The sequence below is a fragment of the Vicugna pacos genome, chromosome 17 (assembly GCF_048564905.1).
Source record: "Vicugna pacos chromosome 17, VicPac4, whole genome shotgun sequence".
NCBI classification, from domain to species: domain Eukaryota; kingdom Metazoa; phylum Chordata; class Mammalia; order Artiodactyla; family Camelidae; genus Vicugna; species Vicugna pacos.
This window is the reverse complement of record NC_133003.1, coordinates 44,858,218-45,146,575: the sequence shown is the minus strand read 5'-3', so window position 1 is coordinate 45,146,575 and position 288,358 is coordinate 44,858,218. Positions and strand designations below refer to the sequence as shown.

Sequence of the window (288,358 nt, the reverse complement as noted above, 5' to 3'; positions counted from 1 at the left end):
TGAGGTGGCCTGTGGCTTCCTGCAGAAGGAGTCTGGGGAAAGTGAGGATAGAGCTGAGAGGGGAATTGGGGATAAGGTGGTAAAATTTTCTTTGGCAGCCTGTGAAGAAGTGGTTTGGAGATGTCGAGTTTATCAGTCAGGAACCCAGCAGAAAAGAGAAAGCATGCTTGACTAGAATTTTGTAAAGAACTGAATAAAGGTGCGACTCAGAGCTGTGTAGGCAGGACTGAAGCACCCAGGAAAAGACGATGAGGTGCCAGGGATTAGCAACAGCCAGCAGCTGTTATACTGTCTAGGTCTGAAGAGCAAGGGGTGAGCACTGGGACCCAGTGTTGCTGGAGCCCCAAGAGACCTGTTTCTGTAGAACGAGGCTCTAGACATGAGTTGTAGAGGGATCAAGCCATTGCCAGAGCCACAGCGATGAGGCACAGGGAGAGCATCAGAAGAAATACTCCAGCTTCTCTCTCCTTCCACCTTCTGGTCTTTCTTTTGGCTGGTCCAGCCTGAAGTCAGAGGAGACAGGATGCACAGAAGGGCAGAGAATGGTTTTAGGATAGAAGCACTGAGAGAATAACCAGCACAGGTGAGAGCCAGGAAGTAGGGGAAGTCCAAGTACTGGTCTTGGCTTGGTAACCAACTTGCAGAGGGACTTTAAGCAAATAGGTTAATCCTCTTCTGTTTCTTTTCTACTCCCAGCAGTAAATGGGAGTAATAATTCTTGCCCATATCCTGGAGTTGTTCTAAAGATCAGATGACGTAATCAGTGTATTTATTTCATCAATTTATGTTTATGTTGTACTTTACAACCTTATAATTTCCAAATCTTTCTCATATCTGTTACCTCATTTGCTTCTCAAAATTAGCTTGTAGGGTAGCCAAGGTAAGTTTCATTATTCCCATTTTACAGCTGAGATGATTGAATCAGAGAAGCTAAGTGGTTTTTCATAGTTACAAAGCTAATACATCTTTTTACTCAAACATGACTGTAATTTTCTTTTATCATACTGAAGTGCAATTTAGTTCAACATTTCAGGCAGTTTGGGGGGACCGTTACTGTCTTTATAAGGCATAACAGTTCCAGATAAGGAGCTGAGACCATACCTTTCATGTGGTCTGTAAGAACAATATCCATGATTCGGGTCTTCTTTCTTAACTGAGCATAATCTTAGGGAGAAAAAAATGGGGAAGAAACGGAGTTTTCTCTTTTTCCATAACTGGCCATTCCTCCTCTGTTGGCAGAAAATGCAAAATAAAGTGCTATAAGAAAGTTTGTATCCCTCCCCCAAATTTATGTGCTGGGATCCATCGTCCAATGTGATGGTGTTTGGAGGTGGGGCCTTTGGGCAATGATTAGGTTGTGAGGGCAGAGGCCTCAGGAATGGGATTAGTGCCCTGATGAAAGAGATGCCAGACAGCTCTCCCTCCCCTTCTGCTATATGAGGACATCATGAGAATAACTCTCTATTAGTTATTAAATAGTGATTCTGTTTTTATCTTTTAATAATATGCCTATTTTATAAATATTTTGAGTTTAGAAAATAAACAGCTTTCCTTTATTAGAGTTAAAGAGATTGTGTGCTCACTGTTCCTCCTTCTATTGTCAACCTTCCTCCATCTCTTATTACACTGGCACATGGGCAGTTTTATTCCAGTGTATTATCTGCTTGTGTATTTTAGAAAGAATGCTAATATGATAATGCATGAAGAATGGTTTAAAATTGAAGATGGACAAGGAGACTAGTTGGAAATTATTGTAGAAGTTGAATGAAGGGAGTGGCTATGTCTGAATGAGAAGGAAGGGACCTGATACGAGACTGTTCATAAATCCAGTTTCAATTTCGACTTTGTTATGGGGCTTTCTTCACTGAAAAGGAATGTGGTCTATCTGTACCATTTCTTTACTCTGCCTCACTCATGCTAATCGGTCACTCTCCTCTCAGTGTGTTTGACTAGATCTGAATCCTTAGAATATTTCTATGGTTTAGGCATATTTGAATTTACTTGGTTTCTCTTCTGATGTGATGTACCTGTCTGATTTGTGTCTCTTTGTCAGTTTTAAGCTGTTTGCTTTTGAACCTTGTCATCTTCATACCCTGAAGCCCTGAGAGTGCCCAGAACAGTGTGGAGGCTCTCTGAGCACCTCACCTGCGTGCTTTCACCTTGGCTTCTTCTTTCTGCCTCACTGATCCCAGCATCAAATGGAAATGACACATCTGCCCACGATCTGCTTCACATGGGCACTTTGATAGTTAATTAATTTTTATTATTTTAATTTTTTTTAGAGCAAAGTCCCCTTACTTTGTTGAAGCAGAGACAGAACATGTAGTACCAAAGGAGGTCACCATGTTAGCTTCTGCTCACAGTTGGGCTCTGTGCAGCTTCTCTGGCGTGAGCAGGTGTTGGTTGACCAGCTCTGTTTTTCCATACAGATTTATTTATGAGGATCATAACAAAGAAAGAAACAGCAAGAGATAGAGCAAGAAAGCTCCTCTTGCAGCAGCCCCTGCTCAGGTCTGTGGAAGGAGTTACAGGACTCCACACACAGGTCTTCTTTCCCACAGAGCTTATATTTCTTTTTGGCCCTTTTGCCCTCCAAAAGTCACCAGAAAATTCTCAGCAGTACTTAACTTGGCAAAAAAAAAATATGGTCCAGGGAACAGTCCTCTCCCTGAGCATCTGGAAGGGGCAGCATTCTTGCCCAGGGCGAAGCCACAAAATAATGAGATGACAAACAGTTTTGGGGAGACCCAAATGAGATATTGCATATAACAGTGCTTAATTTATGTTCTAAACACCAGGTCTCTGTGTGTAAGTGACTAGACTCTCTCTCTATCCTTTTTTTTTTAATGAAGTATAGTCAGTTTTCAAAACTCTCTCTTAAATGTGATCCTCTGTCTTATCCTCACAATCACTAAGCAGCTGATGTACTATGTACGAGGCATGTGGCTAAGTCTATTAACCCTAACGAAAACTTATTTATGTAGTTCATAATGTAAAATCCACTTTACAAACTTCAGATTTAAATAAAGTCTATTATAGAGCAAAGAGTTGTACCCAGGGCATTCATTTCTCAACTCTGTGCATTTAACCCTTAAATACGGCCTCTCTAATAGACCTCACATGACGCTAGTCCCTTATACCATTAACATTAGCTCTGAATTATTGAGAATCCACTATATATCAGACATTATGCTAGGTATCCTAGGTAGGTATTTAACACATAATCCTTATACAACCCCGTAAATATTAAAATATTTATTAACACCATTGTACATACTTGTTCCACTTACTATGGTGACATAATAAGTAATAAAACTTGTTTTGAGTAAAGATTCAAATTCAGGTAGATCTGCCTTCAAAAACAATTCCATATTATACTATATTATGGTAGCCTGTAGTGGGTTGGGTGGTGGCCCCCTAGAAGATCTGTCTATGTCCTACCCACTGTGAATGTGACCTGATTTGGAAAAAAGGGTCTTAACTGATATAATTAAGTGAGGGAATCTCAAGATAAGATCATCCTGGGTTATCTGGTTAGGTCCTAAATGTCCTTATAAGAGACAGAGAGAAGACTCAGGGATAAGATAAGAAGACCTTATGAAGACAGAGGCAGACGTTGGTGTGATGCAGCCACGTGCCAAGAAGCACCTGGGGCCACTGGGAGTTGAGAGAAGCAAGGAAGGATTCTCTTTCTAGCATTTAGTTTGAGTACCACCCTGCCAACTCTTGATTTTGGACTTCTGGCCTCCAGAGCTGTGGGAGAATGAACTTTCGTTGTTTTAAGCCACACATTTTTGTGGTAATTAGTTATTTTAATGACAAGAAGCTAACACTTAGTCTGTTTCATTTTAAACCACAGGCTGACCCATGTCTTATCTCTAAACATGTAAAATGCTTGCTGCCTCATCTTATTATTATGGTCATTGATGTCTTCAGTGTCCTCCACCTTGCTAATTATTTGTCCTCTTCTCGACTTACAGTCTTTGAGGACTTCTCTTCCACAGGAGTACCAGTCTATGCACAATATCCTGGACATGTCTTCATGCTTTTGATCACCTTGCCCCTGGAAGCTTGCTCTTCCCCCACCCCTCTCCACACTCTGCCACTGATCTCCTTCTCAAGCTCAGCCTGAATAATATCTCTTCCTCTAATCCTGGAGGGAGAGCCACAGACAGAATGAACTGCTGTGTTTCTGTGTTCCCAAAACAGTCTACTTGTGCCACCATGTAGTACGTCTGTACATCTGTCCTATGTTGTAATTAGGCAGTTGCCTGTGAAATCCTGGAGGCAGGCTAGGAATTACATTAATCTCAGTGCTTCCTGGTACCAGTCATGGAGTGTCTCATTGTTAATGAGGACTAACGTAACTCTGTGTGCCCTTGAGAATCTCTACACAAAAGTTTCTCAAGCTTGAGTTTGCAAGAGAATCACCCAAGGAACTTGTTAGAAATACAGATTTCTGGGCTTCTACAAATTTATTGCCTTTGGAGTGGGGCATCTCAAATAGTTTTGATGAAGGTGGTTGGCTGACTAAACTTTGAGAAACAGTGGTCTAAAATTTGGATTAGAAACTTCTGTGGTGTCCTGTCCACTGTTGAGTAATACTTTTATGGGTGTCTCTTAGGATGTATCAAGTGACCTATAATTGTACTCTGCTTGGGAAAAAATGAATCAAATCATCCTTTAAGATTTGGTCAAAAGAGGCCAAACATTTGATCCCATTTCTAAACTCTGTCTCAGTCCAGTTGAAATCCATTTCGTATTTCCTGTGCTGCTTAGGATTGGGATTGGTTTCCTTATTTAAAGCTCACATCTCAGCAGGTACATGGTCAGAATTGTCTTACTCAGACAGCACAATTCTTTTCTGTCTCTCAAACAAGTTTCTTCTGTATAGTACAGATAATTATATTAAATATCTTGTAGTACCCTATAATGAAAAAGAATATGAAAACGAATATATGTATGTATACATATGACTGAAACATGCTGCACACTATAAATTGATACAATATTATAAACTGACTACACTTCAATTCAAAAAATGAAAATTTTAAAAAAGAAAAAAAAATAAAATGGGTGGGGGAGAGTATGCTCAAGTGATAGAGCACATGCTTAGGTCCTGGGTTAAATACCCAGTAGCTCCATCAAATAAACAAACAAACATACCTAGTTAGCCCCCCACAAGCAAACAAAATTTAAAAAAATAAAATGGGGGATAATCATACCTACTTCCTTAGATTGTCAGTAGAATGAAAACAATGTACATAAAATACCTAGCGGACAGTGAGTGTTCAGTAGCTGTTGTTACTAGTGATATGCTTCTTCCAGTACACCAGCTGCCTCTCTAAGTGAGAGTCCAGGTCTGGTAGGTTTGGAGTGTGATGAAGTTGCAGCTGTTTGGGGGAAACTATCTTAGCAGTCCTCAATCATTTCTTACATGAGCCATAGGCTTTTGGCAGTCACCATCTGATAAATCAGCATCAGCTGAGGGGGAGGCTCAGCGATGTGTCCTTGACCTGAGAAACACAGTGGAGGAGACCAGGATACCCAGTAAAGTTCCTATTAACTTGGTCTAAAGCAATCAGATCTGAGTGTTGGGGGCTTATTAATAAGCTTTATGCTTTCTCCTTAGTTGTTTCTCTAGATGAGCTGCTGGTAAACATGATTTCTTATGATCTCTTCTGCTATTTAAAAGCTCACTCCTGTAATATGAAATTCCAAAGGCAGTTCTGGAAAACTGAGCAAAATGTGATGCTGTTGGAAAGTGGGTGAATGCTGAAGATTGTTCTCTGTGTCAGGTTGTAAGTACTGGAGTAGACCACTGAAATATACACTGGCGGGTAGTTTTTAGAGGTTGATCCCCGGAGTATACACTGATGTGCCCTAGAAACAGAGTTCTGTTTGGAATGATTTATGTTCCAGGGAGCTATGATGTGATCTGAGTTACCTTTGAAAGAAAGAGCAGACATTGAATGAATTTAGAGGATAAAAATAGGTACATGAGCATAAATGCAGAAATGTCCTAGGTCTCTCAGTTCCTTCTAAGGAAATTTTCAGGGACATTTCTAGGAAAGTTGTATTCTCTGATGCCTACTGGCACTGAAAATTGAACTGCAGAAATTTGTGAATTGTCTGCTCTCTGCTGAGGCTTGTGTGTGCTTCTTCCTGTCAGCCTTTTCCCTGAAAAGGAAGAAAAAAAATTAACAGGAGTGGAAGCTTAGAAATAAATAGGGGTATGTAATCTGTCTTGGTGCCTGCTCCTCAATTGACTTGAACTAATGCACAACTATTTAAGATGGTTAGGCATCACAGCTAGAAGAAATGATTAAGTCAGTCACCCTTGGTTTGAATATTTGATCAAAATGAGCTCCAAAAATTGTCCTGATGGTAAAGTATATATCTCCATGAGCTCTAGAATTAAATAAATCTGGCTATCTTCAAATCCCACTTCTGTCACTTAGTAGCTGAGTCCTTCATCTCTCTAAACCTCAGTTTCCACATTTGTAAAATGGCAATAATAACAGTACCTATTACAGTACACACGCATGTTATAAAGATTAAGTTAGAAATCCACGTACCCTGCTTAACAATGTCTAGTCTATAGTAAATGTTCAATCAATGTTATCGCTTATGATTACTTTAGCAGCTGCTGTCCAAATTTGATGAATCTATTAATGTTTGCAAATTACAATAAGACCACTTTATTATAGCCTTCTTGGTGGTTGGTGTTTAATAAAAAGTCAACCTTCACTTCAGAAGGCAGATCTTTAGCTAGATCCAGCCAAAGTAATTCCCAGGACTAGGTTCTGAGCCAAGGAGAAGGGGAAGTAGCCTCAGCTGTTGACAAGGCCCTTAGGTATCTCCTGGCTCAGTCACCAGGGATAGGAAGCTCAGAGAACAACACAGGCAACTGCTCTCACTTCAGCCTGCTGCCAGAGCAGGCAGAAAGCAGAGAGCTCAAGCCAGCCAGATCACAGGTGCAAAAGCCACTGGAGACTGGAGCCTATTCCAAAGCTGCCTGGCACAGCTGTTAAAAATGAAGGTCAGCCAAATTCATGAGGTGTCACCTCTATTGCTTTAGAAAAGGAAAAGAAAAAATGATTTGGGAAGAGTTAATATCTGATGAGGCTCTTGAAGATGATCAGGCAGGTGTGCTAGATGTGAGTCCAAACTCTGCTTTTACAGAGCTGGGGGAGGGTGGGGGTAGCACTCAGAACCAGAGAGAGAAGTGAATTGTCCCAGGTCATACAGCCAGCAGCGCAGAGCCAGGTCTGTGATCTGGATCCTGGATCTCTGTACCCCAGTTTCTATTACATAGCACTGTTGGCTTCTGCCTCTTGGAAATTTTAGGAGCAAAAGTCATGCAAGAATCTAATAATGAGTTGCTTAATAATAAAGTTTTGAAAACTGGTATGAAGCCACAGAATATAACTGTTTTCTACAACAATCTTCTAAATCTCCTAGATGGGTAGGATTTAGCTTGGGGCCTTTTGTATCTTGAGAATGATTTTTCCAGAAGCAAATGAGGGAAAGGACACAATACCTTTTTATAAGTTTTTGCCTTTTCTTGGCTTTTGAAACTCGTATGTATTTTTTAAACTTATCTTTTTTAACAAAGGAAAATAATTTGCTTTCCTTTATATGAAAAAGTGGCACAGGTGGTATACTCTCCCCAAAAGATGAAACTGGGCTGCTTTTTATAGCAGTAATGATGGATTTCTTTTTTTAACGGTCAAATGCCAGTTTGCTTATGATGGTGGATTTGAAGAGCATACAGTACCACTATTTTACTAACCTCTATTGTTATCAAGAGTTTGAAGAAAGCAAGGTTGGGTGGGAAGTGCATCCTTTGTTTGCAGAAAGCTGAGTTTAGTGTATCTGGATGGGGACTGAACCCTTAACCTTAGACTTGTCAGCAACACATGCTAACACCTAAGCTATAGTTATTCTCAAGTGTCACAGTTAAACACCCACATGCCCTATCATGCAATGTTGAATCTCTACAGATCAATTAAACAGACACTGTTCCTGCTGGAGACAATGAAAGCTCAAACAGCCAGGCAAGCAGACCTGATGTTTTGTATCCTTCTACTTTCAAAGCACATTTGAGGGCAAATAAGCCACATCCAAGTTACCTGAACTCAAGGGCATTAAAAAATGGCATTTATAGCTTCTCCTTTTAAATTTACCTAAATGACTTGATAGAGTTTTTTGAGAATAAATGTATACCCTCCAGAGCAGCACAGTCTTGTAGAAATATAATGCAAGTCACTCATATGAGCTGCATTTGTAATTTTACATTTTTTAGTAGCCACATTTTAAGATGTATAAAGAAACAGGTAGAATTAATTTTAACAGTATATCCAATAATTTATTTGTTAAGCCAGTGTATCCAAAATATTATCACTTTTAACATTAATCAATATATAAATTATTAATGAGGTATCTTACATTATTGTCATGCTGAGTCTTCAGAATCTGGTGTATAGTTTATAGTTACCACATGTGTCATTTGGACCAGCCATATTTTAGTGCTCAATGGCTGTGTGTGGCTCACATGTCCAACCCTGTTGGACAGTGAGGCTCTAGAGCCAAAATGAAGACAAGATCCTTCTCAGCAAGGATGCTGGGGCTTGCTAGCACTGTCCAAGACTGACCTCTAGGAATAACTGTTTCTTTTAGTCAATACAGTTAAAAAGAGCAACACTACCGAAGAAGCAAGAACCAAAATAGTTAGTCTTGCAGTAGCTTTCCCTCACACTCAGTGGATTGGTTCATTCAGCTATCTGGGAGGAGTAGAGGAGGATAATGCATTTTGACAGGCCCTCTCAGGTCAGTCCTTTTCTGCTTAAAATCACATTTTCTTTGGCACCCTACTGAGGTGGCAGACAACCGCATGTGCAGGTTTGGGAGTAAAAGGGGTCTATATTTTCTTCTTGTCTCTGGCCATGCTTTTGAGGATATTTTATTATATATACATGCCCACTTGTGTAAATATTTGAAATTTAATTAGAGAATTACGTACTTTTTTCCTTGTCCCATTATCAAATAATCACTTTTTGTCTCAGGGTGAAGCTGTTCTTTGTATTCATTGTTTAGGACCATGCAAGAGAAAGAGATCTTGGCATTCTTGATATTGTCTAATGTCCTCTAGACCAAGGGAAGAGAACTGCCTCTTCTCTACAGAAGGCTAGTTTTGCCAGTGGTCACAGTTTTATTGTTGATATTGTACCTCTGTATTAGTGTTAGTGCAAGGCTCATAAACCTTAGCAACTTCATTACTCGCCAGTTAATTTCAAATGAATTTTACCGTCTTGAGCCTAATGGTGCTCTTCTTGGAGTAAACTCCACACTCATAAAGGGTTTCAAATTTAACGACCTGGAGTGATGGCATAGGGTTGGATTCATCAATTCTTTAGTTAGGAATTCTGATTTGAGGGACATCCCTCAAGGTCTCTGAGGACAGATTGCTTCTTGTCACCACCTTCTAGTCCATGCAAGTGTGAGAAATGACCAGGAAATTAGACCACAAGACTTGGGTTTTTGTCTGAGCACCTCTTCTTCTTGGTATAGGACCTCCAACAGGTTGCATAAGCTTTTCAAGTCTTAGATTGTTCATCTATGAAATGGAAATTAAAAGTCTCATATCACACAGTTGTGAGAGTTAAGTGAGATAATGGATGTTAAAGTTGTTTGTGAACTATAAAGGGTTCTGCCAACTTGAGGAAGGAGCATTATTGAACCAAGGAGGAGTGCAGACGTAAAGGCCATGCTCATCCTGAGACCCATACTTGAGATACAGTAAAGTTGACATCCTATCTTGGATCCTCCTCTTTGAAAAACCCCCATTACAGCTTTGCAAGGCATTGGCTTAAGAAAGAGGTGAGGCCTTACGTACATTATAGCTGGTGGAGCAATCCTTGCCCTCACCTTATTTTGTTTTTCTGCTCTACTCAACACTATGATATCATCTCCCTTTCTGACTGTCATTAATGGGCATTTCATCCTGGATTAAAAGATGAGCAACATGGTTATGTGTTCCAAGTCCAGGGTGGGTAGGGTTGGGTGTTACACATTCTTAACCATTGAATGAATAGTAAATAATAACAGTCAGTACTTTTGAGGGTATAAAATGTGTTGTGAACCCTTGGGAGATATTCTCATTTAAATGTCACAGACGCCTTATGAAGAAGACAATATCGTTCCCATTTTATAGATGAGAAAACTCAATGACAGAGCACTTAGATTTATCCAAAGTCATGCAGTAACAAAATGTATGGGTTTGAAATTAGGTTACTATTGCTCTAAAGTTTATGTATCTTGTGCTATATTTCTGCATCTTAACATTACTGTCTTCCAGTCTTTTTTTTTTTTTTTTGCTGATGATAATTTCTTATTGAAGTATAGTCAGTTACAGTGTGTCAGTTTCTGGTGTATAGCATAATGTACCAGTCATGCATATATCATATATTCATCTTCATATTCTTTTTCATTAAAGGTTATTACAAGATATTGAACATAATTCTCTGTGCTATACAGAAGAAATTTGTTTTTTATCTGTTTTTATATAAAGTGGTTATCATTTGCAAATCTCAGACTCTTTATCCCTTCCCATCCCCTTTCCCCTGGTATCCATAAGATTGTTTACTATATCTGCGAGTCTGTTTCTGTTTTGTAGATAAGTTCATTAGTATCCTCTTTTTTCTTTCTTTTTTTTTTAGATCCCACATATGAGTGATACCATATGGTATTTTTTTTCTCTTTCTGGCTTAATTCACTTAGAATGATGATCTCCAGGTCCATCCATGATGCTACAAATGGCATTATTGTATTCTTTTTATGGCTGAGTAGTATTGCATTGTATAAATATATCGCAACTTCTTTATCCAGTCATCTGTTGATGGACATGTAGGTTGCTTTCATGTCTTGGGTATTTTATATAGTGCTGCTATGAACATTGAGTTGCCTGTATCTTTTTGAATTAGAGTTTCCCCTGAATATATGCTCAGGAGTGGGATTGCTGGGTCATATGGTAAGTCTATTTTTAGTTTTTTGGGGAATCTCCATACTATTTTCCATAATGGCTGCACCAAACTGCATTCTCGCCAACAGTGTAGGAGTGTTTCCTTTTCTCCACACCCTCTACAGCATTTATTATTTGTGAACTTTTGAATGACGGCTATTCAGACTGGTGTGAGGTGATAGCTCATTGTAGTTTTGATTTGCATTTCTCTGATAATTAGTGATATTGAGACTTTTTTTCATGTGCCTATTGGCCATTTGAATGTCTTCATTGATGAATTGCTTGTTTAGATTTTCTGCCCGTTTTTGGATTGGGTTGTTTGGGGGTTTTTGTTATTAAGTTGTATGAGCTATTTATTCATTCTGGGAAATTCAGCCTTTGTCAGTCGCATCATTTGCAAATATTTTTTCCCATTCTGTAGGTTGTCATTTTGTTTTGTTTATGGTTTCCTTTGCTGTGAAAAAGCTTGTAAGTTTCATTAGGTCCCAGTTGTTAAATTTTGCTTTTATTTCTATTGCCTGATTAGACTGCCCTAGGAGAACACTGCTAAGTTTTATGTCAGAGAATGTTTTGTCTGTGTTTTCTTCTAGGAGATTTATAGTGCCTTGTCTTATATTAAGTCTTTAAGCCATTTTGAGTTTATTTTTGTGTATGGTGTGAGGGAGTGTTCTAACTTCACTGATTTACATGCTGCTATCCAGCTTTCCCAATACCACTTGCTGAAGAGACTGTTTTTCTCCATTGTATATTTTTGCCTCCTTTGTCAAAGATTAATTGACCATAGGTCTGTGAATTTATTTCTGGGCTCTCTATTCTCTTCCATTGATCTATATGTTTGTTTTTGTGCCAATATAACACTGCTTTGATTACCTTAGCTCTATATTATTGTCTGAAGTCTGAAAGGGTTATTCCTCCAGCTTTGTTCTTTTTCTTCAATATTACTTTGGCAATTCAGGGTCTTTTGTGATTCTATATAAATTTTAGGATTATTTGTTCTAGTTCTGAGGAAAATGTTATTGACAATTTGATAGGGATTGCTTTAAATATGTAGATTACCTTGGACAGTATAGCCATTTAAATAATATTGATTCTTCCAATCCAAGAGCATGGGATATCTTTCCATTTCTTTAAGTCTTCTTTAATTTCCTTAATCAGTGTTTTGTAGTTCTCCATGTAAAAGTCTTTCACCTCCTTATTTCAGATTTATTTCTAATTATTTTATTGTTTTGGATGTGATTTTGAAAAGGATTTTTTTTTACTCTCTTTCTCTGATATTTCATTGTTAGTGTAAAGAAATTCAACTGATTTCTGTACGTTAATCTCATATCCTGCTACCTTGCCAAATTTGTTTATCAGCTCTAGTAGTTTTTGTGTGGAACTTTTAGGGTTTTCTATACATAGTATCATGTCATCCACATATAATGACAATTTTACCTCTTCTCTTCCAATTTGGATTCCTTTTATTTCTTTTTCTTGCCTCATTGCTGTGGCTAGGACTTCCAAGACTATATTGAATAGAAGTGGTGAGAGTGGGCATCCTGGTCTTGTTCCAGATTTTAGTGGGAGGAGTTTCAGTTTTTCACCACAGAATATTATGCTGACTGTGGGTTTGTCATAAATAGCTTTTATTATGTTGAGATATGTTCCCTCTATACCCACTTTGGTAAGAGTTTTTATCATAAATAGGTGTTTAATTTTATCAAATGCTTTTTCTGAATCTGTTGAGATGATCATGTGATTTTTGTCCTTTCTTTTGTCGATGTGATTTGTCACATTGCTTGATTTGTAAATGTTGAACCATCCTTGTGCCCCTTGGATGAATCCAACTTGATCATGGTGTATGATCTTTTTAATGTGCTGTTGGATTCTATTTGTTAATATTTTGTTGAGGATTTTTGCATCTATGTTCATCAATGCTATTGGCCTGTAATTTTCTTTTCTTTTTTTTTTTTTGGTAGTGTCTTTGTCTGGTTTTGGCATCAAGGTTATGGTGGCTTCATAGAATGAGTTTGGGAATATTCCTTCCTTTTCAATCTTTTGGAAGAGTTTGAGAAGAATTAGTATGAGTTCTTCTTTGTATGTTTGGTAGAATTCCCTAGTGAAATCATCTGGTCCTGGACTTTTGTTTGTAGGGAGGTTTTTTTTATTGCTGATTCTATTTCATTTCTAGTGATCAATCTGCACAAGTGGTTCCATCCTTAATATAAGTAGTTCTTTAGATAATGTAGCCTCTAAAAAAGGTAAAATGATACTTACACAGGGACTATAGAAAAATCTATATTAAAGAAAGAGAAAAGGTCTGACATTGGAGATGAGATCCTTCTTCTCTTCCCATATCTCATTCTATTAAATTTCTACTCAACTATCACAAAAAAATAACCAATATTTATTGAATACTTTTGTGTTGGGCACTGTGACTAGTGCTTTACACATGTTTAATTCTCCAACCATCCCATGAAGCAGATACTATTATTTTTCTTATTTTTCAGATGAACAAATTATGACACAGAGAGAGTAAGCACCTTGTTTATGGACACCCAAGCAGATCCTGGCTTAGATGTAAGCCTAGTTCTATCTGACTCCAGAATTTCTTGTTCACTTCATAATACTATCTTTCAGTTTTTCTGCCTTTATAGTTAGAACCAGCAGTTACATATTAGTTTGTTTGCAACTATTGATAATCCTTAACAAGACTGTAAACTCCTTGAGAGTTGAGCACCTTGTTTTTAACTTCTGATTGTCCCATTACTGTTCAACTGGTGCTCAATAGATATTCATTTAACACTTGCCCAGCAATTCTCAGGCTCATCCAGCTGCACCGTCAATCCCTCTGTAACACTAAGAACTAAGAGAAATGATTGTTTATACCTTCAGTGTTATCGTTGGCAGCATCACTTCTGTGCTGTTGGAGATACTTTTTTGTGTCCTGAACGCATTGCCTTCATTCACCACGAATTTCAGCTGTAGTTGTGTTGGATAGTTCCCAGATAAGCTGACCACATCCCACCTGAAGAGCCTTCTGCCTCTTTCTGCTCTTCTGTTTCAGGGCTTTTTTGGAAGTCCCTGAAACTATTAGTTTACCATTTGGGCAAGACAGGACAGCATGGAAATTAATGCCTCCAGTGGCAAACCCCAACCAGTGGAAAATAAGATAAATGTCTGAATCTTTTGTCTTCGGAGGAGATTCTTAGGTGCATTCTATGTGGTCTCTCAAGAATTAGTCCCCAGCCACATTGAGCATCAGTTGCACACAATGGTTATTAGCACCTCCTTTTCCCCCACTTCTCTGTCCTACTCTCCCCATTTTGTAACCAATGCTTCCTGGGAGTAGCTGCAATAATAAATTCCTTGTACCCAAGTCCTTGTTTCTGTGGTTTTTTATTTGTTTGGTTTGGTTTGGTTTGGTTTGGTTTGGTTTGGTTTGGTTGGAGGTGTGGGGTGTGATATTGAAAAACCAAATAAGATACATCCTTGTTTGCTAGTGGCTTTGTGCCAGAGGCCACATATAATGTCACATAATGTGAATAAACCATGTGGTTCAATTAATCAGAGTAGTCATTTCAGTGGAGACTGAACTTCAAAGTCCTTGGATAGAGGGTTTTAAGATAAGTGGAGAGACAGCTTAATTTTCAAAATTGCCCATTCCCCCCTTTAAGAGTTTCCAATATATAACAATGATACTGATGAAAAGGTGCAGTGCTTTAAAAGGATGCAAGAATGATTCAGTTAATTTGCTAAAATATAAGATGACCTCAGATTCAGTTTGCTTCCATTCTTAGCTACATTATTGATTTTGGTACAAAAGACTAACCCACAGTACATTCCTAAGTTTGTGCTCCATAGCCCTTCCCAGTTGAAAAGTCTTATGACTCTTTTTTTCCCCTGGAGTCTCTGCTAGGACTTTATGAATATCGTATCTGGCATCTTTTAAAAATAATCACTCGGCAGTCACACCACCAAAAAAGTTGAGAGGAGAACGTGGCAGATGGTGTCATGAAAATTATATTGAAGAATCTCCCTCATAATGATGAAAGATGAAGCAGTGAAGTCCTGGCATGCATATGGGTGGCAAAAGGATTTATGCCTGGTGTGTCTGGGCTCATAATAACTAATGTATCAACTTGTTCGAAAACTTTTTAATTAGGAGCATCAGCAGGATTTGTGGATGAGTCATGAAGAGAAGACCTTTCACTTTCAGTAAATGAGGACAAAATAACTGCACTTACTTCATTGCCCAGGGTAAGTGGCAGTGTTCTAATGAAGATAAAGCCAAGGGTCTGGGTCCCTATATGAGCCAAGTTAAGCTGCCTGGTTCCTCGCCTCTGACTGACCTACTCACTCTTCAGCAGTTACCACACAAATACATGGGCATAATACAGCATGTGACAGACTACAAATTTAAATCTGAATTTGTCGCTTGCCTGAGGAGAACCACTCACGGGTTTCCCACCACATACAGCATAAAACCTAATCTGCTTACCACGGGCCTTAAGGCCTTGTACAGTTTGGCACCTTTCTCATAACTCTGTAGCCTCATTTTGAGGGACACACCCCTTTCCCCCTGTTTCAGCCAAACTGTCATCTGACAGGTCCAAGGTCTTGCCAAGCATTTTCATAATGCTTAATGAGCTATATGAATACAACATAATAAGCTGTATTATTGTTTTTAATGAAATAATATATATGAAGAAATCTATTCCAAACTGCAAATACTAAACAATTGTAATAATCATTATTGATTACATCTTTAGCAGAGCTGGAATCTTAGAAAGCAAGGTCTTTATAAAACAACGGGATATTTAAAGAAGAAAAAGAATTTCCAAGTGAAGAATTCCTTAACTTGGAATACTCCTCACAGAATCAGATATATTTGTGCGTTCAGTATAGTGTTCTATATTTTTTGATCTACTTGGAGATGGTCAGGCTTTGTAAAGATCCCAAGAAGAACAGTCCAGATTTGGTTTATTAGGAATGTGTGCTACTTAAGGGTTTCATTCCCAGAGCCCAACAAGCTATATTATTTAGTTCTTTAGTTTGCTTGCTTACTGCCTATTTCTCCCATTAAGACAATGTATGTTCCCCCAGAGCTAGTGTGGTGCCTGATACCTAACAGCTATTCTACAAATATTTGTTGATTGAATAGTAGATAGAGCAAAAGGTAAGTTGTAAAGTTAATGGAGTAAAAGTATCATCTTTAGTACACAATTTTAGACCTTCAGGAAAGCTTATGTGTTAGATTTGAAACAACCTAAAGAATTTCTACAAGCTTCAAATCTGAGCCTTTCAAGCATTGACTGATGATTCTTGTGTTGGTCCTGGGTAGAAAGCTACTGGCTTTGTTTGGGAATTTGTATTAGCATGCTTGGGACAAGTCTAGTAGAAGTATCAACATTGATGGACAGCTCTCTAGACGTTGAACAGAGTTTTGAGATTCCCATTGGTGCAGTGGCCCTCAGAAGTTGGGCCACTTGAAAATTACCTTTCTCACTCTCGCTCAGTTCTGAAATGTACCACTGTTGCTACAGTTCTTTGTAACTGTGAGATCAACTGGTTTGAACTGGCTTTACCAGGGTAGCACTTATTACTCTGGATAGCACATTGTAGATATTCAGTAAGTGTCGTGAATGAAAGAAAGATTTACATTTTCTATTTTTAATCAATGGTACATCTTATGACATTCAGGCCCTAGTTTAGTCCTCTCCTACATGGATGGGGCTGACCTGTGTAACCAGTAAGATGTTATGTTGAGGAAATGACCGAGTGTGATTCATGAGGCTAGGTCATAAAATACATTATGTCTTCCCTTTCGCTCTTTCTTGGCTCCTTCACTCTGGGGGTAATCAGTTGCTATGTTGAGAGGATACTCAAGCAGGCTGTGGGGAAGACTGAGGCCTCCTGCCAACATCCATGTATGTGAGCCATCTTGGAAATAGATCCTCCAGCCCCAGTCAAGGCTTCAGATAACTGCTGCCCCCATCAGCTAAGCTGCTTCTAAATTTCTAACTCACAGAAACTGTGAGATAATAAATATTTAATATTTTAAGCTACTAAGTTTTGAGATAATTTGTTATATGACAGTCGATAACAGATATACATAGAGATCAAAGCAATGACCGAGACAAAGCCTCATTAGAAACCAGGCCTTAATTGTATTGCCTTCATCGTGCTTTACTTTTTTTTCCATTGGTATCTTGGTCACCCTGCTATTTACTAAAAATGGTAATCTGGTGTTTACCATATTATTTGTCAGTGCTTTCCCCAATCTGTTATTTGTCTCTATTTTAGTTTTTTTTTGTATTTGGAAGTTCATTTGATGGTGATGTAGTACATCCTTTTCCTTTTTTCTTTTCCTTTATGTTTTTTTCAAATTGCTTCTAGTTACCCTTTCCAAAGTTGTAATAAATATTCAATTTTTTTTAATGATTTGATTTCTGTATATTTAAATCTTTAACAGACCTGTAATTTACTCTGGCCCATAATTAGCCACTCTTTGGGTATAACCTTCTAGCCACCTCAGTACATTTCCTCTTATGTGGTATTATGCATCACATGGTAGATGCATGCTAAAGTTACAATAGATTATGTATCCTCGTTTCCTTTATTTTTAATATCTGCTACTTTGTCAAAGAAGAAAATTTATGTTGGTCTATTCTATATTGTCATGCTGATTGCTACCTAATATGTTTCTACAAATTCCTTGCCACTTAAGTTTTAGATGGTTCCATTTTAGGCTTTTTATAAGCAAAAAAGTCCACAGGTCTGCAGCTTCATATATCTTAGCTTACTCAGGAACTTTTAACCTACTTCCTGGCACGTGGACTGTCATCTTGACCTTCTCTCTTCCTCTGGGTTTGTGTTTGATCTACTAGCTTGAACTTGCAGAAATGTCAACAGTCAATTTTCTTTTAATTAATATCCTTATCGGAGCTGACATTATGTCACCCTCATTTATAGGTCTATTAGTGAATTCCTCAGCAATGTTCTTAAGAAAAAAGACCCACCAATTCTGTTGATACTTTTCCTGAAGTTTCATTTAAGTTCCAGATAAAATATCCATGTTATTTTATTTTAGTAGAAATTTTAGTGGTGGCAAAGTCAGCTTATAATTTCTTTGGTTGGGACTTGACCCAGGAGTTCAGGAAGTCAGGTGACTTCATTTTGAATTGTTTCCAAGCAGCGGCATTTGATTACAACCTGGGTGGCTGCTGTTCTGGCATTTCATCTGTACTATATCAAATTGGGTTAGCATCCACTGGTGGCCCTGCAGTGGAGATTTCTGACAAATTCTGTCATTTGTGTTTTCCCTGAAGTCAGGCCCTTCTTTTAAACATGGTGAACCTTAAATATTTTGCTCTTACAGCTGGAAGATTTTCAAGTTGAGAAATTCACTGTGGTGCTGTTATATCACATTCTTGCCTTTATTAGTGAAGTACCCTGGTCATTGAACAACACTGGCTAATATTTTGATAATGCCTTTTCCTTAGGGGGAGAGTTGTTCCAAATGGTACGTATACCTTTTCCTCCCATTAACATCTAGCATATCTTGTACTTTAATGATTAAAGCAATATTCTAAGCCCTATTTCACGACTTTCCCGTATCATTCACTTTCATGCTTAAAACTTTTCAGTTGTCATTTTCATTGGCCTTCTTTTAGTTCTTCAAACCATCTCTACTTCTGCTTCCACTGGGCCTTTGAATAAGGTGCTTCTTATTCTTGGAATGTACTTCCTCTTTGTTCCCTGCTCCTTTCCATCAAATCCAAGTTGAAGTATAACTGCTCAAGGCTAGATCAGGTACTTCTGTTGTATGCTCTGAAAGGAACATTATTTGTCTTCTAATCCTTATCCATTTGTTTGTATGATTATTTAATGTTTAACTCTCCCTCTAATCTACAAATTCCATGAGAACAAGGACTAACTGCATCTGGTCTGGCTCAACATTTTATCCTCTGTGTCTAGCACCATGGTTGGCACATGTAGACACTCGAATATTTGTTGAATAAATGAATGAATTGTTCCTAAATTATGCATATGGGAACTGAGGCCTGAAAATCTTAAATAAATAGCTTGACCAAGGTCCTATAGCAACTAAGCAGCAGAACTAGGATCTGAACCTAGGTCTTCCATTTCCTAGTTTTGTGATCTTTCTATTAAACACAGTTGCTCTGTGCTTTTAAGTTGACCCTTTTAAATTTATTTTCCATCTTAAAGTAGTTGTTTTGTTCCTTGGCAGTGGCTGGGATAACGCAGATCCATGCCTTGGTGTGATTGCAGCCTCAAAGTACATGATAGATATACATCAGGGTGCTTATGTATAAGGGTGGGAAAAGGGGGAAATGGCAATCATCCTTCTTCAAGGGTCTTTCCCTTTCAATGTGTTAACAATTTCAGAGAAATAAACTGAGCGGTGGGAAGAAGAGTGTGTGTGTTATGAAGAGACCCATTAGGTGAGGGCTATGGGGGAAGGTTGAAGCATTGCTTAGAACTTATGTCAAGATATATTTAGCTTGAAGGTGTAGGGTCTAAAGAGTATTACCCTCAGTCCAGATATAATTATATGTTTGTAGTCCTTAATTTTCTACTCCTTGATTGTGAGAATTTTGTAAAGATCTCTTTGTCTCTCTGGCCTCAGTTTCATCTCTAAAACTGGTGAGTGTGTATGTTTGTGCATGTGTGTGCGTTGAGGGTAGGGAATGATCGTAGAATTATTGGCAGAAATTATGACTACAGGTCTATGAAAAGGATTTGTTCCCTTTTCTCACATTCTTTGCTTACTGAACTAGAATGTTCTTGTGATTAGGGGACCTAATAGAAATTTATTCTATGTAACCCAGGTCTTCCAAGGGTTTAGAGGACCAGTCCCACTTGTTTTTGGATTATAGCAGTTTGGTAGGGCTCATTGCAGGCCATTTCTTATAAGGGAGGATTGAATCCTGATATGTTTATTTCCAGCTAGAATAATGAAATGTTAGTACTGGGGGGGACTTTGAGAGTCAGTGAATAAGGCCACTTATTATATAAATGAAGAAGCTGAGGTTTGGAGAGAGAAAATGGAGAGCTAGGACTCATAACTGAAGACCTAGAAATTTAGGTCCAGTATTCTTTTCACTATACCAAGTGGCTTATTTTGTATACTACCCTTTATTTTCAGCATACTGGGAAAGATCTTAACATTATCTCTAATATAAGTAATATTCAAATCTGGGAAATCTGGAAAAGTAAATGATGGATTGGAGTCTCTTTTTCTGATACAAATACCCTTTCTCTGAGTATAAAAACAATGTATGCATATTGTAACAAATTCAATCCATTCAGAAGCACCCAAAGTAGAAAATGAGGATTCTCCACGATCCCAGTCCCCTAAAGGCAGTCACTGTTAATTTGTTAATTTGGTTCACAATTTTTAGGCTTTTCTCTCTCTCACACACTCTCTGTGTATATAATTATATCTATCTACTTGTCTATAGATATATCTCATTAGTTGTGATATATATTGCATATATATGCACATATGTATGTGCTAGATATTTTTCATACCTAGACCTTGTATAAATATCTTGCATATCTATACACAAATTTATATGTATATTTAAATTATATAAACAAATATATTTATATATAAATTCAAAAATTAGATCATATAAAATTGTTCTCTACACTGGAATTTGACACAACATTGTAAAATGATTATAAATCAATAAAAAATGTTTAAAAATTAGATCATATATGTACCATTTGCATCCTATTTATTTTTCTTAGCAATATTTAAGGGAAACATGGGTATCTTTTTTTTTTTAACTGGCTGGCTAGTAGTTGATTTTGTGACTATAGTTTATTTAAACAAGTTTCTCCTGATGGATATTTATATTGTTTCCAGTCTTTAACTATTTTAGGAAATGCTGCAGTGAACATCCTGCTGCATGCATCTTTGCCTATTTGTCTGTTTCTTCATGATAAATTGCTAGAAACACATTTCAAGTTAGTCATAGTATTTAAACACAAAATTGTACAAGTAAAGCCATAAAGTTAGCCAATTCCTGTAGTAGGAAAGGAAGATTTCAGACTGAATATTATTTTAGATACAAAGCCATTAAACACATGAACCTTCCCTTGGTCAAGCTTTGTATCTCTGTAATCACGGTTTTGTAGGATCAGCTCAGTGTACCAGGTTCCAGTTCAGTGAATCCCACAAGTCCTTTCTAGTTGCTCTGTAAGTAGTTGCTTCACTTGGTTTAGGTTCACTGTGCATGGATCTAATCAGGTTAAAGATGCCTGGGGTTTAGGTTATTCCTTTCAGCCCAAAATAGTTATTTTCCCTTCAGCTTTTTAATGACACTATCAGGTATTGGGAGGGACTACCATTTATATGTCAAAGAGTGAGGCAAGAGGAAAAATATTACCTTCCTGCTGAGGAATTGTTGTTTGTGAGAAAACAAACTGATGATGTCTCTAAACTGGCTTCTTGCCCAAGGGGATCACCAGGAAGAGAAGAACCCCCTATGGCTTGCATTTTCGATTCCCTTTAGGTGCTTGAACTTTCCTCTCTCTGTGTCACCTATGATGGATAGCCAGTGCTTTCAGAAGGCATTTAGTAGCTTCCCCACACTCCGAGTCCTAACTCAACCAATGTGGTTGTGTCTAAGGTGGAGGATTGTTTCTTCTTCAGCATAAATCTAGACACTCAGGGGATCTGAGAAGAAGGAGAGCCATCAGAAGTCATCTGGTAGAGTGACCTCTTGCCTCTGAAATTTCTCTGGCAACACCTCTGAGGGTTCATCACCTTTGAATGGCTCCTCTTAGTCTTCAGAACAAAGCTTATATTCCTAGCCTAGTGAGTAAAACCCTCTGTGACTGAGGTATAGATGATCCTTCCACCTGTATTTTTCAGCTCCCACAAACATGCCCTGTACTCCAGGCAGTCTTCAGCTTCTCCTCTGTCTTGGCTTATGCCATTTTCTCTGCCTGTTAATGCCATACTTCTGGCCTAAATGCCATCACTTCCACCATATCTTCCTTCCTGAACTGCTGTGACGTTTTAGCTTGCACTTTTTTTGTGACACTAATAATTTTCTATTCTACATTGGAATTTTCTATCTATCTATCTTATATCTCCTACTAGAATCTAAATGCTTTGATAGCAAGATTGATATGACTATGACTGTTCTTTGTATTCCTCCAATATCCAGATCAGTGCATAATACTCAATAAGTATTTATTGTGGTGGTGGATAGACTAACCCAGTATTCAGCTGTAATGGATATGTATACATTATTATAAACATTAAATGTATTATGTATATTTAAGATTTCCCTTTCCATTTCAGCAACCTCTAAATGGTTATTAAGAAGTACTGACCCTGTTTGGAGGGGTATTATCAATAGAGGAGGTATTGTGGGACCTAGGGCAAGTAGCCACATTGTAGACACATCGGCCCGGGTTGGGGGAGGGGGTTGCAGACTTAACAAAGTAATCAAGTAGATGTGTGGTTTTCTCTTTGTTCATCGGATTCGGAGGTAGCACACAGCAATCTGGCATGGATGGGAGTCATATTCTGAGAGAGAGATTCCCATCCTTGGGCTTTGGGGCTCTGAGCTGAATTTTTGGGAAAGTGTCAGCTTGTCCTTGCTGCAGTTGGGAGCCAGCCATGATATGACAGCGTCAGGAGCTGGCTCCAGCTACCTGCTGTTAACTCATCATTTATGGCTGGGGGTAGTAGCATCAGCCCCTCCCCTAGAATGATTAGCAGGCTAGAGTCCAAGCCTTGTGGTTGCAGCTGTTATGACCTAGCAAGCTATTAGCAGGATTTGCCTCATCAGCATTCAGGCTGGGGAAGCTGGCATGATTGGGGGCCTGGGGTCCAAGACTTGCCATCACTGACCAAGATTAATTGACTTAAGCAATAGGCCATTACTGAGTTCCCATGGAACTTTTCAGAAAGCTGATGTCTTTCCTGGGAGGCTTGTCTTCCAGGGACAAGTCTTGGGCATGTTAAACCTTCTCTCTCAAGGGAAATCATAGAAGTGCAGAGAAGAGAGACAGGTAGGTAGCTGGGGAGTTGGTATTTGAACCAAGATTCAGCACACAGGCCCTCCTGTCCCATCCCTCCAGTTCTTACATGCTCAGAGTCCAGGTTTGAATGCGAATGGTCTTTTTCCAAATCCACTGCTCTTTGCAGCATCCTTCAGCTCTTCATCTGTTTTTCTCTGGAGTGGGTGTGGAGCCTGTGGGAGTTGGGTATAGTATGTATGAAGGGATTTTTCGTTTTGGCAACAGCATCTTTGCCTAAGTAATCCCAAAATAAAGTTAAGGTTTACTCTAGGATTTCTGTTGGTTGTGAAGGAATCTTGAAGACATATGAACACTTTATTCATTTTACTCCGTGTTAGGACTTCAGTTTTTATCACCTCTCCATTTTCTTTTGGAAGAATCAATTCTAGTTTTAAGTTATGAATGAAAAATGTGTATGTTTTAGGTCACACGTCTTGTGGATTTTCAGTTTTATTGCCTTTGTTGTTTGGTGTTTCGCTTCCTGCCATTCCTGGAAAATCACTCATAATTCTGCCAAAACGTTTGCTGCACGCATGGATGCACATGGTCAGCTCTCCCTTACCACGGGTTCTGGAAGAAATTCTATTGGCATTTGGTTGGATCTGAGGATGTGGTGACTGAGGATATGGAGAGCTAACTGTACTATGCCATTTTACATAAGGGACTTGAGCATCTGTGGATTTTTGTATTGTGGGGGGTCCTGGAACTAGTCCTCATGAGATACTGAGGGAAGACTGTCCTTTTGTCAGCTTGGAGTAGAGAGTAACGAAATTGAATCCAAGTTAAACTGCACATTGGATACCATTCCTGCAATTGAAATATTTATATGTCTTTTAAACATGTGGAATGATGTGGGAAGGTACCCAAAGGCATGTTCTTGGTTGAAACAATATTTTTGATCCAAAAAGAGTGAAAGCATCTCCCTAAACCTCTGTGGTGGCACTGAGCCCAATTTCTACTATTTTTACCAAGATTGTAGATTTATGGGGCAAAACTATCTTGGGAATACAACCTAAGAAAAGCCACCTTTGTTTACACTATTCCTTTTGCTTTGAATTTCTTTTCCTGCAATCTTTTCCTGTTAAAATATTACTGTTACTCTTCTCATTATCTCTAGGACTGAAAAATAAAGAATAAGTAGCTAGTAAGCACTTATGAGCCATTTATGGTGCCAAGAGATCTACATGCACACCCTCCTTCATTTACATAGTTTATTTTTCATTGCCTTCTCTGTGCTTGCACTGTGGATCAGCAAACAGGAAAGATGTGGTCTCAGTGCTCTGGTGCTTACATTCTAGTTGGGAAGATAATAAAAAATAAACAAACCCCAAGATAATGTTAGAGTAGTAAGTGTCACGAAGAATGTAAAATAAAGTTCTGTGATAGAGGGTGACTGGGAGTGTGGGGGTACCTTTTAGACAGAAGGACCCCAAGAAGGCCTTTTCTGAGAGAGGAGAAGGAGCTAGCTATGTGAAGGGCCGGTAGAAGAGAGAATTTCAAGGCGAAGCCTGAGTCAGGAGTGAGCCTCGTAACTACTCCCTGAAATCACTAGATCTGTCTTTGTGACCTGTGGGACCTGGTGAGGGAACTTAACGTCTCTGAGCCCATTTCCTTGTCTTGCAAAGAGATTCTTTAGCTCATTCTTAACATTTTCCTTGAATGCTTCCAAAGTGCCGGCACTGTTTAGACTTTGGGGATATACTGCTGCGCTTATGGAGCTTGTGTTTTAGCGGAGGAGCAGGGAGACAGACAGTAAACAAGTAAATACAAAGGAGATTAGGTACTGGTAAGTGCCTTGAAGGAAGTTAAAGCAGAACAAGGAGACTGAGAGTGAAGGTAGGAGAGGGTTTATTAGGGGAGTCGGAGGGAGCCTCTCCATGGAGGTGACGTTTGAGCAGAGACACTGATGAGGAGAGAGAGAGAAGCAGGCCCTGTGGCTATCTGGGAGTGGGGTGGGGAGCATGTCAAGTGGAAGGAACAGCAAGTGTCAGAGCCTGTAGGGTTGAAAGGAGCTTGGTGTGTTCACGGCACAGTGAAGGAGTTGTGTGTGGGAGGACTTAGGGCCCAAGAGAAAGGAAGGAACCAGATTGTGCAGGACCCGGTCGTTCTAAGTGTGATGAAAAGCCACTGCAGGGTTTGGAGCAGAGACATTATGGGAGTAATGTTACATACAACAGTACTGGGAGATTTAGAGGTGAGGTGACACACAGCCTAGCACAGCGATACACAGTAAGTGCCCAAAGACCTCTTGTTTCCTTCTTTCTTTCCTTCCTTCCTTCTTTCTTCTCGTCTCCCTTCAGTGTCTCCTTCTTTGTTTCCTTCCTTCCTTCTTTCTTCTCGTCTCCCTTCAGTGTCTCCTTCTCTTTTCCTTTCCTTCCTCCCTTTTTTGTACATCTGTATTTTTCAGATACATCTCAGATAAGATACTTTAACTTGCTGTTATTGTTTCCTTGTCGCCTTCATGTTGCACTTTAAGTTCCTTGAAGACAGAAGAGGTGCCTCTTATTTCTTTATAATCACTACATCACCCTAGTGCCTCAAAAGTTGGTGGAATGCAATGAAATGTATTGAATTGGCATTCAAAACTTCAGCTCCTCAGTAAATGGCACTGATGCCTGAGAGTAAAGATATATGTTTGGACTTGCAGGACCTTCTTGTTTGCGCTGGACGGTCCTGAGTTTGGTCACAGTAAAAGTGCTAGGAAGGCTGAAGCAGTGTCCTTGTTCACCTAACAGCTTCCGGCTTGCCAGTAGTTTGGAGCCAGGTCCTAATTCCAGTGGGGCTTGGGCATGTCACTTAATTTTTCTGAAGGTCAATTTTCTTATCTGAACAACTGAGATAATAATCCATAGGATTATTGGGGAATTGAATGAGATCATGTGTATAAAACTCTTAGTACAGCAGACAGATCTGAGTGATCAATAAATAATACCTAGTATTGAAGGTGCTGTCCTGATTTCCTGCCCTTCCCCCAAAGCAATCAGATCAATTCCAGAGTCAACCTGGAAGCTGTGGAGGAGGGGGAGGAGCCTATTGTTCCTTTGCTGAACTGGGACATTCTCCCTGTTTAGTTATAATTACAGTGAGCCTGGTGCTGGGCAGAAAGTCAAATAACTTAGCACTGGCTCCTCCTGTTTGACCTTGCTTACCTATTTGTGCCAGATTTGCTGTAGCTCTTTGGGAGCAAAAAACTTCTTTTATTTATCTTGATGGCAAAGAGGAAGGTAACTTGCCTGAAGTCACACATCTAATAAGAGGCGCAGCTAGGCTTTGCATGAAGTCTGGCTCATTCTGGAGCTCGTGGGAATGGAAGAAAGCACGCTCTCCGAAGAGGCAGGAGACAGGATCTGGGCACCCTGCCACTTACCTTGTCACCTGGGAAAATGCGCGTATCTTCTCTCAGGAGGAGGAACCACCTTCCTGATCTCCAGTCCAATGCCCTTTCCCTTGGCCTTATCCGGTTTCATTTTCCGTTTTCCATATGTACTAGGTGAAGGTATAGGAACAGTCTCTGACCCTGTCCTGCATTTTTACACCTAAGGAATGATGCACATGCCCCAGGCCCTAATAGCTGACCTGGTTCTCTCTGGTGACCTTTCTGCTGAGAGATCTGTGTGATTATTCCTAGGCACCAGTCTCCACCAGGACTTAATAAAGCCATTTAACATCGCAACGTCGTCACTAGAGTCGTTCTGTGAGTTCGTTCAGCAGGGGAAATAACTTTACATTTCAAAATCCTTTTCTCTTCTCTATACACCCTTCCCCCAGCCTTGCTTTTTTCTTTCATCAGTTAACTTATGCTTTTAGTCCCATCTGTTCTTTTTTTGTTATTGTTCATTCATCTCCAGTGGGGACTGGAAGTTAGGAAAACATACATCTGAAATCAGGTTTGTTGTCTGGGAGAGATCAGAGGATTGCTTATTTCTTTTCATTTCTTTTCTTTTTTTTCTTAACAGCATGATCAAATCTTGGTTCTTTGCTGATAACTTTTCTGCCAATTAAAAGGTTGGATAATGAGCATTTAGTGTTCTGGTGATTAAGACCTCCCCCACCTCACAGGTCAGTGCCACCTGAATTAATTGGCACCTTCTCAGCTGGAGTTCAGTTCTCACATGTCTTATCCTACCAAGAATGGCATTCAGAGATCTCTGTAATCCATTGCTGTGCAGTTTTCCCAGCCCTTCCTCCCTCTAACTATACTGCTTATCTCTTGATTGAGTGGTTTACCCTCTGCCACTCTCCTGCTATGTGATTTGCATCCCTATGCACTCTGTTCTTTTTTTCCCCTCTGCCTGGAATGGTGTGGTTGCAACTATAGACTCAGGAAACAGTCTGCCTTGAAATCATTGTTACCAGCTCTGCAACACCAGTGTTTAACCTCAGCTTTCTCACCTATAAAAGGAGATGGTAATAGCTTACTCACCTGGATAATTGTGAAGCTGACATAAGATAGGGTAAAGAGTTTAGCGGAGTACCTGGCCCATAGTAAATGCTCACTAACTATTAGCTCTGTAATTTTCCACTGAAACCTTCTCAAATCTCACTGCTTCTTCAGGGCCCCCACTCAAAATGCACTTTCACTTCTTACATAAGAAGTCTTTTCTGACTATCTTTCATTCCAAGGTGACCTCTTTCTTTAGTGTTCTTATTTTGTGACTTGTTTAGAATTATTTAATTGATCTGAGTTAATGTTCTAAGTCCACACCACAGGTGAAATGCTCTTGAAGGCAAAGATCTGAGCCCCTAGCACCGAGCAAGGCACATCTCTATATAATGGAATTATAATTTTCTGCCCCTGAGTTAAGGGAATTTCATTCTGTTGATGTTGGGTTCCTGAGCATTCTACTGGTTTAATGAGTTGTCATTTCTCTCTGGTATTTTGGGTGTGTTGCTTCCAAGAATGTAACCAGTTCAGGCTGCTAAGGCTGCCATATGGAGTCTGGTTTAAAACAAGGGCTGGGCTATTTGGTAAGTAATGGTAGGGCCTGTTTTAGGCAACGAAGGTCATTTACCTTTGGCATGCCAAAATACAGGATCTTTTGAAAGAACCTGTAGGGTAAATCACAGTATCATTTTTGTGCATCTGCAGTTAAGGTTTATAAAGAGAAGTTTGGTTCTTGATTTGTAGTAGCAGTATTATCAGTCTTTTTTTTAACTGCAAGAAATTTCACATACATTTTTCTTCACAAATACCTGTAATTAGGTCAGAATTCAGAAAAGAGGGCTTCTATTTGCACAGAATGACATTAATTCTGCATTCTCTCCTAAGAAGGGTGAAAGAGAGGATTAATCACTTACTCATGCAAAACCAACGCGCATGAATCATTTATTTATCTTGTTCTGCTAATTTTGCAGAGCTCATTTTTACATGCCTCAGGTTGCAGACAAAGCGAAAACTCAGAAGGTGATTTACCCTCTACGATAAAGACATGATGGCCATGTAAACAGGCTGTTTCCTATTGGAAATCAATGGGTAACCATGGAAATGGCTCTACAATGGGAAACTCTATTTCCTTATGAACAAATCATCAGAAAGATCAATTGTAAGATGAAAGGGCTTTGCCTGGGCCCATGCCGTTCACAAAGGCTCTCAGTCTGTGAAAAGGAGAAAACATGCCCATTGGTACCCACAAAGAATTATCTTAAGCTTTGTTGAGAACAAACATCACTTTTACTTTCTGAAGTTTGTGCTGGAATTTCTTGACCACTCTTCTTAGAAGTCTAACTAAGGAACTGGCATGTAATGACAAGATGTATGTTCCAGAGTATAGGATGCTTGAATTCTTGACCCAGGCTAACGTCAAGTAGAAGTGAGATCTTTGAGAAGATCTTGGACCTCAATTCCTTCATTTGTAAAATGAGTGAATGAGACCTGCACAGGGATGGCAGGGACGTTGCCTGTGTACCCTTGTCTAACTTTCCCTTCTTGGAAGACGTTACTAATCAGTTGCGGCACTTTTTCTCACTGAGCCTAGACAGGGTCTCGGAATCCTTATTAACACATTTCTCCAGGCAGCTGCTTCCTACGCATCAGAGTGGTCATGTGGAAGACATCCATTTGCCTCTATTTGACCTGTAAGGCTCATTGAGCCCTGACATTATAAGAGTTTCAAGTACAGAATGTCTGTTCATGTCCTTTCAGTTAGACTTGAACACAGAATCCAAATAACAACAATTAGAAAAGGTAGTCAGTTATATTGTCTGTATTAAGTCAAAGAAATTATTGGATCTCAGTAATAAATCAAAATATTTATTTCAATGAAAAAGTTACCATTGAATCACTTATTGATGAAAGTGAAGTGTTTGTACCACTGGCAGCTGTCCATTTTTACTATCAGCTCAGCGATACACCTTAAATAGCAAGTCTGTTTGCTACTTGCATGCCTACTCTTTGGCAACAGTAGAGGGCAGCACAGTTATTTTCAAGTGTCTTCATGGGGAGCCATTTGTGTGTTCACACCAGCACTATACTCATGGGTCCATAGATACAGGCTGTGGTTGGTTGCAGTGGAAGAGTATTTTCACGTGTCAAAAGGGTCAGCTTAAATCTCTTAGATTTGAATTGTACTCTTTAGGCTTTCAGAAATTACCATTACACTCCTCCTCCTCGTATTTATATATTCTAGCATTTCATATTGATTCTTTTTTATGTTAGTCTTTCTGTTGTGTTTGTCTCCTCTTATTGCTTGTCTCATCTGAGAGGCAGTATTATATAAGTAGAAAGAACACAGCTTTGGGCTTCTGCAGGTGTAGACTTGATTCCCAGCTCTCTCTTGCTAGATCTGTGACTTAGAGCCAGGCAGCCTCTCAGAGGTTCAGACTTCTCCATTGTTAAGCAGAGACAGAAATACACAATCTTTCCTACCATCTCACAGGGCCGTTGTGAATATCAAACACAATCAATACATGTGAAAGCATGGTTAAATACAGGTTTTAAAAATAATTATTGATCTCTCATATGCTATCATTGTTAATATGAATCTAGCTTTTAATTGAAATGAATTATAAACATAATTTTTAGAATTTCTTTTTGAATTATAGGCTGGCATCTGTAAATGGGTAATCTAGGCATATAGGGACATCCTTGACATAGAGGAAGTCATCTTGGTAGCAGGTTGGCAGGAACTGGTATAAGTGTAAGGGCTGAGCCATGAAAGGATGTGCCAAGGGTGCACGGGGTTTATTGTGAATGTTCCCTTTATCCTGAATATCCTGAATAAAGGCTAATACTGATATTTCAAACCTATCAGACCTAACATCTCTTTCTGACAGATATTCAGTAATGCCCACTTTACTTTTGAAGATAATGTAATTTATAAATAATAAAATCTACCTACATATATAATTTCACACAGAAAATAAATTAATACAATACTCTAATTTTAATTTAAGGACTAGCAAATGTAACTTAAAATATCATACTATGTATTTCATTATGTAAGTGCAGGGGCCTAGTTATGCTAAAAGACATAATGAAGCAGTCCCATGTTTGGACCCACATGGAGAATGGAAACCACAAATGCAGACTGATACAGGAGCTTAGTACTTGTGACTCAAGTACCATTGCTAGTGAAGTGATTTTCATAACAATGAACAATTCTTGGTAAAGGTCCCAGCTAGATTGTACAGTATTCCCTTGACTTACAGGCTAGAGAATGCTCTAGAAAACTTGTTAGCTATTAAGTCTTGCTGCAAAATATACTTTGAGATAAAATGTAAAATGAAGTTAGCATCTAGTCTCAGATAATATCAAAGAGGTTTTTTTTCTCCTGCTGGAGCCCAGGATAGTGGCCTCAGGACCAATTCTAGACTCACCTGTTTGGGGCTATGCATTGTGACCTTGATCAGCCTTGGTCCAGATTTACTCAGGCACCCCATCGGGCTGGGGTCACAGACCTAAGGTATGGTGGAGTCTTCCCTGAAAACTTCTAGAGAAGGCAGGGAGTGTTTTCTAGAAACATTAGAATAAAGTTACACTTTAAATTGTAAAATAGTGACCTACTGTGTGATAATAATCTCTTACATTTATAAATGCATTTCATGGCTGTGTATTTATCTTAAAGCATTTATGTTTTCTCTTGCCCAGAAGTCTAATATTGTCCTGGGCCATTTATATTAGCCATCTAGTGAGTTCTCTCACACTGAGATAGTAGGATCTTCAGGTAGTATCTTGCAGGGGCATTTCTGTTTAGGAGGAAAGACCAGTGTTTATCTCAGTAGACTGAACTGGTTTTCCATATTGTCTATGTTTTAGAATCACTTGGAGAGATTTTAAAAATATATGTACAAATTCTATTTACAAACCCAAAGCCAAACTCATGGACGTAGAAAACAAATTATGGTTACCAATGGGGAAAGGGGCAAGGAAGGGATAAATTAGGAGTTTGGGGTTAAAAGATACATATTACTATGTATAAAATAGATGAACAACAAGGACCTACTGTATAGCACAGGGAACTGTATTCAATTTCTTGTAATAACATATAATGGAAAAGAATCTGAAAAGAAAAAAATATATATGTATATATATATATGTAACTGAATTGCTTTGCTGTACACCTGAAACTAACATTGTAAATCAACTATACTTCAATAAAAAATAAAATTTAAAAAAAATGTAGATGCCCTCCTCAGGCTATTTAGAGTCAGAAGATTTGAGTATGGGATATGCATTTTTTAAAAGTCCCACAGGTGATCCTTTCAGCAATAGAAGCTAACAATTTTCTTAATGCCTAGATTCTTTTTTTGCATATTAGAATATAAGACTCTTCAACCAGAAATTCAGTTAGCATACTCACAAAACACATAGCTAAGTCCTAGAGACTAAGTTCTTAATAAATATTTATTCAATGTTTAATTAGTGTAAAACTTCAGGTACTGTGGCCCATGTATGTGCAAATGTGTCTGTGTGTGTGTGTGCGCACATGTACACACAGTGTGCAGCGTTTTGTTGTTGTATGTTGAAGCCCCAGTCTCCAGTGTGGCTGTGTTTGGAGACAGCTTCTTTATGGAGGTGATTAAAGTTAAATGAAATAATAAGGGTGAGGCCCCATTCCCATTGGACTGGTGTCCTTATAAGAAGAGGAAAAGACACCAAGAATGAGCACAGAGGAAAGGCCAATTGGGACATAGTGAGAAGGTGGCCATCTGCTCGCCTGGAAAAGAATTTGATGCCAACTCTGTTATTCTGTTGACACCTTGATCTTGAACTTCCAGCCTCCAAAACGAAGAAAACAGATTTCTGTTTTTTAAGCCTCCCAGTCATTGCGTTGTGGCAGTGTGAGGAGATGAACACAATGTCAGCTGTCTGTCACTCAGCTGGTGTCACTGGTGTGGAGCACTTTGCCTGGCATGCCGTCTCTTCCTTCCCATTAACTCAAAGACATCCCAGAAATGACCAAGTTTTTGAAATTATTGTTAGTAGCAATTCCAGGCTCCACTGTTTCTGCTGTTATACTGAAAAGAAGAGAGTAGCATAAAGGATTGGATGTCGTAGGTATTTTTCGGTATTGAGTGGAAAGCAGTTTAATAACACAACTGCTGACATCAGGCACTGCTAATGAGATATTTCTTTAACCCTAGGACTGAGTAGCTTGAGCAGGTCAGAGAGGAGGCAACATCTTTAGGCGTTTTGGTGCAGAATGAAGTTCAATAACATCTTTACTTTTAGGAGTGGTGGCTATGCTTCACTCTGATAATTCACGAGAATAACAAGTTGAGACAATAAGGCTGAGAAGCTGAGGGTTTGTGAAGCGTTCATTTCAGTTCACTGTCTCATTGCATTTTTTGTCAGTAGCTTCATTTCCTCCCGTTTTCACACTTACCCATGAGTTTAACACCTTTATAATAGATTACATGCCCGGTGATGAAAGAAAAACCAGACAGTCATTTTCTTCCCCTTACACTTCTGTTTAATAAGTCTATATTATACCTAAGGATCTACCTTTGCTGGCCACCCTTTATGAGCTCTATAATGTAACAAGAAAAGGATGTGAGTTTATGACTCTGGCTAGGTGGAATTTTAAATCAAAACTGTTGTATGTGAACATCTTTGGATAACAGTTAGGACTTCATTTGAGTGGAAATGTTTCCCTGGGGGTTTCAAATCTGAAAATTATTCTTCCACTTATGAATTCTATATCTGTCTAGTTCCCTTGAGGACTTGGATGCATGTTAGCTCTCTATCAAACTTAACACCTAGCTTTCTATCTAAAAAGTCAGTCGTTCTTTCACATTTATCAAACATACAATTATCTAAAGGCCTCATGTCTTTGAGATCTTTACAGACTTGTTCAGGAGATGGACATGTATGTAAACAAGTAAATAAAATACTCTCTAGCAAGAGATATAAAAGTTGGAGCATAGAGAAAGGAATGATAAGCTCTCCTGGAGGCTGGAGAAGTGGTAGTGTAGGAGATCCGTGAGGAAGGACAGTGGGGAGTTGGCGTGGGGGGAGGGGCCTTCCTGACAGGGAGCATGGATAAAGGTGAGTGGGACACAGTGATGCCCTTTCGAAGGCCTGTGCAGTGCAGAGTTGACTTACGTGTATACAGCTGTGAATGTGCTTTATCAGGTTTGTGTAAATGCAAAGGCTGTCTTGTTTTTGATGTGGAATGTCTTTCATACGTCATGCTTGCTGCTTCTCAAACATGCTGTTAACACCCATGTATTTTTTTCTCATGGTTCCTTCTGCCTGGAATACCTCCTACTCATCCTCTGGGGCTTAAATCCCCTGCAAAAACGTCTTCCTACCTTTTTGGCAGAACTTAGTTCTCTCTCTTCCACGTTCACTTTGCTGATGTTGCTATGCAGTTCCCGTACGGCTCTTTGTTATTGCTGTAGGAAGAGGTCTGACCAAGATACTGGAAACTGAAATCTTACTTCACATTGCTTCTTGGTGCTAATCAGTTATTTGCCAAGAACCTGGCCCTTTAACCTTCTGGGGCTTCCTTTATGCTCACACGGATAGAGCAATACCTTATCAGCATAAAGCCAGCAGACGAAGTGAAATGATCTCTTGAGATTCCTCCTAATGCTAGCTGTGATTTTAAAACGTATCTGATGAATTGACTTTATATTTATTCACATTTTCTTCATTTTCCTTTGAAGTGGCAGGAGATTTTATTATTTATCTGCTTAGCTGTTCTTATCAATAATACATAGGGTTTTGTTTGTCTGTTTTTTTTTTTTTACGGTATTAGTGAAGGGAGCCAAAATCCTGAAGTTTGTTCTCTGAATAGTCATAGGGTCAGAAGGGATACGGGATCATCTTTAGAATATTTCACTGTGGCTACTGCAAAAGCTGTTATATGTTGTTTTCTTTGCGCTAGCATATGAACATTCTTTGTCTAAGGAATTTCTTTTTGAGTTGAATTTTTAATGAACTGATTAGCAGACAAATGACCAGAATCAAGGAAAGTGAAAATAAATAATTTTATTAGTATTCACAACCAAAGTCCTTTTAAATTCTCAAGAAAAAATAAAATAACTCAGGAGTTCTTTTTCAGCTGGTTTTCATTCTCAGGAAAACATGGCTAAACAAGTATATCAGGGAAAAAGAGATGATTTTGTAAAATATGCAATTCACCAATGAAGTATTAAAGCAAAGCAGGTAATTTCCAATAAGCACATCAGTAATGTTATCTCACTGTTCTGGTATCTGGGCAGATTATAAATCTATTCTCTTCTCAAAATGTATTATTATTATTATTAAGTTGTTTTGTGAACAGAGCCCTGCAGTAATTAACATACACACATATGATGTAGTTTCCTAATTGTCAGGGGTCATGGGCATTTGAAAGAGGCAATGGTGATGAGAAGGTGAGAATGGGACCTGATTAGGTATTATTCACATCTTTGGAGAAGGTGACAGGTGGTGAGGGTAGGTCAGAGCCCGCAGAGGGCTGACTAGGCAGGAGGGCTGAGGAAACAGTCTTGGGCTTCACTGCATTGAAAGGTATGTGGCAGGTTAACCTGACTGAGAAACTATTGGTGTCTTTTTTTCCCCTAGTTTTATTGAGAACTGATTGACATACATCACTGTATAAATTTAAGGCATACAGTCTGATGGTTTGATTTATATATATTGTGAAATCATTATCACGATAGGTTCAGCTAACATCCATCATCTCATATACACTATAAAGAAAGAATAAAAGAAAAAAAGTTCTTGTGACAAGAACGCTTAGGATTTACTCTCTTACAACATTCCTATATATTAAATAGCACTTTTAACTATAGTCATCATGTTTTACGTTACATCCCTAGTACTTACTTATCTTATAACTGGAAATTTGCACCTTTTGACCACCGTCCTCCAATTCCCCCTCCCCTACCACCCTCCTCCTCAAGTAACCACATGTCTGATCTCTTTTCCTTTGAGTTTTGGAGTTTTTTTCTTTTTGTTTTTTTAGATTCCAGATATGTAAAGTGAGTATTTACCTTTCTGACTTATTTCACTTAGCATGTTTTCATGGCCCATCCACATTATTGCAAGTGGTAGGATTTTATCATTTTTATGGCTGAATAATATTCCAGAGTATATTTATACCACAATTTCTTTATCCATTCATCCATCAATGGACACTTATGTTGTTTCCATGTCTTGGCTAATTATAAATATTTCTGATATGAACATAGAGTGCAGGTATCTTTTCAAGTTAGCATTTTTGTTTCCTTTCGATATAGTCCCAGAAGTAGAATTTCTGAATCATATGGTAGTTCTACCTTTAAGTTTTTAAGGAACCTCTAAACTGTTTTCCATAGTAGCTGCACCAATTTACATCTCACCAACAGTGCATAGGGTTCCCTTTTCTCCACATCCATGCTAGCATTTATTATCTCTGTCTTTTTGATGATGATCATTCTAATAGGCATGAAACAATATCTCATTGTGGTTTTAATTTGCATATCCCTAGTGACTACTGATGTTGAACATATTTTCATGTACTTGCTGGCCGTTTGTACGTCTTCTTTGGAAAAATGTCTATTTAGTTCCTTTGCTCATTTTTCAACTGGGTTATTTGTGGTATTTTTTTCCCCTATTGAATTGTTTGAGTTCTTTATACATTTTGGATACTAACTCATTATCAGATATATGGTTTGTAAATATTTTTCTCATTCTGAAAACGTTATCTTTTCACTTTGTTGACAGTTTATTCTGCAGTACAGAGGTTTTTTGGTTTGACATAGTCCCACTTGTTTATTTTTTATTTTATTGCTTATTCTTTAGGTATCATATCCAAAAAAAATTTACAAGGCCCGTGTCAAGGACCTTCATTTCTGTGTTTTCTTTTAGTAATTTCATGGTTTCAGGTCTTATATATGTAAGTCTTTAATTCATTTCAAGTTAAATTTTGTGAATGGTGTAAGATAAAGGTCCAGTTTTATTCTTTTACATGTGAATATCCAGTTATCCAAGTGCTATTTATTGACAAGACTGTCTTTTCTCCATTGAATATTCTTGGCTCCTTGTCAAATATTAGTTTATCATATATGCTTGAGTTTATTTCTGGGCCCTAAATTCTATTCAGTTGTTCCAGTTTGTCTGTTTTATGCCAGTACCATACTGTTTTGATTACCATAGCTTTATAGTATAGCTTGAAATCAAGGAGTATGATGCCTCATGCTTTGTTCTTCTTTCTTAGGATTGCTTTCACTATTCAGAGCCTTTTCTGATTTCACATAAATTTTAGGAGTGATTTTTCTCCTTCTATAAAAAAATACCATTGGAATCTTGATAGAGATTGCAATGAGTCTTTAGATAACTTTAAGTAGTACCAACATTTTAACAATATTAATTATTCCAATCCATGAACATGGGATACTTTCCACTTATTTCTGTCTTTGGTTTCACTGGTGTCTTATAGTTTTCAGAGTAGAGAACTTTCACCTCCTTAATTAAATTTATTCCTAAGTACTCAATTTTTCTGAATGCTATTGTAAGTGGGATTGATTACTGATTTTTGTATGTTAATTTTATATCCTACAACTTTGCTGATGTAATTGGTTAGATCTAACAGTTTTTTGGTTGAGTTTTTATGATTTTCTGTATATATAATCATATCATATGCAAATAGAGACAATTTTACTTTTTCCTTTCTAAGTCTGATACCTTTTATTGCTTTGTCTTGCCTGATTTCTCTAGCTAGGACGTCAGTACTAAATACCTTTGTCTTGTTCCTGATTTTAGAGGAAAGGTTTTAAACTTTGACCATTGATTATGATGTTAGCTTCTTGTCTTACCCTTCTAATATAATCTCTCTTGGTCCCTATGGTGCAGGGGAGTGCTTCAACCTCACCCCTGTGTTCTCGGATTCTCTCAGTGGTGTCTTGTTCTTGAAAAGTTGTTAATTGTTCTTCTTGTGATGGAGAGCAAAGTCAGGAATGACCTAAGGCAACATCTTGGTGATATCACCCCCCAACTAATGATGTCTTGAATGAGTAAGAACTGTCTTTTTTTTTTCTCCCTCTCAAAAGGGAGTAGATAAGTCACAGACCTTGGTATTGCTTTCCCCCCGGGGACAGCCTTTGTTTTAGATATTCCAAAGTTCTGCAGAGATAAAGAAGGCTGGGGTCCCTCAGCTCTGCTGGGCTTCTAGGCTTTACCACCCTGTCCTCCTGCTGTATTAGCCCTTCATGACCTGAGCCAGGGTCTAGCTACAGTTACCCTCAGCTTGCTTCAGTATTTTCACATGTGTAATTAAAAATAATATTTCAAAATTTTTATGATTAAAAAGCAATACATTATTATTACATTATTATTTTAGAAATTTGTGAAATAGAGGCCAGAAAGTATAAACAAGAAAATAAAAGTCACTTCAAATCCCACTGCTCAGAAATAACCACTGCTAATATACTTTCCATTTTAATATAATTGAGATAATAGTTTGTATACAACTTTTTCCCTGAACATTAAATCATAAGCACTTATTAAGCCTTTAAAAATGCTTCTTAAGCATTTTTTAATTAGCTGCTTTACATGAAAGACTATCCGTAGTTTATGTAACATATCCCCAATTGTTGCATTTTCAGATTGTTTTAAATTTTCCCATGTGTATAATCTATCAAGAAGAATGGCTTTGCACATAAAGTTTCTGCTACTCACTAGATTATTATTGGTAGGATAATTTCCTAAAATATAATTATTATGTTAAAAAACATGAGTATTTTTAAGACTCTTGATATACAAAATCTTCATAGAACTGTTATGGTGCCATATCCTACTTAACCTTTGAGTCTCTTCTTTGCCCACTTTGTAGATAACAGACAAGATATTCTGACACTGTAGGAATGACTATGGCCATCTACTCTGGGCCTTTGATGCCCATCATCCAGTCAAGGAGGGCCTTTTGCATTGATTTAAACGTTGAGATAAGAATAAGAAGTGAAAGGTATAGTTGTGTATTATAGAAGTTTATAATCCAACTAGGATAACAAATGAGGCATATGGAAGAATTAATGAATAATTTAAAACAGAATCTCTGTTATCTTTTTAAGCCACATCCTCAATTTGGAATCTGAGGTCTCTACATCATAGGGTTTCCATAGTTAGTATGAGCCCTGATGTAAGCCTGGGCCTCCAACTGCTCTGGGTTTCCAGGGAAGGAATTTATTATCATTTCTTCTCACTGAATGGCATCTTGACATACCAACAGTTTCTGATCCCGGATAACGACAATAATGATGGTGATACGTAGTATTTACTGAGCATTTACTTTGTGCTAGGCATAGTTAAACACTTTATGTGCATTATCTCATTTTATCTGGCCAAAACCCTTGTGAAGTGATAGACAATTTCTATTTTATTCATAAAACTGGGGCTTGGAGTGGTTAAGAGATTTCCCCAAGGTCATACAATAGACAGGGACAGAGCCATCATAATAACTCAGGTCTGTCATTCCAGGGCCTGTTATCTTGAGCACAATGCCATACAGCCTCTCTTGCTGGAAGGGCTGAGAAGCTGAGCTGCTACTGGGAGATGTTCCCCAGCCAGACCCTCTAGCTAGAGCCTATCTGCTTTCCACAAAGGCAGCTCCAGACAAAAGATTTTCTTGTTGTGTGTGGCCTCAACCATAGGAGTGGTTCTCTTTGGTGTCTCTCCTTGAGGGTGTTACTGGTTGACATTGCTTCGCAGGGGTCTCTCCTATCAGAGCAGTCTCACTGACTCTTGTATGTATGTATGTATGTTTGTATGTATGTTGGAGTCTAGCTTTCTGGGTTCTCAACCACTGCGCATTTGACCACACTCTTAGCATCACCTCTGGAGAGCATCTTACAGCTCTGCACCCATTGCTCTGCATCAGTTCATCACCCTTGTGAGGAATGAAGGAAGCCACAAAGGGCCCTGTGCTCAAGGCCTAAGTGCCCAGACCCTTGGTTCATGGTGAGCACTTGTTTCTCCCCAGGATGCCCTCTACAAAACTGCAGAGTTGTAGAATATCAGAGACCTTATCATTCTCTCTTTGCAATAATAAAATTCAGTCCTCATAGATTTGGCAATAACCCCAAATTCCTCTTCTCGTGCTCTCCCTGTGGGCTTGCAGCACATATGGAAATCAAGCCTCAGGAATATTATCCCAAGCTAGATATGCAAACTTAACTCTTACCTGAATCACATGTAGGAGGTACCAGGTACAAGCATTATAAGAACTCAAAGAAAATGCCCGTAAAGTTTGCAATGACCTGGGAAAATTACTTGTTGGAGGTAAAACTAGAGATGAGTTTTGAAAATGACTAGAATTAAGACAGCTGAGATATTCTGGGAGGATTCTGGGAGGCAGGACTCTCATGTGAGATGTCAGGATAGAAGAGATTATATTTACCAGGACTTGAGAAAGCTATGCTGACAGCCCATCCATGTTTTGTGCATAGAGATTATTTAACCTTCTCTTTTGTTGCTTATGCCCCACAGCTGCTCTGTGTAGTATAGTATTTACAAGGCCAGCTCTGAGCATCTCCAGATGTGACAGCTCTTACATTAGCTGCTTTTTCTAGGCAGGTTTTGGCAGTAAATGCCTCAGAAGTAGCAGCCCCCTCTGAATGTTTCTTTTGCAGGAGGGCTGGCTAGCTGCCTACTCAGCACTTTCTAGTTGTTTTCGAGGCAGGTGTTTTAGGTTTTTCCTTCTTGTGATTTTATTATTATTTTTGGTTACAGATGTCAGAAAATCAAAATATCTCAAGTGTTGGGGGAATGTATTGGTTTGTGTAGCCAACTGAAAAGTTCAGCTTAGGTTTGAGGAGTGGCTTGATTAAGGAACTCAAAGTTTCCCTGTTTTTATCTTGCAAGTCTTCATCTTTGTTTTGTTTACTCACTCAGAGTCTGGCCATGGTGATGTCTCTGGAAGCTTCAGGCATTCTTCCTTATAGGTCCAAACAGGACTTTTTCTTCCTGATCAATTTGAAAAAGTTTCCTGAGTCTGTGGACTGAATTGTAGCTCTTACTCAATTTGCAACCAGTTACTGGGGCAAAGGAGAGAAGGTGCTCTGATTGGTGAAGCCTAAGTCATATGCTCACCCTTGAAGGTAGAGATGAAATATATCCACCCCAACCATATAGACTGAGCCTAGACCATGTGTGGTTCCCAAGAGGAAAAGTAGGATGAGCTTAACAGGAAGAGGAAAATATATGCTAGGTGGTAAAAACGAAAACAAAAGGCTATGTTTACTATAGTGAGTCTCTAAATCCCCAAGTATGAGGCTGAATAGTTTCAATGGCCCAAAGGACTGGAAGTTTTCTTTGGAGGGCACTTTGGTTTGGCCTGGGTTACCTGGCAGGCCATATAGCTAGGCTGCTCCCTGATGGATGTGCCTGCCTCACACGGCCATTGTAGACATCCTGGATCTCACTGAGAAGGCTGGAGAGCCACTTTGATCCCAACTGAGAGGAAGCGATGGATGCTCTGAGTGTGCATTGGATCTTGTGAGAAGGAAAAAAGGATGGGTTTATAATCCAACTTGACTGTGTTGGAAATGAGCAAGCAAAGCTGCTTAACTCAGCCTTGCAGAGGCAGGAGAGTGTAGTGATTAAGAACACTGGCCTCTGAAGTCAGACTGCGTGTGTTTGAAGTTGGTTTCTTAATCTTATTAAGCCTCCATTTTCTACTTCTACAAAGGAATGTCCTGAGGGCTCAGTGAAATGATGCATGTAAAGTACTTGGCACAGTGCATGGCACATAGTCTAGTATGTACGTGACACATGTTACCATGTGCTCTTTGCCCTAGCGCATAATGTCACAGCAGCTGGAGCTCAGGAGAGTCTATCTATCCAGAGGCCAGCAAAGTGCAGAGCATACTGTCTGTTATTGGATTTGAAGTCCTTTCTTTCATCTCCATTTTGTTTCCTGAGGGGCAAGCAAGTCTGAGTAGAATCTTTCTATATGTGCTCTGACAATGGCTCTAATGGCTTCTGGGAGTCACTGCCACACCCCCTTTTCTCTCCTACACCAGTGAGTCCCTGAGTCCTTCCTATTCTGTCTCTGAAATATTTCTTGAATTTGACCTCCCTCTTCACTTCTCCTAGCTCACATGCTCCTCTCAAGAGGAGGTTAATTCAAGAATCTCTAACTTATTTTCCTGTCTCTTGTCTCTTCCCATCTGATCTGCTCCTTTTCTGTGCTATTTTCCCTTGCCTACAGAATAGTGTCCTGACTCCTTAGCAAGACATTATTTGAAGTCCTTTTTCGGTCTGATTCCAGCCTACCCTTCCATCTGCAAGAATCTCCCCCATAAAACATCTATTAGTCCAATAGCCTCTGAGGTTAATGGTTCTCTGGAAACTCCCATGTGTGATGTTGCCTGTGCTGTTCTCGCTGCCTGTCTGCCCTTACCTCGTCTCTGCTTGGCTAACTTCTGCTTATGTTTTAAAGTTCTGCTTCTCTCCCCTGGGTCCGTGGCTTTGTGCTTTCTTAGCTAGATGCACATGCTATTACTGCAGCCTTTAGCACCGTGTTTAACAGTTGTCTATATACCTATCTCTACTCTTATATGCACCACAAATTCCTGGAAGACAAGGCACATAGATTATGCTTTTTTATATATCCAGGCCTAGAAAAGTGCCCCCAGAAGAGCGTATTTTCTACGTGAATGTATGTCTTTGGGTTGTAAATCAGGAAGGATAAAACCCACTACAATGCATTTCTCTTAATACAGCACCATTTTGAGTGGTACTTAGGATTTTTTCTTTTCTTCTTTTTCTCAATGTATTTGAAATTACAGAGTAATAAATATGGGAATTCATTATTCTTATTGAAAATATATTAATCCACTGCTCCAAAGTCACCACTGTGATTAGCTTGGTGGGTACTGTTCAAGACTTTTCAAATTTTTAATCTATTTTTAGTAACAACTTTGTTGAAATATAAGGCACATACTATAAAATTCACTCGTTTAACATGAACAATTCAGTGACTTTTTAGCATTTTCACAGAGTTGTGCAATCATCACCATTATCTAATTTTGGAACATTTTAATCACCCCGTTAGCAATCACTCCCCATTCCTCTCACCCCCAGAGCCTCTGGCAACCACTGGTCTACTGTCCATCTCTGTGGATTTGTCTAATCTGAATACTTCACATAAATGGAATCATGCAGTAAACCTTTGTGTCTGATTTCTGTCATTTAGAATAATGTTCTCAAGATTCATTCATTTTGTAACATGTGTCAGTACTTCATTCTTTTTTATGGCAGAATAATTATCTATCTGTGGGTTTACCATATTTAGCTTATCCATTTGTGGTTAATGGATACTGAGTTTTTCCACTTTTGGCTTTTGCAGCTAATACTTTATGAACATTCCTGTATACATGCTCATGTAGATGTATATTTTCAGTTTTCTTGTGTGTGTACCTGGGAGTGGGATTGCTGGGTAAGGTGGTAACTCCATGTTTAACCTTTTGAGGAACTGTTCCACAGCAACTGCACCAGTTCACATTCTCACCAGCAAAGTAAGGGTTCCAACTCTCCACATCCCTGTCAACACTTGTTCTTGTCTTTTTGACGATAGTCATTGTAGTGTGACATGGTATCTCATTGTGATTTTGATTTTTATTCCTTTTATTCCATAATGAATAATGATACTGAGTATCTTTCATGTACTTATTGCCATTTTTTTCCTTCTTTGGAGAAATATCTATTCAAATCTTGTGTCTGTTTTTAAGTTGGTAACTTGGTACCTAATTGTTGTTTTAATTTGCTTGATGTAGTTTCACTATCATGATTTCCATAATTTCTATTATTTGGTGTTCAGAAATGAACCTGTCTACCTATGAAATGGGAGAAAATATTTGCAAATGATGCAACTGACAAGGGCTTAATTTCCATACTATATAAATAGCTCATACAGCTTAATAAGAAGGAAACATACAACCAAATCCAAAAATGGGCAGAAGACCTAAACAAGGAATTCTCCAATGAAAACATACAAATGGTCTATAGGCACATGAAAAAATGCTCAATATTGCTAATTATCAGAGAAATGCAAATCAAAACTACAGTGAGGTATCACCTCACACCAGTCAGAATGGCCATCATTAAAAGTCCATGAGCAATAAATGCTGGAGACGGGGTGGGGAAAAGGGAATCCTCCTACACTGCTGGTGGGAATGTAGCTTGGTGCAGCCATTATGGAAAACAGGATGGAGATTCCTTAAAAACTAAAAATAGACTTTTACCATATGATCCAGCAATCCCACTCCTAGGCATAAATCCAGAGAGAATTCTAAATCTAAAAGATATATGCACCCCAATATTTCATAGCAGCACTACATACAATAGCCAAGCCATGGAAGCAACCTAAATGTCCATCAACAGATGACTGAATAAAGAAGTTGTGGTGTATATATATACAATGGAATGCTACTCAGCCATAAAAAAGAATGAGATAATGCCATTTGCAGCAATGTGGATGATTGCCATACGAAGTCAACTAAGCCAGAAAGAGAAAGAAAAATAACATATGATATCACTTATATATGGACTCTAAAAAAAAAAAGACACAAATGAGCTTATTTACAAAACAAAACAAAACAAAAACACAGAAAACAAATTTATTGTTACTGGTGGGAAAGGGTAGGGTGGAGGGATAAACTGGGAGTTGGAGATTTACAGATACTAACTACTATATATAAAATAGACAAACAACAATTTTCTGCTGTATAGCACAGGGAACCATATTCAATATCTTGTAATAACCTATAATGGAAAATAATATGAAAAAAAGGAATATATATATGTATAACTTAAACATTATGGTGTACCCCAGAAATTAACAAAACATTGTAAACCAACTATACTTCAATTGAAAAAAAGAATAGAACATGTCTTTCATCTAGTTCTGTAGATCTTTCCTTCATCTGGGAGCCCCTACATAACACAGAAAGGAAAGGATAGATGGACTGGAAGAGCATGATTTATATTCTAGTTGTTATGTATTGTGAGACCAGAGTGAGAAAAACATGGTTCTTAAAAGACTTTCTATTGTTTGGAGCTGACCAGACTTTTAACCATAATCCAGAGACTTTTAACTTCACAAAGATGTGACATTTTATTTTAATAAAGCTATCGACAGTGCTGCCTTTTGGAGTGACTTTTCAAAAGCATCTTTTGTCAGCAGAGAGCTTTTATTAGCTAATGTAACCTTGCTGTACTCCATGTTAGCAAAGAGAGAAAAGAAGTGTCCTTGGGTTCTGAATATGGAAAGTGTGCAAAAAACTCTCAAGGGGGAAGAGGTTGTTCAGCTTTTAAAGGCTACGTTTGTCACTCTCTGTTGTACCTTAACTAAAAATAATACAGTTTTCCAATACTAATGTCCAGCAAGTAAAGATTTACAAGATTATACTGCCAAATTGACAGTTGTATAAAAAGAAATCTCAGAGGATTAATATGGAGAGACCAGGTAAAAGTGTGGGCTTATCTGTGAGCATAATAACTTGGTTAGGCCCACCTGTGCATTTATCTGGGGGTTAGGCAAGAAAGTCCAGGAGTAAGAGTAATAGTTTTGGCTGTGCAATGAGGTAGCCAGCTGGTGAGGGCTAACGTTGAACAAATATTGATAATTGAGTAGCACCAGTGAAATGGAGGATTATGGGGCAGACATATAGATTGTGGGCTCTGGACACAAGTCAGCTGGGGAGTCAATGGTGTGCTTCCAGTAATCAGTCCTTTGCTATAAGTGTTCAGTCAGTAATGGGGGAGACTAGGGATCAGGGCTTAGGTGTCAGGACACTGGAATTCTGGGACAGGTCCACTGCAGTGTGGGAATGGATGTTCTGTCAGGACAGAGCCCTCTGATCTCAGCCAGGATGGTAGGAATGGAGAAAGTTGCATCTCCAAGGAAGTCTGTACAACATCTTCAATTGGATGACCTAATTTCAAAAGCCATGAGCAATCAAGATGGGACAGCTAATGCCTCTTCTGCTCTGTTAGGGACTGGCTCACAAACTGAGGAGGGCACCTAATGGACACCTGTGGACTTGGTGCTCAGAGCAAAGAGTCACCAGAGAAGGTAGGAAGGATGTTCTGACAGCACGGTCCCTGAGTCACCCGGGTATCACTACCAGTTTTCCCTCACATTTGCTAGGAACTGGTAGGTAGTGGTACTTGATGTCTGTTAGACTCCAATTCAATTTTGAAGTCCATAATTCAATGAAGATAGATATAATAAGGGTTCCTTTTTCATCAAAATGATAATTACCTAGTTATCAGTGTGTTAGAATGATGAGAGCTTATGGATTTTTCATAAAATCATAAGTTCATAAGTGGCTGAATGAAGTCATTTCATTCTGTCTTTAAGCAGGGTTGAATTTAATTCACCCTTGATGGATGGGACACTCTTTAACAAGGATCTCTAGAGGATAAGAGTTGACAACCTTTAGTATTTTAGCAATTCTCAGTTGTGACTTTCTTTCTGTCTCAGTGAATATTTTGGCATAGAATGGAAGCCCACAATCTTTCATGTCCTCTTTGGGTAGAGAGAACAGTGTTACAAGTGTCTTTTTATTAATTCAGAGAACAATTACTGCATACCTACCATGTGCTAGACGTGGGTGATACAATGGTGAAATAGTAGGCAAGACAGATTTGATTCTTCTTGGCATTTAGCTGAGAGACACATGATGGAAAATAATAAACAAGTAAATATTTGATTGCAAATTGTAGTATGTGCTATGATGGCAACAAAGTACTGCTGTAGAGAAGAGCAAGATGAAGCTAAGGCTAGTTTAGAAGGGTGATCAGAAAAGGTCTTTTTTTTATAAGTAATATTTACTACAAGCCCTGAGGTATAAAAGGAACCAGCTTTTAGAATGAAGAGAAGAAATACTTGACAGAGGGAGCAGCATGTGCAAAGGCCCTCAAGGAGCAAGAACACGGTGTGTTTGAGGAATTTGAGGTTAGTCTGGCTAAAGCAGAGTAGAGTGATCAAGGGAGAGTATGGCATGCAGTGAGTTTAGTAAAGGAAGTAAGGGGCCAAATAATTCTGGACTTGTGGGCAATGATGAAGGTTTTGGATTTTATTCTAAATGAGGTGTTTCTTAAAAATCACCCAGGATAATGCTCTGTGGCAAATAAATTAGTAGTGGGAATATCAAAACAGAGAGACCATTTAGGAAGTAGTCCAGGAGAGAAATATTGATACCTTGGACTGTGTTGGTGGTAGTGAAAAATGGATAGAGATATTTTTGAGATGTACTTAAGGGGTCCCATTGATGGATTGGATGTAGTGCTAGTGTAAAGGAAAGACACCAATTCAAGGCTGACTTGATTTCTGGGTAGAAGAACTAGTAAGAGTAGTAGATGGAGAACATTTGGGGAAGAGCAGGTTTGTAGTGGGGAGGATGGGAATTGAAAGTTTGCATTTGTACATGTTAAGTTTGAGATGCTTGTGAAACACTCAAGTTGAACTGTTGATTCAAAGTCTGGAGTTCTGAGAAGTCAGCACTGGAGAAATATATTTGGGTGACATTAATCCATTAGTACACTCAGAATACCCTTTTCTAATTTACTATTGTAATTTTAGGTACATTAAGTTAAGTTACTGTAAATCTTTGCCCTTGTCTGCCAAGTTGTGCTTCTTTGGGCAGTTTGGGCTATTACATTCCAGTTCAATTTGTGTGTGGGGGAGTCTGTGGCACAATGAAAATTGATATTAATAGGCTTCCTTTTTCATTAAAAGTGAGTCTCTTTGTTTTTACCATTCCTATTTCTGATTTCTTTTAAATTTGCTTTAGAGATTTGAGGAGTGTCAAGAGTTAATGTCTGTATTTGGTCCATATCATAAAGAGTGACTTGACAGTCTCTACTCAGTACCCAATAGGAGTTAAAACCCGGGTGCAAATTGGGGATGAAAGATGGATTCTCAACAGCATTGTAGTGAATGTGTTTGTAGAAAATAAAGTTTCAGGGCATTGCTTAAGGATTGCAGGGTAGTATCTGTCCTAGATTTTTTTTTTAAACAAATTAACACTATCATATTATTCATGTTGGAATGATTTTTTTTTTAAACAAAGTGCCTTTGCTGTTCAGCCATGATGCTTTATTGCTGTTTTTTCTTGTGAGATGATTCTCCCTGTTACTTTTGCTTTTGTCTCACATGTACCATCTGAACCTGCTGAGAAAGTTGGGGGAAAAAAAAGAAAAACAAGAGTTCATGCTGGAAAAACAAAGCTTATTGGTTAGTGAAAAATGATAGATAAAATAGCCATTAAAATGTCACACAATGGACATTCATTTTTACTCAAAAAAGACTCTGAAACTGACATTGGGTCATCTCAGCAAAGAAGGAATACGATTATAGTGATGACAACATTCCTAATGTAGGTAAGGCTTTGTCAGCAAGTTATTTCTTTTACGTGTCACTGTTTTCAGGATTTGAAAATCTAGTCATAGCTGATACGGTTATTAGAGAAAGACGGAGTTAGATTAAATGAAAACAATCATTCCTGGGTACATCTTGGGTGGTACAGCTAAATTAACGGCAGTATTAAATGCATAATGCAGAAAGTGGTCAGGTGTGAGCCAGTAACATGGCTAGGCTGAGATGAAATGGAACATTAACAATCTAATTGTGCATTTGCCCTCATGTTTCTAGAGCTCTACATGGAAACTCTTTCAAATCCTCTGAAATATACCCAGCGGGGGTTGTCCTCAGTATCTGTATTTTCATGAGGCAGTTATTTCCCAACTGTGCTACTGATTTGGGCTGTAGGATTTGTCCTTCTGTCTTCCCACCTGTAATGAGTTGAATGTAGCCCCCCATCAAAGAGATGGCTATCCAAGTCCTAATCCCTAATACTGATTTGAAAAAAGAGTCTTTGCATGTGTTGTGAAATGAAGGGTTTATAGATGAAATCATCCTGGACTAACAGAGTGGCCCCTAAATCCAGTGACAAAGGTTCTTTTAAGAAGAGACACAAACGGTAAGCTCCATGAGCCCCCAGCAAAATAAACAAAAGGAAGCTACACCAAAGCGTATCATAATTACAGAATACCAGTGATAAAAATGTCTTTAAAACAGCTAGAGAAAGAAGATACCTTACACACAGAGGAACAAAATAAGAAAAATCACTGTTTTCTTATTAGAAACAGCGCAGCCCAGACGGAAACAAAATGGCATCTTTAGTATGCTGAGCAGAAAAAACTATCAACTTAGAATTCCATATCCAGTAAAGATATCCTTCAAAAATTAATGTGAAATGAAGAAATTTCCAGACAAACAAAAGCTGAGAGAATTCATTGCTAGCGTATTTGCACTTGAATGAATGATAAAGGAAGTTTCAGGGTGAGGGAAAATGACACCAGATGGAAACCTGGAACTACAAACAGAAGCAGCATCTGGTAAATAGTTGAGAAAATATAAAAGACTTTCTCTCCGCGCATGTAATTCTCTTCATAATGATAATAATATATTATGGCATTTATAACATATATAGGAGTACAATATGATAATAGCACAATGGATAGGAGGGAGAAATGAAGGTATTCCGTGTTGAGCATCTTACATTGTATGTGAAGTGGTTTAACATTATTTGAAGGTAAAACGAAAGTACTTATTGCAATCCCCAGAGCACCAAAGTTATATTATTCTAACAGCCTCCAAACTAATCTTACTTCTGTCCTCAATTTTGCAGCTACGTAAGATCATATCGCAGCTCTGCTCAAAACTCTCCACAGACTTCCCACATCAGAGCAAAGGCTGGCGTTTTATAAATCCATACTTAATCTGATCTAAAATGACTTCTCTGAACCTGTCTCTAACCCCTGCCCCCCTCACTCACCCTATTTCAGCCACACTAGCGTCCCCGCTGTTCTCTGATACTGACTGGTAAGGTCTCTCCTTGGGGTCTTTGCACATTCTCTTTCTTTGCCTCTAACCCTGTTCATCCCAAATGGCTGGCTTACTCTCTTCCCTCCTTCAGATTTTTTTTTCAGACTTCACCCTCTCCCTGGAGTCTTCCCTGAACACCAATTTAAAATTGCAGACCTACCATTTGCTCTCCCGGCCTTCCCCATACCGCTTCCTTTCCTTACAGTACTTCTGTCCTACTTCTGTTTCCTTTGTAATTTTCCTTGAAGTATTTATTATTTTCTAAAGTGTCATAAACTTTACTTGTTTTTATTTATTGTCAGTCTTTCTCCCTAGAGTCCATTACAACATAATCTTTATATGAGCAGGTTTTCTTTCTTTTTTTGTTTTGTTTTGCACACTGTTGCATCCAAAGGCCCTAATAAGTAGTATTTGATTATTTGACTAAATGGCAGGATCTGAAACCAAAAGCTTGTAAACTCCAAGAAGAACACTGAGAGTCCTTTCCGTTGCCACCACTGTCCATGTGGCATGGGCCCTGTACACCAGCATATAGATCATGTCACTGTCCCTGCCTTCTTCAAGCAATTTCCCCATCATCTCCCTGAACTTGTTTGCTTCAAAGCACCAAGGGATTGGGAAGATGTTCCTTATCACAAAAAGAGAGACTTCAGAGCCCTGCTCTAGGCTTTTCTGTTTGCCCTGACAAATGCAACAACCTGTTTTTGTCTTTAAATCATTTGAGTGTCTGGAAAGTAGCCACTCTGAGAAGGCCAAATGTTCTGTATTTCAAAGGGAACTTGTGGGTTTTTTTAGGTTTTGATTTCTGTCTTTCGGAAAAGTCGGTGCCTGCAGCTCTGTTACACTTGAAGCTTGGAATCTTTCATCCCTGAAGGAAGGAGAATAAATAGGGGCTCACCATGGTCTAGTAAGGAGACTTTCTTCTGCTTAAGACAGCTCTGGTTGTAAGCAGAGGCAAAATGGTCACAGACTCTTGCTTTTTAGGGTTGAGGAAAGATGGACTCCAGTTTGCCTTACACTAATTTACTTTGCAGACACAGCATTTGGAGGGGCGAGATAGTCTTCAGAGCAAATTACTTCCCAGTCTGCCTCTTTGCCCCATGACTTGTGCTCTGGTGGGAGAGCCCAGAGCACTTGGATCACAGGCTTAGTCTTCAGTGGCTGAGCTCCCTGATGTCTAGGGCACTGAAAGGAAAGGGCAGCATGAGACAAATGGGCAGATGATGAATGGTCTAAGGTACAGTTTGTGGCTAAAGCCCACTTTATGGATAATGATTAAATATCTTTTAGCTCATGCTTTTGCACCATATCTTAAGGTTCAGAGATTAGGTGGCTATTTGTTGTTTTAAACTGATGTGTCCAGAAAATGAATAGTGGTAGTTTCCGTTAGTAAATTTAATTTTCTTTGAGTTGATTATCAAAATAGCAGTGCTTCTCCATTTCCCTAACATAATCAGTGTAGCTGACTCGCTAGATTCATTTCCTCGGTGGTAATGAATAAAGCTTTCTGGGGTCAGGACTTCTGACCGCCTGTTGATGATTAGAGGTATTAGCTATTTTTCCAACAGGTGGCAAACTAGATTTCATCCTCCCTCTTTGACTCTTTCCCCAGCCTCAAGCTCATTTCCTGACATCCTGGAAGGAAAGCCTTTTGTGAAATAGAAATTAAAAGACAGGGTGAGACAAAATTTGTGTTGGTATGTGTTTAGAAAAGGAAGGAAGGGCTTCAACTAGAAAGAAGGTAAAGGATGCAGTCAGGCTGGTGACTGGGGTGAAGGTATCACATGTCTTCTTGATTTTAAGCAAAGTCTTGTTTTAAGATCTGAGATGCTTTTATCCTAAGAGGTTAATTGTCTAAACAATTCATAAAAGGTCTCAGATGATTTCAATATGCCTCTGAGTTTCTAATTTTATTTTTTACTCAAGATTCTCTTGGTTGGAACCAATAGACATCCAACTTCTTTTACCTTGAATAATGAAAAGGAATTGATTGTCTCTTATAGCTTTGAGTTAAGGATTATAATGGTTTCAGGCACAGGTGGATCTAGGGGCCCAAGTGACATTGTTAGAACTTTTATCTCCCTCAGTTCTATTTTTCTCTGTGGATCTCATATTTTTCGATAGAATATAGGCTTTCTCCCCATAGCAGGAAACATGGTACTAGCAGTATTTGATTCACATCTTTCTGGATCAGTAACTCAAAACTTAAGCCCTTCCTCTCTTAGCTGTAAATCTAAAACTTTTTAGGTGGAGAACTTTGACTCAATTTTATCACATGTCCAGTTCTGAGGCCAGGAGGCAGAGTATTACAATTCTTAATTATTACAATCACCCATTTAAATTTGGGAAGATGTTTAGTTCAGTTTGGGTAGTTAAGTTTGATTTTACAGTTAATTTTTATTTTGTTCTTTTGCTTACATTTTGCTTTCTTGTGCATAAAATATCACTTTAAAATATTTTTACTGTCTGAATTATGTGGTCATGTGAATAAGTGCTGACCCCAATACCAAGGTTTAATAATTTTATCTCATTATTATCATTTGCTTGCCACAGCATCTCTTGGGATGGACAGGGAGTGGAATCATCTCAATTTTACATTTAAGGACACTGAAACTCAGAGAGGTTAGGAAATTAGTCAATACTCACAAGGGTAACCAAACAGAAGAACAAAATAATTTAGTATTTACTTTACTTTAAGTCTGTTTTGTAGGTGAACATTGTATGTGTAGGAATGAAGCCCTAAAATATAAGTAAGTGCATACTCCATTGTCTATATTATCTATAGCAAAATTTAAAAATATGAACTAGGCCTCTCCTACTTTTTTCTCCCACTTTCCTTAGCTTTTCTTTGACTTTACTCCCTGTGGAATGAGTAAGAAACAATCAACCAAAGAGTATTTACTGAACCCTTCTTTAGACCTAAAAAAGTTCTTAAAAGCAGAAGTCTTATCTTCATTCCTTGCATAATCCACAGTAATTAACACAAGGGCTCACACATAATAGGAAATACTTACTGAATGAGTATACAAATGAATGAGTGAGTAAGTAAATGAGTGGATTAAGTGATTGCACATGTAAGTGAAGAAAAAGGGCCATGGTCTATTCTGATTTTCCTACTTCACTGGGCTGTGAGTACAAGAAAAATATGCCCAGCCACAGGAGAAAAGGGATCTCTTCATCATCTTTCATACTTTCTACAGTTGCATTTTGCTGTATTATAACTAATACTCTCCTTTCAAGATTATTGTGGCTCTTTAAATTATCTACTGCTGCGTAACCAACCACCTAGAAACACAGTGGTTTAAAAACAACTATTTATTGTCTCTAACCATTCTGTAGCTTGACTGTATTCTGCTGGTGGTTCTTTCACTCTGTGTGGTGTTGACTGGGTCTGTATTGATCATGATGGTCCACTGGCTTCAGTTTGTCAGGAAGACTTACACACATGACTGGCATTTGGTGCTGGCTGCTGGGCTGTTGAGTGGTCCTTCTCCATGTGGTCTGTCATGTGGTTTTTTTTTTTTTTTTTGGTTCTTCACTTCAGTGGCAGAACCTTCCAAGAATGTCTCAAGAGCATGATAGCAGAAGCTGCAGATCTCCTTAGTCTGAGCCTTGAAAGTGACTCACTTCTACCACATTCTTCTGGGCAAAGCAAGTCATGGGGCAAGTGCAGATTCAAGGGGAGAGAAAAATGAACTTCTCAAACGGGTATAGTGACAAGAACTTGTGGTCATCTTTCTTTTATAGTGGCATATCTTTTGGGAAAAGATTAATTCATTGAATGTAGATATGTACAAATAAATGAATGATAGGACATATGTGAATTCCAGTTTTTTGTAATTCTCGATTTACTTAATGTACAGTCTGGTCAAGTTCTTTAAACTTGCTGAGCCTCGGTTTTCTCAACTGTGAGTAGAGTTGCTTTGAGGATTAAATGAGGTCACGTATGTAAAGTACCAAGCTCATGATTCAGGTCCATAGTATGTATTCAAGAAGTTGTTAACCAGGTAAGTATTGTTGTTTGGGTTATTTTCATTGTTACCTTTATGGTTAAAAAATAAAAGTTAACTAAATTTTGTTTTGATTGTGATCAAAACATGATACCTTCCTGAGAGTACTTTGGTGTAATAATATTTGGCCTGGGAATTTCTGATACTAAGGAATTGAGCCTTAGTCTTCTGTTTATGTAATTAAATCACTGATCACCCTTAGTGCTGCCAGCTTCACACTAAGCAAAACACTAAGACCATTAGTAGGTCATTATGATCTTTCAGATCCTTATGAATAGGTAAAACTCGCTTGTGGCTTTGATTTCAAAGGTTGATTTGGGTTGTTCAATTCTAATAATAATAGTCAATTAAATATCATTTCTATTTGGAGTGCAAATGGTGTGAAAGAGCAAAAGCAAACATATCTGTGTACCTTTAAGTAGACAGAAGTGTACATACAATTTGACAAAAGAAACTTCTTATAGAGCTGTAAAGTGATACTGAACAAAAAGCAAGCATTTGAACACATAATAGGTGTGCAATTTACTCTGCCAGTATCTTAGTCTTGTTATGGATAAAGGCTGAATGTTAGTTGAAAAGAAACAATTATTAAAACAGAACTGTTTCCACCCAAATCTGTTCCTCTTGTAGTCTTATGCATTGGTTCAAACCGAAAACATGACCCCTCTCTGTCTTCCCTAATCTCTCCTAGTCCAGAGGCTAAGATCTAAGATATCTTTTTTTTAATTTATCAAATTTATTTTTATTTTGGATATCGATATAGCAGAATATAAAAATTAAATGATAAAATTTTCTTCTAAGAGTACAATTTAACTTCATCTGAAAAAAGTTCATTTTTTTTAAACTATACATACTCAGGTAAAAAAAGGTTCTTTGACTTAAACTTACGACTTCAGAATTAAACTCTAGAAATAAATGCTAATGGCCATCTTAAAGTTTCTATTGAGAATGGCATAGATTTTCAAATTATAATGCAATATTTGTACACAGAACAACTATAGATACACTTCACTTATATTGCTTATATATAATAATTACCCAAACTGTCTTGAGAAATGAGGCTTAATATAGATTCAAACTAAGTAGAAGATCAGTGTCAATTACAACATTTCTTTCACAACTAATAAGAGATAATCCAAACATTTGCTCAATATAAAAAAAGTCCATGCTTCGTGGTGTGCTCTAGGAATTCCAATATATTTTAGATGAGCGACGTTGACTCTGAAGGAGTTCATTGCTGTGTTCACTGGTAAAGTTGGAGGAACTCTGGTCCAGAGGAGGGGATTGCCCTCCATCCACTGGCCTCTCTGCAGCTCAGGTGGGGATCTGACTGAGAGAATGCAGCCTGGCAGTTTGGGAGGCCTGAGTGGAGGGGAGGGAACAGCATGGCTTTAATACGAGGGCAAATCCTGGGAAAGGGGCCATCAGGACTCAGTGCTCGGTCCCCTGGCTGGTTTGTAAAAGCCCTTTGTGATGTGCTGATTCTCATGACCTCCTCCAGGAACTTAAGCACTGTTAGCATCTCTGCCATCTCTTCTTGTACAGACTGCAGGGATCTCTCTTTCTTCAGTTCTTGGACAAAAAATTTTTCTTTTGTTGTTCTAATCTAAACCTCATCATTTATAGCCTAGAGTATTTTGTTAGCTCCTGACTGATACCTCCTGCTTTTGCTTTTGCCTCCATTCTGTCCTTTCTCTGCACAGCCACCTGCAAGTTCTTCTGAAATCTTTTAATGGTTCTCTACTATTCTTAAAATAGAATCTGAATTTCCTCTCTTAGCTCACCTACCCTCTGACCTTATCTCTTGCCATTCTCCTCCCTGCTGTATGGACTCCAGACACAGTCACCCTATTTCTGTACTTCTGATACACCAAACTCAAGCTTCGTATTTGCCACACTGCTTTGATGCCTGCTGTGTCTTCTGTTTGAAATCCTCTGTGTTCTGGTTATCCCCAGAGCAGTTCCTTCTTGTCATTAGTTCTCATCTTGGAGAAGCTTTCCTTGATCTTTCTTCATTATGGAAACTAAGCCAGCGCCCCCTCTCCTAATCTTTTTCTGTTACATCCTTCACAGCTTTGTAGCACTTACCATGCTGTGCAATCATTTTAGTCATTTATTTATCCTTTGTTCTCTTTTTAAAATCACCAGAGCAGTGATCTTGTGTTTCTGTCTTATTCACGCCTGTAACCACAGCACCTAGAAGGTGCCTAGTGTAGTAGGTGCTCAGTAAATATTGTCTGAATATTTCTAGGCAGCTAACAAGACAGAAATCATCACTACCTCCACAAAACATATGCTTCTTTAGTCAATTACACTCACACATTATTTTTTAAAAAGTGTTATGACTTTTTAAAAGTAATCAGTGCTGAAAATATATGAAAGTAACTTGGTATTCCTGGTACTTAAATTAAATTCACTTTCCTATTTTCACCGATGGATTTTCCTTCCTGCTGATGTTAGTAATTGTACTGCTGATAGGCTGAGCAATATGTTAGAACAATATAAACGCTGTCATATTTCAAGTCCAAGGGTGTCATATTTTTTTGATGTTGGATATATGAATGATACTTAATAAAAATGAAAAGCTCTATAGGTTTTCCCTTTTTTAAAATTTGCTTTCAGTGAGTCAGAGTAAGAGATCAGAAAGATTTTTAAATAAATCTATTGAACTAATAATATGAGAGCTGAAAAGTGAGCCAGTCTGTGATTTTCTTCCTGGCTTTGAAATGATCTTTCATTATTCACAAATAATCTTTCAGAACATTTTGATGCACTTGATGAAAATAGGTTTTGAAGTTCTCAAATATTCAGTTTGGGGGTCTTTCAGAAGTGAACAACAATTTTTGTCTTATCATTAATGTGTGCTTATTTCAACAATTTAAAATATATTTCTTGACATGGTTTTAATTCTTGATAGCTCGACTTGAGGTACATTTCACATGTTCAATAATCTTATCTTGCCACAGTTTGGTAGCAAATTTAGAGCAACCATTTTTATAACTCATTGTTGCTTTAATTTTTATTTTAAATTACATAAGGATTTTTGGTAACATTTGCTTAACATTGCCTGAATCTTTTGGGGGTATTTTAGTCAAGTCACTGAAATAAAATAATAAAAAAAATATATAATATTGAATGCCAACTAGATGCCAGGAACATTAGTTCAAGTTCTTACATGCTCACACTTTAAGGTAAATATTACTTACTAGCCTCATTCTCCAGAAGAGAAAACAAATTCTCAGGGAGCTGAAATAACTTGTTCAAGGTTATATAACTAGCATGGCAGAGTCAGCATTTAATGCAAAGTCTGGGCAATTCTGAAAAATTTTGATGATCCCCCAATACTAATGTCCCTTCTTTAGGGCTAGTATCATCTTTCATGTTCTTCACGATCGTTTGAAATATTGGTGATGAAAACTGGAGAACATGGGAAGGGAGCTCAATGTAAAACTGTTAAGCTCAAAGATAAATTAACTGGAAAATTCCCAATTTGGGATACTAATTTACAATTTGGGATACTTGTGCAGCCATGAAATTTCATAGCAGAAGGTTACCTTGGAGATGATCTACTACTAATCCAGCTTCATTTGCAGATGATAAGGTTGAATCCCTGACATCCTTGCTCCCACTGTGACAAAGAGGTGACTGGGTTAGGACCAGGTTTTCTGTGTCTAAAAAGATCTTTGAGCCACTGGAAGAACACCTGTCTGTCATACCAACATTCTTGCACTGCCCTTCTTTGCCTACAATACCACTTTATGATGGTCAGGCATATAGCTAGTTTCTTTGCAACACTATCTTATTTGATTTCCATAACAGACTACTGCGATAGATACAATTCCCATTTTACTGTAGCAAGTCCTAGAACTGCTAAATAACTTGAAAGGTTAAATGGCTTTCCCTGTCAGTAGATGAATTGGGGGTCCAGCTTAGGTCTATTTGACATCAAGCTTTAGTAGCCTCTAATTGGGGGAGGGAACTTGAAGGTGCGTGATTATGAAAGATCCCAGAATCCCAGCAAACGCTTGATTTAGCGCTGCCAATGGCTCTTTTCCAAGTACCTACTTAGAAACTACCTTATGCTGACACAAGATACCCAGGTTTCACCTTGTGCCTGATTTCAAGATCCTGTTCTTTTGATTGTTGCTGATGATGACTATTGTAAAACAGATTTTAGGCTATTTGCAGAAAGATGAGTAAATTAATTTTCAATCTGGAAGTGATAATTGTGTTATCAAGCAGGAAGTTGAAGAGCAAGCTCTACTAGCCGTCTAAAAAATAACCCATTTTAATGACACGTAGGAATTTTTTCATTCCTGTCTTTCATTAACTTCCCGTTTTCTTTGAAATTGTATCTCAATTCTAATCCTCTCTCTTAGCAGTAACTTCATGTGTCTAACATGTTCTGTACCCATGGCTTCCTTGTATCCTCCATCCATCGATCAGTAGGCTTTGGGTACTTCCAGGACTCCCATTCTTTGGATCTGAGCATGACCTGCCTTCTCTATTATGTCTGATGCTTTAAAGCTCTGATTTTATCTTTACCTCATCCTACTGTATAAAAATGGCTGTTTAGAACAAACCATTTTAAACTCTTCAAACTATGTTAGCACATACTGAAAAGGAAATTGTAGTAGAACAAATGTAAAATCACTCTGGTGTGAGTTGATCAGAATCAATGAAGTAACGAACTTACAACAAATGCCGGTGTTAATAACTTTGCTGACTTTGAAAGATAGACAGTTGACTTAATTCTAATTTAGTTAGTTCTGTTTCTATTGAAACTGACTTAGTGGTTTGAATGGCATTAACAGAATCCTCTACACTTGGACTTTTCTTGAGAATAGGCATAGCGATATATATTTGTACTCCAGGTAGGAATGCTCCCTCAAGGGCAGCTAATTGAGAAACTGAGTTACAACCTGTGCTAGCTCTTTTGGAAATAAAGATTCCACAGATAACCATGAGGATGATAATGGTGATGATGAAGGTGGAGATGATAATGATGGTGAAGTTGGTCATACTGGCACTGCGCCTGAGTACTTTCAATTTCTTATGTAATTCTTAAATCTATGCAATAAGTTCTAGTATCACTCTTGTAATAGGATGAGGAAGCTAAGACAATTTAAGTTTACATTACTGTTCACTTTTGGTGCAGTATATTCTGTAGCTTTTAACAAATGCATAATGATATGTATCTGTCATTGTGGTGTCATGCAGAGTGTTTTCACCACCCTAAAAATGCTCTGTGTTCTATCTATTCATTTCTCTTCCAATACCAGCTTCTGGCAACCATTGATCTTTCTACTGTATCTATAGTTTTACTCTTTCTAGAATGTCATGTAGTTGGAATCATATAGTATGAAACGTTTTCAGATTGGCTTTTTTTTTTCACTTAGTAATATGCATTTTTGTTTCTTCCATGTCTTTTCATGACCTGATAGCTCAATTATTTTTCATGTTGTATAATATCCCATTATCTGTGTGGACCACAGTTTACTTATCCATTCAACTACTGAAGGACATACTTATTGCTTCCAAGTTTTTGGCAGTGATGAATAAAACTGCTATAAACATCCATGTGCAGGATGTATGTTTTCAATTCCTTTGGATTAATACCAAGGTGCATGATTGCTGGATTGTATAGTAAGAGTATATTCAGTTTTGTAAGAAACTGCCAAACTGTCTTCAAGAGTGGCTGAACTATTTTCAATTTCCACCAGCAATGAATGAGAATTTCTACTGCTCCTCACCCTTGGCAGCATTTGATATTGTCAGTTGTCTGGATTTTGGCCATTCTAATAGGTGTGTAGTGGTATCTCAATGTTGTTTTAATTTGCCTTTCTCTGATGACATATGACATGGAACATCTTTTCATACACTTATTAACTATCTATAAGTCTTCTTTGGTAAAATGTCTGTTAAGAAAGTCTTTGGCCCACTGTTTATTGTTTTTATTATTATTATTATTATTTTCTTATTTTTGAGTTTTAAGAGTACCTCGTGTGTCTTGGCTAACAGTTCTTTATCAGATGTGTCTTGCAAATATTTTCTCCCAGTCTGTGGCTTCTCATTCTCTTGACAGTGTCTTTTGTTGAGAAGAAGTTTTAAACTTTAATGAAGTCTAACTTATCAATTATTTCTTTCATGTATTGAGCCTTTGATTTTGTATCTAAAAAGTCATTTCCATATCGAAGTTCACCTAGAATTTCTTTATATGGTCTTATAGATTTATAGCTTTGCATTTTATATTTAGGTCTGCGATCCATTTTGAGTTAACTTTTGTGAAGAATGTAAAGTCTCTGTTTCTTTTCTTTTTCTTTTTTTTTTTGTTTGTTTGCATGTGATGTCCTATCGTTCTAGCACCATTTGCTGAAAAGACTGCCTTATTTTCTCCTTTATCTTACTTTTGCTCCTTTGTCAAGATCAGTTGACTACATTTATGGATCTATTTCTGGACTGTATTCTGATCCACATTCTTTCAGCAATATCACACTGCCTTGATTAGTGTAGTTTTATAGGCAGTCATGAAGTTACGTGATGTCAGTCCTCCAGCTTTGTTCTCCTTCAATAGTGTGTTAGCCATTCAAGGTCTTTTGTCTCTCCATGTATACTTTAGACTCAATTTATCAGTATCCACAAAATAGATTACTGGCATTTTGATTGGGATTGCATTGAATTTGTAGATTAGTTTAGGAAGAACTGATATCTCGACAATATTGGGGCTTCCTACTCATGAACATGAAATACCTCTCCATTTCTTAAGTTCTTCTTCAGTGTTTTTTTTTTTGTATCTTCTTCTCCTTTTTTATCATTTTTTTCTTTTCTTTTCTTTTTTTGAGGGGGAGGTAATCTGTTTGTTTGTTTGTTTGTTTATTTATTTATTCTTAGAGGAGGTACTGGGGACTGAACTCAGGACCTCATGCATGCTAAGCATGTGCTCTAATGCTTGAGCTATATCCTCCCCCCTCTTCAATTTTTTTTTTAACCAGAGCTTTATAATTTTCCTTGTACAGATCTTTTACATATTTTGTTATATTTACACCTAAGTATTTCATTTTGAGGGGAATTAATGTAAATCGTATTATGTTTTAAATTTCAAATTATGCTTGTTCATTGCTGGTATATAGGAAAATGATTAACTTTTGTATATTAACCTGGTATCCTGCAACCTTGCTATAATTGGTTACTAGTTCCAGGAATTTTTTATTGATTCTTTTGGATTTTCTACATAGACACTGTTACCTGCAAAGACAGTTTTATTTCTTCCTTCTCAATCTGTATATCTTTTAGCTCCTTTTCTTAACCTATTGATTTAGCTAGGAGCTCCAGTGTGATGTTGAAAAATGGTGAGAGGGGACATCCTTGACTTGTACCTGCTCTGAGTGGGAAAGTTTTGCTTTTCTCATATTCAATATGATGTTAGGTATGAGTTTTTGTAGATATTCTTTATCAAGTAAACTGAGAGGTTTTTTTTTTTGTAATCATGAATGGGTGTTGGGTTTTGTCAAATACTTTTTCTGCATTTATTTATTGATTATGTGATTTTTCTTTTTTAGTCTATTGATGTGATAGATTCTATTAATAGATTTTCAAATGTTGAACCATTTTTGCCAGGGTGTTCTTTTTGAGCTGTGTAAGAGTCAGTCTGGTTTCTAGGAGACTCTAGTCTATCCCAAACAGAAAGGATTACTTTGTGCAATGTCTAAAAGACTATAACTCATGGTATTAAATGCTTCTGATGGGTGAAAGTTTAGAATCTCAGTACATAACATGTAGATATCTAGACATTGACCCTTTGGGTTACTTTCAACATAATTTATCTCAATACATCTCTAGCCATAATTACTGACAATTGTAAAAAATAATTAGGATGAGAGCCTTATAATTATTTTATCTGTAGATAAACTATGATATAAACATTATCATATGTATTTCCTACTGTTTCTCTCTGTCTCTGTCTCTGTATATATATATGTATGTGTGTATATATGTCCTAATATATTGTATATGTAAAACATAGTATTATATATGTATATAAAGTATAACATACATTCAGTTTTCCAGGCTCTAATGTTTACAGGCATGTTCTTCATCTACAGCCTAGGATTCTTCTCTTTTGCTGATTACTTTTTAATTTTGTATCAGGAGAACCCATAATTGTTCACTTTAGGAGTTTTGAAACTAAAGTACCTAGATTAATATCCACAGTTAGCAAGTGTTCTTCCTGGAGTGCATATTGAGTACAAACTTTATCCTTGGCTTCAACTACTTTTATATGCTGGTTTTCCTTCGCTTTATCTTTATTTTATTTCACTCTAATTTGGCATCTTTTAAGTTGCTTTAAAACCCTTTTAAAATAAACACAATGTACATAAATGATATAATATATTTACACTTGAATTCAGTATTTACATTTCACATTATTTATGAACTATTTAAAGATACACTTAATACTCTCAGTTTAAAAAGTCACTTGCCCAGAGTAAGCAGAAAGAATGTTCATTACACTTAATTTGTTGTTTGTAGCCACAGGGGATTGTGAAATGGGGGGGGGGGGAGAACAGAATTATCTTTTCACTTTAAAAATAATTTTCAGGGCTATAAACCGTGTGTTGTATTTATTTTTCACAACCCGTTACCAGTCTACTTAAAATGAAGTAATTTTTCATCTTTAAATATTTTGAAGAGTTAGATACAATGTCTGAAAGCATTTTTAAGAAAAAAATTAGTTTTCCTTACAAACATAGTCGGCAGCAATGTGTAAGTAGTAAATGTATCATAATTTAGGAAGAAGAGCTAAACGCTATTTTCTGTTTCAACTAGGAGTTACGAAAAGTTGAATTTTCCCTAAGGAGCTAATTATTTGCTGAGATTACTATGGTAGCAGATTTTGTAAGAAGTTTACGATCTCTGTAAATAGCCATAAAAAACCATAGCTGTCATTTAAATACAACACTGAAATCACATAAGCTAGTTCATTTTTTTAAAAAATGATGGAATGTATAAATGATTAGTTTAGCTACAAGGAATTTTTTTAATTAAAAAGTTCTATAGTCTCTATGATGTAATATTTGAAACTTCTCTGATTCTCTAGTTCCTTGGCCTCCTGTTAAAAAGATAATAATATTTTATAATTTTCCAATTGGCTTATAGAGTTCATAGTTTTTCAGAAGATGACATCTTTATCTTTAAGGTACAAAAAGTTGTAGTAATGATCCCCCATAGTATGAAGTATGTTGACAACTTCTTAAAATACTATCTTTGAGAATATTCTGTGGTATCATATTTGCTTTCATGAGTTACTTATGTCTTTTCTGGAGTATATGTCCCAGGAGTGGACATTTCTGTTTCTTGCCCCTCAGACCAGCATCCATTATATCTTCTGGTGAGAAAATCAGGTTTCTGTGTGGGAGGGAACTATTCCTCCCTCCCAATCAGCGCATATCGTTTGGGTGGGCCTGAGGCCACCTTGTGACTCCAAAGGGTATGAAAAATCCAGATTGGGCCAAAGAGAAAACTCACATGCTATGTCAGGGATGGGTGCATGACCCAATTCGAGTCATGATAGGGGAGCATCAGGCTTGAAACATTTTGCTGAAACTTCTGGAAAGAGGTGCTTGCTTTCTACTAGGTTGCTAGGATGAGAGGAGGTAAGTGGGAAGCTTCTGTTGCTCATGTTTGCCACAGTATGAATATGGATGTGGGTAGAATCTTCCTGAGACTATGGCTAGACCCTTCCTGAGCACACTGTGGCAGCAGAGCCCTAAAATGGAAAAAGAGTGTCCTGATGGTCTTTTTGATCCCCTTGATCCAGCTATGCCTGCAGCCAGATATACCCCTGGATTGACTAGCCACTTGAGCCACTATTTTACTTATTTTTCTTAAGCTAGTTTATGGTGGTGTCATTTACCAAAAAGGCAGGAAGATTCAGACTGGATCTTCAGTAGTTCATATATTGTGGGTTATAGGAGGTGATTTAATAATAAGATACAGTTTTAATAAGGTGAAGTCCATGTATTTTGTGGAGGAGATCATTGAGGAAATTATCCTGATAATTCAAGCAAAATATCCTTAATTATCTCTTTCCCACTGAACTCTTTTCATGTTTAAAATTTTAAATGGCAGAACAATCTAACATTGACTAACATTAATCTTGAACAGATAAAAGGGGAAGAGCAGCAAGATGAAGCATAAAGAACAGCAGGTTAAGAGTGGGGAAATGAATTCTACTGAACAGTTTACATGGAAATATTCAAAAAGAATAAAGAGGAACTCTAATGGGCAACAAGCTTAGGACACAAAATTCTGGACCAGCAGACATTCCAAGCCTACTTTGGTGAACTTTTGGTTCCTCTTCACTCTCTTTAATATGCTTTTACATCTTGGTAATATCTTGCATTTTTTTAATCACTAGTATTACTTTCTATAGAACTTTTGGTTTTAAACCATTTTTACAATCTCCTTTGGTGATGAGGAGTTAATAATTTAGTTAGAGCTGGAATTGCCCCTATCTTTGCTATGTAAGATTAATATAATTTGGGGGTTACCATAATTATATCTTTTAAATACTATGGAAGCCACATAAGAAGCTCAGTGATATCTTTGATTGATCTAGAGGGGTTGGAACCATCTGGATTCATCTGGGAACATTTTTTGATTCTGACTGGATAGTGTTATAACAATGTTGGTCTTCTATAAGATCATTAGATTTTTGAAAAGAGTTATCAAAAGCTCCCCTCTTTGCCTCTCTTGATAATAGCTTCTCCTCTGCTTTTTATGGGATGTGGTTTGTGACAGTTATGGTTGGGGGAAGGGCACAGAACTGGGAGTGGGCTGGGAAAGATGTAACTATGTGTGGAATATGGTATATAACATCTATTTATCTATCTCTTTGTACCTTATATACCTATAGTAAAAAGGTGTGTGGAGGGGTGCACATTATGTATTACTCCTTTGGATAGGGTTTGTGATGTCGTCTTACCTACCCATATGAAATAGTATGAAGAAAGTACTTTATACCTAGATGTACCCCTTTTTTTGTCTGCTGATCTCTGGGAGGTCAAAACTACTGAGTAATGCCTGTTACTGCTAACAGGTTCTATTTGATTTTTCACTGTTTGGCTGTGTGACCTTGGGCAAGGTACCTTACTTATTTGCTACAATGATATTTTCACTTCTAAATTTTTTATTCTCTGAGAATTTTTTTAGGTCATTCTAATATTAACACCAGAAATAATTTCTGCTGAAAAGCATGAGTAGTCATATTATTTCAGTTTCTTTAGCATTTTGCTTTTGCTTAATTATCTAATGTTGCTCTTCATACCCTTGGGGATCACAACAACATACTTCATTAACATAGACATTCTAACTGGAGAGAAAACTGGATAATGAATCTATCATTTTGCGTGTTTATCAAGTAACATTCCATTGGGTCATAGTGCCCTTCTGAGACATTTTGTTTACTTTTTACACAAGTTGTCCTTCATATAATCCCCATCTTGATTTCTCTCACCTTGGTGATCTCCAAATTTGAACAGTAACAGGTTCCTTTAATGTTGCTGCTTGTTATAAAGATAGACCAGTTCCTGACAATAACTTGTACAGACTGATGACATGTTTGAAAGTAAGACAGAGTTTCCTAGAAGAGTACTGTCTTCTGGACGCATCACTGATTTTTTTCCCTCCCACCATTCTGTTTTTAACCAAATGTATTGCAGATTTCTTATCAATAGTATCAGAGATATATGAGAAACCCAAATTTTTCTGAGTATACTATTTGTGTTGTCTACAAAAATGCAAGGGAAAAAGAGGTTCTGTACCTTCATACAGTCTTTTGGACAGAGTTAGAATACCAAAGAATTGTAGCACGATTATATGTTCTAGCTATAAAACAACCATTTGCTAATCAACATTAATTAATAATCTTAAATATTAAGAAAGAAGAGACACTTTCAAAATTGGTGTCACTGAATTAGCATCATAGATTAGTAATTACTATGACTTCAAGGTTATGAATGATACATATTTAAGGACAATTGATTAACAGAATCCATCTGTGTATTTTATGCAAGAGTTAAAATTAATGAATTTCCGCAAAGTGAACACGCCTATTTCACCATCACCCAGATCAGAATGAACTTTATCAGCACTCTTGAAACCCTCTTCATACACTCTTTAACACCCAGAATCAACTCTCCTGATTGCTATAATCATTAGTCAGTTTTTCCTGTTTTTGACTTTAAATGAATGGAATCAAACCCAAGGTACTTTTTTGTCAACAGCTTTGTTTGTTTATAGTTGTGAAATTCATTTATGCTGCCCCATGTGATTGTATTTTATTCATTCTCATTGTTGTGCAGTATTTCATTGCATTAATACACCATGGTTTATTTATCTGTTTTATTGCTGATAGACATTTAGGTTGTTTGACTATATAAATATTGTGCTATGCCCATGATCCACATGTCTTTTTGTACCCAAATATGTATGCATTTTTGTTGGGTGAGTAAATACAAAGCAATAAAATGATTGAGTCAAAGTGTACGTGTATGTTCAGTTTTTGTAAATATTACTGAACAATTTTCCAAATTTATACTTAATAACAATATGAAAATTGTAGTTGTCCCCCACCTTCATCAATCCTTGGCATTGTCAGTCTTTTAAGTATTGCCATTTGGTAGTTATGCAGTAGTATTTCATTGTGGTTTAAACTTGCATTTCTTTGGTAACTAATAAAATTCAACAGCTTTTCAAACATTTACTGGCCATGCAGATATATTCTTTTGGAAAGTGCTGATGTACATTTTGTGCCCATTTTTTCTATTCCATTATTTCTATTATTTTTATTATTTTGCAGAAGTTCTTTTATATATGCTGTTTACAAATTTTACATATATTGCAAATAACATTTCCTGCTCTGTGGTTTGCCTCTTTTTTTTTTGGTATGTATTTCTTTTGTGTGTGTGTGTGTGTCTGTCTGTCTTTCTTTCTTTCTTTCTTTCTTTTATTTTTTAAAATATCTTGCCTTTTAAATATTTCTTTTGATGAACAGAGCTCTAAGCAACATATATTACAACCCACTGGTAGTAGGTGTTTTAGTGGCCTGTGACACAACGCCTAGTTCCATGAGATAGCAGTTGCGGCTGTGCTGCAAAGTTGCCTTATGTGGTCCAACTCAAGCATCCAGCTGTGTCTCTTTGCTTTTCTGTTCCTGGGATTTCTCTCAAGTCAGTTGGTTTGCTTAGCACAGACATAGGCAGCCTGAAAATCAGGGAAGCTTATGCTTCTGGGGGCAACCTTTCACTGGGATGATAGATACATTTCCTGGCTTTCCACCTAGAGGCACATTTCTTAGGCACACTCCCTAATTCTAGAGGGTCTCCAGTGAGATTGGGCTAAGAGTCCACAGTAGTAACAAGATCAATGCTGAATCATTTTTTTTCCCTCCTTCCCTACCTCATCTTCCTGTTTCTTTGCTCCTATTTCTTGTGATTACTTCCAAAATAAACCACCTGCGTTCAGTCCTTTTCTCATGCTCTGCTTTTGAGAAAATCCAAAGTAAGATATCAGTGTTATAAAGCATAGAAATTGAGTTAGGACATAAAGTTTTAAATCTCAGCGCTGTGAGTTAGGCTATGATACAGGTCTAACTGTTTCTTTTCTCTAGGCTCTAGTTGTGTCATTTGTAACACAAGGATGGTGAATTAGCTGCTTAGTTAGTTTCTTCCAGCTGTGACTTTTTAGTCTCCTTGTTCTGACTTTCATGTACCTCCATGTACTATTTCAGAAAGTGAACCATTACACAGGAAACTAGAATGATAAGGACAGCCAATTTGAATAGTCAGGCCCATGCGGTTTTTCTCTCTTTTCTAAATGCCATTTCTGTTTTTTCACAATTTTTTCCCCTAGAAGTATCCAGATGATCTGATTCACCCTCCACCTTGATTGGTCTTTGTAGATACAGACCCAGAAAAACAACTATAAATACCTAGTCCCAAGCAGCCTACGTACAGCTAGCTATTTTGACAGGCCAGAAGCTCTCAAAACCACCAGCATTCAGAGCCTCATGTTTATGTAGAACATAAGAACTGAAGGTAAAAACAAGTAGAGGCCGAATATGATTGACTGTCTGGATGAGTAAATGCAGCGTAATACCCTTAGTGCTTTAGGACTGGAGCCAAAAGCACTTAACAAAAAATGGCTTCCGTTTCATACGGATTTTAAAAAATGAAATGCTGCACCTGGGGATTGGCAATGGGTTTCAATCTACTTTTCCTTGTAATTTGAAACAAATTGAAATCTATGATAATAAACATAATCAGGAAGGGAAAGTCTATTCTTTTCTTCTTTCAGCAACTAGAAATGATCAATTTGAAACTTTATTCTTGTTGTTTTTACACAGTGGAGGCTTCCAGTATGGCCTTGATACAAAGATTGTGTTGATTCCTCTTGGGGGCAAGAAGAAAGGGAAGAGCGGCTTGCTGTTTTCAAAGGAAGCGGGAAGAATGTGGAGGGAATGGCACAGAAGACATTCCTGCATAGTGTTGTCAGGTAAGAGAGATAGCCTGTGCTCACCTCAGCAGGGCTGGTCTCACACAAGGAGAGGGTAAGCAGCTGGCTGCAAGTGTTGTTTAAGGGGTTTATGAAGGGCTCCTGTCTTTCAATTTGCTTTCTCTGTTAGTCCCTGATGTCTGAAATTCCTTTGGGGTCAGAGCCCTTCCTTTGAAAATTGTGATGGAAAACACCTTTATGAAGATCTAGTAGATAGAGTCCCGAGTTGGGAGTCAGGAGACAGAACTCTGGGCTCTGCTCTGTAGATAATTAGCTCTGTGAACTCAGGTAAGTCACTTAACCTTTCTGTGGCTTGGTCTCCACATCTCTAAAATGAGTGTGTTCGGAAAAGATGATTTCTGTCGTCCTCTGCAGCTCCAAAGTCAGGATTATGGGTGGAAATTCATTGTAATATATAAATGACAGATACATATTTTTTCCTTAGAGTGGATTTGCTGAGGAGGGTGAGTATCAGGGCTTGGAGAATCTGAAGTGGATATAGATCGAGAAAGGATGAATTATCCTCCGTTATAATTTTTACCTCTCGTGCTTATGACCACGCCATCTGCAACATTGCAAAAAAACGACATGACATGTATAGGAGCTTTGGAATACTCTAGAATGAATGGCTTTCATTGAAAGTCAGACTGACCTAGGTTCTAATCCTGGCTCTGACCCTTGTTAGTGGTCACAGGAAGTTGCCTAACAGGTCAAAGCCTCAATTTATACACCTACAAAGTGGGAATAATAATACCTCCATTGTGGGGTGTTGGGTATCCTGGGAAGTAGCGATCAGGAGGAAGTAGTCACTGGGAAGAAGACTGCAAGGATTTATAAGCCAGCTTTGTCCTTTAGATGACGTTGTGTCGTCTGGTTTTGTAGGTATTTATACCATGTAGAGCATGCCATTTAATCTCTTATAATTATATACTATTTGCTAAAAGTTCAAAAATAAGATGGTGAAAGAGGAAGAAACAGTGTGGGAGGAGGCAGAAGATATGCCTGGGTGTCCAGAAACAACTTGAATTTTTTCTGCTCTGCAGCTTGTTGAATCCTTTGAAGGATTTCCTATATTATGGCCCGGCTAGTATTCTGATTATGAGACAACTGGATTCTAGTTGTGAGGTTGTCACAGGGTGAGACCATCTTGGTATGACACCATCTGTATCATGAAGCTGATACCTAGTTAAATAAGTCTTGCCTGGACATCTCTGGTTGGTAGGATAAATTATTGAGATACTAACTAGTATCTCAACTAGTACATTTGTTTTGACTAATGTGAAAGAATCAGAATGACTAGGAGCTATATGTATGACATTGATGAAATTTTGATCTCTCTTTTCAGAAGTAGGCAAGTCTTTTGTGTTCTTTCTCTCAGGGACATTTATTAAGCTGAAGGCAAAAGTTGCTTGAAGGCAATTTTTCTACTTGGCTTTTGTGATTGTTATTGAGAAAAAGAAGCAGAAACAAGAGAGAGATGAGAGCTTCCCTAGAATGGAAATAGGGCAGAGGATGGCGAGTCCAAGTGTATTACAGAGAAGGGCCCCAAAGCTTAGTAGCACACAAGGGGGTAGGATCTTGGAAGGAAATAGTGATGTGTCCAGAGCGTGGGATCCATAGATAAGCTGGTCAAAGGGTGGTAATTTTTTCCTAGACTCACTTTCCCAGGATCAACTCCTTGGCTTGGCCTGGCCTTCACTTTTGAACCTGAAAAGACTTCTGGGGGAGGGGGGAATGGAGGGTGGGGAAAATGTTTCTCACAGTTGTGATTGAATCTACTAATAACTTGGCAGGATGGAGACTCATATTAGTTTGCTAGGACTGCTGTAACAAGGTACTACAATCTAGTTGAGCTTCAATTACAGAAATTTATTATTTCACAGTTCTGGAGGCCAGAAGTAAGAGATGAAGGTGTCAGCAGAGTTGGTTCCTTCTGAGAGGTGTTAGGAAGAACTGGTACATGCCGCTTACCTAGCTTCTGGTGGCTTGCTGGTAATCTTCAGCATTCCTTGGCTCGTAGATACATCATCCTCATCTCTGTTTTTGGCTTAATCAACCATGTGCACCATTGTCTTAGTCATCTTGGGTTGCTATAACAAAAGTACCACGGTCTAGGTGGCTTAAAAAACAAACATTTATCTCTCACAGTCCTAGAGGCTGGGAAGTCCAAGATGAAAGCACTGTTAGAGCCAATGTCTGGTGAAAAGACTCTTCCCGATTTGCAGACAGCTGTCTTCTCTGTGCATTCTCATGTGGCAGAGAGGAGACAGAGAGGAAGCAAGCTCTCTCATGTCTCCTCTTATGAGGGCACTAATCTCATCCATGAGGCCTCTACTCTCATGACCTAATTACCTTCCAAAGCCTCCACCTCCTGTTACCATTACACTGGGAGTTAGGATTTCAACGTATAAATTTTGGAGGCCCAAAATTCAGTCCGTAACAGTGATGACACTTGCTGAGATTGAGAGGAGTGTGGGAGGGAAATATCTGTCAGTTAGGAAAAACCAACAGTTCTATTTTGGCCAAGTTTAGATTGAAATGCCTATAGACACGCACGTGAGAATGTCAAGTAAATAATTGGATTGATGAATTTCGAACTAAATTGAGAGGCCAGGGCTAGAGAATTACTTCATTTAGGCTCTATTTAAAACCAAGATTCAGATGAGATCATTTGGGAAAATATTTGGACAGGAAATAAGACCAAAGATAAGATTTGATGTACTCACACTTCAGTGATTTAAGAGAAGAGAGGAAACTAGCAAAAGTGGTTGAGAAGAGTGAAGTGGAAGGTAAATAGAAAGAAATCAAGAGATGGGAACTTTCCAGGAAGGGGGTGGACAGCCATGGTACATGTTGCCAAGAGGTCAAGCTAGATGAGGATAAAGAAATGATCATTTGAGTTGGAAATGTAGGAAACACCTTGATAAAAGTGGTTTCCATGGAATTGAGTTGGGGGTAGGGGTGGGAAGAAGCCCAATTATAGAGGATTAAGAGTAGAATAGAAGGCAAAGAAGCAGAACTATATTCATTTAGGTAGTTTTTTCAAGTATTTTTCTAGAAAGTAGAACAAAGAAATACAGATGGGTAAAGGTAAGTGGGATTATACTGCAATGACAAAAGCTAACAAAATCCTAAGAAAGCTTGATCACATTACGTGTCGGTAGCTAGTCAGCCATGGCCCTGCACCACGAGTCTTCTGATTTCTGGGCACAAGCTGAGAGTTCTCCCAAGCTAGGATATGCCCCTTTGATGGATGAGGGAAGGAGCAAAACACAGAAGTGCACTATGTCTCAAGTCTTCAGCTTGCATTTGTCATGTGTTGTCTGTTCACATACCATTGACCAAAGCAAATGTCAGGGATGCAGAGAAGGGCTAAGCTCAATGTCAATGAGGTAGAAAAGTATACTCCTCCTGCAGAAGGCACTGCACCTGACATGGCAATGGGTAGGCGTGTACACTTGTCTTTTAAGGAAGAAGTAGTGAATACTTGGGAACAATAACACATTCTGCCCCCAAAATACATATTTTTTGATGGATGATACAAACCATGTTTGTTTGCTGTTGAAAATAATGCAAGAAAAGAGACACATTAATTACAGAAAAAATTCTTTGAGATGGTGAGGAAATGGGTGTTTATTTTAGGGGTAAGGACATTTTCTTGTTAACAGGAGGACAGGCATACACAGAGTACAGACAGTAAAAGGTCGGAAGTTTTGTCATGTCTTTTATAACAAGACTTCTGTCTTTCTAAATGTTGTTTCTTTCCTGACTTCCCAATAGTTTCTAAGATCAAAGTACTTTGGAGGTATATTTTGTGAAACTTGAATGTTTAGGATACTTCCTTTGTTGCCTTCAACAGAAACAAATAGCTTGGTCCAGAATTATTTTTTAATCTTCAATTGTCTAGAAATATTGCTATGCTGTTGTAATAATTAGGATTATAGAGGAGGTTAGAGCTAAGATCTCATTATCTCTAGAACATGCCACACGCATGTTATAGTGTACTTACTGAATGAGTGCATGCATGAATTTTACCCATCATATTTTTAGGCAACTTTTTAATAACTAATTATTTAATGTTTTGAATTATATCATCTCTTTTAACTCTAGGAGAATGAAACCCATTTCCCTTTAATGAATACAAGTTGTGAAAAGAAAAGACAAATCTTATAAGCATATGCTTTGAGACTGAAGCTCTTTAAATTGTAGATAGATCAAATACAATTAAAAACTCTTACATGTAAGCTTAGCTTCTTTTCTGAGACCATTTGAGGAAAAGTTACATATCTGTTAGGGTGGTAAAGCAGCAGGATTTCTGTAGTAAAAACTGGATCTTCCTTATAGTGTATATATTAAGAACATCGATCTTAGTAATAACTTCTACTAGATGAACACACATGAAGGATTTCATCTACCTAGAGTTAAGAAATGAACTCATTTCCTTCTCATAAAAATATCCTTTTCTTTATTGGAAAGGTACAAGGTAGTAACTCAAGTAATTATCACTGAAGAATGAGAACACCTACTTAAAGTGTTCTTGTATAAATGGTTTTCTTGCTTTCCTCACTAAGCAAAGCCTTTGAGATTGGAGAGATGGGTTAGAATACTCAAGTGTGTGGGTGCTTCAGTATGCAATGGAATTTTTCAGCAGGTTTTGAGCTATTGAGTTGCCACTTGTCTCCTCTGAGAACCATGATTCTTAATTATAAGAAAGCCATTTTGACAAAGATTGAGAGTGGCAGAGACTTAAGTGGGAAAGTTAGCTGTCAGAATATCATCTGTCCCCCATTTTTCTGAATTTGAGAGAGTATGTGGGAACAAATTTCCAACTTCATAGCTATTACTCTTTCTTAGATAAATTGGCAGTGATATGGGAGAGAGGCACATGACATTTCTGCCCAATAATTTTTAACCATTCTTTAAAAAAAAAATCCACTTGGTTCACTTTTGAAACTTAGGTGTTGTCTCAGTCAGTAGCAAGCTCAAAGACATCTCTAGGGGACAGTGAGTCTTCTGCCACAGTTTGGACATAGATGGACCCAGGTTTAAAAATGGATTCTGCCACTTGCTAGCTAACTGACATTGGGTACATTTCTCTGCTTTGCTGAAGCAGGTTTAACTCTTCATAAACAAGAATACTAGTACTTGTATTACTAATTAATGTATTTACTTGTTCAATGAACAGAAAGTACTTACTATATTCTCATCCCTGGGTTGCGTATACTAAGGATGCAAATCATAGTAGCTAACATTTGGTGAGTGTTAACAAAGTGCATGGCCACTCTAAATATATCTCTTTTATTCTTCCCATCAGCTTTATGAGTAAAATAGATACCCTCATGCTCATTTATCAGATAAGGAAGCTACACTTAGAGTTTAACTTGTCCAAGTTACATAAAGTAGAAGGCGTGAAGACTAAATTCAAACCAGAGCAGCTCCCAGTTGAAAGTGTGTGTTCTTAACCACTGTGCTAGACTGTAAAGATGCAAAGATACAATCCTTGCTGCTAATGTGGACACAGACAAGAAAATCAGCAGTTATTATAAACGGATATGCAAAGTATCCAGGCACTTTGGAGAAACAAGCACTTAATTCCCTGGGATCAACTTTGGTTTGAAATCTAAGACCATGATAAATCTATGGAAGTTTTATCTGTGGTCTTTGGGTTGTTGCTGATTTCAAAGCCACTGATATCGGAAATACTTTTACATACTAGAACTTTAGAAATGTCGATTTTATCATTTTAAAGTCAGATTCTCTATAAAAATTCATGATATCACAGTAATAAGTAACAGAAATTTTACCAAATGTCTGCTGTTGAGGAAATCCTTAGTCCACGCCACCCTTGATATTAAGAGGATGATTGGACTATTCAAAAGATTCTGATATTGTTAGTGACTGATACTATTAAGAATACACTTCACAGAAAATATGCTGATGTTATTTTCATTAATCAAGTGCATATTTTAATAAAAACTGAAAAGTGATTTTTATGAGCATATTATAGGAGGATAGGATGTGTGAACTGTACTGTAAAGACACCAAGAAATCTGAATGAAACAAATGAAAATGGTTCATTTTCAATGACTTGAAGTTTGGGTCAGATAAAATGAAATTGGAAAGTTTTGAATTAATAGCACACCACAAGTTTGGAGACTTGCATGCAATCCAGAGTTCGTATGTATTGTTTGCTATTAACTTGAAAGCAAAAATGGCTTCTGTGAAACACTGCCTTTGGTTAATTAGACAACTTCAAGGCTTTGAACATGAATCATTAACTGCTGATATTGCCCTGAGGACAAATGTTTGTGATCTCCTGGGGCTTTTAAAGATATAGAAGAGGGGAAAACAATGAGGAAAGGAAAGTGCTTATTTCTCAGTTTTAGATTATCCAATTATTTCAAGTAGAGAAATATCATTAATAGGGTCACTTAAAATAGAACTAAATGGGAAAATAGGAAGACAGCATCCCAGCTGCAGGCGTGAAATTTTATGACGGTTGTTTTAAAAAGTATTAAAAAGTAACTATGTATTGTTTTAATGATGACAGGAAACTAATGCAAGTCCCTACGTGAGAGGAAAATGTGACTTGTGCCAGTAACGTCCATGTGCCTGCAGACTGAGGGACTCTGCAGATGAGCCCACCATCAGCCATTATTAAGGAACCCTGTGATGTTCTTGGCAGAAACTAGGTAGACTGAAAGAAAATTTCACCATGTTTTTAAACATTTAAATACTTGGATTCATCATTCTCTGGTATGATACAGCCTGACTCTCATTTTGACTCAGGTTTCTTTTGCTCCTTGGGTTTTTATTAATGGTGACTTCTGGGTTTATAACATCATGTAGAGAGAAACCTACTTTTTCCCTAAGTAGGTTTACTTCCCACGTGCTGTTTTTGTCAGCGATGCTGAGTGCTGTACCCAGCAATCCCGACTGTGTGACAGATTTCCTACGAATGTTCGCAAGATTATCTCTCTGAAGCTTTGGTGTCACTATCCACTCACTACACACAGGATGGGGAGAGGGATACGTGTCCTAGTTTATTCTGCAAAACTATATATAACCAGACCTAGCCCGCTTTCCTTTGCTCTTACAGTCTTCTGTGGCCTTTGCTTGTGGGAAACAAAAAGTGTAGAGACAGTAGGCAAGGATGGAGGTGTTGCACATTTCACTGACATCGAGACATCAGCACCCGGAGACTGTAGGCAAGAGCCTATAATGGAATGAGGTGGTCACAACAAAGAATGCTTTGTAGAATGTAAAAGGCCATGTTTAAAGAGTGCAAGTATTATTGTTTATTGCCTTGACAGCTTAAATTCCCTGGGCTTTTGCTGAGATTATGCTTTTGTTAGGTTGTCCTTTTCCTTGTAACACTTTTTCCTTCCCTTTCTTTCCTCCTCTGCTTTCTTCTCGCTACTCCTCCTGTTCTGCTCCAAACAATGAAGGGCCAGCGGGTGAGGGTCAGAAGGTCTGGCCAGAGCTACTCCTTGTCCTCTCTTCCTCTTCCACCGCTCTCCTTCGAGCCTTGGCAAACATGGCAGCATGTTTGTATCTTTTTGCCTGACTGTTTCATTCCCATGTTCAGAACCTTCTGTCTGAGTCACCACTTGTTTCTGCTCCAGCATCCTGGCCCAGGGAGTCTGCCTCTCCCGTGTCCTCCCCCTCATATCTCGCTTTCCCATGACCTGGTCCTTGTCTCCGTGGGAAGGCATTTTTCTCATTTCTTTTTCTTGTCCTTTTTCGGGGGTCTCTCTCTGTGCTCCATTTTAATAAAAATAGTGGCCCTTTTGCATTGGTTGGTGACGTTTCATTATAATCTCCAGGCAATGGAAGAGAGAAGCATTTTAAATGAAAGCAACAGGTGCTCTGCTCAAATTGCCTTTGTTGGATGCAAGTCATTTTGCACTGCTAATGGTCTTCTTTGTACATGAGTGGTTAGTAGATGTTTAATGACCATCACTGTTACAACTTGAGATGGTCTTGGATATGGGTGAGTAGTTTGAAATCTGGCTGCATTAGCAAAGGCCTCATTGTAGGCAGGCGTATTTCTACCAGTTTCTAGATGAGAGCCCAAGCAAGTTACAGTTTTTGACTTGGATGGACTTTTCATTGGCGATGGGGGTCTTAAAGGAGTGTAGGTCTGTTTTGTCAACAATTCTTATTAATCACATAATAACCATTCATCATATAATAAGCATTTGGCTATTTAGAAAGAAGGGAGATTCAAATGTTTGGAAAGATATCTTGTTTATAATTTTATTTATGGAAGCAACACATATCTTTTTTTTTAATTGAAGTATAGTCAGTTTACAGTGTTGTGTTAATTTCTGGTGTACAGCACAGTGATTCAGATACACACACACACATATATATTCTTTTTCATTATAGGCTATCACAAGACACTGAATATAGTTCCCTGTGATATACAGTAGGACCTTGTTGTTTATATATGTCTATATACTGCAAATCCTGAATTCCCGATTTATCCTTTCACCCTCCCCTTGAAGATACATACCTTTCTTATCACAGATTCTGTGATTCTATTTCTTCCTGTTTGTTTTGAGCCTAGGAAGAGACTTGGTCCATAAGGGATATTCATTAAGTGTTTGTTGGATGAATGAATGAATGTAAAATGTAAACACAGGAAAGGAAGTTCCCTGTAAGCAGAAGGAAGGTGCTCAGGCGCTGGGAGTGAAATCATCAGTCAGGAGGAAGAGGAATGGCAGCATTTCCGGTAGAAAAGGCGAATAAATGCAGAAAGTGAGTCTTGCTTTGCCTTCGTGGCCTCTTTGTGCCTCAATTTCCTCATCAGTAAAAGAAAAGGTCTGAATTATATCAGTATTTTTAAAACTTTAGCTTTGTGCATGATAATCACCTTGTTGAAGTATAGGGTCTGAGAACCCACCCCCAGGAGTCGGATCTGGTGGTTCTGGGTGGACATCAGGAGTTTGCATGTTTTACAAGCCCGATAGGTCATTCTGAGAGCAGTGGTCCAGGGATGATCTTTAAGCTCCTTATGTACCTTAGAAACTCTCCTTCTACTAGTCCCAAGGTACTGACATTGGCTAAAAGTTCATGGTGTCCTCACAAAGTCATCATTTATGGTGCTTCTCACAAGCCCTCATTACTCCCCATACACCTAGCAACTCCAATCTTCAGCATCTCTGTTAAGCAGAGATTTTCATGTTCAGTCACTTCTATGGAGCGATGGCCAGTCTAAAAGTTGTCTACCCTTGGGTCAAGTTCAAAAATTGGCTGGAATGAGGCCAGAGTCCTACGTACAGAAGAAGGCCTTCCCTGCTGGGGGAACTGCTTTTCTCAGAAGGGGCTGTGAGCGGGAAGTATTGTGAGTGGTCCAACCATGTCAGTGCTGTCCACCTTGGCTCTGACACGCACATCTCTTTTTGGAGACCGCCCTGCTCAAGATCACTAAGATATTTCTGATACAGTTGAAGTCACAGTGGGTTCAACTGCTCCCTGTTCCAGTGAGGCAAATGCTATGCTCTGTGTGAATAAAGGTGTCAGACTCTACATGAACCTTTGCTAATGTTACTGTTGAAAAATTAGTACCTGTTTTCACCGCCCCTTATACCTTTCTGAATCCCTTTTGGTGATAAATATTCTTTAGCCGAGTTGATGGACTATGGCACTTGTGACTTGAGCTCCAGTATACATACCATGAAAAAAAAATGTCATTTATTTTCATTCTGTTTTACTTTTATAGGAATGCATTTTATACTTTTATAGTCAGAAAAAGTGGATGAGCACAGGTAATCCTGTTAAATATCTCTACCCTCTAGTGCACTGGAATTTCTTTCTAAATCTGATGAATCTTTCCAATCAGTTCAACATTCCTCCCATCTCTTGCTTAGGTCACTCTTATTTTCTGGTTGGTGAGAAGTACTGTAGCATTCTGCAAATGCTTCTGCCTTCACAGGGCCTTGTGAAAAATTTATTATTGTCTTTTGGCTAGAATCGCAAATGCTGTCATAAACATTCATTTCCATAATGTGTTTTGGGAGCCAGTATGATGTGAGGCAAGAATACAGTGCTTGAAACGTAGTAGGTACCCATAAATGCTGTTGAATGGATGGATTAATGCCTGGGTGCTGGGTGTTAAGGAGTTTAAAGTCTAGTCCTGGCTGTGCTATTTATGAGTTTTGTCTTCTTGGGCAACTCACTTATCCTTTCTGAGGCTCAGTTTCCTAATCTGTAAATGAGGAACTCAGGGTAGATGGCCCTTTTCTGCTAAAAAGTGCAACAATTCTAACAAAGCTCTAAGGATGAAACTTACCCTGGGTAGATGTGGTTGTATATTGAATGTTTTCCTCACCTCTCAGGATATGTTCAGCTAAAGGTTCAAAGTAACAAAATGCCACACTCAAATGGCTTAAACAATAAGGACATTTATTATCTTATGTAACAGGAAGACAAGAAGCAGTGCAGGCTTTCTATTTCACTGATTCAGCAACTCAACAATGTCACCAGGAACCCGGGAGCTTTCGGTCTGAGCCCTGTGATCTCCCACGTAGCTGGCTCTGGTAGCTATATGTAAATTGACGCATCGTACTTATTTTTCACATTAAGTGGGAGAGAGAAGAAAATCTTGTAGCCAACCACGTGATATAGTTCCTTCTCTTCAGGCTGTTTGAGCCAAGCGAAGACCTGTGTCTATCCTTGGACCAGCTGATTCCTAGAGTACTTGAGTGGGGTGACTGCATTGGACTGGTCATCTGGAGTAGAGTGGCACTGGGGTCCCACCCACAGTGTCTACTGTTCATTATTAACCATTATGCATTTGGTCTTGCAGTGCCAAGTAGAAGGCACGGTCTACTTTGAAGTCTTTATACATCTACATATGCAGTTCAGTGTTACACCTGCCTTGTAGTTGTGATATACCAAGTTTCAGGTCGGTTACTAGATAGGGGGCACTTTTGATCTATTTCAATCTATTCTTGTCACCTTTTAAAAGATCCAGATAAAGTAAACAAAACACAATCCCTATTCTCCAGGAACATAAAAGAGGGAGGAAAAAGGGAGAAAAAATGGGAGAAGTCAGAAATAAATACCCGAAAAGGCAAATTAGAATACAAGGAAAGTATATGTCAAGTGTCAAAAGAACTATAACAATAGATAGCCAATTGCTAGGCACTTAACGGTGTACCAGGCATTGTGGTTGGTGCTTTGCTTATGTGATTATATTTCATTCTTGCAACAACCTTATTAAGTATGGTGATATCACTGTTTGATGGAGGAGAAAACTGAGGCTCAGATAGATTAAATACTCCTATGTCATTGAGTTAGTTAATGCCAAGAATGGGATTTAAACCCAGAACTGCCTTCAATGCCTGTGCTCATTTCTACTACATCATGCTTTATAAATGAATGTTGAAACAAAACCTTCCAACCAATTAAGCCTTTTTACCATCTTATTTTGGGATGATGGGCTAAAAGAGGATACAATTAAGAGGGCTAAAGTCACAGAACAGGAAAAGGTTATCATAACTGGTTGGGTTCTTCAGAAAAAGATGCTGAAATGGAGTTTGAGGTGCAGTGTTTACTGGAAATCAGCACTTGGGAAGGAGCAAACAAAACTGGGCAGAGAATCAAGTCAAACTGTGATGCAGGCCCAGAAAAGTCGTGGTCAACCTGGAGTGTGCAAGTAGTGTTGCCTTGCAGAGCATCCTTCCAGCCGAGTAGTAAGGCGTTTGTACCCCACTATGTTTAGCCGTGGAATGTAGACTACCCTTGGAAAGGTGTGAGCTCAGTGAGCCTGCTCCCTGGAGTTGAGGCAGGCCCCGGAGAAGCTGGCAGCTGGAGGCTGTATGCTCACCACACTCCTTACAGCTGGGAAGCAAGGCCTTTCCTGAAGGGGATCTAGCAGTGCATTCATTCTGTGTCTATCACAGTGATGCCAAGGGCAAACTCTGCCTGTATCCCCATTCTGCCCATACTCTGGTTTGTGTCCAATGAGTGTTACTAAAAGTGGTGACTAGGGGCCTATTTGACTGAAAATGCCTGGGAATGATAAGACTGCAGATGTCATTTCCATGCTTGCTAAAATGCTTATAGAAGGAGATCTTTCAGTCTGGCTTTATTTCTTTCAAACCAAGGTTTCATTTACTCCTCAAGATGCAATTTTGGAAATGGACCACATTGTATCAAAAGACAGGAGCCATGTGCTCTCATCAGAGCAATGAGATCAGGCCAAACTAAGTCACCAGCTTTCATTGTTTTTCTGAAGTTGGTAGATTTCTAGGATTGTGATCTACTTAAGGTAATGATGGAGTGTTTACAGGCTTTTGGAGGTCAAAATTTACTCCTCTCAGATAACATGTTAATTAGATTGACGTAGTAATCATTTCACTATGTATGTCAAATCATCGTATTATATACCATAAATATATATGATTTTTATTTAAATAGAAGACAAATATAGGCCCAGTGTTAAAGGCCAGTCTTGGTGTGGCTAATAAAACAAATACACACAATGCAATAAAGGATGGATCAGACAAGCCCAAATTTGAATTCTGCAGTATCACTTACTGGTTGTATGACCTTGAGAAAGTTTCTTAACTTCTCCAAGCCTGTGTCCTCATTTGTAGAATGGATTAGCTATTGCTGTTACTGATGTAATTTTGGCTCCCAAACATTCTATCCTATTGGTTATTCTCTGCCTGCATTCTAAACCTTGCCTCTTAAAATGTGGAATTCAGAGATAAATGCAATATGCTGAGCCTAGTACGACCAAAGTGGCATGCTGTGGTACTCACCTTTCTTTGTCCTGCACAGAACACTTCTGTGAACGCAGTGCGGTCTGCAGTAGCACAAATAACCACCGCACACATTGTTGGCTCAGTTGTGATCAATACCTGCAGGTCCTTTTCTCACAAACAGCAGATGAGTCAGGTTTCTCCTTGCCTCACATCCATCAAATGCAATTGAATTAACCAAAAAGTAGGAGTTTATCTCAGTTAAATTCCATGCTATTTCGAAAACCAGGGAGGTGTTTCTCACCTATCACACGTCCCAGCTGTACCAGTTGTCTGTGGTTTACTGGTCCATGCAAAGCAGAGAATAAAAAATTTACTCCTCTCATTCGGGAACCCTGGCTGACTCCCTGACTTATCTGCAGAAGCCTTGGTTGCCAAAGTGACCTGCAGATGTTTTCTATCCCATATTACCTGCCTGCATTTTTGTGTCACCTTAAGAGATATGATTAAGTCTGAATCACACTAACGTGCGCTGGAGAAATGGAGACCCTACCTTTTTACTCAGATATCATATGCAATATTTCAAGTTGTACTGCAATGTCCAGACAGGCCTGGAGTATGCCTTCCTGGCCATTTAAGATGCTGGGGTATCTTTAAATGGGAGGTCAAGCCCAGTGCAGATTAAGCCCAGAGCAAGTTAGTGGGGATACTTGTAAGCACGCAGCATGCTCCTATGAAAGGATCCTCCCAAAGAAGTTTTGGGGCTGCCAGTGGAGTTTTAAAAATCTCCTCCACCTTTTCAGGCCAGACCATGCCGTTCTCCTTCCTAGGCTATATCAGGTGCCTGGGCTTGCCAGGTGGGCATGAGAGCCCTTGATTCATCCAACCCAAGCATCAAGCCACAGTGACCACAATTGGTGGTTGAGGGGAGCTGGCTTTTGGCAGGTTTCCACACCAACTCTTTTGGAGTGATAATTGGAGGGGCTGTCACTAGGTACCTCCTTCATAGCTTTCTTAAATGTGCTGACTTAAATTTATTTAGTTTTAGGGGTTCTCTTAGCAATCATAACTCTATTTCAAAGGGTGACTTCTATAAATTAGAGATGCCATTTTTCTTCAGCCCAAGAGTTTAAATGAACCAATTATTTAAAACTAAATTTAATCAAGTGCATTTTTTTGTTCCTTCGGCAAGTGTGTGTTCCCAGGGCCTACAAAGAAACATGATGTTACCATCAGATTGGCTGAACAAAGCTGATAGATGGGGCTGTCAAAATTTATTGCTAATTTGGCTGTTAAGCCTTGCAAGGACTTGACAGCATTGGTGACTTACATAATGATATTTAATGTCTGGTCTTGGGTTTGAACTTCAGTTTTCCCAAGTGTTGGTAAACACACGACTTTGCTCTGCATTTGCAATATATGCCCTAAACTTACTTGATTTTCTTTGGTAGAGGACAACTTGAAAGTGTGGTAATAGTGTTAGTATACTCTTTTTGTTCTCATTATGCCCATAAGCTGTGACTTACACTGGATATGTGTGTGAACAAGTGACCATCTCAGATGGTAGCGCTGAAAAACCTAAGGATATAGAAAAAAATTAAACATGCAATATCCTATTGTTTCTTCCTTGGGTAAGGGTAGGAATTCTGGCTAAAGTAAAGGAACTGCAGGAATTTGCCAGAGTAGTAGCGTATGGAAAAAATTAGAAATTCATTTATTATCATTTAGAGACCCCCAAAAGTGTTAAGAGCATAAGATCTAGTGTTAAGAGCCCAAGTTTGCCTGGTTCTGACTCCTGGCATCACTACTTACTACTTGTGTGACCTTGGGTGAATTACTTAAACTCTCTGAGCCTCAGTTTTTCCATCCCCTGCATCATGGGGATGATATAATAATGGGAATAATAATAATCTTTTTCTCCTAGACTTGTTATGAGGAGATTATGTTACGTGGTTGCCCATTGCCTGGTTAGAAAGTACGCACTTCATGTTGGCTACTGTTACCATCAATTCAAGGATAGAAGGTACTGTGGAATGATTGCTTTAAAGAATTCTTCCATGAAGGTAACCCCATGAGACAAAGACAAGGTGGAAGGACCCATAAATGATTCTCTTCCGACCTTCCATGAACATTCACTGAGTTTGATATGTGCATAGCACTGTAATGGGATCTCTGATCCTCCAAAAAGTAAATGATGATAATAAGGGAGGAAAGTCTTGCTCTTCAGAATTCCATTGTCAAAATATGATTAGACTGCTTTCAGCATAAAAGGCTGTGATTTGGGGTCTCTTCCCATTCTAGAATGATGATTGTTATCTTCTTATACCTCCAGGGAAGTTGGGGTGAATTTAACAGTGAAGCCTTTGGCTTGGAATTTGAGGCCTATATGTGGAGAAGTTTGGAAATGCAGCCGGAACCTATTCCCTGTCTCCACCTCAGGCTTTCTGGACCTAGGCCAGCCCAGGGTCCTGGTGCAAAACTGAAGGAGAGAAAGATATCCCCGGATAGTATGTTTGGCTCTTCCATGCCTTAGGATGATTCTCAACCGTAGATAATTATTCTAGTAGCCAATATTTATTGTCCACTTACTATGTGGTGAACATTGTACTCAGCACTCTATGTGTATGTCTTACTTAATTCTTACGCTCAGCTTACAATCTAGACATTTTAGAATGCTTTTAATTATCTGGGTAATTCAATTTCTGGGTGGAAATTGAAGCTAAGTGGGATGGAATGAGTAGAAGAGTTGAAACTTCACTTCAGATTGCCTGCCTCCACAGCTTACACTCTCATCCACACTTCTGGTCTTGGCTCTGCCTGGCACCAGTGTGGCAGACTGGTCCTTTCCTAGCTCCTGTTTTCACTCTTCTCATCTGTAAACTGAAGGTGCTGGACTCTTCCAGTTATAACATTGTATGATTTTAGATGTGTTGAATGCTTTATATGAACCCAAATGTTGTAGAATCCCCATGCACATAGTTCATCTTCCTAACTCCTCCTCTCCTCTGACTTTCCCTCAAATCACCTGAGGATGGATTGCAGAGCAGTAGCGTGGATATGCATTTTATGTTATTTCTTTTAAAAAAAAATTTAAACTGATCCAAATGGGCCACCTACATATTTTGGACATTGCTGTTTTCTGTGTCTGATTCCAGCCCTGAGGAGCACCCCCTCCTTGCCTACAGTGATGCCTGACAGTAGCTCTCTGGGGACATTTGACAAGTCTTGGGTGAAGCAAGATAATGGTTGTGTTCCGTAGAATGTTTTCAGCCAAATTAGAGCTGAGACTTGAGGAAAACAGGTAATAGTTAACAGTCTATCAAACAGAAGCATTTGAGAATCTGGGAGTGCTTGAGAACATGTGACAGTAAATATATGGTACAATTTATTCAGATTTAGCCTGTCACTCATTCAGCTTTGATTATTAATGGGAAGCTACGAACAGCTGGAGAGTAATAAAGCACTACCTACTGCCTGATGAATAACTTGTGGACTGAATGAAGGGTGAAGACACAATAAAGAGAAAAGGAAGGTGAACTAGAAGAATTTCAAGTCCAGTTCATGGAAATGTTTAGTGTACATTTTTACCTTCTTGGAGATGTTACTCTTTTTCCTTCAAACAATGCATAATAGAAATGTAAACTTACTCAATCATCAACTATGTGTATAACTAAAGTCACATTATAAACAGAGAGTTTTTTACCTCAGCTCAACAATCAATGGCTAAAAATGGGAGATAAAGAAGAATCATCCACCTTTTATTCATATGTCTAGTTATCCATTCAGTAATTTTAGATTATCTGAAACTCAGCTCCCCTACCCCACTACCACCTAGCTAACTCTTACCATTGGTCTTTCAGCTTGAATGTTGCAAACGGGTTCCTTCTACTTCAGATTGTTTTGGTGCCCCTGACATGTGCTTTCAAAGGCATCCTTTATGTCTCATAATAGCACTTGACACATTCTATTGTAATTGTTTATTTCTCAGTCAGAGAGCTTTTGGCATTTTGTTTACGACGATTCTTCATTGTGTTAAATTATCCCATATGGTGCTCACTGAAGGCCAGTAGATTGTCCCAGTCATTTGACCACCAAATATACCACCATTTATTTCCAAATTACCTATATGGGTGAATATTTTTCCTAGCTGTGAGCCAGTGGAGGAGTATACATTCCAAGAAGGCAGACATCACACAGTTTTGCTCACTGTTACATTCCTTTTACCTAGCATTCTGTGAGGACACAAGCAGTGCTCAATAAAAGGACATTTTATTGAATGAGTGCAGCTAACTCCTGCTAGGTTGGGACTGGTGTGGAAAGAGGGAAAGCTAAAAAAACTGTTTGAAGTGCAGAGTGAGAGGACCTCAAGATGCCTCAATGCCATTTGCCAGTCAGTTTGCTGCTAATTTTGTTTCTCTAGATCTTTCTTCATGTGATCAGGTGATAGAGAAGGAAAAGGGTAGAAATAATGAAATGAATGCTATCTACCTCATTAGGATAGGGTGGGGGGATTCTGGCTCTGTATTTATTCTCCTACCAATTTCATTTCATCTACCTTTTGGGAATCTGGAGATAAAATTCATGAAAGAGGAACATGAGGATATTTTTAGGAGTCACACTAAGATTTCACTATAGAAGTCTCTTTCTCCCACTGAGGGGAGAGTACTGGCTCTGCATCAGCCTGTGAAAAGCAGACACAAAATCTGATGTCTTTTGCAGCCCTCCATCTGTGTCCGGGGTCAGAACTGTTCATGTAGGATTGTGTCTGAACTTTGGACAGCTGTTTCATATGTCAGTCTTCAGTTTCTTTCTTTGTGAGATAAATTAGAAATTGCTAAAACTCAAAGATCTTGACATTTGAAGGCCGCCATAAAAATATTTGAGAAGACAGATTTCAGGAGGCTCCATTAAGCTAGATTTCTGTTTTCTCGCCTGTCTGGCCCTCTAAAGACAGAGCAACTAGTTTCAGGAAGCTTCTGAAACATGTATGTACACGCAGAGCTTCTAGGTAAGAAATATAAAAATCAGGACCAAGTCATGGAAAAGAAGCAAAACTCTAACCATTAGAGTTAATATAATTGCTAAACAGAAGATTTGGCTAAGAGCTTCCTCCTTGCCAGGACAAAAATGAAAACCCTGAAAATTATAAGATTCTCTTTTTAAACCAGTTTCCTTCTGATGGGAAGAAGGAGACACATGTTAATTTTACCTCAGGTGATAGATATTTTACTGTTAGAATATCTGAGAAGGTAAGGAAAGACTAAAAACCTCTCAGTAAATATATGGCCACACCTCACTCAGAGCTCAAATGTTCGCAGCAGGGCAGGGGTTTTAGTGACCCAAGAACAAACCTTAAGTCAGCTACCTTCGTGACTCAGTTTTTTTTTTTTCTTCTTCCTTATTTCCGCTCCTTTACTTCTTTTTGAATTGATTGCCAAAGTTCTTTGCTTATCTTGCATTCTGATTCTCCAGGAGAGAAAAATGGATTGGAACAGTTGGTCACTGGCAATATGGAACATTCCTATCGGGCAGATTTCTCAAGCCAAGTCACCCTAAAGGTCACTTCCCAGCATACAGAACTCCAGAGCTCCATTTCAACCATTTGTGGCTAATTTGGCCTGGGAAAATGGAAAAGATCATGCTAATCTCTGGGTAATCATCTTACTATAATAGTTTGCTTAAAAGAGAGCAGTGTTAACTGGCAGAGGCTTTGGGGCTTCATGACCATTTATTTGATGTACTTTCCTTGTTAGAAAGGAAGAGGTCAGTGTTGACCCTCTGCTGTATATCTGGGGCAGAGACACCATCCATTTCTGGGACATAGTAAAAGTAGGGTATGCAATTGCTCCATTTCATCCAACCCATTTAGAGTGACAGGAGAGTGAGTTCTGGGACTCACTCCTGGGAGTTCTTTTCAAGAAGCAATGCCAACAGGTAAGAGAATCTCAATAAGCAGTTACATTATTTTTTGCCTACCACAACTTGACCAGCGTCACTGAGAAAAACAACAGGTCTGTTGTTTCTGAATCTAGAAATCCACTTGATCGTGTAAGTTCAAGTTAACTTTTTGTTTATGACTAAGTTCTTCTCCTTCCTGATTTTTTTTAAATTTTGTTTTGTTTATCTCCCAAAGTCCTCCCTAGACCTCTTCTCAAAATGGAGATAACTTGTGTCTCCCCTTCTAATTACCATTTGCTTCTTGTTATGGACTGAATGTTTATGTCCTCCCAAAATTCTTATGTTGAAACAGTGTCCCCCAATGTGTTAATATTAGGAGGTGGGGCTTTGGGGTTTAGATGAGATCATGAGGGTAGTGCCTCATGAGTGGGATTAGTGCCCTTATAAGAGTCATGAAAGGGCTTGCTTCCTCTCTCTGCTTTCTGCCATGTAATGTTACCAAGAGAAGAGGGCAGACTGCAGCCTGGAAAAGGGTCCTTGCCACAATCCAGCCGTGCTTGCTCACTGATCTTAGACTTCTGGCCCCCAGAAACTTATGTGAAAAATGAATTTCTATTGTTTACAGGCCATGCTGTCTATGGTAGTTTGTTACAGCAGCAAGGACTAAGATGCTTGATTTGCATACAAATATTTTTATTTTAATGCCAGGACAAGCAGGAGTGAAGTATCCACAGTGAAATATTTAGCAAGTACCAGATTTCCACTTGTTCAGCTTCCAGCTATGTTCTTGGTTCCTCCTTACTCTTCTAGTTGAAAGTATGCAAACCCTTCTGAGGTCTCTCCTGACTCCCTTACTGCGTTATATCCCTTTCACTATGATTTCTGACTGTGACTTGAGTTGATTTACTTTTTAAGTTATTACTAACCAACTTTAATATTTTTCTCTTTCCTTTTATAATTATTTCCCCTTCCACTTATAATACTGCCCTTTCAATATGTAACAGTTTCACAAGAGGAACAAAGCTTTTCCGAATCAAGTTGAAAAATAAGACTCCAATAGATATTCTTACATAGAGGCTGAATAATGCCATTAACGAACAATTGGAGATGGGTTACATAGCAAAACTAATGCAGTTGCTGCTAGGCAGGGAGTTGAGGAGTCATACATGAAGCTTCCAAGAGTGGAAGTACAAAGAATTGCTTTTTTAACCCTGGTTTTCTTTCTTTTTTAAAAAATCTATTTTTACTGAAGTACAGGTTACTATGTTGTGTCAGTTTCTGCTGTACAGCACAATACTTCAATCACATAGGAACATACATACATTCGTTCTCATTTTCTTTTTCCCCGTAGCTTACTGCAAGACATTGAATATGGTTCCCTGTGCTATATATACCCTGTTTTTCTTTATCTTGCATTTCCTGCCTGTGACAGGTATATCCCAATATTTCTTCTTTTATTGTTTTTGTTAAGAATCACTTTTCATGATGGAAAATATCAAGTCCAATAGCATGACAGGACTTGCTGAAGGACTGAGTCAACTCTTGACCACCAATGGCATTGTCAACCATGGCTGCTGAATTAGAGGAAAATTCAAATTCATTTTTCAGAGGTCAGGAGAGGGGCACAATTGTTGTTTGACTTCACATGATTGATGAGCAGTTTTCTACATTTCATTTTAACATTTTTGATGTTGAAAACTACCTGCAACAGAAAACCATTTAAGATCAATGACTGGTGTCAGAAAAAAAGAAATACTCTTCAGGATTAAGAGGCAGCACTTTAGAAGGAACTGGGTGTCAAATGATCTGGAATCCTAGCTGTATGACCTTGGTGTATCACTGAACATTTGAAAGCCTGGGTTTTTTTTTTTTAATGTGTTAAAGTCAGGTCATGGTCTTGCTTTATTTCAATGATCAAATAACATGATCAGTGTGAAAGTTTGCAATCTGTAAGTCACATTGCAAATCTATTGTATGTGACAGTGTACTTAGTTTTCATTTTTCCCTTGATATTTTCTCTAAAAACATGATTTTTGATCAAATTTTCCTTAAAGATTTCAGTCAGTAGTATATAAGATCTGCCTTTGACAGGAGAGGGCTGTTAAGTGATATTTCACAGGCAATATGATACTTTGAAACAAGAGGCAGGAAAATTTTCCTTTAAACAAAAAGATTCATTATATGGCAGAAAGAGTGACCAAAATTCTGAATAGATGTACATCTACTTAAGTGATATGGCTCTGTTAGTTATCTCTTGCTACTTATAACAAACTAGTCCAAACTTAGCAGCTTAAAACAACAAATGTTTATCATCTCACAGTTTCTCTGGGTCAGGAATTCTGCTACATTGTTCTTAGCAAGAATTCTGCTCTGGCTTAGAGTCTCATGGGGTTGTAGTGAAGATGTCATTTGGGGGTTACAGTCATCTAAAGGCTGTTGGCAGGAAGCCTCTCTTTTCTTGCTGGCTGTTCTCTAGAGGCCTCAGTTTTTCACCACCTATGGGCCTACCCATAGGGTTGCTTGAGTGTCTTCACAAAATGGCAGCTCTCTCTCTGTCCCCCAGAGAGAATGATCCAAAACAGAGAAGGCGGAGGAGATAAAAGTGCATTTCATGACCCAGTCTCTGAGATAACACACTGCTACTTCCACTAGGATTGCCGCTACAATACAAAATACCCAGTTTATATTAGAGTTTCAGATAAACAACAAATAATTTTTTAGTTTAAGTATATCCCATGACACATTTAGATACACTATAAATATTCATTATTTATCTCAAATTCTAGTTTAACTGGGCATCCTATATTTTTACTCCAGTTCGTGGTACATTTATTTTAGAAAACATTGAATCAAATAGGTTAGAGCTGCTGCTTCCTTTACTGTGTATTTCTATCCTCCTCTTGAAAAAAATATACAGTCAAATCTATCTTCATCCATTTTGTCAATGAGATAATAAGCAAGAAGGATCACTGACTGCTTCAAAAGAATCATCGGGAATCAAAACCCAGGAATCTCAGTCCTTTTTCCATCTTTTGCCCCTTTTGCTTCACTTGGTATGTCGTGCTCGATCTCTTTTCCTATGCAGATTGTAGGTCAGTAGGCTTCAGTCTGAGGAGTTCCTTCTGCGGCTGCCAACTACCAGTTTGTTTCTCTGCTGGAAGCAGGCTGTGCTGTGGCTGAATTCAAGCCACTGCATTTGCCATTCATTATATACCTGCATTATTGGAGGAAGGGAAGTTCAGAAGGGGACTGACCACAGAAGTTCCTAATATTTCTCGCTTATCATCAGGAAGGACAGGTTTTTCTCTGGGTATTATTTTGTTTGTTTGTTTTTGATTTTGTTGTCTCCTGAAAAGGATTTTCTTAGGAGGCAATCATGTCTCACCAGCCATATTGCCCATAAACCTCAAAAAGAGTGAGGCAGGAGAAAAATATAACACAAGATTTGATTTCACAATGTCTCTAAAGCTTCCCAGAACCCAAACTGGGAATTCACTGAATGAAGAGCATTTGTTTTTCCATTGTTTTCTTTTTGAAAAAGATGAGATGATGTTGAAAATCAATGACTTCTTTCAATACCTTTGGTAACTTCTCAGAGTCTGATAAAGTGCTTGACGAAGCCAGTGTCTTGGTGGGTTTTTCTAATGTTTCAGGATAGCTTTCTTACTGATAAGATAGATATACCAAAAGATTTCCGAAAGTTCAGTAGAGAAAAAGCCAGCAGGAATAATGAATTATAGGCACCAAAAAAGAAAAAAGAAACAAAAATTTTTAAATGGAATAGTTCATATTTATACGTATGTTTGTGTGTTTCCAATCATGGGTGACATAAAAAAAATCATAAATAATTACTTTTATAGTACAATTCAGACTTTCACTTTAAAAATTCATTAAAATTTCACAATAATTCAGATTTTAGCATGACATGATTATACATATTTGATAAATACATTTTACCTCATAATAATGAAGATTATATATGAAAGTAATTATACAACTATGAAATTATATTTAACTTTCATTTGAATATCTAGGCTGTTTCATTTAGCTTCTTTCACAATGATTTGTTCTTGTTATTTACCTTAATTTTGGATGGAATTCAAGATATCCATCTTTTTAAAGTCTAAGAGGGCCATTCCTGTCCTTTTCACTTTAACACATCCTGTATTTTTATTGTCTAAATCTGGGACCCTAACTTCCTTTTTATTTAATTTGTTAGAAACTAGTCACTAAGCTCAGCCTTCACTCAGTGGGAGAGGAATTAAGTTCTACCTCTTGAAGTGAGGACGGTCAAATAATTGTGGATATATTTTTAAGCCATTATAGTGGCATAGTGGAAAGAATGTGGACTTTTAAAGCCAACAGACATTGGGTTCAAAACCTACCTCTTCTATTCATTAGCTTTGTCACATTAGGCAAATCACCTATCCTTTCAAAGCCTGTTTCCTTATGTATAAATTGGGAATAGTAGTACCTACCTGCTAAAGGATTACACAAAAGCTATTCCCAACTCCTCTCTTGCTGAATCCCATCATAGAGGCTAAAAATTTAATACTCACATGTGCAGCTAAGAATGGCCATGTGCCCCAGTTTTGATCCATAGAAGAGGATAGAAGTAGACTAGAATGTGGGCTTCTGAAGGAAAGCTTTTACTTTCCTTATAGAAAGGGATAGACCTCTGTTGGCACCAGTAACCCGTATCTGATTGGCAGTGTCTATGTCACATGTCAGTTTCCTGGTGGGAGAACATATATATATATGTATATACACACAGACACACACACACACATAGTGACTTACAGAGAGAGATATAGATAGTGATTTATAATTAGATATATGTGTGTATGTGTGTGTATATATTATATAATAAGATATATATTTGGTCTTCATCCCCATTTCTGGCACAGATTCTAAAAACCTTGGCTAAGGGATGTTGAGAGAGATTAAGGTGTCTTTTATTATGTTAATGAGGTATTTTTTGAAAGCCCCTAGGTAATCTAAGGAGGGGGGTGCTGGTTGCCAGGGCAACCAAACCTGTGATTAGAGAGTTGGAGCTTTCAGTCCTACCTACAACCTCCAGGGAGGGGAAAGGGGCTGGAGACTGAGTTTAATCACCAGTGACAGATGATTTAGTCAATCATGCCTTTGTAATGAAGCCTCCATAAAAACCCAAAAGAATGTGGTTTAGAGTGTCTTGGTTGGTAAACACGTAGCAATTCTGGGAAAGTAGCACACTCAAAGAGAACATGGAAGCTTTGCGCCCTTTCTCTACATCTTGCTCTATGCATCTCTTCGATGTGCCTATTCCTGAGTTACATCCTTTTATAATAAACTGAGGATCTAGTTAGTAAAATGTTTCTCTGAGTTCTGTGAGCCACTGCAGCAAATTAACTGATTCCAAGGAAGGGGTTGATAAAACCTCCAATTTACAGTCAGTTGGTCAGAAACAGAGGTGACACTTAGAGTTGTAACTGGAGTCTGAAGTGGGTGCTAGGCAGTCTTGTAGGACTGAGCCCTTAACCTGTGGGATCTGATGCTATCTCTGGGTAGATAGTGTCATAATTGAGTTGAATTGTTAATATAAAATTAATTTATGTTTTTCAGACTTTATAAACACCCTGTAGTTAAATGTCAGATAATTTGTAAAGAGAGAGTAAGAACAGTCAAGATGTAGGGATCTGAAGAAAAAGCAGTTTTTTATGAACATCACACTGGGGTGATATGCATTTCTGCCAAATTAACCAATATAAGTAGTCTGCATTGATCACAGAAATGAAGCCAAGATTGAGACAGGATAGTTGGTAGTTAAGGGGATAGATTTGTAATTCCCTTTCTGGCTATGTGATTTTGTGCCAATTACTTATCTTTTGAGGGCTTTGATTTTGTTATCTGTAAGATGGGGCCAATAAATAGTGCCCGTCTCAATGGGGTTTTCTTTTCTTAGGATCAAATAAATTTTATTTACAGTAAGAGCTCAAAAACAGTTAGTTATAATTATCTCAGAGTGACTGAAATAGAGAAGCAGATAAGAAGTGTTCCCAATGGAGGAGAAGTCTGTCTTTGAACAGCTAATCAAAAAAACCCTTTGACTTATGCATGTCCAGGCTTGATGTGCTGTACACATGAGGAATCTAACTGGGTTGTCTTTTGTGAGCACTGGCAGATCATCATCAGGTTGTACCTGTAGCCTGTAAAAGTAAGCCATTAGAGATCCAGTGATGAAGTGAACCACACATTAGAAATCTTGGTGTGCTGTACACTGGAAATTGATACACCATTGTAAACTGACTATACTTCGATAAAAATACATATTAAAAAATAGATAAACAGGAAGGTCCTACTGTATAGCATAGGGAACTATATTCAATAGCTTGTAATAGCCTATAATGAAAAAGAATATGAAAGGGAGTGTGTGTGTGTGTGTGTGTGTGTGTATAAATAACTGAATCACTATGCTGTATACCAGGAATTAACACAACACTGTAAACTGACTAGACTTCAATTTAAAAAATAAATAAATTTTAAAACAAAAAGAAACAAAAAAATCTTGGGTTTGAGTCTGTGCCAGTCAACTATTGCTATAGTATGCTGCATAAAAAACCACCCTGAAATCAGTGGCTTACAATAATAAATATTTATTTCTGACTTGTACATGTCTGGGGTCGCTGGGCTTGGCTGGGTTCATGTCTACTCAGTGAGTTTCTCATTTTCTTTGGATCAACAACTAGTTACCCAGAATATGTTCTTCTCAAGGCAAAAGACAGGAGCACAAGAGGAGAACCCAACCATGCAAGCATGTTTCAAGCCGTTGTTCATTTCATATCTGCTAACTTCTCATCGGCAAAAACAAATCGCATGGCAAAGTCCAAATTCAAAGGGCAGAGGCATATGCTCCCGCCACCATGAGGCCATAGCATGGGGATGGATGTCCGACATGACTGCAGGGAAATGAACTGAAATCAGTGAAGAACTGAGATCAGTTGAGGTCAGCTACCACAGAGTCCCAGCACTGCTTCAGTGTTCAGCTACTTATTCAGCTGCCGTCGATGTGCTGCTCTAGGCCTTAGTTGCCTTATTTGTAAAGTGAAGAGGTTGAATTAGATGAGTATTTCTCAGCCCAACGTGTATCAGAGTCACCTAGGGAAGCTTTTAAAAACACCAATTACTGGTCCCCGTCCAAGGCCGATTAAGCCAGAATCCCTAGGGATAAGGCTCAAGGACTGGATTGTTTATAGAGCTTTCTAGGCGATTCTAGTGTACAGCCAGGATTGGGAACCACTGTGTTGTATGGTTTCCAGTGTTTCTTCTATTCCAAAACTAGTTTGGGTTCTAATAGGACTGGTTCAAGATTGACATGCTGATTGGTAGGGTGAAAAAGTCTGTGTTCTTCAATAATTGCTGAGTTCCCCTGCTAAATGGCAGCAACTGGATTGTTTTCTGTCAATTCCTTTGCTCAAAGATGTTCCTGCATTCTCACAGAGGCCTTCTTTTCCTCTTCTCTCCACCCGTTGCAATTGCTAGAAAAGTTGTCTGAAATACATGAGAGTTCTTCCTCCTCTTGTATCATTTATTTTCCAGCTCTGCTTAAATTGTACTTTATTATTTTTTTCCACTATGTATTTATTTATATTTTTTAAACATTTTTTATTGAGTCATAGTCATTTCACAGGGACAGACTGGGAGTTCAAAATTTGTAGATACTGACAGGCATATGTAGAATAGATAAGCAAGATTATACTGTATAGCACAGGGAGCTATATACAAGATCTTGTGGTAGCTCACAGCAAAAAAAAATGTGACAATGAATATATGTATGTTCATGTATAACTGAAAAATTGTACTCTGCTTGAATTGTACTTCAAATGCTACTTCCCCTCTTTGTCACTTAGAACTAGCGAGTGCCACCCACTTTCCCATCAAGACTGACACTGGTTGATTAGCACACCCCTGCATGCTGCCACTCTTTCCCCACCTACCCCCGTGTCAGCCTGTGGAAGAGGGTCTACGTTTCTACAAGAGCAGCTCTAAGACCTGTTGAAAGGAGCTCTGGAGTGAAATGCAGTGTAACTGTCCTCTGTGCATTTCAGAGATGCTGTAGAAGAGGTACTTGCATAGAGAGGTGGGAAACTAGTGTCGGAGGAGTTCTCATTCCCTGCAAGGACCCCATGAATATTGTGGGAGATGTATCATAATTCACCATAATCCTATTTTATGATTCTTTGTTGGTTCTCTCTCTGGCAAGTTCCTTAATTTTTCTTCCTCACCAACAAGAATACTAATTTGGGATAAGAAAATGAAAAGTCCACAGATCTGAGGTCACTGAAAAATTAGTTTAATGAGAATTTTCTATTTTTCGTTTTCCTCCTCTCCTTCATCTCTTATCATTGTACTGTTTATTTAAACCTATTATATTTCATTGATTCTAAGGTACATTTTTTCCCCCAGAATTTTGTCTCTCTGCAGTAGGGATGTGTCTCATGGTTGCTGGTGTTTTAAAATTAATTGGCAGAAAATTTTTCCTTCTTTGGGGAACGCATAATAACGATCCACCTTACAATGGATTACTTCTTAGAGGAAATGAAATAGGGCATCATCTAGGCTTTGTGCTAAGTCTGTTGCATACATTTTTTCATTTAGTCCTCACAATAATTCAGTGATTAATTGATCAGTACATTTTTTTCTTATCAACACTTATTTTTGAGCTAATATAATTAATAATAATAGTTAGCATGTATTGAGCAGGCATTAAGTAAGTCCTTTACAAATACTGTCTGTACTTAGTACTTAGGAAGATCCTGAGAGGTAGGTACTGATGTTATCGGCACTTTATAGGCAGCAAAAGAGGCATTCAAAGATTAGGAAAATTGCCAAAGTCATACAGTTGGTAGGAAGCAAGGCAAGATTCAAACCCAGGTTGCTCTGCCTTCAGAGCCCATGCCATTAACCACCACCCTACATGGGTCAAACATTTATTATTAGTATAATTCACGTGGTGAAGTACTTCACCATTTACAATAGGCTCTCACAAACACCTAATTTAACCATGCCCAATTACCTGGCAAATGCAAATTCTTTCATATATTTTGTATTCAAAGATGTAAAACACTGTTAAAATACATTCTTAAAAGCCTTTTGAAAAAGGTATGAGCCAGACAGAGAAACCCCAAGGAAAGCTAAAAGTCTGGAAATACTTCACTTCATTAGGGTCAAGTAAATAAAGGCTGGGTCAGAGTTCATACTAATTAGTGTCAGAAGGACAATTGTCCATTGGATTATGGAAAAACTAACAATTACAATGTATAAGCCTTTACTCTAAGATCTAATTCTGCATTTCTAACTAGTTAAGGAAAATACCATCTCAACCAAATGGATTTTAAAAACAATGGGTAATAAGAGTTTGTAAAATGGATTGGAGCTGGTAACTATGATAAATGAGCTCAGGCTGATGACTCTTCCACATAGCTTCAGTTTTATGGGGAATGACCTTAAAATTCAGGATATTAATGTGTTTGGGTTAGGTCTATTGTTTTGTAATTCTAGTGATTTATGGCCAAGAAAGAAATCCCAACAAAAGGGACCATGTCTGAATGAACAGGAGAATAACAGTTAAATTGACACCACTTTCAAATAATTCTATTCCTTTCATCTCTTAAATAATCTAGGTAATCGTAAAGCCACAGCATAATAAGATTCTACAGATAGAAGGGCCCCCAGGAGGTTGAATGTTTTCTACTTACACGGGTGGAAGCATGAGCTTTCTAAGATATCCATCCGTCACTATTTCACTTCCTTTTGTCTTTGTTGGGTGGCTTCTCTAATATCAATTTGTTCTGTCTTTTAAGTCTTCATAGGTATCTGATCTGGGTTTACTGGTTTTGGAAAATCCTACTTGCTGGAACTACCCCCTTCTTATGTCCTTCTTGTTACTGTGGGTAACAATGGGGTTTCCAGCTTTAACAAATGGCTAGAAATCTTGCTATTTTGGAAACTGAGCATCCTTCCCCTAGTACTCCATGTTTTATACAAGAGATGAATTTTATTTGGCCCTGGGTGATTGCCTTTTGAGTCAAAGATCTCAAGGGTGAATGAAGCACCTACAAACTGGTTAAAGGGTTAGTAACTAAGATGAGTAAATTGTGTTCCTTTTATCCAACCCCAAACTTTCCTTTTTCCTCTCTTCAGTCTCTGTGAGATATAAACAGATCCCCACAAAAAACCTTTATAGCCCAAGAAATAGGCAGTAATTCCTTATCTCAGTTTACAGAATACCAACATTTCATTAGAGTCCATTGTAAAATATTTTTCTTTATTTTTAATAACTTAGCATACTTGTCATGGAATTATGATACATCTAGGACTAGAATGTACCTCAGAGATCATCCATTCCAATTCCTTTGTTTGCAGACGAGAAATTTTGTTATTGGAGTGATTAAATGCTTTTCCCAAGAGCATTATAGCCAGTCAGTGCCAGATGTAAGCATAGAACCTTGGCCTCCTGATTCCCCACTTAATTCTCCCCCTAAAATATTTCAGTTGATATTGGTAACTTCTTACAAATGAGAACAATGTCCATGAAATTATTTTCTGGAAAAATAACAAAAGATGCTGACTTGGTTGCGAGAGAGATTTCTCTTTAAGACAAGGCTTCAAAAATGACCTTTGAGGACATTTTCCGTATTTCTGATTAGTGGGTGCAATAACCTTTAGCTGAAGAAAAGGGCACCCAAAGAGCAGAGCAATAATAGAGGAATTACTTTGGCAATTACCATTGCAATTACAAGGCCACCTTTGAAAATAGATGGGGAAATCAGTAATGGAGAGAGTCAGCATCACACCCTATGAGAGGAACAGGAATGTCAGTGTCAAACATCTAGGCCATTCCATTGCCTTCTCTGGTTGAAGTACAACTGAAACAAACAAAAACGTGCCTTTTTCCCACTATGGTAAATGGTATTTTCTATATAGCTGTGTGCTGTTAAACCTGAAGAATTACTTGGTATCTTTTCATTACCTTGAACCCTAGCCTCATCATCTCTAAAATGGAAGTAATATAAACTAACCAGCCTACTTCATATAATAAACCTAAGTTTAATAAATGATCAGACTGAGAAACCATTATGGTTTTAAGTGAAATTTTTGAGCTCGATTGGGTTTTTCTCTTAATGAAAGTAGCTTTAATTTGCATTTCTTTGGACCATTTTAAGTGTTTGAATTGAGCCTCCCAGATTTCTCTAGAATATGGAGGAAGACAAAGTATGCCGCCTGATATGGAGAAAGCTCCAGGTTACCTTTATGTAACCTATTCAGTTTAGGATAACTGAGTGAGAGATGTATCCAAGAGTATGCCTTCAACACTTTCCAAAACACATCCTTTGCTTTGCTCATAGTACTGTCATAAATGGAGCCCATCTTAGCTTAGCAGAACACTGACTGGACCCATTCAGCCCATTATCTGAGCAGGCGAAATTTGCTTTAGCTTCCTTCCAATGAGAATTTTTAAAACTTTTTTTCAGACACTCGCTTTTCTATATACCCAAGTCCCTAATTTTCAATTTTTTTCAGAAAGAATTTTAGTTTAGGAGGCATGGAGTATCAGTGGTTAAAAATCTTCACGACTCTGTCCTCTATCAATTCACCTAAGCGGTTAGGACTGTGACAGTTTTCTTGCAATCTTTCTTCTCTTTCCTCCTTGGAGGAAAAATGCTTTGTCTTTTAACTGTCCTTTACCCATTAGGGAAATTCTGAGAATAAATGAAACCATTATGTGTTGAGATAATCCTCTAAACAAAGATGCTCTGAGAATCTAGAGAACATTCAGAGTTTTAATACATAGTCACAGAGTCCACACTCCCTCACTCTCCTGTGCCAGGCTACCCTGAGGTTTTTGAACATACAGCGGTTTTACTCTCAGTTCTCTTACTGGTTCAGCTGTAGGGCCAAGTGAACATCACTTCTCAGCTCCGTGCCAGGCCTTTTCTGTTTCTAAAGTATATATTGTCATCTTTGACATCTTAACCAGAGCTCCTAAGCAGCTTTCCACCTCCAATTTAGAACAGGACTCTACTTGGACAGATGATTTTAAAAATCATATCAAATGAAAATATTTATACCTCTGTAGTGCTTTTTTAGATATAAATGTATTTCTTCATTCATAAACAGAAAATGAAGCTAAGATTTTGAGGAATATGCTGTCCCCAAATCTGAAGTATTTTTCATGAGTTGGCTATCAAAGCATCAGCCCTACTCTACCACTTGACTTAAAATTTCTGTGTTCCAGTTTTCCCCTCTGGGGAGAGGGCCAGAGATTGTATGAGAGTAATGATGCCACCACTGGATTCAGATAATCCCTTGGACCAGTGTGCATGGATTTATGCATGAGGATTTTCAGCTCTGTTTCCCTGGACACTCCTTCATCAAATTAAATTGTTTTCATGTTTTTTTCTTTTAATACCCCTTGACCACATCAGGGTTTTTGATTTTATGTTAAGGTTTTGAGACCTTGAGAATGAGCTATGCTATCTGGTATAAGTGAGGGTTCCAGTTTAAGAATTTCAGAAATTGCCTTAAGCTGTAATCAGAGCAAAGGAGGATGTGACAGAGTGTTTTTGACTGTAATGGAAATAACGAGAGAAATGCAAAAAAAAAATCTTTTTCTAGTCCATTCTAACCAATTCTATTTTGGATTCCAAGGCAACTGTCAATTTAATACCAGGGTCCCTGTAAGCAGAAGTTTTGATCTGCAGTGAATTTAACAGTCTGTAGGCTATTAAATGACTGACTGTAACAGGTCCCTCTCTCCTTTGTTTAAAGTATTGAAAATGGAAATTGTAAAGTGTGAAATTCCTAATTATTTTACCTCCCTAACCTCACCATTCTAATCCATTGAGAAAACATTGCTTCAGGAAGAATGTCTTAATTTTGGTTTCCCTAGAAGCAGATACTGAGGAAAGAACTTGAGTAAAAGTTTATCTGGGCCAGAGGAAGTGAGACAAGGAAAGAGCCAATAAAGGGTATGTGATTAAGCAAATCACCACTGTGGGTAACTGGAGTTTATTCCCAGTGGGGGACTCTGGGGACTGGCATAGAACACACACCTCCAAGCTATCTCGGGGAGATCTGAGAGGACTGCAGTATTTATATAACAGCTCCAGCAACTGCCACCAGATTTTGGTTGAGAGCTACTCGTGGGAAGTGTGTAACTAGCAATAAATCCTTGATGATATCACTTAAGTCATGTGAACTTCATTTTCTCATGTGCAAGGTGGATATGAATATAGCTTCACAGGATTGTGGTATGAATTCCATGTATTAGTGTTTTAAAGTGCTTTGTAAGTTGCAAAGTTACTATGTAAATGCTATTTATTATTAGTACAGGTAAACACGTGCTCTATTCACCCAAAGAGTCTTAAACCTTATGAAGTTAAGACATATACATAGGTAAATATCAAAGGCAGTACACGATCAATTCTGTTAGAGAAGAGCAATCTTCTCTGATATCTAATGATAGCCCATTAAACGAGATAGCAGATATGATAAACTCTTCTTTCTATTGTCAGTTTTAAGGAATGGTTATTAATGAACAGGATTATGTGGCATTATAGTAAGTAGAGTTATGTGAGGCAGAGATGAGAGAGGAAAGGGGTTTTAAGTGTAAGAAACAGCATGTGGAAATCAGTACAGACAGGAGTGTGCATGTTTTGCAAACAGGGATCAGTGTGGTTGGGTAAGAACATGAGGCATATATAGAAGAGGAGAAAGAGCTAAGTGATCAGGGCAGGGAAGACCTTGAGAGCCAGGGTGAAGAGCTGGAGACCCCGTGGGTGTTTTCAGTAGATGAGTGGCTTGGGCTCATTGCGCGCTGGTTTGTACTCCTGAACCTTCATCCACACACATGCAGCCTCTTCAGCCCTGTATCCAGAGCTGCCGTTGTCTCTCTCAGCTGCGATTTCCTGCTCCTTACTCTGTCCTCGCGCTCCTCCCCTGACTCTCCCACATCATATGCATCCCTTCTTGCATCTTTGCTTATGCTGAACTCCTCACCCAGGGTCCCTCTCCCCATTCCTTTCCTCTTAGTCTGATCTGTCCCAGCCACTCATGCGTTTTCCAACCTGTCCTTTGGGATCCCTTCTGTCTTAATACCCTGAACCCTTTTCATCTACACCACCTAAAAATACCCATCTCCTGATAAGGACAGGGTCTCTGAATGCAGAGGGTGTGTTTTTTATTTTAATATTTCTTACATTCCTAGGTACACAGAGAGTGCTCCCCAAATACTTGACTAATCAGATAGCTTAGCTGTGTCTTCCCAGGGGTCTCAGCTTGTGCGCATCGAGTCGGTGGTATTGGTCTCCAATTTCCCTAGTCATGGTTGGGAGAGTGAAATATGATGGGCCTCTCTTGGCCCCTTCTCAAGAGGCTCTGGTGGTGTTAACATTACGTGGCTGTTTTGTAAAGTGGGAACGGCCAGCCTCTGGGTAGCAATTTGGGAAGAAAAACTGACTTATTCTATGATCTTTTAAATGTAATTGACTTGTGGGCCATTAAATTCCGCTTTGGTTCACTTCTAGCCCTTCCAGCTGGAGTCAAGAGACTCATTTTAGTTTCCCCTTTGCCATTAATTAGCTGTGTGACTTTGGGCAAGTCTTCTCCTCTCTCTGTTAATAAATAGCTAGTGTTCATTGGACATGAGCTAAGTGCCGCGTACTTTGCTGGGTGCCGTGCATCCATTGTCTCATTTAATCCTCGTATCACCGTTGTGAGGTGGACCGTGCCTAGTCCTAGTTCCAGGTAAGTAAAGTGAGACTCGGGCCAGGAGAGTAACCTGCCCAGAGTCACAGAGTGACAGAATCAGAACTCAAAGCCAGGATTGTCCGATTCCAAACTTACGAGCTTAATCATTATGCTTTACTTTAGTTTCTTTAAGTCTGAGCATCCTCAGCCTTAGGTGAAGAGGTGAGACTGCAATCCCTAGGATGCTTTCCAAGTTGGTGACTCTTCTCTAAGAACACATGTTATTCCAGGCATGAAATTGAAATCTGTAATTTGTAACTAAGCCACAATCACCCTGCCTCTGGCTAACATTACTCCAGGTTCCTTGAGGAATCTCTTATCCCCACACTCACTTTGTAGAGTCTGGGGGCATGACCTCTCCCAGGGATAGGCATGGGACCTAGGAACAAGATCGTCACACATCTCATTCTTGAGCCACAGGCTCGCTCATGTGACTTAATTCAGGCCAGCACTAGTCATGCTCAGGATTTTCATTCTGACTTTTAGGGTAAAAGAAGTACTGCTCACTTGCATTGAAATAGAACCTGGGAGAATGCAGGCAGGCAACCACGTCTGTGGCAGTCATGTTACTACTTGTGGAACCTGGAAATTAGCCAACACAGGGCAGAGCAGAGCCCAAAGGGGGAAGGACTGGGTCCTGGGGACACTGTGTTATGCCTTGAATCTACCCGTACCTGAAGCCAGGCCTAAGGTTGGACTCTCCAGATAACTGAGTCAATGTTTTCCCTTTTTGGGGTTCAGTTTTCTGTTACTGGCATCAAAAGATAAGATGAGTTCATGGTTCTTTTCTTTTTTGGCACAAAGCTACCAAAATCTTATTGAACAAGCAATTTCTTCAGGCTCAGACCCAGCTAGAGAGCATCAGGCCTTGAATCATCTCTAATTATTGTAAGAAATATATTATTACAGTGGATGAAAAGGTACCTAATTTATCATGTGATAAAATATCTGTTAAGTGGTACAATGAAACTTTATGACTCCCTTCTGCCAGAAGGCTTCCCGATCATTTGCTTGTCTCCAGAAGCTTTTAATCAGATTGTCAATGTGCATTTCAGAAAAGCGAGCTGCTGCCTGTGATGCCTGTTAGCTTTAACTGGCAGCTCATTTCTGTCCCCTCCATTTCTTTGTAATTATATTTGAACTTTGAAACCCCAAATCACTTAGGTTAAGGCAGTATGACTTGATTGAATGAATGATCTCTGTACTTTTACGTAAGTCATTATATTTTGCCGAATCATAGAATTTTAGGATTGGAAGAGACCTTTAGAGAATAGCTTTTCCAACCCCCTTAATTTAGTAGGTCAAGGAAATGGCAGGCAGACATCGGCCCAGAGTCAGCCAGTAGTTAGAGGTTGTCAAGGGCTAGAATCGAGGTCTCCTGACCTCGAGCCAGGATGGTTTTTAGGGCACCACACCTCCTCTCCTGATGCTGCCTTGTAGATTACATGAATATAAACTACAGAAGCCTGAGGGACATGGAAGGTAAGTGCAGGTCTGCAGATGAGAACTCACCGCGTCCACAGTCTCTCCTTTCTCATTCCTACCACCCCTGTTCTTTGGGGGGGGATGGACTAGAGGGAGCACAAATGCCACAGGGTAGCGCATCTGGTCGGGAAACCTACCTGGAAGCTAATGTGAAGAATGATGAAACCTTAGGCATTTACCACCCCCAAATTAAGGAATTTGTGATAGGTTTTGGTACCTGGAAAATAAAAGAATTTTCTAGAACACCACTTACTAATACAGATGATTCTTGAGTTTTCATTACAGTAGATTTCATCTGTAACCCGAGTTGGCAATACGGTTAGACCTTTAATTTGTGTCATTAACTGCTTTTGAAAATAAGATCTCACTTATTCATTGCCTTCTGTAAGTTTACCTATTGCTTCACTTCACATTTACTTTGGGCGCTAAGATTTTAGCCATGTAAGGTTTACTACCAACGAGAGAGACTATTAGATTTACTTTAGGATCACTGAGTTCATTGTGGACTAAAGCCAGTTAGCAATGAGCAAAACTGCAGCAGGATTGTCCTACGTTAATTCATCAGTAAGGGGTTTTCCTAGAAAATGTAATCTGTGCGCTGCTGTCAGTGATTTTTCAGAAATAAGAAATCAGAGGAGAATCAGAAGGGAGACCAATCTAAGACTTAGAAGCTCAGGTGCTTCTTTGGATTTACAGGGACACACTTTCAAAGGTAGCTTTCCCCTTTGAGCCAGTAAATAACTGGAAATCTCTGAGGCTGCTTAAGCAAGGGCACAGGCTGTCGCACATTCTCACCGAGTAAGGAGAGATAGTTGCCAAAATTACCTTTTGAAAACAGACATGTGTAAGGGACAGCCCTTTTCTGTTGTTTATGAAAACTGTGACTTACATTTCAATTCATCAGTAGGGCATCAAAGACAAGGTTTGAGCTCCCCGAGACTTCAAGCTTTTGATAGACAGATTTAGCAACAGAAAGTGAGAGCCTCAGTTCAGAATTAGAAACCTAAATTACAGATTTATAAAGTCATCCAGATTTTAACACTAAAAAAAATATATCACAAATATGTGTTCAATTATTGATTATTGTTAGTAGCATTAAGGTCACAAGAAGAAGAAGAAAAGTAACTTTGAGGGATATTAAAATAAGGCCCAGTGTAATTTTTCCTACAGTAGGATGACTTGGAGGTGATTGCACATTTTTCTTAAATGACTAGGCAAGTGATACCATTGATTCCAATAAGCTGGATTTTTAAATGAAGGTGATAATCTTAGAATCCAGTTCTATTTTATGGAAGAACTATTGGAGGCTTAGTGAATGCCTGTAAGAAAATATTGAATCCCTGTAAAAGAAAAATCTATCAAGCAAGAAGGACAATTGCCCACTTTCTGCAAGTAGTAAAGCATACTTTATGGACTTGAAATGTGAAAGGTGAATGGATAAGTTTACTGCCGATCTAGTGTCCTGTCTCTGCTGCTTTCTAAAGCTGCACATAGTAAGGACAGGAAGGAGCTGTTAACAGGAACTGCCCCCTTGGAGCCTCAGAGGAGGGTGGAAGGAGAGCAGTAGACTGAGCGGAGGACGGCCATTCAACACAGCTGGCAGGTGTTGTGTTGGCAGGTGTTGTGAAGATGGCTGTGTTAACAAGAAAAGGCCCTCCAGAGCCTATTCACAAAGCCACTAAAACAAAACAACAGCCACCACGACAAAAAAAACCTCTCAGGACAGTGAAAGAGTCTAGGCCCCAATCACATCTGCTGGGCAGGTACGATGCTGGTCTCCCCTAGCGCTCTAACCTGCCCACAGCCTTTCAGGGCCCCGATCCTACAAGGCAAAGTCACACCAGCATTGGCCTTTATCCAATGTCTGTGCAATTGTGTGCACACAGATTTGAACTCTTCTCTAAGAACCACCGAATCCCACTAAGAGAGAAGAGACCTACTCATTCCAACTAGATAAAGCCCTTCGTTTTGAAGATTAAGTAAGTAATGCAATCTTCAGCAAATACTTATTGAGCCTCTGTTGGGGGGCAGACTTTTTTGCCTTTTAATCCAAAAACACGAGTTATTTTTTGAGCAACAACTACATGGCTGGCATGATGTTACATTAATAGGATGAACATAGTCCCTGCCCTTCCATCGACTGAGGAGATGGGCAATAAGCAAATGAACAAATAGAGAATGTGCAAGTTTTGTTGTAAGAGCTAGGAAGAAAACAAGCAAGTACAAGATCAGAGGGGAGCAGCAGGACGGAGAAAGCTGATGCCAAGTTGTGGATGATGACTTGTTCTTGGCCACACAAGAAGTTAACGGTTGACAGAGGTTGTTGAGTCTGTGAGTGATTTTTGCACTCTTTCTATGTGCCAGTGCTGTTTGAGACACAGGTAATAAAGCAATGAAAACGACATCAAGTTCCTTACTTTATGGACCTTCAATTTAGCTTGGAGAGAGAGGCAACAAGTAAATGAGTAAGTAAGATATATATTACATCTAATATTTCTAATTGCCATGGTGAAATTAGGGAAAACAAAGCAGGAAAGGGGGATCAGAAGCACCAGGGTGGGGAATGGCTTGCTGTTTTAAGTACCTTGATTAGAGAAGGTACTTCTCTGATCTCACTGATACAGGGACATTTGGGCAGGAGCCTGACATGGGTGATGGAAGGAGCCACGTGGGCATCTCAAGGAAGAGTGCACTAGACCTGCCCTGAGAGGAGGCACCAGCCCCAGGTGGCTGTTGCCATTGAAATGAATTAAATACAATTAAAAGTTCAGTTGCTTATTTTGTTTGCAGCCACATTTCAAATACTAGCTATTGGTTATCTTATTGGATAACACAGGTCCAGAACTTATCACAGGAAGTTCTATTGGGTAGACAGATGGACTGTCTAGTGTGAAAAGGCCTTCAGATGAAAGAGTCTGAGGAGTCTGAACAACAGCAGGAAGTCTGGTCTGGCAGGAGCCAAAGACTGGGTGTGAGGCCAGGGTGGGAGGACATCATAGAAGGAGCTGCAGAATGATAGGTGCTGCTACTAACAGGGCCTCGAAGGCAAGTGCAAGAATGTCTGCTTTCACTCGTAGTGAGATGGAAAGTCATTGGAATATTTTGAGTAAAGAGGTTATATGCTTAGTCTTATATTTTAAGAGGGTCATTCTAGCTACTATGTCAAAAATAGAGTGTGTGGAGGGGGAGGGCATATCTCAGTGGCAGAGTGCATGCTTAGCAGGCATGAGGTTCTGGGTTCAACGCCCAGTACCTTCATTACAAGTAAATAAATAAATAAACCTAATTACCTTCCTCCTCACAAATGTAATAAAGTAAAAAAATAAAATTAAAAAATCCAGTTTAAAAAAAAAAAAAGAATAGAGTGTGTGGGACAAGGTGCAGGAGCAGGGAGACCAGCCAGGAAACTGTTGCACTCAACCAGGCAAGAGGTGTGGTCACTTAGTCCCGGTACCACCACTCAGATTGTGAATATTTTTAAGATAAACCCTGCAGGATAGAATTATCACCAATAATTCAAGTGAGGGGTGATGTGGTCACATGGACTGAGTTTGTATTCTTGGAGGTGGTAAAAGTGATTGGATTTTGATTTCATACTGAAGGTAGAGCCAACAGGATTTGCCAATAGAACGTGGAAGTGGTCTGAGAGGAAGAGAGGAGTCCAGGATGATTCCAAGTTTTGAGCAAATGAAGGATCAAGTTATTCTTAACTAGTATGGGGAAGACTTGGGGTAGAGCATGTTTTGGGGAAAGATTGAGGGTCCAGTTTTGTGCCTGGTGACTTTAGGTGTCAGGGTAGAGATGTCAAGTAAGCAGTTGCAGTCTTCCAGCCGAAGACTGGGGTTCAGGAGAGTGCCCTTAACTGGAGATGGAAATTCGGAACCATGAGTGTGCAGATTACAGCTAAAGCCCTGACATTAGAGCGAGTGTGGATAGAGAAGAGTTTTGAGAACTGAGCCGCAGGTCATTCCACTGTGAAGAAGTCACGGAGATGAGGAGAAACCAGCAAAGGAGACTGAGAAGGACTAGTCAGTAGGGTGGGAGGAAAGCTAAAAGGGTGTGATATTTTGGAAGACAAGAGAAGAAACTGTTCCCTGGAGGAGGTGATTGACTGTGCCAAATGCTGCTCACTCTTCAAGTACGATGAGGACATAAATCAGCCTTTGATTTAGCTGCATGGAGGCCATTGGTGTCTCTGTCAAGACCAGTTTCAGGGAAGGATTCAAAGAAAGAATGAAAGGAAAGGAAGTAGAGAGGAGTTTTGCCTTAAAGGGTTGCTGAGAAATGAGGCCATAGCCACGGGAAAAGTGGGTCAGGATTATTTTGGTTTGTTGAGATGGAAGGAATTGCAGTACATTCGAATGCTGACAAGAGTAATTCAGTAGGGAGGGAAATTTTAATTAAGCATGAAAGAGAGAAAACATTTGCTAGGGCAGTATCCTAAAGAGGGGATGGGACCTAGTGAACAATGGGGAGGGGCCTGAATTTAGGTAGGAGCAAAGATAGTTATTCCAGGAAGCAAACAGGAGTAACAGCAGGGATGGAAGAGTGTATGGACCCAGATACAGATGGGTGTGTAGATGTGGAGGTGAGAACATACAGAATTTCTCTCAAGTTGTGTCTATTTCCTCCACGAAATAGGGAGCAAGGTCATTAGCTGAGAGTGAGAGAGTGGAAGGAGTTGAGGGGTTGGAAGTAGAAGGCATGAAGTAATTCTCTTAGGAGAGAGGGAGTGGGAATGATTGGGAAATGCTGCAGGAGTCCTCCATACCACTGAGGTCCTTTTGAGGTTAGTGGTCATAAGCTTAAAGGCAGAGCATTTCCAGTAGTTGTAGGTTTTTTCCCCCAGCCGTGTTCACTACACAAGTGTAAATTCAAGGTTGTACAGAGTTGGAGTTGGCTAGAGTAGGGTTTGGTTAGAGGGTATGAACACAAGAAGAAGGCGTAGGGGAGAGAGGATTTTATGTACATCAAGGAAAGTAACGGTATACCAGGAATACAAGGTGGGTAAGAAGGAAGTGAGGACACATGAAGGCCTAAGGGACAGGAAACTGGCATTAGGACTAAAGGATTGCTTGCCCTGTTTGGGTACAAAGAATGAACGAAGTAAACTGGCATGATAGGAGGTGGTGGGTTGAGAATGGGATGTTCGAAATAGAGAGTATGGAGGGTTGTTGGGACTGACAAAGTTCAGAGTGTGGCAGTAGGGGTGAGTGGCTGAGGTCACATGGGGGACAAGCTGATTGGAAGAGAGGAAGGACATTAAGGGATTAAGGTGTCAGCCAGTTGGAAGGGTTGTCTACAGCAAAATTAAAGTCATCAGAAATTGTTACAAGAGTAGTATCGGAGATAGTGACAGTGAGTTGGGACCCAAAATCTCCAAGAGTAACTGGGAGTCACCTGAGGGTACGTAGCAGCCGGTAACAAGGAGGACTCGTGAGTGTTATTGCCAGGAAGTGGGGTGTGTTAAGGAGGAGGGGAGGAGAATGCTCATTAGTAGAATGAATTACAGGACGCTTCAGAACCCCAGTCTTGCCCTAAATGCCGGTACCTTCACCTAACTCCCATAAATAGGAGGTCCTTCTAGGCAAGGGAAAAGGGCTGGGCTCTGCTCCCCACAAGGCAGAGTTGACATTGCCTGTGAGTTTTGTCAGTTGAGAACAACTGTATATTCCTGGGTCTCAAGGCTGAAGATCAGACACTTGATTGTAGGAGATGCTGGAAGGAACACACCCACTGGTGGAAGGTTTCAGCTCCAGAATCAGAGAATGCTCTATTCAAATGCCCTTTTCCCCGCTTACTAACTGGGTGCCCTTGGGCAAATCGCTCAGCCTGTTTTTGGCCACCATGTCCTCATCTCTGTGGTTGATGTCTGAGGTCACAGTAGTATCTACTTCAACAGATCATGGTGAGGATTAAAGGCTAATCTAAGTCAAGGGCCTTGAATGTACTATGTATTTGATAAGTTTTACTATTGTTAATATTCCGATTGTGATGTTTATCTTTACTTAGCAAGATTTACTTTGTGAAATGCAAAGATTCCTTAGATTGGGATTTGGTTCATTCCTTTCAAGAACTGTACTTGTAATTCAGGTAGGTGCCACCAGGGGGAGTGAGGGCCTTTAGATTTTCCAGATAGACTTCCTCCCCAGGCTGGCCCAGCTGGTTAAGTGTCACTGCTCAAGATTTGAGAGGAGAATTTACCTGTGACCTTGAGCAAACCATTTAATCTGCATCTTCATTTCTGTATCTGTAAATTGAGATAACAACACTTCTTTTACCTAATTCGGGATTAAATGAAGAGCCAAATGACAAGTGTGAATTATAAGCCATATTATTTGTGTAAATTTAATAAGAGTTTTGTATTATTAGTATTACTAACACTAGCCTTATATTCATTTCTTAATGATTTTCCCCCTCAAAGATCTGTCTAAACTTATATTTTTATAATTTGGGTTCATGAAATTTTGCCATTCTCCTTATATGGAACTTTTATATAGATAGATCTCAAACAGAAAAAAATCTCTAGGATGGCCACATTGTAGCTAATAGTTCACTAGAAAGTAAGCCCAGAGGACAGAGGCTGTCTGTACTGTTCCCCATTCTTAGTGATCAGCATAACTGACACATAGTAAGTGCTCAATAATTATTGTTGAATCAATCAATTGATCAATCAGTCATTGAATCTGTTAGTTAATTGGCCGCTACTTGGAGGAAGCATAGCTTTCCAGCCTTCCTCATTTCTAACTGCTCCGAATCTTGAAATCCATACTCTGCTCGTAGCAGACTATTTGTATTTCTAGAATAAGCCGTTTACTTGTGCACCTCTGTACTTTGCCTGTGTTGTTCTGTCAACTGGAATTCTACCCCTGCTTTTCCAAATGACAAAATCCTACTTTTCTTCAAGGATCAACCATAAAATAACCTCCTTTTCTGAAACCATCTCCATTGTCCTTATTAAAAGTTGTTCACTCCCTGCGTTCCGTGTCCAAGGCATTCTGCATATGCTGTTGTGTTTGTATTGACTATCACGTCATATTATAGCGGAGGGGTATAAGAGTTTTCGTTGTTACATAATGGGTTCCTTATGGGCAAAGATGAGTTTTACTTATAATTATGTTCCCCATGGTTAGTGCAGGACCTCGAAAGTAGTACACGTCTGAGAGATGTTGGCTGTGTTTCCAAGTTGCAAGCAGGCTGTGTGCTATTTCACACGTGTTATCTTTTAAATTTTTATAGTAGGGGGTAATTACTGTCATTATCTTCATTTTACTAATAAGTTAAAAGACTAGAGGTGAAGTCCTTGTCCAAGGTCACAGTCAGTAAGTGGCAGAGCCTGTGTTTGACTCTGGACAGTTTGCCTCCAGTGCCTGTCCTCCTGAAAACTTTGCAATTAAAATGAGAGCTTTAAATGCAGGGCTTTTGTTTTGAGCATCTCTAGTTCATGTTTCAAGATGCCAACTTTGCAGATCATTTTGGTAAAAAATAGGATTTGATGAAACTGTGCAGTGAAGAAGTCTGCTGTCTTTTCTTACGTTGTAGTTACTGCTGCCTCTCAACTTTCTTGAGGCAAAATAAAGCCACTTTTTAAAATCTCTTCTTGAAAACTTTATTTTCAACTTCCAGAAGTGCTATGTTTCTAAAGAGAGAGGGGGAGAGGAGCAGAGCACAAAAGAGTAATTGGAAGAACAGGGTAATTGGAGTAATGTGCGGATGGGCCTATTTCTATAAACATAGTTTGGTACGAAGCAGATCCGAGCAGGTCACGGAAGAGGCTTGTTGATGTTTTCTTTGCCTTTCTGTGAAAGTTTCGCATCCATTCCCTCCTCCTCTGAACTCCTGATACAGAAATCTCGATTACACAATTTAATATTTGACTTTGTTTTGTCTAGATGTTTCTCAGATGCCAGAGTTCCTAAAATTCTAAGATTTGGGGAAGTTAGACCTAAAAGACACATTGAACACCATTTATCCAAGTCCCTCATTTTCAAATGTGGAAATTGAGGCCTGGCCAATGTGAATGACTTGCCTGAGTTTGCCCAGCAAGTGAAGGACAGGGCCAGAATTGTCAGACAGGTCTGCTTCCTCTTAGACTAGGGGTTTGGACACTAGGTTGTACTGCCTCTTACCTTCTAAGTTAGATTTTTTTTTAAAAAATCTCATCAAATATTCATTCTTGCGTTCAGCTGCCAGACATTTACAGAATGCCCCCTATGTGTCACACATGCATTAGGAACTGAGAAGTGAGAAATAAACTATGATCCAACCTCAAGTAGCTCAGACGCAGAGGCCAAACATTTCCTTGAAAACACATCGTCGCAGGTGGTGAGCATTAACACAAGTGTATACACAGTGCTCCCAGGGCCTCTGTGTGTCCAGATAATTCCCTGAGCAGGAGTTTCCCAGACAGGGTAGGAGGAAAAGAGCAGCCTTGCAGAGGGATGGGTTTCTGCAGTGGAGGAGGGTGGTGTGACATATGAGGAAGGGTGGGGTGAGGATGCAGTGGGGCACCTGGAGGGAGGGGGCCTCTTGGGGAGTGAAGGGCAAAGAGGCTGAAGACTACAGAAGAGGGTGTAAGATGGCGTACTAGAAAGATAGACTTTCTCATGTAGGGAATGGGAAATTACTTAGCAGGTTTTAAGCAGGAGACTAAGGGGATCAGATAATACTCACTCTTCTCTTAAGTAACTACCTAGAATCAGGCAGGTACTGGGCAGATAATAACATGAACCTAATTGACTTAGAAACAGAAACAAGATCAATGGAAAGTTTCCAATCACATGTGCACTTTCTCCTTCAGGAATTTCTGAAAAATAGTATGCTTTATTTATTAAAATTTAGCAGCATTTTTGGAAGCAACTACAATGCTTTATATTTATAGTGGTTGCTGTAAAATTTAGTCTTTTAAATAAAGGAGTAGCTCTCTTATTGTCTCTTATTTTTATGTTTTGATTGAGATATAATTCATATTTACCATAAAATTTACCTTTGAAATATATACACTTTGGGGGATTTTATTTTAGCATATTCACAAAGTTGTGCAACCATCACTACTAATTTCAGAACATTTTCTTTACCCCACAAGAAATCCTGTACTCATTAGCATTCACTCCTAGTCTCTCCTCCCTCCTCCCTCCTCCAGCTCCTGACAACCACTAATCTACTTTCTATAGATTTTTTTTCCCAAAGGATTGGCCTATTCTGGACTTTTCATATAAATAGAATCATATAATAGATAGTCCTTTGTGAGTGGCTTCTTTCACTTAGCGTTAATGTTTTCAAGGTTTAGTCATGTACCAGCATGGATCAGTACTTCATTCTTTTTCATGGCAGAATGATATTCCATTACAAATACATGCCACATTTTGTTTATCCATTCATTAATTGATGGACATTTGGGTCGTTTCCACTTTTTGGCTATTACGAATAATGTCATTATGGATATTCGTGTATAAGTTCTTGTGTGAACATATGTTTTCAGTTCTTTGGTGTATATGCCTAGGAGTGGAATTGCTAGGTCATATGGTAACTCTATGTTTAGCCTTTTGAGGAATTGCTAGACTATTTTCCACAGCAGTGCCCCCTTTTACGTTCCCATCAACAATATACAAGGACTTTACTTTCTCCATATCCTCCCCAACACTTGTTACTGTCTATCTTCTCTTCATAAGGAATGGTTCTCCAATTTGGCATTAGCACCAGAATCTCACTATAATGCTGTCCTATAGGATTGCATGTGGATAAAGAAATATGGAAGAAGGCAGCATGGATTAGTGGAAGATGCTCAGAAAGAACTTCAGGGATCCATACTGAGCACTTAGTTTAATAGTGGGTATTTCAAACCCACCTTAACCTTCATTTCTCTTTGGTTTGTTCCGTTATATACTGCTTATAATCTGCATTTCCTTCCATGAATGGTGCCAACTAGTAACATTATCCAATTAAAAAAAATTTTTTTTACAGTCTTCTTTTGTGATTCTAGAATAAATTGAGATCCTTCACTTTTTCTGGGGTTGCTCTGTAGATATTTGTAAATTGACTTTTTGTGTTATTTATGATACTTGGATGTTAAACTTTGCAGAAGATGTTGTGAAGCTAAATTTTATCAATGACACCAGTAAATTACAAGTCCCTGCTCTTATCTGGGACCTTTTTCAGTGATAATAGACAAGGCCATTTATCTCAAATTGCCAAGAACCCATAGTAAGAAAGTAACATTCCAGGATGAAAGCCACAGAGAGACATGGCAAAGTGTTCTCCTTTTGCCTCTTTTGGTAATATTCTCCATTGTTTATTTAATGATTGAATTGTTGTGGTGGAAGGAAAGTGCTGCTCTGGGAAGGAATTTGGAAATAGGCTGCAATTTGGTGACATAGTAGAGGCAGGGGGTGTTCCGCCCTTATCACGCCATTGGATGTACACCAACCTGAGCTGTAGATGCCTCCACCTGCATCTCGTTGCCTGAAGGCTTTTTCTGACCACCTTAGTACACTCATCTGCTTGCAGGCTGGATGTACTGGGGAATTACCACTCTGGGAGCAGCCCCAAACCAACAACTGATAAGAGATGATACATGTATGAGTTTCCTCTCGCTGCTGTAACAAATTAGCACAAACTCAGTGGCTTAAAACAACACAAATTTATTGTCTTACAGTTCTGGAAGTTAGAAGTCCAACGTAAGTCCCATGTGGCTATGTACTGGCAAGGTGTCAGCAGGGCTGTGTTCCTTCTGGAAGATCTAGGGAAGACTCTGTCTGCACACTTTTTCCAGCTTCTAGAAGTCTTTGGCATGTGGCCCCGTATTACTTTGACCTCTGCTTATGTGGTCACGTTTCCTTCTCTGACTTTGACTCTCCTGCCTCCCTCTTAGAAGGACTCTTGTGATAACATTGGACCTGCCTGGATAATCCAGAATAATCTCTCTATCTCAATATCCTTAATTTAATCATACTAGCAAAGTCCCATTTGTAAGGTAACATATTTACAGGTTCTGGGCATTAGAACAAGGGCATCTTGGGGGTCATTATACTGCCTACCTCAGCATATAAATACCCTAGTTCCTTCACTCCTTGAATGAGATAGCTCTGAGCATATGTTCTGCACAGTTCCCAGAGTCTCCCAGCAGGACTTCTCTCTGGCTATCCACACTGGTTACTTGCTCAATAATATACCCTTTCCTGGTTTCCTTCCTTTTCCTATTTCACTACCCACTATTTCTCGGAATAACCTCTCAGATTTAAATATAGATGGTCCCCAACTTACAGTAGTTCTACTTACAATTTTTCAACTGTATAATGGTGTGAAAGTTATACACATTCAATAGAAATTGTACTTTGCATTTTTAATTTTGATCTTTCCCAGGCTAGCAAAATGAGGAACCCTCTCATGATGCCAGGCAGCATCAGTGAGCTGCAGCCCCCAGTCAGCCACATGATCACAAGGGTGAACAACCAGTGCACTTACAACCGTTCTGTACCCATATTACCATCCTGTTTTTCACTTTCAGTACAGTATTCAATATATTACAGGAGGTATCCACATTCTATTACAAAATAGGCTTTGTGGTAGATGATTTTGCCCAACTGTAGGCTAATGTTAGTGTTCTGAACATGTGTAAGGCGGGCTAGGCTAAGCTATGGTGTTTGGTAGATTAGGTGTATTAACTGCACTTTCAACTTATGATATTTTCAACTTTTGATGGGTTTATCAGGATGTAACCCTATTGCAAGTCAAAGAAGATCTGTACTTGCATTCAAATCTTAGGGTCAGCTGCTTACAGCTCGGTTGCTTAATGTCTGTAAACCCTTAGAAGAGAGAATTTCTTCGGGTACTTAAAAAAATGATAGAAGTAAGTCAAAAGGACATAGGAACCAGCTGGAAAGAACTTCCACTAACCAAATCTAGGACAGTAAATAATGATCATAAAACATTATGACCTATTGAATAAAGTAAGAATCCATGAGTTCACTGATAAACAACAAGCAAATAAATAAGAAGGGAAAGTTCCTCCTGACATTCAAATCCAACTAATAAATGAAGAAGGGAGGATGGAATCATAAAATCATTATTTGGCAAGCATCATAATAATAACTGATTCAAGCAAGAAAATTCAGTGAATGCTAAAATCAGGGGGTAAAAGTTTGGGAATAAGAGAAATTTACACAGTCTCAAAATATTTCCCTACAAGATCATCACAGAGGGTAAAAGAGTAACTTGACAATGGAGAGATCTGGTAGACATCACCTTAACCAAATGTTCTAACTGGTTAATGGGACATATTCAGGTGCCTTCCAATATGATGCACTGAGAGGATCTCAGCATCGTTTCTGCAGTGTTCCTGCCCAAAGTGCATAACTTGAATCTAATCATGAAAAAAAGTGACAGAACCAAACTGAGGGACATTTCATAAAATAACTGGCCTGTCTTCTTAAAAAAAAGTCAATGTCATGAAATACAAAGAAAGATTCAAGAACTATTCCAGAATAATGGAGACTGAAAATACATGAAAACTAAATGAAATACATGATCTCGGTTTTTTTTTTTTATTTTCCTATAAAGGACATTATTGGGGGAATTGAAAAAATCTGAACAAGAGCTTTAGATTAGATAATAGAATTTATCAATATTAATTGTCTTGATTCTATAAATTGTACTGTGATCATGTACAAGAATATTGCATGGGTTCCCAACTTACACTGAAGGAAAGATAGAATGAAAGGTCTCGTGGAAACAGCTAGTAACGGGGGCTTGAGCTCAGCTACTGCCACAACTCTGCAGCTGCTGACTCCTTGGTGTTTGGCTGGGGGTAGTTCTCTAGTCATTGCTTTCCTCTTTTTTTTAAAATCGAGGTAAGGAGGCTTGAACCTCTCTCTTGCCTCTCAGAAGTGCTGCAGTGATGAATGGAAATGCCATTTTCAAACTGCTGTGCGACCTTAGTGAGGGAAATAGTTAAGTAACAAAGCATCCTCATCAGAGTACAGCCAGCTCTCCCTACAGTGCCAGGACCCAGGGTATGGAGTCTTTGCATGTTGGCGTGATCTACAGTATACTGCAGACGGCCACGCGGGGGAGAGGAATAGACTGCCTTCTTTCTCTCACACCAGTTACCCTGATCTCGGTGCTTTTATTTGCTTCATAGCACTTACCATAAGCTGCAATTAATTAAGTATTTGACTTGTTTCTCTCTGGTTTCCCCTCAAGAACATTAACTCAAGGAGGGCAGGAACCAAGTCTGCTTTGTTCTCCTTGTGTCCAGTGCCCAGCACAGTGCCTGACAAATAGTAGTGGCTCAATAAAGATGTATTTAGCGATGAATGAATGAGTTATATAACCCATGATATAATTTTCCTATTCCCTTATGACCGGATTTGACCACATTTGCAAGAAGCTTAATAACTGCCCATAAGCTTTCAAATTTCAGTAACCAAATAGACAATTTCCCGTGAATGTGGTTTTAAAGATACCAATTACGAACAACAAATAAAGAAGTTGACATGTGATACCTAACATGTGGGTCGCTCCTGTATCAGTGAGAATTTCTTAAGGAGCTTCAGCTTACAAATCTGGTAGCTGCGAAATGGATGATTCAGAATGTGGATTCTTTTTAAGTTTGAAAAGTAATCTGTTTGTCTCTTTATTTTTCTGGTAAAGAAATTGTCACATTTCGTTATGTTAAGTTGCTATAAAATGTGTGTCCGTTTTGTGTCAGTTTTGAAAAGCTAAACTGCTCATATCGCTGACAACAGAAAGGAGGTGAGGGGCGGTAGGGACACACCTTGGGATTAACCATTTGTGCTGGATAATCTCCAACCTGTATACAGCTTCTAGAGGTGACTGTTTTTGTTTCTATACGGTTTTAAAAGATGGAGCGATTTGTGTATTAAGCCTGTATCACAGCAGCGACCTGTGAGGATTTGAGCCACCTGTCCCTCTAGCCTCCTTTGTCCTGGTGCCCAGGGTCTGACAACCTGGCATGGCACCTGATGTGAGCAGAGCAGGGCGGACGGAGACTCTTATTAACTACATCAATTCCTTGATGGTGGTTGAGGCTGGGAAAGAACCTTTGTTCTTGAAAGCTGTGCTTCTGTTTTTTGCTTTCTGTATAAATTTTAGGAAGTCTTTTGTGTGTGTGTGTGCATATTTTGGATGCCTGGTCTGTGATCATAAACCCCTTTGCCTTCTAAAGAATGACTTTGATTTTGTCATGCTTATTTTTCAAACCCCCTTCACCGGCTCCCCAACACTTGTGGAGTAAAGTCTCCAGCCTTCACTCTGCATGTACTTTTCTTGCAATCAAATTCTAGAATGGTGGTGTGGTGACAAGCACAGATTCTGTGATTAAATGTCTGCTTCTGCCTCTTGGACAACCTTGGGCCAATTGCTTAACCTTTCTAAACCTCCTGTTTCCTCATGGAGAGCACAGTGGAACCTACTGCATTGGGTTGTTTGAAGATTAATTGAAATTATGCATAGAAGGCATTCATGCTTATGCCTAGAAGTTTGTAAAGGCTCAGTAAAAGGTTGTTATTTTTACCACCTCTCTCCCCTGATCCAGAAAACTGAACTAATTACTGTTTCAGGCACTACTGCAATTACCCCATAATTTGCATTTTCTTTCAGACTTCTTTTGCCTCATGCTTTTTCTCACTCCTTCCCCTCTTCCCCGAGTTCAAATGCCCTTCATTCTCTGATGCCCTGTCACAGTGTTGCCTCCTATCTAACCGCTTCTACAAAAGTAATGCCTCCTTTCCTGCTCCCCACACTTCTAAGTGACCTCTTCTTTCTTTAAATCCCCTTGACATGTTTTTCGGAGGTGAAAGTGGCAGCCACTTGAATCGAGGATGTTTTAGACTCCACGTAGGTGTCTCTTCCTTTCCCCTGCATCTCGGAGGTAGGGTCAGTCCTCCCTAGCATGCTGCTTGGCCGTAACTGGTAAACACAACTGCCTTGTGATCAGATCCAGCACGCAGCCGATGCTCAATAAATATTTATCCAGGGAAAGGATCTGTGTGGAGTGAAAGGAACGCTCTGTGGCTACCAGGTGTATCATTCCGTCAGAAGACCTGGTTTCATCTTAAATTGAAATTCCTCAGGGAGTGTGTATGGTGAGATTCGAAGAGCCTTTGAGCTTTGAGCCTGGGAGGATTTGGTGACATGTCAGATATATTTTATGGCTCATGGATTTAAGTTGGCTTTGGGGATTCTCCGTGTGAGGGCCGAATCTTCCCAGATTCATGGTCCTGTTCTCTCTGACAGCTATCATTTTCACTCATGGCCCAGGTTAAAAATGGTTGCATGAGTGCTTCATTATTTGAACAGATTATGATGGATTATTTCTGTCCTGCCATCTTTCTCTTTCTGAGATGGTGGAGCAAAAGACGAAGCCCCTATATTTTTGAAAAAATGTTTCTTTTCAAGAATAGAATTGGCCTTAAGGTGGGCGGGGGCATGCTGTCTCTGATTTTGTTCAGCACAGTTGATACGGGCAAGGCGTTGAAGTGAAAACAGAAAGGAATTTCCCACATATATTATAGGAGCTAAAAGCAAGACATTCATAACCAGAACTCTGTACAATTGCAGATAATTCCTCCTTGACGGACTAAAGTAAATAAACCTGAGGCAATTATTTTTTGATGCAAGGTAGGAGAATGGGGGGGGGGCTTAAATTGCCTATTTCTGAAATTCAGGAGACCTTGTTCTAGTCTCAGTCTCTCCGCTCACCAGTTGGGAGATTTGGCCAAATTGACATCTTTCCCTGGGTCTTACAATTTAAAAGACAACTCAAAGACTAGGACCTGCCTCCACTCTTTGAGGTCCAATTAGAACTTCTCTCTTCTCCCCAGGAGAAAACTCAAATTGAGAGAGGGGTTAGGACTAATTGTAGAAATGTCTGGCAGCTTTGCCTGGAGAAAATGGGGGTGTCGGGTAGGAGACTGATTCGCAAATGATCCATTTAAAAGGCTCTTTCTTTCAGCAAACATCCTTTCTCTGCTCCTACCATGGTGGATAGTACAGAGCTTTTAGGGAGGGAGGGAGGTGTCTGTCTGCACCGTGCCCCTAAGCAGTTTTCTGTCCACCTTGTCCTCCTTGTTTGGCACTTCTACAGTGGCGGCATGGCGTCTTTCCATTTCTCCCCTAGTGGCATGTCTTTTCGCCACACTGCCCAGCCTGGCTGTTGGTAGTTATAAAACATGAAAGAGACTGAATATGAATTCCTGCTTGTCTTCAAAGTGCAAAAGCACTGTTTTTTTTTTGTTTTGTTTTGTTTTTTTGGTGGGGAAAAAAACAAAGACAAAAGGATGATTGTCCTATTTTGAATGGGGCTTCCAGAGTTTGGGAATTGGGAAGGTGTACTCCACTGAACTATAAAGAATATGTACTCCTCTGACTGGGGAGTATGTGAGGATACCAAATGCACTGACGGTTGCTATAATCCCAGACAATGTAAGCTGTTGTGTGGTGTGTTTAGGAAATCCCCCAAATCCCGGGTCACCACAAGTGGCTCAGCCTAAGCAGACACCTTGGGTTGCACAATTTCCACAAACTTGGACTGAAGTTAAGGCAAAATTTCCCAGGCCTCAACACAGAAGAAAAAAAGAAAAGAAAATACAAGAAATGCAATCTGCTTCCCAAATGAACCAAATGCCAGTCTGTTCCCTGCAGCAGTCCAGAAATCTATTACCAGACAAAACAAAAACTCACTAGGAAGATGAATCTGCTCCCAGCAAAAACTTATTATTCACTCCAAAGTCGAAATTGTGAATGAACTTGTTCATTCAACAAACGTCTATTGACTTTTGGATTGCCCAGTGTTTTTCATTGCTACAAAGCTGCTTGTCTCAATCTGTGTACCTAATGGAAAGCTAACTATAACTTACATTGTCTGTGTGGGGAGATGGATTGGAATGAAGATATCGGTGGAATGGTTATTTGACTCTCTCTGCAGAGAGAGACCAATAATTCAGAGGGTGGGTTGATGGAATGGGAAAACAGGCTCGGACAAATCTCCCACTGATAAAACACCACTAAGTATTAGGTCCATTGATACACTTCCCAAGACCAGAATTAGGAAACAGAAAGTTTCCACCTGTCTCTTCTAGCTGTCATGAATTTCTGTTCCTGAGAATTAATCAAATTAAGAATCCAAAGGAAATTCCGCATTTATGGATGCTAGATTCAGAAGTATTTGGATGAGGTTACACCACAATGTCTTTGACCTGTTTTACTTTGGGGAACAAAGAGGGGCACAAAGTGTGCGTGTAGGGGTAGATGTGTCAAAGTGTGGCTTGTTCTTTATAGCTGTTCCCAGCCTGAAGCCTAGTTTGTTACATTAAAAAAATCAGATTTTTTTCCTAAACAAGTGAACCAGGAATATCTGTGTTTAGTAAGCAAGAAGCAAACTGAACAGGGAAATTCTGTGCTTTAAAACCCCACATAACTGATTTCCACTTTCTGAACATGTACTTCCTATTTCCTTGATACCACAGTCACCAGAGCGACCCGGCACTAGCTGCAGGCCACAGACTGGGGTACACGTAAGCAGTCAGGGCTGTCTCTCATCTGTTGAATGCTTGGGTTGCATGCATTTCCACAGTTGAGATTCCACACTGAGGCCCCGGGGCTTGGGAGGCTTATCAAGTTGCTCCTGCAAGCTTCTCTTATCTCACTTCCCCACGGATTGTGCCGAATGGCTAAATGAAGTCAGACTGGGAGCAGAGCTCCCTGTGGGGCCCACAGCCTCCTGGCGTGACTCAGCCTCACCTTCTCATTTCGGCACAAAAACTTGCTGTAACTTTTCCCCTACCTCAGCTTCCTACTTACTCACTGTGTATTTTTAGTAGCCCCTTTGCCCTCAGCAGAATGTCTCCAGAATCCCCAGCTCCTGGAAAAAGGCTTCTTCCATGTCGACCCTCGCTCTGTGATCGGGGGATTTGCTCCCCTTGCCGAGGATGCCCGCCCCCTGAATACTGGCTCATTGAATGCTCACCCCATCTTTTAGTTCTGAACTTAAGTAGTGAGATTTGAAGTTCGTGTTCCCCAACTACCGGGGTTCTTTCTCCTGTGCTTTCATGCCATCATGGCGTCCTCTTGGTGGTAGCTCTCATACTGGGTGGTCATTTACGTGGACATTCACATTCACCTTCCTTTGCACCTGTGCCCTGGAGAGCAAGGGCACGGGAGGGTCTATTTTATGCCCCTAGTATTTGATGCAGAAACGGTAAAACACCCCCCAAAGAAGGAATTGCTCAGTTACTGGATATCCATATGATTATACAGACTTTAACAACATGCTTTACAGAAGAATTTAATGATATGAGAAGATGCTTACTTTTTGCATGAAGAAAAAAAAGCAGTGTACAAACCCATATGTACCAGGATTCTAATTCCATATTCATAAAGATGTATATTTTAATAATTATATGTATATATGCATATATAAATATACACAAAGAGGGAAAAAAGGACTAGAAGAAAGTATGCCACAATCTCACTTGGTAATTTTGAAACTGTGGAATTAAACACTATTTGTTCTTAATATTTTACTCTAGCTTCTTTATAGTAAACATATATTACTGTTATAATCAACAACAAAAAAATACCATTTAAAAATGAACGGCAGATGGGAACTGTTTCATAATGGCGGGGGCACACCTAAGCCAGGTAGGATAAAATCTGATGAAATCAAGCATTGTTTTATGTGATGGTCTAACAGGAGGGAAAATAATATGGGAGCATACGCTTTAGTTAATATTCATAGTGGCCTTTTTATGGCTTTGTAAGCAGCTTTTGGCAAGAACGAGCTTTTTGCAGGAAAGCACCCTCTGCAGGAGGCCGCTTCTGTCTTGTCACTAACCTTAAACCAGGTGCCCCCATGCTCTGCTCATCTCTGGTCCTCTCGGGCCCTAGCACACCTTTCAGATCTTTTGATCACACAATACCTTGCCTAACCTGTTGATTCCTTCCACAGACCAAAGAAGTAGAAATGAAGAATGAGTAATTAATGTCCTATAATGGAAGAGAATATGTATCTATGTATATGATTGAATCACCATGCTGTACACCAGAAATTAACACAACATTGTAAATCGACTATACTTCAACTTTAAAAAAGTAATTAACAGATGACCAGATCTCTTCCCTAGCTTCCCCTTCAGAAATCTCGTGAGCAAACTGTCTGAACAAAATAGCCTCCAAGGAAGGATCAAGTCACAAGCCTGTGTGCAGAGGGGCGATGGCAATGACTCTGACCCTCTATCTCAATGATTAACTGAGATTTCTTCCCTTTTTCCATTCAAAAAACTTTCATGGCTGACAGAATCTTCAGAGATGGTTTTTGGGGGACACTGAGCCCACCATCTCCCCAGATTGCCAACACTCTGGTTAAAAGCAACCTTCCTTTCTACCAGCAGTTGCCTCTCTCACTGGTATTGATTTTCGAGCTTTGAGCAGCTGGACCTGAGTTCAGTAACAGTTTCATTGGTAGAACAGGAGGTATTTAAACCAGTTTGCTTCTTAGAAGATAGAAAGTAATATATTTTGAAATTAAGGGCTATTGAGATCACAAAGATATGTGATTAGACATAAAACTTTTCACTTAATGATTCTTCAAGGAGTTTAATCCTCCCTTGCATCCCCTTTCCCCTGGAATGATTTACAGGAAAGTCAAGATTAGATTACACATGGCATCAGAACAAGTCATTGCCTTGGATGATGGGGTATAGCTTTAAAAAACAGATCAGAGAAATAATTAAAATGTGAGACTAACCTTAATGGTTACAAAGGAAAAGAGTGAGACAGCATCATTCTTCTTACCGAAGCCTGTGCATTAATCTCTCGTGTTAAAACACTTTTGTGGGAAGGTCCTTGGAAGATCCTCACAAGGTCATGAAACCTATCCTTTTTCCTGCGCCCCACTCTCAAGGAAGAACTAAATCAATTAAGCAAATGAGATGGCCAGCCCAGTCCTCTGGGTGCTTCTTTAGCTACCGAACAGTTTAGTGGTCAGTCTTGGTCCTTGGAGTCTGACAGCCAGGGTTGAAATCTTGGCTTCGAGTGTTGACTTCAGATTATGACTGATGGACTGAGGCTCAGTTTCTCCATGTGAAAAATGAGGCTATACCTATTTCATAAAAATAATTACTTCATGAAGTTATTGAAGATTACATGAGATAATACAGGTAGAGTGCTCAGTACATTTGGAGCATGCCACATGCCCAAAATATGGCAAAATATGGTATCTACTCTGAGTCCTACTCCCTAACCGTCTCTCTTCTTTAAGCTGTTTTATCTTCTGCAGCTTTGGGTATCGTGCATTTGCTTGTATAGAGTTGCTGACACAAACTTTGAATAGTCGTCCTTTACTTTTTCCTCTCTTTGGCTTACTGTTATTTCTGTGTATCGATCTTAGGTCTGCGTCTTAAATTAGGCCCCTGTACTCTGAGGTCTTACTGCTGGGCAGTGCCTCCCTTTGCTCGATTTTTCCTTCTGTCTCAAGTGCCCAAATTGGCTTTTAGCTTGCAGACCATTTTATAATGGAAAAACAAGAAGTTTTAGTCATATAGACCCTGAGTTTAAGTTCTGCCTCTTACCAGCTACGTGATTTTAGGTAAGTTGCTTGCATCTCTGAGGCTAAGTATTCATTTTTCTCCTCTCTAATAAAACAATGGTACCTGCCCCACACCCACCTCCTGGGGCGGGGCTGGGGGGGTTGGGATTAAAAGGATTAAATTTAACTCTTATAGCTATGTGAAGCTCCTAGCAGAGAGCTATATACACAAAAAACATTTCTCCCTCCTTATTCCTTCATAAGTCACCACTGTAAATTTGTTTTTCTTGCTTCCAGGACCACCCTATATTGTTTATACTAGTGAGACACGCTAAGGTGCAGACTGATGCATTAAAATACCACTTAGTTCAGGACAGCCCCCTTATTAGGAATTCATGACCATTCTGTCAGGGCCCAGGCTGAAATTCATTTTGTCAGTTTAATCTTATGGGAGAGGGAGGGAGGGAGGCCAAGATGGAAAGAAAGCAGCATGGTCTGACCCGCTTCGCACTCAGAGCTACTTTCATGAAGTTCGTGAATCTGGTTTTGCTTCATAGTGAGTAGTATAAAACTGACAAAATGGGGAATGTCAGGAGGGCTATCACATTTATTTAAAAAAAAAAAAAGACATCATTTCAGTGTCTTCTGCTCCAGATGGACTTTTCTCAGGGGAACAGGGAGATTCCTGAATATAAATATCACACCAACTCCACAAACTTGGTGATTGTACAAAAGCCATTTGTTTCCAACTGTGTCGGATACACCCTTGCAACTGCCCAATTGTATGAATTTCACATTTTCCCCCTTTAAGCTTTGGAGCTGCACATTGAGCCTGTCACTCATTTTACATAAGCCTTCCATGGTTACTGCTAGGAAAGAATGAACTTGGAATCTCCTCCACTAAATCTTTAAAGTTTAAAATTTTTTAAGCAGAGGAGAGTATATGGAGAATTGAAAGTTAGAATTAAAATTTAGCCTGATGTGAACGTAGCTTTGATGGGTATCTCCCAGATTCCCATCAAGCGCACAAAAGCTTTTAAGTGGGAAGAGAGAAAAGCGTTGACAAAACGCTCAGTGTCATCTCCCATGAGTTCTCCTGTATTTACTCTGCCTTCCCCATGTGCCCTGTGACCTCCAAACTCTACCCTTTGACAGAAGCCCCATCTCCACTTTAGAATGGTGCTGGATGGGTGGAGAGGAACCTGGAAATAAAGGGTCCCATCGTGGTCACCCACTTACAGAACTGTACTGGGTCAGGCAAATGATTACCCCTGGGGCCTTGGTTGTCTTATCTATAAATTGGGAAGAATAATACTCAATTTATCAGGATGGCTTTGGAGATTAAGTTAAATCTTCAGTTTCTCAGGATCTGTAGTACAGAATAGTAGCCTGAAACACACCACGGTCAATTGGCTGTGAGATATGCTCTGTACTTTTTATTAGTACCGTCAAGTCTGAGGAATTCTACAAGAAACCCATTTAGTTCTGTTAACCTGTGCTAGGCAATGCTGAACCAGCAGGTACAAAAGTGATGAGTTTCTCACCATCTCCTTATTCTTAACCTTATACCCTAAGTTCCTGACTTGGAGGAACAGAGAGAAGGAGCTGGTATCACTGCAAGTAGGGGAGGAGGGAGGGCGGAGGAGTCCTGCCCACACTAGATGAGATCAAGTCCTGCACAGATTCTAGGCCAAAATTATTCCAGAGCTCTGGATAGTGATTCTCTAACTCATCTTTTAAGAAACATTTCTCCTCCAGCTAATCCCTTATGAATAATAACAAAAAAAAAAAACCTCTATTTGCAACAGGGTGAGAGTGAAAGAATTGAGGTGAAGAAAGCATTTTCAGTTGTTGTTAGAATGCATCAGAAGTAGTGAAAATCCCCTTTTCAGTGAATAGAAAGGCAGGAAGTGTGCTTTTCCCAGCAAAGTGTTAGGGGTGTGAATTGTTTTTTTCCTATCGGTAAAAGCAGTCATGAAGAAAAGAAAATGCCCTCAGAGATGCATACAGAGGTAGAAAGCAAACACCAAGTAAAGGAATGATTGTGGTGTCCTTACAAATGAATGAATGAAAAAACAGAGAACTACTTGAGAGAAAATAATGGACTTTGGGATTGTTTGTGAAAGGACGGAGGTGATTCCTTTTTGCCAGTCACGCAGCCAAATTAGAAAAAAAATGATAATCAAACATGGGATTTGTTTTTATATTCACGACATCAGTTCAATTTATCATTAACTGAGTGGGCAAATTTGGGAATGCCTGTTTTAAGAAACTGCTCCAAAAATAACCTTGTAAAATCAGGTTAGAAACACACTATATGCCCTGAGGGCGGCAGGGAGCAAAAGGTAAAATATGAAATTAGAAAGTGACCTATAACTGTCACTTCATTGGTAAAGGTGATAGAACCTCCATTGTCAGTCAGGACCTGGTTCGATGTCTAATTTCACTGGCTGTCTAACTTATCAAATTAAATTAAGTACAAATGAGGAAATACCTGGCTAGGAAGAAAATACCATGCCATTTTGCTTTCTATCAACTGAACACCATACCAAGTGGCACAGACAAGGAAAAATAAACTCAAATATTTTATTGGAGGAATAAAAGTTAAATGGGATTTTTCCCCCCAAAGTGGCCTGACAAAAGGTAGCTGACAACACTTGGATTCCTTGGTGCTTGCTGTATGTCCGGAATACAGAAACGTTTGTTTTCTATCATTTATTCCACTAATATGAGTGCTGATTATATGCCAGGTTCAAGTCAGTGCTTTATGGGATAAACAATGCCTCCCCCTGCCTCTGGGCCAAATGCTTCAGTGTCATTCACCTTTCACTGCAGAATTAACAGGAGCGTTTGCTGGATAGTTCTCTCTCCATAGACAACTGAAGACAAGAGTCCCCCCAGTAGGAACCCCGCCCCCCGCCCCAAGTTGCATCCAAAGCATCTCTCCTTCTCAGCATTTCCCACATGTACTTGGCAGTGCCAACAATGTAGAAGCCTTCCTGACCCTTTGGTTAGCCCTTGTGCTAAAATTTGTCCTGAGTAAGTGGGAGCTTGAGGGTACAGTGCGTTTTTGAAGCAAAGGCACCAGAAGTTGTTAAGGAAAGATGAAAAAGATGAGCTCTGCCTGGGAATCTAGAAGGCTGCGGGACCCAGAGTAATGGAAGGAGGGCAGAGTTCTCAGTGAGCAAGAGAGTCTGACCAGGGCAAGGTACAGATCTTCCCTGGATCTAGGTCTTCCTGCCAACAAATGCAGGCTGTGGGAAGAGACGCTTCCAGCTCAGGTGCTCGTTGTGTTTCTGTGCAGCTCACTTGCTTCAGCATTTCAAATTTTCTCCACCTTAGAAATGGGAAGGAAGGTGATGACTTTTTTCTAAGTGATTCATGAAACAAGGAATTTTACAAAGACAGAAACCCTTCAGCCTTCCTCACCTGTGCTTTATTTCTCCCTTTTCTGTGCTTTATCAATCTGCATTTTCAAATGGGTCTTTTCCCCTCTACCTATACAGTAACCCCCCACCCCCACCCCACTTTGTGGAACTAGCCTCCTACCTAAATCTGCTCCTTCTGTTTCAAAATTTCACACCACACACATTCCCCGAGAAACGCTTAATTCTGCTTCTACATATTATTCGGATGAAAAATGCCAACTGTAGATAAGTTGTTCTGTTTCCTATTCATCATTTACTTTCCTCAACAGATCTCTCCCCACTGATACGTGGACTAACATGGGTCTAGGCATAAAGACAGCTGTTAAAGGAGGAATCACATGGGATACATTTTGGACACTACATAGCTGTGTGTTTTAGACTTTCATGGGGAATGCAGATACTACTAAAAAAAAATCAAATTTTAACAAACCTTTATAGAAAAGGAATGTGACAAATCTGACATCTCTGTCCCTTTCATTGTGGGATACAGTCATATACCTTTATCCTTCACAGGAACTTTCCCTTCCATAAGGTCTGGTCAGTAATATTTAAAATATAGAAATCCTGTTCATTAAAATAGCTTCATTAAAATATTTATTTCTTCCTTTAGAAAAAAAAAATCTAAAACTTTTTAGGGCCCAGTTTTAAAAAGCAACATGCTGTAGCTGATTTATTTTGGTGGTTGTTTTTAGGGATGTGAAAAATATCACCACTGCAACTAGCAAGAACTATAAATGATACGTTATTGCAAATGTTCTAAAAAATCAGAACAAAACTAATTTATTATAATTCTGTCTTCATTATACACCACATGTTGGTGAGTTAAACACAACAAAATTATTGTCTTTTCTTTTAAAAGTGTCTACTAAAGATAAAAAGAATAAGGTAACAATTAACATGTAGTTTGTTACATTAAAAAATCTGATATACATATTTCTATTGCCTGTTAGCTTGTTCTAAGCCTTTTAACTATTACAAAAAAAGAAAAAAAAGAAAAGTCATTATTCAAAAGCAAACATTCACTTCCGTTGATACAACATTACAGTACAGTCAACTAACATCATTCAACAAAGGTAACAAGTCTAACCTTAGCTTCTTGAGTTAAAAGTCTGTAGACCAGATTGCTACAAAAGGTTCAATGCTGCTTCACAATTGTGTTAGCTTTTTGGAGGACATGGTACTGTCTGCTGATGGCTTCAGAAGAAGGGGTCATGCTACTGGTAAAAGCACAGGGGAACCCCAACCTGTCATTAATCATTTTATTGAGCATTGTAGTTAGAACAGCATTATTGAGTTTAGCACAACAACTAAAAATAATAATAATAATATAATAATAATCATAATCATAATAATGATAAGAATAAAAACCAAACACAAACTGGAAGCCTGGAGATGCTGCCAGCTGTGTCAAACCCTTGCGATACGCTATACTAAAAAAATCTGAAATATCCACCCGTCCTCTCCACTCTGCCACAAACTAGCAAAGTCAAAAATACAAAAGTCTTCAACTTGTTACTTTTGCAGAATAAAGCAAAAACGTCTTTGTGCTCCTTACTACCAGAAGCAAAATATCCACTGAGTTACCACATGTAATAGCTTCTGGATGTGTCAACTTGGTTTGGCTTGGTGTCTGCAGAACCATCTTTGTCTTTCTCGCTGTCACCTTCCCAGAGGTTAATGAGTGGTGGGTACAGCTCATTTAGTGGGATTGAAGAGGTTTTTTGCATATACTTTTTTAATGAATGGTGGTAGTTTTTTCTCTTAAATCTTTTGGCAACGTACACAGCAATGGACGCAAGGCTGATGACGGCAAACATGGACCCCATCACTGCAGCAAGGGCTGTGCTGGTTTCTTGATCAGAAATGTCCAGTGCGAAGGCGGCGTTTTTGGTTGTGACATTAACACATGACCTTTGAGTCTGCTGATGAATATTAGACACTGTGAGACACACTTCATAATCTGTGGAAGGCTGAAGATGTGTCAGGTTGTATTCGTGAACGTCTACCGGGACCCTGGCGGTGTATGTTATGTGGGGGTTGTCAATCTTCATGGTGGCAGATGACCATTTTAAATTTGATGTCATGACATTGGAATTAACTTTCCAGGACACTAAAATGGAATGAGATTCTGTCTGCTTGACGTATATTTTCAGCACTTGAGCACCATCCAGAAGGGTTCCGTTAACCTTAATTGTCACCACTCGAGTGTCTGCCCCTTCAACATTCTGGGCAACACAGGTGTATCTGCCTGAGTCTTCAATTTGTATGTTAGCTATTTCCAAGGTGCCTTCGCTGCTTAGCTTGTATTTATCTGAAAGGGTTTCCACAGTTATCTTATTTCCAAGGGGAGTGACCCAGTAAATTTCAGGTTCTGGCTCGGCCATGGCCCGACAGTCTAGGAAAACTGCTGTGCCGATATCCATGTTTAAATGATTTGGGAAGGTGTCGTGAGATATCATTGGGAGGCACTGTTCACTTGAATCCTGGATTAAAACTTCCTTCACCTGCTGCCCTCTGAATTCGGGCGGCATGGCACAGAACATGGATAAGGGCTCCATGAAGCGGATGTTTGTCTTGTTGGAGTTAATCCAGTGAATGACACAGTCACACCTTAGGGGATTGCTGTGGATGCTGATCTCACGCAGATTGGGAAGGGATTCTACTGTCTTTTGGTAAACGGCATTCAAGGCATTGTTGTTCAGCATCAAGCTTTCCAGGGCAGGGACGCTTCGAAAAGCCAAGCGGTGGATGTAAGATAATTTGGGGTTATTGGTGGCTTCTAACTTTGTGAGTTCAGGCAAGTTATCCAGGGCGTAGCGGTCCACGGAGACGAGTTCCCCCATATTGTTGATTCCCAGTTCTTTTAACCGGAGCATATTCTTGAAGTCCCCTTCCTGGATTTTGTGTATGGGGTTTTTGTTGAGGTCTAAGAATTTCAAATTTGGAACTTTTTGCAGGGCAAGTTGAGGGACTTTGACTAGTTTGTTATCATAAAAAGACAGGCTCTCGAGGCTATCCAAGCCCACCAGGGCATTTCCAGGAATATCAGTGAGATACATTCCAGCCAAAACTAAGCTTCTCAAATTTGAGAGGGGTTTGAAGTTCATATCCAGAATTCCAATCACAGGATTTTCCCCAATCATGAGAATTTCCAGGTTGGGTGTTGAATCAAACCAGCGGCTATCAATAATTTTCAATTTGTTGGAGTTCAGGTGAAGCCTTAGAAGATTTTTTAAGCCTGAAAAAGCATTAGCAGAAATAGTGCTAATCTGGTTATGGTTGATGTAGAGTTCTTGAAGGTTGCTTAGGTCTTGCAGACAATAATCATTCATTTCTGTAATCTGATTTTCCTCCAAATGCAGAGTGGTGAGCTGGGTCAGGTTTGCCAGCCCTACCTCCTTAATATTTGTAAAGTTGTTTTGGGAGAAATCTAGCTCAGTCAAGTTGAAAAGCTGCTGAAGTTCATCCACAGTCTTTGCAATGTTGTTGCTCTGTAGGAGAAGAACTTGTGTGTCACTCGAGAGATTACTGGGAATCCTTGTTAAGCGGAGATCGTTGCAATCAACGGTGGTGGCTTCTCTATAAGTTGATTGTGGGGTAAACCAGGGCCTGATTTCACATACACAGAGTTGTGGACACTCACTGTTTTGTAGGGAAGACCCAGTTAATGAAGTCATTAGCAAGCCCAGCACCAACTGGCAAGCTGCTAAAACAAAGCTCATTCTAGCCATGCTGGCTTGCTGAGCAAGCTCAACCCCTCACACTTGTTAAGTTTTAACAAAAGGTGAACACTATACAGTGGTATGAAAGACAGCAAGCAGAAAAAGGAAACATTCAAGCAAAGTCTCTGCTGAGATGTGTAGAATTCCAGAGTCTGAAGGGACAGTTTTCTGGAGTTTTCAAAAGGCAGGAAGCAATTTGGAGCCTTCTAACTGTGTCTCTCAATTCCAGGCATGCGCACAGCTCTGGGGCATAAGTTACTTCAGCCAAATCAAAGTCTGGAGATGCGCCTGAAAATTAGATTAGGACAGATGTTACGTTTATTCCATACGCTTTCTACATTATAGCTTTTCTTTTGTCTACTAAAAAGGCATAATCACTTAGAAATCTAATAACAGAATGTTCAAATTAACTAAACAAGCTTTTAAATTGTAGAATACTTTTAATATATTATTACACTTACTACACTAAAGTAATTTTAGAGTTCCTTCACTCTTACAATTGAATTGGGACTACTTGTATTACTGGGTAAAATCATTAAATACACATGCACTCATGTTTAACAGAAACACTCAGAAAAGCACATAGATGTCATTTCTTTAAAAACAAAGGTATCTGTCTTTCACTTTCTAGCTTACTTCATTTAGTACGATAATCTCTAGGTCCATCCACGTTGCTGCAAAGGGCGTTATTTCATTCTTTTTTATGTCTGAGTAGTATTCCATTGTATATACACACTACATCTTTATCCATTCATCTGTCGATGGACATTTAGGTTGCTTCCATGTCTTGGTTATTGTAAATAGTGCTGCTGTGAACAATGGGGTGCATCTATCTTTTTGAATTAAGGTTCCCTCTGTATTTATGCTCAGAGTGAGGCTGATGGATCATATATTGAGTATATTTTGTTTTTTAAATGAAGTAAGCCAGAAGTAGAAAGACAAATACCATATGATGTCATTTATATTTGGAATCTTAAAAAATGACACAAATGAACTTATTTGCAAAACAGAAACAAACTCACAGGCATAGAAAACAAATTTATGGTTTCCCAGGTGGGATGGGGAGGGATAAATTGGGAGTTCAGGATTTGCACATACTAACTACTATATAAGATAGATAAACAACGAGATCCTACTGTATAGCACAGGGAACTATATGCAATATCTTGTAATAAACCTATAATGAAAAAATATGAAAAGGAATATATATGTATATGTGTACCTGAATAACTATACTGTATACCAGAAACTAACACAACATGGCAAATTGACTATACTTCAATTAAAAAAAAGTGGTGGCTTTAGAAACCACATTTATTTATGGTTCCCCAAAATCAAAAGGTCATTCCTCATAAAAGCAAAATGTGAAAGCCAGCTTATTAAAAACTCAAAGTTCACTTTTAGTTATTTATACTTCAATTAAAATTTGTTTTCAGGTATTTGTTTTCAGGAATTCTTTCTTTTTCACATGCTACATTCTGCAGACATATTCACAGATGACCTAGCTCAATTATTGTTATGTAAAAAATTAATTTAACACAATAACAAAAGTAAAGTATCAGTTTTTCTTGTATTCTAATAGCCACATCTGATCTTGTCAATAAAATTGTAAAAGGATCCATTCCACCACACCACTGGCCTTCATTAAAAACACAAATATACACCTCACATGTGTGATTTCATCAATCTCATGGGAATGTCACAGCCACTTAATACCTACAAACCATGGATATGTTATTTAACCTCCTAAAGCCTCAGCTTCAACCTAATGTAGGATTGGTTGTAAAAGTATCTCTGTCATAGGATTATTGAGAGAAAAGGGAATCTCTGTAAAGCTCTTAGTGTAGTGCCTGGTGGATATTAAATGCTTATAAAGGTTAATTATATTTATTATCACCTTATTATATCTCTCATCTATTTGATTTTAGCTAAATAGTGTTTATTAGAGGATAAATAGAAGTAGAAAAGCTGGAAATACTTGATTTTATTTAGCCATCATCTATTGATTCTGATAAGGTTTTCTGAGGTCAAATATGTATTGCTCACCTGCTTGTAAAGATAGTATTAGTAGTTAATGACACTAGTTTTCTGGATTCCAATTGAGTGTAAAAAGCTATTATAGATTCAGTGTCTGTCTTGCTTTCCCAAGCCTAGTCTAGTCACTTGCTAAGATATTAAAAGTAGATATTTCCTTACATTTGTCTTGTTATAATGCACTTCAGCTTTGAGTACTGAAGGAACTTCATGACTAGTGTTTTCTTCTGTAAAGTAATCTCTATAAGATTATTGTAATGATTCAATAAAATAGAGCATATAATGTGATTGAAGCCTAGTGTTCAACACATAAGCTCTCAATTCATTTTAGCTTCTATTCTTACCTTTGTACTTTGCAAAACACAGTTATCCTTGTGATGGACCAATAAATATAATAGAAGAGCCAGTCCTAAAATTCTGTATTTGTTATATTTTCATAGAAAGAATGAAAAGTTCTACATTTTTTGGTTTGTTTTACAAAATACACAAACCAAGTTACTGCTCTAGTAAGATGGAAATTTTAGACACCATCCAGTCCAGACCTGGCCAAGTCAGAAGTGAGAGAAGGAAGTGAATGTGTTGCATATGCTCGATGCTTGCTTCATGCTCCACGGGAAGAAACACAGTGCCATTCTCCTTCCCCCAATATGGTTACTTTACCAGACATCATGGACACACAAAACTTTTCAATATTTAACACTACCTGATTCTGACTTTTATCAAGAAAGCCCATAAAATACAAACAGACCTCTAGAACAACATTTTTCAAATATTATTAACTCCACAAATGTATTCCACTCTTTTGTTTCCATTTAAAGCAATCCTAAAAAGAGGCAGCAGTCACAGTAAATGTTCAGTTAAGAAAATTTTTTGCCACAAATTGTTTGATTTTAATTCAAAATAGAAAACCAAGAAAATAAATCTACCTTTCATAACTCTGAGATGGAATTTCAACTAATTATTGTTTTGATTGGATTGAAGGAAACATAGCAGGAAGCAAAGTATGTATTAAAATTGTGTTAGACTCCCAAAACAATCTGTTACCCTGGAAGAGTATCTTTTATGTGGCTATACTTTGAATATTAGTAATATTCAAATTTATGAATGGAGTAATGCCTCCATTTTAGTTTAAATTAAATGACTTGAGATTATTATACTGAAATATTCAAAATCTTCTTTGACATATACACATACCTCTTTAAAGAAACAAATACAATGCACAAGCTCAGAATGTCACCTATCATACCAAACACAGAGGGAAGACATTTTCCTTTCCCACATTTGCATTTGGCTCCTTTGGGAGCAGAGAGTGAACCTTCCTTAACACTTAAGATGCTTCTATTTGTATACCACTGTGAATTCTCTTTAGCATATTTTCCCAGCCTAATTTTTGAACATGAAATTATACATAGAACAAAGTTTCACAGACTCTGTATACCATTTTTATATATTTAAAACCTAGGTCATGTCTCAGGAGCTAATCATGAACAGTGTTTAAAAGTAAATCCATTATTCCAACAAGAGAAGAAAACTAAAGACCAATATCTGATGAATACTGATGCAAAAATCCTGAACAAAATACGAGCAAACTGAATTCAACAGCACATTAAAAGAATTATATACCATGACTAAGTTGGACTTAAACCTAGAATGCAAAGATGATTCAATATATGAAAATCAATCAGTATAAAACCCCATATTAATGGAATGAATGACAAAACCCACATGATTATCTCAGTTGATGCAGAAAAAGCATGTGACAAAATTCAGCATGCTTTCATGATAAAAACAATCAACCCACAAGGAACAAAAGGAAAAGACCTCTACACCAGAAATTAATACAACATTGTAAACTGACTATACTTAGAAAGAAAGAAAGAAAGAAAGAAAGAAAGAAAGGAAGAAAGAAAGGAAGAAAGAAAGAAACAGAAAAAAACCTCAACATAATAAAAACCCTATGTGAAAAGCCCATACCTAAAATCAGACTCAATGGTGAAAGAGTGTAAGCTTTTCCTCTAAAAGCAGGAACAATGCAAGGATGCCTACTCCTATTTAATTTAGTACTAGAAGTCCTAGCCAGAGCAATTAGACAAGGGAAAGAAATAAAAGGCATCCAAACTGGAAAGGAAGATGTAAAACTGTCCCTGTTTGCAGATGATATGTTCTTTAGAAAGCACTAAAGATGCCATACAAAGAGAGCCCAAATTGTTAAAACTAATAAACAATTTAAGCAAAGTTGCAGTACACAAAATCAGTTGGGTTTGTATACACTAACCAAGACTCATTCAAAAAGGAAATTAAAGAAAGAATCCCACTTACAATAGCATCAAAAAAAAAAAAAGAAAACTTAGGATTAAACTCAACTAAGAAGGTAAAGACTTGTACACTGAAAACTACAAAACATTGCTAAAAGAAATAAAAGTTACAAATAAATGGAAAAACATTCCATGTTCATGGATTGGAAAAGTTAATATTGTTCAAATGTCTGTCTACCCAAGGTGTTCTGCAAATTCAGTGCAATCCCTATTAAATGGCAGTATTTGCAGAAACAGAAAAAGAAGTCTTAAAATTCATATGGAATCTCAAGGAACCCTGAGTAGCCAAAACAATCTTGAAAATGAAGAACACAGATGGAGGCCTCACACTTCCTGATTTCAAAACATTCTAAAAACAAGAAGAACCAAAAATGGACATATAGACCAATGAAACAGAGAACCCAGAAATAAACTCTTCCATAAATGATCAGATGATCTTTGACAAGAGTGCCCAGACTACACAATGTGGAAAGGATAGTCTCTTCAACAAATGGTGTTGGACACCCACATGCCAAAGAATGAAGTTGGGCCCCAAGAGGATAGCCACTGTCAAAAGAACAGAAAATAACAAACTTTTGGAAAGAATGTGGAGAAATTAAAACTCTTGTGCACTACTGGTTGGAATGGAAAAAGAGTTCCTCAGAAAACTAGAAACAGAATTACCATATGATCAAGTAATCCCTCTTCTGTGTATGTATCCCAAAGAATTTAAACCAGGATCTCAAAGAGATACCTGTACACCAGTGTAAATTGCAGTATCATTCACAGTGGCAAGAGGTGGAAGTAACCCACATGTCCATTGACAGATGAATGGAAAAAGAAAAGATGGCATATACATGAAGTGGGATATTATGCAGCCTTAGAAAAGAAGAAAATCCTGTCATATTTACAATATGGGTAAACACTGAGGACATTACACTAGACCTTAACAAGCCAGCCACAAAAGGACAAATATTGTATGATTCCACTCATACAAAGTATTTAAAATAGTCAAAATCATAGAAACAGAAAGCAGAGAGGTGGTCGCTAAGGACCGTAGGGAGGGAAAAGAGGATTACTGCTCAATGGGTGGAGTATGAGTTTTGCAAGATGAAAAAGTTTGAAAGGTCTATTGTACAACAGTGTGAATATATTTAACACTACTGAGTTGTGCACTTAAAAGTGGAAGATGGTAAATCTAATGTTACAGCTTTTATTATAATAAAATAAATTAATTATAACACAGGCCAACTTTTATCACCCATGTACAAATTAATGATATTAAATTCTACAACAAATAAAAAATAAATGTCATAAATTTTTTTTTAAAAGTAAAATTGCTTTGTTCTAGGGCTGACTGGACTAAGTTGGTCAAATTTGAGAAGAAAATATCTTCCACAAGTTAGTCTGGCAGTTTAAAGGAACGATCTCTTAAGTAACAAACCATGGCTTTAAAGGCCCAAAATTGGCAAGGGATGCCTCTCAGAGGCCCACAATCAATTATATAATTACATTTGATGCTTCTTTTTCCAATAATGCATGTTTAGAACACTCTGCTCTGAATATAAAATTCGAAGGAAATGGACTGTGTGGTCATCACCAGTGAAATTGGCACTCTCCCCCATTTCTTCCACGGAACGTCAGACGGGATGTTAGTTTAATAAAATCACAATAGTTGGTAGGACTTTGAGCTAGGATCCTTCTGCATTAGGTCCTTATGGAGTTGGGTGAAAGAAATAACCAAGCACAGTGAACATGATGGTTATGTGAATTCTAGTTATATTAAACCCAGATAGCTCTTAACTCACAGAAAAGATTCTGTCCTGAGGGAATCAAGTGATCTGTATTTACATCTGATTTCACTTATGAGAAGTGTTACCTTGTATGAACTACATACATTCTCTGTGTCTCAGTTTCCATAGCTAAAATTAAGGCCAATTACACATACTTCATATATGAAAATTACGAAATCTAAATAAAATAATCTATGTGAAAGTATTCACCCCAGAATCTGGGAAAAAGTCCAACACAGAGTGAGCCCTCAAATCTTTATTTGAATCTCTGGAACCTCATCAAGTTTGCCATTAAATTTCATTCTCACCCTGCAGGGCTTTTGGGAAGTAATGAATAAGCAAATCTCTTTTAAGACTTTTGGGTATGACACATATTTAGAAAAAAAAAGTTTTTTTTCTAATTATTTCTAATTATTTTGAAGGTATTCTTGTTTACCATTTCCACTGTAATTTTCACCAATGTTAGTGGAATTAATATTGTTAGAAATCCAGAGACCAAATATTGTACCAGGGCTAAATTAAAGCCCAATGTAGGCAAGCAAATTATGAAACACAAACACCCACCCTGGAAATTAACATCATCTCATAGACATTGTTAGTCATAACAGTGAAGAACTAAAATCTTGATCCCCTAAAATATGAAGAAAGAAAATGCCTTCATAGGACATGTACTTTTATGCAAAGTTTCTGTGGTGGCCAAATTCACACCATGTACGGAATGTTCAGAAAAATCATTCTTTGAGCTCTGTGGGTTCCCAAATAGATCCAGGGCTCATGCAGGATCCAGATTTATTTATTTTCTTTTGGGAGTGGCTTCAATAATGAAGAAACGGGATTTTTGCTCCTTCCTTCTGGCAATGTAGAGCGAAACTCCACTCTATGGACTGACCTCCCAGGGGGATTCCCCCTGTGTCTGAGGCCGCCTTGACTCTGCTGCAGGTATAACTGGCTGATTGTTAGACTCATAAGGATATTAAGCTTTTTCAAACAGAAGCTTAGGATAGAGTTGGGAGTGTGGCTTCTGGAGAAACAGACCTGGTTTCAGATTTAGCTCTGTGACCTTGGGCAAGTTACTGAAGCTTTCAATGTCTGATTCCTTTCTTTTAGAGAATAAATATCATAAAACCTACTTTTCCAAGGGTGGCGAGAGGATTAGGATGAGATGTTAAATGAGTAGCTTTTGGCAAATGCTCAAGAGAGGTTAGCCATTGTTATTTACAGGCTTGATGTTTCATATTGAATCTGGGTCTCTTTATGGGCCTTGAGGATGAAAGCAAGGAGTAGTGGAAATCAGCGGAGGGTGCCTTTTGTGGTATTAACAACTACAAGTTCTGAAAAGGATCTGGCCAGAGGTTTCTAACGATGTAGATGACCAGTGGAGGTAGACCCAGAGAGAGAGATTACCACAAACTCCTTATGGAAGGTGTCTTTTATTTCCCCTGGGAAGGAAAGAAGGTCTTGCAAATGCATTCTGAACGCTGAATCTGCATGGACTATTTTAAAAGACATTAGTTTCTTAGACTTTCTTTTGGCCCCTGACCCTTTCTGACTTTTAGATTTCTTGCTCCAACCATTTTCCAAAATTATGTTCCTTGTTCACACATTATCCAAAGCAAAGCACCCTGTAGTGTGTGTTCATGATTGCAGACGGAGGGTGCGTGCGGGAGGAAGAGTTATAATAGTCTCCATAATGCATTAAGGAAGCAATAAAGTGCATCCCCTTGCAAGGACATAATGGAGCTTGCTGAGGCTCTTTTGCATAAGGAACTGTTCCTGAGAGCCCACATTATTCATCAGCAAGCAGTGCAGCATCGTGTGTGAGTGGGCCGAGCAACAGAATGAGGACACCCGGGAAAGGATCCTTAAATTTTGCTTTACCACAGACTTTCTAGGTGACCTTGAGCAAGTCCAGTGACTTCGTGTCCTATTTTTTTTTATCTTACAGTAAGTGGGTTGAGAGGAAAGATAGTCAGAGCTTCCTAGGTCAAAATGAACCTCAGGAAGTCATCTTACCAGCCCCTTCTCCAGTGTCGTGAAAACCACACTTCCCACCATTTTCCTCCTGCCCTCCCTTCTTCCTCTGACCTCCCTCTCCCCTTTCCCTCCCTTCTTTCTTTTCTTTCCCTTTTTGGTTATTAAATTGTTATGAAGGCATGTAGTTTGATTATGCCAAGATCTCAAACTGTAGTTTCTTCAGGGGCTAGGAACGTAAAGTCAGTTGAGTGGTGCACAGAAGGAAGTAGCGGTCATGTAAAAAGCTGGAGAGTGTGTGCACTCCATAAGGCATCCATGGATGTTTATAACTGTACAGAGGGAAAAAAACTCGTCTGCTTTCTGAGGCCTTTAATGGCATGTGGCCAGTTTGCAATCTCTGAATTACTGAAATATAAAAACTGTTATAACCAATAATGCTTAGCTAATGGGAGTATTTGATAAGCAGATATTAATTTTCAAATATTATTGGCAAATACTCTGCATGTGAAAATCTATGATTAGAAATTCAGTGTATTATGGTGTGAATCTTTGTTCTGAAGAAAACTTATTTACCGCTTTTTTAAAAAGCATTACATTTACCAAAATTCAGTTGACACTCCTCTCTTTTGGGAAGACCTACTTTTAAAGCACGGCAGAACCTCAGAGATCCCCTAGGTGATCCAAGATGATGCAGTTAATTGACAGAGGAACAAAATAATAACCAAGTGCCTTGATCCCTAATTCAGCATTTCTTGACCTGACCACTTGAAAATTCTGTTTTGGTTTTTCTGGTTCCCAGAGAAAATAAATGATTGTCCTTTCCCTCGTTTTATTTTGTTCTTGTGTATTTGGTATTCTTAATTAATAAGGACTCAACAATTCTCTGGTTTGCTTGGGTGGGCGGTACAAATGCACTAGTGTGTAAAGATGAGGTTGGACACAAGTGATCTTTTGATTTCCCCTCCTTTTCCTTCCTCTTTTGGGCTGGGGTGAATCCGTCACACTACAGGTGCAGTATCAGCCAGCACCTCTGGGCAAAGCTCAAAGGCGCAGCTGGTCTCCAAGCTGAAGCTATAAGCTGAGGCCACAATTCATGCACCTCCTGAGGGGGAACTGGGCACGGCCAGCACATTAGCCTTTGGAGGAGGGTTGGCCAGGCACAGTAAACTGGGACTGCACGGAATGAAGAATTACAAAAAAAGTTTTAAAAAAGCAAAAGAAAAGTGAAAGCCAAAAGCCCAGACAGAGCCAGCTGGCATGAATCCAGATCTAAGTAGGTGGCTTGGCGTGGTGGGGAAGGTGCTTGTGGAAGAGCGCGGGGGAATGACATCTACTTCAGATTCTGATTTAGCTTCAACTGATCTAAAGCAAGCAGGCTAGCCTCCCTGTGAAATGAGAGAAACACAAACTGTGAAAGCTGGACAAAGGCCCTGGAGATCACCTGGCACATCTAAAACAACCTCTCATTTCACGGAGAATACCTCAGAGAGGTAAGGTCACGTATTTGGAGGACAAGCTTGACTGCATTTCTATTCTCCAAATACAGGATCCTTTACAGAACTCTGCACCGCTTCACTTAGTCTAAGGTTAGTTGAAATTCATATTCTGGCAGGGTCTGAATGGGTAGGGTCCAAGACCCTTTGAAGAATGTTAGCCTCTAGCACTCTGTTAATCAGTTACCATTTATTAGAAGCATAGGAAAACATCATTCAATTTGGGAAGAGTGCAGTGGCATGTTTAGTAACCTCCATCTTGACCTTTGCTTAGGTAGGTAGGTGGGTAGGGTGGACAGCTCAATCAATCATGCTGATGGTCAACTTATTCCAAAAAATTAAGTCAGGTCAGCTTAACAATGTTCATTGATTTTTTTTTAAACATGGCAGTGAATTTATTATAATGGTTGATCTGTTCTACATAGGCACGGCCAAATCACAAGTTTAATTTGTAAAATGCATATATTAAACTTCTTTTAATTTGATGATGGATTGTGTGTTGCCAACTCTGTAAGGGCATAGATATTCAAATGTAAGAAGTATTAAAGCGGATTTGAAAAATGAGTAGGAGTTGGAAGTGGGCATTCAAGATAGGAGAGGCCTTGTGAACAGTACAATAATGATGTGCATATAGTTAACTTTATAAATAGATTTATTTCAATAAAAGGCTTCCTACGTACTAACCACTATAGTGAGTGACATATGTATCTGGTATAAAGTGTGATCATCCCTATTTTTCTTGGAGAAGTCAAAGCACTTGTCCAAGATCTCAGATAAGACTGGGTAAAGGACGTAAGGTTCATGCCCTAATTCTATCTAGTTCTGAACTGGAGGTAGTTCAAAAATCAGAGGGTACAGAGATCAGAGCATTAGACTGACAGTTAGGAGACCCAAGTTCTTAGCTCTGGTTTTGCCTCCAGCTCTGATCATGCTGGCCATCTTTCTTGCCTGCAAGTGCTGAAATTGGGCCAAACCTAGATGATGTCTTAGGGCTCCTTCAGCTCCAGGATTTTAGGCATTTAACACCTCTTTTCTGGGTTTCTACTCTTAACGGCACCCATGTAAGCAGCACTCCTTATGACTAAGAGCAAAATGCTTGATTCTGGCTTTTTATGAGAAAGTATGTTTCACTTTTTTTTTTTTTTAAAGAAATGATCTAAAGAGGCAGACAGAGCTAGGGCCGTATACTGGCACTACCTACGTTGCCTTGGGCAAATTAGTCCAACTCTCTGGGCCTTGGTTTCCTCATCTATTGGAAGGGGATAGGGTTGTGGGTGTTGTGAGGATTAAATAAGAGAACATGTCTTGAGCAGTGCCTGGTACATAGTAGAATCTCAATAATCATACATTTCCTTTGAGGTTCTCAACTTAGGAAATTAGAGTCATCTGCTGAAAACCTAAGTTAATATCTATTCTTCCAACAAGGAAATTAATACATTTTTGAGAATTATCTGGGATAGCTTTCTTTTTCTTTTCTTGTCTCTCTCTCTCTTAAACTCAACCCTTATTTGGTGCTTATTTTTCCCTCACAACATCATTGGGAGGTAGGAACTATGATTGTCCCTTTTCCAACTAAAGAAACCAATGCATAGAGATATTAAGTAACTTGCTCAGGACATACAACTAGAAAGTGATGGAGCAGGATTGAAACTGAGACAGCCTGGCTCCAAAGCCCATGCCCTAAACACTACCTCCCACATGTCACATGATCATCCCAAAGAACCCCTGACTTTGAATGGGACTGTCGATGAAGTATCTAGAGTATAGCATTTATAACTCCTAAAGGCAATACAGATTCTTCCCAAATGGCTGGAGCTCGATAGATCACAGTGAGCAACTAGGGATGGTTCATCTCTTTGACAAAGAGCTTGGGTACCAGTGAGACATCTATCCCTCAGTTAAGGACAGAACAGATTTCTAGAATACTAGAAAGGCTTTAGAGCAAAGGCACAGGAGTAGTTTTACAGTTTGGTTTGCATTGAATCTTACAGGAAAATTTGGTCGGTTCCACAGTTTTTACTTTATTTTATTTTAATATGAACTACAGGTGTATAAGCAGGTTCCTTTGCCCTCAGACTAAACAATGGGCAGGACTCAGAAAAGGCTCAACCTGCAAACTCCCCAATTATCACATGACTGCCTTCAAAGTTCAATTCTCCCTCTTTCCCAACTTATTAACAAGATTGTATCTTCAAAAGCAATGTCATTTTTGGAATTAAAAAAAGGTCACACATTTATTTTAATGAGATAATGCTAATTAAATCTTTGCAGGCTAGTTACTTAGGATTTTGGTTTTGCTGTTTAATGGTAAATCTCTTTAAAGAATTCTCCTTTGCAAGCACTATAATAAAAAGTGCATATACCTCTCTACACTCAGAGAGACTGAATGACAACCAAACCATTTCCTTTTCTCATTGTCTTGGAAATAAGTGTCCCAGATGAGTTCAATCCTTCACCAAACAAACAAAAGAATAGAGCAAAGGATGGGCATTTAGCAACACATTTATATATTGATCTTAGTTACTCTGAGTGCAAAGATGTAAACAATAAGCAAAGTGAGTTAGATTGTTAGCCCAATAAAGATAGGAAGCATCTTTTCCAAATAATGAAGTATTTTCTAGCCTTGTATAGATACTTCCCATTTTTTACATCTGATGCTTGTTGTGGGGTCGTTTTGGCTGAGCAGTCAGTACTTACTCATAGCAGTGAGCTCTTCCAGTGCAACACGCATTGCTGTAAGCACTTTACATAAATTGTTTTATTTAATGCTCACAAGCCTATGGGGTGGGAACCATTAATTTTTCTATTTTTATAGATGATGAAATGGCGACTCAAAAATGAAACAAGCTGGCCAAGATCTTGAAGCCAGCAAAGTGGTGCAGGTTCTGTGTGAATCCAGGCATCTGAGTCCAGGGCCCAAATCTGGCTCCTCTACTATCTCAGCTTGTCTGGGCAGGAGGGTCCTTGCCAATATTTCAATCTGCCAGGATGAAAGTGGGTTTCACGGGGTAGAGACCCTGTTTCTGTCTTGTTCACAATGATACTGGCCTGGCATCTACATAGTAGGCAAATTAAATTAAATAACTGACTGAATCAATTAAAATGTGCTTTTCAGATGCCCAAGTACGACAATTTGAAGCTTGCAAATGTTCACAGTCCTATTAGGTCTCTTCTACATTTGGGCTGATATGAACCCTATGCTTTTAGTAGTCATACTTTTATTTAAAAAAAGAAGAAAAGAAGCTTGCAATTTAGCACATATCTGCTCCCTATCCACCCTCATGCTTGTGATTTAGGAAAATCCTGCTCTGATTCATCTTTTTTTCCAGCGTCTAAGGAAATCAGGATTCAGTCTAAAAGCAAAAGAGGTCTAATAAACTGGTACCTAATTTAATTTGCTTAATTTAATTAAATTAAACAAATACACATTGGGTGTTTACTGTGTCACAGGGCCAGAAAGACCAGACTCTGCCCTTTAAGAATTTCTAATCCTATAGGGAGAGTATAAGACAGATACACAAGTGACTGCAAAATAAGATCCATATCAGAAGGAAGGAGTGAGGAGATATATGGATACTTGGGAAGGCGGGTTCCAGTGGCCAACCTGTGGCAGCTCCACCGGCACTGTGCAACATAACCAACCTTCTGATGACTGGAGTGTTCTGTATTGGTGCTTCTGGATAGGGTAGCTATTGAGCAGCTACAGAGTACATGAAATGTGGCAGGTATGAATGAGAATCGCAATTTAAAATTTCTATTTCACCTTATTTCGTTACATGGAAACAGCTGGATGTGGCCAACAGCTACCACATCAGGCAGCAGAGCCCTAGATCTACAAACTTTGCTGTTCATTAGACCAGGGATCTGTTGAAGAATGCAGATTTTCATGCCTTGTGGAGATTTTGATGAAGTAGGTCTGGGATAGGGTCTGGGTGTATGAAGCTCCGCATAGGGCTCTGATGCAGACCAGGTTTAAATACTCCAGCCTTCGGCTATCCTGGCTCTGCTCTGCCCTCTTACCACCCAGAGGGTCCAGCAGGAATGTTGGCCTTGGCCTGATAACTGCAAAGATGTGGCTTGACTTGGATTTGGTGTAAGCCATTCTGTTTCCTTCCTCTACTCGTTTATCCAAGTGTTCTTAGAGGTGACCCAGACTCCACGCTAGTATAGAATTCAGGTCCAAGGTTGTATACTATTCCTCTTGGTAGGCACTGTGCCTAACACAGCTCCTGGCCTGTGAGTGTTCAATAAATGCTGGCAGAAACAATCAAGATATATACACACAAAATACATTTCTGACAGTCTTCTACTTAGGGGGCCCGGCACTCCATAGAACTAAGTCCACCTGTTCAAACAAGTGTATGGATGATGGAGTGCAAAAAGGAAACGCAAGAAAGCCAATGCACTCTTAACAAGGGTCATAATTTGATTCCAGAAGGAAATTCACAAAGAAAGAATTCTTTTGTCTAGAATCTCAAGATAAGGCTCTATTCATCAGAATAGAGCATCTATGTTCAAACCAAGTATCAGAGTGCACCACTGTTCTCCCTACCATCTTTGAAAGTAGTACTCCTCAGAGAACATTTTGCATAGAAAAAAACTAAGCAAAACTGTTTAACCCTGTAGCAAGTGCCATGATCCTCTGCATATTTCCTAAAGACAAGGTTGAATGTATGAAACTTCAGAAATTAAGAATTTTTTTTGATGGTGTTTGCTACACAGTGCCTAGTGGAGTGCTGCGTGTTGAGTGAGCACTCAAAAAACGGCTGCTGAATGAACGAGTCTTTAGGTGATAATACCCTTATCTCTTCTGTGCTTTAGGCATTTTAGTTGCCTCCCATCAAAAAGATTTGTCTTTTCTGGATCATACCCTTGGGAGAGGTAACTGCAGAAGATGTGAGATAAGGGTAATTGTAAAAACCAGCAAGGCAAATTCATATTATGGTGGGAAAGGTGGAAGTGGTTTTTGAAAACTCAGGAAATTATCTATTTCCCACGAGAAGAAAAGGGATGGGAAAACACGTCAGCTGAGACGGCAGCGCATTGTCAGTGAAGGCAGAGATTGGGGTTAGGCAGCTACCAGGCAAGGAGCACTAGTTTGCCAGCCAACCCCCAGATTCCTTGCTAGGAAGGGGCAAGGGAGGGTTCCTGTGTAAATTTCACAGGAAGCGAGACCCTGCTGATATCTTGATACCTCGATTTCAGACTTTTAGCCACCAGAACTGTGAAACAGTAAATTTCCTTTGTTTAAGCCACCTAGCTTTTGGTACTTTACTGTGGCAGTCCTGAAAATAATACAGTGCTGCATGTGTATAAGCTACTTTCCTAATTATGTTCATATAAATGCTTATTTTATTAGCCATTTAAGGTGCTAACTGTCCTCACCCTCCTCCCCACTGCATACCTATGACACATAAGCTGATTATGAAAGGAGGCTGTTTTCTACCATTGCCTGTACATCTTATGGAGAGGGAAATACCATTCTTAATTTTAACAGCTGTGGTAAACTCGATGATCTTTACAGCTTCTTCTCCAGGACTTAGCAAGCAAGACTAATACTTACTTATGAACTATCTCAGCTCTATGCCAAAATCACTTTTCCCCTAATATTTTGAAAATCATACACCAGGTACAGTTTGAAGAATTCTTGAACCTACAGTCTTTCAAATCCCTTTTAAATCTGAGATTCTAAGACAGGCAAAGGAAGATGGGGAAAAAATGTTTTTTTCTGTTTATAACACTTGTAGGATCAAGGGTTTTTTTTCTTTCTTTCTTAGTAAAAAATGAGCTGTTTGCATAACTGGAATCATAAAGTAGCAATTTAACATTAGTGACTTGAGAAACTGACAGAAGGCTAAACAGAACAAAACAGGAACCAACAACTGGGCTATTTTTATTGCTCCTTTTTAGTACTAGCAAGTGCAATGATATAAAAACTACCATGAAATCAATTAATTTTAGTCTTTTTACAAATTATTCTAATTCTCCTCTCATACTATGTCTATATGAAATAATTGCTTTGTAATTACTGACATGATTAAATGTTAAATAAATGTGAAATCTAGTTTGGCAGCCTTAATATGCCTAGAAGGCTCCATTTCATTACTTCTTTTTAAGTACTTCACAGTATATTGCTTAGTATTTTCACTGCAAAGCTTTTACCATGCCATGTTAATAAATGCTGCATAAAGAGCCAGTTGCTACAATGGTTCTTGATTATACATTCAGAACTACAGAGAGACCAATGGAAAAACAGATCATCATCGTTGGTACTGAAAGTGCCAATATGTAGGCTGCTAACACCAACACTGTAGATTTCTGGATGCCAACCAAGTCAAGCAACTCTATTAGACTGTATCAGATTTTCTTTTGCTCCCAGATTGAATGAGAGTTTAGTTTGTAATAGTGGAAATAACTTCTCATCAAAAAAAACGGCAAACATTTTCGCATGCATTTCAGAATATTTCTTGCATTTTTCTTTGCTCAAAGAGAGTTCTGTACTATCTTTTGTTATACTTATTTCCAGTAGTAATCTTTATTAGCTAACTGACATTTTCATAAAATTTTTATTTAAAAAATGAAAACATCCAATGTCCTTAAGATGGGAGCCTATATTTTAGCTCTGATCTAGTGATATTTCTCTAAAGAATCTGACTGCTTACAGTTTGCCAATTAGAAGACTAAGTGCAGTTTAAACTTTAGACTGAGAAAATGTCAAGAACATATATCCCTTCCACATTAAAATGTTCCTTTAAAATTTGGAGACCAATATACAGAAGTGTACATATCTATAGCATAAGAGCTCCTGCTGCTCAAGGTTAAAGACTGCAGACTGCAGTATTTGGGTGAGTGACAGGATCTGCCCTTCAACTTGATAGACCTTAAGCACATTGTGTTTCTACAGAATGCCATCTCTTTCAAAGAAGCAAAATAAAGCCATCTGTTCCTGAACTCTTAAAATAAACCTGGTTTCAAGTTCTTTTTCTCAACTATTTTTATATGACTGTTTGTTCTAATAAAGACTCAAAGAACTTGACTTTCTTCATCACTGGGAGAGGATGAATATAATGTAAAGTGTGCCTGCTTGTTCAGACCTTCCCTCTGAAGGCTTAGGGGCCACAGTGGCTCTCTAAGAACAGCGTCAAAATGGCCAAACGCCAGGGATGGGGAGCAGGATATAGAGCAAGGGGGACAGCATGGTGGAAAGTGCCTTACGTGGTGCATTGTCATAGCACCCAGTGGAGGCAGATGTGATTATTCTCATTTTATAAATGACCTTAGGGCTCAGAGATTAAGTGCCTCACCAGAATTCCCACAGCGATTTGGTGAAGAAGCTGGTGTTAAACCCAAGACTGTTACATGTTGAAGTCAGAACTCTGTGTGAACCCACCTGCCTCAATGATCTCATTGGACCTCCAATAAATATTGTCAGTGCACTGCAGCATTCTCACAGGTACATATAAGAAAACTAACTTATCAAGTAGAACCTTGGTTTAACCAGAAGATTAGGCTCAGGGAATTTGGAAATTCAAAGGTTTCCTAGAAAGCTTTTAGATTTAATCTTTAATACCCACTTTCTTGCCTTTGATAAGAGTGGTTAAATTTTTGGTTTTTTAGAAGACAGTTTTTTCTTCAAGACCCTGATAATGAACTTATATTGGGATTTTTTTTTTAAATCTAAAGACTTGGTTATTAACTTATTTTCTTCCAATTTCCCCTATTCTCCTGTAAGTAGACTCCAGAGGAAAAAAATTCTAGTTAATTAGGATTTCTGGTAATCAAGTTTTTAAATTGTTTTGGTAAATTAAAATCAGGTGAAAGCTACCTCCTTGAAATAGTTTCTTATTATAGACTCTCCTTGATGCCAATGTGTTTGCCTATGTTAATATGCTTTGAAACTAATGGCCCAATACTCAAAGTGCTCAGATCGTCCATGACCTGGATGCCATAAATCCACCAGTGCACATTAGTGGGATGGTCCTTAATTACACAGTTTAGACTTTGTGTAATCAATGGTGCAAAACAACAGCTGAGAACATTAAAATGCCAGCAGGCATTGTAAATCATAATGCATTGTATAGTCTCTCTTCAATTCATGTGTTGTATTAAATTAAAAGTAAAAAGAATAGTTTTAGTTACATATCTATATCGCCACTCATAACCATTAAAATATAAAATCATTCAGTGCCATTATAAGATCACCTTTATTTCTTTGCCTCCTAGTTTTCTAATAAAAACTGTAGTTACTTTTTGAACTTTAAATATAGGAATCACATTTTTAATGAAGCAAAATTAAAGTTATCTCTTAGAAAGGTTGACTAAAATAAAAAGGTTATTTCTTAATAAAATGCATTTTAAAATAAGTTGCAGTACTGTGTTATCTATCTAGGACTAATATGCACCTAAAAAGCTTTCTGTAGAGTTTTAGGTTTAAGAGTACACCGTTTAAATTGTGATATGTTCAAATGGTTATAATAGTGATGACATATAGTTTAATGTTGGCTCATTTTTACTTCAAATTATATTTAAGTGAGGATAATGAAGACATAATTTGAACACAAGACCAAAGAAAAGAATTATTTTCTCGGAGAATTAGCAACTTTAAAGGGTAAGCTTCAGCAACTTGGGATAAAATATGAACAGGTAGCTTATTTTTGCTTCAGGACTTTTAAGTCTCAAAAACCTAACAAGCACCTAATATTTCTCATGTTAGCACTCATGAGAAAATTCAAGATTCAGAAGTATTACCATCAGCATGTGGCTGGCAATTAGGCTATTTAACCCTTCAAAGGAATGATAGAATTGAATTAGAATAGCTGATTGAGCAACTCTTCTGTGTAAAGTGCTGTGGGTGTGGGGAGGGGGGACAGGGGTGGGGGTGAAGCAGGGCATCCAAGGTGGAGAGGAAGTTGGATGCAAAGCAGTGGTGTCCTAAGCCAATCATGAGCATGTCTTTCCAAATCCAAGTTTAGAGACATTACATTATTAGCTTAAAATTGTTCTAAGTGAATGTATTTACACCACAGAAATTGGCAAACACTGCAAATTTGGGCTTATCTTTTGGAGAGCTAGCTGTTAAACATTTACCAGCACACCACTGGTGTAAAGGCACCAAAGCAGCAGGGACAGAATAAGTACACGAAATAGGAACTATTTCATTCTGAATGGGATTTAAGGTCTGCCAAGATAGGAATGAAAATCAAGACAGAAAGGAAGGAGGGTGCCTAGCTACGGAGGGCTTTTGATGCTTCACTGAGGAGTATTCACTCAGTGTATTACTCTTGTCAGCGACCTAGCAGAAAACAGAAGGTACATTCAAAAGGGAGTATATAAAGAAAATTTTTAAAAGGGACCATTTATAAGGCATGGACAAGGTTAAGGTAAACTCACAAATGATGGCCAAACACCCTTGAGCTAGCTATTGCAGGAAGCAGAAGCCAACAAGAAACCAGATGGCAAAGGACCCACTGAAATGGTCAAGTCTGATTCCCAGAGTAAAAAGCAAAATGGAGAAGAGTAGGGTGGATCTGGAGGGTTATGGAGAATATCCAGCAGTCTCAAAGTCAGTGGGGACCACTCAATGTCTTTGTACAGGGAACGATGGGATCATTTCTACAATTCAGAAAGACTGAGTCATCTCAGCTCTGTGTAAGAAAGGAGGAAACATGGGGAAAGCCATTAAGAAGCACTTACAATAAGCTAAATGAGAGGTAATGAGGACTGGAAGTGGGATTGCAGTTATAGCAACAGAGATGAAGGACCATATTTAGGAGACATTAGAGAAATGTAAGTAGAGAGTTACTTGTCAGATATTATAGTTGACTAGTAGACTGGAGAAAGGGGAGGGAAGAATTAAAAATAATACCAAGGTGTTGAGCCTTGGATGACTCTGAGATTGTGGTTGCTAAAGCAAGATAGGGCCTACAGGAGCTTATTCTGAAAGTGGGATGAGTTTCCATTTGTGTGATTAGAAGAGGAAGAAGTTGGGGTACTTCCGGTTCCCTCCCTGCTGGACCAGTGTGTAGTGACTTTATTTCTCTGTAGACTGCCATGGTATCCTCTTGTACAGCCACAGCTCATTCTGGATCCAAATCATTGCCTCTTCTTGACCCTTCCATGATGTTGTGATTTTGGGGATGAAAATATCCAGCAGGCATTTGAAAAGACAGGACTGGAGTTTGGGAGTGAGATTATGGCCAGATATAATGTTTTTCTCACAAAGGTCTAGCATGGAAGACTTAAGATTGCAAGAGCCATGCAGAGAAAAGAAAAAAATGTTATGTTAAGGGTTCAGGGGAGCCAGAGATGTATTGCTATAAAGCACAGTATGAGTACAAAGGATGACTGCATTTTGCTGAAAAGTAAGCGACTATCTCTACCAGATACTCTGATAACTAACTGGTGATAGTGTCTGAATTAAGTTGTATGTCAATACAAAGATGGAGCTAATACAAATTATTACAGGGGCAGCAGGCTAACCCAGTGTTGAAATGATCTCTGTATTATGAACCATAATAATTGAGATCAGGCAGAAAAGTAGATCTCTCCACGGAGGACAGATCAATAACAACTAGGTTTTATGGTCATTAGCACCCTAATGAAGTTATTCACCATCTGAATCTCTTGGAGGATCTTGCATACGCAACATCACTCACCTCTTTCATGTTAACACCAGCCAGATGTGGCTAAATGCAATTTACATAATGGAGATTTTGAACAAGAATGATATTCCACACATGAAGGAAGCATTTGCATGCTAAGCAAGAGTTTTTTTTTTTTTTTAAAGATAGCCCTAAACTAGTATTTAAAAATTTCCATCTGTGGGCAACACAGTTGATGTGTTGTCTGTTAGCCAGTGCTTTAATCAGGGGTTCATCTACAATAAAAGGAAATGTGTTGCGGGGGCAGGGGGGAAGGCAGTGGAAAGCAGAAAATAAAAGAAGATATATGAGCTTACAAGATATTAACTATATACCAATTTCACATCCATGTATCTTTAACCAAGGGGGGAAGTCAAACAACATGCCCAAGACCACAGAGAAATGAAGGCAATACTCCCTCCTTGCAGTGCCCTTTAGCTCTTAGATCTTGGCATGCCAGTCCAAATTATGCCAGGCACAGGGATGCCACTCAACCAGCCCAGCTCCTGCAATTTGTCTCTCCAGGAATTCAAGCCTTCTGTTGTCTTCCCCCTTCCATGACTGGAGTCAACACATCCCATCCCTCCTGTACATAATGCAAACTCTCCCGCTGCAGAACCTCTTAATAGTCTTTTTTGTCTGAATACCAGTGTAGTTTAGAGGACAGGAGAAAGGAAGTTCTGAGTTAATGGTCCCCCTTTTGTTCTATTCTAAGCCTCAATGGTCTTCTCTCTGTTTCTCAAACCCATCAAGACCTCCACGTCTTGGCTTGCAAAGCTCCCTCCCCCCTGCACCCTTTTGCCTGGGTAACTCTCACTTAGCCTTGAGATATTAGTTGAAATGTCACTTCTTTAGAGAGGTCTTCTCTTAGAAGCCTCCATGTAATGTTCTCTTCTGGCCTCATGAACTTGTATTTCACCGGACTTAACACAGTCATACTTTTATATTTCCTTATGTGACAACTGGATTAATTTTGTCTCCCCCATCAGAAAGCAAGCCCCACGTGGGAAGGGACCGTATTTTATCTGTTTTGCTCACCACTGTATCCCCAGCTCACACAAAAAGATCTGCACAGAGGTAATGCTGTCAGATTTTCCAAATGACTGAAGTAAATGATTGTCATGTTCTTAACATTGCAGCAAGAGCTTTCCCACACATCCTCACAGCAACCTTGAGGGTTCATATCATCCTCCATTCTACAGATGAGAGACCTTGAGAGTCAAATAAATTAAGTCTTTTAACCAAGATCACCCAGCTAGTATGTGACAAAGTTGAAATCCCAGACCCATCTCATCCGAGCCCCTCTTTTTGGTTTTTTTCCATTGTTGTGGAATTTTCACAGACGATCACTTAATTATTATGTCTTATCTCTATTCACTCTATCTCCCCAATGAGTTTTGAAGCTTATTTGGGATGGAAATAACACCTTGTACATTTTTTTCACCCCAACATCACCCTGCTAATAGCACTTGATATTCTACATGCATTTAATGAATACTTTTTGATTAATAACATTTCCCTGGCATTGATAACATAAAAGCACCCCCAAATGAGTTCAGCGTTCCATCATAACCTCTCTAAAATAGTAATGCACTAACATCTCTGTGTATAATACAGGTTTAAGAGCTAATTTCTACCCAACTATTTAGGGAATAAATTTTTTTTTAATTATTTAGCAGAAACAGTATGGCAAAATGAAATAGACATTTGATGGAAATCCCTTTCCTCTTTCATTCACTCAATATTTTTAAGTGTATCTTCCATGTGCCCAGTACTCTTCTAGGTGCTAGGGTCTCAAGGCTGAGTAAGCCATAGTCTCATCGCTCAAGGTGCTGTTTGGTGGAGGGGGCTGGTATTACAGTGATGTAAAAAAATAATCGTAAATTAAGGTAACATGCCATGCTTGAAGGGAGGACCAGGAGATGTGGGAAAGTCAAGTACGGTGTGGCTAACTCAGCCTGGAGGAACACCAGAATTAAGAGTGCCTGGTCCTACACACTAACTTGTTGTGAGATATTGGGCCAATTGTTTGTCTCAGGTTTTTTTCCTTATCTTGAAATACTTACCTCCCAGAGTTGCTATGCCATCCTCTCAGCACACTTAGAAAATGCTGATTATTAGCGAGAGTAGCCAGAGGTGACTAGGTGGTCTGGGTGGGTCTGGCTGTCCCCAAGGGCAAAGAGTATCAGTATCTCCAATTACCTGTAAATGCACCCACCTACCAATTGGGAAGCCCGGAAGAGGAGGATTAAATAAGACAATGAGTATAAAGCTCTTTATAAATAATTATTAGTTCCAGCTCTCAAATAATTCAAAGAAAATGAGGCACCTAATAGTATTCTAATCCTCTTCATCGTGAGTAAACAAGAATCTAATAGCTAAAACAAGATAGAGGCTATCGAGGCTTAATCGTAGCAGCATCTTCCTGTGTCCATCCACCATGGGTCTCCTTAAAAGTCACCAGATTTGGCTTGGTTGGTACTTCCTCTTGCTTTGTGAATGACCCTGCTCCCAAAAGGACTCTTAGTTACACTGCATTGGGTTCTAGTCTGGCCCCAACCAGAAGCTTTGTAGTTTGGTCAAGAAGCAAGATGATAAATGTTATGAAGATGGCAGTACTAAGAATCAACAATAACAGTGGTAGCAGCATGATTTATTTTGAGCATGTTCAAGATGCTGGTCGCTGTTCTAAGAGTTTGACGTGCCCCAACAACTGTATTACCTAACAGTGGATCCCAGAGGGCTGAAGTTTGGGGGTCTGTTAGTTCTAACAATGTCTTGAATTGGGCTCCTCACTGGAGAATGATAGCTCTGAACTGAACCTGTTCTCTCAGGTTAGAAAATCTGACTCCATAAATCACAACTTAGGGGCATTATAGTCTTGTCAGAGAGAGTGGATACAGAGCAGGATCTAGAAACAAAAACAGCTCTAATGTATTCATCTGTTCTTTCAAAACACATCGGCTGACTCAAGATTTCTTGCATGTCTGGACAAATATGAAGCTCTCTTGGGGTCCATAAAAGGTGACAACCGTGTGAATTACCAAATTCACAAATACCTAGTCTGAATCTTGTCTCTTAAAATATCTCCACTTGCCTCCAAATGAGCATCCAGACACTCTGGCAGTCAGAAACACCAGATTTCCACATAATAATAATACCACTGCTATCCGTTACTACTGTTTACCAAGTACTCACCTTGGTCACCAGGAACTGTTCAAAGAGCTTTAGACGCACGATCTCACCGAGCAAGTGCAGTGATTCTGTCAGGTGGGTTCTATTATTACCTCCACTTCACAGATGACGATACTGAGGCTCACTGAAATCACTCCAGACCACAGAGCTAAGATGCACATTTGGAGCCAGTTCTTCCCAACTCTAAGACCTGCCTCATCTCCAAGCTTTTTGTCCTGCCTTGGGCTGTACATCCTGTAACACGATGGCAAGGACTCACATTGTTCGGATGCATCACTTGCATTCCAGAAGGATCTCTTAAAGCAAAATAGTCTTTAGAAGCAAATCTCAAGTAGTTTCTAATATTATTAGACAGCTTCAAGCTCTTGTAAAAATCATCCAGTACCTTTTAGAAGGATCAGCAAGCTACTTATTTCTGCAAGTGTCAAAGTAACTTTATTCACAATTAATATTTTCACTTCTTTTTTCTGTGCAACAGAAAAATGCTTTTCAATTTTTAGAAACCTTCCAAATTTAGAGAATGATATAACTCAGTATGCCGTGTGATGGTAATGGTTAGAAGAATGCAATCTTTAAGTATGCATTTTCGTCCACTTAAAATTGCTTATTCTAAATACGATTTTAAAATATGCTGCTAATAATTTCAATATAATTTTAGAGGATAATTCAGTGATGATTGGTTAAATAAGAATACCAAGCTAGATTTCAAAATTTAAAGTAATAAAAAAATCATCTTACATAAACCTTACTTTAATAATGGAATTACAGAATTTTTAGAACCAGATGGGCTATGAAAGCTAGTCTAGTCCAATCCTTTTGTTTTATAGCTGCAATTAAAGAGAAATAAACATAGCAAGTGCTTTAACAGTACAAGTTCAGAGTCAGACCCAAGTTCACATCCCTGCTCTGCCACTTACAAACTCTGAGACTTCATCTGTCATCCACAGCCACAGAGCCAGTTCTTCAAAGTGCCCTGCTGAGAAAGCAGGACTGCTGTAAAATGAGAATTCGAGTAAAGGACTCCCCTCTAAAACAGGTGTATATTCATTCATTCATTCATTCATGTGACAAATATTTACTGAGTACACACTAGTTTTGTGGCCTTGAGCAAGTTATTTAATTGCTTTGTGCCTTAGTTTCCTGAGCTGTAAAGCAGGTATTGTTGCAAGGATTAAACGAGTGAATGCAGATAGGATGTGTGGGATGGTTCCTGGCATACTGGAAAGGTGCAATAATGTTGAATATCACTATCTTTCTCCTACTGCTACTACATTCTATATTATTAATTTGGGAGCCTATATAATATTTTTCTCCTAAATACTAAAGCATCTCATTTGCATAGAGCTAATCTCTCACTCTATTGCTCAATCCTGAGGGTGAAGCCATTTGGAAACTTCCTCAGCAGGATTCTATTTTGACAGTGTTATCCGTCACGCATAAATAGAAAACTGTCCCACCAGCATTTGCCCACATACTTTGTGTTTTTCCTTCAGATATCTTTGAAGAGACCCAGGTTTTTCACCTGGCCTCCCAGGTAACAAATGATGAGTTTGTGAGTATGTGCAGAAGTTGGCTGGGATTCCAGAGACAAGACTATCCCCATAGGACAGAGCAAAGCTAACTGGTCCTTCAGGGGGTCAAACCTGACGTGTAGTTCTCCTTGCAAAGAACCATAATCAGCTGAAGCACAAGAGGAGAAATCCAATTAATTGCCACTCCAGCGTCTTTCAGTGGTTCTATCATGGTTGGATGAGTTAATATAGATTCCATTAGTGTCTTGGAAACTCTCAGGTCATGGCTGAAGTCCTATATTATTCTCGCTCATGATCTTGGAAATCACAGAATTATGAAGATGAAAAGAACCTTGAACAGTCAGGCAGCTTCTCAGTCTTCCTTCTCACAAGAAAACATTACACCATCCCAGAGAAGTGAGAAATAGTTACCTCTTTAAGATCTTGAGTGAAGGCTCTCCCCCAAACCCATTTTTAATGTGCCAATCTTATTATTAAAAGCAAAAACATAAACTTCTCAATATGGAATCTGCCTTCCCTGTGGTGTGTGTGTGTGTGTGTGTGTGCGCGCTTGTGTGTGTGTATGTATATATTGGTCATCATTCTCTGGGAGGAAATTTAAAATATCCCCGCCAAAGAAAAAACCAAAAAGCAAACAAAACCAAAACACATGCTACTATTGCGTCTCTTTCCTAAGCAGAACATCCTCAATTCTGTCCACATGTTCTGGGTTTTCATTTTCTTACCCTAGCATCATTCTCCTATGAACTTTTCTTCCCAGCTTGTCACAAGTATTTTTTTAAGTTTCTAAAGTCAGCTTAAAATAAAATATTAGAAGGAAAGTGTGATTAGTCCTTAGGTGTCTGGGAAACCCAGTTTAAGTTTCTCTGCATGATACATTTTAATTGATGCATCCCAGATCCTTGCTCTCTCTGGTAACCCAAGAGCTAGAATGCTGAGTCACTGTCATATTATTACCTGATCTGACTCCATGGCTCAGGAAGCAGCCCTGGTGTGAACGGGAAAGGCAATGGGTATGAGAGAGGCAGGGAGGCTGGTCTTATCCCAGGTCCGGTGTTTCCCTAAAGGTGTGACCTTAGGCAAATTGAAATTGGGCTAGGAAGAGGAGCCCTGAAACCTCTCTTTTACAGCTAAACCTTAGAGAATTATTAAGTGACTTGTCCAAGGTCACACTGAATTTCTCCATGGCTCTGATCCCTTAGTCACTGAAAAAAGGGAGAAGGAATGACAATGTTGTCTCAGAATGTTGCCGGTCAAATGAGATACACATTTAAGGACTGCAAAATTTGAAGTTCTATAAAACATGAGGCATTACTCGCTTTGTCAGCTCAGCTACATCTTCTCTTGATGCAGCTTGTACAGTCCTATGTTTCTTGCCACTGACATTCCTTCTGTTTCCAGCCTCCTCTCCTGATAAGTCAAGACATTCTGAATTCTTATGGAGTCCTACAAAGAATGAACAACTCCATCCCCAGTGTAGAGTTCTTGACAGACTTAAGGTGTCTACCCTCTCTCAACCAACCATCCAACTCACTTGTGTTCAATGAGGTTAGATCTAAAATTATCTCCTGCCAAGCATGGGTGTTCCTGGTGATAGCCTGTTTTGGGAATTAACCAGAAGGTTTCATAAAGCCTTTGCAGGCAGCCAAAATCTAAATGAAAGCTCCTTCTTCTGTACTTCTGTAGCTCACACTTTCACCACCACCGCATGCTTTATTGCACTTGGCCAGTCCCCTCTCCATGACCTTCACTGGACTTCAACTCACCAAGGGCAGAGCCGTGTCCGCCAGAGCAGCGTTCCTCAACCTTGGCATGACTGACTCGTGGAGCAGATGCTTCTGTTGTCAGGGGACTGTCTGCGCATTTTAGAATGTTTAACATCATGCCTGGCTTCTAGCCGGTAGCATCCTCCACCCCCAGCTGTGACAATAACTGACAAAAAATGTCTCCAAATACTGTCAGATGCCTAGGGGGCAAAATCACCCCCACCTGAAAACCTCTGTGCTAGACCTAGCCGAGTGCCTTTCTGTGCTGGGCACTCAATAAACACTTGTAGGTGAATACATGACTGATGGTGACAAAATGCTTATGACAGAGTTAGTGTATAAGCTGCAGAAAAATCAACTGATTTCTTTTGATTTTGGCACCTCCTATAAAGCTTGGCACATGGGTTGTGCCCAGTATATATTTACCGGGTGAACAAGTGTTCTATGATCATAAGCAGCTTTCTGTATCCCAGGTAGAATTCTTTCCCTCAGGCGAGTCCAGGTGAGGTGGTGGGGAATTGTCATAATAGGGGGAGAACATTTTTAAAAGAACAAAACTGTTCTTAGCTGTAGGATTAGGAACCAGAAAAATCACCTTGCTGTGTCTGCCAGACCTTTAGCTTTCCATTCAATCACGGCATATAGAGCAAAAATCAAATTCTTTGCAGGGGTAATACTAGAAACATCTTCCAGTGTTCTTGGGTCCTTGGATAGGAACGCACAATGCCAGGAGGGCTGCAGGACACCCAGAAGGTCACACACTCAGTCATTAGTGTCAGATCTGGGAAATGAGCCTGCGCCTTCCTGACTCCCTGTACAGTACTTGATTACAGTGATTATTATGGATGCAAATTAAGCTTTATTACTATTGTGAAATAACAATGCAGGTTAATGATATTGTTTATTGCTATGCTAACATTTTTTCTAGAGGGGAAAATTATAGGCATGAAACCAATTAAGCAACCTTTCTTTCTTTGTAAAGCTTTTTTAGTTTTCCTAAATGAAGATTCTCTCTTTGTGCTCACTGCTTCATAGTGCAAACTGATTTTTTGTCTCCTAGGTCTTACTGAGATGGATGCTACTACTGGTGTGGTCCTTTTCCCTGTATGAATCAAAAATGACCGCGCTGATACATAACTGCACAAAGGGCAGTCATAAATAAGAGGAGCAAATATTTTGAAATGAAGACCTAACGGACATTGTCCTGTAGAGGTAAGGCATTGTTGTAAATGCTTCCCTTGGAAATCTTTGTTAGTCAAAGGCTTGCATTCGCCTGTTCCTGGACCGCACTGTAGGATGGCTCTCCTCCCATGACTGAAATGGTGGCTCCAAAAAATGATAACAGATTAACTCACTTATTCCTCAGACTTTACATAGTTGTCCTTTACTCCCAGGTCTCCATAATATTTGCCCCAAAAACCTTTCAAGTGGAAGGATGTCATGTCACACGTATATTGTTAATGTAACTATGGTAACCAGAAAATGCCACCAGTGTGCCTGTTTCATACACAAATGAGGGGACAGCTGTGGAGTCCACATGTCTGCCAGTGGCATAATAGATGTGAGCCAGGATGGCCTGGGTCAGAAAATTACAACTCATTTATATTAATCAGAGCTTTCAAGTAACATTTCAACCTCTGAGCTATGAAGAGTGTACACGGAAGGCAACAAGCCACCGTAAAAGCAGTTTTTACTCCACAGTTTTTAGAACTAAATGTTGTAAGTAAAGGCAGCAGCATCCTTGGAGGATGCCAAGTCAGAGTTGACGGACTGCCAGTGTGTGTCACTGCAAGTTTAAGCCGAGTTTCTTTGCCTCTTGGGGATGATTTGCAGTGTGTTAAGTACAATAGTTCCATTCAAGTTCAGTCTTTGTGTTAGTTATGGTATTGGGGGCAAAGCTTCCACAAACCTTTTAGCAGTCTCATTGATTATGGTCATTGGTCCTTCCAGCCCTACTCCCCCAAGCAGGTCCTGATACAGATGAGGAAACTGAGGGTTGGTGGGATTAAGAAACTGACCTAGGATCACCTGAGTATGACTAGATAGCTTACTTAACAACCTAGTAACTGATAAAACTGCTAATATCCTACCTTTGTTAGACCTTTTGAAAACATTCAAGAAGTAAAAAAATAATATGTAAGCCTGCATATTGTTTCTTTAAAAAAACACTATCACATAAAATGGCATATATTTTAATTATTAAATAGTATGCTTAACACGTCTATAGGGTGTCCATGAAGTCTGGAAATATATACTATATTATCTTCTCATGTATTGTAATTGTAATGTCAGTAAACCACTTATTATACATTTTGCTATGTTTTGAGACATGGATGCTACCTACATCCACTGGTGTATCCATAAAGTAGGTGAATGGTACTATACTAAAACCAGAAAATTTAAAAAGCAAACTTCATTTAAGAAGATTTGTAGAACGAATGGTTTCCTCAGTCACTCAAGTACTGAATATTACTTATAAGGTTTAACTTTTGACTCTATTCTGCACTTTAAGGCAAGAGAGAATACATGTTTTCCTTACTTCATCTATATAATTATAATTTCATCTTGAATAAAATATTAATCAAAGCTCTATTCATGAGTTAAAGATACTTCCATTGTTCCCAGAAACCAAAATACGATTACAATTCTAAAACAGAATTTGCTTTATCTCCAGATTGCCTTAACCCAAAATAGATGTTCAGCATAATAATTTTTTAAAACTAAATACAAAATTTGAGCAACCTTACATTAGTGCACAAGTGAATCATTCAAAGAACTATTATTTTGTAGCCTAAAAATAAATTATAAGAAAGCATTATGAAAGTCTAGTAAAAAATGACACCCAAGTCCTATAATTTACCATATTTTATTCATGGCTTATGGCTTATTTATGGTGGCATAAAAGGCCCACCATTCTGTTTATTTATCACCAACTGGCTTGGGAAGTAGCAATATAATTCTGTAGAGGCAGGTTCTCTTTAGTACCTGCTGGGTTTGTCCCCATGAGTCTCACTGCTTTAGAATATGTGCTAATTGTTCTAACAGTTCAGGTCAAGAAGCTCGCCTTAGCTGGGTCTAACCAGAGAGAGATCAGTGGTTGGCTTTTCCCTTGCTTTTCGGGAATTTCAGACACTGCCCAGAACTACCTATGTTATTGTTCAGAACCAGAGTCCACAGTTGGATCTGGTCTAAGATTTTATTTAGCAGAATGATCCTTTTCTAATAACAAGTACTTTATTACTTTTATTTACCAAGGAAGGGGCCCTATCTTCCCTTTCATTAGACTTGCAGAATAAAGACTTCACACAGGCAGGATAATAGCCAGAGATAAATTCTCAATGTGAGGCTTTGGTCATTTTAAAGTTACCATGTTGTTTCAAAAATATCTAGATGATAACTTCACAATAAAATGGCTTATTGCCTAGTTTTAAAATGTCAACTGCATTTTATAGTTAGCCCTCAAGTCTATAATAAAGACAGAATCCTGGGCTTAAGTCATGTAAGAGTTTATTATAATGATTTGTTACTTTCTGACTTCTGGATAGCTCTAAGACAGAAAATGTAATCTTGGCTATACCATTTTCTTACTTAAATTTGACTCAATACCTTTTTCCCCTCCTGGGAAAATACTGCCTTATGTGTAAAAAGCCACTGAACCAGCAAAAATAACTTAAGGAAACATGTAAAATAGCAGGCTAACATCTGTTACCCATCCCCCAACCCCCCCACACTGAGCCTCAAAACAATGTTCTTTTTTTTTTTTTTTTGGTTGTATTTTAATGTCCCTTTCAGTGAATATATAGAATACAGGGGCAAACGCTGTTCAGTGAATAGGCTCTTTTTCCCTTCGACAGTGTTTGGGGCTGACAAAAGAAGAGGCCACTGGGCTGGCTTGTCAGTAGGTATAATCCCAGGGGCTCACGTGCGGCCCACACTGCCTGCCTTTTGTTCAGCGGTTGCACAAGGCCAGGAGGTGAGCAGTGCAGCTGTGTATTAGCTACTATTAGACAAGGCAGAAAGTTCCCTATTTGGGCGTCCATGGCAAGACTGCCTCCCCATCCGCTGTTCTGTCCTGTGACCCAAAAACCCCTCAGGTGACTAGGAACGTGATGGTTTCATCACCTGCAGTTCTACAAGTTTGGGGCCTGTTACTAAAACAATTTTGATTGGGCTATGGACTTGCTAGTGAGATCTTCCTATAGTCAGCTACAAATATCTTCTCCTCTAGTGTGTATCTCTGAGGATGGAGAGCAAATGTAAGCAGGAGATGAGATTCCATAAAAAAAAGAGAGAGAGAAGAAACTCTAAAAGTTGAGGGGTCAATTCAGAAATTACTTTAAACAACCAAAAGTGGAATTAAGTTACTGTCTGCTTCATATAACCATTCTCCTCACTAGCTCAGAACATCCGGCTTGAATATTGCACAAAGACACACAGCCAGGTAAAGAGCAAGCAGTACTTGGCGCTTTCAGTACAAAAGCACTCAGAGAATTTGGCTCTTGAATAAAGGTGTCAGCAAGACTTGGAATTTCCAAACAGAAAAACTCACACTGTGCCTTTATTCCATTTTCTTAAGGTCTATTGTTAACTAAAGACTCCTTGTCTTTTCAAATTCCTTCATGTGAATGGATGAGGCCAGACATCTGCCAGGATTCGCTCACATTTGCATGCAAATCAGAGACTTTGGGACACACGTGGCCCTGGAGCCAACAACACCACTTTCACTCTAGGACTTAACACTGATCAAAGTACCTTCCTGAACTTTCCACTCCTCTAGTCCTAGCTCTTAAAAATGAAGTAACGGGCATATTCCAGTAATACTGATCCTTCAGACCATCGTGGCAAAGCAAATTGCAAATATATATATATATATATATATATATATATCTTATATATATATATATATATATATATATCTTATATATATATATATATATATATATATATATATATAAGATATATATATATGATATATATATCTTAAAAAAAAAATCCTACAAGCAAAAGCCCAAGTCAGCAGTACCTGTTCCCTCACTGAATTCCACTTTTCCCCTATTATCTAGGTCTGGGAATGAAAATGTTAGTGCTCAAAGTGGCATGAGATTTAGAGAAAGGTCATTTTCCTGGACTCTCGGCCTTTGCCTGTGTGGTTCGAAAGCCTCAAAACTATTCACACCGGGTCATTCATTCATGCATTCATTGCCTGTGGCTGGGGCGGTGAACCCAGCAGGCAAGGTCCCCCTCTCCCCAGAGCAGGTACCACCTCCCGAACCTCCCACTGCAAGTGTCATGCCAGCTCCCTCACATCCGTCCTGGGACGGGTTTTCCCACCAGTCCCGGGTGCTCAGCGCCCCTCCAGCTACTTGATCTTTTCACCCTACCTGGGTCTACCAGACAGGGACTCCCCTCCATGGTGGCAGTCGCGGCAGCGCCCTGGGAAGTGCGGAGTCGGCGGCTGCCCACACCCCTCTCCACGCAGCACAAAGGACACTCGCTGGCAAACTTTCCTCATTATCGACCCCGGCCGCGCGGGGAACCCAGCACCGGCTCCACCATGCCTGGAGCGGACCGAGGCTTCCCTGACGTTTCAGCATCCCTGGCTGAAAGCCTCCTGGGGCTGCCACCGCTTCTGGGCTCAAAACGTGAAGGGTGAGGTCTTTCCCCCACTTAGACCACGCGACGGTTGAGTAGATTCTTCTGAATGCTCGGACTTCAATACACTCAGTGCTTTGCGAATTACACCCCTGGCCCCTTTCTTTACTGACAAGGCCACCTCCAAGACATCCTTCCTCTTTTCTCTTCCCACAGCTTGCTACCTTCTTCCCCCCTCTCCCAGTCCTCTTTCCAACTCCTCAGGCCCCTTTCCGCGCTCTTCTCCGACTCGGGCTCACATCCCAGCAACCCTCTTTCCTCCGGATCCCCCGGCATCACCCTCCCCCGCGTCGGTCCCTTCAGTCTAGCAGGCTCTCCTCCAGCCATTGCCTTTTGCCCATTTCTGTCCGGCCTTCCTTCCAAACTATCGTTCTGCCCGACCCCTGTGATTTTTTTTTCCCGTAAGGTTACTAGATTCCGGTTTCCCCGACTTCGTCATTTTCCCCAGCTCCATGAGCCGCGCCCCCTCGTACCTCAGAGGCCCGCGATCTTGTCCCACGGTTCCCCAGACCCTTCTTGGGCCCGCCACGCCGCCAAGTTTGCCTCGACTTCCCCTCGCCGCTGCCCACGCCCCCCGCCGTCGCCCCGCTGGGCGAGCGCACTTACCCCGAGGCCCGGCTGGCGGGAGTGTCGGGGTGCGCACGGACCAGGCACCGGCGGCGGCGGCAGGAGGAAGAGAAGGAGGAGGAGGACCGGCTGAGCGGCGCCTCCTTCCCAACACTCTGGCACTGGCTCCTTGGGGGGCTCCCGGCAGAGCACCAAGACGGGAAGCGAGGCAGCGACACGAGCAACAGCTGCTGAGCGGGCCTGGGCTCAATCCGGCTGTCGGAGGCAGGACTGGAAAAAAGGGTAGAAGTGGGGTGCAGAGGGCGGGGCAGCGAGCTTCCAGGTCCGGAGGAAGGCGCCCGGGGCGCCTAGGGATGTTACCGCGCGGATGCCGCCGTCCGCGCTGACGCCGCCGGCTCCTCTCCCCGCCCGGAGGGCGCTGCAGGCGCGGGCGCGCGGGCCTCGCCTAGCTCCCCGGCTGGCTGCCGGCGCCCTCGGTGCGCCCCGCTTTGTGCTCCCCGCAGCCAGCGTGCACCTGGTGTAAGCAAAAGCGGTCAGCTGATGGGCTGCCAGCCGATTGGCTGCTCCGCGGTCTCCTCCCCTCCCGCCCGACCCCCTTCCCGGCCTCCCACTCTCGTCCTCCCGCCCCCCACACCCGCCCCCGGCTCAGCCCCGTGCTGGGGCACCATCTGTAGCCGGCCCAACAAAGGCGTAGCGCCGCGGGTCTCGGGTGGGTCGGCCGCCCTGCGTCGCCGCCGCAGCCGCTGCAGGGAGCATTGGGCCGCCGCTTTTTGTCTGGGGGACGACAGGCTGCGGCTGGGTTAGGGAGGCAAAGCACATTGCCTTTTCTTAGCAAAAGACATACCAAAAAAAAAAAAAAATGCCCATGCTAGAAGGCCAGCTAGGCACAATGGGGCCAGATCTCTGCGCAGCGTAGAACTTGGATTTAGGGACTGAGAAGCAGACAAAATGCACTCTGGGAGAGAGCCGAGTCTCAGTATGAAATCTGACCCTTCGTCTTAAATTGAATGGTGATTCCTTGGGCTGGGTATACATGCCTAGGTGTACATGCCTGGGTGTGCACACACACGCGTGGCTGTGGAATTGGTCTGTGCCCTTGGAGCGGGAAGAAAGTGTTCAGACACTTGAATGGCAAAGCAGCTTCCGGTTTAGGGAGGCTTTCAGAAAAGGTTTCTGAAACTTTGTAATTACAGCTTTGTGATGTGTTAGGTGTGAAAGTTGTGCTCAAAGAAGCAGAAGATTGAGAATGCAGCCTTTTTGAAATGGGGAAGTGTCAGAGAGCAAGGTGGAAATGGGCTTTTGGAAACTGTACATGAACCTGAGTTTCAGCTTCTAAGCGGCTAGTTTAGAGCCAGGCTCCAGAGAAGCTCTTTGTAATTGTTGGGGGATCTGCTTTAAGCTAGAGCATTATTAACCTCAGTGCCGAGCAACTTCAGGCAAAGGTATGTGGTGGCATTTCCTTATGACGTCCAAGCTTAGAACTTCTGGGGAATTTGGAAAGATACATTAATACAGAATCGTCTTTTGAATTCTTATAAGGACATAGTATAAATTTAACAACAACAGTCTTATGTCTTGATTTCTATAGCATTCCTGGTGTATTTCATAAATGTCTGATAAATACTTGATGCTCTCATATGTCCATTTATTTTATGTTATCCTGAAACTGTCATTCAGATACCAGTGAAACATGGTGTGCCTTAGAAGGCTCTGGGGAAAGAAGGTATTATGATTCAGGGAAGAAGGGAGGTGAAGAGTAGAAGAACAGCTATACAAAAAAGGCCCATTACAATAGGGTGGGAGGGAGCTACCTATAAAGATTTTAAAACTTTCAAAGCAAGTCAAGTCTAGAACCTTTCCCAAGAGTCATGCTTCTGTCTCTTTCCCACTTTCTCATGATGATTATATGTAGCTTGGATCTCTGGTGGAAAATACAGAACTTGAGCGATCAAGAGAGGTAGAAGACAGGTTTCTTTAGGTTTTGGGGACTGTCCATCTTGGGGTGGAAAGGAGATGATGTTGTACCCCACATGGTGAGGCTTTACAGAAGTAGGTCCTTGGGGGCAGTTGAAGCAATTAAAGGTGATGGGGAGTTACTCTTTCTAGGAGTCAAGGTGTCTAATAGCCTCCAGGTTTTGGAAGAGACTTCATGAGAATGGTGTGAAGCCCAGCTAAGAAGAAAACAAGTCAGGCATTAGTGCATGAGCTTTGAAACCAGGCTGACACTGCTTTAAATTCCAGCACTGCAATTTATGAGCTGTGTCCCTTTGGGGCAAGTCACTTTACTTCTTTAAGCCTTAGTTTCCTTGGCTATAAAGTGAAGTTAATAACAGTTCCTATCCCACAGGGTTATGCTGGTTAAGTAAGAGTAAGCCTGTAAAAGGCTTGATGCAATTCTTGGTATATAGTAAGCATTCAACACATGGAAACACTCAGTATTATTAGCCAGGTAGTGAAGACTAAAGCAACACATCAAGTCAGACAGGTGGGATGATTATGTCACAGAACTGACACAGGTGACAGAATATCTTAAAAGCACTAGCAGCCCCAGTGAGAGAAACAGACTCTGTCTCCCCCCTGTTCATTTCTTTTTAAATCACCATATCATTTATTTAAACTAATTTCCCTCTTCCCCAAGGCAAGAATGAGAAAGGAAGCTCTGCCTGTTTCCACTTGACCACTGCATATATGTGGCTCCTGATAGAAGGAGCATTATCATGAGGAAGAAATGTATATGCCAGAGTTAGGGAGGCAGCCTGGGAGGGAGGTGGGGGGAGGATGAGGATTGCGACGTGTTGAAAAGATTGCTACAGGACAGAATAGAACAAATGGAGGCAGAGCATTTACAAAGGAATCTGAATTTTGATTCTGCTACTGGAAATTTGATGAATTGCCTACATGGCTAATGGGTCCAAATTTCAGAAACTGCCAATTTGTAACTCTGCAAAGGGGTTTCAGGATTATTTTATCAACCAACACTTAAAAGCCCCTTGTCGTTGGGGTGAATGAAGAGGAAACACTCAGTCACTCCTAGTGAGCTCACACAGTCCTGGGGTCCTAAGTATATTAGTAAATATTTATTTATTTCATACATTGGGGACCTTGGAAGCTTTAGTGGAGAATGGAAGTAAGTGGATAGAAAGCCCCCAGGGTTCCCAGGAGAGCCAGGTCTTACTGTTGATGTAGGGAGGAGTTCTTGCCCCTGGAGCTGGCCGTGTTGAGACACTGCAAATCCCTCTGGGTTCCCCCACCAACCCCCTGAGGTTCTTTAACTTCAGTTTGAAGAAACATTTTAATTGGTATTAGCCTAATTGTACTGGTCTATGTGGTAAATGAGGGGATAAAAAAGAAGATGAAACTTTAGAGGATGATCATATTAGAATAATCTTTAAAAGGACATCTATATTTTGAGAACAAAATTATAATATGCCATTCTAAGCCACAATTTCTTAAAGTTGAAAATACCTCTCTCTAATTGAAATATTAATAGAGCGCTGGTAGCCAGTGTTCTTTCCAGCCTCTGAATTAACACTATAGCTTTAACATAATCATCACCAAGCTCCTAGAGGATGATGACTGTGCAGCTCACAATTTGGTGATTGTTGTGATCATCGTTAACTTTCATGCCAAATGTGTTATTTCTCTAAAGGTTTTTAACAATTGAGTGGTTTTACTGTATATACATAGTTCCTGTTCTTTCAGTTTTGTTCTGCATATGAAATCATTACAACACAAAAAAGTATTAATAAATTATTAATAATTATTAATTAAATTACTTTAGCATTTAAATTGATCATTTGACATGGAACTTAGGTGACCAACTGTCTTGATCTGCCTAGAATTCTCCAGGATTGAGTCCTGAAAGTTTCACATTTTCAGGAAGACCCTCAATCTGGGTCAAACCAAGGTGGTTCATGGTTCTAAATAACTCACATTAGGAAGTTTATAGTACTATTGCAATTTTCATTGGGTGATAACCTTGCAGATACACCAGTAATGCCCTTATGCTGGGCTGGATCAGGAATCCTGTTTCCACTCATAGAACTTGATTGCTGCATAGCCCTTGACGTCATCTAATCCAACCTCCTTATTTTATACATAAGAAAACTAAGCCCTGGAAATTGTGGCAGTCTGTGGACAAAGCCTATACCAAAAAAATAGACTATATACTGTTTGAAGGCAGAGACAAGATGGCCAGCTCCTAGCCCCGCACCCAGCATGCAATAGGTACTGAGTAAACAGCTTTTGAACAAACGAATTGAATCAATTAATAAAATAATGTCTTTTAAACAGAACACATTGTATCTTGAGCATTTTCTTTATATCATTAAAAATTGTTTGAAATTATAATGCTTTATGGCTGTATAATTCTACCAATCTTCTGTTGCTGAGAAATAAGGCCTTTATCAATTATTCACTAAAACATATGTTATAGTAAACATACTTATTAGAAATGGCCATTTTGGTTATTGAACTATAGATGAATAAACTATAGCTTGGATTATCAATTTAACATATTCCATTTTTTTTCTATATTCATTAGTACTTATTTTTAGACTGCCAGGCCTTACTGAAAAATAAAGGTTTACTTACGTTATTTGCTTTTTTACTGTAAAGATTTTAGTTGATAAGTTTGTTTTCAATTATTTGCTCTCTGATTTCTCTTTTGCCTGTATGATAATAGCTAACATAAATTAACATAAATTATTTACTCTGTGCCAGGTAATACACTTGGTAATGTTTCTCATATTGAAAGAGGCCATATACTATAATAGTTACAAGCTGGAGTTCCTTATTTGTGTTACCAAAGTTTCTATTCCAGCTCAATGTAGCTGTGTGAATGTGTCTGTAATTGCATCTGTATTGTAGGGTTTCTGAGGATTAAAGAGATATGTATGTGCCTAGCATATAGCAAGCATTCACTAAATATTAATGTATTAGTTAATATACTGCTAGCTGCTGGGACAAATAAACCAAAGAACCCTAGGGGCTTAAATAGGGTAGGTTTATTTCACACTCATGTAAGAGTATGTTTCTGGCTGGGTGGCTTCCACTTGGTCATTCACGGCCCAGGCTGCTTCCATCTTTTGATTCTTCTTCCTCTGTTTCTGCAGATTCCTTTCCATTCACAAAGAGGATGGGGAAAGAAAGACAAAAGAAAGGACCATGTGGGGAAACTTTATGGGCCAACCTAAGAAATCGTTCACATCACCTCCACCTCTGTTCTTTTGGCAAGAACTCAGATACATAGCAACACCGAACACCAGGGGAAACCAGCGAAGGTAGACAAGGTTAGTGTCTAACAGTAGAGAAAATGTTACAATGTGCTGCATTACAAATAGAGCAACATATATTAGAAGCATAGCAATCTCTCCTACTGTTGGCTTTCATCTTGCTTAGTCCACGTAACAAGTCTGATAAGGGAGGAGGGAGGACTTGACTCCTTATCCTGACTGACGTCACCACACTGCCTTCCCCAGGGTCCCAGAGACAAAGCAGGGAGAGGAAACTTGTCAGCTGCCCCAGCAGCAGCTTGTACTGCTTCTTCTTTCAGTTACCATAAAACTTTAGGAAGTTCAGAACCTTTCCTTGTAAGAAAATGCTTAGAGACTACTGCACTGGAATTCAGTGCCTCTATTATCATAAGTTTAATATCCACATTTACTTTTAGTCCTAAGGGCCTCCCAGGCTATAAAGGAAAGATTGGCAGGCAGCATAGACACCACTGGTTTATACACATCCTGCTCACAGAATTTCCCTCCATTTTACCCAACCTTCCTCTGTCAAGTGTGTCTGCATTCTGCCTGCACTTCACTTTATTTTTATAATAGAGATGCTCACACTCTAGCTCTGAGCACATTAACAGTCTCTTCTGAGTAAAACATTGCCCCTATTCCATTTTCATGAATAGTTAGGTCCTCACCTACTAGACTCATTATCTGCTGAAATCCTTATTCTCTGAAATTTGATTCACTTTGTACCCTCAAGTCTGTATCCTGTCCAAACCCTGTACTGCACAACAACCATGTTCCTGAAAAGGGACTTAGTTTTTGAGTTTTGTGACTTTGTGAGAAGAGAAGGCTGCAGAGAGATGTGCGAGAAATAAATGGTGACTTAGACCGGTCACTGGAAGCGAGGCTATATTGCAATGCAGTTCAGCAGTATCTCAGGATTTGAGGACTGAAAAGAACCTTAGAGATAATCTGGCTCAACCCTTTCATTTTACAGATGAGCAAATTCAAGTCTCAAGAACACTGAGGTTTCCATGTACTTCAGAGTGTCTGTGAAGTTTGGGTGGATTTAAATCCTTATCCAAGGTCATACTGCTGGTTAATAGGAGCATGAAGCCTAAAATCTAGTTCTTGTGATTTTTAGATCAGGAATCCTTCTCTAGTAGTGGTGTAACTATGACGGAGATCCTCAGGCCTCCCAGAATTTTGTGGATATGCTCTCAGGAGTCTGCTAGGTTGCTATAAGAAATTTATATTTGTTTAAGTTTCAATAATCTGAAAAATTAAGATAAGCATATTCTGAATCATTTGAATGACATCCTTATAACTGAGTGAAGAAAAATGCCATCGAGTGCCAGTGTCTGTGTTTGTGCTTATGATCATGTTGGTGCCAAGCAGTACCCCTTTAAAGTATGTGGAACTAACGAGAGAAAAACAGGGCAGTTTTGATGTATAAACGATGTCTTCTCAGTGGCCAGGTGAAGGCCACATAGTATCTCAGCACATTCTAAGAAAGAAAGAGCGGGAGAAATTTCACGAGTTAAAAGTGAGAGGAGAGAAAAAGGATAAGAGAACTGAATCACCCACAACACGGGGTAGTCTAAACTCCAAAAGTGAAAGTGTGAGAGTGAGAGAGAGAGAGAGAGAGGGAGAGGGAGGTGGGGGTCAGGACCATATTCACACTTTAAGAGGTGACTTAGTTTTAGAAAAAAGGGAAGACGTTCAACTCTTACATAAAGTTGATGATAAAACTGATGGTTGAATTTGAGTTGAACTGCTTTGGTAGTTGTTGTTTTTTTAATAAACAATTTTATTTAGTTATAATTACTGCTATGAGTTGAATTGTGTCTCTACAAATTTGTATGTTGAAGTTCTAACCTCCAGGACCTCAGACTTTGGAATTTTCCCATTCATAGTTAAGATTTTGTTTTAATAAGAAGAAGAGGAAGAAACATATAGCAACTAACTCTTATCAAGTATTTATTATGTCCTATGCATGCTGCAATTTTTGCATGAAGTCCACGTAGTTCTAACAACAATCCCCTGAGATGGGTAGGTATGATTATCACTCACGTTTTTCTCAGATAAGGTAACTGAGATAATAACGAGTGTAGATAGCAGGCCCTGGGTACCAGAGAGCATGCTCTTAGCTATGGTAAGTCTGTAATCTCTGACTCCATCTATGCTGCAACTCTGTAGTCTGAAAGGCCTGCACCTTTTGGTCATATAGACATAGATACACCTTTTGGGAAAAATGTTTGTAATTAAAAAAGCAAAACAAGTTGATGTAGTGTTCTAGAAACTGTCTCCAAATATCTTAATACTTTCAGAAAGGAGGAGTCTGAGCAATACTACCCACATTTTATTAGAACAATGGAGACATTCACAAAGTAATAAGACCTGAAAGTCCACAACAGGATAGTTGAAAACTTTTGAAATGTAAAAGGAAACAAAATTTTAATTTGTAAAACTGGAGCTTTTTAATAGATGTGCACAAAGGGCCAGCCAAAGGCCACCTAGGTGATTCTTAAGGACTGAGCAATTGAATGGCATGTAGTTTGCCAGGGACAAGTCTTGGTCACTCTCTGGAACATTATTTGGTGAGCCTTTCATGAGAATGGGATTCTAAACTCAGATTTACCACTAATAGCTTCACTTCTCTGAACCCCAAGTTCTTTATGTATAAAATGATGTCACTGATAGAATCTGTGGTTTTCATTTTTTCTTCCTCCCAGAATTCCTTGGTTAAATTAAATCACAAGGAAACACTGTATCAAGATAAAAAAGCAAATCTGGGTTTTTGGTTGCGACAACCAAATCTACTTGGCTTAGGTAGGAAGAGCTTTACTAAAAGGCACTAGTTAGCCTACCTGGTCTCTGGCAGGGCTGGGCAGCTGGGCGTGGATATTGCCCGCCCGGGAACAAAGCGGCTGGAGAACATGCCCCTGTTCTGCTGGAAGTGACATTGTTGCTTGCTTATCCCTTGATCTCTACCCCACTATGGATGGAAACCCAGAAGCTCTACACAGCTCTGCCTGATGATGCTGCCACTGTCCCTGCTGGAAGATATGGCTGCCTTATCATGTTGCTGCCTTGTACCTGTGTGTTGCTTGACTGAACCCAGGCCCTGTGCAGAAAGAAAGCCAGGCAGAAAAGGGTGGGACTGGGTGCTGGGCGGGCCAGCTCACAGTATATGCCATCGATGTGCATTGAGGGTGGCCAGAGTGCGAGTCCCTATTTGACCTTTACCTGTCACTGTCCCTTGATGTTGGTGGGACCCTGTTGGCCAGTAACTCACTGAACAGGCCCCCAGGCCCCTGCAGATCAAAGCTAGAAAACCACCAAAGTAGATTATTTTTAAAGTTCTGTCTAGTGTTAAAATTCCTTGATTCTATGCATTTCCAAGGTTAAATTAGAGGAGTTTAAAGAAGTATTCTCCTGGAGGACTCAGCTAATTCCAATATATTCTCTATAATTATCAGTAGTTAAGGATATTATACCCAAGGAGTAGGGCTTTATCTACATTTACATTTTGGTTGATTCCCTCAATTAGCTATGTCAGTACAAGAATATTCCATTCACACACAGGGAAAGGAAAGGGAGGGCAAGGGAAGGATAGGGGGAACATTTGACAAAGATATTGTATGCAGTTTTTTTTTTCCAGAAGGGCACATTTTGGGCCTTTCAATGGAATCATTTTTAAGTTGCAAGTACTTGCAGATGCAGGTATAGGAAAACTGCTTACAGTTTTGGGCACAAGTTCGGATCTATAAACTCTAAGCTCAAAGTTCCAAAATCAGAAGAAAGAACAGGCAAACTTAAGGTACCCTAAATTATACAAAGGTCTGTTTACATAATCTTTTCCTCCCTAATACCTCTCAATTACCAAAAAATAACTATTCTGGTTATTACCAAGACACCTCAAAGACAACAGAGATGAGTGAGGTACCATATTGTTAGGCATGGTGTGTCCATCAACTGTATGGTATCGTGGGATATACTATGTCCTTTAACCTAAAAGCTTGATCTCTGGATTCAGTCCCTTTAGAATTTATCCGTAAGTCAACTTAGCCACAAGATGGAAGTAATAATAGTAACTGTGTCATGTTACTGCAAGTATTAATTGTGCTAATTATTAGCACATTGCCTGGGACGTAAGAATGTTGTCCAGTACAGTCACTGGGTCACCTGCCTTGACCTTTGCTCCTTTGGAAACTGGCATTGGCAGTTGAGCAACAATTTGGGGAGGCTGCTGCCCAGGAGAGGGAAAGAAAAAGGCAGATCACTCCCTTTCTTGGAACATTTTTATCTCTTTAAGATTGCCCTTACTGTTGATTATGGGCTGATTTCATCTATACATGATTCAGTAAACCTTGATGAACATTGACTAAAGGCAAAGCATCATGGCCCATGACCTGGGAGACTGGACAAACAGGGGCATTGATTCAACAGATATTTGTTGAGATTCTATTGCATTTAGGGGCTGTTTTTGACTCTGAGCTTTAGCTAGGCCCTAGTGGATCAGATGTAGGCTGCGGTGGGGACATGGGAAAGTGACGTTAAAGAAGCAGATACTAGGGTTGACTCTGCCCCTGTATCTGTGTATATAAACCACAGGTAGGGTGACCAACTGTCCTAGTTTGCCTAAGACTGAGAGGTTTACTGCTGCACAAAATTTTCTTTTTTAAGCCAGGACTGAGTGATTTCCCAGGATGCAGTGTTTTGGTGCCTAAAACCAGGAAGGTCCTGGCTAGACCAGAATGAGCTGGTTATACTAACAGATTTTATATCCTTGATGAGACAGCTTCTCTACCTTTGAGGAGTTTAATTCCCTGCATTTAAAATGAGAAACTCTGCACTGGGATGTAGCTGTGATGTGGTCCAGAGTGGTCTGGAGTGGGATTTAAGAGAGCAGCTGAGACCCTGAGACCCTGGCCATAGCTCTTGGTATCGTGATGACCCTTGACAAGTTAATAACCTCTCCAAACCTTAGCTCCTTCATCTAGAGAAGCAGGTATCATTTGGACACTTGATCGCTGTGTGTTTGAGTAAGTTAAATGAAATAGTATGTGTATAAGTGCCTAGCACAGAAAGGAAGTATAGTATTTTTTAAATTTCCTATCTTCAAATGAGAAAACATATTACACTGGCTTAAAGATAAGAAGTTTCAAATACATGTGCTTGTCTGCATTAACCTTCCATTATTTGTGCTTCATGTATTACTGTGGAAATTTTCTTTTAATGTTTCTATTGGTTGAATTTCTAGTTACTAACAAAATTGTAACCCCCTCAAGTGCATGTGTGATCTTTTTATGTCTTGGACATCTCCTAAAAGCTTCTAGAACTTAGCAGGTCAAATTTTGGGAACACAAAGTGCTGAGGTTAGTTTGCAATGACCTGAGAATAAAATATGCAGCAAATATTTTGTTTATTTTTTATCTGCTTTTTAAACTGTAAGTCTATCATGATAAATGTTATTTTTATATAGATCAAAGGAGCCAGCTCAGATCATATCTTTCTGAAGCCTCCCCCTTACCTAAGTTATTGCATTTTAATCCCTTTATCTGTGTGATTTCCTTGCAATTTGCAAATTCAGTGGAAAGGAAAGGTGGCAGAGACAGGACAGATATACACATTTTGCCATACTAAGTAGGTAGAAATCATTCTGTGCCTGTGAGCCTGAGAAAACACAGTTGAAATATCAAGCTGTTAAAAAAGAAAGAAGAAGAAGAAGAAGAAAAGAAACGACAGTCTCAAAATGGAGTTACTTGTGCTAAGTCTCATTCCAGCAAACCAAGACTTCCTACCTAACCTAATTTCAGTTTCAGCGTCTCCCAGAAATGTGACCTTTAACCAGCCAATGGAATTACCTGGCTAGTATTAATGTGGTAATCTGCCTGAAAGCCCCTTGCCTTTCCTGCAAAGAAAAGTGACCTTGCCAGAAACAATCCATTCTTTGCTAGATTAGCTTCATTGCCCCGTTACCTTCTGCCTATAAAAGTTTTCTGTTTTGTATAGCCACTCAGAGCTCCTTTCTATCTGCTGAGATGGGATGCTGCCTAACTCGTGAATCATTAAATTAAGCAAATTACATCTTCAAATTTACTGAGTTGAATTTTTTTTTTTAACAGATTTGGTGGCAGCGGTGGAATCTAAGGAGACTTTGATGGCATTGGGGACAATGAGAAATACTGGTGTAGTACCCACAAACTCTTCTGAGTTCTCTTTCTCGCCATTTCTGAGGGCTATGGGTAAGTTCCTCTCGGTTCTGAGCTCCATTCTCTTTGTGTAAAGCTCCTAACCAAATTGACTTTTCAGTTCAGGGCAGGTCAGCATGAGCTAGCACATGGTTCCATCCAGAACCCAAGTCCCTAGCCTTTGGTTCAGCCTGCAATTCCCCATTTGGTTGGGAAAATTCCAGCTGTTGGTTCTGCCCCCACATTAGGACATTGGCATTCCACATTGGGAGCTATTGGCAGTTTAGCCAGCAGTTCCTCATTTATTTGGAATCAGTCTGCAGTCCCTACTCTTTGGGATCTTCTGGTTTAGCCCTTTCCTCAATTCCTCCCTAGTTCTGTGGGAATTGCTGTTTGTGTATATTGTGGGACACAATGTGGTGGCCGGTGACATGGTGATGCATGGGTTGGTAAAAGAATTTACCAGAGATAAAGTATGAGAACAGAAAAGGAGTTCGTTAGGTGCACTGACATAGACAGCAGCTGGCCACACAGATGAGAGATGCCTGTGTGAGCACCGAGGGTCAGTTGTTGGGGTCTTTTATAAGGTAGGGTCACATGGTGCCAGATTGGCTTGTGTACAAGTCTCTGACTGGTTGTGGATGAGGTAAGAAGTTTAAGGTCTATGGAGGGCAATGGGGTTTGTGACTCTGGTAATGTGGGCTGCAACAAGCCAGCCTGAGCTATTGTGAGATTAGGCATTACCTGGGGCTATTAGTGTTTTAGGGGAAACACCCCCAGTAAAGAAAGTACTTTATCTGTTGAGGGGTCACAGGCAGACATCTGAGAGCCCAGAAATGGGGATTGTTGGACTTTGAAGGATGTCAGTTGTCCCAACAGTGTACACAGAACCTTCCATTGGCCAGTCCACAGTAACATCTCATTGGTAATGCTGGTTCTTTAATATGCACATGAGATAGAGGCTATTGCTAATGGGAATCTCAGAAGCCAAAAAACCGCAAAGATGTACATGAATCGGGCATTTAAAAGCTGTCAGAGTGCTCACTGCCTAATACACCCATGTTTGTTAGGATGAATTGGTCATGGAATGGGTTAGATTGATACTAACCCACCAATCTCAAGCAAACCTCTGTGTAATGAGTTACGCTGTAAAACATCACACATTCCTAACGCAGAGGCACTCCCGTTTAGTGCTAGTTTGGCTCCAAAAGACCCAAAAGCTTAGCCAAAGCAAATATATGAACTAATAATAATAAAACAGGATCCTCAAATTTCAAAGAGTCAAGCATGCCACCTCTGGCATACCTGCTTATTTTTTGTCTAAGAACTATGGTCCTAGAATCTATAAATATCTACAAAAATAGCTAAATCTTATTAAAGACAATCTGGAATTACAATGGCCATTATGGGGAATGTTTTGATTAGACAAGATGTCCATTTAAGAAGTGGAGCATGAGTGCAAGGGTTCCTGAATTAAACAAATAGAATGGGAAACTTATTTTAATTGGTATGCAGAAGCACCCAAAATACTTCAAGATTCCAAAATAGCCTCACCAAAAAATTAGTAGCAAAAGACTATTGGAAATTTGAAGACCAAGAGGTACCTAAACAAAAGACAATGAAACTGACATGACTCCTACTGCTCTCCTCTGTCCCTTTCCGGATGCTCACATCCTACTAATTGTCTACCTGAACTATGGAGAGACTACTGGACAGTTGAACAGTTGCCTTTTAAAATAACACCACCTGAAGTTGTGTATTTTGGTAGGACCTGATGAAGCCAAAAATGGATGTGGATGTGGGAAGCAAATGACATAACCCTGAGGATGAGATCCTCGGTGTTCAACATGATTTCCTCATGGACCAAAAAAAAAAAAAAAAGCTCATGAAATAGCAACCAATCTTTTAAAAGCCATTCCTAAAGTCTTCCCTGCCCACATTGATTGGTCTGTTATTCAAACATGCAAACAAAAGAAAGTGACTTTTTGCAGATTTTAAAGCCTGTCTGGAAGCTCTTTTCCTAAAGCATTCCAGGTTTCATTCAGTAAATGAGGTCATGCCACCTGCTCTAGCTGCCTTGTTTGTAAGTGGATTATCTCCTGAGATATATGGACTAATAAAAAGGCAGAAAATAGGATGGGAGGCTACTGGTTTGACTGAATTCACTTTGAAAGTACTTTGTGTTGTGGAACACAACGCTGCGGAGGTGGTCAGGCCAATGACGCAGGTTGGTAAAAGAATTTACCAGAGACCAAGGAAAGTTTAAGAACAAGGAAAAGTTTAATAACTGTTTTACTCTGCCATAGACAACAGTGGGCCACACAGAAGAGAGGTGCCTGTGGGCGCCCTGAGGGTCAGTTGTTGGGGTCTTTTATAAGGTAGGGTCACAAGATGCCTGATCGGCTTGTGCACAAGTCTGATTGATTGTAGGTGAGATAAGAAGTTTAGAGTCTGTGAAGGATGGTAGTGTTTATGACTGATAATGTGGGCTGAAACAAGCCAGCCTGAGCTATTGTGAGAATAGGCATTACCTGGGCTATTAGTTTGTTAGGGCAAACACGCCCAGTAAAGAATATACTTTATCTGTTGAGGGACCACAGGCAGACATCCGAGAGCCCAGGAATGGGGGTCATTGGACATTAAAGGACACCAAGTGGCCCTATGCTTTGGAGCAAGATCACGAGCAAAAATCTGCTAAGCCATTGACCTTACACCTACAACAGCTCCAAGGTCTGGCACCTAAAATAACACCTGCACCTTCTAAATCACACCCTCCTAAGCATCCATCATCAAAATGCTGGCCCAAGGATTTTTATCTTATTTGTAATCAGCCTGGGCACTGGGGGAAAAAAGTTGTCCTCAAAGACTCTGTGGAAAATCTTCAACAGTAACTCAAATGCTCCCATATGTACCCCCAAAGTGGAGCCCCCATGGGGCGCCTTCAAGAGCTAATGGGCTCTGGTAAGTTGCTACCAGTAATACTTTTAAACAGCCAAGATGAAACTAAAATTAAAATTAATTAAAAAGATCTTACCAAGTTCTGGTAGATACTGTAGCTACACTCTCTACTTTAAACCCCACTTAGAGCCTGCAGTTGGGATCCTGAAAAAATTGATAAGAATTCTTACTCAGAGGCTGCTCTCCTGAATCTCTGCCTATAATACCAGGTAGAGAGAGGAGAATAGAGTATCTTCTGCATCCTTTCGGGGGACTCTTCTTGAATCCAAGAAGGATTATTCAATATTATCAAAACTGTTTACTGTTGGTCCTGGCTGAAAAGTAACAAGATATTTGAAAGGATTTTTTTAAAGTAGTTCTGTTATCACAGGTTGGCAAATTCAAAGCTGATATTCAGAGCCTGACAGGGATTTTTTAAGGCCTTCTCCCCTAAGCTAAAATAAAACTATGTGCCCAGAGGGAAAGAAAACCCTTCTGAAGCTTTTGTGAAAGGATTTACTAAAAACATTCCAAAGACAAACAGCTTGTAGGTACTGTAAAATTTCTGGCTTTAGGGAACAAAGTTCTTCTTGGAGGAACTTGCATTCTTTCTCAATGCTTTGAGATGTAAATGTTCCACCTGGTATTCTCCTAGAACTCTTATCTTCTTATCTAGGCCATCTCCTTGAAATGAAAATGTCAGGGAAGTAATTCTTATCAGAAGAAAAATCAAAGGGGGAAAGGTTACTTTGAAACTTTGGCAAATGGAAAATCTTAAGTGTCTTCCCCACTAATATTAATAAAAACTTTAGCCATTTGAGTAGGTAACCTTAAATTATTCCATCTGCCAGAAATGTAATTTAGAATCCAACCATTTTTATAATTAGTGAGTTTTGTGTTATTGTATGTGATTCATGGCTAAAATTTTTAAACAAAAGCTATAAATTGCCTGTTTGTGTCTCTCTGTATGTTTATGTGTATCTATGTGTATGTGTTGTAGATGTATGGTATTTTCTACCTCTGGATGGTATTAACTATAATTGATTTGTAGAAGAGCTCTATGTGATTGGTTTGGAAAGAAGTAATTGCTTATATGAATTAAAGATTCCTAAAACTCTTGAAAATAGAAAAACTCAAATGTTTTTCAAGTTCACATGATACAGGATTAATCTTTAGTGAATAAAAGCTGAAGTTGTTGATTTAATTAAAACAAGCATATCTTTAAGAGTTATCAGCATTAAATATAATATTTCATTCTACCTGGGCTTACTAATTAAATAAGTTCATGTTATCTCTTTAAAATTTGTTTGCCAGAAAAATAACTTAGAATGATGATTATCTCTGTCTAATGAAGTTTTAACTTAGAATGATGATTATCTCTGTCTAATGAAATTTTTGTAGGTAATCTAAACATGATTGTTAAGAACAAGTGGTTTAAATAGATGTAAATAAGCTAAGAGTTTCTAGGTGACCTTTTCATTAGAGGTTCCAAAATCTTTTGGTTACTTGTAACCATGAAGTTTTGCTAAGTTAATTTACATGATGAGTTAAGTAACGTTTGTTAAATATCTAGGTTATCTCCAAATAAAATAAAATACTGAAATATTACTTAAAATAGGCTTATACATTTTTGGCTTCCTTTACAGAGGAAATAAGATACTTGGATCTAAGGGTAAACACGTTTTGTGCCACACTGGAAAATGTACTATGAGGAAAACATACTTCAAGGAATTATGAAATTATTTACAAATTTGTCAGTAACAGACAATTCACAACTGTTTTCTAGAAAGAAAAAGGGCAATATCTCTGTGTGCATGGAAAGTAAGATTGTGTTTTGGTAAGAGAAGGAATGAGGAACAGAGATGCAGTTTGCTGAGGGAAAAGAAAGTAATTTTGTTCTAATGTGAGACTGGTTATTTCAGAATGGAAAAGAGGAAAAAGAGAATCTGAATGTAAAAAGAAAAATTATAGAAGGTTTGTGGAAAAAAACTTTGGAAAGACATTTTAACATGTCGATAAGCTGGCTAAGATTGGAAAGGATCTAATTACATTTAAAAAACAAAACAAAACAAAAAACCAAATGCCTAGAAGGCTGGTACATAATAGAGCAATGCCTTTTAGGTTACCTAACTGTGTCCCTAATTCTTCACAGACAGACTGAGACACCTCACTAGTTAACTCCCTTGAATTTACTTCATTGAGTTAGAAAGGACCTACCAGTATGCTTTCACAAATCAGGATTTGCTTCCTTCGGCAGGCCCCTAATTCCCTGGTTTGGACTAAAGGTAAATGAGGCTATGATCAGGAGCCTCTCCTTAACTCTTGAAAGTACTGCAAAATACACTGCTAAAACAATAGCTGCCCAAGAAAAATCCTGACTCTCTGGCCGAAGTTGTCCTTGATAATATGACGGGCTTTGACTGTCTTTTAGCTGAGAAAGGAGGTGTCTGTTGTATGGCCAACCCCACCTGCTGTACCTGGATTAACACTTCTGGGGAAGTTGAAACTCAGTTGCATTAGATCACTGAGCAAGCCACTTGGCTTAAAAAGGTAATTCCTTCACAGTCTTTCTTTGACTTATTTGATTCTGATTCGCTTGAGTCTTAAGGACGGTGGCTCTGAAGTGCACTCCAGATACTGGGAATTATCTTGCTTCTAATAGTCATAGTAGTTCCCCTGGTGCACTGTATTCTCTCTAAAGCTTTAAATGAATATTCACAGATGCTAATTGCCAAGAAAATGATATTCAGACTGTAACATCAAAAAGGAACAAAGAAAATTCCAACTTAAAAAAAAAATTAAAATGAGCCTAAAGTCATGACCTGTGAATACCATAGATTTAACAAAACTGTCATGACCTGTGAATACCACATGGAGTATTTGCTAAAATTTCAAGAACTACAGTGGTAGCTGAGAGTGGTGCTAATGCCTTAAGTTTTGATCACATCTGTCAGTTAAACCGAGAGTCTGATGAAAAGTGAAGAAGTTGTTTAAAAAGGAAACAACAGGCCCAAATGGAGTCACTCGTGCTAAGTCCCATTGTCAGCAAACCAAGACTTCATACCTACCCTAACTGCAGTTTTGGCCTCTCCCAGGAATGTGACCTTTAGCCAGTCAACCTGGAATTACCTAGTCAGCACTAGTGAGATAATCTGCCTGACAGATCCCTGACTTTCTCCAAAGGAAGGTGACTTTGCCCAAAACAATCCATTTTTTGTTGGAATAGCTTTCTCACCCTGCTTCCTTCTGATTATAAAAGTTTTCCACTTTGTACAGCTCCCTGGAACTCCCTTCTATCAGCAAAGGTAGGATGCTGTCTGATTCATGAATTATTAAACAAAGTGAATTAGATCTCCAAATTTACTCGGTTGAATTATGTTTTTTAACAAAGTTAACAGATGAATCCTGGAGTTTATAAGCAACAACAAACCATCACATACAACCCCACATTAGCTAAATAGAGATAAACTTCTTTGTAATTCTTTGTCATTTCTATTTCCCTGTTAACATAATACATTAATTATGCTGGTCAGTTAGGAAACCCTAAAGAACTTTCTTCAAAAGCACCAGCTAGGAGAGAAAATGTCACCCACTGGCAGCTAATTTGACTCTTCCTGTATTAATTCCCCATTTCTCTTTACCCAGCCTGCCTCCATCTGTTTTACATTGGGCAGTTGCTGCCACTGATTTTATGACAGATGTTCGTTTGGCATCTTGACATATGTTGTTGTGTAATGGCTGTATTGGTCTTCTCATTAGGTGTCTTCTCCTGATGATTGAATCAGCAGGTTCAGATGGTTGTATGACTAAAGGCACCATAGATTCTGAGAGCTGGCTCATTACTAGGTTTTGGGGGTTATCCCCTAAATCAGACTGGAGAGATGTAAAATTACATACCTAGAACCATCCCCTTCTGATGCTTGAAGGATGTTCCTGAGTTTGTGCCTTTAGATTGTAAAACACATTCCCAGTGTTTTATTTTTAAGGTCGGAGAAGGGGGAGAGTTCAACAGAAAGTCTGTGATTGCTAGAAGAGCTACTGTGACTTCAGGCTATATTAAAAGAAATACTGTGTTTCAAACAAGGGAGGAGAAGTTTTAGCAGCTATCTTCAGTTTAAATTATTCATTTATTTAGCTAAAATGTATGACACCTATTCTGTGAAAGACAGTGGGCTGTGGAAGATGCGCATGTAACAAGTAGCACACTGAGACAGATATAAGTGGTATTAGATGAGAGTTCTGTGAGGGGCACTGCTGCTTTTCTGGTTTGGCTCATGGGACTGTCAGCATCTTTACTACAGCAGTTACAAACCAAGATATCTGCAGGAGGCTGGCTGATAAATGAGTAAAATGGCCTGGTGGGGACTGTGCCAAATTGGAGAGCACATGCCCTGTTTAGAGCAGGCAGCTGCTATTCTGTAATATTGGATTGTCATCCTGGGAGAATGTGGATCTAGTTCTGTCAAGAGAAACTAGAGATCCAGAATTTTATGTGAAATGTTTCATTTAAAAATATTGTCAAGACGGTAGCTAATTCAAGTGATTTAAAGCTTTATAGAACTCTTACATGTCCTTGGCCTACATTCTGCTCTCATCCGTAGGGTCCACCCATGCAAGGTATATTTGCCACTTGTTAGAGGGCGTATTTAATTTGAGACTTCAAATAAATAACGAATTGGCTACTATAATAAGAATGACTCTATTTATTTAATGTAATCATTTGGTGGAGACAAATGAATGACATATATGTGTTTTATATAATTTTGATGGGGGCAGTTGGTTCTCTATGTGCAGCAGAAAGTTTTAGCATATTCAGCAGCCTGTGACCTGGAAGCATTTCACATTTCAACTGGGACAGGTAAGAAAAATAAAAACTCCTGAACTCCATTTGCTAAGTTGAGGGTGATGAAAGCTATTTCTCTGAGGGTTTCCAGTGTGCACTTATGGCGACTTTAGGTCAAATTCTGTGCTGATGCTTTGAACTTCTGTCCAGAGCATTATATACATTTCAAAGGATGTTGCCTTCTCTGTGTCCTGAGAAAAGAAATTCATATGCTCAATTACTGGGTCATTGGCTCTTGAGTAACTTCTGGCGTTGCCTGGATGAAACCACTCTATTCTTCATGGTCTATAACCAAATTCCATCTCTTTACCTGCTTCCTGTTTCATGCAAAAGGAAGAAAAGCCTCAACTAAACCATGTACATATATTAGCCTCACTAACGGGAGAAGCAATGGGACATTTTCTCCTCAGTTACTAATTATGTGCAATGATTTGAATTGCCAAGTCTGGTAATAGTTAATATTTTATTCATTAGGATGGAATAGAGAAGGTAGATGGTATACACTTCAGTTGCTTTTTTCTTTTTTTAAGTAAAATAAGTAGAGTACTGATTGTCATTATCAATGAGTAGTCATCACTCACTAGATATAAAGAAGTGAAAATTCGGCTGGTACATTTGTTCAGATTTGTCTTTCGTAGAGTGGGAGAGCTAGAATTCAGGCAGAACCTGTGGCCTGCACAGAAGCTGAAGTTAAATGTTCTACCCATGATTCACCTGGATTATGTGGTCTTCTTACTGGCCAGGCTGTCTCACCTTCATAGAGATAGAGCCTGATTGATTCACTGTGGGAGGGGCTGGGGGAGTGAGCAACACCATTTGTACTTGGTCATGAAATAAGCAATTGAAGCATTATAAGCTGTTGAAGTTGTCATCTTTTTTTTTCTTTTCTTAATGAAAAAATTGTGATTTCAATTTTTTTTACATAATAAATAGATGTTTCATAACTATTTGTGGGTGATGTGAGGTACTTTTGGTAAGTCTATCACATTTTCAACATTTATAATTTTTTTTCCAAATTTGTAATTGTTTTCCAATGAATAGTTGAAGTTTCTGTGCCCTTTTAAATCTATGTTTATGCAAAGTATATTTTCCGAAGTTGCTTTTTGTGTTTGTGCTTTCTAAGCATGAAGAACTTTACAGAACTCAACCCCATTATTCATACCAACAATCTCACTCATCTTGCTTTACTTTGCAAGAGCCAAGGCTTAGAGTAATTTACCCACTAGCTCAGAATCTTGTAGTGAATAACTTAAAGAGCCAGAATTTTAACCCAGCTGCGTCTTATTCTCATAGCAACTCCATTGCCGGCTATAAAGTATCCACGTAGTCTGTTTGTTTACTATTATTATTATTCTTTAGTGGAGGTGCTGGGGATTGAAACCAGGGCCTCGTGCGTGGACTCAACCACTGGGCTCTACCCTCCTCCCTCAGGCAGTCTGCTTACATCTCAGAAAATTACTTTTATATTTACTTTTACCAAAACATAGTTAATTTGAGTCCAGATCTTTTAGCAAATACATTTAAACTGGAATTTAACACTCGAGAGGGAAAGAGGTAACACAAACCAAGGTTTTCACTAAATTTAAAATATAATAGGAATACAGTTGACATCTTGTCTTCAGGCAAATTAACTGACATGACTGAGTGGAGTCATCCTCTGCCTTATGGAGATTCGGTAGTTAGAGTTGTGTTCTTCATGAAGATCTAGATTAAGGTTTGAGTAAAGAGTCCATCCAGGTGCCTGGGCTCCTGGAATTTTCAGACAAATCAGGTATTAAGATTTGACCTCATGAAAACAGCAATGTTGAAATGTGTGTAACCCCAGTGAAAGCTAGTACTCTACATAGCCCAGTCCTTTTCGGTGTTTTCTTAGAAGAAGCTTAAAACTGCTTGAGATACCGCTGGGCCCCCTTTTGTCCACTCTCACTGTGGACAGGAGTGAGGAGCAGCATGAGGTTCAGGACAGTGTAAGAGTCAAGAATGGTGAGAGATTCAAGTATGTGGTGGGAGGTGAGGTCAGGTTCACGGGTGGACTGAACATCAGCCCTTGGCTGAAACTCAGCATGGAGTAAATATGACAGAATGGGTTTTGGGGTGATTTTTAAAATTTTTATTTGATGACTTCTGTTTTGAGCAGCATCAAATCCCATGCCAGAATACCTGCAGCAGGATGTAGTTTAGTCTGCTTTTGATGCACACGAATATTCTTGCCCCTCTCTTTTCCACTTGCGTCACTTTTTCCAAATTTCTAGATACCAGGTCAAATGTTAGGTTGAAATCATAGAATGTCAGGCTTGGAAAGATAAAGGCTATGGAGTCTGATGGTTCCCAAATCTCATACTTGACAGTTTTTTCTCAGATTGCCTGTTCTTGTATTCTGCTGCTCAGAGGTTCTGATTTATTCGTTTGCTATGGGGCTCTAAAATCTGTGTTAAAATAAAGTCTTCCCAGGTGCTTTTGTTAACCATTCTGGTTTGGGAAATCCTGATCAAATTCACCTCCTTCTGTGCCACCGAGTGCCTGAATTCCCTCCAACAGCATACCTCTTGGTGGCCAGCCGTGGGATAACGTTGGTGATGGTGAAGGAAGAATGTATATACCAAGTGCTTACTAATTGTTAGGCGCTGAACTGAGGGCTTTATCTAATTTGTCCCATATAATCCATATAACAATCTCGGGAGCTAGATAAGATTATTATACACACATTTTACCCCAAGTCTTTGATTTTGCTATGAACTCACTGTCTTCTAGGTTTTTGCTCATGCGTTGTTGCCCTGCAAGGCACTCTGTACCTACTTTATAGCCTTGGTTACACTTCTCTCCTGTGATCTTCTTCAGCATCTTTACTTACTTCTGTTCTTCCATACTGTATTGGGGAAACAGTAGAGTTTGACGAGTTAAGGGTGTGGATACTGGAGCCAGACTGTGGGTTGAAACCTAGCTCTGCCACTCTCTGGCAGTACTGCTCTGGATTAAGCTGACCTTCCTTTGCTTTCTTCATCTGTAAAATGGAGATTTAAAATAGTGTGCCTCCTCACAGAGCACATGTGAGGGTTAATACATTAATGCATGTTAAGCTCTTATAATAGACCCAGGAATGGAATAAATGTCTGACAAATGTAATCTATTATTATCTTATTACACCAAACTTCAACTGCCCATTTGCTTGCCTTTCTCACCTACTAGGCAATGAACATCTTGAAGGAAAAGAGTTTATCTTATTCGATCTTTTATCTCAAGTGTCTACTACAAGTCCTAGTGGATAATAAATGTTCAAGAATTGGTTAATTCTTAATGAAATTCTAATCTACAAGAGGGTTTGAGATAAAACATTATAAAGGCTTCTAGCCTGCACTGATTTCTCTGAACATTCACAACCCTTCTAAATCATACCATTGTCAATTAATAATAATTTTTAAATTGTCATTTAAACACATGGCCCTATAAGTTTACTCACTGCTTTGTCTGTCAGACAAACCTGGCTTTGAATCTTCCTTCTCTTGTTCTCTTGATTTGGCATTGGGCAAGTCATTGTGCCACTTAGATCTTCATTTCTTTCATCTGTAAACCTGGGATCTTCCCTGCAGTGTAGTAGTAGGGTTAACACTGTTACGTGAGGACGTGTTCTGTAGTGCCTGTGATGGAAAGCATGCTCAGGACGAGGTAGGTAGGATTATTGTTGAATAGAAGACGTTCAACACGAATGTTTTTTGCTATGATCTTGGCCTACATTCAGTATTCTTCATTCAGGTAACCTGAAATCTTTTGTGGTCAGATTTTTCTAAGTACTGTGATGGTTGAATTTTGTCTCTCCAGAAGATATCCTCACCTCCAGAACCTCAGAATATCATCTTTTTTGGAAATAGGGTCATTTTAGATGTAATTAGTTAAGGTGGGATCAAACTAGAGTATGGGGAGTCCTTAATCCCATATGACTGATGCCTTATAAGAAGAGGAAAAAGAGAAACAGAGGAAAGTGTATCAAGTGATGTTGGAGGCAGAGATGGGAGTGATGCACCTGTAAGCCGAGGACTACTGGGGGTTGACGTAGTCACCAGAAGCTAGGAAGAGGCAAGAAAGGATCCCACCCAGAGCTTCACAGAGAGCATGGCCCTGCTGACGCCTTGACTTTGGACTTCTAGCCCCCAGAACTGTGAGAGAATATATTTCAGTTCTTTTAAGCCACCCAGTTTGTGGTACTTTGTCTTAGCAGCCATGGGTAACTGATACAAGTACTATGCTAAACTTAATGACCACGGCTTCCTAAAGCTACTCTAGAAAAAATGGGAGCATTTGTGATATTTACTCATAAAAATGAGAAAATTAAGGTTTTCCATCCTAAAAATGATTGTAACTGTAGAATGGTATGCTTTTAGAAAAAAAAGAGAGTGAAATAAATCCTTAATTTACCATGCTCCTTAGAGGCTTAAAAAAAATTTTCCTCTTGAACTTCTAAACTTTCTGTTAATAAGTTTGGGCCCTGGAGGACCGGAAAGCTTTCAGTTCTGCTTGTTCAGACAGGTAAGAAAATCCTGCTGGCATTTAGTATTTATGAGCTGTGGCTTCATATTGTCACGTGGCCACATGATGCTTGCTTTTAAGAACCTGCAAATGAGACCAGGTTCATTATTTTTTAATGTAAAGAGGATGATAGCAAACTCTGCAGTGTAATATACAACCAGGCTGTCACTCTTGCTCTAGAATTTGTATCAACATTGTTCATTTAGAAACTAGTAAAGCACGTGCCATATTTATGAACATCATATTTGACATAAAAGCAATAATTGTTGGAAGTAACTTTCAAGTGTTTAATTGCAGTACATGATTCATGGGACAATCTTCAACCATGGAAGCAATTCCATGGTACTAAAACTAACCTTTTTCCTGTAAAGTACACATCTGATAAGAAAACCACTCAGCTTTGCTCATATTTCTCTTTCAACAAGGGGCAGCTACCATTTTGGCTGCTAAGTTCATTCAACTTCTAAGTACCAGGAAAATGAAATTGAAATAGTCATCAAATCAGTTGGGGTAAAAAATAAAAACTAATGTTATGGTAATCCAAAGCGTTCTAGAAGAGAATTGAATTTGTATTGATTCCTAAAAAGCCTCTCTTCTGGGGAGAAGAATTTCGTATTGCCAGTCTGAAGTAATGTAACTGGGAATCCAGTCCTGTCCTGGAGGAGCTGCTGTTCTCTGTCCCTTGTGTACGTTCCACTCTCATGTAGCCCTCCTGACCTCAGCTTCGGTGAATATAATGAGGTATGGAATGATGATATTTCTCTCTTTTTGCCTGGGGGTGAATTTCTGGCCACAGTTGTGACTTTTTAGGGTTTTTTTTTTTTTAACAGACTAGTATTTTATCTCCCACAGATTTCCTTAAATAGCTGGATTATCATAGAATTATTTTCTCCTGGAAATAATGGAAGTCCATCTTCCATTGCTCCTGCTCTCAGCTATCTCTGTTCCCAACACACCTAATAAATAATTTTCATTATTCGTTCAACTACAGCCTACCACTGGGGTTGATAACTGAGGCTCACTGCCTGTGTTTGTGCTACTCAGGAACTAAGAATGTTTTTTACATTCTTAAGTGGCTGGGGGGAAAAAAAAAACAGCAAAAGAAGAATGATATTTTGTGATACAGGAAAATTACATAAAATTGAAATTTCAGTGCCAAGTAAACTTTTATTGGAACACAGCCTCTCTCATCCGTTTACATGTTATCCATGGTGAGTTGTGGCCTAGAAAAGCCCCATGATCATTCTAGAACCTCAGGGTTCTGCCTCCTTCCACCAGCGCTGTCCTTAGACCTCCTGTTCCTGTCGTGTCCTGTTGCATCTGTTTTCTTCTGCTCTTCCTTCTCCCATTTGTGGGGCACTCCAGTAGGCTCCCTGTGGCCAGATCACAATTTTTTTCCTTTTAGGAGAGTCCTGCAGCCCATGATCTGGTCCCACACACCCCTCATTCCAGCTCATCTGCAAACATGGAATCTGCCTTAGTGAGCTCAGGTTATGCAACAAAATACCTTAGACTGGGTGGCTTAAGTAACAAATACTTATTTTTCACAATTCTGAGGCAGGGAAGTCCAACATCAAGGTGCTAGCAAATTTGATGTTAGTTGAGGGCCCTCTTCCCGGTTCACAGATGACCACCTTTTTCCTGTGTTCTTGGTGGAAAGAGGTGAGAGCACTCCCCGGGGTCTCTTTTATAAGGGTATTAATCCCATTCATAAGGCCCACCCTCATGATCTAATCATCTTCCAAATTTCCCCTGACTTGCCCCGCTCCAACTCCTAATACCATCACATCAGGGGTTAGGCTTTCAAGAGGTGAATTTTGGGAAAACACAAATATTCAGTCCATAACAGCATCTCATGTGCTCTCCTGTCCAAAAGGGGAGCTTAGATAGTGAAAAGGTAAAACTCATGAATTTTAAAAAAGAAATCACTCTCCAGCTGGGTCTTGCTCATCTTGCATTTATTCAGATTTTTTTTAAATTTAAGTATAGTTGATTTACAATGTTGTGTTGGTTTCAGGTGTATAGCAAAGTGATTTATATATATATATTTGTATGTAAATATTCTTTTTGAGATTCTTTTCCATTATAGATTATTACAAGATACTGAATATAGTTCCCTGTGCTATATAGTAGGTCCTTGTTGGTTATCTAGTTTGTATATAGTAGTGTGTCTTAATCCCAAACACCTAATTTACCCCCCACCCCTTTCCCTTTAGGTAACCATAAGTTTGTTTTTTATATCTGTGAGTCTATTTCTGTTTTGTAAATCAGTTCATTTATATCATTTTTTAAAAATTCCACATATAAGTGACATTATATGGTATTTTTCCTTCATTGTCTGACTTATTTCACTTAGTATGATAATCTCTAGGTCCACTCCATGTTGCTGCAAATGACATTATTTCATTCTTTTTTATGGCTGAGTAATATTCCATTGTAAATATATACCACTTCTTCTTTATTCATTTAGGTTGTTTCCATGTCTTGGCTATTGTAAATAGTGCTGCTATGAGCCCTGGGTGCATGTATCTTTTTGAAGTACAGTTTTCATCTTTTCTGGATATATGCCCAAGAATGAGATTGCTGGATTGTATGCTAACTTTATTTTTAGTTTTTTAAAGAACCTTCATACTTCTGTCCATTGTGGCTGCACCAATTTACATTCTCACCCAACACTTTAGGAGGGATCCCTTTCCTCTACACCCTCTCAAACATTTATTATTTGTAGACTTTTTGATCATGGCCATTCTCACCAGTGTGAGGTGATACCTGATTATAGTTTTCATTTGCATTTCTCTAATAATTAGTGATATTGAGCATCTTTTTGTATCCCTGTTGACCAGCTGTATGTCTTCTTATGATAAATGTCTATTTAGATCTTCTGCCAATTTTTTGATTGGGTTGTTTGTTTTTTTTTTATTTTGAGCTGTTTGTATATTTTGGAAATTAATCCCTTGTTAGTAGCACCATTTGCAAATATTTCCTCCCATTCTGTAGGTTGTCTTTTCATTTTGTTTATGGTTTCTTTTGCTGTGCAAAACCTTTTAAGTTTAATTAGGTCCCATTTGTTTATTTTTGTTTTTGTTTTCATTACTCTAGGAGATGGATCCAAAAAAAATATTGCTGTGAAATGTATCAAAGAGTGCTCTGCCTATGTTTTCCTCTAGGAGTTTTTTTTCTGTTAATCACCTACATACCCTGACTGAGAAAATATATAAGGGATAGACTCAAAGAAGAAAAATGACCCCAGAAGGAACCTCTTGGACTACAGAAGGAATTGTGAATTAATTAATTAATTAATTTATTTATTTATTTATTTATTTACTTACTTACTTACTTACTTTTCTTTTTGCTGCTCTGCTTGGGTGAGTTCCAGTACCGTCTTCCAAGTCACTGATTCTTCTGCTTCATCTAGTCTGCTGTTGAATCCCTCTAGTGTGTTTTTCAGTTTGGTAATTGTATTCTTTACCTCTGTGCATCTTTATATCCATTACTTTGAACTCTTTATCAGATAAATTATTATCTTTGTTTCATTTAGGTTCTGTTCTGGGATTTTATCTTGTTCTTTTGTTTGACACGTGTTCTTGTGTTTCCTCTCTGTGTTTGTTTCTATGTTAGGTGAGATGGCTCTCTTTCCCAGTCTTGAAGGAATATATGTGCCTTATTAAGATAAGCCTTATTATTTAACTGTGCCCTGGCTCTTGTTTCTCTTGAACTATCCTTCCAATTGTTCAGATCTGTGGGGCCCAGAAACATAATTCCCCTGTCCACTAGAGTCTGACACTCAAAGAGTGTTCCATATGTGGGCTGTGACCACTGCTAGCTTTGTTGTGGCTGGTGGATTGGCACATGGGGCAGGGCACTTGCTTGCCCCTGCTAGCAGGTTAGAGTGAGAGTGTAAAGATGGCACCCACCAGCTCTAGTTCTAGCAAGGTAAAGGGAAAAAGTAGAAATGGTGCCTGCCAGTGCCTCCCTCTCCGGAAGGAGTCTCAACAGGCTTCTACTCTCCTGGCAGATGCTTTAAGATTAGTAAATGAATCTCTTTCACATATGGTCTAGGCGCTTTTCAAACTAGTGTCTTTGCATTGGGTCTTGGGCCATGTGAGTCTGCCTGCTAGCCTTGTAAGAGCAGGCTGTCTATTCTCTATAGCCGTTTGGTTCTCTTGGGGATAGGCCCTGTTGGTTTTCAAAACCAGTTTTTTAGGGGGCTTGTCTCTCCAGTTCAGGGTAGGGTTTTTGGCGAAGCCGTCTCTGCCTTTCCTACCCATCTCAGGGTGGTGTCACTTTTATTCTTTGTTGTGGAGTAGCTGTTCAGCTAGTTTCCAGTTCTTTTTATAGGGAATTTCCTCATGTAGCTGTGGATTTGTTGTGTCTGTGAAAGGAGGTAAGTTCAGGATCTTCCCATATCATCATCTTGAACTGCCTCCTCCTATATGTGTTTTCTTTTTAAAGCTTTCTGACAATCAGTTTCATACACACTTTTGTTGGGGACAAGATAAATGCAGATGGGAGGCAATAAAAAGGAATAATGGGATGAACATAGTCCCATGTACTTCTATAGATAAGAAAGGAAACCTCTTGAACAATGAGAGGACTTAGGTAGTGAAAGTCTCCTTGCTTAATATATTTAAAGTAAGACCATACTTTACTTGGCAGGTAGAAAATACCTACCAAGGTGTTATTGAAATGACAGGCCAGCCAAGAAACAAGTACCACTCGGAGGGTTGGAGTACTCAGATTTATTATGCCGGTGGGCTCAGAGGAGCTTCTGCTCCGAAACTCCGAGCACCTCCAAGACGTGTGCATGAGGTTTTATAGGGTTAAAGCTTGGGGTATTCGGCCAATAGGCATGGAACAGCATTAGCAGCATCATTGTTACAAAAGTAGAGGCAGGGAGGCAGCAAACCAACATTTCAAGGCCAGATACGTCTCTTTGAAAATCCAGATGGCTAGCAAAAAAAACATGAACAGGGAATCAGCAAACCAACACAAATTAACTTAGATTTACGAGTTAGCCCAGCAGAACTCAGATCAGCAATCCGACACTTGTTACACTTAGATTTGTGAGTTAGCTTGTTAGCCCAGCCCATCTTTTCCTTCACAAAGGAAGATTGCCAGTTTGGCAGAAACATGGGTGAGATTCTTCAGTAGAGTTTCTCCATCTTGAAGTTCTCTATTTTGGTAACACAAGACATTAAAACTGAGAAATTTTTCTGCTTGTGCAAAATGGCTAGATTTGAGCCAATGAAAATGCAGCCAACAAAGAATTACAAGATAATTGCTTGTGCACAAAACCTAAGGACCTTGTCTTCACAGTGAGTCCCTTGCTGAATGCAAGGTTTAATTTTCCTCCAGGTAGGATATTACCTATGAATCCATTGACATGTGAGTAGACTCAACACTTTCCTCAAAGAGTTGGGTTACACTATAGAGAAGACACATGCAGTATTTGTCACCTGAGCATTTCTCTGTCATTCATTCTCTATCATCTCCATTTTCTTTGTTTGTAAAACACAAGTTGATCCTTTCCTGCAAAACTTACTTTTTTTCTACTTAAGAAAAGGAAGCATATCTGAAGTAATTCAATGCATGTTCATGCACCCTCCTCTCGCGAAAGGATTTAAAACCACTGAGTATCATGGAAAACACATTTCTTAAAAAACTTTTCAAATGTTTTGACTTCTAACATTATGTTTTCACCTCCTGCCTGATTATCCATGATCATATTGACAGGGAAAATACGTTCTCTTTTCTGATCTTCTCTCTTAAAACGAGTGTGAAGAGTGAAGAGCACCTGTTGCCATTTAGAAGTATAGTTTTTCTCTAAATCTGCTTGACATTTCAAGGCGTCGCATCTGCTACTTTGTGATAACATTTTCCTTTACAGATCATGTGGTTTCTAAAATGGTGTCATGTGAGTCAGAATCTAGCCAGGAATGGTTTTTAAAATTCCTATGCTTGGGGTTGTTTTAGGATTTCATCCCCTAGAGGGGGAAGGGTACATGGTGATTATACCAAGCTCTTATCTGAAATATACAAAGCACATTTCTTCTCTTGTGCCCACTCTGATCAGTTGGAAGTGAGTGCGTGGACTACTGGGTTGGGATTGGCTATTTATGGTTGCCCAAGTGAAAGAGTCCTCACTCATTTGGGTTGCCTCTTGTAGGTTAGAGATTGGGCAGTGTCCTGTACTGGCCACTCCTTCCTTAGAGGCCTCTTACAGGTGAGAGAAGAATGTCCCTTCCATCCCAAGTGCATGTATATTCTGGCTGAAACAGCACGGTGGCCATTGGCATACGGCAACAAACTTCTCCCTTGCTGTCCTCCCCTTCTGCTTCTCATTTAGCTTGACTGACATTCAATCCCTGTGAGTTTTCCTACAAAGAGGAACAGTTTTTGGCCTTTATTAAAAAGCCCAGGCAGTGTGATGTGTGCTCATCAAGATAAACATTTATCCTCAGGGCTCCTCTCTGGGCCTCAGGGGGGCCTTAATCACCAAAGAGGTTCAGGTGGCAGCAGTGTTTGCTCTTGGTGCATTTTCAGAGGCTGGGGTAATTCCACGGCCTGCAAATGAAGATAAGAGGCGGGTTGCAGACATGGGCAGTTTTGCTGGTAGATAAGAGCCTGTGATTCCTTGCCAGAGGTTAATGGGAATTGTCAGTGTGGTGGTGATTTTTCCAATCCTTTGTGCCATTTTGACAGAGGACGAGTCCTGAGACAAACACAGGATCTTATTTCCAAGAACACCTGTCGCTTCATGGATCAAATGTAAGAGACACCTCTGGGGAACTCCTGTCCCAATACACCAGGTCTCTCTGTCATATTCTGTCAACATTCCTGGCATAAGCTTGCCTCTGGCTGACTTCATTTGCCAAATGGCTAATCTTCTCTTTGCTGCATGTTGTTTTCTTGCAAAGCTTTAAAATTGTTTCTGTATTTTGTTCTTTCTTTTTTGTTTCTGAGAAGAGTATAGAAATAACAAAAGTATATTTCAAGTCAACACTTAAATATCTTTGTCAGCTTTAGTAGAGAGCTCTGAGTAATACTAATCCATAAAGGAATCAAAGTTAAAGTTTATGTTTTTATTTGTTTTTAAGATGCAGTTAGTCAGACACATAGAGATACACCTACTGAGTGCCCAGGGCCCCTCTTTCTCCCTGGCTGGTGTCTGCATGTCAGGCCATATCGAGGGAAGTCCATCCACTGCAACTGTTAATCAAACCCAGTGACTAAATGACTAGCATTAGCTTCCGGTGGATTTTTTTCCTTCTGCTTATCTGAATAGCCACAAATGGGTTCTATTATTTTAAAAATGAAAATATTTAGTGGACCTGTCTGTAACATGACAGGTACCATTCACCAGTCTAAGGAAAGCAATTTACCATAATCAGATTATTTCACCTGGAAAAAAGAAGAGGCATCTTGAGAAAATAAAAGGACTTGTTGGCTCTGTTTTGAAGGTATTGTTGTGTTGTTACCTGCTATAGTCATACCATATCTCATTTATTGAGTGCCTACCATGAAGCAAGCATTGAGCTAATTTTGCATGTTTGAGCCCATTTAACCCCTGTGGAGACATCCTGAGGTAGGTATATGTCTCTCTTTGATGGATGAGGATACTGCCTTAGAGTGATGAAGCAACTCGCCCCAGGTCAGACCGCTAAGCGGAGACTGGACCAGGTCTTTCTGTTTCCATGCCCGTGTTCTTTCTTGCCTTCTAGCAAAGCAGCGGACTCGGTGTTCAAACAAACGGTGCCAAAGGATCTCTTTCCAGTTTCTGAATTTTTCAGGCCTTCTCATTTTCCCCAACGTACCTGATGTCTTGAATATGTGTCCCTAACCAACATGAACCCTTGTTGAGAAGGCCGTAGCTAGAGCCCATGTCTCCTGGCCGCTAAGCCCGAGCTCTTTCACGCTTGTACCACCCCTTTTTGAGGCTGGTGACCAGGGGTAAAACAGTGAATGGTCAGCCATGTTCAGAAGCTTTCCTTCACCCACCCCCATTGTCCCCCTCCACCCCACGGCCCCTCCTCTTTTGCTGCTGCACTCATTTTCATACACCATGTCCCTCCTTGACATCTTGGTGCATATTCATTTGCTCTCTGTCTATCATGTTTCCCCGTAATAGGACACCTGTCCTAAGAGAAGAGAGACTGGTTCCTTCTCTGCTGTCCTCAGGGCCTAGAAGAGTGTCTGGCCCTAGTAAGTCCTCAATAAATACTTTGGGATGAATGAATGAAGACACAGATCCTCACAAGGCTTAGATGATCCCACTCCTTTGAACTCACTGGTATTTGAAATTTAGCAAAAAACCTTTTCCTTCCCACAGTATATATGAAGAGCTGTGGACACTTTTTTATGTACTCTAGAAGCAGTGTATTTTTGTTTTATAAAAATGATTTAATACATCATTAATGTAGTAATGTTTCATATTCAGGACACAGCTATCCATAAGCTCTGTCCTTTTGAAAGCTGAAGCCAATTTGTGATTAAATACACTTCAGAAACACTGCTCTAATTCATCATGCCACATCACAGCACTTGAGGATATTTGATGTTTCTTTCTCCTTCACCCTCTCGAGTCATGAAAAAAAAGCAAACAAAAAACTGTTCTATTGCATTGCTTCAGTTTTTTGTAAACCCTTTCAAATGGTCACTAAATGTAGGCAGAGTGTTTACATGCTATCTCATATTAATAGGTCCATATTTTCCATCTCTGGAATATGTAGAGGAAACTTAAGCTTCCATGAGGTTTTGTTGTCTTTGAGGGGAGAAAGGAAAACGCGTCCCACAGTTCCTTGACGCGTGCCTCGCTTTGGCTGTTCCCCACGCATGACAGAGTGTTCAGGACTGGAATTCAGGCTATATTACAGATTCTCCCAGAAATTAATATTTACAAATGTGTGAGCGTCAAAGGGTTAAGAGAGGCCACAGGAGCTGGAGGGAAATGCTGGGGAGGAAATATTTTTATGCTTCTAACGTTCATCGAGGGGATGCTCTTTCTTGAGCTCGGATAGGATAAAGCTTTCTCCTTATGTCTTAATGCAGCTGCATACAAAGTGATCTTCCGTGCATGAGGAAATGACTCAGTCTGAAAGAGTGTTCGCAGCCAAGGTTATCAGCTTCTCTTGCTTTTCCTTCACCACTGCTGAAGGCTCCTTTGCTTTCTCTTTTCTCACCGCCCCACAGTGAGCTTTTGCCATGTAATTTCTTTGGAAAGATCCAAATTCCCCTTGACTCCTTTTACTTTAATGTGTTTGCTTAACAGCGAATGATCAATGTTGAGCTAAGCAGGGAAGAAATCATCTGTATAGTTACATTTCTTTATATCTCTCAGCACATGTTCGCCTATTTTAAATGCTAACGTGGCAAACTATGTTGGATAAGCATTCTGGGGTGTCCATGTGTTCGTTGTTTTGCAACACAAAGTGGAGATACTCAGTCCTTGAAAATTGCTTTCTGAGACTGGATGCTGCAACCGTGTCTCCTAACTCATATTTATGCTTAATAAAAAGGTGTTAAAGGAGGAATATCTTGTTTTTGCTGGATCTACTCTTTACTATAAAAGAGGTTGAAGGTACACCGACGTTTCTTCTTTTGGGAAAAGCTTCTCTGGGGTGTGTGTATGTTTAATATGCAGCTATATACCAGCTAGATTAACTTTTTCAAAAAAAGGTATGGCTCCTTTATAAAAAAAAAAAAGCAGGGCGTGGCAACTCTAGGAGGGCAGATCTGCATTTGAGTTTTGATTTTAGTTTCCCAGCTTTGGGCAAGGACTTAATTCCTCTAGGACTCTACTTGTTTCCTTATGTACACAATGGGGATACTATGAGCATAAATCTTAGAAAAGAATTTGTATGTTGCCAGATCTGCAAGTTTTTCAAGAGAAGCTAGAAACTTGCATTTCTATGAGAAATTCTTCTATCTATAAGTATTATCAAGTATTTCTTCATTTTATTAAAAATTATGTGGCCCAAACAATAGTTCTACTGGCTGAATTCAGCCCATGGGGAGCCTGTTTGGACAGCTGTGTCCAAACAGCTGTGTCCAAATCAATCACTGTTAAGTGAAAAAGAAAATAGTTCCTTAAGTAATGTGAGAAAAGCTACTCCAAAAAACGTCGCAAAGAGTTGGTAGTGCAGTAAATTATAAACACAGGCTTTTGATTCATTCATATCTAGGTTTGCGGCATGAGCTTGGACAAATTAACCTTTCTGAGATTGTTTCTACTGATACATTTTTTTTGATTTCCTGGCAGATGATTTAATAGAGAGGAACATAAACTTTTATTTAGCGGTACTTTGCAAAATACTGAATTTATTAAGTGTACATAGCTAATAAACAAAACTTGAAACATCAAATCGATCATTTGAAACTTATTACACATTCAATTAATTAAACTGTCACAGAATGTACAAATTACAATTAAAATTTTAATGTGACTGAAACTTTGGACACTATAAATACATTAAAGACTATGCAAAACAATTATAATTACAATGGTTACTAAACTTATTTCTGTACCTACACTTAAACTATTCAAAATTATCAATGCTCTGATTTATTTCTTTAATATTTCTAAATTTATTCTTAAATACTTTTGTAGGTTTACAATAGCTGTTTTAATTTAATTTAGAAATTATAGTGGGTTTATATTGACGTGTTCTAAGGATTCCGAAGTCTTTTCTGGCTCCAAAAAAAACCTCTAAACAAAACCACCCCAGTGTCATCTCACATCACCTCAGTTCTAGGATCTAGATTAATCAGCAAGCTGATTTCTGATCTGTGAACGGGGCAGATTGCTTGTGCCAAACTGATTTGAACCTGAGCCACTGATCATTTGGCAAGGTCCCTTATAAAACTGTACTTAATTTATTATTTTAGTGGCATGTTTTTAATCCTGTGTCTCCCTCACAGGTTTAGTTATTTTCAACTTGTGTTTTCCCCCCAGAATCAGGTTTTCTTTAAGTTTTGCATGACCAGTACCAGGTTATCAATTATTCTGCAAATGATTATACATTGCTTTGTCCTGTAAGTATTATTAACAACTCATCTATGCCTAATTAGTGTTTCATTATCATCACTTGTGCCATCCAGCTCTTTGAGGATGTTTGACTAACTAATCATCTTAAAATTCTGTTGAACCCTCTTTCGATTTGATCACTGAATGGCCATCATCAGTTTTTCCTGTGTAAGGGTTTAGTCCCAAAGTTCCTTGGAACTACTTGGCTGACTCATTATTCCTTTATCTGCCTTCCTCTACTTAGACAGCAAGCACCCAGGTATACCTTACGAGAAGATGCGCAGAAGAATAAATAGAAGAAACAACACCACACTCACTATAGTTTCTCTTTTAATTATTATAACCAACTAAAAAGCAAATATTATATATATGTATATTTATAGTCACTCTTTATTTTTGCACTAAAACTATATTTTAGTTCACTTTGTGTTAACTTTCCACATTTGGTATCAGGATGGAATCATGGCCTTTCGCAGACACAGACTTGTCCCATTTAGTCATAATTATTTTCCTCTTTTTGATACTCCATTTGCCTTAACTTGGTTGGTAAGAGTCTCTTCAAACTGGCCATTTGTCCTGCTGTCCTCAAGAGCACCATTGTTCTTTAGCAAAATTTGGGTATTCCAGGCTCTCCTGATATTATTGCTGAGAGCCAAGGCAGGGGAATCAGTTATCCTCTGAGGCTCTAAGGCTTCTTTTTAGGAGAAACATATCAGAAACCAGCATCTGGGTCCTAGAGAGCCACATACAGAGATGATGGGGTCAAAGGGCTGCTGATGCAGTTGGGTCATCTTTAGAGAAAAAAACAAGAAGAAATATTCCCTTTTAGGAAATTGAATTCATATTAATTTTTCCAGTTTAGCTATTATGTCGCTCAATCTTCCATTAAATGTTATTTTCTAAGTCATTTTCCCCACAGTAAAAAAAATTATTTCTTCAACCATAATGTAATTGTGTAATCTCTGTAATAATCCTTATATATTCTTATATTCTACCAATCTGTAGTAAGTTTCTGGGGATTTTTCCTCCTGTGAAATAATAAGAAATATACACATGTGTAAATATATGTATCTGCCCCTTGTCTTGACATAGAGCTCTAAATCCCTTGGAATTTCCTGAGTGATAGGAGCACCTTTTGTTCTAATGAGATGACTCTTGGTGGCCTCCTGGATGGGGGCTGGTCACCAGAAAGACTAAACAATCATCAGAAGCTTGGAACTTTCAGTTCTAACCTCCATTCTGCAGAAAGGTGAGAGGGGCTGGAAATGGAGTTAATAACTGATTATGCCTATATGATGAAGCCTCTATAAAAACCCCCAAATTATGGAGCTCAGAGAACTTTGATGTTGTTGAACACATCCATGTGCTGGGAAGATGGTGGCACATTCTAACTCCACAGAGACAGAAGGTCTGCGCACAGTATTCATCCAGACCTCACCCTGTGTACCTCTTCATCTGCCTGTTCATTTGTATCTTTTAAAATATCCTTTGTAAGAAGTCAGCAGTAGCAAAGTTTTCCTGGGTTCTGTGAGTCACTTGAGCAAATGACTGAACCCTGGGGGCTGGGGTTGTGGGAACCTCCCATTTGCAGCCAAGTGGGACACAAGTGTGAGGAACCTGGGGGCCAATACTTAAGAATGGCATCTGAAGTAGGGGGCAGTCTTCTGGGAATGAGCCCATAACCTGTGGGCTCTGCCCCAACTCCAAGCGGTAAGTGTCCTAATTGTGCAACCCACACACCTCCTCAGGAGAAGGAGTCTAATAACATGTAGGTTGCAGGGTTGTTGTGAGGAGCAGAGAAGTTCCCTCACAGTGCATAGCACAGAGATCACATCTGGCAAAGGGAAGCTAGTATGATTAAGCACGCGTAACCCAGAGGCATGCTTCCCAGTGATGCACTGCACTTCTTGCTTAGAAGGTGGAATTCAGGTGTAAGCTGTAGAGGCTCTATTTAAAATGTACAAGTGATATGCAGAAAAAAATTACTTTTCAAAAATAAATGCCTTCTCTCTCTTTTGTATTGTTAATCCTCTATGTGACATTCTGTAGCTCTTTAAAATATTTTTGTATTAACATTGAAATTATCCATCTGGGTGGTTTCTGCATCTGCGTGGGTATTAATAGCTTGTTCTGATCCTTTTCCATTTATGGAGAAGCTGTTATACCATAAAGGGTTGGATGGTTTGGCCTGAAACCACTAGGAAAGAGCAGATCTAAAGGTTAGGTGACTCAGATGTGTTTGGAGCTACCACAGCTGTAATCACAGACAATTCTTCTTGTAGTTGTTTTTTAAATTTGAAAATGGTCGTAGATGGCACTGTAAGAGGTAAAGTCCCATCCCTGCCCTTTTGCGTTACTGACAAAGCTGATTGTGAAAGAGCCCTCCCTCACGTTAGTCTTTAATCAGAAATTAATCAGTCTTTCTATACACACCCAGTACACTTACTGGGTGATCGAAGCTATCTGGGGCACACAGAGGCATACTTACCAAGGGTCCTGGGTTAGAAAACTCTTCACTGTTATGGAGAAAGAGCACTAGTCTTGGAGTCAAAAGTCCTCACTTTAAATTCAGCTGAATCTTTCTAACTGTGCAAACTCAGGTGAATTGGCTCTCTTTTCCGAGCCCCTGTGTCTGCCTCCATACACAGGGGAAGAAAATACTTACCAAACTGGACTGCAGTTAGGATTACATGTAACGAAGTAAGGTTCGTCACAGTGCTTTATATACTGTAAATGTATGCACAAATGTCTTACTAGTGGAAAACAGACTGTAAGGCACCTTGCTCTTATGCCTTAGACATACCTAATAAATTTGCCATCTGCAAAGTAATAAATAGTCACTGTCTAAAAAGTATCATGTTCACAAGTTGCCTTACCAGTTCTGAGAAGAAAGAGAACATTCTTTAGAAGGCAATCATTCATATATATATATGTGTGTGTTATATACACACACACACACACATATATATATATGAGGTAAGAAATTAGGCTTTGAAGAATTGCTAAGAATCTGGTAAGAAAACAAAGGAATCCCTCAACATTTCAGGACACAGTGAATAGATGCATCGGGCTGTAGCCGAGAAGGGCAGAGCGATGTAAATTTGGAGATGTAAGATGGAGCTGAATTTTGGAGCGTCTTGAATGCCTGGCTGAGGATTTCAGGCTGTCTGGTTAGCAGTAGAGAAGCTTTAATGCTCCACGTATTGATCTTAAACTATAAGCCTCCTAGAAGAGATTGTCTGCTCTTCCATTCCCACGTGGGTAGCTGCTTTCTTTGATGTAGAGTGAGGTTTTGCCTTGATGCGATTTTCAATAATTTTTAAATAATTCTTTCTGTGGCCCTTAAAGGTGATTCTGGGAAGTGTTTGTCTTTTCCTTGTTGCAAAGGCAAAATTTCTGGATGAAAATTTGAACCCAGTATGCTGGTTCTCTAAGCCCATGTCTTCATTTCCTCTTTCTTTTTTCTGACAAATATGTCGATCTGTTTCCCAAACCTTTCTGTTCGTAGGCAGCCCTGGGCTGCCTGGCATGCTGTTCTGGGTCTGGTAGCATTCCACTGTTCCATAAGCTTAGAAACTGCTCCATCTTAACAACTTTATCCCCAGTGCCCTGTACCAGGTACATAGTAAGCTCTCAGAAGTTTGTTGGGCAGATGAGGGAGGAGAAAGGATAAAAATGAAGAAATGAAGAAGGAAAGCAAGCCTATCTAGAAAATGACAGGCAGTATCATCTGAACACAGCATATTGCAACCCCATGCGCTGGACCATTTACAAGCTCGGTTCTTCATGGCTGGGATGCTGAAGAGTGCAGTCAATAAGAAAGACTTATCTTGCAGAATAACAGAATGTTTTGAGAAACACCGTGTAAGAGAAGGCCAGCAGGGAATTTCTAATGGACCATACATTCCCTGCCATTTCCCCCATCCATCGACTTGCTATGATGTAATTTAAAAGGGCTTGGGGAGCTTAAAGCAGATTTAGAGGAACTCTGAGTGGTGACATGAAAAATAGGAGCCCTGGGTAATAGCTGCCGCACTTTGCAGCTACACGTGGACAAAACAAAGTCACAAGACTATTCTGTTCTCTACTGCCTTCCACCTTTTTTCTTCCATCAAAGAGGAAGTCTTTATTCCTAAAATGGGCTGATATTTTCAGGAGAAAATGAGTACACAAGCACAAGTAATAAATAACACTAATCTATTATTTAGAGACATTAACAGGTTCTCCTGTGTATATATGGCTTTGAAAAGGAAAAAAGGGGGGCAGAAAATAGCATTAGAAGACTAAATTGCATTGACCTTTGAAATACCTTCAGTGTGTTACTGCTGTCCTATGAGACTAAGTTAATTTAGGGGCAGGGGTTTCGTTTAGCCATAAGAAGGGGGAAGTCACCACTTTTTGTTTTACCATTAACATCTTCTATAACTGAAGCATCTGTTATGGTAGCCAAAGCCATGTGTGGCTGTTGAAATTTCATTTGAATGAATTAAAATTACATAAAATTTAAAATTCAGGGCCTCAGTCATATTACCGCATTTCAAGAGCTCTAGAGGCACGTGGCTAGTGACCACAATGCCACACAGAGAAAACACAGAACTTCCCACTGTCTCATTGTCTCAGAATGTTCTATTGCACAGTGCTGCTTTACAACCAGCTTCACCTGTTTTCTTGACGACAACCAGGCTTTGGACATAACCATCAACAGCCAGTGTTATCTGACCTGGATCTCACAGTGTCTCTGCGTCTTTCACTTTTTTTTTTTTTAAGCTGTTTTCATTTTTATCATATGTATAACAGTGGAGATTGTACTGAGCCTTTTGGGGAAGCTTAGGATGGTTTGGTACGGAGCAGCAAAGGAGAAGCTTCTATTCATCGTGCTTAGGAATTTGTTCCTTGATGCATGAGAGGTTGACAGTTGAGGTTAACTAGTTATATGCATCTTTAAAAGCCCCAGTACAACATTTTCCAAAATATGCTGTGAAGGGCCCTCCAGAGAAAGACCCTGAGACAAGGACGGGCTCTTTGTCCCCTCAGGGTGGGAAATGCTTCAGGCCATTCTTGACGCAGCGGCCAAAAGTGAGCTTGTAAAATTGCTAAGGGTATTTTAGTTCCTCCTTAAACAAAACAAAAATGATCTTTACTTGCTTCCTTTTGCCTTTGCAAATCCAAACTCCCCACTAGGAGGTCCAGCACCACAGACTGCTTGCCTTCCCAAGTTCACCACCTCTTAGTCTCCACTCCTCACTCCATCTGGGCACAGTAGCTTTTTTAGTCCTTTTTAAATGACCACATTCTTTGCAGGCTTATGTTTTTGCACATGCTGTTCCTCTTACCTGGAATGCTTTTCCCCTCTCCCCTCCTCTGATAGGCTCCTTCTAATCATTTAGTTCTGAGCATGCCTTCTTTGGGGAGGACTCATGGGACCACCTCCCCAGTTCCCAGTGTTTCTCTGTCTCACAGGGCTCTGTATTTCCCCTTGGCCATCCCCTTTACAATTTGCCTTATATATTGATTTATTAACTGGCTTATTTTCTGTTGCCTTCATTAGACTGTAAGTTCCACAAGGGTAGATACCATGGCTGTTTTATTCATCATTGGTTAACACCCACTCTGCTGAAGCCAGTTGGAAATGGCTGAAAGGGGCTGACTGTGCATTTGGTCCATACTGCAAGTTCAGTGATGTCACATTGATAGCTTGAAATCAACCATGTGGGAATCTATACATTAAAACATTGGTGAACTCTTCAAGTTGGGGTGTGTGGTTTCTTTTTCCTTAGAAAGCTGGTTTTTAAATATTTGCCAGCATACCTCTGTTAACATGTTACCTGATATATGTTAAATTCTTAACATTTGTCCAACAAATGACTTAATGTCTCGTGGGCAATCAGAATACCCACCAATAGGCTAATGCTTTGAGAAGCTCCACAAATTGAATTCACGCATAACCTGGTATTCCCAAGCAGACATGGCCAAGGAACATCTTTTCAACTGATTGTTTTGGATATCGCTCAGAATTGGTGTGGAAACTGCCGCCCTAAAACATCAGGGAAGAGGAAATATGCATGCCCTCGTTTGGCTTCTCTACTGTCTGAAGACTCCTAACACAGGAGATTCCACAGCATCTCTTCTAAGGAAACTGAATTTCGTAATCCTCAGGCATTACTGTTGTGCCTACTACAAAGGACGCAGTGCTTTACAAAAGCAGTAATCTTATTCAGTAGGGAGCTCTTAGGGGAGGCTACTTACACAATCTGTAAACATGAATTAGCTATTTATTGTGTGTAGAAATCGTGTAGAAGCTATGTAACATTCAAAAGAAGTAACAAAAATGTCTCCTACCCACTGGGAAATTACAGTCTCACTGAGAAGCCATTGTCTGAGGGGATGCTACTTGGCTGCGCGTGCATTTAACCGTGCATCCCTTTTAAAGACTGCAACTGAAGCTGGAGTGGAGAGGTGGCATGTTCCAGGTGAAAGCAGAGGGGCGGGAAAATGTTGCACTTGATCGGTTGTTTCTGCAGGAGCACAGGGCTCACATCAAGAAGTCAGCGGAGATACATTTGAAAAGGAAAATCAAATTTTGAGGACCTTGTATGGCAAGCTAAAGGGTTTGGATTTGACTAATGAATTAGTCAGGGAATTAATGGAGAAATTCATAAAAGAGGAGTCTGCATTAGAAGGACTCTTCGTGGGCTATTAGGGTACAGCCAAATCATCAACCCAGCCTACAAAGACCTTATAGGATCTGGCCCTGCCTCTGTAGCATCACCTGGTGTGATTCTCCTGTGACCACCCCTCTGTACTCCAGACACCCTAGCCTTGCTTCAGATCCCTGAACCATGTGATGCTTTCTTCTCCTCCAGGACTTTTTTTTTTCTCTGTTTAGAACGCTTTTCCCTACCCCCACCCCTTTATCTAAGTAACCTCTTCTTGTCCTTTCGTTCTCAGCTCACCATTACTTCTCTGGGGAAACCTTTCCTTACCACTGCCCTGCCTATAGCCACATTAGGTTACTTGGGTTTAATCACTGATGCAATTGCATTTCTAAAATTTCAAAACAGTTAAATCAACTTGTAATTACGTGTGTATTAGTCTGATCAGTTATAATCAATCATTATATTTCCTAAGAATAGAGACTTAACGTCCACTACGTATACCCAGAGCCTGGCCCAGAACCTGACACCATAATTGACACTTACTACATATTAGTTTAATGAATGAGTGAGTGAATGAATGAATGAATGAAATACAATTGATCAAAATCACAAATACCATGAAATGAGGTGAGAGAGCAGACACTTTGGATAGTAGATGTAATTTTCAAAGTTATCTTGACAGATTAATAACAGCGAGCCAAACGTAACAGGATGAAATGTAGGTCAGAAAACATGACAAAGAAGTGAGGAGGCACAGTAGAGCAGATGGGAAAGGAGGGAGTTTTAATTAAGTGTAGGTTGAATGTGGTTTCAGAGCAGTGTGGCAGAAAAGCTGATGCAGCCTCCAACTGCAGTAATTGGAATGTATACACTCCACACGAGAGAGAACTATTTCCCTCTCCTCTGCATTCATCCGATTATGCACAGAAGATTGTGCCCATTCTGAAGAAAAAATATGTGTAAAAAGAAGCATGTCCATATAAAAATAGATAAGAAATTTCTTCTGTATAACACAGGGAACTATATTCAATATCTTGTAATAACCTTTAATGAAAAAGAATATGAAAACGAACATATGTATATATATGCGTGGCTGAGACATTATGTGATACACCAGAAACTGACACATTGTAACTGACTTTACTTTAATAAAAAAGAAGGAGAAGGAGAAGCGTGTCCAAATGAGGATGGCCAGAATGGCGTGGGAGACTCAAAATGATGTCGTGAGAGCAAACTTTCAAGGTTAGCAATGCTTGTCTAGGAGGAAAAAAGTCTGTGAGGGGTCATGTTGGTTGTCTGAAAGTCTATGTTGTGAATATTTTAAGAAAATAAATAGCAAGAGTGGATGAAAAAATAATGAAATTACAATTCTGTTTGTTTTCCCTTTAAACAATAGAAAAAATACTGAGATTTTTTGATTTGAAAAAATACACTTGGAAATACACATGGAAAGGAACAAGGCATGTTTGAGAAATGCAGAAAAGCCTGCTGCTGGGAAGAATTTTTTAATTGTGACTAGAAATACCCTGTAATAAAATGGGCTGCCTTATGAAAACGATGAGTTACTTGTTAGAGGAAGTTAGCAAAGTCAGTCTGGGAGCCTGTTGGCAATTGGTCTCAGACAGCTACTCTTTAAAACTGGAGTTTAAAAATGAATTGTTGAATTTGGAGACAACCAAGATGTTCTTCACTAGGTGAATGAATAAATAAACTGTGGTACATCCAGATAATGGTATATTATTCAGTGCTCAAAAGAAATGAGCTATCAAGTCATGAAAGGACATGGAGGAAACTTAGATGCATGTTACGAAGTGAAAGAGACTGATGTGAAAAGGCTACATATTGTTTGATTCCAACTGAGTGACATTCTGGAAAAGGCACAACTATAAGACTGGAAAAGATCAGTGGTTGTCTGGGAGATGAAGGATGGGAGGAATGAATAGGCAGAGCACAGGAGATTTTTAGTGCAGTGAAAATATTCTGCATGACACTCTAATGGTGGCTACATTTGTCAAAACCCATAGAATGTGTAACACCAAGAGTGAACTTTGGATGATAATCATGTGTCATTGTAGGTTCACTGATTGTAACAAATGTGGCACCCTGGTGGGGGATGGGTGAGGGACACTATGCATGTGAGGGGGGAAATACTTGGGAATTCTGTACTTCCTGCTCAATTTTGATGTGACTCTAAAACTGCTCTAAAAATAGAATCTTAAATATAACAAGTTGTTGTACTAATTCACAGAACTGTAAATCTGTCTCTTGTTTTTCAATGTAAGACTTAGAACTTTATTTTCAAACTTTAAACGTGTCTTTATTTTTATCAAAAAAGTTTGTTGTAGTTTTACTGAAAGTGTAGAAACACTTTTCTTGAGTATTGGTACCAAAATCACTTAAACCTCCCCCTCACCCAGTTATCAGTTATACTAAAATCTAAATTTAGTCACAAAAATATTTCAGATTTATCTATATTAGTGCAAAATCTTGTCCTAAATAATAGAGTGTTTTGCTGCGCAGACAATGAAAAGGGGAGAAAATAGGAGAGTCTAAGTCTTCAACATGTTTTCTTCCTTTTTAATAAATTGAAATTGAGAATCAAATCTACAAGGAAGTGTTAGTGCTTTGAGTGATGAGGAAGAATGCTTGCTTCTCCCTGGTTACAAGCATAATTCGATTCTAGAACATTGATTTGAAAACTCAAAAAGGGATATTTGCTTTTGATTTTTATTGTTTCTGAAATCCATCTTCTTGCAGTAGCCTGTGGTCTGCATCTAGCATCTACCACTATTGGGCTCCTGAGGTGTGCACTGACATGAGAACAACGTATGCAGTCTGGCGCACGGAACAAAGTGTTGCTTTGATTTTTATCAACTAAAGGATTTTAAACTTAAAAAGTACATTTTTTTTCTCAGAAGCAGTAGTGAGAATTCTGCAGTCTTTACTATCAGATTTTAATTCACATCTGCCCTAGGTCAGCATTTTCATTTTCTGTGCTTGTTTGATGATTTTATCTAGTGGCTGTTCAGATAGGAAAGGGAAAGGGGAATCAACAAGTCCCTCCTGAATACTCAGCATTTTGATTCAAATTCTAGAGAACCCTCCCACCTCTCAGAGGAAAATTCTCAGGTATTCATGCTGATCTGTGAAGAACTGAGGCCTGAGTTTTCTAACATTTGGTAAGAAAATGCAACTGTAAGTGTGGATTCTCATTAAATAGAGCTGGGAGGTGAGGTGTTCCAGGAAGGGCACGTCTGAGCTGAGAATACCTGAAGGCACTGAGCTGAGGCCTAGGGGTCAGGCCTGCCGGATGCCAAGTAAATCAACCCAGGACCCTGAGCCTCTGTACGCAGCATGGTCCTTCCGAGTCGGTGGAGTAGGTCCTTCCTGGGCCCTCACAGCACCGTGCCTTTTGGTGAAACATTTCTGTCTCTCAGAAGCCTGTCAAGGACTCATGTTTTTTTCTCAACAGGCAACCTCATTGCTTTCTTCTACGGGTAAATGTCATGTGATTTTTTATGGTAGCTTCTACTGGGGAGGTGGTAGTTTCCTTGCTTTTTCTTTTTAGCTCTCTTCTTTCCTCTTCCCCCATACTCCATGAACAAGTCAACTCTTGAGTAAAGAATCCTAAGGTTCCGTGGAAGTGTCGTGGAACCTAGGGTATCTCCACGGGAGGGGTCCTTGGAGGTTCCCTAGGATGGACGAAAGGAGCCAGGCAAAGCCAGGAAAGGAAAACACAGGCAGCCTTGCTCGCATGCAGACTCTCCACCACCTTGCATTTCAGCTCCGTCTCCCCCATCTCTCCCTTGCGCTGTGTGTTCTGCGGTCCCAGTACACCACGTTTTTTTTCTCACATGTGCTCGTGCTTTTGGCTTGCCCCCATCATTGGCCAGCTAGGTCTCCTTCCTTTCTTCAAGAAACCTTCCCTGGCTCCCTCTCAGCTGGTTTGGTGCTGCCGTAATGTTCTCTGCGTAATTCTCCTTGCGTTTTTTACGATTGTTTAGAATGATCTGCTGAAACATGTCTCTCATACCAGACACTGAACTCCTTGAGTGTAGCAACTGTGTATGATTTATATTTTTACCCCTAGTGCTTACAATTGCCTGGAATATAGTTCATGATAAGGAAATTGTTTTGAATGAATGAATGAATGAAATACTTCTTTTCCTGCTATGTTTTTTCTAGAACTTGGGTTCCTTCCAGAATGCGATCATTTATACATATCTTTGTTGAGCATGTGCTAAATAATGAAGGGTTAGTGAGGGCATCAGACATGGATGCTTTCTTTCACCTTCTATTATATCCATAAACTCTCTTCATGAAAACACACAGAGATACCTTCTCTAAGGTCCACTTAAACATTACTTACAATGAATGGTTAGATGGATGTAGGGCTTGGACTGATAAAGCTCTACCATTATTGATTAATTCCCAGTTGAATTCACTGAGAGGGCGTTTGCATTTCTGTTTTATAGAGTGCACAGCATTGATGTCCAAATGCACCTGCTGGAGAACCTGAAATCTTCAGAGGATTCAGGGGTTGGTCCAGAGAACAAGGGGAAGAGACCAAGACGAGGGGTTTTATACCCCTCCTTCTAGTACTCCATTTTCAATTCCATTTATTTTAAACAATCATTTTCAGTAAAACTTTCTTTGAAGAACAGATTTGCTGTTTAAAAATTCTGCAAGCCATTGGTATTATTTGTGAGAAGTGAGACCAAAGAAAGAAAATAGCGTACGCATATTCTTTTTACTTTTTATTCTATAGTAAAAAACACATAACAAAAAATTTACCATCTTAACCATTTTTAAGTGCATAGTACAGTAGTGTTTGTTATATGTATGTTGTTGTGCCACAGATCTCTAGAACTTTTTCATCTTGCAAAACTGTATTCTTTTAAATATAGTAAACATTGAAACAGTATGACATTTTGCTGTTAATTGTTCATTTCCTCCTACTTTTAAATCAATTTCCCTCTCGGCCAATTTTCCGTGCCAGCGTGATAACAGTGATTTCCCCTCTCCTATTTTTTGCACGAAGAGGACATACTGGCATGCCAAACTGTGACCCTTCATTCTTAAATACTGTGTCTTGGCTTTATTTATGTAATGAAAGCCTCTAAATAAAGACTGGGTTTTAATGGATTATCTAGTTTAACCTCTTATTTGAAGGTTGAGAAAATAGGTCCAAAGAAGCTAAGTGACTTGCTCACAACCAAAGAGCTATATCATAGCAGCTCGCGGACTAGTTTTCATATCGCCTGATCCATTGTCATTCACCTACTTAATTAGCTCCATTTCAAAATCAAATGTTAATGGATTATGTGCAGTCTTTTACATTGACTCCTTTGCTATGCCCACTTCAATTCTTTTTGCAAGGACTGGTGGTGGGGGAAGAAGGAGAGTATTAGTGATGGGGTGTGTCTGTTTCTGCCTGCTATACGTCAGACACTAATTAGGGGCTTTACTTGGCCAACTGTTTTTTTAATGTTTAAAAATTTATTTTTTAAATTCATTTAAAAAAACTATAGTGAAATACACATAGCATACAAATTATCATCTGAACCATTTTTTAGTGTACAATGCAGTGGCACTAAATATATTCACATTGTTCTGTAGCCACCACCAGTATCTATCTCCAGATCTCTTTTTCATCTTGAAAAACTGAAACTCTGTTCCCGTTAAACAATTACTCCCCATTCTCTCCTCCCCTCAGCCCTTGGCAACCACCATTCTACTTCCTGTCTTTATGAATTTGATTTTTCTAGGTACCTCGTATAAGTGGAATCAAACAGTATTTGTCCTTTTGTGACTGGCTTATTTCACGTAACACAATATCCTCAAGTTTTATCCATGTTGTAGCATGTGTCAGAATGTCCTTTGTTTTTTTAAAAGGCTGCAATATATTCCATTATATGTATATACCACATTTTGTGTATCTATTTATTCATCCATGGTTAGTTAGGCTGTCTCACTTTTCAGGGAGCATTATTATTCTCATTTCATGGATGACAAAACCAAAAATGAAAAACGTTCAGTAACTTCTCACTAGTTACAGAGCCATAAGCAGTAGAGTTATGAGCTGAACCCACATATACTTGAATCTCAAAGTCATGCTCTGTTCAGTGTTGTGAGCCCATCTCCCAGTGTCTGCAATATATTTTACCTACATCAGCATTGGTAGGGGGACGGAAGTCCTTAATACTACGTTTTAGAGCCTTCGTTTCTTCTATTTTAAAGATAAAAGGAGATTTACTAACCTTTTCCAAATTGATCAGGGTTTTAACTTTTAAGGTTTATTTACTTGCTGGGAGTAAGGTATTTATTCAAAGTGATTTTATCATAGTATGACTAGGTGATAATATTCAAATAAAATATATATTTTTCAAACAAATAGTTCTTTGATAAAAGACAAGATGTAAAAATCAACTCATACTGTTATGAAAAATCATTATGCCCTTTAGAATTGTAGGAGAACATCACCAGTGTGGACTTTTTTTTTTTTTTTTGGCAAAGCAAAGCAAAACAAACTGAGCTTTAAGGATCCATAGTCCCACTTTCTTGATAATAATAGCTGGTATTTCCTGCCTGCTAGGCCTTATGCTAGACACTCCACGTACATTGTCTTATTTCATCCCTCAGCCCCCTGTGAGGTCAGTCCTCCCGTATTCTATAGGCGAAGTGAGGGAAGGCAAGAGGCTAGGTAGCTGTTGTGGATTGACATGTGTCCCCATCCACCCCCGCAGAGACGTGTTATGGTCCTCACTATTGGTATCTCACAATGTGACCTCATTTGAAAACAGGGTCTTTTCAGGGTTAGTCAAGTTAAAGTGAGGTCGTCAGGGCGGGCCCTCATCCAGTATGACTAGAGTCCTTATACAAAGGGGAGATTTGGACACAAGAGACCAACACACACGGAAAGAAGATGCCCACATGACTGGAGTGATGCATCTACAAGCCGCAGAATCCCGAGGATCAGCAGCAAACGCCAGCAGCTACAAGAGGCCAGGAAGGGTTCTCCCCAAGAGCCAGCAGAGGATCATGGCCCCGAAGACGCCTTGATTTCAGACTTCTAGCCTCCAGGACTATCTCGTTTTCTAAGTTTCTGTTTAAGCCCACCCAGTGTTTGGTACTTTGTTACAGCAGCCCTGGAAACGAATACAGTAACTTTTCTAAGTCAAACCAGCAGCAAATGATGGATGGAGTTGATATCTGGTCGTAGGCACCTACTAAGAGCTCAATAAATGTTATCTGCTGTTACTGTTTATAACCTTAGCAATGATATTTAATGTTGTCGTTACTAATAATGAAACTTAGGGCTATTATTTCCCTTCTCCTAAGCCCATACTGTTACGCAGCCACTATGCTACAATTGGGGCTTGCTTGTCACAGATTCAGAAACCCATCAGTCTCACTCAAAACTCAATATGAAATCAGTTATCTGCGAGCAGCTGGCCAAGTTCAGGCACCAGATAGTCCCCACTTAAAGGAATTGTGCCCTGAACAGCCTGTGTGAGACGTCTGTGAAGCTTTGTGAGAGAACGTTCATGAAATGATCAGTAAATATAAGCCTTATGCATAAATAATACCCACCCAGCCTGAAGCTCTCCATCCTGAGAAAGTGAACACAGCAGATTGTTGAGGTCCTGTGTTTTGCTGAGGATTTATCTGGAGAGGATTATTGTAGCTCTCAACTCTGCACTAATGTCTGGCATCTGAACGTGCATCCACAGAAACGTAATTCAACTTCTTAATTTTCCAGACCTGCAGATAATTGGTTCCATAGAGACACAAAGACTCACGCTCTCAACACAGACGTCAGAGATGCTGCTTACCAGTAATCAGAGGAACAGCTTCCTTTGAAGTTCAAAAATGTGTGTGTGGAGGGGCTTTGGGGGTAGGCAAAGAATTGTTTCTGGGTTCTTTATCATAATTACAGTGGATTATGATTTTTTTAGGGTAAAACAAATTTAGCAGAGCCAGACCCAGATTTTTCACCCTTTCCCTGTTCTGTACTTCAGCTGAAGTCTCATGTGGTTTGCCATGTTATAGAGTACACTGGAATTTAGTGGGAAAAAAAGCCAGCAGTTTTTCTAAGTTCATAAATTATCCTCATCCTCATCTTTGGGGGAATTGTGACCAGCTAAGTAGAGGGCAGAGTTGGCCTTGTGGATAAAGCCACAGGCTGGACATTTGGAGATACGGTTTCTAATTTAGGTTCTGCTCCTGGCTTGCGTGACTGTCTGGGAAGTGACTTTGTTCCCATGACCTTGGTCAGGCTGCTTGTGAATACCAGAAACATGCAGCCCGGAGCTGCAGGATGAAGTTGCTGCGAGCATTGCTCTGGTGGGTTGGAAATGTGGTGGTCGTCACAAGTGAGGGGCACTGTGGTGGAAACTTGTCTCTATGTGGAATTTGCTTGCCTGACATAGTGCATCAGATTCTTAGAAGAGTTGGAGAGAAGAGTATCATGGCTAATAAGAGGCAATGATTCACACCTCCTTTCTCACCTAGCCTTTCATCATAGCTTTGAAGTCAAAATAATTCCACAAATCTTCATTATGTTCCAGTTAGCTAAGTGACGTTGGCTGTCTCCAAGGGTGAAAGAGTTGGGGCCAAGCAGTGATAAGCAACCAGCCACAGTCAACTCAGACATGGGATCTGTCTCTTAGAGCTGTGAGAGTCATTCCTTTTGCCTGACCTCAACTCCGGCTGTGAACTGTTCTCCCCTATAGTTCAGCTACTATGAATTTTAGATTATTTTGTTTCGATCCCTCTTGTTTCGGCATTCGGTAATAGTTCTGTTGCTCTATTATCTTGGAATTCCACCTCTGACATTTGCTCCTGCTTGAAAAATTCAGATCCGAAAGAGCAGATCTCACAGCAGCTGTGAACAGTAGCTCTAGATGGTGAAGAACCCATAATGTAATCCTAGTGTCCCGCATGTGGCCCCTCTTGGTCTCAGCACTAGAGAAATTCAGAGAAAGCAGAGCAAAGGATTGACTGACTTGTTCCTGAAGAGAATTGCCAGGGCAATTACCTTCTAAATCCTGCTCACTATTTCCAGATTCATCTTAAAGCCTCAGTTATACCCCCTTCCCACCTCCAGAAACCTTCCAATGACCTCCCAGTTGTATCAGTTAGCTTTCACTGCAAGCCATTCCAAAACTTAGTGGACTAAAACAAATATTTATTACTTCTAGCAATTCAGTGGGTGGTTCTTCTGGTTTGGGTTGGCTCTGTCGGGCTGAACTGCCTAAGATGGTTCATTCATAGAGCTGGAGGTGAGTAGGTCTAGGAGTCTTACCTGGCACAGCTTGTCTGGAGTGCACCTGTCTCTCATCCTCCAGGAGGTTAGCTTTGTCCTCTTCACATGTGATCTCAGGTTCCTAAGAGCAGTAACAGAGGGCAAACCCAATGTACCGGTGCTTCTCAGCACTTTGTTTGCACCACACTTGCTAATGTACTACTAGTCAATCCCAGAATCAAAGCAGGGACACAGGGCTCTGTGATTGTTGCAAGGGGTCGTTGCTACACCACCAGTATATAAGGTCCACACCCTTTAACATGGTACTAACTCATTCTAAATGCAGCCTCGCATCCCAGCACCAGGCCACGCTATACAACACCAGCACTTAGGTTCCGGCCAGACTGAGCTTGCTGTTTCTAGTAGCTGCCACACTTTCTGGTTTCCGTGCCATTATCCATGCCTTGTCTCTGTTAGAACACATTTCCTCCACCCACCTCTTAGCCCAATTCACCACAGGGTAAAGTTTTTTTAAGCCTCTACAATGTGTAAGCAGCCTGCTCGGCTGGAGATAGACCTTTTAGAAGCTCAGAGCTACCTATCCAGTACTGGTTTCTAGGGCGGCTAAAACAAAATATTAGGGACTGGGTGGCATAAAGAACAGAATTTTTTTTTCTCACGGTTTTGGAAGCTGGAAGTCTGAGATCAAAGTGTCAGCAGGACTGGTTCCTTCTGAAGGCCCTGAGAGAAGGATCTGCTCTAGGCCTCTCTTCTTGGCTCCTAGTTGGCTGTCTTTTCCCGTGTCTTCACATGGTCTAATCTTCTGTACATGCCTGTGTTTAAATTTCCTCTTCTTCTAAGGACATCAGTCATAAAAAACTAGAGCCCATCCTTATGACCTCATTTTGACTCAATCACCTCTTCAAAGAACCTATCACCAGATACTGTCACATTCTCAGGTACTGGGCATTAGAACTTCACCATATGAATTTCTTGGGAGATAAAATTCAGCCCATAACATATCCTGAGATACCTCCTATTCAATTGCTATCTCTTCTTTAAAACCTTGGTAATAACTTGTAGATAAAAATAAATTTGATCTCTTTTTAACCTCGCTTGCTAAATTAATTGCCTCTTTTATGATTCTGATCAGTTACTGTCTTGTATTATAATGATCAATGTCCATGTCTCTTTCTCCCATTCATTCACTCATTGTTTATTGGGCACTAGCCGTGTGTCGGGCATTGTACCAAAGGCCAGGTAATAGAGGAGTAGCAGACAGTTCTGGTGCCCTGACCATGGTCCTGTGGGGACTCACTGTTGCGATACATGCTGATGGTGTCCCGTGCGAGCTCCAGGACTCTCTGCCCTGAGCTTTCTTTTCTACCAGATGCCCAGAGCAGGTGGGCGTGCCAAGGAGCTAATGCCCCTGGGAGCAGCCCTCACCCTTTATCCACGGAGTTAGTGGATAAAGAGCGCAACTTCCTCATCCCTTTAGCCCTTACCTTCATCCAAAGGTTGTTGGTGTGAGATTATGGGAGTAAAATTTCTGAGGGTGTAATGAGACAGGAGGAAATGGGACAGGGCACAGCCATTAAAAGAATGACACAGCAATTAGCATCAAGATGGTGGAAGATTCAACTCCCCCGTGACCTTAAGCTTCAGTGTACACTTGCTGAAATACAATAGCATGCTGAATGGTACTCCCACAGGTGCCAGGACAGTTTAAAGGCTGACCATAAAAGGTCGAAGGGTGGATGATGGCTCATTTCCTGGGAATCCCACCCCCTTCCCCAGAGTAGTGGGGATAATCCTCCCGCTTGTCAGCATATGAAGTTACCAAACCCATAAAACTGTGGGTCTAGCAACACGCTCCCTTCTGAGTGAGACGGCCCGCACTCTCTCTATGGAGTGTGTATCTACTTCTACTTTAAACTGGGCACCCAAGCCCCACCCACACCGCGTGGCCTTTCTCTTGCCTTTTGAAACAGCCTGCACTCTGAATATCTCTCTCTCTGAATAAACCTGCCTTTACTCAAAAACAAACAAACAAAAATCCCACAAAGGTTGTTGGTCGGTGAGCACCCCGGATTCCCACCTCTGCATGAGATGTGGAAGCTTGATTTCCCAGAGGCTCCTAACAGGATGGAGCCTCGGCTGCCCCCAGAATTATCTACCTGGGTAGATAATTCATGTCCTCATTATTGGCCCCATTCTTGCCTTGTTTTCCTATTTCCTATCCATGCTTCCTGGGATTAGCTCCAAATGAACTATTTGCTCTCAAATACCTGCCTGAGGGCTGACTTTTAGGATGACTCAGCCTACATCAAGAGGTGAGCAGAGAGGCTGTGGTTTCTATTCTTACATAACTTATTCATGCACAGGGATACAAACAAGAGAATAGGGAATGACCGCACAGTGCGATCATAGCGAGCACTTACTGTGTGGTCTCAAGGCACTTCTAATATGAATAAGGAATATTATTACTCTCACTTTACATATAAGGAGACCAAGGTTTAGAGAAGTTGGGAGGTGGCGCAGGGGCCGCACACACCGAGAGCTGCTGGGGATATGGACCCGGGTTTGTGACGGCAGAGCCACAACTCTGCCATTTAGTTTCCTGCCTCTCATTTAATTCTCTTTTCTTCATTTGCAGATGGTTTCAGAACTATTTGATTTATTAAAAAAAAAACAAACAAAACAGGGATTGAGGTCATGGGCCATCAACATTGCCCAGGTGTCCAGTTAATTTCTACAGCCCATCACGTGGGAACCTGGCGTGGAGTAGTGAAGCACTGGGGCCCAGGCCTGCCCCAGGCCCGGCATGCTTTTATCCTTCTAAGCCAGCTAGTTACGGACAGCAAATCCCCTCCCTGTAAATGCCAGCAAGAGCTGGGAACACGTGGGTTGCTTCTCGTAGCAGAGCTGGTGGACGTGGCACGTTGGGCAACCACAGCCGCTAGGATTGTCAGCTTCCAAGTGGTAAAGACCTCCTCGGGGCCCAGCCTCCCCCCGGACTGCTGCAGTGTCCGGGTGGGGGAGGGCTCCTTGGCCCTCACTTGCCAGGTCACTGATGACAGCTCGCTACTTCATTCTCCAGGTGACCCTTTTGTCGGTTCCAGGTCACCGGGGCACTCTTTCCCACGGGAAGTCAGAGAGGCTGCTCCTTGCTGAGGGCTGGCCTGGTGAAGGGACAGCAGCAGCAAGTACCCTGGGAGAGCCAGGAAAGCAGGCTCAGTGCCAACGGGCCACAGGCCCATTCCACTTAGCAGGGGTTGTCACCACCAGGGTACAGCACCTAGAATACAGCAAACTGTTTCACTTTTTTCCTTCCCCTGCTTCTTGGATTAAAAACAGGCAAACAACAACAACAACAAAAACCCAAAATGACAGCCATAACTGTGGTTAATTATTCTGTTTGACCAACTACTGTAACAGGAAACCTATATTTGAACTTCTGTCCCATTAGTCCCTGCAAGTGACCTTGCCTCGCCCAACCTCTGCTTCTCCTGCAGTTTAGCAGGGTAAGTACTTTATCTGAGGCCACATGGCTAACATGACATGCCTGAAATTCCATCCTGTGCCTCTGCTGGTACCAAAATACGTTGCTTCCTCCTAGAAAGGTGCTGGCACATAACGTAGTAAAGGCTCAAAGAGTTCTGTTCTAGGACAGTGCACTGCCACCAGGGCAGAATTGTGAAGGAGATACGTGCTCATTGTTCTCAGGATTGCCCTTTGCTGTCCTCCTACATGTCAGGTGCCCAGAATCCTTAACGTCTCAACCTGTTACTCCATTTCACGTTCTTCTTAGAAAGAGCCTGGAATTTGTCTTCTCCTGAAATCCTTGGACGTGGGTTCCAGCTTTGCCATTTACTGTCTGTATAATCATGGACACATTCCATATGGACCATATTGGAAATTTGAGATGCAGAATGGTGGACACATTACATCTGTATTCTGCATCTCAATTTCCAACTTTTTCTTTTTTTAAAGGGCCCAGCCTTCGCCTTCCCCAATTCTGAAGGTCCTTATTTGTAAAATGGGAATAATGAAAGCCTCTGCCTCACAGGTAGTCATGCAAAGTACGCATTTCTTAGGGTTGGGCCTGGCACATACTACTAGTAGTAGCAGCTATAGCAGTAATATTCCTAATGTGAAATTCTCTGATCTGGGATCAAGTTGGCCATTTCCACCTTAGCCTGAATGGCAGCCATGGTGTTTCCCTTCTCGGGAGGCAGTTGCTTTATGAAGACATGGTTAGCTGTTAAAGGGATTTCAGCCCAAAGGAAGTATTTGAAGGGCTTTCCAAGCTCCCAGGAAAGCATGCCCCTTGGGCAGCTGCCTATTCCAACAATCCATAAAACGTGTTTTATGTGGAACAACCAGGCAGTTAGGCCAGGAGGTCAGGTTTTTATCCGCAGAGACTCTCCGTGGAATCCCAGGAACGGCATAGCAAGTCTTCGGTTTGAGCCTGTGTAGGTCTTACGGGAGGAGGGTGGGGGAGTGTGGCTGAAGATGCACCCAGCCTCGGTCTGACATTTTCTTTTTCAAAGTTAAAGAAGCTTTCTTGTGTCCTTGCTTTCCCTTGGCTCTGCCGGCTGCCATTCTTATTCAAATCAGACCCCAGTCAGAGGGGAGTACACATCCGTCAGTCAGACAGGCTTGTGCGTGTGGGGTTTAATTACCCTGGGCCTTCTCTTGGTTCACACCCAGAGGAAATCAGTGTGGTGGAGAATCTGAACGTTATTCTCAAAGAAGGCATTCAGTGAAGAGAAAGTGCAGAACCTGTGAAATGTGACGGATATTGGCATGCAGAGGAGATGGAGGCAGGCCACAGAAATTTCCTCAGGGCGACTCTCAGGACCCAGATGAGAAACCTCCAAGCCCTCAGCTACTGAAGACGCGCTTTCCCAGGAGTCTCTTATGAAGCATTTTTGCTTGTCCCTGATCTGTATGTTTCCACAACAGAAGTCCTTCTAACCATAGAAGCATAGCTGCATGTGGTTCAAAAGGACTTTAATGGGCATATGTTCTAATCACCCGTCTGACGTCTGAATTCCCACTATGCCATTCCTCCAAACAGGTCTGCTCATCTCTGCTGGAATGTCTCCAGCAGCAGAATACTTACCTGGTCCAGTCCATCTGTGTTCAGGTATCTGTGAAGATTCTTCCATAGTGAAGTGTTCTTCCATACACTTCCATCTTTTGCTTTTAGAACCTCTTTGGACTATTCAAACTGGTCCATTATCTCAGTGTTTCCCAAAATTCTGTCATTCATACACCACCTTTACCATTGTTCTAATTCTGTGCTCTGCCTGTAATACTATCAACGGAATATTTTCCTTGTATTGATTTGTTTTTTAACTTAAATACTTTAGTTTTGTCCTAAACAAAATTATCTGTGAAACTATGGGTTGAAAGGCAAGTACTGTTTCTCACATTACATATAAAAATAATTACACGTATCAGGTAAAACCATTGGGGTACCATCAAGGGTAACACATTATAGCCCTGCTATCTAAATAGCAATGTTTTATCATATTTAAGTAAATGAAATAAATTTGGGTCATGTTTATTGAGCAATTATTATATGCCAGATAAACAGTAGGTGCTTCATATATGTTATCCAATGAATAGTTCAATGCTCATAGTAACCGTCTAAACTCAGTGTTATTTTTATACTTGTTTTACAGTTAAAAAAGTAGAAGCTCAGAGAGGTGAAGTACTAGCCTCAAGATACATAATTAATGAATGAAAAAGTTAGGACTTGAATTCATGTCTTCTTGTTTCAAATGCCAAGCTCTGCCCTATTCTAGGACACAGAATGACCAGAATTTCTATTTTCCCCAGAAGGAAGTTACTGCCAATGGCTTGGTGCCTTTGCTTTATTTTCTCAGTCAGGGCGGAAGAAGATACCCTTGTCTCCAAAGAGCTTACTGCTGATTAGAACAGTTGTTCATTCTTCAGTGAGTGCTCTTATGGGCTCTGAATAGACAGCCAAGTTGACAGACATAACTGTGGCAGGTGCATTCTAGCCACCGTTCCTTTCTTTTGAGAAATATCTCAGTCTGTAACTGAGCCCAAGGCATGCTAGACACAAATAACAGATGTCGATATAAAAATTTGGGGTGGGGTAGAGGATGGGACAACATGGTTTCTCAGCATCTCTGATCTAATCCTTTCAACCCTTCAGGTGCTACTTTGAAGGTGTGTTGTATACTATGCAATGGGCTAGGAAGGTGGGAATGCAAGAGAGATAAGGACAGTTATAGGAAACCTGTTGGAGTTATTTGCTCACTTAGGAATGAGAATAAAGCCTGAAAGCCACCAAGATCCTCAGGCAAGGGCATCTTTCCTCTTTCCTTCTGTTAACTACAGGGGCTTACAGCACTCATGTACAGGTTTCCTGAACAGCTCTATATTGATATTTTATAATATCTTTAAAAAATTCCATGACAAATGGTCTCATGAGCAAATACATTGGGAAATGGTCTGTACTAAATTCTCTTCTTGTTGATGCTAAATGTATGTTACCCATTAAAAGCTCTGAGAAAAGATTACTGACAACTTCGTCTGACTCAACGTTTCCCCAGATTATCTGACCACTGTCAGGAAAAGTTGAAAAGCTTCGAAATGGCCAAGAGATTTCTGGGTGTCCTTTCAATTGAATTTGAGGCATTAACTGTCTTCCTCTTTGGGATGATTTGATTTTATAGTAGTCTTGGTCTTTTACTATCTTTGACCAAACTATTTTCTAGATCTGTAAACTGTAGACAATGAATAGTAATGCAGACGATTCTTGTTCTTGGAGTGCAAATGCAATTTTTTTTCCTGGTGGAGTTGCATAGATGCGTCTGCTAGCAGTTGTATTTCCGCATTCCTGATTGCCTGTATGTGTGCCTGTTCTTTGAATTCTCCTTTGAACTCATTTTTTACAACTTGCTTATTCCCTCATTATTTAATGGACTAAATAAAATCTTTGACACATTTTAACTTTACATTTGCAGGAAGAGCAGGATTTTTCCTCTTTCCTAAAATTAACCCTTTCACGCCCAGAATCTCATTTTGTTTCAAGCCTGTTATGAATTTGGTCTCTTTATGGACCTGTGTGTCCAGTCCCTGTGGCCCACCAGTTCTGGCGCCTGCCTTCTCTTTCTCTCCTAGCTCAGCACCCTTAAGTCTAAACCTTGTGGTAACCAACTGCTTTCTAGTCTTCGGACTCCCGCTTCTGCCCTGCCTACGGGTCAAGTAGCAGAGGGAGGCGCAGCCTCTAACATGCTTTCTCTAATGGCCCTTCTTGGAACACACTTTTTCCTTTCCCATCTTAACTTCTGAAATCATTTTCTACTCTCCGTGCTACCATCCTCCAGTCTTCACTTACTCAGATCCTTCCTATCTTCCCTGGCCCTGTCCGTTCCTCCATGCAGCCGCCCTTGGTTATTCCAGCCTGAGTTACTTCCCTCCTGCACTGACGTGCCGTAACGTTTTGTGTCACTCCTATGACCTTCTTCACATAATTCCTGATGACGTTTATGAACATATAAAAAAAAATCTCAACAAATTCCAGAAGAGAGAGCAAAATTCTTTAAACTTTTTAATGGAAGAATCATATTGTTGGTTCTGGCACATGGATTTGTTCTCGTGGACTCAGTCAAAATGTGCAAAGTAATGTTTTGTGTATGTGTCTCCATGTGCATAGTGATTTATTAAGGAAGGGCTCCAAGTGTGACAAGGACCCAAGATATGGGAGAAGGCCTGGCAAAAGTGAGATCTTAGGCAGCATCTTTCAGAGGCTACTGTGGGGCATAAACCGTGCCTCAGAATTGTCCTTCCCAGGCAGCACCTGGGATTTGGAGGCCACCCACGCACTTCCTGGGCATTTGTGAATAAAGAGTGGCTCTAACAGCCTGAGGGAAGTTCTCCAAGGATAAGCTATGCATGCTGCTTGTTATAATCAAAATTGTGGAGGAAAAGGGTGCACAAATATGTTAAGGAGGGACTGAATGGGATCTAGGTGGAGCACCGACACGGCCCGTGACCGGGGTTCAGAACAATATTTTTAAATTGTGATAAAATGCACGTAACATAAAATTGACCATCTTAATCGTTGAAATTTATACGCATACATTTCAGTGGCATTAAAAACATTCACACTGCTGTGCATCACCACCCTCCATCCACAGAACTCTTTTCATCTTGCAAAACTGAATCTGTACCTCTGAAACAGTAGCTCTCCCTCCTTCCCTTTCCCCAGCTCTTGGCAACTGCCTTCCCACTTTCTGTCTCTATGATTTGGACTCTTCTAGGTACCAGATACAAGTGGAATCATACAGTATGTTCTTTCAGGGGAACTGCAATGCTTTTAAACAAATGCCAATAATTGTTTAAAAAAATAATTCCCTAAAGTGTTTACATGACAGAAATAGCCCTTTCTTATTCTTACTGGATACTAGAGATCCCTCTTTTTCCTGCCAATAATTTCAAATAATAGATCAAGACTAGGCCCATGAGGTCTTTGATTTACCTGGAGCTGTATGACCCCTAGTCCTGGTAATGAAATCAAGTCACCATGGTACCTCTTAAAATATACATTCCAAGTTTCCTCCCTACACCTACGACTCAGAAAACTCCCATGCTGGAATAGATGTTCTGTTTAAGAAATAACTTTTTTTTTCCCACGTGAATTTTGTGTAGCCAGAAAAACATTTTCAGAATCACCAATCTTGAATAGAAGTTTTCAGCCTTGGTTTTGAGCCACTGAATGCTTTCTTGAAATGACATTTCTCACAGCACCCCTTTTTCCAAGAGAAGAGCAGAGCTGTTCAATCAGATGGGGAGGACAGGGGCTCAGGATCTGGTCTCAGCTCACCTTCCTCTGCAGTTCCTGCTATCCTGTCTTAGAGCCACAAGGCTTCTTCGAAGAAAGCTTGAAAACTAACAAAAATGTGTTGAAAGCTTCTTTTCTCTTCCCACGAGTAATACACGAAAAGTGGCCTCTTCCTCCACCAGACAATATCCCTGTCAGTCCCTGGAACCTGTAAATGTTACCTGATTTGGAAGGAAAGGTTTTTGTAGATGTGATAAGTTAAAGATTTTAAGATGAGGACATTACTCTGGATTCCTCCTCTTGGCCCAGGATGCCATCACAAATGTCCTCCAAGGAGGGAGGGGATGGAGATTTTAGACAGAAGAGGTGAAGACGCAGTCGGAGAGAGGATAAGGCAGTGTGAGAGCAGAGGCAGAGATTGGAGTGAGGCCGCCACAGACCCAGGAGTGCTGAGCAGCCCCCAGAGGGCATTGGTCCTGCTAGATTTTGGATTTGTAGCCTTCAGAACTGTGAAAGAATTAATTTCTGTTATTGTAGGCTAATGGTAACTTGTTACAGCAGCTACAGGGAACTTATCCACCGTGCAATTAAAAAACAGTTTTCAAAAGTGTAAAAAAAAAGAGCCTGTAGTTACTGTATGAAAACAATTGTTGATTATTATTGCTTCTTCCCTGGGTGGAAAATGGGCCCAATACTATCATCTTGGATGAGCACCCAAGTAGAATCAAAAAGCTTCCTGTCTCTTTCCTCCTAAGGGGAAATAATAAATCTCTATCATTTCCACTAGTTCAATTTTCATGTGTTCCTCTATCAACTTAGGCTTTGGAGAAACTCTTATGACTGAAAAGATGCAAATGGTTTCAGAGTACAAGCCCTTTTCCCAGTCAGAGTTCCCCGCTGCCTAGACTAGATTTTGTTTCTATGCTACTAATCCATTTACATAAGTTCTGTCTTGGGGAGATGGAAATGTAAATGACTTGGAAAAAAAGAGTCTGTCTGCAGTAAGAGATAATGCACCTTTTTATTTTGTAGAAATTAAGCTGTTACTGAGTCCACATAATATAAATATTTAAGCCATTAAATGGCGTTTTATGCAAATCAGTAAATGAGAAGGAAATACCACTTGCAGAAAAATAAATTCACTTTTATGGAAGTAGCATGTCCACTGTTGTGATATATAGGATCGTCAGTAGGATGGCCAGGTGCCGTAAGTCTCAGCGAATTCCAGCAGGTATTTTAAGTCCTAATAATTCTTTGTATTTGTGTAGTACTTTCCAGTTTGCAAAATGCTAAGATTCAATCTCACTCACATCAACTTTGCAAGTAGAAAAAACAGGGATTGCCAGTTTTTATGGATTGAATTATGTCTCCTCTGCCCCCTCCCCAACCCCACCAAGTTCACATACTGAGGCCCTAACCCCCAGTACCTCAGAGTATGACCTTATTTAGAAATAGAGTCACTGCAGATGTAATTAGTTAAGATGAGGTCCTATTGGAGTAGGGGGGGTCCCTACTCCAGTGTGACTGATGTCCTTATAAAAAGTGAACATTTTAATGCAAACACACCGAGAGGGAAGAGACACAGGGAGATGTTCATCTGCAAGCTAAGGAACACCGCAGGCCTTCAGGAGCTGGGAGGACTGGAACAGGTCCTTCCCTCACGGCCCTCGGAAGAAGCCAGCACTGCTGACAGCCTCAGCGCTTCTAGCCTGTAGAACTGAGAGACAGTAAACCTGCAATCTTATTGCAGCTTGTGGCACTTTGTGAGGAGTGCTAGCCGGCTAATACGTCAGTGGAGCTTAGGAAGTGACTTTGTACCAAGAAACTGCTGCCAAGACCGTATAAGACTGGGTCCTGGACTAAAACCTGATTTCTGATTCCCAGTACAGTGGCGTGAACATTTCAGATCCTGTGGCAGGTAGGAGCCAGAACTGGGTAAGAGATTATGAGACACTGTCTGCAGATGATGAGGATCAGGAGGCGAGTTAAGTGGAATCTCCTCTGCTGGAGGTGAGATGAGAGGCGAGGAGGAGCCTGGCGGGTGGCATGTACCCAAACACAGCTGTCAGGCCTGAGTCACAGTCGGCAGCTTGTGCTGGCAGGCGTGTGCTAAGACTAACACAGCGATTGGTTTCAGGGTCAGAAAGCTGTGGTTAATGGCTGAAGACGTCAACAAATTGCCAAGTTAAAGTTAAGCCCACCCTTCCAGCTCCCCAAGGAGTCACCTACAATAGGGTGGGGGTCCTCTGTGGACTGAGGCAGCTCGGGACTTTCCCTGGTGGCTCTCCCTGGGGACTGTTCCTTGGGACTAGAGGGAGCACCTTTCCAGAAGTGAGGGTTCCACCACGGATCATATTGATTATCTTTGCTCATGACTCTTTCTGACTTAGTTCTTATTTTCATATAGAGACTTGGTAGGGAAGTAGTAGGCTTCAGGGAGGGGTGTCTGTCCGCTGACATTCTCTGCCGGGCCTCCAACCGCAGCCCAGGTGTGTGCTCACCATCGAAGATGACCACATGTTTCCTGCGACCTTGTTGGGAGGAAGTGCAGATACGGCTGCTGCTGGTCACTGAGAGTCAGTGTGTGTAGTGAGGACAAAGTTCCCGTGTGCTGGGAAGCACGTGAAGTGGGTGTCAGGGGAGGGACGCTCAGGCAACCGAGAGGATCCAGGTTTTTCACATTGGTACATGGATGAGTCAAGGAGACGAGAACACTGGCCATGGGGCGGTCCTCTCAGAGGTCTGGGTGTGGTTTGAATGCTGGAGGTTTGAATCCAGCACCTCTCTGATGGCACCCTGCCCGTCAGCAGAGCGGGTTCCCTGACTCCCACTCCTACCCTCTGTCCCTCCTCCTATCTGCTGCTATGGTTCCTGCCAGTAGAGGCTGCAGGAAACAGAAAATACAATATATGAGAAAGATATGGCCAGTGCGGGTTCCCAGGCAGGAGAAAGAGCATCTCCCCAGGGAATGGCATGGGGAGGAAGGCAGCCAGGCGGATAATAGAAGAAGATTTTGCACCAAGAATCTGAGGAAACAAGCGTGGGCAAGCTGTAGCCTCAGATGCAGTTCACATGTGCTGAGAACGTCACTCGGGCGCCACACTGTGCATGATGCCTCCATCTAGACTATTTCATTTTAAAGCCGAAAGTAGGATTCCTCTTAAGAAGGGAATTGCTTCTGTTTGGGGAAGTGCTTGGATTGATAGCTTTTCTGCATGTATTTGAAGAAGTCTTCCCCGCATCTCACTTTTTATGGGCAAAAGCCCTGTATGGAAATATGTTAAAGCTGCGTGTGATGAAGCTGGGAGATGTTCAGTTTCCAAAGGCAGCCCAAGAAGAAGAACTGATAGAATCACAGATTTTATTTCTCACAGTGACTATACGAGAGAGATACCATCATTATCCTCACATCATAAAATAGAAGACTGTGCACAGCAAGGTCTAGTAACCTGCCCAAGGCCACACAGCTAACTAGTGACAGAAGTGAGCCTGAATATGTTCTATTTTGATGGCAAAACTTGTACTTTTAACCAATGGGCTATACCCTTAGAAACATTTGCCTGTTAGTGTGTACCTAACGCAATAAGATAAAATAAATTTTTAATATTGCCAATTAAATTTCCACTTGGCTTAAAGACTGCAGCTCCTCTTTCATATTTCTGAGTGGTTAGTGTGGTTTGTAGCAATACGAGCAGCACAGGGAGCTTGCAGACAACCATCATGAGAGAGGCTGGAGCGTCATCTGCTTCCTCCTCCGAGAGTGGGTGTAACAGCAACCACAGGAAAATAGCATCTCAACAGAGCTGCTTTCGGACAGGCTTATGATTTTGGCTTAGACTTGACTTTGTAATGTTTTATGACAGAGAGAGAGAGGCTGAAAGTTATGCTGTTTTTGAGATACTGCGGTGACCGAGAATGCTTAAGTGACTTGCAGGAAAGTTACTTACCAACAAAAAATAGAAAAAAAATTATATTTAGAAAGCTTAAGCAAATATATCTTAAATTTGGACGGGACAGCTGATCGCTCATGTGGACTTGTTAGCGAATTTTAAGCTGCTTGACAGACTTACGTTCCTCAGGTCGGTGGTAGGGATGGACTGAGTGTCAAATTCCATTTGAGGAGGAGACCATGTGTTGGGCTCAGAAACTCACAAAGATAGCTTTTAATTTGCTTCCCCTGTAAGCGGATTATATAGAATTTGATTTTCACGTTCTGAGGGTCTTACTTCTATCCCAGTCACTATTACAAGAGCTGTCAGAGGAAGGGAACTGCTCATGGTCTGCAAAGCCAAATAGCCGTGTTTCCTTTGAATTTAACAGCAGCACAAGACAGGAGCACTTCCTCTAGATATACTTTGCTTTAAATCCTGAAAAACCTAGAGATATTACATACCTTCCTGACTCTGAAGACAGAGGATCCCTGTGGGGTGTTTATTTCTATCATAATCACAGGATGAACTGATAGTGTGTGAGCTGCGGTAAAGGAAACAGTGCGTTTTCAAATGCTTTTACAATGAATGTAATTGAACTGTTTCAGAAAAGCAAAACTAGTCAAAATATGTGTGATTATTCTAAAAAATAAGTCATTTTAATAGGAGAAACAGTGTGGAAATACAAGCTGGGAAAAGCAGAGTGTGTATGTGTGTGTGTGTGTGTGTTTGTGTGTGTGTCTGTGTGTGTGTTGTTTTTAGGTGGCTGTTTTCAAAGGCTACAATTATCTGACAGTGCTTGCTTAAATTCTTCTGAGGGTTTTTGACTGTAGTGTATGTCAAATAAAGGAAGAAGAGGATATATCTAGCCAACCATGTACCATTCAGGATGCAGCCTGTACACTGTGCCTGGGGTTCTTATGATGAAAAACATTCATTTTCCATTGGTTCCTAGGAGGGTTTTGGAGCGTAGGTGCTTATTCCCAGCTCTGTGAGAATGCATTTTAATTTATTTATTGTACTCATAAAAACCACTTGTTCCCATTTAGCCTCAGGGTACACTAATAACATTTAAAATTTCCAGAATTTATAACCATTTAAAAATCCCTTAGAAACCTGAAATTTTTCACTGTCTTTGTATCCTTCAAAAGGAAACACAGTCAGGGAGGAAGGATGGAAGGGAAGAAAGATGGAAAATGGAAAACAGATCAAACTAATTGGCCAGTGTGGTAGCTTGAATGCCAGGTCTCTTGTCCCTCGCTTCATAAATGGCCTGTGCTGCAAGATAATGTCTTTGAAACACAGTGACTGGTTATTAAATATTTGACTTTCTTTGGAAATGTTGGAAGAAGAAACCTACAAATTGAGTAATAATGACCATAACATCAACTATTACTTATTCTTAGTACTTCAGAGACTACAAGGCAAATATCACACAGGGGCAATTGGAATTTACCAGATAAGATGTGATCAGAGATTGCGGAGGGGGTGGGGAGAGGAGAGGGTCATCCTTCACTTATAATAACTAATTGTTTATTCCTTCATTTCAGTCATGGTTCTTTTACTATTAGCTGTTAACTTTTAAAGTTAAAAATCGGAGACATCAACAGAAACTAGGAATCCATTTCTTAGAAGAGTAAACAGACAAATAACGAAAACTCTGTCTGTACTTTCAGAAGGTTATAGGTAGTTTACAGGCCAGCCGTGGACCTGCCTTAGGGTATTTGGTCTCGTAATACAAGCTTGACTGTGCAGAGCAGACAGCTAAGAGATCGCGGGCAGGGATCGGCAGGGATCATGAAGCATTATTTACCACCGTGCACCTAGTGCCTAGCACTTTGGTAGGTATGCGGTAGCCATTTAATAGACACATATTTAATGGATGAATGAAAATGAGATTCTGCATTTCTATTCTCTGTCTTTCAACCAACCATCTCAAAAAATTAACACAATCATCTTCGATTATTTAAGTTTAGTTTTAGTTTGAGAAATATCAGTAGGAAACATTCATTTTGAGTCCGTTTCTTTACCCTGTTGTGCCCTTTTGCCTTATTTCTAATCAAATGAGTACTTACAGAAAAAAAAAACTGGCTCTAATATCTATAATTGTGTGTGCACTTGAGTGAATCTTGTCTTTGCTAAAGTTGAGATGCTAATTTAATACCTTCTCTCCCAGTCTCACTGGAATGTTGGAGAAAGAAAGTGATATGATATATGTATGAATTTTCTTTAAATAGGACTGAGTATTTTCCAAACCATTCTAACTTACCATTGGTGTGGTGCCAGGGCTAAGCATTCATTCTGTCAATCATAGTGAGAGAAATGTACCATATGCTGTTAGTGACCAAGGTTTGGCCATCACACAGATGATGCTTTTAGGGCAATATTTTATAATGGGATTTTCTCAGACAGAACAACAAAAATAATAATAAATTGGAAGGGCTACTCTTCTGCCTGACATTAAATACTGCCCCCTGTGCCCCTCACCACATACTTCCTTCTCTTCTTCTGTCTTTATCCACCACTAGGTCATCATCATCATCCCAAGCAGATTAGTCCAGATTTCCTCACCAGGAAAATGATGTTGACCATTGTCTTGCCCAAGACACACCCTACAGTCTTTTGGCATCATCTCTATTGCTGATTTGGAAGTTTAAGCCTCCCTCTTCCTTCAGGGATGCCATTTAAATAATTACAACTGTTGCTCTTAAAATCACAACGTGCTCCTTTAAATCACCACACCCATGATCACTCCCCTTCTTTTTTCTTGTTCAGTTGTGTGATTAAAGAACTTTGTCCCATTGTAAGACAGATTTGGGTTTAAATCCAAGCTCTGCTATTTGCCAGCTGTATGTTTGTAAGTTTGAATCTCCTGATTCTCAGTGCTCTTCTGGAGTTATTGCAAAGCACGAGTAAGACGATGTCTCTACAGCACTTAATGGTATGACTGTAAGAGAGGGCCCGATGGCTGGTAGTGGCCATTGCTCTTGTCACTGAGGCTGGTGATGTTGGTTTGCTGGAGAAGCTGTCCTCAAAGAGTGCTAGTCTGGCTCTGAGTGGACAGTGAGCACTGTGACCTAAGGGGTTTTCTCCAGGGACTCCTGCTGGGGCTGTAGTCAAGAGGGATGGAGGCGCAGCTGTCTGCCAATGCTTGCTCCGAGACCTACTTTTTTCCGGGGCTTTCTTTCTCTCCAGGTCAGGGTGGACGAAAACTTCATCAGGGGCTGAACCTCTTAGTATTCAAGGAGCTGATAAAGTAAGCTGTTTCTTAAAGTGAAACTTACAAAGCGCTCCAGAGCTCTCTGCCTGCCCTCTGATAGCAGAGCCCAGAGCTGCAGCTCTAAACAAGCCTCCTTTGGGCCATGCTGATTCTGCTGCCCCCTGGGTCTCTCTCTGCTGAGAGTCTAGTACATCTCTGTTAGACAGGCTGCTGCATCAGAAACTCTTAACCAATCGCCTTCTACCCACGCGCTTAACCAGAGCTTTCCACCCCTTACGTAAAACACTTTGCCTAAGGCTCGAAGAATGTGGCGGGCTCCCACTGGGAGGACTGCTCTCGGCTTCATCCTGGTGCTTCTGTTCCCATCAGTGCCGAGAGTCAGCTGTGTTGCTGCCCATACCTATTTGTGCCAGTTGTAGTTGTTATGTAATTACATATTTCAATTAAATGTTTCACAACTGATTTAATATAAGTGCAGAAAGAGAGTTGTTGACTCGGTGAATGTTTTGGAAACAGTAAGGTTGAGTTGCTAAGAGTGCTGTTGAATGAGATGTGGGCAAGACAACTCTAAAAACCTCGAGGGTGAAGGGAATCATAAAAACCAGAAGAGCCTGCATTCAGAATTCCTAGTAGGTGTTGCGTTGTTTGAGTGTTTATGCAAAAGAGATGGTGTGAACTCAGATCATTGTGTTGTTTTAAGGTCAACTGCAACAACAAAACTTGGCCTTCATCAAAAACGTAAGAATGAATCTAATTTATAAATTTCAAGTTACAATACAAATTCAAGTTGTCTGTGCCTTGTTTTTAAGGATTTCACAATTTAGCCAATTTTTTTTTATTTTATTAATTGATCAACTACCTATCTGGTCACAATGGATGACAGTGGAGGGTTTCTACCGTCTAAGGTACCCACCACGATACCCGATGCATCTGCTCTCCACAGCATAAGCTTCTTCGGGACCAGCCAGTGATGGGGGTCGTGCAGGTAGTTTAGAGCTCACACTAAAGCAGGTGCCTAGGGCTGACAGTATATTCCACGGCCAAAGAAAATATGTGTGACTGCCTACCTATACTAATATTTGATGGATCATTTTTAATATACTGCTTTATTCAATCTCCAAATAGCCCTTGGGAGGTAGGAGTTATCACTTTATATAGGTGAGGTTACTGAGGTTCAGAGAAGTTGGATAACTTGGGCCTCATCATACAGCAAGTAGAGATATGACTAAGGCAAGTCCCAGGCTCTAAATCCTGTGACTTGTGATTTACCCGTCGAGACTTGTGTGCCTGTTGATTCAAATGGCAGCATTCGATCCACTCAGTACTGAGATCCAGGTCCTGGTGCCGTTAACACTGAGCTGCCACCAGCTCCACCTAAATGTGGTTCTCGTATTCTTAAGAGTCTGATGGCTAGACTAGTTTCTGCACTTGGTGCAGACCATGCTCTGAGCTTCTAAGTCAGGGCTTTGTAGAAGCAACATAACTTCTGTTCAGCCCCTAGTTGCCCTCCACTCTCCTGCTAGCTGTGCTGCAGGTGTTCAGTAAGTGAGAGGACACACTGAAACATTCAGAGTGAGCCACCAGAAGGAGAGGAAGAATGCTTTTGGCAACACAACTCATTTGCACTGTTGCAACACCTGCTCATTTTGGTGCAAGATAAGGATCTGTCAGAATTTCCATTATTCCCTGTATTCAATGGGAGAGTCATTTGGCCCTTTTCCCTCTGGTCTACAATTTGCGACACAGTATGTCGGCTCAGCTAGCATTGATTTATTAGTAAAATCATTGTTGACCATTTTGAGTTAGTATTGAACCAAATGCATGTTTGTTTTTTGTTCTCCAGAATACTTGTGAAAAAGCACAGGAGAAAGAGCCTGGCTTTTGAAGAAAGTCAGGGAAAAAAAAGAAAAACACCTTGGCAGTTTAAATCAGTGTTTTGTAAAAGTTTCTCTGTAATCCACCATTATTAGAATTAGCAGAGGAGTTTATTAATCACACACATTTCTGGGCTTTATCCCAGATCTACTCAGTCAGATGCTATAGACATGTACCCTGGGGTCAGAAGTCTGAGAGCCACTGGTTTAAGTGAATTACATGGAGCAATAAACATCTGTTTCAGTTTCCTAGGGTGCTGTAACAAAGTACCTCAACCTCTGTGGTGTTAAACAAAAAAATCTATTCTACAGTTCTGCAGGCCAGAGACTGTGCCAGCAGGGCTGTGGTCTCTCTGCAACTCCAGGGGACACTCTATTCTATGCCTTTATCTTAGTGTCTGGTGTTGCAGATAACACTTAAAGTTCTTGGACGTGTAGATGAATCACTCCGATCTCTGTCTGTCTTGACATGGCATTCTTTCTGTGTCTCTTTGTCTCCTCTCTTTTTGTAAGGATGCCAGCTATATTGGATTAGAGCCCCCTCTATCGCCCCCTCTATTGAGTGTGACCTCATCTTAATTTGATTACATCTGCAAAGACCATATTTCCAAGTAAGATCACCTTCACGGGTACTGAAGTTTAGGACTAAGCCTGTCTTTTTTGGAGAAACAGTTCAACCCACAACAACATCCTACACGTTTGCTAACAGGACCCTTCTATAAACGGAAACAGTGCTTATTTTACTTCCTAATGTGAGAATTGTATCACAATTTATGATATGAGAAATAAGCATTTAACTCAAATTAGAGATAGTATTTTTTATTTCATGATAGCCATTTGAAATTCTGAAACTTTACTTAAATTGTGCTTTCAGTCATGAAACTTCCTTCATGTAAATAACTCACGAATTTCTTATTTTTCTTTTAAATAATGACTTTTTTTTACTACTTGGTATGTAGTTATGAATTTCTCTTCTTTGTAACTTATCCTAAAGAAAGACATTATTTTGTTATCGACTGCATCCACTTGTTCATCAAAAAGTATGCTTAACACTATCTCCAACATTCCAGGTGCTATATTTTAGGCCCTAAATATACAAACGCAAACGATCCTTAAGCTTTTGTATTATAACATAAAAATACTATTTTTTTCTTATTAGAAATTTTATTTTTTCTCTATTGTCAGAATGCATTTATTAATATCAAATTTTCTGTTCACATGGTTTTTTTCTAACTTCATTGAAATATCATTGACATACAACATTGTATAAGCTGAAGGTGTACAGTGTTGATTTGATACAGCAAAATGACTACCACCTTAGGGTTAGCTAACACCTCCATCATGTCACATAACTACCATTTCTTTTTGTGTTGAGAGCATTAAAGAACCACCCTCTTAGTAATTTCAAGTATATAATACATTATTATTAACTATAATCACCATGCTGTACGTTAGGTTCTCTGAGTTTATTCATCGTGTAACTGGAAGCTTGTACCTTTGACAGCATATCCTCATTTTTTCCACCCTCCGAATTTCTGGTCACCACCGCTCTACTCCCTGTTTTTATCAGTTTGCTTAAGCCTTCATCACTGAGGGCTTTGCATTCTACTGGTGGAGACTGATAATCAGTGAATTAGACATTCTGTACAGAGTGGCAAGTACTATGGTCACAGTGAAGAGAACTGTGGAGGCGTGCGGCAGGTGGGAGAGGTAAGAAGATGGTCAAGGAGGGCTTCCTGGAGGAGCTAACTGTTGAGTAGATGTTTGAAGGCAGAGTAGAGAGTTGTCAAGCAAAAATGGTGGAACAGAAGATCAATAAATCTGGAAAACCTCCCAGAGTTAGGGTAGCAAGGTGGAGCAAGAGGAATGGTGAGCTGGTGCTGGGAGATAAGAAGGATGACGGGGTCAGACCATTAAGAGCCTGCATATTTTGGGTGCTTTCCCTAAGCTTTTCTGTGGAACAGAGTTTACTGAAGGTATACTGAACATTATTTGACCTGAAAATCCATTAAAAAAAAAACACAGTTTCTTTCTGGTAAAGTGCTTTCTAAAAACTACATATTACTGCACTATTACTCTCTTACAGATTCACAACAGTCGTTCACTACAAAGGCTGTAAAATATCCTGTAGAACGGAAATCCATTTTACTTTAACTTAGCATTTCCCAAACTTCCTGATAATGAAACTCCAGTTTAAAACTGTGAATCTCAGTGTTCCCTGGGTCTACACGGAAACAGCCTAAGGGGACAGGGCTGGAGCAGTCTGAAGGAAGAGAAGTTAGTGTTAACCTCATGGGTAACTCTCCTAGAGTGGTTCAAAAGCAATTTCCTAATATATAGTCTCGAGAGGAAAGCTTTATAAGGCTGCTTTCCCGAGTTAAGAAACCAGACAGACGCAGGAGAAATAACAAAAACAATTGTATGAAGGGGTGTAACTGCTCTTAGGTTAAAGATACTTTTTTTTAATTGATAAAGAAAATTTTAACTTAAAAACAGTTCATTGTAAAGGTAATACATATTCAGTGATAAAACTATTTAAAACAATGCAGAAGCATATAAAGTAAAACATGACCATTTTTATTTTTATGTAATGTATTTATTTACAAATTTGATCATGTTCTTTTTCCAAGTTGCTTTCTCACGAAACTGTATACTGTAACTGTATCTGCACTAGAGCATGATCACATTGTATTGGCATGCCATAATTAATTTATCCAAACCCTTAAAGATTCCAGACTTATTTCTCATATTTGGTCATGTCAGGTAGTGCTATACTAAGTATCCTTATGCATATATCTTTGTTACCTGTTTAAATAGTTTCCAGAAGGAAAGATCCTGTTTTAGATACGTGGCAGAGATTGCTAGTTGCCTCTCAATATCCATTATTTCCTAGTTCTCTAATAATGTAACCTTGCATTTATTCCTGGCAACAGTGAGCCAGCTATAAGACTACATTTCCCAGCCTCCTTTGCAGTTATGCAAGGCTATGTGTCTTACTTTTAACCAATGAAATACAGGTTCAGGTGTTATATAATTCTTTTAAGTCTCCTTACTAAGGAAAGAGTAAACTTTCCTTTACCCCTTCCTCTTTCACATTGGCTGGACTTGAGCAGGCTCTTGGATCATGAGATAACATGCTAAAGGCACAGTGGGGTAGCAAGACTGAAGGAGCCTGGGAGTCTGATAGCTTAAAGCCGGCGTAGTAATCCTGAGGTGCTTCCCTCTGGATTTCTTTTACATAAAGAGAACTAAATTTCAATGTTGTTTCAGCTACTGCAATATTTTCCCCTATTATATACTCTCAGATGAAATCCTAACCTAGGCAAATGAAATGTACAATGAAAAATTTGAAAATAATATCCAAATGCCCTGCAAAGGGGCCATGCCAATATACACTCCGACTAGCAGTGAATAAGATTGCCTGGGAAAAATGGAATTTATTATGAATGATGTAGTATAATTTTTTTCAAGAAAATTTTAAGGGTTTTCAGAACTTTTGTTTTAAGCCACCAAATATCCATTAGACAATAGCATTTAGTAGTAAGTAGAGTCACACAAACTTTTTTTCATGTCTTGACTTGGCCACTTCATAGCTGTGTGGCTGTGACCCTGAGCTAGGTTATAACCTTTAAGAACCTCAGTTTTCTAATTTACCAAATGGGATTGATAACAATAACTCTTTGGGTTATTATGAAGAGTAAGATAATGCATATAAAATAGTTAAAACCTGGTATAAGACACTCAACAAGTATTTGCCAGTATTATTATTCAATAAGCAAATAGAGTGTCTGCTTGTGTGAGCTATCGTGTGGGTATCAAGTGTGATGACCCAGTTCCTATAACCAAGTGGCTTAACAGAGTAGTTGTAGAGAAAAGGCATGGACACACACACTGTAACCACCACTGTGAAGACAGCAGGAATCCTCATAAAGAAAAGTCACAGAAGTTAAGGGAAAGGGGGATTACTTTTGTTATGAGCATGTTGTCAAAAGAGGTGTCTCAAAGGCTTTGAAGGATGGGGGAAATTCCAACAGAATATTAGAGCACTTCTTTCTAAACTAGCCAGAATGGCAGCAAAAAAATATTGAAATGGAAGGCATGGGTTAGCGAGAGAGCCAGGTGGCTGAGTTACAAGGAACATGCAAGGTAAGCACAGAGAACTAGAGCAGAAAGAGAAAGCCAGATCCTAAAGGGCTCTCACAGAACAGCTTGAATGGGTCCTTAAAGCACTGGGGAGTCACTGGAGGACTTTAGAAGATGAGAGGTGTGCTGTCTGAAAGTTAACTGCCCTGGTTTGCAGCACAGAGTGGACAGAGTGAAGACGGGCGGTGGGTGTGGTAACTGCAGCCCAGTGTTGTGTTGTCACAATGGGAATGAACAGAAGGACAGCACAGAACATCCATCTTTATAGTTTTTTTCTAATTACCATTTAGGAAAACCAAGAGGCAGAGCAACGGCATTTTCCAAGGTTGATAAACGAGTTAGTAATGAATCTGTTAGCAAGTTGCCTTTGATTGCTGCTTCTTAACCACAGAGCAAGTTTGTCTCTTAGCAACACATTTTGAACTTGGCAACTCTTAAAGCTCTCTGCGAATGAATAAAGCAAAATGGAGGGAAATGTGAAAGTTACTTTGATGTGAGGAAGTGTGTCTGCGGGGTATGTGTATGCTGGGCATGTGCCGGATCCCAAATCAAGGGGAGTCAGTGAAATGTACAGGGGGAGATTCACTGTTCAGTAGACAGAGTTCTCTTCTCCTTACAGTTGGAAATAGGACATGATTTTAAAATACATACATTAGAAAAAAAATACATACATTAGGCACTTATGGAAGATTGCGTACTTTTTTGTTACTAAAGAAAAGGACTGTCAGGTATTAGAGGTAACTTTTCAAAGAATGCAAAGAACAGCTGTAAAACTAAAATTCAAGCAGAATAACCACTATCTCAGCCTCGTCATCTCTCTTTACGTATCCTGAGGGCCTGCACTGTGTCTTTTTAACTAGACTGCTTCACTGCTTATACACAGGATTGTATTATGCACAGGTAACTTCTTAGGACTTGTATCTTTCCATTCGTTTAACATATTTATTGAAAACCTACCAAATGCTGGGCATTGTTTTTAGGCCCTCACAGTGTTCTAAGTGTGGGTTTGATGTGGTGAAGTTCGTTTGACTCTGCTGGCAAGCTTCAGACCTGGATAAAGCAGGGAGAGAGACTGGACTGAAAGGCGGTGCAGAAAGCCTTCCTGGACCTGCCCGGCTAAGGCACTGTCAGAGCACGCACAGCTTTCTGCAGTGCACGAGGAATTATCATAGACGTAGCAGCTTACGGCACCACATGGTTAGTATCCCATGGTGTCTGTGTCTTATCTCACGTTCCCGGTCCAGGAGTGGCTGAGCTGGGTTCTCTCCCAGTTGGGTCAAAGCTGCACTCCTTATGTTGGCCAGGTTGCACTCTCTTCTAGAGGCTTGACTGGAGAAGAATCTGCGTCTAAGCTCTTTCTGGTTATTGGCAGATTTTATGTATTTTATTATTTTCGTAGATGTGACTCTGAGAGTGTTAGTGTTTTGTTGGCTGTCAGCGAGAGGCTGCCTTAGCTCCTGGAGGCGCCCTCCGTCCCTGCCACATGGCCTTCTCCATACACAGTTTCCATCCTCTTGACTCTCTTCTCCAAGACCAGCAATGTGGAGGGGACTCCAGAGCAACCCTGCTAAGAGTCATATAATGTAAAGTAGTCACAGGATGACCTACTTGCTGTACTGTATTGGTTAGAAGCAAGTCACAGATCAACCCTCTCCCCTAAAGATGACGGGGGAGGAGATTACAGAAAGGTGTGAAGACCAGAAGGCAGGGTTCAGTGTGGGTCACCTGGCAGTCTGTCCTCCAGAGAGAGCACTGGAAGTCAGATATGCAAGGTAGGCCCAGAATATATCTTAGTTAACTTTCTGTCCTCATTGCCTGGTTCACAGTGACTGATGGAGAAAATAAACTTGATTGGGCCTCTTTATTGATTGGATGTGAGGAGCGGTAGAGTAACTAAGGACAACTCCAAGGTTTCTAGCAAAGGTTAACTGCATGCTGCTGCCATTAACCAGGACAGGAAGACAAGTGGAGGGAATGTTGATGGTTAAGGGGATGATAGGCTGACCCGGAGATACCACCCAGGTGAAGGAATCTTGCAGAGCATTTCTTAAACTGCTCCGATCACTTGGGACTCTTACTGAAATGATTCTGATTCTTCAGGTCTGTGGTTGGGGCCTGAGATCAGCATTCTCACAAGGTCCCAGGCGATGGTGATGAAGTCCAGGGGTCACACTTCCAGCAGCAAGGTTCAAGAACAAAGGACTTCTCATGCTTTTGTTTCTGAACAATCGGAAGTAGTTTGAAAACCCACCTTCCAGCACATTTGTAGGATCACATCTAGTACTTTTCATTATATTTAAACAGTTACAGAGGATATGATTTCCAACGTGTTGTCACTGTTCATATTTTAAAATAAAACATTACACGTCTTTTTCAAATGTATCCCCAGGCCTATAAACCATTAGTGGTTTGATGATCATCATCTGTTTAACAATACACTTGAACAAGCTTTTCTTACAGTCAAAAAAATTATACACTATTCCTTTTTCTCATTGTATGCACATGTCCATTCTACTTCCCCACAGAATTTTATCCTAAAGTGATATAATTTTCTGTTGGAAGCTTTTATTGATCACTCTGTCTACTTAGCTACCACACAAAATAAATGCATACAAATTTAGACCTTTTTAATTAAAATTTCTCATGTTCGTAAGGTTTACATGTTAAAATTTTCTGCTGGATTAAATTATTTATTACAGTTAATTGACAACTGATCAAAATAACACATAGTACAAATTTCTGTAAACACTTACTAAATAGAATTGTACTGGAAATGCATCTTTTGATGAAATAACTGGGGCTGGTTTTCTTTTTTAATTAGCTCCTGGATCAAGAATAAAAATGACTAATTGTTAGAATGAGACATGCTGCAACATCAATTCTTTGTCATTTCTGTGTTTATTTTTGTAAATAGCCATGTTACCCAATGCCATGAACACTTCAGAAGATATTTGACAAAAAAATCACATAATAATCTATCATCAAACTTATTTTAATGAAGTATTAATGGATATGTTTATTTAATTCTCCTTCAGATTTATTATAAATGAAGAATTAGAAACCATCTGATATATTTTATAGTAAAATTGAGGATAGATGAGAGCTAGTCCTTTCTATTTTAAAAGAGGAGAAAATGGGGGAGATGGAAAGGCATAATGTTGACTGGAGGTATTTCCTTAGGCAGATAAGTTTCAGGGAAAAGGGTACGTAGAAAATGAGGATCTGAAAATGCATTCCCATGAAACTGTTCTTACCTTCCCATGTGCATATGAGGGTACAAGTACTACAGTGTGAAAACTGCCGCAGTGGAGAACTGGGAGTGTGTGGAGCTCGGGAGAGAGCCTGGGCTGAAGGCAAAATTAGGGACATACAGACAGAATTTCATGTACATTAAAATCTGAATTACATAGACCCCATTAATTCAGAATTTTAGAGGTAGAGTCTGGATCAAAGGAGATTTTGTCTTGAATGTGGAAAGAAGAAAAGTGGTTGGCACCCCAGGGCTAAATAGGCTTATAAGGAGACTGAAAAAACACAGAGTACCTGCAAGTTCTTTGGGAAAACCTCAATCTGTGTGTCTAGATGTAATTGATATGTGATTATCAGCCACCCTTGTCTGTTCGTTAGAGTTGGTTCTCTGCTCAGCAATACTTTGTCAGTTTAATTCTAGTTACTCAAGTGTACACCGTGTGCCTGAGCTTAAAAGAAAAAAAAAATCTACTAAAAAAATTACTTAAAAAAAAAAAGGAAGGAAGATAACCTAATGTGGTCCTTTTCCTCATTCTGTTTATTCTTCTGCTACATCTGAAGTGGCTAAATCAAGGTGACTTTAGGAGTTCTTTTCAACACCAAGATGTTTTGATTCTATGAATCAAACTTTAAAGATATATAAAATATACCACAGTTTAAAGATATGTAAAATAGACTGAGTCACACTTTTCTTTTTTACTTTTATTTTGAATAGATCCTTGGAAAGGCTTTGTCCAGATATGCTGAATTTATTTTCATAGCAAGACCAGGTGAAAAAGAGAGGGTGACAACTTCTACTACTGAGCCAGTGCTGGAACTTTCTTATTTGCAGCTTTATCGAATAATTGATAAAGAAATGCTATAATCCAGGGCTGAGGAATGGCTCCCTTAGCTGAACAGGCCAAAGAAAGGCAACTGGAGAGCTGCAAGCTATATTCTAGGGCAAAATCACTATTCTCATGAAAAATGTATTACCCGTCTCTGACATCCCCAGACCTATTTTGTGTCCACCTCTGTCATTTCTTTGTGGCCTTTCTGGGATGTCTGTAGGCTTTAGCCTGCCCTGTTAGGATCTATGACCAAATAAATACCTTGTGACATTTAAGCTTTCACAGCAAGATATTCCTGAGAACAACTGTGGTTCAATATTTTTCATAGAACTAATAATAATCTGCTGTGTTAATAACTATGAAGAGCATCTAATGCCTTATGGAAAGTGTAGAGGAGATGAATTTTCTCAGTAGAGAATCACAGGGCTGGAAGAGCCCTTTCTTTGTTCCTATAAATCCATCCAGTGTTTTTTGTTTTGTTTTGTTTTGTTTTTCTCCCTTATCAGGTGAGAAGGTTGCAGGAGAGGCATAATAAAAGGCTCTAGATTCTTACCTATACAGTACGACATCTCCCCCTCCACCCCCACCACCTGCTTCTGTCCTCTTTCTCCATTTCTGACCTAATATTCACTTGTACATTTACCAGTTACATGGGCTGGAGGAGATGCTGATGCTCCAAGTCAGCAGGGAGAAGAATCTAGGATCAAAATTCCACTTTGCTGCAAATCTTACATGCAGACGGGCAACATTGTTTCCTCCTATTATATCTTTTGTCTTTATCTCTCAACATGTGCTTGGCATTTCACAGAGGCATAATTCTTAAAATTGGATGGAACATTTTGGCATGTTTGTAAATTTTTCTCCAAAGCTGGCATCAGAGCCTCAAAAAGATAAATGTTCCCCTAAAGGTAAAGAACCACCCATACGATGGCACTGTGTGACTCTGAGGGGTATCCTTGTGAAGTACAGATTCATAGTATCTCCTACCCTCCAGTCTTTTGAGACTTGAGCCCTTGAACCCTTTAGCTAAATAAACACCAAAGTTTGCCCCATCATGTGTGTTCTCTTAGAAAAACTTGCTTCCCTAGCTCTAGACAATCTCAATTGCATTTTTCATCAAAAATTGAACATCAATCATGAGAATACTTTTTCAGTCTCTGCTGTGTTAACTGAGAAATGCTGTTGATACAGTCTGATTATAATTCACTGGTACTTAACTACCACCACCTCCCCTAACATTTATGGGTCCTCACCATGTGTCAGGCACCATGCTAAGCACTTTGTGAGCATTACTTTATTTCATTTTTGTAATAACCCTCTTAGGTAGTGTTGTTGTTATTCCCATTTTGCCGTTATGGATAAGGAAACTGTAGCACAGAGAGATAAGGACCTTGCTTATAGTCACGAAGCTAAAGAGTGAAATCCAAATGCATACTCAACCTATTAAGCTGAGCATGGGATGGAATTGTTTCTGTCAATTAGCTGACATCCACAGTGGTGTGATCCATCTGTTAAACACAGAGAGGTAGTCAGAGGCTGGCTCAGGAGAGAAAGCATTGGGTTGGGATTCTGGGAATCTGTTTCTTAATATCCCCTTGGTCATCAACTTCTGAAGTAATATTAAGACAGTTATTTAATATTACTGAGCTAATTCTTCTGTAAAATGGAAAATTGTTATTTAAAAATTTTATTATTGAAGTTAAAACAATAGATATTAAGAGTTTAAATAAAAGGAAATTAATAATAATAATAATAACGCATCTGTAGATACAGATTAGAGGCCTGCCTGAATGCAGGAAAACCTCAGGGTTCCCCTGTGGGAAAGATCTTTTTGTTAGTATTATCTTGAGTGTGGTTCTTATTGTCAAGGAGTGAATTCATATTTTTTCTCCAGGTTTTTCTCGTTTCTCCCTCTCAATCTCTCCCACCTTTTGCCTTTCCTTTCCCTCATCCCTCTCCCTACCCTGTCCTCCTCCCCTCACCCCTCTGCTTTCTCTCCACCTCCTGCTTCCCTGTCTTGGATTACAAAGACAGCACTGTGCCTGGGAGAGTGCCGAAGGGTGCCGTGGGAGATGAAAATGAGGCCCAAGAAGTTTTAACAAACTCCGTCTCTTTCTGCAGCTGCTGTTTGGAAAGCAGGCTTCCTGCCATTCTGGGCCTGAACCTGCCAAATGCCTTATCCTGGGCTGAGCCCCAGGACCTCAGCTACAGACCGCTGTCTATGGCATTTCCAAATGCAGTCCCTCAGCTGTGCTGCAGGCAATAAATATCTCTTTCTGTAATGGGGAAATGGGCCCAAGAAACCTATCCGTTCATCCTTCAGAGCCTCTGCCCGGCCGCCTCTTTATTTTCCCCCAAATTGCATTATTGCTCTTTAAGATGGAATCTGGAGACATTTATCAAGTGCCTGTGTGCCAAAGTTCTCGGTATTAGAATATTCTCAAATTCTCCGAGGGAAAGATCAATAGAAAATTGTAGCCAGAGGACTGGTTAGCAAGATAGTATGGAAGATATTTTTCCTTCCTAGAGACTGTAGCCAGCTCGACTCATATCATTTAAATTTATTAGCTCCTTGAAATTATTTAAGACAGTAATTCAAAATTTTAAGGTTAGAAATATTAGATTTATTTTCTTAACATTAAAGAATAGAACTGGGACCACTACATAGAACTAATTGAATGTGGCAGATAAACCAAATGATGATAATAATAAAAATTATTAGTATTTATTTATACACATTTTGTGGTCTAAACAATGCATGGAATTTCTCTTTATATATAATCTCATTTAATGTTCGAAACAGCCTTGCAAAATAGATATTATTAGCTGACTTTTAAAAATAAGGAAAGCAGATCTAAGAGTTTGGCCGTAGGGTTTTCTTCTTAATATTCTACATCTTAAGTTTACATACTGAAAAATAGATATGCTCATACACTGTTGTAGGAATGTAAATGTTATAGTAGATAATTTTGCAACAGGAATCAAAACTAAATACAAGCCTAACATGACCTTCTTAAAAAATGAGAATGTCTATCTGTATATATATGTGTGCATGTATCTGTATGTATATACACACACACACACACATATACACACAAACTCAATTATATTTATACCTATTTTTTCATTTGGGTAAAAGTTACGGAAGTATACACATGGTTATCTCTTTGGAGTGATACCAGAGGGTTGTGGAGAGAAAGAGAGCTTTTTTATAAATTTATGCTCATCTAAACTTTTGATTTGTTATTTTTTGCCAAGATTACATGTTATCTTTATATTATAAAAAACCAATTTAGAATGAAATGAAAATGAGGGTGGTCTTTGACTCAGCAATTAGCAGTGTTAGGGATTTATCCTAGGGAACTAATGAAGTAATTGTACACAAATATATAAAGAAAGATACTCATTGCAGTGTCATTAGAAACACCTCAATATCTATCAATAGATATTCAGTTAAATAAAATATGGTGAATTCATACAGTCGAATGCCATAAAATGATTTTTGAAAACAAACGAATAGATACACACACATTGACATCAAATTCCCTCCAGCTAATTCTCACCAAGTATATGCCTGTAGTTGAGCAAGTTGGGATTGTTCCTCATGGCAAGGAGTGAGAACCTCACTGTGGGAAGTGGTGGGTACAGTTAGAGGGTGACAGAAAGGACTTCTAGGGGATGTAGCCTGTGTCAGGTGGTTTGGGGGAGGGTTTGAGGAAGCAGGGCTTTGCTGTGGAGTGAATGCTGTCAAGAAGCAGAGCAATTCCATGAATCTTTTCTGGAAGGAAGACAGAGTAGAGCAAAGCAGAGGTTGTAATTGATAAAGAGGCAGTAGCCACTGACATTAGTCAGGAAAGGGGGATGTTTGGTTATTTTTGTGGGGGCTTGGACAATGTTCATGTTTTGTGCATGTTCAGACGAGAGTACAGGTTGTTTTCGTCTTGGTCCACCACGGTCACTGAGTGGCCTTGTCTGTTGCTGATGTTCTTTGGAATTGCTAACGTTTAACAGAAGAGCATCTAGTTCTCACTGTAGTACCAGGCCAGCTCTCAGATGTCAGAGGTTGTTTTTCTCTTTCTCTGAAGACACCTGTGGTATATTCAGTAAAAAAATAACAGCAAGTTGCAGAACAGCACTTAACGATGTACTCTCATTTCAAAAACAGCAACGCAAATTTTCTTCAGACATAGAGAAAATGCTGGAAGAATAGATTCCTCATTATCAACAATGGGTCCATTAAGGGAGGGTAGATTATGGGAGATTATTTTACTTTCTACTTCTCTATTTTGTTGGAAATTTAAAAACAAATAATGAGCACACATTATTTTTACAAGCAAAAAAGCAATCAGAATCTTTCTAAATGGAAAGCAAAAGCTGGGATGTCTGTCCAAGTAAGCGGAGTGTGCTTGTTTCTCTCCACCCAGCGCCCACAAGGGGAGCCTATTCTCTTTTCCATGTCAGCTCTCTCCCGTGGTAGAATTGGGAGATAAAGGCACACCTGTGGTCTTTTTAAGCCACAATTTAAGTTGTGCTTGATTATTAGAGGAAAAGGGATGGGGGGAGGTGCTTTGAGTTTCAGTAAACAAGATAGTTTCCAATTCTCTCCTCCAGCCTTACTTTTTCATCCCTATATGTAGGAGAGCTATATACCCATATGAGCTCCTGTGAAGACATCTTGCAAGGGTCCCAGTCAGTGGCCCAGCTTAAATTTTGGTAGCCCTCTCGTTATCAAAAAGATCCTGGTTTGGATGACAAGTTACATAGTCACTTCAGGAAAGCCTTCCCAGAGGAAGGATGATTGGGATGAGTGACTTCACCAGTGTTGGAGGGGGGAGTTGTCTGGGAAGAAAGAACACCAGGCAGAATGTGCAGAGACCTGTGGGGGTGGGGGCAGCAGGGCTCACGTGAGGAACTGAAAGGCCCATGTGAGGGCTCGGGAGGAGTTAGGGGGAACAAGGTAAAAGACAAAGCTGGAAAGGAGATTCGGGGCCTGAGGATGTGGAGCTTGTTGATCTCGTTAAGGAGCCTGTTTTCAGCAAAGCATGACATGACCGGGTTAGTAATTTGAAATGAATCTTTTGTCAGTAGGGAGGAGAGGTGCTCTAGGGCTAAGAAGAGCTGGTTCTTGGAGTTCCTGGAGGCTGTGTGGAAGGTGTTGCCACAGCCAAGTGAGAAGTGATAGTGCCTTGTGGCATAGTAATGTCAGTGGAGATGGTGATAAGGGACCAGTTGGATAGATATACAGGGGTTAACACACCATTCTTTTAAATATTTTAAACTGTATCCATCACTCTGGGTCTTAGACAGGAAATGTATACATAAGAGAGCCTAGGGGCAAATAATGAGAATAGCTGATGGTAAACCCAATCGTAGTGTCAGCAGAAGTCGGCCAAGATTGGCTGCACCATCATCTTGTCGAGTGTGTTTTGCCAGACCCCAAACTGTATCCTGCCGCCCCTCTTTTCTGCACCTATGGAAGACAGCTCTGACTGATCACGGCTCTCTCCTCCTGAGCCCTGGCAGGGTCAGGAGGAACCATTTTCAAATCTACATTCCTAAATCAGCTTTCCAAGCAACCTTTAAGAACTGTTCAGGACTGTTGTGCATTGAAAGGCCTATCTGCCGTCTCGCTTATCAAGGGGAGAACTTACTGCACAAATGCACTTGCTGGCTAAGCAAGTCCTCCGCCACTTTATCTTTCTCCCCTGTACGAGGCCATCTGAGCATCTGGAGTGCAGAGCTGGAAGAGGTTTTAAAAAAAGCTCTATGGACACTCTGCATTATTTGGATCCAGGTGGGTCTACCATATATCATGAGATTAAAACAAGATAAACCAAGGGGGAAATGAAGTATGTTCATTTTGGATTGAGGATCTGTTTGTCATGATACGGTACCTTCAGGTCTGGCATTGCTGTGCAGGGAATTTTTTTTTTTTAATCTTCTTCTCTGCTTAAAAAGACACATGGACTAGGAGAAGAATGGAATAGGTGAATCACTTACAGCATTTACAGCTCGCTGGTGAATGTGAATGTCTCATATGGTAATTGGGAGTGGGTGGAATGGAATTGCTCTTAAGTAAAAAAACTTAGCATTCAATTACCTTAAAAAAATGGGCTTAATTTGGAGAGTTTCATTTAACTGTTGTGCGTAAAATCTCATTTTGTTTTTTTAAACTTTATTTTGCTAATGCAAGGCAGAAGAGTTTTGTGAACTAAGTAAATAGACCGAGGCCTCATTGGAGAAGGTCAGAGATCTGGGATTCTTGTATTTTGGAGAAAGTGATTTAATTTTCCTAGAATCATTTTTAAAAATAGAGACAAAGGATAACAGTATCAGCCAGTCACAACTATGGGGATGATCTGGGAGGGGTTCCCAGAACTTTGCAAATGCTCAAACTCTGTCCCAGGGAGGGAAACCCCTCCCCACCTGCCAAACACAGCCAAAGAGACAACTGTCTTAGGACTCTTGCCTCTTTCAGAAATTGCTTCAAACAATTTGTTCATACTCTCCTGTTTGTTCATTCGCTCCATCATTCCTGTGCTGTTTTATTTCCTCTGATGGTACCACTGCAGGGAAACCCTTTGTATAGTAGAGGGGCTGAGAGCAAGGACTCCGAAGTCACACAGGCCTCCCAGCAAATCCAGACACCACTATTTACGAACAATGTGATCTTGACAACTTCACTGAACCTCTTTGAGTCTCATTTTTTTTTTCATGTAGAAAATGGGGATAGGAATAGTTCCTGCTTAAGAGTTACTTGAGGATTGGATGAAACCGTGCAGAGGAAGCGGTAAGCACTAAATGGGTATTAGCCGTTGTCATTATTGTTGCTGTTATGGTTATTTTAATCCGGAGGGGTCTGACCCAAGCTCAGGCCCTCATACATTTGTCAGCTTCTGTGATTGTGCCAGCAGTGCCATGGGTACTGCGGCCACGGTGGGTGGTGATGGCTGAGAAGGAGGGAAGTGGGGTCAGGGGGAAGCAGGCGTGGTTGCCATAGAAAAGAAACGTTGCAAATAACCTGTCCAGTCAGAACACAAGAAGCGGTTTCACTTAACCCTGGAGAGCGTTATCTCCGTGCCCCGCCCTTACAGCTGCTGGCATGGCACTTACCTCCACGTGCCTGATAAGACAATTGTAGTTATTTGGTTTCTGTCAACTGCACCTGGGTTCTTAGTAAACACTCTGATTTATGTTTACTAGGACTCAAAATAGAACCAACTGAAAAATCAGGAGGGAGCTATTTAGAATCCTATGTGTATACAGAAAAATGGATCAGTTTTTCAGGCCTGAAATCATCGCAAAGAAACCACTCTAAGTTCCTATTTACCGTGGGGCTGCATGGAGCTTTGTTTAATAGGCATAACTTCTGATTTTAAAGAACTTATCATCTTCTTGCCAGTTGGAATAGTTATTACGAACCAGACAGCCAGCATTTAAATCGTAACTCTGGCCATTTACTAACTTTGTTATCTTGAGAAAATCACTTATCTTTCTGTACCTCTTTGGCAATAATAAAGGTATCTACCGCCCAGGGATGTTTTGAAGATTCAATGAGTTAATATATGTTTAGTGGTTTGCCCTAGATGCAGGCAGGAAGGGGAGGGCTGCCTTGTCCATGGAGAATTTAGAAAGAATAATAAAACCAACTAAAAGTCTGGAAGCTTTTTATTATCATCATTTGCCCGCAATTGTGAATACTGAGTCCTGGAGCGGACTGCTCCTTCCACCCTGACTCTTGATGACACCATGGGGAATAGTGAATACGCTGATGAGTGAAAAACAGAGTGTCTTGTTACAGAACAGTTGTCAGTGTATCAGCTGTTTACCCTGCGTCAACTGGGGGCGGCAGCCCACTGCCACTGCCCAGCATCACAAGAAAGTGTTGTGCCAGTTATGAACCTGGGAACAGATCAAAACTCAAAGTTTGAAATACAGCTTTTAATGAATGTGTATGGATTTTGCATCATGGTTCAATTGAAAAATTGTAAGTTGAACCATTGTAGGTCAGGGACCATCTGTACATATGTACACGCTTGAGGAAGAAATGTCCCTACATTTGTGGAGAAAAGAAGTTACGTTTCTTCAGGGCAGAGTCATTCAGGGCCATTTTGAGACGAGGAGGCAGTGATACAAGGACACGAGTGTGCTGGACATTCTCTGCTCCACAGCGTCTGCTCTTCACCCTTGTCACCTCACTCTGTGCCCCAGGGGGCTGGCCTCAGGGGTTGCTGCGTAGACCCTCCACCATGCTCTCAGCTTCCTGATGTGTTCAGCCGGTGGGCGCACTGGCAGGAGACTGAAGCAGGGAAGGGTGCGGTTAGGACCCCCAATTCCATCCCTTCTGGAATGCAGGTCAACTGCTTCCTTCTAAAGAAGGTCCCAGGTCCTGGCTTGCAGGCTCTCTCAATATCTGTGGCTTTAGCTACTTGCTCAGGGTTTCTGTAACTGCAAACTTCCCTCAGCCCTTCAGCGCTAGAAGGGCTAGTAACTCTTCCTGTTGTCGCCCCAGGATGCTTCACGACGCCATAACCTTGGAAATGGCCCTGCATTTGCTCCGTGTGAGTGGGCCATCTGTTTCTAGCCGAGATCCTGACTAATACCTGTTTGGAGGTTAGTGCACAGTTCAGTTCCACAACACTTACTGAACACCTTTACGTGTCAGGTGTGGTTCTAAGCACTGGGGACAAAACAAGATGAAAACAAAATCTCTGCCACTGAGGACCTTCTAGTCTAACAGGGAAGACAAATGTACAAGTTGGTTTAAATTGAGAACTTGATGTTAGAAGAATACACTGTAATAGGGAAAGAAGGAGGAGGAAACTTATGAAAGAGAGGAATAAAACTGAAACCAACAGTCTGACATTTTATCATAAAAATGTTTAGGATTTTTAGAACCAGAAGGAATGATAGCTGTTTATCTGGATCAATGCTTTTATTTTACAGAGGAGCAATTGCAGGGTCTGTGGAATTAAAATTCTCTGTTCCTTCTACTGATTAGTGAAAAAAATGGTGTGAGACCTGAGTTTTCTCATGTCTAGTCCACTGTCCTCTTTCCCCTTTCCTCTAGACTAGATATTGCCAGTTCTAACCCACCTATATCCTCCCTGCCTCTGCCTTGGCTTCTTCCTCCTGGATCATTTTTCACTGCAAAGCACTTGAGTATTTGGAGCAAGGAGAGTGAACTTATTGATTTCAGTATTCTCATTGTCACAGTCAGAGGGAAAGGTGAAGAGGGCTGAGACATACGGAGGTGAAGTGTGTGGTTAAGGACAGACACCGATACTAATCCACCAGCCATAAGAAGCAATCTGAGTGTCTGCAGGCTTTGGAGTGTTTCCAAGCCTCCTCCCTGTGCTTGTGCGCTTACTGGATGCTCTAGCCTGACGGGGGCCCTGATACGCATCCTGTGTGGGGCTGATTCATTCCTCCTTCCACCAGCTCCAGAGAGACCCTGAAATGCAGGGTAAATTTTTCCACATCGTATTTTACGTACATAATAAGAAAAGAAGCTTCTTTGTATCAAATGACTTTGAATGTTACAACTGAATTTGCTTGGGGACTGGAAGACTAAGGTTATTCATACAAGTAGCTGAATGACTTGGAGTAGTCTTAGATATTAGGGTTTTAATAATCATAATAACTTTCATTTATGGAAGAATTACAATGTGGCAGACACTGTCCTGAGGGCATCACATGTGTTGACTAATTTATTTCTATGCAGTAGGCATTATTAAGGGTCTTATGATGATGCATATTTCCATGTTACGGATGAGGAAACAGAGGCATAGAGCGGAAGTAACTTGACCTGGTTCACACAGCGTGTAAGCGATAGAGCAGTGATACAACCCAGGTACCTGGCCCCGGGGGCCAGTCTCGCACATGATGTTAGGATGTTCTTATAGATAGTCGTCCAAAAGCTAGTGTGTGCTTGTATTTGCTTTTCTTTCATTCCCTTTTATTTTCTGGAGTTCCTCTAGGCATGAGGGTAAGGGAATTCGGAGTAGGTTTGTAACCTCTGGGAATAGGACCTCAACCCAGGACCTCATGAGGTTTTAAACATCAGATCTCACCTTAGTAAGTGTTACAGATTTGACTCAAGTAGGAAGTAACATGAACTGTGTGGGGGACTACAATGTTGGTTCAATATAGAGTCTACAAGGCTGCACAGAATTGAGATAATGATGCTTCCGTCTTCGTGAGCGACCTGACTCAGTGGAACTTCCGTTTATGCCAGGGTGGCCAGCTGTTCCAGGACTGGGGCAGAATGGTTTCCTGGGACATGGGACTTTCCTTCCCATAACTGGGAACATTTTGGGTGTACAGGGATGAATTGATCACTCTGTTTTACACATTGTTAGGGTCAGTTGAAGCTCACCCCCAGACCCTGGAATCAATTCAGTGTTGTTGTTTTTTTTTATCACATAGGGCACAGAACACCTGTGTTGAAGTCACTTTGGACTCTTGTTAAAAATGCTGATTCCTGCACTTCACTACTAACCTATGGAAGTGTGATATGTGGGCAGGGAGGATTAGAACTAAGGGAATCTGCATATTTAAGACAAGCTTGCTAAATGATTCTTATGCTCATAATGTTTCCAAACTACTGGTTTAGTCTATAAGGAAATGAAGAAATCATACTTTAATAACTTCTTGCTCTGGATCAGTCATTCTTGCTGCTATTCTTATTCTGACTTGGTGCCTCAGTTCTAGTCAGTGTGATCCTGCTTTGTTTCTTTGTCCCTGTTTGGAGCACAATTTCAAGAACTGTGTTTCTGGTTGCTCCTTCATACTCCGCATTCTAGTACCTGCCATGAAAACTGATCCAGTTCCCCATTTTCTATGAAACCAGTGCCCTACCCTGCCATCTTTTGTTCTCCTGGAACTTAGCTTCTCTCCTGAAGTCCCACTACATACAGAGCACCAGGCAGTCAAGCTCTCATCTGTCTGCTTCCAGCTTCCCAATTCCACCTTCACATCTTCTGGTCAAATCCAAGGGTGAGAAGTAAAGCAGTTGTTTCTGTAATTCACGTGAGGAACTGTCTGTTACATGGTCAATAGCTTAAACTGTTTACGTTCGATTTGAAAACTGGCTCCATTGGAGCCTGTGTCTACCTGAGCCAAAGCCCACATGTATTTCTTTCAGCAGTGCATTTGATCCCAGCCAGTGCATGGGTAGGACTCCATGCTCACTGACCTCTCTGTAATCTGATATTCCACTATGTTTGTTTACATTTAAGTGGTAGCCCTCCACATCTCTCCTCCGCATTTTCCCAGGGAACACCTACTCAGTTTAGGCGTCTGTTGTCATCTGACATCTTTCCTGACTTACCAGGTAGAACTAATGTTTTCTTCTTCTGGAACCCCACTCCACAAGTGGAGTCTTCTGCAGCATCATCTGTAGCAGAGGCAGTTGGTACTACATCTCATACCCTACTGGCTACTTCAGAGCCTACCTGCAGCTCTGGTGAACAGTTCCCCCTGCATGGCAATGGCTTCCCACCTCAAAAGCCTACATCTTTCTGCTTCTCTGCCCAAGAGTGTTTTCTAGCTGACAGCCTACAGTTTCTGGAGACAACCTTTGACCAGTGAGGAAATGTATAATGGGAAGCTCAGCTTACCCACCCCTCACTGGGTTGATTCTGAGGTTCGCTGCACTCGGTTCCACACAAGACCCCATGGAATTGAATGTCAGTTGCCCACATAGTAACCTGCTCATTTGTGATCCAAGGGTCACCTTCCAAATAAATTACGTGCACTCATGTCTTTGTAACAGAGTCTGCTTTGGGAGAATTCCAAATTAAGATACCATAGTTAACATATTACTAGATGTATATATTTTTTTGTCTGTCTGCTCCTCTCGGACTGGAAGCTTCTTTACAAAAAGGAACATGTATTAAATGTCTGTAATTCTAAGATGTGTCCTGACACCCAACAAGCACTCAATCAATATTTGTTGCACAAAAGAGTGAGTTTATCTACATTTTAATGCCATAATAATGTTTCTGAGACACTATAAAATCTTAAAGTACGTCCTAAAGCAGTCATTGTGGTTCCATAGAGATTTTCATGTAGTAAATTTTTAAAAAAATCAAAACTTTACTAGCATTCTACAGGTTTCTTAATATTTCCTTAATATTGAACCAGGTAAGAGAGAATGTTTTATGCTCTTCTAATTGCTTTATTACCTTTTGCCTAAACAAGGGTAAGGTCTGGGTGTCTTCTTCATGGTCTATAATAACTATTAAGCCCACATTGAGGGTAAGTCTTTTATCTGTAAAGGATGATAGTATGACGGGTGATATGAGGAAATAGTTAATAAAGTGAGGACTCCCTTTTCATTGTTTTACTTAAATGCCTTTTTTAAAAATAAACGTATTAGACTTTGAGAAGAATTCAAATTGGTCTATCCTCAAGAGACTAGAGTCTTTAAATATCTTCAATGCGAGAAAGAACTCACATGTGTCATTTTGTTAATGTTTTCAGAAGGCTGGCAATTGTTGAGTAATATTATTAAACCAATAATTTATTCCAATTTTCATCTAGAATCAGTAAGTAAGACATTTGTCATCAGTGAGCTCTTCGTCTATTGTTTAATTTTTTTCCTTCAAAGTTATGCACATGCAGTTGCTTCAGCAGTGAGAGAACACGGATCCTGCAGAATTATGACTATGCCATTTTGCTTCCAGCAAAAGTACAAGGAAGAATTGAAAGGAAACAATATGAGCTAAAATAAGGAAAGATGCACAGATTGACCAGGAACAAGTTCTAATGAATATTTATGGTTGAAAACATAACAATTTTCTATTTATCATCCTTGCTCTACACCAAAATAAGTGATACTATATTCATAAGGGCAACAAAAAGGATGGGTTTCCAAGAGGATTTTAGAATAATTTATATCAGAAACATTGCTGTCATGAAATATTATTTTTAATACATCACTCTAATAATCACGTATTATTGAGCTTTAAGCACCCATTTTTCATTAAAATATATTATGACTCAAACACAGAAAAACTTGATTGACTTAACTACAGCTAAGAATCTAATCATAAAAGACTTTTAGGAAGGACAGAGATGTTGATATGGGATTTTTCAACCAACACTAAAAAACAGCAAGAAGCTCATTATTTTATATTATAAGATCCAAAAGAGAAGAGGCTGGCATCACAATTATATAACCAGTTATATTAAATAAATAAGTAAATAAATAAATAAGCTATTAGAGAATGCAGTGGTAGATATTTATTTTAGCAATTTTGATTGACCTTAATGTTGATCCTTATATTTTTAAGCTCCTCAAGGAGTGAGACCTTTACATTTCCCATGGTGAATGCAGATGAATTTCATTTATGTGTTGAGTGGATATTTTCCCTTAATTAAAAAACATACCTTAAAAAGAACTGTAGAAATCCTTGTGAAAAGACAAAAATAGAAATAGGACCTTGTGATTTATTCCAACAACTCAAACAAACCATCTTCTAAAGCAAACATATGCCATAGATGTTGTTCCCCCAAGAAAATTAGGTTGTTCTGTACTAACAGATGGTAAAGCCTGAACAACTGAAGACAACATATTCCAAAAGTCTAGATTTGTCAATGGTTTTAAAGGCAAAATAATAAAAATAATAATTTTTCTCTGTAAAGAGCTATGATCTTCCTTTTCTTAAAAATTCCTGAAAAGTTTGCCTCATGTAAAGTTTAATCTCTATATTAACCTTTAACTAGTGTGGAATACCATGAAATGACCCTCTCATGATGGTTCAATTGCTCTTCTCATAGTTGGATAGAAAGTTGTAATATATACTCAGTCCAAGCACTGAGATTCTTGCGTCAAGAAGAAAAGTTAACCAGTTGTGAGACAGATTGGGTTCTAAACCTATATAGCCAGATAATATTTTGATAATGTTTTGAAGTTTTTAACTAGTGTTCCCTTAAAATGGACCCTTTCATTGTTCATTCTCTTGAACAAATTGCTCCTCTCTTATTCAATAAGAAGCATTCGTTGCCCCAGGTAAGGGACAAATACGGCAGAAAAATGGCAGAGAAATTACTTTTGAGTAACAAAAACTAAGACTTTTGAGTCTGAAGAACCTGGGCTTAATTTCAAAATTTGAAGCCCTGAAGGAATCAGGATGTTATATGTATGCAATAAACAGTAGATTAGATGAACTGAAATACAGGGCACCCCCCCAACCCCAGCATACTTAGCTTTTGGTTAGAATTAGTACAGTGTGAGCTGTGCTCTCTGGTGTAACAAAATTTGAGCAAAGCATTTGATAAAGTTTTACATAATATCTTTGAGGAAAATATCTGCCAAATAGTAGTGATTTATGGGGATTTAGAAGTTGAATAGTGTTATCAGCATCAACTTTGAGCTCGGTTGCTAGTGGCATTCTGTGAGGCTCTGCTTTGTCAGTTAGATAACATAGAGGAAGTCTGCCAATCAGATTTTTGGGAGGCCTGAAATTAGGAGAGGGTAAACATTATGTTAGAAACCACATGGAAGATTTAACTAAAACCAGCAAGGTAGGAAACAGGACCAGATTTAACAAGATAAAAATATACAAGGATAAATGTGAAGACCCGTGTTTAGAATTAAAAAGAACAAAACAAAACAAATGAAGGGCTGGCAAGGCCTGCCCCAAAAAATGTTGCCGTGAGTAAGAGCTGAGGGTCTGAGTTAATTTTGTGCTCAGGCTGAATGGGTGATGTTTTTGCCGGAAAAGGTAATGTTTCATTGGGTTGTACTGTACTTTGCCCTGGTCAAACTATACCTGGGAAAATGTGCTCAATGCTGATGTTTATCTTCTGGGTTGGGTATCAATAAACTGTAGGACATCTAAGGTATGTGGCTAGGATTTCATATTCAGGAAGAATGTTTCTGAATTCCTCTTACATGCGAGATGTTGTCCTAAGTGCTAGGGATAGACTGGCAAACAGGAGTTAAACATGGTGACCTTGGAAAGGGGATGATTGATCTGGTGATGATATGGCCTTGCTAGCTGACATCCCTTGAACAGCTGACATATGGAAAAAGAATTAGCCTGATACTGTGTGGCTCCAGGGGGATTAGGTGGAAGTTATAGGATGCAGATTTCGGTTACAGCATCTGTTCACAAGTGGAGAGTTTGGCCTTGGGTCGGAAAATGCCTTGTCGTTTTCCAGCAGAGGCAGAAGTGCATCTGTCAGGGTACATGATGTAATGCAGAAGCACTTAACACGGTACACAGGGAACCAATGGAACAAAATAATTGTACAGAGTTTCTTATATCTTTTCAGAATATGGATAGATGACTCTAGAATTCTGGAGAGTAGGGACTCTTGCTGTATTTTCCTCTGTGCCCACTACAGAATTTGGCATATGGTTGGTGGTCTTTAAATGTCAAATACATAGAGATTCATATCATCTCTAAGACTGTACATTAATAATTATGATGTTAAAGAAGTAGCATTTAGAGTTCAGAAACCATTATTTCCACTTCTGTTTCAGTAACAATGTGACTAGATATTACATTACATTTTTTAGCATCCTTTTTTGTTGTTGTTTTGTTTAACCTGTTACCTAAAGAAAATCTTAGTCATTCTCAGGAGCACATGGATCTCTGTCATTTTGCAGAATGTCAACATTCAGTAGCTGGTGGATTTACTGAGAATTTATAGAGGATCCATATTTCATTCTCTAAAAATTTTATTCTCCAACTGAAATAGGATTCTTTCATAGCCCAGATCATCCCTTTATAACCTGCATTATTCTGATCCACACAATACATCCTACTCATTTATGAAGTTCTCTTGCTTCCAGAAGTTTCTCTCTGTTTACACCTTTCTTCTCAAAATGAACATTATTATTGTCTACATTCTTTCTAATTACTCTTTTCTCCCCCTAAACTCATCCTGGAAATAATTTCTTATTTCCAGTTTTCTCATGAGCTGGATAAATGTATCATTGTTAACTATCCTAAGACTCTCTACCATCTCATGACAGTAGATTACATGCCATGGGCCCAGTGTATCCTATTTCCTTTAATGTTCCTGCCAGTTTTATCAGGTTGGTGTTATTAGTCCCGAATGACAGATTAGGAAATGAGGTAGCTACATTTTGTGCTCACTTCTTTCTCTTAACCCTGCATCCTATGGACTCTTCGTGTCATCTAGAATTTTAGATTGAAACTGTAAACATGCAAAAAAGAGAAATGGAAAATTGGACTTTATTTTGAATGGGGTTTATCTTTGTCAAAAAGCTGCATAGCTCCTTAGTGTAATTAGCCATCAACACAGAGAGATTCAAAGGCTGATGGTATCGCCCGAAGTGTCCTCGTGCCTTCAGGGTTAGGGGAGTCCCTATGAATCAGACTGGAAAGTATCTTCCAGAAGTTTCAGGCCAACTTCCTGGTCTTAAAGAGTGGGGCATTGACTTGCTCAAGGTCCCCAAGCTGGTTAACAACACAGAGAGGACCAGAGGCCAGGCTTCTAGATTTCCAGACTATTAGACTATTCCTGGGGAACTTTGAGTGAAATCATGGACATTCCCCCTGAGTAGAAAGTCTGTGCAAACATAAGACTCAACAGAAGAATACACTTCAATAGTTGCAAGGTGAAAAAAGAAATCTTGATTTATGATCAAGCAAGTGTTTGTAAACCCTTGGAGAAAGTAGTTTCTAAATGAAAGCTCCATTTGATCACTTTGAAATGTTTACTTTAGGCAAGCATTCTTTTCATAAAATATTTACACGTGCTCTAATAGCAAACATTCACTTTAGTATGTGCTAAAGATCTGAAATTTACTTAAGCAAAATTATTTGCTTTGCTGGGTCCAACCAGCAGGATTTCCAGAAATCCAAAAGAGATAAAGGGATTTCTTTACAAAGCCTGTTAAAGAATCAGATAGGAATTTGGAAAGGGCAATTCTAAAATAAGGCTCATTTAGAATAAGAACTTCCTAGAGGTCTTGGCTTGAAGAGTCTACACTGCCACATGAGCAAACAAGGCATAAGTTCCCCACGACTTTAAGCCACAATCTTGCTGAAGTCTTTTCACTGCCAAGGACTCAGTTAATGTTTCAAAGAATGAAGCATGGCAGGTTTTAGCAGTTTTTCTGGATTTCCAGAAGAGAGAATAGATTTGGGAATTGCCCGTTTTATCAAAAGAAGAGCAATGGTGCTATTAGCAATGCTAATAGCAATGCTGCTATTACAGGTGAGTGGAGAGATGTCAGAATATTCCTAATGTTGGCAGCAAGCCCTGAGGTAGGTGTATTTTGAATGGAAAACAACCCCACCTGTTCCTTCGAGCTTATTTTGAATAAATCTGGAAATCACAAAGAATCTGCTCTTTCTGATCAGAAGGAGATCTCACTGCTGGAAGGCCCACGATGTGGCAGAAAGAGCATCAGGGCAAGGTAGCAGGGTTCCTAGGTTCCCATTCCAGCGTGGCTGCCTGTCACATGTTGCCCATAAGCAAGTCACTTACCCTACCCGAGCCTCAGTTTCTCCCTCTGTAAAAAGCGAGCTGTGGACAATTTCTAAGACTTCACTAGTGTTCTTTTCATCAGTGTCTTTTTCTGGTCATTTCACTGTGACGCTTTCCCTGGCTTCCCGTGAATCCGCCTCCAAGAAGCACTAAATCCTGATGAGATACAGTTTCTATCTACCCTTGCGAACGATATTGATAAGGCAAGAGGCACACATGTCAATTCTTCATCTTTTAAATTACTTTTCCTACATGTTGAAAACTAGCAAAACTTTCTCTGTTGTAACCTTATCAGAGCTTTTCTTCGCTCTCTTTCAGAGAAGAAAGTGGCAGTCATTTAAGACAATTATGTAAGTCAGGTTTGTAAGGGGAATGATTGACTTTCTTAAGAAAATTAACACTTTGAGCATTGCATCCAGTTAGTTCTAATGATGTGATCATGACTCAACTCAGTGGAGTAGGTTTTGGCAAGGGCTTAACTATCTGTTAGCCTTAGTTGGATTTATAAAACATGATTGAAAGTAATGAGGCCCATTTCTTTAAGAGTGGCTTGTGGTTGAGACTTTTTATTCTGTTTGTGGCTACACACATAGAACTAATTAGGCCTTTGGATCCAAATTGGCCCATCAAATTGAGTAACGGGGAAAAAACCAATTAGTTACGATTTTAAAAGTATGGCCTGCCAAAAAAAGTTAATCTGGTTGTACATCTAAACAAATGCTTTTCAGTCTGTGGATCAAGACAGATTAGCAGGTTGTGAGATCCTTTTACTGGCTCGTGGACAGCTTAAAACAAATAGACTAGAACAGAAAATATCGGAGTGTATCATAGTAATGGTTAGTATTGGTTTGTGAAAATTAACTTGATTAACGTAGAGAGAACACATATATATGCGCATACGTTCCTGGTCACCGTGTAAATTTTATTTCTCACTCTCGGTCTAGTTAAAGAAAGGTCAAGTTCCTGGCAAAAGAGACTCTGAGATGGAGATTTGTGTGCAGTGGGCTTATTGGGAAGTGCACTGTAGGAGCAAAACCTGTGAGGAGAGGGATTGGGCAGAAGAAGAAACCGAACAGAGAGGCAATTACAACAGAGGTCTCAGTCGATCCCTTTGGGGAGCTGGGGAGCTTGGAAAGCTCACTGAGTTGTCCTAAACTGAGGATGAGGTGGGACCTTTGTACCCACATAGCAGATAACGGGGTGTAGGCTGCTCTTGGGGAAGGGGCGTTACCCTGGGTGAGGTAGCTCCCTTTGCTGACCGAGGGCAGTTCTGGCGGAAGAATTCTGCTGTAAGCAGTCAGCAGCCTGCACAGCTGGAGAAATGAGTGCCTGGGTGCTGAGGGGGCCATGTAGGAAGCACACGGCATCCACAGAGCCACCACCTAGGTAGAGTGATAGGTCTGAGTCAGACGACCGCAAGTCCAGTGCAGGGGCTTTTAAACCCTTAGCATTACTGACATTCAAGTCTGGAGAAACTTAATTGTAGGGGCTTGTCCTGTGTATTGTAAGATATGATAAAGAAACTGACTCCATTTTTGATGACTGATCACTGATAGCTTTCAAGCCCCACCACACCCTGTTGTCCTTTTGCTCCATGCCTGAACAGGTCCTGAGAAAGCTAGGACGTTCCTTCTGTTGGCTCTAGCAGGGAAGTTCAAATCAGGAGAACCCAGGCCTGTGGGTGGGAATCCTCACCCGAGGTTTACTTCCTAGCCACAGTAAAAACCGGAGCCATTTTCAGGCTGGCTTGGGCACCTGCACTCTCCAGGAAGCCTTATTATGTGAACAGTAAACCTTTTCCTACCCTCTTGAGGTGTGTCAGTATGTGTGTGTGTGATCATCAGTCCTGACATCTGAACCAAATTTCAGACATGGGATAGTCCACGTCTCAGTAGATGCCAGTGGTACCTGCCCTCCTCCAAGCTGGGATTACCATAATGTCCCCACACATTGCCAGGTGCCCCTGGGAGACAAAATCACCCCTGATTGAAAACCGCTGCTCCAGGACATGAATGAACTTTTGCGAAGTAGGCAGCTGATAGCACATTTAAGTCCAGTATGCTATGTTATTTTTGTGTGGTAGCCAGAAAAGACCTATGATTGTTCTAAATTCTCACGACTCAGCAAGATGGTAAAGGTGAGTGCATGGGTTCTGTGTGAGTAGGTAGGATGTCTGATGTCCTACTTGCTGTCTGGCAGTGAAGTCAGAGTGGGTGGTCCGGTGAGAAAACAGGCTACAGGATTTAAATTTCGATTGTTTTACTTATGGGGCACATTAGCTCCTTCTCTGGGAGGCACTGAAATCATTTAGGCCCAATAAAATGGGATAATGTGCCGATCTGCATTTGCCTGCCATTTTAAAAATCCGTTTTATGAAGTGGGAGTGAAGCAGAATGGTATAGTTGGATTTTAATCACTGGAGTTTTGACCTCCCGTCTTGGGAGCTATTATGTTGTTTCAAAGATTAGAAACTGCAGAGAGCAAGAGATTAGAGGGGGCTGAGCTGGAAGGAGTGCCTTTTAAATGAGTAATTACTAGGATGTTTTTGCTAACAATTGTAGACCATAGAATCCCACACCTGATCTTGGTTGTCTTAACTTTTAAATCCAAGCTTACGTTAAAATGCAGGGATTGAAATGAGGTGGGATGGCTGCACAATTGCAGTAGACTCATCCAATAGTTATTCCCAAATATTTATTTGTCAATCTTGAAGAAATCTTCCCCAGCTGTCTTTCAGGGATCCACTTTTGTTCATGGTAATACATAACATTGTTCTCATGATTTGAAAGTTAGAAACCCTTCTATTTCAATCATACCATTAACTAAAAATTTTTGAAAGAGTATAGTTGTGGGGTTTTTATTTATTATTAACTCTTTTGTACTTTGATCTTGACACACACTGATGTAAGTTTCAACCTTGCATATTTTGTTTTGGCCAATTCAAGGCTATTTTTTTTCCCCATCTAAAATTTTCTTTTATTGTGCTCAAATTGACACCATTTTCTCATTTCTGCTTAAAATCATTATAAACAGAGAATAAATTCAGTGGCTTTGTAACCAAAATCATCTTGAATATTCAGACACCAAACACTTCTTCCTTTTGCCCACAATCTCAGAACAAACACAGGTGGCAGATTAATAAAATAAGAGATTACAAAATTAATCAAATCTTAATTTTTTTCTGTTTATATCATAAGCAATAAGGCAATATTACACTTCATACAAAGGTATACCAGTGCTCAAGGAAATGGAGAAAAATATGAAGCTGAAAAAAAATCTAGTAAGAAAGATTGGAGTTTAATTAGCAATGATGTATGTGCATAGAATACCAATGTTATGGTATTTCGACATCTTTGGTATCTGGTGATAGTTACTAATCTACAGTTCAAGGCTAGTTTTACTGAAGAGAAGAGGTGGTTTTTGATGGGGAAATGCCTAACTCGTCTGTGAGGAAGTCGTTGTGTCATTGGTGGGCTTGGGTGCCTAAGGCACGCTGGGCAGTAACTTCAAGCCTGAAAAAGGTGTAAGAGCCGAGAAACTCTGTAGAAATCACTTAGTGCGATGGCTTCTCTTCCAGACAGGATTCCTTTGATTGCTAGGAACGGAGGCCACTCAAGTTCGAGCAAGAAAATTGGACATTATTATAAGGATTCAACAGATTTCATGGAATCTAAGAATAGGACACAGAGCATTGCTTGACGTCATGGGAAGCAGAAAGCTCTCAGAAACTCGGTCTGCCTCTGCCACCATCTCTCAAAATTGTCTGCTGTGTCTCTGCTTTGCTTCTTTTTCTTGCTGTTCACTGTGGGTTGTTCTCCTCTGGCGTTCCTCAGATTCTCAATTGTCCAGCTACTGCACTGAGGGCAGGAGTTGCCATGACTTTCCCTTCACTTTGCACATTTACTGGCCCAGAACCTCAAAGCCAAATTTTTAGGAGAAGAATCTGGTCGGCTCAGCCTGAGTTATGTGTCCATTCTTCATCCTGTCAGCTGTGGCTACCTGGGCCAGCTCCTTCTCCAGTGTTATGGACGGGCAAGCGTAGCACACCAGGTCTGCTGGGCTCTTGTTTTAAAGATGCGAGAACTGAACACCTGTGAGGGGAAGTGGTTTCTCCTCGGTTAGGTAGCCAGTTGTTGACTGATGGACAGTGATAGAACCCAGGGCTCCTTACTCCGCTATAGTCCACACCCCACCTTTTAAAATTCATCCAAGGCATGTTGCATCTATCACACCTTTCTAGCTTTTCTTCCTAATTAGATGGAAGGAAAACACTCTCGGGCTGGGAATCTGAGGCAAGTGACTGGCAAATGGGAGATGTTTCTAGGTTTTCTGCATAACTATTCTGTAATTTAGTAGGTTGTCAATTCAATTAATTTTAATTATTTTAATTTAATTTTGCTTTGTCAGTTCACTTTCTTTACTGAGGTATAATTTACATATCATAAAATTCACCCAGGTTAAGTGTGCAAGTCAGTGAGTTTTAGTATATTTGTAGTTATACAAACATCACCACAATCTAATTGTAGAATATTTCTGTCACCTTGTGGCCATGTATAGTCACTCATTACATGAATGAATTTGTGGCATCCACAGCAAAAATCTAATTCAACATGTTTTATATTTTTCAACTACACTATAAACCAGGCCTTGTGCTAACATTGTTACAAAACATAGTCTTTGTCCTATGTGTCTTGTACTTGAGCTGTGACATGTATCTAAAGAATACATGAAAAATGCTGTAATAGATGTATGGACAAAGACTGATGGTGATGCAGAGGAAAAACCAACTAATTTGTCAGTACAAATATTTAAAATATCTAAAATATTTATAATAATAGTTTATAACTATAATAACATTAAAATGGTTGCCAATTCTGAAACTTACTGTGTGACGGACAATGTGCTAGGTGTTTTGCATATATAATGTAATTTAATTCTAATACTAGTTTTACAGAAAGTCCTTACCTTTTTTTCATTTGAAGACTAGGAAATTTGAAATTACATATAATTTTAAACCAATCTAAGAAATATATAGTAGCCTTCTACATACAAATCACTGTTGGTGACACTGAAAAGAAGAGTGTTGTCCTGGCCTTTACAAGTCTAGTGGATGAAGGATACACTCACAAATTACTGCTTTATAAAAGTAGAACATTACCATAGCCCTTCAAATAGCTGGGAGTCATAGAAAAGGGAGAGATTGTAACTTATGAAATTTGGGAATGCTTCTTGTAAGAGGGAGTAATTATGCTCTATCTTGAAGAAAGGGGAAAATCTTAAAGCTAAAAATGGACCTTGATGAGGTGATAATTTATTGTTCATAGTTGGACAGCAGGAGAGAGAATTACACTGGATACACTGGTGCAATAGGAATAAACTGGCGTTGTCCTGGGAAAACTGGGATGTGGAATCACCCTAGTCATCGGAGGGAAGATATGATGGGTGGAGGAGATATGATCAAAAGCTTAAAGTTGGGAAAGGGGAAGGCCATTTAAGGAAACAGCATGTGAAATGATGTTGCCGCTCTTACCAGTGCACCCCTTTATAGTATCCGTATCTAACGGGTGCTGTCCTCTCCCATTTCAGTGGGTCATGAGTTCTATTTCCCACTAATTCCCCACCCTCTGTTTGGGACAACATGGTATGAGGATCCTGGGAGGCACAGGAAGATGGGCAATTTGGATATTCGATGGCCAACAGGCTGGACCCTGGAGGTCATCACTCAGCTCCCAATCCATTTTCTTTCTACAGGTAGAACATTTCTTTCCTCACTCCCACTTCAAGCACATTGGTTTCCCTGCTCCTACAGTCTAAGTCATATTTCTAATCACACCTCCCCCTTTATAGCCCAGTCTTGTCTATTTTTATAGAAGAGCAAATTCTGCAAACTTGTCTGTCTCCAGCTTCTGTCAGCTAAGTATTTGAGTCTTTGTTTCTGGTTGAGTGTGAGCTGAAGGATGAAGGTGAATTATAACTCTGCCATACAATTAGTCTAGTATGGTTGTTACCTAGGTGTAAACAGTGCAGTAGTGGTGGGACTGGAAAAATTCAATCTGTATGAGGGACACATTTGTTTTGATTGCAGTTTCTGTGGTCCAATTTCAAAATGCAGAACCTCATAAAAGTAGAGAAAATAGTTAATTTTCAACAAGGAGCACAGATAACATCACAAATGGCAAAGGAATTGGGTGTTTATTAGGAAGATCGAATTACGACGCCAGAATGTGAGGACAACCAAAAGGATTGGTGATGGATGGAAAATAGTACTGAAAAAATTTTAATACAGTTGAGTTTAAAAAATGTCCTGTGAAAAAGTTAGCAGCACTAAAAACTTGGACCTAATTTAAAGTGTATTTTATTTGGGAGATTGTGAGCTCTGTCTTTCACAGAAGCTGCCCTTGCACCTACTACTTGACTTTCAACTTGAGAAAAAAATCATATTTCATCAGCTCTTGGCTTTTAAGATTGCATAGGCCCTTCCCATGAAGCACTAAGAGAAAAACTGTCTGTAAGATGCTAGCGTGGGATATGTATATGTGGGGTTTGTTTCAAGATACTGCCTAGAAGGTAAAACCTTCCTAAAATGAAGACCTGAAGAACCTTCAGCTAGTTACTGTCTATAAACATTTCACTATGCATAATAAAATATAATATTCTCAGACTTCTGGGGCCTGTGTAACTCTCTAATTTCCACATGAAATATTAATATTAAATAGCCTTAAAGTAAAATGGGACCCTGGTTTCTTATGCTTCTAGAGCAATTTAATAAAGACTCTATTGTAACAAACTGGCAGCATTTCAGAGATACCCACTGAAGAGCTCCAAGTTGAAAAGAAAGAAGTGATCTTTCTGTATACTTGGCTAATTAAAATAGAACTTGGTAGTTTAAGGTTTTTCATTTTCATTGTTAAGTCAGAGTATAATCAAGATAGTTAAAACAATATAATGAGATACTGATACGTTTATTGCAATGATGCTCCCGTATAGTGGGGGTCAACACATTAGAATCATTATTATTCCATTAAAAGGGAATCAGCATTGATTGTCTGTCAAAATCTGTCATGGTCCAATTAGGAAGCCACATAAGCTATAGTTTATTTAAGCTGCCAGCACACAATAAGCTCTAGAGAGATTATTATTAAGAGCATAAATCCAGCAAGAAATGAGTAAATCCATAGCATTACTTCAATAAACAGAGAAAGCTTTTTTGTTATACCCTAAAGATTATAGAATTTCAGCCAGATAAAGAACACTGGACTTCATCTTGTCCAACCTAGCATTTTATAAATGAAGAACTCGAGAATCAGTAGACTAAGTGATTTATCCAAAATCTCACAGCTAATCAGAGATTGATGTAGACCTAGAATCCATGGGACAGAGTAAGAGTGAAATGTACTAGCAGGAAGTAGTATTCTTTATAGAGGAGTGCTATGCTTAGTTGTGACTTTCTGTTGAAACCTCTTTGGAGAAAGATGTTTGTTTTAATTAGGGATGGACTGGACAATTCTCTCTCTCTGCCACTTACAAGCTATGACCAAGTCACTTAATCTCAGTGTCATGATTTACTTGCTGGCTACTGGAAATAATCTCTGCCATGCTTCCTTCTTAGGTTTGTTGAGAAAAACAAAGAACAAATTCCTTTATTTATTTTGTATTTTAGTGGACACTTACATGTTTATACTGTCATATTGGGTATTAGCTCAAAAGTGAATCAGATTGGAAACTGCCTTGCTTGGCTGGCAAGAGAGTCAAGGAGCTAAGACTGTCTGTCTTCTACACCAGAGTGCAAAATTGTATCTAGGATCTGGATACAATTTTGTCAATATTCAACAACTACTAAGTGAATAAATGAACAAAGGACCAGTTGGTATATAGAAATAACTCTAATACAGGTAAGAAGTAATAAGAGCCATAGGGAATAGCAGATTGAATGCTCTGGGTATTTACAGATCTTTGTTAGATTCCAGAGAGCCCATGAAACAGATGTTAACACTCAGCTCAAACTCCAGAATTCTTGGGTCCTAGAGTCAATCCTAACACAGTACCTGTTTCTGTGATCTGGATCAAACCACACAGACTCTCTAAGTTTTGTTTGTAAAATGGAAAGATTAGACCACAGAGAATAGGCTGGCAGTATAAATGAATGAAGTAGAAGGAGGGCAAGATAATGGGGGCTGGAAGGAACAGTGCATCTAGAAAACTTCCCAGTCTGTAAAGGGTCAATCCTTCTCGATCTAGCAGTTTGTTTTCATTCAAGAATAAGAACCTAATGTTGCAGATCTGTTATGTTTTCAAGAGAAATCCAGATTTTTCAACTTCTAGAGGTTTGCAGTTTTTAAATGTTAGCTACTAATTAAAAATTTTTAAAAAAACAAGTCAAACAAATCTGTCTCTGGACCAGATCTGGCCCGTGGGTCACAAGTATTTTACATCTAGACTAGATGACCTTCAGGATTCTAATAATCTCCAATTCTTTGTTTTGCTGCATGTCTTAAACTAATATTGCTAAGGTTGTGGATCTAAGCAATTAATTTTGGAGTGATCCCTGATTTTTCGCCAACTATCTCTCGGTCACCGTTTACTTACGAAGTGTGTGCTGACAATTTTCCATGCAGGTATGGTCTATGACATTACAACATAAATATTGCTTCCTGAAATTTTTGAAGGATGATTAATATTTGAAAATCATGCCGACATCTGGAATTGCTGCTAACCACATACAGAAGGACAAAAGCAAAGAGGGTCTTTGTTAGGATTTCTGTACTCAGTTTATCCTGCTATCTTTTTACGAACGGTTTTTCCAGAGATGTGCCCTTAATTGAAAGTTGACAGCTTAGAACTAACTGGGAGAGGTTCTTGGCTTTCCCATTGTGCACTTCTCTCTCTGGCCTGGGTATCCATTTACAATGAGCTGACTGTTATAGAACAGTAGGTGCCTTTTATTATTGCTGACATAGATCTTGGGTTTTTTCCCCCACATTTGCACCGTGTCGATTGATTTCTTTTATGTTTATTCAGCTACAACTCGCATGCCTGAGAGAAATGGAATGCCATTCATCATTTTACCTGGCCTTGTCTTTAAATAACACCTGCTTTTTTTTATTGAATATTTGCAAAGTAATTTACTTATAGAATTTGTATGAAAGCAGCCCAGTAGCATATTACAGTATCTTCCATCCACTGAGCTACTGCACTTCCCCATTTCCTTTTGTAAGAGGCACTTTTTAGGAGGGAAAGTCATAGGCCTCCTTTTGCTTTCCTGAAACACAGTGTGCCTTCTTTTATTTTCCTTCATGGCAGGTTTTCCCTAGTATTTTTTGAAGTAAGAATTAGAATGAAGTTGAGCATCGAATAGCCTGACACAGGCTCTGAGTGAAATGGTGTGACTTCCATCTGTTTCTGTCACTTACTGTGTTATTTTGGGCAAGTTACTTAACCATGCTGTACCTCAGTTTGCTCATCTGTAAAATGGAGACAATAAAAGTACCACCTCATGCAACTGTTTTAAAAATTAACTATGAAAATTAACAGTACATGGTACACAATAGTTACTATGTAATTATTGTTAGCTATTATTTTCATTATTATTATTTTAATCTCTTTTGGGAAGCATTGCATTAGACTGCAATTTATGGAATAGCATTTGCAGTGCACTGTCCTCCTTTCCAAAAATCTCACCTACCCTCTTTTCCTTTCTTTTTGTGTTCCATTGTCCTCTCTCTCTGTTTTCTTAGCTCTCTCAACTCATTCTTGAATATTTGAGTACCACTAAGCACATGACATGAACAAAAGACCATGAAGACAAAAGAGATTCAAAGGTGATCAAAAGAGAGTCTGTCCCAGCTCTCAGGGAACTTGCAGGATGTCGGAGGGAGGAGGCAGGAGGCAACCATTAATCCAACAATGGCACGAATGTACAATTACAAACTGTGACAGCTAACCAAAATTAATGAGCACCCTCAATTTACCCTTGCTCAAGGAACTGTGACGCCTAATAACATTAGCAAGTAATATTTATAAGATGTTTACCTCTTGCAAAGCTCTTGTACTTTTTTTGTTTTATTTGAACCTTATAATGGTGGTGTGATGTAGGTATTACTAATTCCCACTTCAGAGATAAAGAACCTGAAAAGTTAAGTGACTTGCTTAGGGTCACACAGTAATCTTATTAAAAGACTCAAGGCAGGATCTTCTGTCTCTAGACTCTACACTCTTTCTAATGATCTGCAAAATAAGAGCTTTTGTAATTGCTGAACTCTCCTAGCAGCTTCTGGAAATCAATGTGTCTCAAGGGATGTGTATTCAAATGGTATTTGGGGGCCCAAGCTCTAGGCTTTAATTCCTGGATAGACAGATGTCCAGCCTACCTCTAGGCTGTGGTTCTAATCCTAGCCAGTTCCTCCCAAAGCAAAGTGTAAATACCAAGGGAGGCCATAGAAATTATAGCTCTGATTTATCAGGACCCATCACTGCTTTGGAGAGAGCCCATTTAAGGTCCAGATAAATAAGTAGATTCTTTCCTAGCCACCTTGGTTGCCAGCCTCTGTACTGGAGTTCCTGTTGTTGCCACTCCCACCAGTCTGATTCTCTCTCAGTTTACAAAGACAAAAAAATAGTAGGAAATACCAGTTCTTCCCAGCAGAACTGGAATTCTTAGAGTATCTAAGAACAGAGTTGCAAAGCCACCAACCATGGTTTGACCAAGTAGGATTCCCATTCTTCCTGGTATGTGTGTCCATGCCGCCCAGGGCACAGCGAAGCCTGCGATGGCCTCACGTTTCAGGAAATGACGTGATACTGTATCAGCACACCTGAGGTACATTTGGGGAATATCTGGGGAAGCTTGGCACCTATGTTCCTTGAAGCTATACCCTTAAACAATCCTTCACGTTGACTTGCTTCCTGGATAGTAAAGTGTGACTCTCACAGAAGCGATACTGTTTTATTACATTCAGGAGGGTCACAAGCAGCCATGTAACTCAGGGCAGCCTCAACACCTAGTGTTGGGGTCAGCATGCTCCCCACTCCATCCTTGAGACTGCCTAAGGGTCATACAGCTGCCACCATAACTTCCTCTCTATTAGTGGTCCCAGATGAAATGAGCACCCTCTCCAAACGAGGTTTTTGCTTTCGCTTTTAGCAGGCTTGTTCCTGAGTTGTTATGGAAAGGAAACATAACTTCTAGTTCTGATGAAACATGGCTCCCCCCAAATTGTGGCATTTTGGATTTGAAAGAGCTTTAGTTCAGTGCCTGAAAGGAAACTGGGGCACTGTGGTGGGCAAAATAATGGCCCCTCAAAGATGCACATGTCCTAATCCTCGGAATCTGTGAAAATGTTACCCTACACGGCAAACGGACGTTGCCGATGTGATTAAAGTTAAGTACCTTGGGGCGGGGAGATTATCCTGGATTATCCTGGTGGGCCCAGTCTAATCACAAGTCTGTGCAAATACAAGCGAAAGGCAGGAGAACAGATCAGAGAGATTCATTGTGAAAAGGACTCTACCAGTGATTGCTGACTTCGAAGATGGAAAAAGGGGCCTCCCGCCAAAGAATGTAAGTCCTGTAGGAGCTGCAAGCCACCCTCCCCTTACAAGCAGCAAGGCAGGAGGAACCTTGGTCCCACAACAGCAAGGGATTAAATTCAGCCAACAACCAAGATGAGCAAAAAATGAATTCTCCCCTAGAGCCTCCAGAAGGAAACACAGCCCTGCCTACGTTTTGATTTTAACCCAGTGAGACCTGTGTTGGATTCCTGATCTACAGAAATGTCAGCAATTTATTTGTGCTATTTTGAGCTGCTAAATTTATGGCAGTTTGTTCCAGCAGCAAGAGGAACTGAATATAGGCATACAGAGGAAAAGAGCCTTGACGAGTGTCACAGACCTAGTTTATCGCCCAGCTAGGAGCTGTATCCAGGACTTTGGACCACTTTTGCTTTAGGTCCTTCCAATCATCTCAGCTTCATTTACTCTCTAACACATCACCTGGTTCTGTCCCTTATCCTGTTGAGTGGCATCTCCCAAAAGATCATATGGTGAGACCCAATCCCCAGTATGAGGGTGTTTGGAGGTGGGGCCTTTGGGAGGTAATTATGACATGAAGGTGGAGCCGTCGAGCATGAAATTAGTGCCTTTTTAAAAGAGACCCCAGAGAGCTCCCTCTCCCCTTCCTCTATGTGAGGACATAGCGATAAAATGGCCTGAAACCCAGAAGAGTTCCTCATCAGAACCTGTCCATGCTAGCACCTGCTCTTGGACTTCCAGCCTCCAGAACCGTGAGGAGTAAACTTATGTTGTGTATAAGCTGTGAAGTCTCTGTTTGTCTCAACAGCTCAAACAAACTAAGACACTTGATTTTCTGCTGTAACGTTTTCCTTTGATTTCCAAATCCTTCCTCACTCTTCCCATACTGGCTTCATCTCTTTTTCCTCCCTGAAAGCAAAACAAAACAAAAAGCAACCCTTTACCCATCTGGGCCATGGATAAGAAAGCCAGTACATTTTAAAAGTGGAAAGTAAAGGGAAAGACAGGCAAAACATCCATTTGTAGCCAGGAGTGACCCGAGTCTTGTTGGATTTCTCTCCTTTCTTGTCCTGTACTGCCATTTCCACTTCTGCCAGGCAGTATCTTCCATTGGGCCAGGAGGCCAAGTCAGATATGTCTTCTGGGACTTCGGGAGGCACAGCCCGCGCCCAGGCTGGTGGCTTCTCTCAGTGCAGCTGCCTCCATGCATCCATCCTCATCCCCCGGCCTCCTGCCTGCACTGAGGAGGCAGCAGACACACCCAGGCTCCCACAGGCGAATGCCACAAATCAAAGTGTCGTTCGTTTCATCAACCTGACCCAGGCAGTCACTCCCATGAGGCAGCCATTTTCCAGGAGAGATTTTTCTATTCTGACAAAGCCCATGAGGCAGCTCCTTTGTGAAGAGATTGAATCTAGCTTTCCCATCAGGAAGAAAACTTTCAAAATTAGACTCTAGGCAGTATTGATGCCAGTGCCAAGTCACAGGAGATCCACAGGGAGTGTGGTCTCATTTCTGCTGCTGACAAGCTGGGCCACCTTGGGAAAATGTTTGACCCCTCTGGGCCTTGGCCTTCCCATCTGCAAGGTGAGAGTTGGTCTAGTATCAGATATGACACCGTGGAGGTCTGGGATCTGAATTCAGTCTGCACATGTATTTTATTTATTTTGAGCAGTTTTTTTTTCTTCCTTTTGTTAAAGCAGGAATTTTAATGCCTCCACTTGAGACAGTTGCCCCCTAGTCTCTCACAGTCTCTCCCAACCCTTCTTGGCTTAAACTGAGTTTTACTCACTCACCTTAACTATTTGGTCCCTGGTGGCGTTTCAGTGTGCAGCCCTGAGCTAGATGATGTGAAAGTTTATCCCTGGTTTTAATGGTTTATGATTCCCCAATGCAAAGTCACTTGTGATTGAACAAAACAGAGGTGAATTAGACGTTTCGTGTATTTGCTCATCTAGACTCCAGATTCTGGGAACCTAACGGCTGTTCCCATTTCACAGGCCATCACGTTGCCATGTGGGGTGATCATTCTCAGCAGGAACTCTGTGTGGTAAATGTGTGTGCCCCGATACCCCGTGGGGAGGAGACGGTGAGGGCTGGTGGCTGAGCAAGGCAAGTGAGTATTTTCAGCAGCTTTGGATTTACAGAAAGGAGAGACTTGGGGTAGACAGCAGTGTGATCTTAACTCCCCACCGTCCCTTTAGGCAGAACTTCAGTAACCTGCCTTTTCAGCTTCTCCCGTTGAGGTAGAGTTTATTTCCCTACCTCTTGAATCTGGCTGACCTGAGACTTTCTTTAGGCAATAGAATGTAGCAGGAGTGACCATATACGAAGTCCGTGTTTAGGCCTCAAGGGGCCTGGCATACTTCCCTTCCTTGTCTCGGAGCCCTGAGAGCTGTCATATGAACAAGCCCTGGTTAGCTTGCTGGAAAATGAGAGATCTGTCGCCCACATTACCCTGCCGGCCCTAGAAGCACAGCGAGTGGGTGACTGCAGTTGCACGAGTGAGCCCCACAGACACTGGAAGAACCTCCCTAGGGATCCTTAATCCAAAGAACTGAGCCCAGAATCATGAACTACAGAAATGGTGGTTGTGGTAAGCCCTGTGTTTTGGGGTGGTTTGTCACGCAGCAGAAGCTGACACAGACTTATGTGCTCAAGTGAGTGCAGCACTGAATGAGTAGCGTGCGCAAATACAGACGAGTAAGATACTACCTCTGTCTCCAAGGAATGCACAGTTTAGCTGAAAAACAAGGAAACTGCAGATATCGAGAGGGGAAGTGAAATACTGGCAAATGTCTTCATGAAGGTGCAGTCGAAGCTTTGCAGTTTGGATTGGAGGATTGGGGAAGACTTAGTAGAGAAGCTCCCATTTGAAGAGGACGTTAGATAATGTGCAGGGTTTACACAGGTGAGGGTGGTGATGGATGTTATTTATGAGGAGAGGTAGCTGAATGACAGCAATAATAAGATTCACAGAAATACGATGCAAGAGCAGTTTCAACAAGTACTTACTGCATTCCTGTTTTCCTATTTGTGGAAATACAAAGACGTACGTGATACAAATCTGGACCTTCAAAGGCTCATGATCCAATTGGAAAGATGAGACACAACCACATGAGACAAATGATAAAGTAAAGCGTGAGGCTCCTCCCAGAGCCACCACGTGGGAGGGCAGCTGTGACGGCAGATGAGTTCTCAAGGCTCAGGTTGTCCAGCCTGATGACAACATGATTATCTGCAAGGAAATCCCAGCCAAAGTCATTTTTAAGAGTGACCAATATCTTGTTCCCATGATATCTCCTCTCAGGCACCGACACATTTTCTGATGATACCTAAGAAGGATTATTTCTTAGATTTCTATAGCCGAAGGTGAGGAGAAGAGTTTTCTTGAACATTGAACGATTATTGTCAAGAAATATGCCGCTGACCTGGGCCTGAGGAGGGGTTAGAGAATGGCGGTGAAAGAGGCCTCAGAGGGGGACAGTCTGTCTATCAGATTCATCCCGACATTCCTGGAGGTCAGCAGATGTATTGGCCTTAGGGATAATTTCTTCTTCTCCAGGCAGTAATCAGGTTTGCAAGTTCCCATGTGTTAAACAGTACACTTATTTTTTTTCCTATGTATGAAGAGATTGAAGAAATAATTTAATAACCTCATTCTTACTAAAATATGTTGCTGCATGTTTTATAGTGAAAAAAAAAGATGTAAATTAAGTGACAACACAAAAGTAGCTAATCCCTCTATTAGGGGTACAAGACACCCTAGAAATAGAGTTCAGTACTTTCCAGAGAGTTCTCCATAGGACCTCAGTCATGCAAGATTGTCCAGTAAGTTTAGGAAATGTCACATGGTCTAAACTGCCCATAAAGATTAATTTTTCATTTTAATATATAGGGTTTCTGAGAAGCTCTTGCTTTAAAAAGACCACTGTTAACACCAGTATTTCTTGAGGGACAACTAAAACAAGCAAAACTTTGATCTAATCTGATCTTTTCCTTTGTCGGGAGAAGAAACCAATTAGTGGCTAAGTGATTGACTCAAAGTCTCAACCCAATTATTGCCAAAGATAAATAGAACCAGGTCTCCTCAAGAGATTCTCGGCCAGGGTTGTTCTTTGTCGGGCTTCTCTTTGCCTCACACATGGTAACCAAAGACCCTGCCCTGGAACATGGGGACCATGGGTACAGTGAATCCATAAGCAGGAACAAACCAGAGTCTCACAAGCAACAACCATGGGGAAGTCCCTGCCGGTGGTGGAACATGGGGTGGGTACTGAGCGACAGGGAGGAGTCAGTCAGGCCAACTGAAGCAAGAGGGCATTCCAGAGAGTGCACAGAACATTCTAGATAGGACTTATTCTCGCTGCTGCATCTTCCCCTTTTCTCTATTTTTATTTTAATAGATTTTATTTTTTAAAGGAGATTTAGGTTCAGGGCAAAATCGAGTGGAAGGTACAGAGATCTCTTGAATACATCCTCTCAGCTTCTCCCACTGTCAGCATCCAGCCTCACAGCAGTACATTGGTTACAAGTGATGAACCGACACTGACACATCATAATCACCCAGAGTCCATAGTTTACCTTAGGGTTCACCTTTGGTGTTGGATGTTCTGCAGGTTTAGACAAATTTACCTACCATTATAGTAGCGTACAGAATGCATCCATCTTTGTATTTGCCGTAACAGATAAAAGCAACATATGAAAGCAAAATATCTCCACTCTATGAATCAAACAAAATCCAACTGAGGAAATAACCAGATTGCATTAGAAAGGCAGTTTTATGAATCATTTGGGTTTAGGGGCTTTTGTAGCAGTGCATTTGTGCTGTGACATGAATTGTATCCAGGAACGTAAGAGGATAGGGTTTCCTCCCCTCTGTTCTCTTTTATTCTTGAGTGTATTATCAGTAATTGTTCCTGTCCTCTGCATAGGACTTTGCTTTCAGAGTGTATTCATTCAGCCAACTTTGAGGAATAAGCCAGAAGCTTTTTAGGAAGTTACTAGGGCAGGGTAGTGAAGAACGGTTTGTTTAAAGGTTTTAATTACACAGTGTTGTGAAGATGCAGGGTGGGGGCCATGTAAATTAGAAGTAGAAAAATTGCACAGAACGTCAGTATAAAGTGCTTAGATGTCTGGACAAATGATGGGAGTTGCCCAAGCCGGAATCCCATTAGACCTGACGTGTTCTCAGTCTCCAGCATGACAGATGGGCCTTTTGTTCCTGCTTAAGTATTCACACTAGGCCAGGGGAGCTCACTTAGAAGGAAGGAGGAAAAGAAGAGTAGTGAAGGGAAGACAAGTTACCTTAGGTTTGAGGGCAAAAGAGCCTTCTACAAGGCATTTTGAATATGATTTTCTTGCTCCTTCATTCTTTCCCAATAAATGCATGTGAACTCAGTGATGAGGTGACTACTCTGGAGAGAGAGACATTCTCCCCCTTTGTCTCAGGACAGACATAATGCGGAACTTCTCAGAGATCTCTTGGTCCATGTCACTCTCCCATTTTCCTCTGCCTTCAGTTTCAAGAGCTGCAGCTTTCTCTGCCTTGGGCTCCCGTCCCTGTGATTTGAAGGATGAGCATTTTCAGAGGCCAGATTATCTTCCCTTCTTATTTAAATCTGTCAGCCCTGTTTCCAGGGCTCTACCTTCCTGTGGAAGACACATGGGTGTAGCAGGCGTGAGCGATGTCCTTTTGTGGCCAGTATCTCTTGTCTATGAGTTTTGCATTTGATCATGAAAAACAGATGTTTTCAAAGGTCTCTGAAACTTCAGTTGCATCGTTTGAAGCCTCGGGTTTAACTTGCAGAACTTTGTTCGTCTACATCTTACGGTCGGCATCCACTTAGACAAAGTAGTCGATTTCTCCAACCAGATTTCGTCTCGCCTCTCAGAACACCTGCTGCTCTCTCTGCCGGCTGCATCCCGCCTCCCCCTCCTCCCCATCTAGAAAAGCAAACTGCCTCTTGCTTCTGGGTGTAACAGAAACATCAGTGAGCTGTAGAGGAGCTGATGTTCAAGCTCCATGCCGCCCAGCTCCGGCTGGCTGATTTACAGAGACTCTGCTCGCAATGGCTGTCCTGGGGCCAATAAAGACTTTTAAAGGAGGGGATTATGGAGAAGGAATGGCCCAGCCATTTCCACGAGAATTTCTCTGTACTCTAGAGAGGATCTGAGTATCACAGGATGGCAGGACCAGCTGTAAACTGCAGCTTTCTGGATTACAGAGTGTAGGGTTCCCCAGGCAGGGCTGGGTGGGGGGCGGTTTGACAGAGAGGTTGTACGGCACTGGAGGGGGCCCTCAAGCAGTAGAAAACATGATGCCTGTCTTCCAGGAGCACAGAGGCTAGTCTAGATAAGCAGTTAGGACAGAAGAGCAGGGTAGAAAGAACTTCAAGTCACTAAAATGGTACATGATAAATGAGTGTCATGGGCAACAATTGTGAATAAATTTAGAGAGGAAAAATTATTTCTCTCTGGAAGGTTCTGGAAAGGTTTCAGAAGGACAGTAGAATATGGTTTGGAGTTCAAAAGAATCAGCATGACATCAATTTCAAAATTATAATAAAAATAATTTTTAATGTAAACATCCCCCAATAAAACCAAACCACGACCCTGTCATGGAACTAAAATAACTCCTTTTATGTTCCCTTTCAGTCTGGGATTATGCATGTCAGATTTACATAGCGTGCAAACAAATGATGTGTTTGCTTTTTCTCCCTTTTTTTCTTCTATGCAAGTTTTGAACATATTTTGTAGATCCTGTGGTAGGTGTCCCGAATACAGCAATGTACAGTAGAATGATCAGACTGTCGTCCTGTTTTTGTTTCTGTGACTTTCCCAGTGCTGGCACTGAAATTCCCGCATCCAGCAACCCCCGCCCCCGCCCCACCTCAATGAACCAGGACTCTTGGCCATCCTGTAAAATGACGCCGACTTCATGGAAAGCACAGTGTGGTGGAGCCAGGACTGTTCGCCTGTAAGTTCATGGGCCCTGACTGGTACGAGGGAGGTGCCGGGGCCGCTCTAGTGGCTGGTGCTGGGAAGGCCCCTGAGCTAGCGGTGTTCCATGAAGTCCAGAGATGACTTAGTTGGGGAAAGAACTGCCCTAAATAATGCTGCACCTGGAGGCACACCCACTGTGGGAAGTTAAATTCCATTCCCAAAGTTGCTTTTGAGCCTAGAAGCAAAATCCTGGGAGAACATGGGGTTGCTCATAGTGTTTAGACGTGCTAGGAACAACCTGCTCACACGTAATTCTGCCCATTAGTAGAACTATATGTTTGTTTCTTTCTTCTGTAATGATAAGTTTTGTTCATTTGTTTGTTTTTTGAATTGGACAGATTTTGCAGTTTTTCAGTTATTGAACTTGAGGTAGAATGCTGACTTAAGGTCACAGTTTATACTGATGGTTTTAATATATTTCTGATCTTTTTCTCATGTTCTTTATGGTTACACATGCTATTTATGTCCTTTCTGAAAAACTTGAGACGTATGACTCCTTCTTTCTGTTGCCTTGCGATGCTTAAGAAATGATGGTAGTCTTAAAGAATGTCCCCCCGACCTTAAAATGACTCTATAAGGACAGACTGTTCGAGGTCGCTCCATCTCTGCAGGCCTGAATGGATTCTTTTTTTATATTCCATGCAGACCATCCCTCTTTCCTACTGATGATCTTTTTCTTCAGACATGCTAATACTGTTGATTAAGCTGTTGCTTCCTTTTGTAGGCAAACTTTGTATCGATTTTCCCAGGTGTTTTTGTTTTTGTCTTTGTTGTTAGTTTGTTTTTTGCCTTTGGCTTGGGAAATATTCTACAAGGAAAGCTGTTTCCTGAAACAGTCAAAAATCAGCATTTAGGATTTTACTGGCAAAGCTCTCAGAGATTGTGGGGTGTCTCACCAGTTCCCCTATATTTCAAACATATTTCTCTGTTGATATTCTCTCTCCACATATCCCCTGTCTCGCTCCCCAAAGAGAATTTTCTGTAGCCAGTGCCTCCCTAGACTTCTGAGCAAGGTGCAGAACCCTGTGCAGGAATAATGTTATCCACCCCAATGGGAAGCTTGGAGGTAGAAATCAGCCCTGACCCCAAGAAATCTGACATTCAGGAACTGTCAGAATGCATTGTTTACATCCCGATGAAGGATAGAAAGAAAATAAGAGTTTTTAGTCCTGGAATGTTCAGCAGTGGAAGAGACTTGATACGGGTTTTGGAAACTAGAGAGTGGAGCTCCCAGTAGAAACTGCCATTTCCCTCATCAGCATGTTGTGGAGAATAAGAAGGTGCAGCAGTAGGTAATTTTGCTAATGTGGTTCCTACACTCCTACGTCAAGCCCACAGACCCTTTAAGAGAAGCCTTCAAATAGGCAGCTCCTGACCTGGGTAGGAATAGTAACCTGGGGCGGAAGGTTGGCTTCTCCATCTTTGTTCAAGCTTGTGAGTCTCTGGCTGCCTGGCCGCTATGCTGTTCACACGTGTGCCTCTTGTGAGGAGGAGATGACGTACCGTGTGTTCCCAGGCAGGCAAATGATGGGACGTGGGGCTGGAGCAGGGAGCTGAGGGACAAGGCACCCTCATGATGGAGAATACCCGATCCCATTACAAACCGCCTTGCAAAACAGCTAGTCAGGCACAAGTACAGCTTTACTGGCACATAAAATAATAAATCATAAAGAAGAATGTGCTAAATTTTTTCCAAATTAAATTTTCATTGATGTCCATGGCTTGTGAAGAATAACGTGCAGCTAAGACAGACGTTTATTTTGTGAAGGCTTAAAATAAAATTTCAACTGAGGAAAGAAAATAATAATAAAATGCAGGTTTAATGTCTAACAAGACATACAGTATGTAATTAAACTCAACTTTATCAGCTCCAGCATTCATTAATGGATTCTAAGCCCGAGGAGCTATGAAGTTCTTTAAGAGGCAATCAATAATCCATTACAACTGTGACACAAACTCTGAACTTAATTACCAGCAACAGAATAGTTGTGGCCCATTTAAAAAGATAGTTGGATTATTAGAGGCGAGTAAAGGTAAGTGGGGGTTAATTGACATTAGCTTGTAATTCACCAAACCTATACCTTAATCTTTCCTTTATAATACTATCGAGGAAAATTGCTAATTAGAGCTGTTCATTAGCCTTTCCTATTCTTTCTGACCTTGAACTCCAGGTTTGTTCTTTCTGAAAACTTTGCTTTTCAAGTGCTCTGGAGGGTGGATCATTTAATTTTGTAGTATTTTACAAGATTTCCACTGAATATTTCTTGCTTTCAGCAGCCTTGTGATTGCCTTCACTATTTTTTCTTTGAATGCTTTTTAATTTACTCTGATGCAGCATACATCTTCACCTGGATCTTTGCAATGCCATTGTCACCGAACATCCTGTGTTGACTCTTGCAGGGCCTGTTCTGCTAGAACAGATTTGAAAGGACCAGATTATGTACATGCTACTACCCTGTGTTACTGATGTTACCGACTTTCTTACTCCAGGTTCCATAGAAGCAAACCCTGAGATAGGATTTTATGTGAGTAATTTATTTGGGTGGTAAAGAGAACACCCATAAGTACTGGGGATGTAAAGACAGTAAAGGGAAGGCAGCCCATAAAGAATGGTATTCATCAAACCAGATTTACTGTGAGGCATTGGAATTTAATCATACTGGGGAAATTCTGGAGGCCAGGAAAGAATATGCACCCCAGAGTTCTCTACCCAGCAGGCTGAGGAGCTGGTATTTACACACCAACTCTTGTCAGTCATCGGTTGAGGACTGCTCCAAGGGTACAATAATTCCCTGGTCTGCCACTTGGATGGCAAAGGGAGCTGAAGAGCTGGAGAGTGCCCTCAGTGCTGCAGGTGGAAGTCAGGCAGTGTGCACTGATGAGGCAAGGGCAGGGGACGTGGGAGGGCACCCAAAGCTTCTGCTCCAGCCGCCACTGGTGTGGCTTCTGCCCACATCTTCATGAGTACTTGAGGTCTGGAGGGCCTTGATTAGACTCTTACATTCCTTTCCAACCTTGTGGTCCTGGCAGACATTACACTGAATACTAGTAGCTGGAGTAATGGCTTTGGGGATAGCTGTAGAAATACAACAGGAAAGATCTTGGCAGGAGAGGAAGCAAAATGTCTTAAGATGAGAAGTGAGGTGGGAGGGAGCTGAGAAACCTGATGACTGTCACTGAAGATTGTCCAGATGGTTACCACCAGGGACAGAAAGAATCACACAGACAGATCATTTGCCAATTTCTTGCAGCACCCGAAGGGTCAAAATCAGGTAACAGCCTAGGATCAGACTGGGTGAGGTACGCAAGATTCTGTTGGGGGGTGGGGTGTGCGCCATGTATGAGCTAGAGTATGTGTGAAAGGAACACATGCTGGGAGATGGACCCACAAGACTGAAAATCAGGGACAATTTGTCCTGTTAGGTTTTGCCTTAGGCTGAACCCCACAGTGCAACCCATGGTTCCCAACTTGTCCCTTGTCTTAAAACACTAATCTTCAGATTTATTTTCAAAGCCATGACCTGTCTTTGAAGACCAAAGCACTCCAAGTAAGTAGTATTATTTCAGTGAAGAAGCAGAAGGACTTCTTAAGGAATTCAGCTGACTATCTTGAACATAACCCACGTGGCTTTTCTGTGATCTCGGTTTTCTTTTGAAGAGTGTTATTTGGGGGAGCAGAATCAGCATGTGTGAGGTTAGACTTCCGGATTAAGTAAGAGTGAGAAAAATCAGACTTCAGCAAGGATTGTTCAGTTGTCCCTCTTTGGGATTGTTCAGGTGTCTGTCAGTGCTTATGGTGGCAAATGCTGTAATTATGTATGTTTACCCCTGTGACCTAAATATGGCCACCTGTAGATTACATTCTGCATATGCATACAAATGGAGTCCCATGAAACATTTTACAATCTGAAAGTTTGTTCTGTGTTGATTGAACTTTCATCCAAAGCATTTTTTTCCATGTATTTTCTACTGCTCAAGGACCATCAGTATACCTTAAAATGCTTTTATGTGCAGTTGGCCTGTGGATGCTAATTAGGAAACCATCAGCCTTTGCAGTCTTTTGGAATCTCGTAGGAAATTAACATAATTGGCTATTTCTTGGATCCTGACGTTTCACACACTTTACGAAGGACACATTCATCTTGCATTGATCTTTTCTCAGTTCCCCGCCCCCCCTGTTCTTTGCACCTAACGGGTATCCGATAAATCCTGGCTGAAATAAATGTGTCTTCTAAATCTTTCAAAGTCAGTCCTTAAGTCCTCTGTCCAGTCCGCACTGTGGGCTGTTTCACAGCAGTCAAGCCATCTGTTCACCCGTGCCTTTCAGCTGCAGTGCCCTGTGAGTCCCACTGCAAGCTCAGCCCACTCGGTCCCTCTGAGAGTAGGCAGAATGGTATTAACCCAAGCCAAGAGTGGACTTTGGGATAAAATTTGTTGCTTGGCATTTGAAATTAGTTTTTCCTGGGGGTACATGTCCGCTAAGCCTTAGCATGCTCCTCCTGTGGTGGCCTAGCTTGTATGGTTGTGACTTTGCTTTGATTTTCTTCCCTAATTAGCACTCAGATTTTTACTAGAGCTGCAACTTGTTTAGGATCCAACTCCCTCCTTGGGGCCTTGATACCTTGCTTAAATCATGCTGGTTCCTTCTCCAAGAGGCTGAGTTGTGCACAAATAACTCAAGCCACTGTCTGTAGTTCTCCTATGAATGCCTTTAAGACCAAAATTATTATTCTCCCATACCCTTGACCTAAGGAATTTGATGTCACCTTACATCTATGACATTGTGTCATGCTGATTAAATTTGATCACCTCAGTTTTCTTAAATTTTTTTTTTTTTTAGTGGTTCAAACATCAGTCTATCCAATTAATTATTCATTGATTCTCTTACCCTTCTGTGAGGACTACTCTGCCCCAGGCACAATTTCAAAAGAGATTCTGTCTTTTGGACCTGCATTCTGGATCGTCAACTACTACATCAAGAACTGGTTCTACACCTGGTCAATTTTCCTCATCCCTTGATTTTCACCCATTCCCAGTTTTTTTTTCTAATCAGCCCAGTCACAGAAGTCCTTAATTGTCCTGTATCAAGCCTACCCATCTCACAAGGGCTCAACTAACTTTAGTTTCATGTAGTCCATCTACTCTTGTCAAGTACATCCTTTTGTTTCTTTGTAGTCTATATGGCAGTTAGGTTAAGAGTTAATTTTGTATCCTCAAGGAAGAAGAAAACCACATAATTTAATTCTTTAGACACATATTTATTGAGTTCCTAGCATGTATCAGGTATACAGGGATACAGTGAACTTGAGAGACAAGACTGCTACTCTCAAGAAGCTTATGATCTAGCAGGGGAAACATTCATTTAATTAGGGCAGTCCTTTCCTCGTTATTCCCAGATTTCAAGTTTGCAAATTCATGACTCACTAAAATTTATTTGTAATTCCCAAATCAACACTCACAGCACTTTCATGGTCACTTGCAGACAGGCAGCCTACAACAGCAAAGAATTCGAGTTGCCCAACCCCCAGGATCCCAGCTGAGGTTAAACAAAACAACACTGCCTTCTTGTTTCAGTTTGCATGGTGTAAACAAGTATCCTTTTCATGGTGGATTAAGTGCCATGTTTCTTGTATTTTTGTTGGTGAGTTTGCTGTTTAAAATGCAGCCCCCCTCCCAACCAAACTTATTGCTGTCTAGTGTTTCTAAGCACAGGAAGACCGTGATGTGCCTTACTGAGAAAATACCTGTGTTAGATAAGCTTCATTCAATCATGATTATAGTGCTGTGGGCTTTGATTTCAACGCTAATAAATCAACAATATATATTTTTAAAAGGTGCTTTAAACAGATGCACACATGAAACAAGGTTATGAATTGAGTAGTTGATGAAAAATGTAATAACCAGAGATTCACAGAAACCTAACACTGTATTTCCCCTGGGAGCAGTGTTTTAGTATTCACTAATTTAGTGTTCGTGGTGACTTTATAGAACATAAGCACTGTGAATAATCGACTGTCATTTCATGAAAACCTCTTTAATTGCTTATATGATAAATATTGCAAATTAATGGCACCCCATAGCATGAGAGTGTATAGGAGAGGGGCTTCATCTGAGAGAGCAGGAGCTTCTCTGAGGAAGTAGTGTTTTAGCTGAGTCATGAAAGAGACATGGGAACTAGCTAAGACCAGCGTGGGAGGCAGGGCACCTCAGGTAGAGGGAACAGCATGGCCAAGGCCTTGATGTAGGCAAGAATGTGATTTGCTTGAGGAATAAAAGAAGGCCATTTTCTTGGGGTATTTTTAGAGCCCCTGTCTTTTAGAGGTACAAAATGAAATATTTACAAATGAAATTTTGTATCTCCCATATGCTCCAAAATACTCTGGTTGAGAGGGGCAGTTGACAGGTACAGATGAAACTGGGTTGGTCGTGGGTGGATACTTGTTGAGGCTGTGTGATGAGCAACGAGGGAGACATTATACCATACCTTCTGCTTTTCTATATTTTGAAGTTTTTTAAGAGTAGGTGAAAAACATGAGTGTCCCAGTAAGGTTCTGAGGTCTTCCAATGGGCTTTGTAATAGCTATTCTGGTACTTGGAGCTTTATATCTGGTGTTTTTCCTCTAGTGTTATGGATAGCCAGAGGTGCTAGATAAATGGCCCTGAGCACAGAAGGAACTATTTATGAAGTACTCTGTAAAACCTGCAAAAAAGAAAAAAATGACCCTCACATTTTAATATACTGAATAATCGCTGAACATGACATTCATCATCACTCTATAAGCTTAGTAGTGTTTACGAGATGACAATTAATTAGCCGGATGGCTTTATAAGATGCACGTTGCTTTTAATTGCTATGGCCCATTTTCCTTGTTTAATACAAAATTGGAAGCTCTTAAATGCATCAGAAATCTTTCTGGATTTGCTATTGCATGATTCCACAGGCATTTTCCCCTGGAGACATGGTAATTTTGCAACTTTTAAATATTCAACACAACTCTAATTATAAATAGTTCTCTTTCAAAAGCGATAGCCAGACTCTTGGCACGAACCACCTCTTGTTATATGGGTAAGGATGACAGCGTAATGACTGATGATATGTGTTAGATTCCCTCATTTCTCTTAATTAGAATGTTCTCTGCATTATCATGCTTTGTAACTGATCAGCTCATTCCTGACAATGGATAATGTGATTGGGAATGGTTTTAACTTCGTATTTCATCTGGAGGAATAGCCCAGACAGTCTGTGTGGTAGCCTGTGTGGGCAGAGGCAGAAACCTCCCCCACCTCCTTCCAGTGTTTCTGTTCCCCTCGGGCTGGTCAGGATAGAAGGACAGATAAGGGAAAAGGGAGTATGTTTTGTGCTCTTAGAGATGGAGGAATAGACGCAGTGGGGGAAGGGATGCAGCCTTGGGATAGAAGGCAATGAGAAGGTTAGAGAAGGTGACCATATGCAGCCATAAATCAGTAGCTACCCGGGCAACAAAGCTGACCCTGGACATCTGGTTCTTGACTCACCAATTATTTACTGAGCACCTGCTGAGGGCACAGCCCTGCCGTGGCCACCGTGGGGGAAGACAAAAGACTCCAGAGGCCTTTTCCTTGCCTTCAGTTCCAGTGAGAGGCAGGCCATCTACAATTTAATATCCTCCTTGCAGGCAAAGACTTGGTCTCTTTGGTTCACCCCTGTATCTCATTGCCTTGTTCCGGGTGTAGCTCACAGTCATTACCTGTAATAAATGGTTTGCTAAGAAATGGACAGATGAATGAATGAATAGGTATGGAGCCACTTACAAAATGTCAAAAATAACCCACTTCAAACTACATATGTAAATACTGACAGGCGGTCACAGAATATAGGAATGATCAGAGCAGGATGAGGTTCTACATGAAGATGTCTGGTTTCTGAAAAGCCTGCCTTGGATTCCACTCCTTCTGCATCCTAAGACAGGATAAAGCAAGAAAAAGACTCTGGGGGTTCAACTGCCCAGGCCCCACTCATGGAGTCTTTGTGATGGCACAACTCTGAGGGAATGTCCTTCCGTCAGGTGAGAGAGTGTCTGGTAGGTATGAGGTGAGAGAGTTTCAGCTCCTCAGAGGTTGCAAGACACTCAAGGGCTGGCCACCTGAGAGGGGAGACCACATGGCTTTACCAGAGTCCCAGAGGGCTGGACACAAGATGCAGGTGGATCTTAACGACCTTTTTGACTTTGTGTTACGGTCAGTCCCGAGCCTTTTGAAGCATAAGAAGGCAGTGTCCTGGAGGTCAGTTTTTATGGTGTTCTGTAAAAAGGGACTTCAGAGGCTTCTACACATGACTTGGCGTGAGACCCACGGCAGTATGACTGCAGCACTCTGGAAGACTCGAAAAAGGTACTGTGCTTCGCCTTCAACCCATAGCTTGCTCACCATTAGCAAAGTGAGGACTTTGGGATAGGTTTGAAAATGTAATTTTTGTTTTGGGATCCTCCTCTGTATTCAGCAAAACACCTGATTTGAAACAAATATTTGGGCCATTCTGTGGGGTTGCTCTATCTAGAAACTCACATCGTGTTTGTCCTTCAAAGTAGTGACACATATGAAGTAAAGTAATTCAACTAGAGAAGTTATGACAAACACTCTCCCATCCGCCTTCCCACATGCAGGCATTTGGAAACTACTTTTTTCTTCTTGCAGTGAACCTGTGAATGTGTTGTTAAGTGAAACAAACTGATTAATTACCAGGCCAGACCTCTGTTCAGTAGGAAATATCATCTTTATGGACTGAATTGTGTCCCCACCCCCTGCAATTCATAGGGTGAAGCCCTAATCCCAAATGTGACTGCTTTTGGAAACGGGGCTTTTATGGAGATAATTCATGTTAAATGAGATCGTAATGGTGGGAACCTAATCCAATAGAACTAGTGTCTTTATGAGAAAAGAAAGAGACACCAGGGACCAGGGATGCACAGAGGAAAGACTGTGTGAAGACACGTCATGAAGGCAGCCGTCTGCAACCCAAAGAGAAAAGTCTCACCAGAAACCAGCCCTACTGGCACCTAGATCGTGGACGTCCAGCCTCCAGAAAGAAATGTAAGAAAATACATTTCCGTTGTTTAAGCCACCCGGTCTGTGGTGTGATGTTACGGCAGCCCTGGCTGACTAACCCAGTCATCTAAAAGTATGCAAATAAAATACTGCTTCAGTTGTCAGTGAACTTAAGTTTAGTTGAGGGAAAAATACCATGTACATAAAATAGAGGAGATCCACTGCTATATTGAATAATTCTGACCATAATATAATAAAAGTAACATCCTATTTTCATGGTCAACTTTCCACGCAATCATGTCAACATTATGTTAGACCCTTGTTACAGGTTCAGTTATGTTCCTCCCCGCCAAAAAAAGATACCTCATACTGTGACCTTACTTAGAAATAGGGTCTTACAGAAGTAACTGAGTTAAAATGGGGTCATTAGGGTGGACCTTAATCCACTGTGACTAGTGTCCTTATAAAAAAGGGGAATCTGGACATAAAGACAGACATGCACAGAGGGAAGATGATGTGAAATCACACAGGGAGAAGCCATGTAGCTGGAGTGATATATCTATAAAGCCAAGAACACCAAGAATTGCAGACACGTCCCAGAATTTGGAAGAGACAAGGAAGGGTGTTCTCTTAGAGCCAGCAGAGAAAGCATGGTCCTGCTGCCACATGGATTTCAGAATGCCAGCCTCCAGAACTGTGAGACAATGAATTGCTGCCAGTTTTCGGTTCTGGCAGCCCTTGGGAGCCAACATAACCCTGTTCTCAGAGCTAAATAAAGGGCAGTTTAATAGGACCTCTTCTCAGTCACTCATCCACAGGAGGTTTTAAAGTATCACTGGAATGATTTAAAAATTATAGTACCACCTAACGCAGGTTTCCTCACATGGGGTGAAAAGTCCCTGCTGAGCTAGTGAGGTGTCTCTACTGGAAGGGAAAAATAATCATTTAAAACGTCTCTTGCCATCACCCCACTAACGCTGCTGAGTATTTTGGTGGTGTACACGTGACTTGCACAGTGACTTCCTATAAGCAGATACTGTTATTATTTCATTTTACCACTCAGGAAATGAGAGTCAAAGAAATGAAATGATTTGTTTGACTTGCCCTTAGTCTCACAGCTGGTAAATCGTCGCACTGGCTTTCAAACTACAGTTTCCCAGAGCCAGGTATGGAAAGGTGAAAGGACCTGGTAAATAAAGAAGAGAGGAGGAAGTACTTCTGAACTGGGAGAGTAAACATGGTTATTTCCACTAGAGAGATTTTCAGGCTTACACAAAAGAGTGGAAAATGTGACTGGAGAATGAGGAGCCTAACGTAACAGGATTGGAGTGGGCAAAAAATTCAAGATGGCCCTTCAGTTCCACTTGAGGTCAGCTTTTCCCCATCCTTAGGGTTTCATGCTTCCAGGAATAGATTAAGAAAAGATAAACAGACAACAGGACTTGAGCTAAATCTGTTCAGCAGCGTGCCTTGCTTAACATGAAATCCTCTGTCCTCTTCTGGCTTCTTCTCTACCTCCTTACTTCTTGAGGCCCTATCTGATGTGTGGAATGGGAGAGATCCTTGAAAATCCATGTGTTCTTTCTGAGATTTGCATAGAAGGATCTAAGCAAATAATGGGCATTTTCTCCAGTTACGTCGTATTTTACAGATAAGTAGTAATAAGACTTCATTTATTTATTTATTTATTTATTATTTATTTATTTATTATTTATTTATTTAATATATTTATTATTCATTTATTTATTTACAGACTTCATTTATTAATCACTGTGCTGTAGTAAAAATAATAATAATCATAATAATAGGCTAAGACAAAATAATTGCAAACTTAATGCAGGCATTGTGATGGGAACACCATCCTGCTTTCCTGAAAATCCGAATTGTGAAGTAGTTAACAAGAAATACAGCTTTGTAGGAAAAGTCTGCAGCCAAATGTGGGCCAAATACAAACGTAAGGATTTACGTAATGGATAAGAACAATTTGTCATTAATAAAGTGGGGAGAAGGTACAGAATTGTGTAGAAAATAACTCTCATTTGTGACTGGAAGATCTGTTTTTGTTTTTGCTGCTGTGTGTCTTTGGGGTGTCTCTTCACCTCCCAGGGCCTCCCTATTCTCATCTATAAAATGAATAGATTTCATTACAAATCACAGGTTCCTCTTGAGCTCAAAGTCCTGCCTTACCATGAACTCAGTGCTTCTCAAGTGCCTAAAGGTATTTCCAAGAATGTTTAATATTTGAACTTCATTAAGATGGGAAATATTGTCTCCAAGCATTATGCTCTGGCCAGGAAAACCCCATCCTGGTCCAATTAGAATTAAAATGAATGCAAATCATCGGTGCAGATCATGAGGAAGGTGTTATCTGAGTTGAGCATGTAAGCAGGCCTGGGTGGTTACACTAACACAGCCTTTTCCTAATCAGGACCTTCTTGTGCCATGTTGATATTTCATTCTTTGGAAAATGACTGTGTATCTTAGATTTTGAACTTAGCTATTAAAATTTTTTTACTGCTATTTTCTTGAACCTAGCTATTTTTAATTGTACCAATATATAAGCGTTAGCAAACTGCTTGAATTATCACCCCAAATATAGAATACTTATTGAAGTGACTGCAGTCTTCTGGACTTCACATATTATTTACATGGCGTTCCATTAGTGTATCATTTAGATATAAAACATAATGACACAATTCAAAATTTGGGGGGGAAAGAGTAATATTTCTCTCTCCTAATTCATTTATCCATTTAGGAGAAAAGTTCTGTCCCCACATTCTTCCTCCTTATTATTCTTCCCCAAGTTAGGAGAAATAAATAATCTGATTGATCAAAGCTGGGGACATTCACTGAGCCACATTTTCCAGGGGACAGGATGACCAAATTAAAGAGACGACCCCCAACCATCTGTTGCCTTGCTGTGTGCTGCATTCTGCTGGTGACGATGTTTGGTGCAGGCCCCTGGCTTCCACCCCTGGCTAGGTGGGGGAACCCAGCCCTTCTGCTGATCCAGCTGTCCTCACACAAGCTGGCCCCATGATTCAGGTTTCTGAAGGAAGTAAGAGGTGCTCACTGACCTCAACTCCAAGCTTCATTTTCCAAAACCATTTACCAGAACCCCC

At 39.9% G+C, this 288,358-nt stretch overlaps 1 protein-coding gene and 1 long non-coding RNA gene across 3 annotated transcripts; one reads left to right on the top strand and one right to left on the bottom strand.

Moving 5' to 3' along the window:
* Positions 1 to 67,818: 67,818 nt before the first annotated feature.
* On the top strand, positions 67,819 to 168,681 carry LOC140686806 (uncharacterized). Its single transcript, XR_012060752.1, has 3 exons — positions 67,819 to 67,955; positions 158,321 to 158,472; positions 168,594 to 168,681. It is a non-coding gene; the product is annotated as an uncharacterized lncRNA (long non-coding RNA).
* Positions 127,575 to 163,975, bottom strand: LRRN1 (leucine rich repeat neuronal 1). Of its 2 annotated transcripts, none has more exons than XM_006196510.4 (2): positions 163,519 to 163,975; positions 127,575 to 130,827 (listed from the first exon to the last, which is right to left on the bottom strand). In XM_006196510.4, the coding sequence occupies exon 2, from the start codon at positions 130,546 to 130,548 to the stop codon at positions 128,398 to 128,400; it is 2,151 nt and encodes a 716-aa protein (XP_006196572.1). In that variant the 5' UTR covers positions 130,549 to 130,827; positions 163,519 to 163,975; the 3' UTR covers positions 127,575 to 128,397. The 2 variants fall into 2 exon arrangements, with proteins under 2 accessions (XP_006196572.1, XP_015092525.1); XM_015237039.3 differs by lacking the exon at positions 163,519 to 163,975 and adding an exon at positions 163,386 to 163,476.
* Positions 168,682 to 288,358: the final 119,677 nt, after the last annotated feature.

What these genes read in the sequence shown, in the direction of transcription:
- LRRN1 (XM_006196510.4), bottom strand. Translation starts at nt 130,548, where the DNA reads ATGGCTAGAATGAGCTTTGTTTTAGCAGCTTGCCAGTTGGTGCTGGGC.